At 46.6% G+C, this 280,400-nt stretch overlaps 4 protein-coding genes, 3 long non-coding RNA genes, 1 other non-coding gene and 4 pseudogenes across 26 annotated transcripts, besides 23 other annotated features; 5 read left to right on the top strand and 7 right to left on the bottom strand.

The window, feature by feature from the left end:
• Window positions 1,827-2,327: an enhancer, noted in NCBI's record as "H3K4me1 hESC enhancer chr1:11403662-11404162 (GRCh37/hg19 assembly coordinates)". NCBI's record gives its function as "activates a minimal SCP1, AML or CMV promoter by ChIP-STARR-seq in naive H9 embryonic stem cells {active_cell/tissue: H9 hESC(naive)}" and the evidence as "EXISTENCE:reporter gene assay evidence [ECO:0000049][PMID:30033119]".
• Window positions 11,590-12,092: an enhancer, noted in NCBI's record as "H3K27ac-H3K4me1 hESC enhancer chr1:11393897-11394399 (GRCh37/hg19 assembly coordinates)". NCBI's record gives its function as "activates a minimal SCP1, AML or CMV promoter by ChIP-STARR-seq in naive H9 embryonic stem cells {active_cell/tissue: H9 hESC(naive)}" and the evidence as "EXISTENCE:reporter gene assay evidence [ECO:0000049][PMID:30033119]".
• Window positions 13,585-14,562: an enhancer, noted in NCBI's record as "H3K4me1 hESC enhancer chr1:11391427-11392404 (GRCh37/hg19 assembly coordinates)". NCBI's record gives its function as "activates a minimal SCP1, AML or CMV promoter by ChIP-STARR-seq in naive H9 embryonic stem cells {active_cell/tissue: H9 hESC(naive)}" and the evidence as "EXISTENCE:reporter gene assay evidence [ECO:0000049][PMID:30033119]".
• Window positions 14,563-15,540: an enhancer, noted in NCBI's record as "H3K4me1 hESC enhancer chr1:11390449-11391426 (GRCh37/hg19 assembly coordinates)". NCBI's record gives its function as "activates a minimal SCP1, AML or CMV promoter by ChIP-STARR-seq in primed H9 embryonic stem cells {active_cell/tissue: H9 hESC(primed)}" and the evidence as "EXISTENCE:reporter gene assay evidence [ECO:0000049][PMID:30033119]".
• On the top strand, window positions 29,630-34,056 carry LOC105376737 (uncharacterized). The gene is made up of 3 exons (XR_946957.4): window positions 29,630-29,793; window positions 31,057-31,327; window positions 33,529-34,056. It is a non-coding gene; the product is annotated as an uncharacterized LOC105376737 (long non-coding RNA).
• Window positions 39,767-40,592: an enhancer, noted in NCBI's record as "H3K27ac hESC enhancer chr1:11365397-11366222 (GRCh37/hg19 assembly coordinates)". NCBI's record gives its function as "activates a minimal SCP1, AML or CMV promoter by ChIP-STARR-seq in primed H9 embryonic stem cells {active_cell/tissue: H9 hESC(primed)}" and the evidence as "EXISTENCE:reporter gene assay evidence [ECO:0000049][PMID:30033119]".
• On the bottom strand, window positions 46,358-72,734 carry UBIAD1 (UbiA prenyltransferase domain containing 1). 4 transcript variants are annotated; one of them, NM_001330349.2, is made up of 3 exons: window positions 71,872-72,734; window positions 60,200-60,288; window positions 46,358-51,059 (listed from the first exon to the last, which is right to left on the bottom strand). In NM_001330349.2, exons 1-3 carry the CDS (start codon window positions 72,398-72,400, stop codon window positions 51,042-51,044), a joined length of 636 nt encoding a protein of 211 aa, NP_001317278.1. In that variant the 5' UTR covers window positions 72,401-72,734; the 3' UTR covers window positions 46,358-51,041. The 4 variants fall into 4 exon arrangements, with proteins under 4 accessions (NP_001317278.1, NP_001317279.1, XP_047274683.1 ...); XM_047418727.1 differs by lacking the exon at window positions 46,358-51,059 and adding an exon at window positions 52,314-52,465; NM_001330350.2 differs by lacking the exon at window positions 60,200-60,288.
• Window positions 56,591-56,773: a silencer, noted in NCBI's record as "fragment chr1:11349216-11349398 (GRCh37/hg19 assembly coordinates)". NCBI's record gives its function as "represses an EF-1alpha promoter that drives an FKBP-Casp9 reporter gene in an ReSE screen in K562 erythroleukemia cells {active_cell/tissue: K562}" and the evidence as "EXISTENCE:reporter gene assay evidence [ECO:0000049][PMID:32094911]".
• On the top strand, window positions 66,657-67,518 carry UBE2V2P3 (ubiquitin conjugating enzyme E2 V2 pseudogene 3; annotated as a pseudogene).
• Window positions 72,466-72,515: an enhancer, noted in NCBI's record as "active region_167". NCBI's record gives its function as "activates an Ori minimal core promoter by ATAC-STARR-seq in GM12878 lymphoblastoid cells {active_cell/tissue: GM12878}" and the evidence as "EXISTENCE:reporter gene assay evidence [ECO:0000049][PMID:35858748]".
• Window positions 72,606-72,775: an enhancer, noted in NCBI's record as "active region_166". NCBI's record gives its function as "activates an Ori minimal core promoter by ATAC-STARR-seq in GM12878 lymphoblastoid cells {active_cell/tissue: GM12878}" and the evidence as "EXISTENCE:reporter gene assay evidence [ECO:0000049][PMID:35858748]".
• Window positions 72,776-72,825: a silencer, noted in NCBI's record as "silent region_263". NCBI's record gives its function as "represses an Ori minimal core promoter by ATAC-STARR-seq in GM12878 lymphoblastoid cells {active_cell/tissue: GM12878}" and the evidence as "EXISTENCE:reporter gene assay evidence [ECO:0000049][PMID:35858748]".
• Window positions 72,886-73,155: a silencer, noted in NCBI's record as "silent region_262". NCBI's record gives its function as "represses an Ori minimal core promoter by ATAC-STARR-seq in GM12878 lymphoblastoid cells {active_cell/tissue: GM12878}" and the evidence as "EXISTENCE:reporter gene assay evidence [ECO:0000049][PMID:35858748]".
• Window positions 83,034-83,193: an enhancer, noted in NCBI's record as "active region_165". NCBI's record gives its function as "activates an Ori minimal core promoter by ATAC-STARR-seq in GM12878 lymphoblastoid cells {active_cell/tissue: GM12878}" and the evidence as "EXISTENCE:reporter gene assay evidence [ECO:0000049][PMID:35858748]".
• MTOR (mechanistic target of rapamycin kinase) lies at window positions 83,381-239,397 on the top strand. 8 transcript variants are annotated; one of them, NM_004958.4, is made up of 58 exons: window positions 83,381-83,487; window positions 86,509-86,684; window positions 87,339-87,447; window positions 88,767-88,999; window positions 89,740-89,940; window positions 91,959-92,093; window positions 97,838-98,113; window positions 98,199-98,307; window positions 102,632-102,818; window positions 104,251-104,379; window positions 105,385-105,629; window positions 107,315-107,530; window positions 107,884-108,089; window positions 111,667-111,789; window positions 112,445-112,534; window positions 113,404-113,496; window positions 114,498-114,632; window positions 114,878-115,007; window positions 117,014-117,264; window positions 129,698-129,784; window positions 132,366-132,533; window positions 133,024-133,136; window positions 133,458-133,620; window positions 135,026-135,118; window positions 136,474-136,620; window positions 141,229-141,371; window positions 146,229-146,391; window positions 146,529-146,674; window positions 178,415-178,490; window positions 188,641-188,780; window positions 195,706-195,806; window positions 199,141-199,256; window positions 200,887-200,964; window positions 201,177-201,284; window positions 206,274-206,399; window positions 206,497-206,628; window positions 211,466-211,581; window positions 212,735-212,852; window positions 215,155-215,403; window positions 216,094-216,194; window positions 216,981-217,077; window positions 217,380-217,478; window positions 217,806-217,928; window positions 218,126-218,308; window positions 218,788-218,922; window positions 219,136-219,310; window positions 221,299-221,434; window positions 223,806-223,953; window positions 224,564-224,686; window positions 228,846-228,928; window positions 230,464-230,536; window positions 231,045-231,119; window positions 231,479-231,614; window positions 233,015-233,080; window positions 236,203-236,283; window positions 236,562-236,642; window positions 237,646-237,751; window positions 238,432-239,397. In NM_004958.4, exons 2-58 carry the CDS (start codon window positions 86,523-86,525, stop codon window positions 238,445-238,447), a joined length of 7,650 nt encoding a protein of 2,549 aa, NP_004949.1. In that variant the 5' UTR covers window positions 83,381-83,487; window positions 86,509-86,522; the 3' UTR covers window positions 238,448-239,397. The 8 variants fall into 8 exon arrangements, 7 of the variants coding, with proteins under 7 accessions (NP_004949.1, NP_001373429.1, NP_001373430.1 ...); NM_001386500.1 differs by having other exon boundaries at window positions 86,482-86,684; NM_001386501.1 differs by lacking the exon at window positions 98,199-98,307.
• Window positions 83,614-83,663: a silencer, noted in NCBI's record as "silent region_261". NCBI's record gives its function as "represses an Ori minimal core promoter by ATAC-STARR-seq in GM12878 lymphoblastoid cells {active_cell/tissue: GM12878}" and the evidence as "EXISTENCE:reporter gene assay evidence [ECO:0000049][PMID:35858748]".
• Window positions 96,951-97,517: an enhancer, noted in NCBI's record as "H3K27ac hESC enhancer chr1:11308472-11309038 (GRCh37/hg19 assembly coordinates)". NCBI's record gives its function as "activates a minimal SCP1, AML or CMV promoter by ChIP-STARR-seq in naive H9 embryonic stem cells {active_cell/tissue: H9 hESC(naive)}" and the evidence as "EXISTENCE:reporter gene assay evidence [ECO:0000049][PMID:30033119]".
• Window positions 103,825-104,384: an enhancer, noted in NCBI's record as "OCT4-NANOG hESC enhancer chr1:11301605-11302164 (GRCh37/hg19 assembly coordinates)". NCBI's record gives its function as "activates a minimal SCP1, AML or CMV promoter by ChIP-STARR-seq in primed H9 embryonic stem cells {active_cell/tissue: H9 hESC(primed)}" and the evidence as "EXISTENCE:reporter gene assay evidence [ECO:0000049][PMID:30033119]".
• RPL39P6 (ribosomal protein L39 pseudogene 6) lies at window positions 112,619-113,022 on the bottom strand (annotated as a pseudogene).
• On the bottom strand, window positions 119,572-119,678 carry RNU6-291P (RNA, U6 small nuclear 291, pseudogene; annotated as a pseudogene).
• On the bottom strand, window positions 149,951-156,577 carry ANGPTL7 (angiopoietin like 7). Of its 3 annotated transcripts, NM_021146.4 has the most exons (5): window positions 155,977-156,577; window positions 153,562-153,662; window positions 152,158-152,352; window positions 151,273-151,471; window positions 149,951-151,078 (listed from the first exon to the last, which is right to left on the bottom strand). In NM_021146.4, exons 1-5 carry the CDS (start codon window positions 156,350-156,352, stop codon window positions 150,909-150,911), a joined length of 1,041 nt encoding a protein of 346 aa, NP_066969.1. In that variant the 5' UTR covers window positions 156,353-156,577; the 3' UTR covers window positions 149,951-150,908. The 3 variants fall into 3 exon arrangements, with proteins under 3 accessions (NP_066969.1, XP_047280386.1, XP_016855493.1); XM_047424430.1 differs by lacking the exon at window positions 149,951-151,078 and having other exon boundaries at window positions 151,298-151,406; XM_017000004.2 differs by lacking the exons at window positions 149,951-151,078; window positions 151,273-151,471 and adding an exon at window positions 151,523-151,765.
• Window positions 151,253-151,453: a silencer, noted in NCBI's record as "peak73 fragment used in MPRA reporter construct". NCBI's record gives its function as "represses an SCP1 promoter by STARR-seq MPRAs in K562 erythroleukemia cells {active_cell/tissue: K562}" and the evidence as "EXISTENCE:reporter gene assay evidence [ECO:0000049][PMID:32103011]".
• Window positions 155,724-156,224: an enhancer, noted in NCBI's record as "H3K4me1 hESC enhancer chr1:11249765-11250265 (GRCh37/hg19 assembly coordinates)". NCBI's record gives its function as "activates a minimal SCP1, AML or CMV promoter by ChIP-STARR-seq in primed H9 embryonic stem cells {active_cell/tissue: H9 hESC(primed)}" and the evidence as "EXISTENCE:reporter gene assay evidence [ECO:0000049][PMID:30033119]".
• Window positions 167,546-168,084: an enhancer, noted in NCBI's record as "NANOG hESC enhancer chr1:11237905-11238443 (GRCh37/hg19 assembly coordinates)". NCBI's record gives its function as "activates a minimal SCP1, AML or CMV promoter by ChIP-STARR-seq in naive H9 embryonic stem cells {active_cell/tissue: H9 hESC(naive)}" and the evidence as "EXISTENCE:reporter gene assay evidence [ECO:0000049][PMID:30033119]".
• Window positions 176,319-176,425, top strand: LOC124904848 (small nucleolar RNA U13). Its single transcript, XR_007067440.1, has one exon. It is a non-coding gene; the product is annotated as a small nucleolar RNA U13 (small nucleolar RNA).
• RNU6-537P (RNA, U6 small nuclear 537, pseudogene) lies at window positions 193,519-193,582 on the bottom strand (annotated as a pseudogene).
• MTOR-AS1 (MTOR antisense RNA 1) lies at window positions 196,394-202,034 on the bottom strand. The gene is made up of 4 exons (NR_046600.1): window positions 201,945-202,034; window positions 201,046-201,265; window positions 200,653-200,779; window positions 196,394-196,662 (listed from the first exon to the last, which is right to left on the bottom strand). It is a non-coding gene; the product is annotated as an MTOR antisense RNA 1 (long non-coding RNA).
• On the bottom strand, window positions 243,827-246,257 carry EXOSC10-AS1 (EXOSC10 antisense RNA 1). Of its 3 annotated transcripts, none has more exons than NR_135061.1 (2): window positions 246,022-246,257; window positions 243,827-244,131 (listed from the first exon to the last, which is right to left on the bottom strand). It is a non-coding gene; the product is annotated as an EXOSC10 antisense RNA 1 (long non-coding RNA). The 3 variants fall into 3 exon arrangements; NR_135062.1 differs by having other exon boundaries at window positions 246,118-246,257; NR_135063.1 differs by lacking the exon at window positions 246,022-246,257 and adding an exon at window positions 245,848-245,913.
• Window positions 245,774-246,334: an enhancer, noted in NCBI's record as "NANOG-H3K27ac-H3K4me1 hESC enhancer chr1:11159655-11160215 (GRCh37/hg19 assembly coordinates)". NCBI's record gives its function as "activates a minimal SCP1, AML or CMV promoter by ChIP-STARR-seq in primed H9 embryonic stem cells {active_cell/tissue: H9 hESC(primed)}" and the evidence as "EXISTENCE:reporter gene assay evidence [ECO:0000049][PMID:30033119]".
• On the top strand, window positions 246,063-279,314 carry EXOSC10 (exosome component 10). 5 transcript variants are annotated; one of them, NM_001001998.3, is made up of 25 exons: window positions 246,063-246,211; window positions 247,776-247,912; window positions 250,051-250,174; window positions 254,335-254,439; window positions 254,753-254,918; window positions 255,264-255,378; window positions 257,734-257,809; window positions 258,022-258,132; window positions 258,341-258,484; window positions 263,054-263,244; window positions 264,694-264,850; window positions 265,020-265,168; window positions 265,383-265,433; window positions 266,110-266,221; window positions 268,281-268,331; window positions 268,489-268,567; window positions 268,984-269,090; window positions 271,606-271,701; window positions 271,924-271,998; window positions 273,761-273,845; window positions 274,959-275,032; window positions 276,202-276,373; window positions 277,226-277,287; window positions 277,848-277,924; window positions 279,184-279,314. In NM_001001998.3, exons 1-25 carry the CDS (start codon window positions 246,101-246,103, stop codon window positions 279,212-279,214), a joined length of 2,658 nt encoding a protein of 885 aa, NP_001001998.1. In that variant the 5' UTR covers window positions 246,063-246,100; the 3' UTR covers window positions 279,215-279,314. The 5 variants fall into 5 exon arrangements, with proteins under 5 accessions (NP_001001998.1, XP_005263532.2, NP_002676.1 ...); XM_005263475.3 differs by having other exon boundaries at window positions 274,944-275,032; NM_002685.4 differs by lacking the exon at window positions 271,924-271,998.
• Window positions 246,335-246,897: an enhancer, noted in NCBI's record as "NANOG-H3K27ac-H3K4me1 hESC enhancer chr1:11159092-11159654 (GRCh37/hg19 assembly coordinates)". NCBI's record gives its function as "activates a minimal SCP1, AML or CMV promoter by ChIP-STARR-seq in naive H9 embryonic stem cells {active_cell/tissue: H9 hESC(naive)}" and the evidence as "EXISTENCE:reporter gene assay evidence [ECO:0000049][PMID:30033119]".
• Window positions 246,521-246,722: a silencer, noted in NCBI's record as "fragment chr1:11159267-11159468 (GRCh37/hg19 assembly coordinates)". NCBI's record gives its function as "represses an EF-1alpha promoter that drives an FKBP-Casp9 reporter gene in an ReSE screen in phorbol 12-myristate 13-acetate-treated (for megakaryocytic differentiation) K562 erythroleukemia cells {active_cell/tissue: K562(+PMA)}" and the evidence as "EXISTENCE:reporter gene assay evidence [ECO:0000049][PMID:32094911]".
• Window positions 246,624-246,683: an enhancer, noted in NCBI's record as "active region_164". NCBI's record gives its function as "activates an Ori minimal core promoter by ATAC-STARR-seq in GM12878 lymphoblastoid cells {active_cell/tissue: GM12878}" and the evidence as "EXISTENCE:reporter gene assay evidence [ECO:0000049][PMID:35858748]".
• Window positions 253,459-253,639: a silencer, noted in NCBI's record as "fragment chr1:11152350-11152530 (GRCh37/hg19 assembly coordinates)". NCBI's record gives its function as "represses an EF-1alpha promoter that drives an FKBP-Casp9 reporter gene in an ReSE screen in both phorbol 12-myristate 13-acetate-treated (for megakaryocytic differentiation) and untreated K562 erythroleukemia cells {active_cell/tissue: K562 | K562(+PMA)}" and the evidence as "EXISTENCE:reporter gene assay evidence [ECO:0000049][PMID:32094911]".
• Window positions 272,916-272,965: an enhancer, noted in NCBI's record as "active region_163". NCBI's record gives its function as "activates an Ori minimal core promoter by ATAC-STARR-seq in GM12878 lymphoblastoid cells {active_cell/tissue: GM12878}" and the evidence as "EXISTENCE:reporter gene assay evidence [ECO:0000049][PMID:35858748]".
• Window positions 279,315-280,400: the final 1,086 nt, after the last annotated feature.

The raw sequence follows: 280,400 nt of genomic DNA, 5'->3' as shown, positions 1-280,400 counted from the left end.
TGTTTCATCAAGCACTCCTAGTCAAAGATAAAGAATCCTTCCCGGCCAAGCGCAGTGGCTCACGCCTGTCATCCTAACATTTTGGGAGCCCAAGGTGGGTGGATCACTTGAGGTCAGGAGTTCGAGACCAGACTGACCAACATGGCGAAAGCTTGTCTCCACTAATAGTACAAAAATGAGCCAGTTGTGGGGGTGCATGCTGTAATCCCAGCTACTTGGGAGGATGAGGCATGAGAATCGCTTGAACCCGGGAGGCAGAGGTTGCAAGATCGTGCCCCTGTGCTCCAGCCTGGGTGACAGAGTGAGACTCTGTCTCAAAAAGAAAGAAAAAAAAATACTCCTTCCCTCCCTGTGTGTCTCCGAGTCCCCTGCTCCCCTGCCCACCACCTTTGAAGGGGAGCTCGGCTGGGGTTGTGGACTCAGGATCTCATGCATGGGAAACAGTCCTGTTCCTCAGTCCCTCTTCCTGGACAGAAGGCAGGAAGATCTGACCTCTTCCCATCATGGGATTCCCCGGGGTGGTGTGAGGGGTCAGGGAGTAGATGAGTCAGGAGGACACAGTGTGGCCCCGCAGGTCCTGTGAGGCTGGTCCCAGCTTACCCTCCAAGCCCCCACCTCCTTCCCCGTGGCCTCCCATTCCAGGCTGCACCCCCATTTTGCTCTCTCTCTCCTCTAGGCCTTTGTTCTTGCTGTTTATGCTATTTCCTTCACTTGAAACACTTTTCCCTTCCCCGCTGTTACCTGGCTGGTGCCCTCGGGGTTGGGGAAGCTGCCAGCTCCCCTAGGGCATCTTCCCCAACCGTTAAGCTGAGTTGGGCCCCTGCCTCTGGGCTTCAGGGACCTGGACCCCCCAGTTCTGGCACTTCTTCCACTGCACTGTAACCATCTTTGTGCTAGTGCTCCCTCCACCTCCCCAACCTGCCCACCACACATTGGATTGTAAACTATGTGACCTTGGCAGGCTTTGGCCCCCGAGGGGTTTGAATCCAAGCTCTGCCTCTTACTAGCTGTGTGAACTTCGGTGAATTACTTAACCTCTCTGTGCCTGGATCTCCTCTTCTGTACAGTCAGAATGACAAAAATAGAACGGACCTCATAGGGCTGTTGTGAGCGTTTAATGTATTCAGCCAGTGAAAGTGCTCGGCCCAGTGCTTCTCAGAGCTCGGGAAGTGGTCAGTCCCTCATCCCTCCTCTGCCATTCCAACATCCCCAAAGCTCTGAGACCAAAAAGCTTTTCAAAACTCATTTGGCAGCAAAACCTAAACTGAACTGACCTTAGAGATACTTAACAGTCTGTATCCCACTATTCACATGTATTTCGCTACAGAAATATGAATATGTTGGAGTCGTCTGTAATATAGGGAACATTACATTAATAAAATCTGAAAACAATTTTGAAATCTGAAATGCACGTGGCCCCAACAGCTTCTTTGCGGAACTGTGGCCGACAGCACTCTCATGATTTTCATGAAGGATAGCATGTTAATATCAACTGCCTGAGAGCCAGGACCGTGCGTGTCTTATTCAGCACTGGGCCTGGCACAGAGCAGTTCTCCATAAACTGGGTGACAGTTGGGACAGTGACTGGAGCTAGCCCTGCTTCCCTGACTTTCTAGGAGGCTGTGCCCTGCCACCCATCTCCTCGGAGCCCCAAGCCCAGGCCCAACCTACTCACTTCCCCCAGGTCACCCCTTGCTGTTGGTGGCAGAAGCGGGGTTGAAACCTTCCCCTCACCTGCCTCCCTGAGGACTACCTGGGTTTGCGCAGGGAGGGGATCACTCATTCCAAATCTCAGCTGAGGAGCAGGAAGCTGCCTGGGGAGCTGCCACCACATCCCTGCTTTCCAGGCCCCAGGACAGGCCCACTCTTCCAGGAAGGCATGAGGCTGCTCTCAGACCTTCCCTGCCCTCTCCCCACAATGGCACATTAGGAGGAGGCTGGACGGGAAGGACTCGCCAGCTGAAATTAAACTAAGCACCAATCTGGCCAGGTGCAGTGGCTTACACCTGTAATCCCAGCACTTTGGGAGGCTGAGGCGGGCGGATTGCTTGAGGCCAGGAGTTCGAGACCAACCTGGCAACATGGTGAAGCCCTGTCTCTACTAAAAAAAAAAAAAAAAAAAACAAGCCAGGCCTGGTGTCAGGCACCTGCAATCCCAGCTACTCAGGAAGCTGAGGCATGAGAATTGCTTGAACCTGGGAGGTGGAGGTTGCAGTGAGCCAAGATCATGCCGCTGCACTCCAGCCTGGGCAACAGAGCAAGACACTGTCTCAAAAAGCAAACAAACTAAGCACCGATCTGTGCTGGGCCCCAGTGTGTATTGATAGGTATAGATATGCACAGGTATGGATTAGCTATATATCTAGACATGGAGGATACAAGCAGCTACAAACACCTTCACCTGCTTAATCGTCACATCAAACACGTGGGTGGGTGCCATTAATGTTCAGTGGGTTCTAATGAATAAACCCACCACCTCCTCCACCAAGTTCAGATCCAATCAAGAGAGAGACACTGAAATCCCATGGATAAAGGTCCAAATGGCAGTTTGAACATCTACCAAAAGCTGAATGGCAGAATGTGACAGGGTGGGGAAGTCTGAGAGCATTACGCCCCTGCTCATGGAAACACGAAGCCCATTTTGTAGATGAGGAAACGGAGGCAAGTCAATGAGGAACAGGAATTTGAACCCAGGTTATCCTGTCTCCAGGTATCAATGTAAATCTGTATCTAGCCTACCCCTAGATCATCTACATGCCTCGGGATCTCCAGGATCCAAGGCACAATGATTCTGATAGCAAAAGAAGCCAAGAGGAGTGGAGCCTGCAGCAGAGCCCTGGGGTCTAGGCAAAGGCTGGTCCATGATTTCCCTCCTGGCTCCTCCCCTCCTGCTCCTCTCCCCACCTCCCCTCTTCTCCCCTGTCCTTATCCTTCCCTGTCAGATCACTATCATTCATTTCCCTCTGGTTACCAAGCTTGGCGAGGCAGCTTTCCTGGTTCCATGTCTGATCTGCATGCCTGAGCCAAGAAAAGGACTTGCTTTCAGGAGCCACTTCCTCCTCCAGCTCATTAAACAGCTGGTCCCCTTGTCTGGGTTCAACAGTCAAAAGCCTAATCCATGTCTGGCAGCTGGAACAAATCCTACCAGGGACTCAAACAGCCCCACCTGTGGGGAGAGTAGGAGACCCAGCCGCTCGCTGGAAAGCCAATTTCGAGACAGCGCTCTCTGAGGCTGCACTAATTTTGTCTCATGTTCCAGAGCTGCAGTCACTTTATAAATCCGGCAGAGAATGCTGCCAAGGGTTCAAGAACAGGGTTCCAAGACCCGAGATTAGGCCAATGCTGTTCCCTATCCCCCAGGAAAGGCCCCCCAGGACAGCTTGCCCCTGCAGCAAAAATGGCCAATGCTTCCTTTTATAAATCAACCCCATATGGGCTTTCCAGGATTCTGAGGTTGCATCTGGGCTCAGCACGAAGGAGTCCTGTGATTGATTAGGGATGTCTGCCACAGCTGCGGCCTGGGACCTGGTGTGCAGAGGCCATGTGTTCACTTTTTCAGTACTCATGATTGCTCTGGCAATGGCCCTATGATTGTGTCACTCTGGGACTGGGGTGTGTGTGTGTATGTGTGTGTCATCTTGAAATATATACGTTTACAAAGCTGCTTATAAAGCAGTGGTCAACTACAGCCCTTCCTCCACACCATATGGCCCATACGCCTCCAGCAAGCACAGAACCTCCTGGAGTTTCATTGCAACATTTACAAAATGAAGATGAAGCTGCCAGGTTGGGACAAGTTTGCATGCATGAAACTCCTCTCCACTTATGGCAATAAAGGATTTTGTAAGTTATAAAGTCATGGCTGCATGCCATGGATCAGAAACAGAGCAGAACAGCCAGCGGTAAACAGGAGATGGAGCCTCGGGCTTGCTGTTCTCTAGGTCCTGAACAGGTAGGAGTGGCAGGAGATCCAGTTCACCCAGGATGCTGGAACCAAAGGGCCTCCCAGGGCAGGTGAACTCCACTAGCAAAATTCTGCAAGAGCGCCGCGTGGGCCAATAGATAAGCCTTTACAATGAACTATGTGTTTCCTCTTCAATGGCTTCTCCGCCCACTCTCCCCACCTGGGCTCCAATCCAACCACACTCACCTGCCTCAGGGCCTTTGCAATCACTGTTCCCACTGCCTGCATGCTCCACCCTTATATCCCCTATCAGCTCACTCCTTCACTTCATGAAAGTTTCTGCTGAAATATTATCAGAGCAGCCTGTCTGGACACCTTATATAAAATAGCCTCTTCTATCTCTCACTTTTTTTTAAAAAGAGATGGAGTCTCACTCTAAGTTGCCCAGGCTGGGGTGCAATGGTGCAATCACGGCTCACTGCAACCTTGACTTGCTGGACTCACGCAATCCCCCTGTCTCAGCCTCCCAAGTAGCTGGGACTACAGCCACACACCACCATGCCCAGCTAAGTTTTTAATTTTTTGTAGAGACAGGATCTCACTATGTTACCCAGGCTGGTCTTAAACTCATGGCCTCAAGCGATCCTCCTGCCTTGGACTCCCAAAGCACTGGCGTGAGCCACTGCACCAGCCATCACTCTTTATGCCCCTTATTCGGCTTTATTTTCTCATAGCACATCTATTTGTTTCTTGTTTGCCTCTCTCCCTTCCCTCTAATTAGAATGTTAGTTCTGCAAGGATAGGAATTGTGTCTGCTATGTGAACTGCTACATCCCCAGAGCCTGGGATGCGGTCTGGCACATGATTGGGGCTCTCCAGGTGTGTGTTGAATGATTAAGTGAGGGTTAGGATTTTATGAATTAAGATACTGAGGTTTAGAAAGGCTGAGTATCTTGCCCGATAATAATAACTGCTTTTTTTTTTTTTTTTTGAGACAGAGTCTTACTCTGTCACCTAGGCTGGAGAGCAATGATGTGATGATGGCTCACTGCAACCTCCACCTCCCGGATTCAAGAGATTCTCCTGCCTCAGCCTCCCGAGTAGCTGGGATTACAGGCATGCGCCAACATACCCAGCTAATGTATTTTTAGTAGACGGGGTTTCTCCATGTTGGCCAAGCTGGTCTTGAACTCCTGACCTCAGATGATCCACCCAACTTGGCCTCCCAAAGTGCTGGGATTACAGGCATGAGCCACCATGCCTGGCCTATAACTGTGCTTTATTAAAAGTTCTCTGTGCCAAGCACTGTGCAGAGCCCTTTGCATACACTGCCCTTTAAGCTTCATGGTAAGTCTACGAAGTGGGACTATCCCCATTTTACAGATAGAGACCAGCCAGGTTGAGTCACTTGCTCAGGATCACACAGCAGGTCAGGAGGGGAGCTGCATGTTCCCCAAGCCCCCACTGGTAACTTCTTTGCTCTCCTGGCCCCCGGGCTCCCCTCAAACAAAGCAAAGGCTTCTGTGTCGAGTGGATCATATGTTTCATTCCCCTGTCTCCAGGCAGCACTATAAATCATCAGACAGAATCCATCCAGATTTTACCAACTCCTTGCCAAGGGGTTTCACCATTTCCCATCCCAGTGTTTCCTCTTTCCAAAGTTAAGCCTCATCACTGCAAATTCTTCTTTTCAGTCTAACCCGAATCCCACTTGCTTCACATTCAACCTATTTCTTCTTGTCCCACCTTCCAGGGAGCTGGAGAAAATCGGCAGGAGACACAGGCACTGCAACCAAAATGCTCCATTTAGCTGGGAGAGAAGCCACAGGCTCCACGCCCCAGCGATTCACCAGAAAGCCGAAAGCCCCAGCTCCCAAGGCCAGCCCTGTCAGCACCTGGCCCCGTGTTCCTTTCCCAGGGCCCTGCCTTGCCACGGTGATTTATGGGCCCTGTCAATCTGCAGGCTGAGCCACGGAGACAGCTGGGAGTAGCAAGGATCAGCAGCGGCCACGCGGGCCAAGGGGGGTGGGGTGGCTCAGGCTGAGCCTGGGGGGAGGGGGAGGGGAGCAAGAGACCCAGACACTCCAGACCACAGTGTGACAGAGATGGGGATGGAGACCCCAGCACGCCGGGTCAGAGCAGCCGCCAGCCTGAACCAGGGCAAGAAGCTGCGGAACAAAGACTCCAACCAGAAAAGCATGAAGAAGGAGCAGAACGGGAGACAGCCTGAGAGCCGCTGGAGCCGCTTCTCCTAGGGAGTTTCAGATTCTCTTTATTCTGAAGACAAAAGCAAAATGAAGATGACAGACGGTGAGAGATGTTTAGCGGGTTTGTTTTTCTGCAGACGTTCTGGAGGACCTGGATGAAATCGCCAATTAGCCCTCCTCCCCGCAAGCAAGCTCCCAAGTCCACAACCCTGGTGGGAACTAAGTTCCCCACCCAGCCCCAGCTGGAGGCAACTCTCACTCTGTCTCTCTCACCCCCGGTTTATGTGTCTTTGTCCCTGCAGCTGCACGTCTGACTCCTTCTTCTTTCTTTCTTGGTCTCCCTTACCTTAGATTTTTCTTCCTTGGTATTTTCTGGTCTCCTGCCTCCCTCTCTGACCCATCTCACTCCGAGGAGCCACTGGAGCAGGCTCTCTGGCCCTTGGACCCATCTGTCTCCTGCCTCTGGCATTTCTTGCGCCCCTCCCGGTGTGTCCTCCCGTCTCACCCCCACGCTGTCTCATTGTTCATTGGCGATTGACCTTAGTTTCTTTTTTTTTTTTTTTTGAGACAGTCTCTCCCTCTCACCCAGGCTGGAGTGTAGTGGCTCAGTCTCGGCTCACTGCAACCTCCACCTCTCAGGTTCAAGTGATTCTCCTGCCTCAGCCTCCTGAGTAGCTGGGATTACAGGTGTCCACCACCACACCTGGCTAATTTTTGCATTGTTAGTAGAGACGGGTTTCACCGTGTTGGCCAGGCTGGTCTTGAACTCCTGACCTCAGGTGATCCTCCTGCCTCAGCCTCCCTAAGTGCTGGGATTACAGGCATGAGCCACTGCACCCGGCCATTGACCTTAGTTTTTGATGTCCATCCGCTGCAGGTGTCCCTCCCGTGGCCCTGGGCAGTGCGTCCAGGTGGCCTGTGGAGCAGGAGAGTGGAGTCCCCAGCCAGAATTTGCTGTGCAGAGAGGGAGACCCTGCATTGCTCTCAGCTGCGGGCAGCTTGGCATAAGGAAAAGGCAGTGCCCATAGTTAGGGGAACAGAAGAGGCAGCCAGCAGCAACTTTCATCCAGAGTGGATCTGAAATTCCAGGCCAGGCCTGAGGAATGCTCAGCTGCTTTTGTGTGCATACACACACACACGGAGACACACACATACACGCACGCATACCCACACGGGGACACACACACATACACACACAGACACATATGGGGACACACACAGGGACACACACATACACGGGGACACACAAGGGGACACACATACACACAAGGACATACACACAGGGACACAAAGCACAACAGCCACACACTGGGCAGCCTCAGATGGCCTCACAACCAGACTCCCAAATTCACATCTCTCCACAGTCATCCAGGAACCACAGTCCTTCCAACTCCCAACCCCAAACCACACTGCCCGGAGACATTCCCCTGCCCCACAGGGCACCAGGAGCCCTGAGGCTAGAAAGGGGCTCTGGGCATGTGCACTGCGTAAGGGAGAAGGATAATTTGTCTCAACTTAAATCCAGCCCTCGCTATGGGGACACCAGCCTCTCCCTGGCGACCGTGAAAGGGAGGACGAGGAGGAGGAAGAGGAGAAGGGGGAGGTGAAAGAGGGGGAGAGGGAGGAGGAGGAGGGGAGAAGGAGGAGAAGGGGGGGGAGAAGAGGAGAAGGGGGAGGAGGAGGAGGTGGGGGAGGAGGAGGAGGTAGGGGAGGAGGAGGGGAGGGGAAGGAGGGGGAGGAGAGGGAGGAGGGGGAGGAGAGGGAGGAGGAGGAGGAGGTGAAAGAGGGGGAGGAGGGGGGAAGGAGCACAGCTTTCGACCCAGGCTCTTCAGGTGAAGGAAGGAAAGAAAGACTGGTTCCCAGCGCGCCCTAGGAGAGAGGCCAGGAATACAAGGCCACGAAAGCCCATCTGTTTCCAGGCTTCTGTGATTTGTTTTCCCTTTTCTTTGAATACCCCTTGATTTATGAGACTAGGGGTGAAGATCTCTTCTCATTTAACTTACTTTGAAGCTGATTCAAGTTGTTCCAATAATAAATCAGTCTAAATAAAAAGCACCTGCTTGCATGGGGGCTGAAGGGAAGCCGCTGCCTGAACACGTCCGGCCGGGGGGAGGTGCGCCCCCTGGGGGCCTGAGAGGAGATGAGAGTGCCTGCCCCTGGAACCCAGGCAGGAGGCGCATCGTCCCTGAGCACTGTATGTATATATACTACATATGCAGTGTATGCACCACATATGCGCCACACGTGCACTATATATACACGCTATATATGCCATATGTGCCCTACATGTCCACCACATGTACGATATAGGTACTATACATGCACTATATATATGCATTACATATGTACTATATATGCAGTTTACTCACTACATGTAAACTACATATGCACTATGTATATATAGTATATATACTATATATACATATGCACTATATATACACTATATGTGCACTACATGTACACCACATAGACCATATATATGTGTAATGTAATGCACGTGTAATGTAATGTGGCGTAGTGTAATGTAGTGTACATGTAATGCACATATAGTGTATATATGTGAATATAAAGTGCATATAGATTGCCTATGTAGTGAATATATAGTGCACATATAGTGTATGTGTAAATGCACGTATAGTTATATATAGTGCATGTATATGCACTGCATAGATACTCTATATGCACTATATATTCACTACATATTCATATGCTACATAGGCACTATATGTCCACTACATGTACACCACATATATGATAGATGTGTAATGTAATTCACACGTGTAATGTAGTGCACGTGTGTATATGTTTCGTGTACATATGTTTCATGTACACTATGTGCACTATGTACCATATATGCACACTATATGTGCACCACATATGTACTATATATGCGCTGTATATTCACTACACGTACACTACATATGCACGATATATACACTACAGCACGTGCACTATATATACGCTACGTATACACCATATATGCACTAGATGTCCACTGTAAATGCACTATATGTGCACTGTATACACTGCATATACAGTATGCGCTACATATATACTATAGGCACATTGTATTCCCACCGCACCGCAATGAGACAGGCATCATTATTATCTAGTTAGAGGCATGACCCAGGAAAACCCCACCAACCCTACCTGCACCACCCCTCAGGCCCCTGCCACAGGCTTCCTTGGGGCCTGCTGTTTTGTTGTTGGGTTTTTGCTTTGTTTTGTTTTGTTTTGAGATATGGTATCACTCTGCTGCCTCGGCTGAAGTACAGTGGCATGATCATAGCTCACTATGGCCTTGAACTCCTGGGCTCAAGTGATCCTCCCACCTCAGCCTCCCGAGTAGCTGGGGCTATAGGCACCTGGCTACTTTTTGTAGAAACGGGGTGTTTCACCAAGTTTCCCAGGCTGGTCTCAAACTCCTGGCCTTAAGTGATCCTCCTTGGCCTCCTGAAGCGCTAGGATTACAGGCGTGAGCCATTGCGCCTGGCCAGGGGCCCACTCTGGTGCTGGCTAGGACAGCTCTAGCCATGCCTGCTTTGCTGGGGAAGGGCAGGAACCGGATAATTTCTTCTTTCCCACCCAGGCCCTGCGCTTCAATCTTTGAGTTTCTTGCTTTGTTCGGGAGATTTCCTTTCATTTTGAATAAACAATCACTTAACGGCCTGTGGCTGCACCTCCTCCTGCTTCAATGGGAGGTGATCACAGTGTCCAACCTGACAGACTGTTCCAGACCCAGCTTCCCTGCCTGTGCCCCTCAACCAGACTCTGGCACCAAGAAATGACCACACAGGGTCTCCCAGTTTGATATGGGGTAACTTGAGCCCCAGGAACTCAGGCAGGAGCCACCCAGACCTATAGCCTAATCACAGCTCCACCAGGGTTTAGCTCTGTGACCTTAGGCAAGTGGCTTGACAACTCTGAACCTCCATTTCCTCTGCTGAGCACAGAAATAGTGACAGGTCCCACCTTGTGAGGCCATGAAGATCCTGCTTAGCCCAGTGCTTGATACGGGGTTATTGCTTAGGAAATGGTGGGGTAGGGTTATGGGAGCCGGGGTGAATGAGCCCCGAGAAGAAACCTCAACCCACAGGAGAGCTACAAATGATGCCTGAGGCCACACAGGGACACCCCGAGACATACCCCACCCCTCCACAACCCAGCAGAGGGAGGTGACAGAGAGGTGGCTAGAAGGAGATGGGGAACTGAGACTTCTCACAAGTACATGTGGGAGTCCCCGGCACCACCAAGTGCCACCACCCCAAGAAGTGAGATACACGGAGTGTGATGTTTCTCTGGCACAAGCCGTCCTCACAGCCCAGGAGGTGTGGCCCAGTTAGGAACTTGCTAATGACCTTCTCTGTCAGCTCAGGACTGAATGAGCAGGCTCCAGGCCTCCAGGCTAATGCCAAGCCCGACCCTGAGTTCTTAGGGGCCACACTGGAGAGTGGGAGGTCACGGCACATGCGGGTCCTGTCTGGGTTTTAGGGACAGGGCCGGGCTGTGTTCAGAGCTGTGAGTATGAGGGGACTGGGGCTTCTGGAGAGCGCCTGAAGAATTTACAAAGACCCTTGGTCATGGAAGTATAACGTGTCCGGGGCCAGAGGACTCAGGACAGAGGATCAGGGCCCAAAGAAGGGATAGGGCTAGGCGGCAGTGAGGCCTAGTGAGAGGCAGGGCTGGGTGAGAAGATAGAGACCAAGCTGGGGCTGTGGCCCGGTGAGGCGGGGAGGGGGCTGGTGGGGGATGGAGGCTTGGAGAGGGGCTCCAGATAGACAGTGGAGACAGGAACCAGGATGGCCACAGACCTGGGCCACTAGGGGCCCTGCTGGGGCATCTTGGTTGGGGGGAGCACGCCAGAGCCTGGGGGGACAGTGGGACCTGCCCGCAGCATCCTCACCGGGCAGCCATCAGGAGCTACTGTGCTGGGGACAGAGGTGTCTCGGGGGGTGTGGCATGTTGCTTCCCCTGAAAATGAGAGTGACTGGGCTCTTTTCTCGCTGGGAGAGAAAGCGGCTCCGCTCTCCTTCTGTCCACAGTTCTGCCAGCTCCTCAATGCCCCCTGCCTGCCCCAGGACAAGGGCAAAGCCAGGTATCTGGTGGGACCAGATTGGGCCTTCCTGCCCACGCCCCGGTCTGCCACCAAGCAGCCTACACCATCTCTGTTCTCTCTCTGCTTCTCCTCCTCCTCCTCCCTCCCATACTCACCTTCACTCCTGTTTCCCAATAACCACCCTCGGAGAAAGGAGTCAGAGGAGTTTGGACAAAGTTCATCCTCCCCAGCCCCAGGGTGCAGACACTTCCCTCTCAGCCACGGCCTCTGTTTGGGGCTGGCCCAGACAAGGGGAGGGGTAAGGGGGACATCCCTCTGGCTGCCTGTAGGGTCCACCCAGCCGGGGAAGAAGCCTCCACGCACGGAGGAGTTGTCCACAGGGAGGGCTGCAGAGCAGACAGAGACCCATTTACAAACCAGGCCAAATTTTTTTTTTTTTTTTTTTTTTTGAGACAGAGTTTCACTCTGTCGCCCAGGCTAGAATGCAGTGGCGCGATCTCGGCTCACTGCAAGCTCCGCCTCCAGGGTTCACACCGTTCTCCTGCCTCAGCCTCCCAAGTAGCTGGGACTACAGACGCCCGCCACCATGCCCGGCTAATTTTTTGTATTTTTTTTTTAGTAGAGGCGGGGTTTCACCGTGTTCACCAGGATGGTCTCGATCTCCTGACCTGGTGATCCGCCCGCCTCGGCCTCCCAAAGTGCTGGGATTACAGGCGTGAGCCACCGTGCCTGGCCTAATTTTCTTTAAAAGTGGCATTCTTGTCTTCTAGAAAATACGATGCCATTTTCCTGGCTTGGTGAGGGGTGAGGGGCATTATCCCATCTCCGCTGCCTCTGCCTCCCTCCCCTTCCCCTCCTGGCAGTGCTACTGCTGTTATTAATAGGAAGCAGCTTCCCGGGGCAGCCACCCAGTACAGGTCATCCATCTCCCTCAGAGCGGCCGTCACCCCCCACGGCTCAGCACCCGAGGAGTGGCACTCAGGCTGGGAGCTCTGACCTCATCCCCACTTCCCTCCCTGCCCCCCTCCTCACCTTCTAGTGTTGGCATAGCAAGGTCCTGGGGCAGGAAGGAGCTAAGCTGCCCAGCAGGGATGCCCCAAGCAAGCCTCCCTCCAACATGAAATGTTCATGCATTCATGCATTCAGCAAACATTTATTGAACACCTATTATGAGGCGCACACTGTTCAGGGCCCCAGAGTCAGAGCAATGACCAGACACAGTCCCTGCCCTCATGGAGCTAACTGACATTCCAGTGGGGGAGACAGATATGAAAAGAATAAACTATAAATAAATGACAAAATCTTAGATTTTAGACTCACAATGTCAAATGCAATGAAGCAATAAAACAGGAAAAGGAGATAGGATGTGCTGGGTTCGGGGGTGGTCAGGAGAAGGCTCTGCACAGAGGTGACATCTGTGCTGAGACCTGAATGATAAGAAGCAGTCAGCCCTTAGATCTGAGACGAGAGCATGCCAGGCAGAGAGAATGGAAGGGCAAAGGTGTGGAGAGAGACCGAGTTCTGGCGGTACAGGGGCAGAAAGGGTCAGTGTGGTAGGGCAGTGGAGGAGATCTTGGGGTGAGAAGAGGCTGGAAAAAGAAGAGAAGGTTAGGTCAGGCATGGGACACAAAGAGAAGCTTGGATTTTTTGTCTTTTTTTTTCCAAGATGGAGTCTCGCTCTGTCACCCAGGCTGGAGTGCAGTGGCACAATCTCGGCTCACTGCAACCTCTACCTCCTGGGTTCAAGTGATTCTCCTGCCTCAGCCTCCCGTGTAGCTGGGATTACAGACGCGCACCACCACACCCTGCTAATTCTTTGTATTTTTAGTAGAGACGGGGTTTCACCATGTTGGCCAGGCTGGTCTCGAACTCCTGACCTCAAATGATCCCCCGCCTCGGCCTCCCAAAGTGCTGGGATTACAGGTGTGAGCCACTGAGCCCAGGCTTTTTTTTTTTTTTTTTTTTTTTTTTTGACACAGGCAGGGTCTCACTCTGTCACCCAGGCTGGAGTCCAATGGCCTGATCATGGCTCACTGCAGCCTTGGCCTACTGGGCTCAAGGGATCCTCTTATGTCCACCTCCCTACTAGCTGGGACTATAGGCACGTGCCACCATGCTCAGCTAATCTTTGTATTTTTTGTAGAGACAGGGTTTCGCCATGTTGCCCAGACCGGTCTTCAACTCCTGGGCTTAAGCAATCCACACACATTGGCCTCCCAAAGTGCTGGGATTACAGGCATGAGCCACCGTGCCCAGCCTGGATTATTTTGTAAGTAGAATAGGAAGCTATTCAAAGTTTTAAGCCAGCAACAACATAATCTGGTTTGTTCTTTTATTTTTATTGTTTTGAGACAGGGTCTCGCTCTATTGCCCAGGCTGGAGTGCAGTAGCGTGATCACAGCTCGCTGCAGCCTCCACCTCTTCGTCTCAAATCATCCTCCCACCTCAGCCTACCAAGTAGCTGGGACTACACAAGTGCACTACCAAGCCCAGATAATTTTTTTTCTTTTTTTTTAGAAACAGGGTCTTGCTGTTTTGCCCAGGCTTGTCTTGAAACTCCTGGCCTCAAGCAGTCCTCCTGACTCAGCCTCCTAAAGTGTTGGGATCACAGGCGTGAGCCACCACGTCCAGCCTAGTTTGTTCTTTTAAAAACCACTCTGGCTGCTGGGTGGAAAATAGATGGTAGGAGTTGAGTGGGAGGGAGAGGATCCTTCGGTCATGCAGCTGTGAGGCGAGGGGAATGGAGCGGTAGGTAGTGGTGGGGATGAAGTCATCGGACTTAGGGTCTATTCCGCAGGCCAAGCTGACAGTGCCGGCAGATGAGCTGTGCCTCTCCCGCTTCCCCGTTTCCAAACAGGGGTGAGGAATGTGGTCTTTATTCCCATATCCTCTACATCCATCTAGGGGTGTGTGCTCTGCTGTCCCTCTGCCTCCCCAGCCTGAGGCTCACTGTTACTCCCAGCCAGAGCATGCAGCCATGGCTGGGGTTCCCTGCAGGGAAGGAAAGAGAGTTCAGGCCAGGAAGGGTGTCCGATGGCCAGCCTCCAGTTTAGGGGAGAATCCGGCTCTGCTCCCAGCACCACTGGGAAGCTCGATTCATTGTGCAGAGGTGAATGTAAAGGCACTGGGGTTTCAGTTATTCTTGGCTTCTGTGCTGGGCCTGAAACTCAAACTCCTCCCAGCAGCTCCTGTCATCACAGGGGAGCAGGTTCCCTCAGCAACATGGGTGTGGATTCCAGCTCTACAGACACAAGCTGGGTGATCCTGAGAAAATGACTCTGAGCCTAGTCACTTGATTAAGTCCCTCATTTATTTAAAAAGAAAAAATGTAGTGAGCCAGGCCTTCTACAAGTGCTCGGGATGCTGCAGAGAACAAAAGGAATTTACAGTCTAAGTGGGAAGACAGACAACAAGTAAACAAGCAAAAGCATATCATGATTTGTCATCAGGGCTAGGAAGCGGAGAACAGGGCGAATGAATGGAAGGTAGTCATTGAGGAGAGACTATGTAGTCTGGGTGGGTGAGAGGATTAAATGAGATAATACGTGTAAAGCCCTCGACACAGAGCCTGGCACAGGGGAAGTACCAGTGCCTGCCAGCGGCTCGGGGAAGCAGGGAGAGGGGAGGGCATCAACTGGCTTCCAGCTCCAAGCCCGGAGCTGAACGGAGGAGGGGCTGGGGCAGCCAGAGCCAGCTATTTCCCCTGCCAAAGGTCAGAATCAGGACTGCAACCTCTCTCTCTCTTTTTTTTTTTTTAGTTTATTTGAGATGTAGTCTGTCACCCAGGCTGGAGGGCAGTGGCGTGACCCCGGCTCACTACAATCTCTGCCTCCCGGGTTCAAGGGATTCTCCTGCCTCAGCCTCCCAAGGAGCTGGGATTACAGGTGCCCGCCACCACGCCTGGCTAATTTTTTTTTTCTTTTTTGTATTTTTTTAGAGACGGGGTTTCATCATGTTGGCCAGGCTGGTCTCGAACTCCTGACCTCAAGTGATCTGCCTGCCCCGGCCTCCCAAAGTGCTGGGATTACCCCGTGCCTGGCCAGGACTGCAGCCTCTTGGTGAGAGGTGGGAATAGCCCAATTCCTGACTTCAGGTCTGGTGCTCACTCTACTTCCTGGAGTGGGAGGAGAGGAGACTCACCAGACCCTCCTCCAATGAACTGGCTGGCCCAGATGGTGACACCAGGGACAGGGGATCCTCACAGAGCTGCTCATGCCAACCCACCTTCCTAGGCTCCAGGTAGAATTTGCAAAACCTCTGCTGCCAGTGGTCAGTCAGGGCTGGAAACCCCTCTATGACCCTTCCTGGGGACGGCTGAAGACACTGGCCCCTCCAGGTTTGGGATCCAGCCCCACCCCTGGCCGCCCCTGCCCCAGCCTCCCTTCTGCTGTAGTCACAGAGATGATTTCTAACACTCTCTGTGGGGAGAAGTTCAGTGGAGCTCCGAAGCTGGGCCGGGTGGCTGTCCTGACTTTCTCTTAGGCCAGAGGGAGGAGCTAGCGGTTGCGGGGAAGTTCAGAGTTGGCGTAAGAGGGGGCAGCTGAATGTCAGTCTGACATGGTCCTTCTCTGAGGAATGCCCCTGCCTATGGCCCAGGGAGCAGACAGCAGAGATGGGTTTATGCTCCCTTAAGAAGTCCCATCCCAGCCGGGCATGGTGGCTCACGCCTGTAATCCCAGCACTTTGGGAGGCCGAGGTGGGTGGATCACAATGTCAGAAGATCAAGACCATCCTGGCTAACACGGTAAAACCCCGTCTCTACTAAAAATACAAAAATTAGCCTGGCATGGCGGCGGGCACCTGTAGTCCCAGCTGCTGGGGAGGCTGAGGCAAGAGAATGGTGTGAACCCAGGAGGCAGAGTTTGCAGTGAGCCGAGATGGCATCACTGCACTCCAGCCTGGGCAACAGAGCGAGATTCCTTCTCAAAAAAAAAAAAAAAAAGAAGTCCTGTCCCACACCCCAGGGACACCCAGTCCCCAGCCCCAGTGCCCTCTTCCACCTCTCCCATTATTTCCCCTGCGCCCCTCCCGTCTTTCTCCTGGGCCAGGAGAGAGGCACATGGGCCCCTTGAAAGCCATTCCAAAGCCACAAACCCTTTCATTCCCAGATGTCCAGGGGGAACCTCCTGGGTTTTTTTCCAGGCATCTCCATTTCCTAGGGTCTCAATTGCCTTTTTTAAAAATTTATATTTATATTTTTTAGAGCAGCTCTAGGTTTTCTAGTTCTAGGAAAAAGAAAAGAGTTTCCATACGCTCCCTTTCCCCCGAACACAGCTTCCTCAGTTATTGTCTCACATTAGCGTGGTCCTTGGCCTTTTCCAGTTCCCAGTTGTTGGCGCCAGTGTCTGGCTCTGGTTCAGTCTCCCACTTCCTGCTACCAAATCTGGTGCTTGCCACATCACTGATGAACCAGGTAATCAACCTGTGCACCAATGCCCCAGGTAAGTAATGAATCAGGTAACTGACGCACCAGTTAACCTATACACCAGTTAACCAATGCACCAGGTAACCTATGAGTCAAGTAACTGGTGCACCAGGTAATCAACGCCCCAGGTAACCAATGCACAAGGTAACCAATGCACAAGGTAGCCAATGCACCAGGTAACTGATGCGCCAGATAAGCAATGCACCAGGTAACCAGCCAATGAACCAGGTAGCTGATGCACCAGGTAACCAGTGAATCAGGTAACTGATGCGTATCCTGTCCCTCCTGGCACTTGTCCCTGCTTCCCAGTGTCCCCTGCTTCTCCCATTCACAGTGCCTGGTCTCCCAGCTCCTACCCACCTGGAAGGATTGACAGATGAGAGTGAAGGAGTCAGGGGCACTGGGTTGAGACATTCCAAACATTATTGATTTCCAACGTCCCCAGCCATCTCCTCCTCTGAGATCCCAGCCAGGAAAGGGACAGTGCCGGGCCCGGGCAGGACAGAACACGGAGGAAACATTGGCCTGCCTCTGGTCCCTCTGACTTCTCATAAGAAGTTAATAAAATTGCAGGCAAGGATGACCCAGAGGACATGATTTACTCACGGTGGGGAAAAGCTTTCAATAAGCTCCCTCCATAAAAGGCCATTAAGGGAGCGGAATTACCACAGGCTAAGGGGCAAGTGTTATGGATTCCAGAGTGGTTTAAGCAGAGGAATTAAAGAGGCATTCAGAGCCGGGAGACATTATTAATAACCACACCAGGCACTTTTAAAGGCCTTCATCGCAGCCAGCTGTGACGGCACTAACTCCTTGGCTCTTGGGCCTCTAGTGGAGATGGGACGGGCAAGCTGAGGATCAGCTCATTCCACTTTTAGGCTGGATCAGTGGATGGGAGGGCTGAGGTCTTAGAGCCGAGGGGTTCCCAGGAGATTCCCGGATCACACACTTTCTGGTGCTGAAAGATCAAACTCCAGGAAGGAAGGGCCTGCCTCCAATCTCACTAGCAGGGCTGAGGAGGCTTGTGCCGTCAAGGAGCATGTGGGGCCGGGCGCGGTGGTTCATGCCTGTAATCCCAGCACTTTGGGAGGCCAAGGCGGGCGGATCACTTGAGTCCGGGAGATCGAGACCAGCCTGGGTAACATGGCAAAACCCCATCTCTACAAAAAAATACAAAAATTCGCCGGGCGTGGTGGTGTATACCTGTAGTCCCAGCTACTTGAGAGGCTAAGGCAGGAGGATCAACTGAGCCCGGGAAGTCGAAGCTGCGAAGATGCAGTGAGCTGTGATTGTGCCACTGCACTCCAGCCTGGGAGACACAGCGAGACCCTGTCTCAAAAAAAAAAAAAAAAAAAAAAAAAAAACCACTTCAGAGCAGAGAGACTCCACCTTTCCCATCCAGAGGGTCCAGGAGAGGGAGAGCTCCCTGAGGAGGAGGAGGCTGCTCTTCCTGGCCTCCTGCTCTCCAGGACCCTAGTGAAGCCTGCACGCAGGCCTGAAGAAGCTGAGTCTCCCCTATTATATGGGCCGCCCTATCCTACCCGGATCACAGGCTCAGTCACGGAGCACCTTTCTCTCCTGGATGAAAAGTCCAAATCCACTTGCTTCCACCCTCTCCTCCCAACCCATTTTCAAAGCTCAGTTCAAGCAATACCCTTTTCACAAAGCCCCCTGAGCTGCACCCTCTCCACTCCCTGTGCTCCATAATGCGGGCAGACAAGGACCCTGCTTCCACAAGGTTCCAGCCCAGCTCTTCCCACTCAGTGCCCGCTTCAGGTCTTCCGAGAGGCCTGTGCTCCTGGAGACAGGTGGGCACAGAGAGGCCCTGGAAGGACCTGGACAAACTCTGTAGGGGGCTGAATTCTGAGCAGGGTCACCTGGCACCTCCATCCTGGCTCCACCCCAGCTCTGTCCTCTGCAAGTTCTCCTTCCCAGAATGTATCTCTCCCTCTGAAATTAGCATTCCTTTTAAATGTTTTCACACTCTCAAATCATTCCTTAAATGTATGTATTAACTGCCAAAATGACTTGCCTTAGCTGCTTCACCCGGCCTCACATTAATCTCACACAACCCTATTACACTTAACATGCCTCGTCCTCTCCGCTCAGCCTCATAAACTCAGGGCGACTTCAGAACCGTCCTTGGTGCCCATGGCTTGCAGCCGCAGAGGGCCGGATGCCACCTGGAGGGCCAGGGGGAGGAACCACTGTCCCACTGGGCCTAACGGCCACAGGTCGGGGGGCTTAGGGCCAGAGACCCCAGGGAAAGCTGCCTGCCTCAGCTGCCCCTTTCTGAGCTACTCGCTGCACCAGCAGCATCACCTTGACCTTAGGAGGGTGACTTTCACCTTTCCTAAGGGAGAAAGCTGAGTATGAGAACTGAAGTCCCTGGCCCAAGCAAAAGCCAGGATGTGAACCCCAGGCACTCTGGGTCCAAAGCCCAAGCCCTTGGCTGCCACACTGCACTCCCCAAGGAGAAGCTTGCAGAAAGGAGGTGATGAGGCCGAGAGCGGTGGCTCACGCCTGTAATCCCAGCACTTTGGGAGGCCCAGGTGGGCAGATCACTTGAGATCAAGAGTTCAAGACCAGCCTGGCCAACATGGTGAAACCCCGTCTCTACTAAAAATACAAAAATTAGCTGGGCGTTCTGTAAGTTCTCCTTCCCAGAATGTATCTCTCCCTCTGAAATTAGCATTCCTTCTAATTTGGTGGTGGCACACGCCTGTAGTCCCAGCTACTTGGGAGGCTGAGGCAGAAGAATCACTTGAACCTGGGAGGTAGAGTTTGCAGTGAGCTGAGATCACCCCCATGCATTCCAGCCTGGGCGACAGAGCGAGACTCTGTCTAAAAAAAAAAAAAAAAGTAGGTGATGGGCAGGAGATGGTCTTGGCCACCTACTGACTGTGTGACCTCAGGCAAGGGCAATTAAGAGATAAAAGCAGGCCTTTATTATTTATAATTCTTCACTATAATCATACATTGAATCCTCATCACAGCATTAAGTGGATGCTATAACCACCATTCTATAGATAAAAAAGTTGATGCACAGAGAGGTTAAGTAACCTGCCCAAGGATGCAGAGCTAAAACGTTTTGAGCCAGGACTCAAAGCCTCCACATTATAGGGCCCCTTGGTAATGACCAGAGAAGCCCATGATCAACTCCTTTCTTCCATGTGGCCCCCGCCCCAGTCGTTAACAGCTTGTAGCTTCTCGTCCCAAGTCTAGTATAACTTTCAGATCCAACTGCATCTTTAGACCCAGAGAACCCTCTCATTTGGCCCAAGTGAAGATGTCCAAGAGAAGGATCACCAACCCCAGCTTGGCCCTGCACTGCACCCAGCCCCAGCCCCGGGGGCAGTGGTCACCTGGCACCTGAGCAAGTATAGCCTCATCTTGGTAATATCTCACTAGAATTCTTCGGGCTTTTCCACTGGGATTGGGACTCCCTGTTGACAGGTTGGGACACCCTTTCTGATTCAGCCTATGTCCAAGAGGCAGGGCAGGGCAGTGTCCAGAGGCCCTGGTATTCTCACCAGTTTTTTTTTTTTTTTTTTTTTTTTGAAAGAGAGTCTCGCTCTGCAGCCCAAGCTGGAGTGCAGTGACGCAATCTTGGCTCAGTGCAACTTCAGCCTCCCAGGTTCAAGGGATTCTCCTGCCTCAGCCTCCCAAGTAGTTGGGACTACAGGTGCACACCACCACACCACACCCGGCTAATTTTTTTATTTTTTTATAGAGACAGGGTTCTGCCATGTTGGCCAGGCTGGTCTCGAACTCCTGGCCACAAGTGATCCGCCCACCTCGGTCTTCCAAAGTGCTTGGATTACAGACATGAGCCACCATGCCCAGCCCCATCACCTCCTTTCCGCAAGCTCATCCTCCTTTCTCATCCTTACCAGGAAAATGCCAATAGGACAGGTGACCCAGAAACACCGCCCCACCCCCAGGCCCCTGCATGACTGGGCACATATTCTGAAGACCACTGTCAGGCTAGACTGTAAGAGCCTAACCTAGAGCAGAGATCTCTGTCCTCCAGAACCTGTACAGTGCTCCACCCTCTGCCCATAATGAGGGTCCTCAGGCCGGGACATCTGATTCCCAAGTTTGCTCCGGAGCCACCTGTGTATCTTAGCCTTCGAGGGCAGGAGGAGGCAGAGTTCCAGGGTGGGCGGGAGGCGGACGGAGTGGGGTTGCCAGGTCAGTGACGGGGTCCTCGCTCCCTCCCTGGGATACAGCAGTCCTGGGGCCTCCCTGATGTGATTTACCCGACAATGACAACCTTTAATGTCCGCCCTGTTATAATCTCCTTTATCTTAATACAATCTTTTCCTGTTGAACTCTCCAGAGTCCCAACTGTGATTTTCAACGGAGGGATTTTTTTTATTATTATTACGACTTGATACTGTGATTACCGTCAAACTCTCAGTCTTTGTGGAAGGGAAATTAATAAGTTTTTCTTAAGCACTCTGCACAGGCCCTGCATACTGATGAAGCCGGGCCAGCTCCCCTACGGCAGGAGTCAATTACCCATCTGGCCTCCTGCCTGGCCTTCAGAGACCCAACAGTTCTCCTGTGTGGGGGCGGCGGTCATTAGGTGCCGGGTCCCAGCGCCTCCTCCGGGAAGTGCCGGGCCACCCTGAGGGGTCAAAGATCTACCCTGCTCCATTCTCAGCTGTGTCTTGGGGCAGGAACTGCCTGTGTTGAATCCCAGAACTAGAAGAGACCTTAGTTTTCAGCTCATCAAACACCTCCAGGCATTTGTACAAATTGATCGCTCTGCCTGCAACACTTTTCACTTTGCCTGGCTAATTCCTCAGATCCTTCAGGTCCCAGGTTAGCTGCCACCCCCCAGGAAGCCTTCCTGTCCCCCCAGGTAGAGGTTAAGTACATCCTTTTCTTGCACCTGGAGTCTCCCAGGCTTATACCTGTTGTAGAATTTATTTAGGTTTTTTGTTTTGTTTGTTTGTTTTTGAGACAGGGTCTCACTCTGTCACCCAGGCTGTAGTATAGTGATGTGATCACAGCTCACTGCAACCTTGAACTCCTGGGCTCAAGGGATCCTCCTGTTTTTCCCTTCTCACATTACAGGCGGAGGAACTGAGGCCGAGCAAGATGCGACCAGCCTCAGTCACAGACATCTAATGGCAAGGCGGGGGCTGTGGTTCCTAGGGTGGCATTCAGGTTCTCTAACTTGCATCCCTTCCGAGGTGTGTTTTGGTTTTCAGTGTGGCTGCAATCCCTCTCTCTGCATTGTCCTTGTCCTGTCCTAATTGGGCTGAAGGACTGGCAGGTGACATCTCTTACCCCCTCAGGGAGAGTAAGTGAAGACACAGCCTACCCCACCTAACCCTGCCCTGACCCAGCCCCAGCTGTGCCAGGCACAGGTGAGAGAAGGGCTCCCAGGGGCTTCCTGCCAGCTGGCTGCCTACTGGGGCAAGCGTGGCAGTGAATAAGCAAGCAAAACAAACACACCTTCCTAGGCAATGAGGCAGTCCCAGTGCCAGGAGGGACCAGAGGGCCTGGAGATGGCCCAGGCTGGGCCTGGCAGGTGGAACAAAGTTCTTAGATTGCCCCTGAGAAGAGACCCCTCTCCCTCAGGCTCCCCACCCAATTCCACTGATGGAGATCAGAGTGGGTGCAAAGGGAGAGTGAGGTTAGACCTCAGGAGAAGACTGCCAGGCATGAGGAAGTTCTGCCTTCCCTGGGGACACCAGGAAAATGACAGCAGTCAAAGGAAGCTCAAGTTGGAGGCTTGAAGCTATCCCATAGAAGTCAAGACCCGGCTCCTCTGGCCGCTGGGGCAGGAGTGTGCTGGTCTTGGCAGGGCTCGATGGCTCACACCTGTCCCAGAACTTTGGGAGGCCAAGGCAGGCAGATCACCTGAGGTCAGGAGTTCGAGATCAGCCTGACCAACATGGCCAAACCCTATCTCTACTAAAAATACAAAAATTAGCCAGGCGTGGTGGCGCTCACCTATAGTCCCAGCTATTTGGGAGGCTGAGATGGGAGAATTGCTCGAACCCGGGAGGCGGAGGTTGCAGTGAGCCAAGAAGGTGCCACTGCACTCCAGCCTGGGTGACAGAGCGAGACTCCGTCTCACATACACAGAAGCATACTGGTCTTGATATCCCTGCTCCAGCTAACATAGCAATGGATTCAGATAATCAGGCCTCAACTCTGTGCGGTGTGGTCTTACATTTCTCTGGTTGTAGGAGGAAGACACTGGGCCACCTGTCCCCTATAGACATTACCTGGGAGGGGAGCTAGCAAGGGAGACACATGAGATTTGGAGGAGAAAAGCACCAGATCCAAACTTATCCTGTTATAAGGATGGAGGCACACAGAGTGGGGATTTGACCCTTTCATTCATTCCTCCATTCAACAAACAGAGCACCTGGAAAGGTCCCTGTCCCACTCCAGAGCCGGAAGGTGGCCGTGAAACAGGAAGCCACATAAAATGACTTCAGCTAGGCCGGGTGCGGTGGTTCACACCTGTAATCCCAGCACTTTGGGAGGGCGAGACGGGCGGATCACGAGGTCAGGAGGTTGAGACCATCCTGGCTAACATGGTGAAACCCCGTCTTTACTAAAAATACAAAAATTAGCCGGGCGTGGTGGTTGGCGCCTGTAGTCTCAGCTACTCGGAAGGCTGAGGCAGGAGAATGGCGTGAACCCAGGAGGCGGAGTTTGCAGTGAGCCGAGGTCGCACCACTGCACTCCAGCCTGGGTGACAGATCGAGACTACATCTCAAAAACAAAAACAAAAACAAAAACAAAACAAAACAAAAATGACTTCAGCTAGAGGTGTGTGCCACATGGGGACGAAGTGGGGCTGCGGGGAGGGATCAGGGGAGCTAGAGATCAGGGGCTCTCTCTGCCCCGTGCAGAAGTGACTTGGGGGATGAGGGGGTCCACCTTCCCTGACCACTGCGGCTGCACAGTTCTCTAGCAGTGGGGATGGATAAGAGAGCTCCTTCCTGCACCACCGGGGCAGAGACAGTAGTCAGGCTCCAGACAGGCATGGGAATGGGAGGGCCAGGTGTCTGGGCTCAAGGGCGGCTGGGCCACAGTGGGGAGCCCGCAGGAGCTTGGGGGACACCTCTGCGGGGAGAGGGGAGGAAGCAGACTCTGGAGCTGGGCTGTGACAACAGAGTGATGACACATTACTCTTTCTAAGGAATTTAAAAACATTAATCACTGTAATTAGCAGAGCTGCCCAGCAGGCCTTCAGCCTGGCTATTAAAACATTGGCACAGGCTCCTGCCATGGCCTGGGTGATCTCCCCACAGCTGGCTGGTGCAGGAGGGCTTGGGGCTAGCTGCCAGGCTCAGCAGAAGGATGGAGGATGGGGCCTGGGTGCTCTGGGCAGGGCAGGGGCCACCGTCCCTTCCACATGTCTCCCTCCAGCTTCAATACGTCTTTGGGTCACCTGAATGGCCACATTCCCTAGCATGTGAGCACCACGAAGCAGGGAGCTTGCCTGTCTTGTTTGGTGACACAGTCAGTCCAGCATCCAGAAGAGTGCACAGTCACAGGAGTGCTGGAAAAGTGAAGAGAGAGAGAGAGAGAGAGAGGCTAATGCTCTCTCACCTCCAGGCATTTGTACAAACTGATCACTCTGCCTGGAATGCTTCACGTTGCCTGGCTAACTCCTCAGGTCTCAGGTTAGATGCCATCCCCCCAGAAAGCCTTCCAGTCCCCCCAGGTAGAGGTTAACTACATCCTCTTTTGCACCTGGAGTCTCCCAGGCTTATACCTGTTGTAGAATTTACTGAGGTGTGTGTTTTGTTTTGTTTTTTGGTTTTGGGTTTTTTTGTTTTTTTGTTTTTTTAAGATGGAGTCTCACTCCGTCAGCCAGGCTAGAGTGCAGTGACATGATCTCAGCTCACTGCAACCTCTTCCTCCCAGGTTCAAGGGATTCTCCTGCCTCAGCCTCCCAAGTAGCTGGGATTACAGGAGCGTACCACCACACCAGGCTAATTTTTGTATTTTTTAGTAGAGACAGGGTTTCACCATGTTGGCCAGGCTGGTCTTAAACTCCTGACCTCAAATGATCCACCCGCCTCAGCCTGCCAAAGTGCTGGGATTACAGGTGTGAACCACCACACCCGGCCTTGTTTTGTTTTTTGAGGCAGGGTCTCACTTTGTCACCCAGGCTGGAGTGCAGTGGCACCATCATGGCTCACCGCAAACTTAAACTCCTGGGCTCAAGCGATCCTCCTGCCTCAGCCTCCTGACTAACCAGGAGGATTAACCAGTCCAGGTGGACTAACCAGGTGGACTAACCAGTCCACCACCATGCCTGGCTAATTTTTTAATTTTTGTAGAGATGGGGTCTTGCTATGTTGCTCAGGTTGGTCTTGAACTCCTGGCCTCAAGTAATCCTCTTGCTTTGGCCTCCCAAAGTGCTGGGGTTACAGGTGTGTACCACCACACCTGGCCATGTAGAATTTAGTACACAATATTACAGCTGGTTTATGCATCTCTACCTCCACAAGACTGAACGCTACATGAGGACAGGGGCTATGGGCTCACCATGGTAGTCCCAAGGCTGAGCCCAGTGCTTGGCATATAGAAGGTGCTCAATAAAGATTTGTTGAATTAGTGAGTCAGTAAATCAATAAATAAGGAGCAGGAAGCCAGCTGCCGGCCTGCTGTGAGTGGCACCTGCTCTCCTCTGACTTCCAGTGGGCTGTGAGCTGCAGGCATGGGCAGAGGAGGGAAGGTGGATCCGGAGCCCATGCCCCTGGATGCCAAAGGTCCTCTTCCAGGCACCTTGAATCTCCTGGCACCTGTGCTTTAATAATGAAGATGCTGATCTCACAAACCAGAGCCTCCTGGGTCTTTGGGGAGTGGAGGGGAAGATCAACCTGTCACAAGAGCTCTGCCTCTGAACGCCCCTTGGTAGGGCATCCCCAGGACGGGTCCCTCTGCCTGGGCCCCAGCCCCTCGGCATCCCAGAAGGCATATATGGCCGCACTGGGAGCTCCCTCTAGTGGCAGACAGGCCCCGAGGGTCTGCTCAAGGTTGACCTTGTGCCCGCGGTGGGCAGGCAGGTGTCCGGGATGATGAAGTGGCCTCAGGGAGTGGGTGGGATTCACTCTTTGACGGTAAGAATGCATGCAAGTGCTCCGGAAACTGGAACAGGCCGCCGGAGTGGGAGTGGAGTGCTTCCACAGGGAGTGGAAGCAGGGGACCTGGTACAGGTGAGGCTGTAGGAGGGCTTGCTGGGTCTCTAGGGGCGAGTGGGCCAGGGATCAGGAGGTGGAAACGGTCCCTGTGAGGCCCCTTGCTGGGCGTGTGAGAGGTGGCATGGGGCAGGCACTCTGCTTGGGGCATGCCTCTGTGGCTCAGGGCACCGTGGACTCCATGCAGAGCCTTTGGGACTAGCACAGGTGAGTCAGCATCTTTCTGTTTCTTCAACACTTTGAGCCTCAGTTTCTTCACCAATAAAATGGGATAATGACACCTACCTGGCAGGTGTGGGGCCTAAATGAGATGAAGTGGGTGAAGCTCCTGGCATATAACAAATGCTTTTCAATGCTTTGGGTACCCAACCAGCCCTCCCCACCAACCCATCAACAATGGGACCAGAGCCCCCACTCAGTCCCTGCTCTCTGAGTTGGATTCCCCACCGATGCACCCCCATCCCCCTCATTTTTCCTCTTCCCAAAACTGAGAGTCACATCACAATCACATTGCTGGGTAAACAGCCCTGACCCCTGCCCCTTCTCTCCGAGGACTATGGGGAATTTTCACCTGTGATAAGCCAATGGCTGAGCCCTTCTGGGAAACCCTGTCTCCCCCAACCCCCCAGTTCTCAGAGTATCAGGGCCCAGGGTCCTCCTAATGCCGGTGGGAAAGTCATTAGGGAGGAATAAAGAAATAAGGAAAGGAAGGACTATGATTGTCCCAGAACCCCAAAGTTGGGTGGATGTCAGCTATTTCTGCGGCCCAGCCCTCCTATTTCCTGAGAAACCACCCCCATTTGTGTAGTCCTGGTGAGGCTGTCAAGCAAGTGCCGTGTCTCTCCAAAAGGGAGGGCATCTGGCTCAGCGGGATCAACCACAGCGTGCTGTCGTTCCTTTGGTAACAGTGATTGGGCTAAGTGTGTACATGTGACCGAAGCAAAGCCAATCCCATCCTTCCGTAGGATGTAAGTTGCAGGAGGGCGGGCTCTCGTTCCTTTGGTAACAGTGATTGGTCTAAATGTGCACATGTGACCCAAGCAAAGTCAATCCCATCCTTCAGTAGAACGTAAGTTGCAGGAGGGCAGGGAGTTTTGCCAGCAGTACTCAGTAGGTAGGGGCTCCATAAATACGTGCTGATTGAGCAGGTGAGTCTGATGGAGTTGCCGAGTGAGGGATGAGGGTGCTGGTGTGGGGCTGGTCTTGGTGGCCAGGAGAAGGTGTCAGGGTTACCACTAGCTTACACGGCATCTTATGTGTATTAGCAATAGGTGACTCCCCCAGGCAGATGAATTAGGAAAAATGTCTCTCTGGGGCAATGCTGCCTTATACCAGGACACAGAGCTTTGTAAGCAGAGCATTGAATGTATTTCAGCTCCCACCTGGCCCTTTGCTGGGGCCTTTGAGCAGTGCCCAGACTACCAACATACATGGACCCCACCTTCCCTTCCATGAAGACAGAACTGTGGGTGTATGAGGCTGAGAGAGAGAGACAGACAGATGGAGTCCTCAGAGTATCATTCAGTCCCTATATCCAGCCGGGCGCAGTGGCTCACGCCTGTAATCCCAGCACTTTGGGAGGCCGAGGTGGGTGGATCACGAGGTCAGAAGATAGAGACCATCCTGGCTAACACGGTGAAACCCCGTCTCTACTAAAAATCCAAAAACTTAGCCGGGCGTGGTGGTGGGCGCCTGTAGTCCCAGGTACTCGGGAGGCTGAGGCAGGAGAATGGCGTGAACCCGGGAGGCGGAGCCTGCAGTGAGCAGAGATTGCACCACTGCACTCCAGCCTGGAGCAAAACTCTGTCTCAAAAAAAAAAAAAAAATCCCTATATCCACGCCTGGGCTTCCTGTCATATGAGCCAATAAATTCCCTTTTCTGCTTCAGCTACTAACGTTGGGTTTCTATAGCTTCCCACTGATGACGTGTCCTGATCAAGGCACACAACCAAGTCTCGACCTTACAGTTCCTGAGACTCTGAGGTCCCTCCAAACCCATCCCTTTCATGGGCATGACGAACCAACAGTAACGTTATGGTTTACAGGAACTGGGCTCGAATCCAAAGAACAGGACCTTATTTCTAGTCCTGCCACATAGTCCCTGGAGCCTGCTGGCCTGGAATGGAATCCCAGATCCACCATCTACGGCCCCTATAACCTGGGGCATTTACTTAATCCCAGTGGGCCTGTTTCCTCACCTGCAAAATGAGGGTAATAGCAGTATTGACTTCATTGGTTGTTGAGGGAATTAAATGAGTTAATATGTATAATATTGAGTAGTACCTGGCACGTGGCAAGTTAATGTAGTAAGTAAATACCCACTTGGAGTGTTATTACTAACTGTGGACTCTTGAAGAAATCACTTTCCTTATCTGTAAAATGGGAATAAGAATTCTGAACTCAGAAGGTTGTTATGAAAGCTAAATGGGGGCCAGGCGTGGTGGCTGATGCCTGTAATCCCAACACTTTGGGAGGCCGAGGCAGTTGGATCACTTGAGGTCAGGAGTTCGAGACCAGCCTGGCCAACATGGTGAAACCCCATCTCTACTAAAAATATAAAAATTAGCTGGGCGTGGTGGAGGGTGCCTGTAATCCCAGCTACTCAGAAGGCTGAGGCAGGAGAATCACTTAAACCCGGGAGGCAGAGGTTGCGGCGAGCCAAGATTGTGCCACAGCACTCCAGCCTGGGCAACAGAGCAAGACTCCATCTCGAATAAATAAATAAATAAATAAAGCTTAATGGGGGCCATTGGGTGCAGTGGCTCACATCTGTAGTTCCAGCACTTTGGGAATCCAAGGCAGAAGGATGACTTGAGGCCAGGAGTTTGAGACTTGGCTTGGGCAACATAGTGAGACTCCATCTCTACAAAAAGCTTGAAAATTCGCCAGGCATGGGGACTTGTGCCTGTAGTCCCAGCTACTCAGGAGAGAGGCTGAGGCGGGAGGATTGCTTGAGTCCAGGAGTTTGAGGCTGCAGTGAGCCATGATCATGCCACTGCACTCCAGCCTGGATGACACAGGGAGGCCCAATATCAAAAAAAAAAAAAAAAAAAAAGTAAAGGAAGTTAAATGGGGTGAGTGGGCAGAGCTATCGGCACGGAGCCTCCCATACAGAATGTGCTCAGTGTTCATTGAATCGGAATCTTTGGCTGCTTTGTTGAAACCTTTGAGCCGAGTTCCCCTGCCGGAGCCAAGCAGAGACATGCCTGTACTTCAGCTGGAAGCCCAGCAATGAGGAAATAAATCCTCATGCACATTATTCCTGAGTAAAAGTTCTCCTGGGACATGGCTTGCTCAGAGCCCTCTCATTCCACAGCCAGCATGCTGCACAGACTTCAGCAGCCCACCTCTGGCTCACTCGCTCACTTGCTGGCAGGCTGGCTCATCCTCCAGGGGCAAGAGAAGGAGAGAGGAAAGGAAATGGAAAAGTCTCTGATGTGTCAGGGAGCCTGCCGGCCGCTGGTGAGCATCACGGAGTCCTAAAGCCCCACCTGCCAAATCAGCAGCCCAGTTCTCTGCCCGTGCTTGTAATTAGTCTGTCTGAGCATTTAGGGCAGCCCTGGGGAACAGAAAGGGTGGGCAGGAGGAGCTGGCGTAGGAGCACCTGAGGCTGGGGCTGCAGAGCAAAGCAGAGGGGAGCCACCTGAGAGGACCCCTGTCCAGGGGGAAGGGAGCAGCAGGGACCCATGCCCTGACATCCTGTCTGGAGACATGGCCTTCGGAGAGCCTGGCGGCACTAGCTGAACTGCCCACTGGCCTCTGACACCACAGCACTAGTCAGGACCTGGTTCCAGCCAGCCTGGACCATTTACTAGCTGTGGGACTGAAACTCGGGGAGGCAGAGGCAAGGGATCAATTTCCTCATCTGTAAAATGGGAATAAGCAACATCTGCCAAGGCCATCGATGTGGACATCGTCCTGAAATGGACAGCCTTCCCTGCCTCTGAGATGGCTCCGTGAAATAGAAGCTGTGGACGTCGTCCTGAAATGAACAGCCTTCCCTGCCCTTCGAGCAGGTGCGTCTTCTTCCCCAGGAGCTCTAGGCTTAGTGCTTCCCGGCTGACTCCTCTCCAGCTTCATTTCTGAGGAATGGGGAGCACTGAAGTTGATTCTCTATTTCAGAGATGGGAAGAAACAGACTCAGAGGGGAAGGCAGGGTAGGAAGGTCAAGTCAATAAGAGGCTGCTCCTGGGCTGATCTCAGAGACACATCACTTAACCTCTCAGACCTCAGCTTTCTTATCTGTAAAATGAGAGGGTGATGATAATAATAACGTAAAGATAAATCCTTAATAAAGCATGTGGCAGATAAGAAAGATTCAAAATAACAGCTGATCCATACTGACAATGGGCTATGCGGCAGGCACCAAGAGTGCTGTTATTATTATTATTATTGTTCTCATTAGCAAACAGAAGCTCCCCTCTTGTTTTTTCTCATGTCTGCTGAGATATCTTTTTTTTTTTTTTTTTTTTTTTTTGAGACAGAGTCTTGCTCTGTCGCCCAGGCTGGAGTGCAGTGGCGCGATCTCCACTCACTGCAACCTCCACCTCCTGGGTTCAAGTGATTCTCCTGCCTCAGCCTCCTAAGTAGCTGGGATTACAGGCACACATCACCACACCTGGCTAATTTTTGTACTTTTAGTAGAGATGGGGTTTCACCATGTTGGCCAGGCTGGTCTCGAACTCCTGACCTCAAGTGATCCGCCCGCCTCAGCCTCCCAAAGTGCTGGGATTACAGGCATGAGCCTCCGTGCCTGGCCTGGTGAGAGATCTTAAAACTGCTCTGCCTGTGCTGCTGCTGCTGCTGCTGTCTCCATTTCTTTCTCTCGAAGAAATGCCTTCTAGAAAGCTGCTCCCTCTGTAGATAACAAGATGGGCAGATAAGGCCATAAAATCAGCAGCCGGGCCTGGAGGAACCCAAGAACAGGGAGAGCAGCGTAGTGCTCTCTTCCTCCTAGTCCTGGGCAGGCCCTTCTCTGAGCCGCTGACTGCATTTTCCATCCAAGCACGTGAGGCTCAGAATCTGGCATCAGCTCAGAATGGGAGCAAAGAAGCAGAGCTTCCCAAGTGAGCTGCTGGGAAATCCGATAAAAAGGCTCCCTCCAACTCCCTAATTTGCTGAGATGATGATTTATGGAGACATCCGTCTTCCAGCCTAAATCTACTTCCTAGGACTTGGGCCATCATCGATGTAAACCTAATGAAAGGTTTATGAGTTACTGAGCTCCAGGTACTATTGATAAACCCTCTCACACGGTTGCTACGGCTCGTCCTCCGCAGAGCTGCCGTGGGTCTTTGAAGCAGACAGTGAGCCTCAAAAGTGGATCGTTTTAATACCTCCCTTCTGAAGAGGAAAGTCTGTGCTGCGCCTTCTTCCTCCCTCTGTGTGCTCGTCCTGCCCCTGCCAGCAGCCCCATCCACGTTCAGGGAGGCAGGGAGGAAGGGAGTCCAGGCTGGCCAAAGGCCTTGGGGCCAGCAGACACTTCCAGAAAAGACCATATGGAAGAGTTGTGAAGATGGACAGTGGTGACAGCTACACAACAATGTGAAGGTACTTAATGCCACTGCATGGTACACTGAAACATGGTTACATTGGGCCAGGTGTGGTGCCTCATGTCTGTAATCCCAGCACTTTGGGAGGCCGAGGCGGGCAGATCACTTGAGGTCAGGAGTTCGAGACCAGCCTGGCCAACATGGTGAAACCCCATCTCTGCTAAAAATACAAAAATTAGCTGGGCATGGTGGTACACACCTGTAATCCCAGCTACTCAGGAGGCTGAGGCAGGAGAATCGCTTGAACCTGGGAGGCGGAGGTTGCAGTGAGCCAAGATCGCGCCACTGCACTCAAGCCTGGGTGACAGAGCAAGACCCTATCTCAAAAAAAAGAAAAAAGAAAAAGATTAAAATGGAACATTTTGTATTATGTATAAATTATCACAATTTTTAATTTAAAAACAATGACCACCGCCCCTTAGCCTTTGGCTGTGCTCAACGCAGCCTGGGAAGACCTCATTTTCTGAACATCCTCAGGGGACAAAGTTGCACTGAGGCCTCATGACCTGTGGCCTGGAAAGCCCTCCAGGTATCTAACCTGTGTCTTTCTTGCTGTACCCTGAACTCCAATCCCTGCCTGATGAATGCGGCTCTCTTGCGGAAAGGAAATGTTGCCTAATGTCACAAATGCTATAAATATAAGGTTAACAGCATGGGCTCTGGAGGCAGAGTACTAGGGTTCAGTTCCTAGCTCTGCCACTTGAGAGCTGTGTGTCTTCAGCAAGCCACTTACCCTCCCTGTGCCTCAGTTTCCCCATCTATAAAATGGGAGGCACCTATCCTGCAGAGAGGCTGTAAGGAGTTAGTACTTTTGCCGTGCTCAGTACCAACTTCACACATAGCAAGCACTCCATAAAAGTGGACCCCTACTGTTTCCAGCCTCCCCATGCTCCAGTCACTGCTGAGAGCATCTTCTTTGGAGATGGAAGATGTGGCTATAAGCGGGGCAACAAGGAGAGGGTGGAGGTGGGTGAAGGGTGTGGGATGGTGCACAGTTTGGAGGGTCTACCTTCCTAGACTGATGTTGCCCATCATGATATCTGAAAAGGGGTCCTGGGGACACAGATATCACAACCTTTAGGGGCTGGCCATGTTGGCATCAGACACAGCCACTGCAGGAACCCCTGGCAGCCTGGCTGTCAGCAGTGATTGTCTAGAGTGCAGGGGAAGCTGGGAACAATAATGGGTGACCTTAAGGATGGTATGAGACTTCTGAGACCAGTTCATAAAAAAGCCATGGTAGGGGGCTGGGCACAGTGGCCTCATGCCTGTAATCCCAGCACTTTGGGAGGTTGAGGTAGGAGGATCACTTGAGGTCAGTTCGAGACCAGCCTGGGTAACATAGTGAGACCCCCATCTCTACCAAAGAAAAAACTAAAAATGAGCTAGGTGTGGTGGTGCCCGCCTATAGTCCCAGCTACTTGGGAGGCTGAGGTGGAAGGAGTGCTTGAGCCCAAGAGTTCGAGGCTGCAGTGGGCTATGATCCCACCACTGCACTCCAGCCTGGGTGACAGAGTGAGACCCTATCTCAAAAAAAAAAAAAAAAACAACCATGGCGGCTTTGGCCTGGTTCTTTCTCTTCTGTATCACCCACTCTGGGGAGTGCCAACACGTGGGGAGGCCTGTGCTGAAGGAGCCTAGCACCATGTGAGTTCTATCTTGGAGGTGGGTCCTCCAGCCCCAGCAAGACCCCTGACGACGGTGACCTCAGGAGAGACCCTGAACTCAGCTGCCCACAGGTTCCTGACCCACAGAAACTGGAATATAGAGATGTTTATTGTTGTCTTAAGCTGCTAAGTTTGGGGTAGCTCACTAATCCAGGTGGGAAGGGAGACAGATGGGAGGGCCAGGGTCCCTTCACCCTGCAGCATGGCACTCATGGAACACATCCACGGCTCTGCCCTCCCATCTGCCCTTTTATTCCAGTGAAATCCACTTCTGTGTTCTGCCACCTCCCAACACCCCGACACCCCCGCCCCCGCCCTTCCTGTCTTTTTGTCCTGACTATGCTGCTTTCTCAGTGGCTCCTGGCTGGGGTGAGGGGCTCAGCCCTTCTCACCTCCAGAGCTGGCAGCTGTCGGTCATCTAATAGAGAGATCGCAGAGCAGCTTCTGAGAGCGGCTGTGCAGAGCATGGGAAGCCCTGTAGATCTTAATCCTTTCCCTCTTTAATCTTTCTTCCTCGTTCTTTGGTCCACAGGTTTTCACACGCACTGCAGAGTTTCCAGAGATAAAGCCCCACAACCAGAGATGGCAAAGCACCTCCTTTCTCTGCCTCCAGAGAGGAGAATTCAGCCGAGCAGGAAACTACGGAGTCTCTGATTGGCTTCTGAGAGCTGGAGCAGTTTGTGAGTGTCAGGGACCCAGGAACCTCAGCCCCAGGCTGTCATTCCCTTCGGCTTCTGGCTCAGTCCTGCTGCATCTTATAAGGCCCCTGGGTGAACTAGGGGCTGGGAGGTGGTGCGTTACCCCTAGAGCAGCTGGGCCCACAGGCTCACCAGGCTGAGGGAGTGTGGCCTCACGATCAAGAGCAGGGGATTTTGAGGTCAGACAGGACTGGGAGCAAATCTCAGCCCTGCAGCTTCCTGCTGTGGGACTGTAGATAAATGACTGGGTTTCTCTGGGCCTGCAAAGCTCTCAATAAACAGGAGCAGCCAGCAGCAGGACTGGAGTCCACAGGTGATCTGTCTCTGACCTCAGGTGTCCACAACCATCCTCTCAGAAGACAGGCAAGCAAGGCAGCTCTCCTGCCCCTCAGCACTGGCCACGCTGGGACACAGTGGGACACCAGGACTTTAAGCCATCCTTTAGGCCAAAGAATCCCCACATAACAAATTCATTGTGTGCAATAAAGAACTTGGCTGCACCCCTATCGGGGCGTTTGAGATCCAAATTGCTGCCTTGGCACTTTGGAGACACAGAAAGGAGAAATGAGCTCAGGGTCTCTGGGAAAAGCCCTTTAAACCTGCTTGAGAAATCAGATTTGTCTGGCTGCGGCTCATCTGCCCTCCAGGTCTGGAATAAGGGGAAGGGACTCTGGAGGGCTGTCTGACAGGCATGGAAAGCAGTGGGCAAGGGAGGGCAAGGTTTAGGGAAAGAGGGTGACAGGGTGGCAGGATGGTTCATGCCTGTAATCCTAGCACTTAGGGAGGCTGAGGTGGGAGGATCAATTGAGGCCGGGAGTTCAAGACCAGCCTGAGCAACATAACAAGACCCTGTCTCTACTAAAAACATTAAAAATTAGCAGGATGTGGTGGCACATGCCTGTGGTCCCAGCTACTCAGGAGGCTGAGGTGGGAGGATTGCTTGTGCCCAGGAGGTCAAGGCTGCAGTGAGCCGTGACTAAGCCACTGCACTCCAGCCTGGGCAACAGAGCAAGACTCTGCCTCAAAACAAGACAACATAAAAAAACAGAGGATGACGGGGACACACCGACACAAAGGGCTTCCCAGGTATGCCTGGTCCCCTGAGTCAGGAAAGCTCTGGGGCGTTTGGAGAGAAGAGCACCCTTGATGGTGTTAGAATGAACAGCCCTGGAACTCACAGACACAGGCCAAGAAGCAGCCTGGCCCTCACTCAGGCCAAGCTCTGCCCTCCTCCCGCCATGCAGGCTTCACAAGTTTCCTCCCTTTCTCCCCAAGGCGGCCATTCTGCTTGCACACTCATTCGTTCATTCATTCAACACCCTTACCTGGAGCCTCCTCTGGGTGCCAATGAACAGAGAAGGGCAGAGTTGTAATTAATGAAATTCAATTTCTAAATGCCAGAGCTCAGTGGACCAATCATGATCGCTCACCCTCCTCAGCTATCCATTGAGGAATAGAGTTTCACGGGGGTGCCAAAGAAGGTGACAAAAACTGCCCGAGAGAGACTGGAAAAGCCTTCACAGATGAGGGCGCATTTCAGCTGGGTCTTGAAGGCTGAGTAGGAGTTCATCTTAGGAATGAAGAAGAGAAGGAGGAGGAGCAGAAAGGGCATTCCTGGCAAAGAAAGCAGCAAGGGGCAGGGAGGTGGGAAGGGGCAGGGAGGTGGGAAGGGGCAGGGAGGTGGGAGGGGCAGGGAGGTGGGAAGGGCAGGGTGGACTTGGGAGGTGGCAAAACACAGAAGTGGATTTCACTGGAATAAAAATCAGAGTGGACGTGAAGGGCAGAGCAATGGAGGCATTCCATGAATGCCACACTACAGGGTGAACGAACCCTGGGTCTGCCCACCCATCTCCCTCCCCACCTGGATTAGTGAGCTACCCTCAAACTTAGCAGCTTAAGACAACAATAAACATCTCCATCCCTATTCCAGTTTCTGTGGGTCAGGAGTCCAGGAGCAGCTGAGCTCAGGGTGTCTCCTGAGGTCGCTGTCATCAGGGGTCTTACTAGGGCTGGAGGACCCGCCTCCAAGATGGCACTCACATGGTGCTGGCTGTTAGCAGGAGGCCTGGGGTCCTCCCTACATGGGCCTCCCCACGTGGTGGCACTCCCCAGAGTGGGTGATACAAGAGAGAACCAGGCCAAAGCGATATCTTATTGGATACTCAGACCAGCCCTATTCAATATAAGAGAAGACCATGAAGGATGTATCAGGAGCTGGGGATTATTAGTAGTAGTAGTAGTATTGTCAGGAGCTGGGCCATCTTGGAGGCTGGCTGTCATGCCACCTCCTGTGGGCAGCCCTAGGCAGGTGTATTAGTCCCTTCTCACGCTGCTATGAAGAAATACCCAAGACTGAGTAAATTATAAAGGAAAGGTGTTTAATTGACTCATAGTTCGGCAGGGCTGGGGAGACCTTAGAAAACGTACAATCATGGCGGAAGGAGAAGCAAACACATCTTTCTTCACATGGTGGCAAGGAGAAAAATGGGAGCCGAGCGAAGGGGGAAGCCCCTTATAAAACCATCAGATCTCATGAGAACTTACATCACAATCACGAGAATAGCATGGGGGAAACCGTTCCCATGATTCAATTACCTCCCACCAGGTCCCTCCCGTGGGGCTGATGGGAACTACAATTCAAGATGAGATTTGGGTGGGGACCCAGCCAAACCACATCAGCAGGAGGAGCCCTGGTCTACAGAGTTTCAGGGAAGCACGCACTCAGCCCCTGAAGCAGGCTCTTTCATCAGTTTCCCCGACACTTTTCAAGGCAGCCTTCCAAGTGGTGGGTGTGATATGGGGCAGAGCTGGTGCTGACCATCTCTTGGGGAAGGGGTGGGGGGTAAAGAGGACTATCTGTGTCTCAAGCCATGGACTCTGCCAACACATAAGATCAAGCCCTTCCTGGCTTGATCTTGTGTCCAACTGCCCACATGGCTTCTGGAGTGGTTATCCTCAAAGCAGGCCCAAAATGTGCCCTCTAGCAAAACCCTGGGATGCTGCCAGTTGGATGATCCACACTCAGCAAGGACCAGCCATGCCAACAGGGTCCATGCAGGGGCCTGGGACCTGTGACCTGCGACCTGCTCAGAAGTTGGTGTGGTCATTGGGGGACTCCAGCGAGTCTGTAAATGTCCAGCCCAGGTCCTGGACAGCTGAGACCTGCCTGCCCCTTGGGCGGTACAGGCCTCGTATAATTGAAATGCCAGGCAGCACCTGCAGACAATTTTATCACACTCTGTATAATGTGTAAATACCATTAAGTTAGACAGATTTTCTCATTAATTCTTGGTCCCAGTGACAGACCAGGAATTAACACAATTGATTTTCCAGTCCCTACTCATTATCAATCATCTCCCAGAACTTAGTCACATTTCATCTGTTCCACCTGGGCCCCAGCATCTATTTGGAGGTTTCAATATATATTAAACTAATAAAGAGCAATGGGCACTGGCGTGTCAGCCCTGGAAACTGGTGGGGATGAGTGAAGAAACAAATCCTGGGAAGAAAGTTGCTTCCAGATTGAAGGCTTAGTCCCGCTCCTAGGATGCTGGCGCTGGCCAGCAGGGGCTCAGCAAAGGGTGTGGGTAACTGTATCAGTTATGAATTGCTGTGCGACAAACCACCCCAAGACTTAGTGGCTTAGAACAATAGTGTCTATTTGCTCACGGTCCTCTGGGTGGCCAATTTGGGCTGGGATCCTGGGCTCACTCGGGTGGCTGCAGTTGGCTGGTGGCTGGGATACCTGGAGGGTCTAAAGCCAGCCTCACACACACATCTGGTGGTTGGTGCTGGTTATCGGCCGGATGGTCTAGGGACTTCAGCTGGGATGGCCCTTCTCTGCTTTGAGTGGCATCTCATCCTTCAGGAAGCTGGACCAGACTCCTGGCATCACTTTTCACCAGATCCTTCTGGTCAAAGTAAGCCAAAAGACTGATCCAGATTCAAGGGGTGGGGAAAGAGACCCCACCTTCTGATGAGAAGAATGAGCCAAAGGCACATGACAGAGGGGTGTGCCACAGGGATGGGGGACTTATTGCAAACAGGACACAACAGAGACCAATCTGGGATCAGGTTATGGGGCCCTCCTCCAATGGGCAGTTTCTTTTCAACCCTTCACACCAAGAGATGATGGTTCTTATTCTTCAAGACCTTGGGACCCATCCAAGCAGGAGATAAATGTGCATTCCTGAGACCTGAACAACAACCACATCCAATGCTGAGCTAAGGGACAGGAGGCAGAGGGAAGAGGGAATCTGTGCCAAATTCTCTCTTTTTTTTTTTTTTTTCTGAGACAGAGTCTCGCTCTGTCACCCAGCCCAGGCTGGAGTGCAGTGGCTCAAACTCGGCTCACTGCAACCTCCACCTCCTGTGTTCAAGCGATTCTCCTGCCTCAGCCTCCCAAGTAGCTGGGACTACAGGCACGTGCCACCACGCTCAGCTAACTTTTTGTATTTCTAGTAGAGGTGGGGTTTCACCATGTTGGCCAGGCTGGTCTCGAACTCCTGACCTCAAGTGATCTACCCACCTTGGCCTCCCAAAGTGCTGGGATTATAGGTGTGAGTCTCCCCATCTGGCCAGCGATCTGTGCCAAATTCTTAATCCTGTCTCAGTGTGACTTCCTGCCACCTGAATGCTTCTGGACCATCTCACCTGAAGTTGAGTACTACTGTTTAGAAATTAGCAAGTGCATGCTCTTGCGTGCTCTTACCAATGTTAAAATTAGCAGGAACATGCACAATTACAAAAACGAATCTTTCACAAACGTGTATATTGTGCGGAATGTTCTAGTTCCGAGTCCAAGTAGAAAACAACTGTGGATTATCCGCTGCTTTCTACTGTGTCATCCCATCCTATCAGAGATAATTTAATTTCAATATTATGGAAGTCACAAATCTACTTCATAAAGGGCTTTGGCGGTAAACTTTTCCGTGAGGTGTAACATACATTCAGAAGGGTGCACAATTAAGTGTGTAATTCAATGAATCTTCACAAAGTGAATACATCTGTTTAAACAGACCCCTACCCCCACCCCAACAAGGGCAACTTCTGTCCTGCCTTCTGACACCATAGATTAGTTCTGCAGGATTGTGTAAGCATGGGGAACAGGCCTTTAAAAGCCCATGGCCCAAGTCCCAGAGGTAGGCAGTCACTGCCTTCTGAGCTATTGAATCAGGAGTCCCTGTTCGGAGGCAAGGATATAGCCTTCCAACTTCTCATGGCTCCTCCCCAGCCTAAGTCTTTGTGTTGCATCCTCAGGGCAAAGCCCTTTGGTCCAGAGCACACCTCTATTGCCACACCAGATCCGAGCATAGGAGCAGGGGTGGGCAGGTGGGTGGAAGAGTTGGGGGAGGGGAAAAGGGCCACCAGAGGGAAGCAAGACTTTGTGACGCGAACGCAGAAGAGCTGGGATGCAGTGAGGACAGGGAGTCGGGGGAGCTTTTGGGGACACTCTTGGAGCAGGAAAATGTGTGTGGCCCACAGGGGCTGGGGGCATTGCTTGGAGGGGCGACCCCTCCCCCGCCCCTCTGTGCCAGCATTCAGTAAGCCTGTGCGCCCACCTAGAATTATCCCTAGATAATCATCATCATCATCTTTATGGAAACCTTTTAAGATTAATTCTAGCTCTCCCTCTCCCTCTCCCTCTCTTTCCACGGTCTCCCTCTCCCTCTCTTTCCACGGTCTCCCTCTGATGCCGAGCCGAAGCTGGACTGTACTGCTGCCATCTCGGCTCACTGCAACCTCCCTGCCTGATTCTCCTGCCTCAGCCTGCTGAGTGCCTGCGATTGCAGGCGCACGCCGCCACGCCTTTCGGTTTTTTTTGGTGGAGATGGGGTTTCGCTGTGTTGGCCGGGCTGGTCTCCAGCTCCAAACCGCGAGTGATCCGCCATCCTCGGCCTCCCGAGGTGCCAGGATTGCAGACGGAGTCTCGTTCACTCAGTGCTCAATGTTGCCCAGGCTGGAGTGCAGTGGCGTGATCTCAGCTAGCTACAACCTTCACCTCCCAGCCGCCTGCCTTGGCCTCCCAAAGTGCCGAGATTGCAGCCTCTGCCCGGCCGCCACCCCGTCCGGGAAGTGAGGAGCGTCTCTGCCTGGCCGCCCATCGTCTGGGATGTGAGGAGCCCCTCTGCCTGGCCGCCCAGTCTAAGTGAGGAGCACCTCTTCCTGGCCGCCATCCTGTCTAGGAAGTGAGGAGCGTCTCTGCCCTGCCGCCCATCGTCTGAGATGTGGGGAGCGCCTCTGCCCCGCCGCCCCGTCTGGGATGTGAGGAGCGCCTCTGCCCGGCCGCGACCCCGTCTGGGAGGTGAGGAGCGTCTCTGCCCGGCCACCCCATCTGAGAAGTGAGGAGCCCCTCCGCCCGGCAGCCGCCCTGTCTGAGAAGTGAGGAGCCCCTCCGCCCGGCAGCCACCCCGTCTGAGAAGTGAGGAGCCCCTCCGCCCGCCAGCCGCCCCGTCTGAGAAGTGAGGAGCCCCTCCGCCCGCCAGCCGCCCCATCTGGGAAGTGAGGAGCGTCTCCGCCCAGCAGCCGCCCCGTCCGGGAGGGAGGTGGGGGCCAGCCCCCGTCCGGGAGGTGGGGGGCGCCTCAGCCCGGCCACCCCTTCTGGGAAGTGAGGAGCCCCTCTACCCGGCCGACACCCCATCTGGGAGGTGTACCCAACAGCTCATTGAGAACGGGCCATGATGACGATGGCGGTTTTGTCGAATAGAGAAGGGGGAAATGTGGGGAAAAGATAGAGAAATCAGATTGTTGCTGTGTCTGTGTAGAAAGAAGTAGACATGGGAGACTCCATTTTGTTCTGTACTAAGAAAAATTCTTCTGCCTTGGGATGCTGTTGATCTATGACCTTACCCCCAACCCGGTGCTCTCTGAAACATGTGCTGTGTCTACTCAGGGTTAAATGGATTAAGGGCGGTGCAAAATGTGCTTTGTTAAACAGACGCTTGAAGGCAGCATGCTCGCTAAGAGTCATCACCACTCCCTAATCTCAAGTACCCAGGGACACAAACACTGCGGTAGGCCGCAGGGTCCTCTGCCTAGGAAAACCAGAGACCTTTGTTCACTTGTTTATCTGCTGACCTTCCCTCCACTATTGTCCTATGACCCTGCCAAATCCCCCTATGCGAGAAACACCCAAGAATGATCAATTAAAAAAAAAAAGGGGTATATCAAAATTATATCTTGAGTTGCACTCAACTGTACAGTACACTATGTATATTTAATACTTTTAACTTTAAAATAACATTTTTCTCCATAGTATCTGGTTCTCTTAAAATATGATCTTGTGGATCTTGCAGAATAAAGCATCGAACATAAAAAAAAAAGATTAATTCTAATGTGCTTTATTAGGTGGCTTTTTCAGAAGTTCTGCAACAGAAAGGTGAAATAGGTTCTGAATGTTAAGCAGTAAGAGGTTATGAAGAGCATCTCTGCCTGGTAGCACCTCCCAGGTAATTAGCTCCCTAATACTCATCAGGTGAGGGGGATGGCAGAAGAGGGTCCTTCCCACACCCACTCAGTGACATTTTCTCTTCTTTCATCAAAATTGTCCAGGTGGGCCGGGGCACTCTCTGCTTTTGAAAAGCCCCTGGTGCTGGGCACAGTGGCTCACCCCTGTAATCCCAGCACTTTGGGAGGCCGAGGCAGGCGGATCACAAGGTTAGGAGATCGAGACCATCCTGGCTAGCACAGTGAAACCCCGTCTCTACTAAAAATACAAAAAAATTAGCCAGGCGTGGTGGTGGGTGCCTGTAGTCCCAGCTACTCTGGAGGCTGAGGCAGGAGAATGGTGTGAACCCGGGAGGCAGAGTTTGAAATGAGCCGAGATTGCACCACTGTACTCCAGCCTGGGCCACAGAGCGAGACTCCATCTCAAAAAAAGAAAAAAAGAAAAAGCCCCTGGTTAGGGGCCTGAGCTCACCTGCAATCAGTCCCCCAGTTCCAGCTGTTGGGGGAGACAGGCACAGAGACACATGTGTGAGGCTGGCTTTAGACCCTCCTGCCATCCCAGCCACCAGCCAACTGCAGCCACACGAATAAGTCCAGGAGAGCCCAGCCCAAATTGGCCACCCACGGGACCATGAGCAAACAGAAATTTGTTCTAAGCCACTAAGTCTTGGGGTGGTTTGCCATACAGCAATTCATGACTGATACAGTTACCAATGCCCTTTGTTGAGTCCCCACTAGCCATTGCCGGCATCCTGGATGGCAGGACTGAGCCCTCAAATGCTCTGTCCACTCTTACCATCTAGAAGCCGCAGAGCAGGGCGCAGGGTGTGGTAAGGCAGCAGGAACATGGGAGATGGATGGGGTGCTAGGGCCTCCGCCTCCACCCCATTTCTGTCCCTCATATCCCAATGAAATGTGGAGGGAGGTACCTATGGGGACAGAGGTGGCCCAATCTCTGAGCTTTCCCATTTTGAGGGTCAATAGAACATAAAAATGCATCCCACCTGGACGAAGTGGCTCATGCCCATAATCCCAGCACTTTGGGAGGCCAACGCAGAAGGATCACTTAAGCCCAGGAGTTGAAGATCAGCCGGGGCAACATAACAAAACCCCCATTTCTACAAAACATTTTTTAAAAATTAGGCGAGGCGTGCACACCTTTAGTCCCAGGTACTCAGGAGACTGGGGCAGGAGGATCCATTGAGCCCAAGAATTCGAGACTGCAGTGAGCTATGATTGCACCACCACGGCACTCCAGCCTGGGCAACAGTGCAAGACCCTGTCTCAAAAAAAAATAAATAAATAAAAATAAAAATAAAAAATAAAAAAAAGCATCTCTGATTCCAGCAAGGACGAGGAAGGCTGAGATAGCTCTTTAGGAGTCTGTACTTACACAGCCGGTCTCAAAGCAGAATAGGGCAACCAATGATGCATGCAGACAGGTCCCTCTCTGAACTGTTCCCCCTAGACCAGGTGCGCTGGCTCGTACCTGTAATCCCAGCAATTTAGGAGGCCAAGACAGGCGGATCACTTGAGGACAAGAGTTCGAGACCAGCCTGGCCAACATGGCGAAATACTGTCTCTACTAAAAATAGAAAAATTAGCCAAGCGTGGTGGTGCACGCCTGTAATCCCAGCTACTCAGGAGGCTGACGCAGGAGAATTGCTTGAACCCGGGAGGCAGAGGTTGCAGTGAGCTGAGATCGCACCACTGCACTCCAGCCCGGGCGAGAGAGCAAGACTCCATCTTGGAAAAAAAAAAAAAAAGAACTGCTTCCCCTAAATTCCTAATTCTCTCATACAGCTCCTCAGGTCCTCCCTCCCAGGACAGCAGCCCACAGAATGGACATCCCTCTTCTCATCTTTCCCTGATCAAAATGTCCCCATCTTGTGTAGCACTCATTTTAGGCCCTGATCCTCTGTTCTCCATGGTGACAAGCAGATTTTTTTTCCTCAATGAGAATCTCCTCAGTTATGTGCTCGTATTTTAGCAAGGACCTTTGAGAAATATAAGGCCTTTATTCAGAGGACTGACTAATGGTGGAATCTGAGGCACAGAGGCAGGTTGATGCAGAGCTATTTAGGTGCAGGAGAGCCTCAGAGCTCCCATTAAATCATAGCCATGGCTGACCTGATGGAAGAGAATGTATTGTCCTTTCCATGAAAAGTTTTCACCTGCAAACCAGTATGCTGCTGTCAGGAGTAGGGTTATGCCCTTAGGGATGTGCTTACGCCTGGGCAACATAGTGAGACCCCATCCCTACAAAAAATCAAAAAATTAGCCAGGCATGGTGGCATGTACCTGTGGTCCCAGCTACTCGGGAGGCTGAGGCAGGAGGATTGCTTGAGCCCTGGAGGCTGCAGTGAGCTGTGACTATGCCACTGCCACCCCTGTCTGGGAGCAAGACCTTGTCTCAAAAAAAAAAAAAAGAATGTGTTTAGCAAATCACTGCATGCATGGATGGATGGATGGATGAAGCCCAAACAAGAATGGAACAAAAGACCTTGATCTCATCAGCCCTTGACCTCATCCAATCTTCCAAACTCTGGCAGTCCAGGCAGAAGACCAGAGGTCCCCAGCATTCCTTCTTTGAAATGTCAGCTTAGGGCCCACTCCAGGTGCAGATCTAAGAGAGAAGGAAGGCGTCTCCTCCAAGAACTAGTCCTCAGCACCCACTGCCTTGGACCAACAAGCAGCTTCTCCCCAGGGCTGTCCCAGAAACACTGGGGCAGGGGGCAGGGGGTGCTTCCCTGCACCCATTCCATCCCAGACCCCAAGTCCCACAGAAGTGCATGCTTCTGGAAAGAGCCTGAAATAGTTACACGATTCTGTCTCCGTTTCTTTTTCCCCCTCCTGCGCTTAAGTGCCTATTAGGGACAAAGGGACAGGAACAGAGGACAATAACATCTGTTTTTCCAACAAGCTGGTGACAATGCGGATCTGGAGGCGGAGCGTGCATCAGCACTGGGGCCCAGATGCAGCCCTGCAGCTGCAGAAGCAACTGGCACTCCATCATTTATCAGGGAGATCACCCCCCAGTCAGCAGCTCCTCACTCGCTGGCATGTATCCTCACCCAGGGAGCCATCGCTGCTCTCGCTGGATCAGGCTAACCTCTCACTCTTTTTTTTTTTTTTTAAATCTCTGGTGGCTTTCAGGAGGAACCTGGAAGCCACAAGTCCTCCAATCTTAGTCCTGCCGTCTCAAGATTAGGACCAAGGATGGGACACAGAGCATGGCGGGAAAAGCACTGGGTTAGAAGTCAAAGGACTTGGCTTCTCATCCCAGCTCTGCCATCAGCTCTGAGACCTTGGGCTGCTGGGTCTGTTTGGGGACATTGAGAGCAAGCTGTTTAACTTGCTGAAGGAGCCTCAGTTTCCTCATCTATAAAATGGGAGCTATCATACCTCAGTCATGGAATTGCTAAGAGTCTCAAGTGTGGCCGGGCGCAGTGGCTCAAGCCTGTAATCCCAGCACTTTGGGAGGCCGAGGCGGGCGGACACGAGGTCAGGAGATCGAGACCATCCTGGCTAACATGGTGAAACCCTGTCTCTATTTTAAAAATACAAAAAAATTAGCCGGGCATGGTGGCGGGCGCCTGTAGTCCCAGCTACTTGGGAGGCTGAGGCAGGAGAATGGTGTGAACCCGGAAGGCGGAGCTTGCAGTGAGCCAAGATCGCGCCACTCACTGCACTCCAGCCTGGGTGACAGAGTGAGACTCCGTCTCAAAAAATAAATAAAAAATTTAAAAAAAGAGTCTCAAGTGTGAGAACACACATACACGATCCTAAGTTGGCTCAGACACAGAGTGACTGGGAGCAAGGGGGTGAGCCACGGCCGTGTGTGTTTCTGCAGGTGACCTGGAGGCCACTCCTGCCTAAACCTGACTCCAATGCCCAGACATGGCTGAGATGATTTACATCAGTCAGACTGCACAAAGCAAATAGAATCAACCATCCATTCACCAGGCATGGTGACTCACGTCTGTAACCCCAGCATTTTGGGAGGCCGAGGCAGGTGGATCACTTGAGGTCAGGAGTTCGAGACCAGCCTGGTCAACATGGTAAAACCCCGTGTCTACTAAAAATACAAAAATTAGCTGGGTGTGGTGGTGCATGCCTGTAGTACCAGCTACTCGGGAGGCTGAGGTGGGAGGATCACCTGAGCCTGGGGAGGCCGAGGCCTCAGTGAGCGGTGATCTTGCCACTGCACTCCAGCCTGGGCCACAGAGTGAGACCCTGTCTCAAAAAAAAAGACAGAAATTTTGAATAAACAAAAATTTTTTTTTGGCCGGGCGCAGTGGCTCATGCCTGTAATCCCAGCACTTTGAGAGGCCAAGGCTGGTAGATCACTTGAGGTCAGGAGTTCGAGACCAGCCTTGCCAACATGGTGAAACCCTGTCTTACTAAAAATACAAAAATTAGCCAGGCATGGTGGTGGGCGCCTGTAATCCCAGCTACTCAGGAGGCTGTGGCACAAGAATCACTTGAACCCAGGAGGCAGAGGTTGCAGTGAGCCAAGATCACACCACTGCACTCCAGCCTGGGTGACAGAGGGAGACTGTGTCTCAAAAAAAAAAAAATTGTAAAAGTTATTAGATGTCTTCAATGGAAAACCAAGCATTGTTTGGAGCAGAGCCTTCCTGCTATTTGACTCCTGGCTGGGCAACATGGCAAGACTCTGTCTCTACAAAAATTAGGCCGGGCATGGTGGCTCATGCGTATAATCCCAGTACTTTGGAAGGCCAAGATGGGTGGATCACCTGAGGCCAGGAGTTTGAGACCAGCCTGGCCAACATGGTGAAACCCTGTCTCTACTAAAAATATAAAAATTAGCTGGGCATGGTGGCACGCACCTGTAGTCCCAGCTACTCGGGAGGCTGAGGCAGGAGAATCACTTAAACCTGGGAGGCAGAGGTTGCAGTGAGCTGAGATCGTGCCACTGCACTCCAGCTTGGGCAACAGAGAGACTCTGTCTCAAAAAAAAAAAAAAAAATCCATCAAACTGTGAAGACCCCTGAGACCCTGTCTCTGATGGAGCCCCTCAATCCTACCTCTTCCCCCTCTTCTCCAACATCCAAGGCCACCAGCATGACAAGCCGGCCACATGCCTGGGCAGCTCAGAGGAGCCATGGGAAGGGTTAAGGGAAGGAAAGGCAAGGAGGAGAGGCCGGAAAGAGGGTGGGAGATGAAGACAATAACAAAAGAGGCAGCTGTGAGTCTTTCAACATTTTAAAAGAGATTGAAATTGAAAACGAGAATTATAAAAGGCAACCGATCACGCTTTGCTCCCCCCTTCAAAAGAAAGAAGTGTTGAAAATGAAAAAGACTGTTAACCAAATGAGTGCTGCTTTTAGAGTTGGAAGAGAACCAGTCCAGGCCATGTGTGGTGCTCCTGTGCGGTGGTTGTGATCCCGAGCAAGTCACTGAACCACTCAGCCCATGAAACAAGCCGAGCATGCACCTCTCAGGGCCATAGGGAGGCCAGCGTGAGAAAAGCACGGAGAAAGCTTCAGTGAACCCCAAGTTGCTGCCCGGATCCAGCGTCTGGTGGCTCTCACTGTGACTGTGGTTAGGCGGCCTTGACATGTTGCTGTCATGCCCGCCACTGAGAGAAACAAGGGAATGAGTATCAAGGATGACCCAGGGCAGGCAGTGGGGTTTCCAGGGCAGGGCCTCTCCTGGGGAAGCCCATCTTCTCCCACCTCTCATGCAGTGAGATTGGCTGCAGCCACTGTGATGGCCTAGGGCATGGATTACACCGTGCTCTGCCCTGCTTGACTGACTTGGTTATCTTCGCTCCTCACCATCCCCTCCCTGTTCCTTCTTGGAAATGGAATGGCTCTTCTCAGCACAGCCACCCAGCCCCTGCACCCAGCCTCTGTGCCAAGCTGGCAGGATAACGAATGGCTCCACCTCCTCCTCGCCTCCGTCAGGAGGGGCTCTGAGCAACCCTCTGCTCACAGCCCTCTGTGGTTTCCCCTTATCCTCCTTGGAGCTGCATGGAGACTGCTTGTCTAGACATTGAGATGGCTTTACCAGGTGTCGCTCACTGCATTGGGTTCCCTTCACGTTCAGCACCTACTGAATACCCAGGATAATAACTGCACCACTGCGGGGTGCAGGAGGTGTCCCCAAATGTCCATAAGTGTACACACATATGTGCACACATGCACATGGGAAACTTTTATTTATTTATTTATTTATTTATTTATTTATTTATTTTTGGAGACAGGGTCTCATTCTGTCACCCAGGCTGGAGTGCAATGGCACAATCTCAGCTCACTGCAACCTCCACCTCCCAGGTTTAAGTGATTCTCCTGCCTCAGCCTCCGGAGTAGCTGGGATTACAATATGTGCCACCATGCCCGGCTAATTTTTGTATTTTTAGTAGAGATGGGTTTTTGCCACATTGGCCAGGCTGGTCTCAAACACTTGACCTCAGGTGATTCACCTGCCTCGGTCTCCCAAAGTGCTGGGATTACAGGCATAAGCCACTGTGTCTGGCCCAATTTTTTAAAATATAATAACAACTCTGGTGGGGAGCAATGGCTCATGCCTGTAATCCCAACACTTTGGGAGGCCAGAGTGGGTGGATCACTTGAGGTCAGGAGTTTGAGACCAGCCTGACCAACATGGTGAAACCCTTCTCTACTAAAAATACAAAATTAGCTGGGCATGGTGGTGCATGCTGTAATCCCAGCTATTCGGGAGGCTGAGGCAGGATAATCGCTTGAACCCAGAAGATGGAGGTGGCAGTGAGCCGAGATCGTGCCACTGCACTTCAGCCTGGGCAACAAGAGCAAAACTTCGTCTCAAAAAAAAAACAAAAAAACAAAAAACAATAATAGTAAAAGTAATAGTAACAACTCTGGTAAAACAGACATCAGATGTTTTCCAGTTTTCTTCCCTTGTTGAATGAACCTGGACTGCAGCCCAAGGGGATGTTATCTTTCCCTTGTACCTAGAGATTCCTAAAGCCTCTCTGAAGGACAGGCCACTCACAGCCACATGTAAGACCACCTGTCTCTCCATCCAGGACTTCTTCAGCGCATTCTCAACTGTCAAGCCTCCAGGGCTGTGAAGCATTCGAATGAGAAGTCACCTTGACAATCTTTGACCCCAAGGCCAAGACCCCAACTTTTTCATAGTCACCCCACCAGGATTCTGATCTCAGCACAGCCAGGCTTGGCTCTCCTGACAGAAGGGCTGCAGATGGGTCATCCTTTGGTTTCTGCATGGAACTTATCCTGGTGCCAGGGCAGAGCCCCTCGGAATCACCAAATGGACACCCCCACCCCCATACACAGAGTGCCATTCAGGCTACTATAGCAAAATACCATTAAACTAGATGGCTTATACACAACAGAAATGTCTCACAGGTCTGGGGGCTGAGAAGTCCAAAACCAAGGCAGATTTGGTTTGGTGAAGGCCACTTTCTGGTTCATAGATAGTGCCTTCCAGCTGTGTCCTCCCATGGAGGAAGGAGCAAGGCAGCTCCCTGGGGTCTCTTTGATCAGGGCACTAATACTCTACCCATGAGGACTCTACTCTCGTGACCTAATCACCTCCCAAAGTTGCCACCTCCTAATACAATCATGTTGGGGATTAGGCTTCAACATAGGATTCAACATTAGGATTCAACATGAATCTGGGAGGATACAACATTCAAACCACAGCAGAGAGTTTCACAATGAATAGTTGTTTCTTTTCTATCTCCCTTACTATCATATAAGCTCTGGGAGCATAGAGATCTGGTCTTGTTCATTTTCTATGTTTAGTTTTAATACAGTTCCTGGTACTTATCAGGTGCTCAATACATGTTTGTTGAATGAATGAATGAATGTACCAGGCACTGTGCTGAGTACTGGGAAGAACATGGACCCTCAGCCATGGGCCCTCTGCCTTGGTAGGAAAGTCTAAGATTACACAAAAAACAACATTCTAAAATAGTCATCCATAAGAAAGGAAAGGGGGCTGGAAGCAGTGGCTCAGGCTTGTAATCCCAGCACTTTGGGAGGCTGAGGCGGGCGGATTGCTTTAGCCTAAGAGCTGGAGACCAGCCTGGGCAACATGGTGAAATCTTGTCTCTATAAAAAATACAAAAATTAGCTGGGCATGGTGGTGCAAGCCTGTAGTCCAAGCTACTCTGGAGGCTGAGGTGGGAAGATCACCTGAGCCCAGGGAGGTTGAGGCTGCAGTAAGCCATGATTGTGCTACTGCACTCCACCCTGGGCTACAGAGTGAGATCCTGTCTCAAAACAAAGGGGGGGACAGGGGGAACTCACTTTATGAAGTGCCTACTACTCACCAGGCACATGCTAAGTACTCTGTGAGCACTACCTCATTTAAACCCAAAATTACCCTACAGGGCAAATCCTATCATCCTCCTTTGCAGAGGAGGCACCGGAAGCTCAAAGAGGTTATGTAGCTTGTCTGAGGGTATCCCGGGGGTGAGTGATCGAGCCTGGACTTCTACCCACCCAGTGCTGCCAGACTCGAAAGCCCAAACTCTTTCCACTTCACCAGTCAAGCTCCAGGAGTGATATAAGGTGTGCCTGTTTGTCTGTCTGTCCTCTGGAGAGTGTAAGTTTCCTGAGGACAGGGATAAGGTCTCATTTACCATGATACCTCCCAGAGCTTAGCAAGTGCCTGTAACATAATACTTGTTCAATAAATTGACTGGTCTTGCAGCCACCTGCAGATGGCATCAGAGGAGATCTAGTCATAGATAGTGAATTGATCGCAGTCTGGAACAATGGGGCATGGAGAAGTTCATCTCTTCTGCCCTCATTTCCCCACAGCCTTTATGCCTCTATGTCTCACACATGGCTGTGAGTGGCCTGTCCTTCAGAGGGGCTTTAAGGATCTCTAGGGACAAGTGTCTATGTTGACACTTGAGGTGGCAGGATAATGTATGCATGTAGCTTTTGCTATTAGTTCACTGTGTGTCCTCAAAGGGCAGGGGTGTGCCTCGTTTATCTTGCCTCCTGGGACAGAGCAGGCTCTCAGTAAAGGTCTTTGGCCAAGGCAAGTGTCAGCTGGAAGGCCCTCATTGGTGACCATGGTGACCTCTGACCCCCTCAGCACTTCCCCTGAATCTGAGGGCCTCCCACCTGGTATTCCCTTGGCCTCAATGTGGCCCAGGGCTGAGGGGCTCCCCTGACTCGCAGGAGACTTGGGCTCAGCGCTCCTGCTTCACGGGATGCTTTCCCTGGCCTTGTCTCTCCAGGCCATTCATCTTGATTAGGTATTGGCAGCTGTGGATGATTAAATGCCCCGCCATTCTCTCTTGTTTGTTTCTCAGCAAGGAAGTGTCGGAGTTTTCATTCTGCAGAAGGCTTTGACCTTGGCAGTGGTCAGAGTGCCCTTGGCACACCTGCCTCAATGCTCCAGTTGTCTAACTGCACAGCCAAAAGAGGCTGATTAAGGAAAACTTCGAGTCTTACTCTCTCAGGCAGCAACAGGGGGGCTTTCTCCAGCTGGGGGAATTGAGCTGTCCATCAGCACCTCGGTTTCCATGGAACAGTCACCTCTTATGGCCACCTCTTCCTAGAAACCTTGATCGCCGCTCATTGTCACCTCTTCCTGGAAGCCTTCCTGATACCCAGCAGCCCCATCTCTACCTTGATGTTCTGTGGTCGTTGTTTATTCTATGGTTCACGTGTGTCAACTTCCTCTCCCTCCACACAGCACACTGAACCCGAAGAGTTGAGTATCCTGTGTCCTGAACATGCATACAATTGTCAGCTCCAGATGCTGCCCACCCCGAGGCAGGAAGGGGCTCACTTCCCTCTCCTCGAAGGTGGCCAGCCCCATTCTCAGGAGGCAGGTCTAGAAGGCAGGTCACTAGGCAGTTTCTGGGAGCTTGAGCACTGGCTGCTCCTGATGTGGGCACTCTGCTTCAGTGGCTAGATGAGGACTGGAAGAGACGAGACGAATGAGGACAGACAGATGAGGGGACAGGAGCATAAATTTAACCTGAGACTGAACCTTCGCCTCCATCATCGTGGGTAGGCAGGAGCCACTCTCCATTATCTGGGGATGGGCAGACTTTGACTTGTAACTTTCGCCCAGCCAGCCAGAGTAGGTTAGACCAACAAGCTTAGTTACTATCCCCACAGAGCTGGCCCCTGGGGGTGTTGGTAGGAATGCCACCAGCCAGGAAGCAGCCATCCCACCCTGATGGGAACCACCTCTGTGGCACTGGCACATGGGCCACCTCTGTAGGCCTATAGCTGGCCCCAACACTCACACACTTGGGAGCGGCTAAGGGCAGACCAATGGATTGAGTCCCTTACAAGCAAGGAACTGCAGGGCAAGAGAGATGAGGGGCAGTTTGTAGTGAAGGCTGGGTGTGGTGGCTCACACCTGTAGTCCCAACGCTTTGGGAGGCCAAGGTAAGACTGCTTGAGGCCAGGAGTTTGAGACCAGCCTGGCCAACATAATGAGACCCTGTCTCAATTTTTTAATTAAAAATAATAATAATAAAAGAACTTGCACTGAATTAGAGCAAGATTTGAATCATGGTTCTATCACTTACTAGCCAGATGACCCTAGACAAGTTTAATAATCTCCCTGAACCTCAGTTTCCTCTCTTATGAAAAAGAGACCTTAATATCCAATTCGTGGGGTTGTTATGAGCACTAAAAGAATGTATTTAAGCATCAGAACAGTGCCTGGTCCATAGTGAGCATTCAACAAATGACAGCTTTATTACTGCCATTCCCTCGGCCAGTCATCCAACGTTTATTTATTTAGAGACTTCTACGTGCCAGGAATATGAGCTGGATCTTAAAAGCTCTTAAGAGTACTGCCATGGGGCCAGGCACAGTGGCTCATGCCTGTAATCCAAGCACTTTGGGAGGCTGAGGCAGGTGGATCACCTGAGATCAGTTCGAAACCAGCCTGGCCAACATGGTGAAATCCCGTTTCTACTACAAATACAAAAATTAGCTGGGCATGGTGGTGGGTGCCTGTAATCCCAGCTGCTTGGGAGGCTGAGGCAGGAGAATCGCTTGAACTCAGGAGGCAGAGGTTGCAGCGAGCCGAGATCGTGCCATTGCACTCCAGCCTGGGTGACAAGAGCAAAACTCCATCTCAAAATAATAATAATAATAAGTTACTGCCATGGTTCTCCTCTACTCCCAACCCCAAGTGGAACTCACCTGTCCTTACTGACAGCTGATGTGATGCAGTGGTCCAAACTCTCACACCTGTCAGTCAGCCCTGGAGGGCCCAGCCCTTCCCATGTAACTCAGTCATTCAACAACCAGTTACTGACTGCCTGCTCTGTTGCACCATGCACTGTGCTAGTGCTGAGATGGGCTGGAAAAGAAAACATGGTCCTTATACTCTAGTCCTACCACTTACTGGGAGAAATTGACAATAAACATGTTGGCAAAATAATAGGTGAGTAACACATGCTATGCTTTTGTCTTCCCTGTTAAACCCATTTGTGATCCTAATGGGAGGCAATTCTAAGCCAAGCTGGGGGAGACAGGGGCCAGGATATGGCAGGACCGTGGGAGTGCGGAATTTGGAGGACCCCTTGAATCACACCACACAGAGCCCTGCCCCTTGGGATCCCTTAACATCATAGAAGCGCCCAGACCAACTTGTGATACCCCACTCAGCCTGGTTGGGAGCATGTGATCAAAGCCCTCACTGTTCCTCCCAGAGCTCCAGCATCTTCTGAAGTGAGTCTGTGCCTTGCAATTACAGCCTTTCCCTGACCCCAGGAAGCCGTTTGCAAGCCTCCTGATGAGCCCAGACTCAGCCTTTGCCCCCTCCTCAGGCAGGAACCCAACTTGGTTTATACCACCATTTGCCATCCTAGCTTAGTCACTCACAGTGGGAGGGCTGTCCCAGTTTGAAGAAGGGCAGGTCACAAATGTCAACTGGCTGGAACCCAAGTGCCAGGTTCTTGCCAGAGGCATTCCTTTTACACCAGCCTGCACAGTCTGGAGCCCATAATGAAAGAGGCTGACAGTCCATTAGCAGCAGAGTGGTCCGCAGGGCTCAGAGAGGAGCTGTCATCCCTCTCACTTCAAGGGCTTTCGAGGTGAAATCAACTCTGTGAGTGTGTGTGTGTGTGTGTGTGTGTGTGTGTGTGTGTGTGTGTGTATACATAAAATCTTTTAAAAAAAGAATATCAATCACAGCTGTTCCTGTTAAGATGGCCAGACAGTCAACAGTCTGACATCAAGAAGAAATGTCAACACGGCTCTTGTACTCTGTCCTCCCAACCCGTGGGGCAGGTCTGAAAGACTATCCCGTAATAACAGAACAACTGAATCACAGGATTGGAAGACCCTTAGAGGTCTTCTCATCCAACGCCTCTCTGATGCGACTCTTCACACCCATGTTCCTGACGAGGAATCATCTTTTCGCTTGAATGCCTCTAGTCACAAGGAACTCACCCCCAACTGAGACATTCTGAACATCCCCCTCGCTGATTCCTCTAATGGCTAAGAAACCTTCCTGATCTGGCCAGGTGTGGTGGCTCAAGCCTGTAATCCCAGTACTTTGGGAGGCCGAGGCAGGTGGATCACCTGAGGTCAGGAGTTCAAAACCAGCCTGGCCAACATGGTGAAACCCCATCTATACTAAAAACACAAAAATTAGCTGGACATGGTGGCACACACCTGTTAATCCCAGCTACTCAGGAGGCTGAGGCAGGAGAATCGCTTGAACCCTGGAGGCAGAGGTTGCAGCGAGCTGAGATTGCACCATTGCACTCCAGCCTGGGCGACAAGAGCGAAACTCCGTCTCAAAAAAAAAAAGAAAAAAGAAAGAATGAAAGAAACCTTCCTGAGCTAAGAGCTTCAACTTGGGGACATATAACTTCTACCCATTAGTCCTAGTTTTACCCTTTGAAGCCACACGCAAAAAAAAGTTTTAAAAAAAAAAGTCCAACCCGTCTTCCCGAAGACAGCCTTCTTGTGACTCTCCTTTCCAGGCTGACATGGCTTTATGTGCCCCCACCCATCTGCCAACCGCATTCAGGACAAGATCCACTTTGTTGATAACATCTTCAAAGTGTGGTTCTTACACTGAGAAATGGAAATCTCTACTGCAGCCGTTACCAATGCAAACACACACGCGTGCACACACATGCATATAGAAAGCAAGCTCCTGTAATTGTCTTTTCATCCATTCCATATTTCTTTTTTTTTTTTTTTTTTTGAGATGAAGTCTCGCTCTGTCACCCAGGCTGGAGTGCAGTGGCACGATCTTAGCTGACTGCAATCTCTGCCTCCCGGGTTCAGGTAGTTCTCCTGCCTCAGCCTCCCGAGTCGCTGGGATTACAGTTGTGCACCACCACGCCCAGCTAATTTTTGTATTTTTGTAGAGACAGGGTTTTGCCATATTGGCCAGGCTGGCCTAGAACTCCTGAACTCAAGTGATCCACCCACCTTGACCTCCCAAAGTGCTGGGATAACAGGCATGAGCCACCGTGATTGGCCCCATTCCATATTTCATAGCATGTTGTCAAATGCCTTGCTGAAATCCAAGTATATTATATCCACAGCATGTTCTTGATCTCTCACCACACTGATTCTATTAATATCTAGAGAAAAGAAAGAAGGCAAGAAAGTGCCCAGGACTGGCCCCAGCCCAGCATGAGAAGAATGACAGGGATGGGCAGAATTTCTGCCTTCCTTATTCTGGACGCTAATTCTCCTGTTAATTCTAGCTCAGATCATATTAAATTCTAGCTCAGATCATATTAATCTGCATGGAAGTTGGAGCTCATTACTGACTCAGACTAAGCTTTGGCCCAGGTCAAAGGCTCAGGTGTTGGTTATTTTATTTATTTGTTTATTTAGGAGACACAGTCTTGCTCTGTTGTCCAGGCTGGAGTGCAGTGGCGTGATCTCGGCTCACTGCAACCTCCGCTTCCTGGGTTCAAGAGATTCTGCCACCTCAGCCTCCCAAGTAGCTGGGATTACAGGTGCTAATTTTTGTATTTCTTTGTAAAGACAGGGTTTCACCATGTTGGCCAGGCTGGTCTTGAATTCCTGACCTCAAGTGATCCACCCATCTCGGTCTCCCAAAGTGCTGGGATTACAGGCGTAAGCCACCACACCTGGCCTGGTGGTTTTAATACAGGAGTAACGGAAGCGTTAGTAAGACAACATAGGATATATTCATATCTTTTCCCACCCGACTCCAGAAGTCAGCACCAAGCTTCCAAAGGTGCCCTGAGTGGGATTCAGCACAAAGGTCCTGCAAAGCGTAGAGAAGAAGGGAAATGCTTTGAGTAGGGGAGGTGGATGGAGCATTATCATAGGTAGAGTGGTAGTGCTCCAAGACTGGGCAGAAATGTGACTGGAGTAGCAGGATCTGTGCCCCACTGGCACTTGTCACCAGGAAGGGGCTTTATGAACCCTTCTAGAGGAGCAGTGTCCAAGACAAGGGCAGATTCCAGGGCCAAACCCCAGCATCCAGTAGCAGAGAGGTGACCTTACAGATGGTAAGCAAAAATCCCTGGCTCTGGCCCCACAGAGGCCAGGAGTTCTGGGTGATCCCAGACATTTGGGAGGGTGCTCAAGAGGTAGCTGGCATTGAATTTTCAGCCACCTGCCTGGGGAGCAGAATAAATCTGACTCCAAGAAATAAAGGCAGCCAGGCACGGGGGCTCACGCCTGTAATCTCAGCACTTTGGGAGGCCCAGATGGGTAGATAGCCTGAGGTCAGGATTTCGAGACCAGCCTGGCCAACATGGTAAAACCCCGTCTCTACTAAAAATACAAAAATTATGCCAGGTGCGGTGGCTCACACCTGTAATCCCAGCACTTTGGGAGGCCAAGGCGGGTGAATCTCAAGGTCAGGAGTTTGAGACCAGCCTGGCCAACATGGTGAAACCCCTTCTCTACTAAAAATACAAAAAATTAGCTGGGCATAGTGGCGGGTGCCTGTAATGCCAGCTACTCAGGAGGCTAAGGTGGGAGAATCGCTTGAACCCAGGAAGCAGAGGTTGCAGTGAGCCGAGATTGCGCCACTGCACTCTAGCCCGTGCGACAGAGTGAGATATATATAAAACATATATATACAAAAATTAGCTAGGTGTGGTGGTACGTGCCTGTAATCCCAGCTACTGGGGAGGCTGAGGCAGGAGAATGGCTTTGAATCCGGGAGGCAGAGGTTGCAGTGAGCCGAGATCACGCCACTCCATTCTAGCCCAGGCGACACTGAGACATAGTCTCAAAAAAAATAATAAATAAATAAATAAAGACAAGTGATGTCAGATTCCAGTCACTGAGAAAACTCATACCCCCCTATCTCCATGGCTGTCACATCATGGCTCTCCCCCTCTCTGATGTTTATGCTGTTGATTTTGGGACCTTAGTGTATTGCTTTGTATTTATTCACACTACATTTTTCTTTTGACCCATCAAAGCAGCCTTTTGATTTATGAGGCTCCTAATTGTCATTTTGTAAGCTCTTCCTCCAAGGTTCATGAAACCTTTCATTTTGGCTGCCTCATCCGCGTCATTAATAACAGGTGTTGAATCCAGCGGAGCAAAGGGCAGAGGACAGGGCTCCAACTGCTACTAAGGGCTCCTTCCCAGCTGCCACTGACATGCTGATCAGTTAGCTCTCTCCCACCGCCTGCTCAGTCTCTCAGGAATTTATCTAACTCCACTGTTATCCATCCCACGTCTCTCTGCCTTGTTCATAGGATATATTGTCCAATGCCTAGCTGAAACCCACATGTACTCAATCTACCTCATGTTCTCCATCTAGCAGCACAGTGACCCTATCAAGAAAAAGAAAAATGAAACGAGGTTAATCTGGCCTGACTGCTGACTGGCTCTTGGCAAATCCACTGTAGCTACATGCAGCCCTCAACGTTTTTTGTTTTGTTTTTTTTTTTGAGACAGTGTCTCGCTCTGTCGCCCAGGCGGATGTGCAGTGGCGTGATCATACCTCACTGCAGCCTCGACCTGCTAGGTTCAAGCGATCCTTCCACCTCAGCCTCCTGAGTAGCTGAGACTACAGGCATGCACCACCACGCCCAGCTAACTTTTTAAAATTTTTTTTGTAGAGATGGGGTCTTACTACGTTACTTAGGCTGGTCTCAAACTCCTGGGCTCAAGCAATCCTCTCACCTTGGCCTCACAAATTACTGTGATTACAAGCGTGAGCCACCATGCCCAGTCCCTGCTGCCTTTTCTAAAGGCCTGTCGAATCTGGTCAAACCCTACCCAAACTCATCACCAAAGACCAGGTGCCCCTCTGCACAGCCTGAATGTCCAATGTCACTGCCTTGGTCTCCCTGAGATTTACAAATCAGAGTTCACAATCAGACAGTAAGTATGAGGAAAGCAAAAACCAGAAGCCAGACCATTGGTGAACATTTTCTTTCTTCTCTTTTTAATTAAGAAGTCTAAAGAAAACCTTCATTGACTCAGGGAACATAATACAAATTATGGTGACCTGCGTATAAAACCTGGCAACAAATTTGGCCTTTGGGAACATTTATATATAAAAATATGCATTAAAATCCGCACCAGGGCACAGTGCAGAACTGATAGCCCCGATGGGAGTGACCACCAAGGCATACGTGGTCCGTGGACGCAGGGAGCCCTTGGTCCTCCTGCCTCAGGGTGAGCCCTGCATGAGAATGGCCTACTCCAAGGAGAGGTCAGAAGGCAAAACCCCTGTGAGCACCAAAATGCCACAAGCCTGGTGTGAAACAAAAATGGTGCTGGGAAGGACTGGGGAGAAGGTCATCTTTCTTCCCCTTGTCTCTGGGCTCTGCCCACTATTAGAAGATTCTGGCTCTCTGCTAGACAAACCACCTTTGATTTAACTTTAGAGGAACTTTTGCAATTTTCTTTTTCTTTTTTTTTTTTTGAGACGGAGTCTTGCTGTGTCCCCCAGGTTGGAGTGCAGTGGCATGATCTCAGCTCACTGCAAGCTCCGCCTCCTGGGTTCACGCCATGCTCCTGCCTCAGCCGCCCAGGTAGCTGGGACTACAGGCGCCCGCCAACACGCCTGGCTAATTTTTTGTATTTTTAGTAGAAACGGGGTTTCACCGTGTTAGCCAAGATGGTCTCGATCTCCTGACCTCGTGATCCGCCCGTCTCGGCCTCCCAAAGTGCTGGGATTACAGGCATGAGCCACCGCGCCCGGCGGAACTTTTGCAATTTTCAAACATGTTTTTTTCCAAGTAAACCAATCAATTCGAACTCAAGGTTCCATATCATCATTAGCTTGATCTGAAAGATTAAGAACTAGTTCTTACATCATTTTCTGCAGGCCATGACCTTAAACGCCTACTAGAATGGCTATAATCACAACAGAAAACAATGATGACCCATTTCCAATCTATAGTCCTGGATCAAATGCAACTGAGCAATTCTGGCCCAGAAATTATACTTCACAGACAATGCAATGAAACGCAGCCAGGATAAATGCTGGAATTGCCCCACTCTGAGTGTGATCTCACTAAAGCCCTCAACTATCTTTCCACAAAGCCCTGGGGAGAGGCAGGGTCAATATTGCACATCTGTCTTCAAGGATGAAGACACAGCCCCTTAACTGGCAGGGCCCATCACTCTGGCTGAACAGAGCTCAAGACTGTTTGTCCACTGGCTATTCATTCCCTGGGTCCCTGCTCTGCCCATCCTGTGGCTCTGTGGAAAGTGGCAGCTGTCCCTGACTCGCTGCTAAGCTATTGCTCAGTCTGGCTCCACAGATGGGAAACACACAAATGGGAACACCACAGAGGTGGAGAGGTGGAGGGTAGGTGTGGGGAGCATCAGAAGATGCAATAGGGAGGGAAAAGCCCTGTGGGCTTTGAGTATCCCACAAGGATGGCAGTGCCTCTACCGTTTCAGGGCTCCTGATAGTTACTGAAAGGGCTGGGAGTCCTTCCTGTCACTCTAGTAGATTCAACAAAGGGAAAACAGCCACCCTACTGATTCCTATCCAAAAGCAGTGATTTTCTCAGTTGCCTCCAGAGTGGTTTTTTTTTCCCTCCCAGTCCTTGGCTTGTCTTGCTGCAGGGTAATCTGACACTTTTCCTCAACTGTGGCAATAAGTGAAAGGAGAGAGAACAAAAGCATCTGAATCACAATTTAGGCAAAAAGCTGACAGCCACACAGGCTGTTAATGAGGGACTCTCTCTGTCTCAGGCAGCGTATCTCAGGACACAGGTGCTGAGAATAAGAGACAGGTAGCCCCTGTGTTAGTGAGGCCTGGCACCAATCATAGCACATCCTACGAGACGAAGAAAGCAGGACAACACTCTGCCTAGTTATTAGGGTCTTTTCGGGACAGGAGGCCAAACTGGGCAGCTCCTTTACAAAGTCTGGAGACATTTTGTACAGAACAAGGAGGAACTAAGTCCACTTCACTGCAAAGTGACCTGAGAACACCCTCTAGTGGAAATTATTAATAAAACAAAGACCATGCGCCTAATTCACCTTCTGATACAAGAATGGTTTTTAAATTCCCCATAAAATGGAAAAAACAAAAAACAGAAAAACAACATATTATCTTTAAGAACACAAAAACAATTTTTATAAGGCAGGAGTTCCCACCCATGCTTAGTACCCTGACTGCCAAATCACATTCCTTCCTCAGAGACTCTGACTTTAATATATTCTAAGAAAGGGAGACATGTCGTGGGGGGAGCTACTTGTCCCCTTAAATTTTGGGCAGACTGCCTGCTGGTGCCAGAATGATGCCAAAGACATAGAAAAGTCCCAGCAGGAGGTTGAGCTTGGCAGTCCTCTGGGGCAGTTTGTTGAAGGCCTGGCTTCGAAACTGTCTCTCAAGGGAGAAGGCCATGGGAATGGTAAGCAGGGGGAGTGCCAGGCTGATGGTGCAGTGTGTGGCCAGGATGCTGAAGACCAGGTAGGGCAGGAAGAGCAGTGTGTTGTAGAGAATGTAGGAGAACGTGGGGCCGATGAGGATGGCCAGCGTGACGATACCAGCCTCCCGGTCGGACTCCATGTCCCTGGTGTTGTTGGAATGGAGAATGGCCTCGGTGCTGAGGGCGAGGGGGATGGCATAGACCAGTGGGAAGATGGCCAGGGACCCCACCTGGATGGCGTAGGCGAACATCACAGCCAGCGGGCCAAAAGTGATGAGGATGATGAGGTCTCCCAGAGCCACGTACTTGAATCCAATTCCTGCGGCCAGAAAATCCAGAGAGTTGGTGTGAGACCAAGGCTGGAAATTTAGGGACTGTTCACCAGTGAAGAGGCAGGCCACTTCCGGCTGAAAATGGTAAATCCTTAGACTGTGCAGGTGGGCACTCATTTCATCCCTTAACCCCACAGAGCAAATTCTGATTTCTTCTCCAATGCCACAGGTGCAGAGAGAATGCCCAGTGAGGCCTCAAGTCCCTCTTCCCAGGTTCATACCCAAGTTTCCCTTCCTACTGTCCCCCAACAGAGCTCTGCAACATAGCACACTAGGCACCCACTATACTCTTAGTTCAATGGGAGAGCCCAGGAAGGATCTAAAGGTCTTAGAATCCAGTTCTTTGCTATCTTTCACCCTTCACCAACCCCTGCAAGACCCCGTGAGATCAATCCCTCACAGAATAGCCACTCTGGCCTTCTACTTTTCCACCTCCTTCCCCTACAATCTCAAGGCATCTTCTGGTTTTAAAAACGGCCAGTGAATTTCAGTGAAATTTCGGGGTCCTTAAACCTGCACCCCTGCGATAAGCAAAACAGCGAGGACAGGAGAGTTATAATGCTGCTTTCCTCCTCTGTCTCCTATGAGATTGAAACTAAACCACCCCTACCTCCTGTTTCTGTCCTGCTCATCTACTTCAAAGCCTGTCTAACCCACTTCCTTCAAAACTATCCATTCTCTCCATCCCCGGGGCCACCCTCCATCCCCCTTACCAAATCTACCTCATGGTCATCTTATGCCTGGGATACTGCAACATCCTCCAAACTGGTCTATCAGCTTCCCCTCTCATAACCCCTCCCCCTCTCCATCCCTAATCTAATCTCTAAAAAGGCGTTAGAGTGAACCTTTAAAAATAGGAATCTGGCTGGGTGGGCACAGTGGCTCACACCTGTAATCCCAGCACTCTGGGAGGCCAAGGCGGGCAGATTACCTGAGGTCAGGACTTCCAGATCAGCCTGGCCAACAGGGTGAAACCCCATCTCTACTAAAAATACAAAAATTAGCCAAGCGTGTGGCACACGCCTGTAATCCCAGCTACTCGGGAGGCTGAGGCAGGGAAAATGCTTGAGCCTTGGAGGCAGAGGTTGCAGTAAGCCAAGATCATGCTACTGCACTCCAGCCTGGCAGACAGAGCAAGACTCTGTCTCAAAAAAATTAGTAAATAAATAAATAAAGGAATCTGACCACCCCCTCCCCCAACATACACTTAAACCCTTATCAACCACTCATCCTGGGGATAAAAGTCCCAGATCTTTAACCTGGCTCACCTGTGGCCCAGCCCTACCTCTCCTGCCTCACCTTGAGCTCTCCTCCCCTCTTCACACAGACTTCTTCCAATCCGTCAGAGCCTTCAGACACCCCTCCCTTGGCCTGGCTAACTCTACTCACCCTTTAAGACTTTAAAGACCATTCCCCAGGACCACCTCCTCTCACCCCTAAGCCACATTTGATCCCCTTGCAATATGCTCCCATGGCAATATGCCTGCCATGTTCATAAACTTCATCATGCTTCTAATTAATCTCCACCTTTCTCACTAAACTGTAAGTTCCATGAGGGCAGGACATGTGTCTGGCTTGGTCACAGCTCACTCCCCAATACTTGGCACAAGGGCTGAACTGAAGACAGAGCTACAGTAACAAGCACCTGGAATTTGGGATCAAGGTCAGGAAAGATCTCCCACTCAGACTGAAACAGGTAAAGCAGTATGGAATGAGTGGAGCTGCCCACTGAGGGAGGTGACCCATGCAATTATTGCTACAGAAGCTTAGCAAACTCCAGTTCTAACCAAGCTACAAGATGTGGACTCAAGATCAGAAAATAAAGCTCTGGTTAGGCATTTTAACCAGTCTAAAATGACAGAAGTTCCCACTAGCCACAGGAATCAAAATGAAATAAAATGACAGGAGCTAAGGAACAAGATCCAGTCCAAGTTCACCTTCACATCAGCAGCTGGGGTCCCTTGGTGCTAAATACACACCCTTAGTTCTTCAGAACAAAGTATCTCCAGGGAAGGGCATTAAGGCATGGCCACTGACACTCTTCAACATTCAGCAAGCTAATTCTGCACCCTCAAGCCATATTTTTTTTCCTTCTATTTGGATAATTTTTATACCAAGCCATGTTTTCATAAATAATTTGGTTGTATGAGGACATGCCCTCCAGGAGGAAGTTCCCTCAAGCAGAGCACGAGCTCCAGTTCAGAATTAGTAAATTGACGTCTCTTCCAATATCTCACACATTTAAGGGACTACACCCACGCAAAGATGATGCTGGGCAGGAATACTCCCAGCACAGACCTAGCCAGTTCCTCTACAGCTGCCCACTCTTGCTGTGCTTGTTTTCTCAGCTCCCCAAGTGACGCCACTGGTCTGGCTGTGAAAGAAAATGCAACAGCACTACAGCCTTGACCTTTGGCTGGAGTCTCCAAGAACACCTCCTTAGATCACTCGGCAAAAAGCAATGTAAGCGGCCAGGTATGGTGGCTCACGCCTGTAATCCCAGCACTTTGGGAGGCTGAAGCAGGTGGATCACCTGAGGTCAGGGGTTCGAGACCAGCCTGACCAACATGGAGAAACCCCATCTCCACTAAAAATACAAAAAATTAGCCGGGTGTAGTGGCGCATGTCTGTAATCCCAGCTACTCGGGAGGCTGAGGCAGAAGAACCGCTTGAACCCTGGAGGCAGAGGATGTGGTGAGCCGAGATCGTGCCATTGCACTCCAGCCTGGGCAACAAGAGCAAAACTCCGTCTCAAGAAAAAAAAAGGCCAGGCACAGTGGCTCACGCTGTAATTCCAGCACTTTGGGAGGCCACAGCGGGTGGATCAACTGAGGTCAGGAAGTCAAGACCAGCCTGACCAACACGGAGAAACCCCATCTCTACTAAAAATACAAAAAAAAATTAGCCGGGCATGGTGGTGCACGCCTGTAATCCCAGCTACTCGGGAGGCTGAGGCAGGAGAATCGCTTGAACCAGGAGGCAGAGGTTGCAGTGAGCAGAGGTCGCACCATTGTACTCCAGCCTGGTCAACAAGAGCTAAACTCTGTCTTTTGAAAAAAAAAAAAAAAAAAAGTGATGTAAGCAAGGTTGAGCAGAGATCTCTGTCCCCACCCCAAAACCAAGAGCAACCCACTCTGGGGAGGAAAAAGATCTGGTTATCTGACACAAGAAAACAGTAGAGCCCTTGGGGAGAAAGCTGTTTCCTAGCATTTGATACATGGCCCAAGGCTTCATGTGCTCTACCTGATTCAGAGACGTGGCCCATCTGGGAATTTCCTTTTAGGCATTCCTCCTCTCCCAACCCCATTTTCTGAATGAGCTTACACAGTGAAATACTGGGCCGGTTCTCCACACGGCAGCCAGAATGAATCTGTTAAGACTTAAGTCAAAAAGTTGGCAAGACGCAGAGCAACTGGAACACTTGCTGGGGGGAGTGTAAAGAAGTACAACCACTTCAGAAAACAGTTTGGCAGTTTCTCATAAAATTAAACATCATCTGCCCTGTGACCCAGCAATTCTACTCCTGGGCATTTACCCAAGAAAAATGAAAACAAATATCCACAAAAAGACTTGAACATGAATGTTCAGACGTAATAGCCAAAATATGGAAGCAATCCAAATGTCCCTGAAAAGGAGAATGGATAAAAAGAAGTTGTGGTATGTTACAATGGAATGCTAGTCAGCAAAAAAAGGAACTACTGATACACGCAATAAAACAATGAATCTCAAAAACATCACGCTGAGCAAAAGAAGCCAGACGAGAGCTCAGACTGAAATAAATACACATACATACATACATACATAGTTCATAGTGAAAGGTTCCATTTATATGACAGGCAAAACTAATCTCTGTGAGAGGAATCAGAACAGTGGTTCTTTTCCTGTCTCTGGATGGGGGCAGGGAGTGTGGGATTGACAGGCAAGAAGCACTGGGAAGCTTTTGGGGGTGATGGAAGTGTTCTGGATGATGACGGGGTGTGGGTTATGCAACTGTATACATTTATCAAAATTCATCAAGCTGCAACACTAAAAACCTGTGCATTTCACTGTGTGTCAATTATATGTCAATAAAAGACAATGTTTAAAAAATCTTAAACCAGATTATGTCACTACTCTGCTCAGTATATTTCAATGCCTTCCCATTTGTTCACTGGATATTTACTAAGTAATATTACATGCCAGGCAGTGCTCTGGGTGCTAGGGGTTCAGCTAATACCAGAGACAGAAATCCCTGACTGCAGGGAGGGAGCTCGCAGTCGAAGGGGGAAGATAATTAACCAATTAAGTACTTTATATGGCACATTAGAAGGTAACATGTGCTATGAGGAAAACTAATGCAGAGAAGAGCAGCAGGGGAAGTATCAGGTGGGGGCACGGAGTGGGTGTGTAATTTTAAGCAAGGTAGAAAGCAAGGCCTCACTGAGCAGCTGACATTTGGGCAAATAGGTGAAGGAAGTGAGAAAGTGAACCACATGGTTAGAAGCAGGAAAAGCATTTCAAACAGAGGAAGCTGCATCTACAAAGGACCTGAGGGAGGGGCAGGAGGGGTTGTGCATGCTCCTGGACTAGAAAGGGCAGTGTGGCTGGCCCAGGATGAGCAGGAAGAAAGGAGGAGGGTGGGTCAGAGAACTGGGGGGAGGGCAAAAGGTGGGCAAAGAATGTAGGGCCCTAGGGAGTCACTGTAAAGACCCTGGCCTTTACTCTGAGCAAGATGGGAGCCACTGAAGAGTTCTAAGCAGGACTGACAGGGCTGCCCTATATTTTAACAGAATTACTCTGGTGGCTGAGTGGGAACAGCCTGAATGGGACCAGAACAGAGGTAAAGAGACCAGTTGGGAGCCTGCCGCAAAAATCCAGGGACAGATGATCACAGTGGTGGCTGGACACGGTAAGAAGTGGTCAGATCCTACATGCATTTTGAAAGGAGAGTCAACAGAATTTGCTGATGAACTGGATGTGAGACGTGGGAGTCAAGGACGATGCCCACAGCTTTTGGCCTGAAGAACTAGGATGAAGCTGCCATTGAGCAAAATGGGGAAAAAGCTGTGGGCGAAGCAGGTTTCCTTGGGGAGAAGATCAGAATTTGGTCTCAGACATGTTAAGCTTGAGATGTTTATGAGACAGTTCTAGGAGAAGTTGCTGAGCAAGAAGTTGGATATGAGTCTGGAGTTTAAGAGTCACTAGCTTAACAGATGGCATCTGAAGCCATGAGCTACATCACCAAGGGAGTACATGGAGATAGAGAAAAGAGGCCCAAGGACTGAGCCCTGGAGGTTGGGGAGTAGGACTGGTTAAGATCGCCATGACAGAGACCCTGCCTAACTCACCAACTGTGTCTCATGCCCCCTCTGGCTCACACAGACCTTTCAGTAGATCCTAGCCAATGTCACACTCTCTCTCACCCACCACATTTGCACTTAGTGGTCCTTCAGCCCTGGAGGACTCAGCATCACAATCAGACTCCAATTCCACCCCGTGGCCAGCTCCTTATCCTTCCGTCTTCAAGTCCTAGTTTGAACGTCACTTTCACAAAGACAGCCTCTTCCCTTCACCACCACCTTGTACTTTCTATTACACCACCTCATTGATTTCCTTCACTGAACTTTTTATAATTAGCTGCCAGGCCACCACAGCCTTTTGATTTTCCTCTTACTCCTCTGGATGCTTGCTCACATCCCCTTTACCTGTGCCTTTTCTTCCCCCACCTCTAATGTGGGAGTGTCCCAGGGCTCAGACCAGGACTGACTTTTCTACCAACACTCCCTCCCCCTTGATGACCTCACCCAGTCCTACAACTTTATCTATAGACCAATGACTCCCAGATATGTAATCTCTAGCCCAGGCTTCTCTGAACTTGAACTACCCATTTGACATCTTTGTTAGGAGATTTAATAGACATTAAGATGTCCAAAGTTGGCCAGGCGCAGTGGCTCATGCCTGTAATCCCAGCACTTTGGTAGGCCAAGGTGGGTGGATCACCTGAGGTCAGGAGTTTGAGACCAGTCTGGACAACATGGTGAAACACCGTCTCTGCTAAAAATACAAAATTAGCCAGGCATGGTGGCAGACGCCTGTAATCCCAGCTACTTGGGAGGCTGAGAATCACTTGAACCCGGGAGGCAGAGGCTGCAGTGAGCCGAGATCATGCCACTGCACTCCAGCCTGGGAGACGGAGTGAGACTCTGTCTCAAAACAAACAAAAAACAAAACAAAAAACCACGAAGTCAATTGCTTGCTTTTCCCCCAAAACTTGTTCTATCCCCAGCCTTGCCCTTCTCACATGATGACATCACTCCAGATGGTATCTTCCAGTTCTCAGGTCAAAACCTTTGAGTTATGCTTATGCAGCTATTGATAGGCAATGGTATGATTAACTGGGGCCTTAAAGATGATGAAGATATGACATTTACAAGGTGGACAGGCATGATTATTGGGCCACCAAGGACAAATTATGAAAAGAGAATATAGGCCGGGCATGGCAGTTCACACCTATAATCCCAGAACTTTGGGAGGCCAAGGAGGGCAGATCACGAGGTCAGGAGTTTGAGACTAGTCTGCCCAACATAGTGAAACCTCATCTCTACTAAAAATACAAAAAATTAGCTGGGTGTGGTGGTGTGCACCTGTAATCCCAGCTACTCGGGAAGCTGAGGCAGGAGAATCACATGAACCTAGGAAGCAGAGGTTGCAGTGAGCCGAGATCACGCCACTGCGCTCCCGTGTGGGCCACAGCGCGAGCCTCTGTCTCAAAAATAAAAAAAAAGAATATATAGCCTGAAAATAGAAAGTGGACCCAAATACCCAGAAGCTCCCCCATCAGTTAGATTTGTAACAAGAATTAATATGAATGGAATAAATAACTCCAGTGGGATGGTGGATGACCGCAGCACACCAGTGTTAGCAAAATGACAAAATTCATATAGCATTAAAGTTGTACTTCAGGAGCTAAGACGTCTAATGATGTCCAAAGAAAATATGAAGCTTCCACAGCCACTGGAAGGACAAACATACAACAATTAATTTTAGTGGATCTCAAACTTGTCTTATATCAACAACCTTCTACTCGTGTTAATGTCTTGATTAAATATCACAATGCAAAATACCCACACGTTAAATAAAAGAACTCCGGCTGGTAAACATGACCTGGACATTTGTAAGAATATATTTAATATATGTACACCCATTATGTTTTCAGGTAACAGGAAAAATGCAACCCAATTTTTTTCTCTTGTTAAGGTACTGTCATTTAAACATAAACTTGGAGTACTCGAAATATAATTCAGGTTTACAAGATGAAAGCGTGGTAAGAAGTGTCAGATGGCAGTGGAAGCATGTGTGTTTCTAAAGACTAAAAATCTCAATAAAGAAAACAGGGCTGGGCACAGTGGCTCATGTCTGTAATCCCAGCACTTTGGGAGGCTCAGGCGAGCAGATCACTTGAGGCCAGGAGTTCAAGACCAGCCTGGCCAACATAGTGAAAGTCCGTCCCTACAAAAAATCCAAAAATTAACCAGGCGTGGTAGCACGCGCCTGTAGTCCCAGCTACTTAGGAGACTGAGGTAGGATGATCGCTTGATCCCGGGAGGCAGAAGTTGCAGTGAGCTGAGATCGCACCACTGCACTCTAGCCTGAGTGACAGAGTAAGACCCCCATCTCAAACAAAAAAGGAAAGGAAAAAGAAAACAGAGGCCAGGAGAGGTGGCTCACACCTTTAATGCCAGCACTTTGGGAGGCCAAGGTGGGCAGATCACCTGAGGTCAGGAGTTTGAGACCAGCCTGACCAACATGGAGAAACCCTGTCTCTACTAAAAATACAAAATTAGCAGGGCGTGGTGGCCCATGCCTGTAATCCCAGCTACTTGGGAGGCGGAGGCAGAACTGCTTGAACCCCGGAGGTGGAGGTTGTGGTGAGCCGAGATCGTGCCATTGTACTCCAGCCTGGGCAACAAGAGCAAAATTCTGTCTCAAGAAAAAAGAAAACAGAAATGGCATGCTTTATCCATCTTGCTTAGTGAAAGAGAGCTGCAGTTGAAATTGTTTAAAAAGTAGCAGGTATTGGCCAGGCATAGTGGCTCACGCCTGTAATCCCAGCACTTTAGGAGGCCAAGGAGGGTTGATCACTTGAGGTGAGGAGTTAGAGAGACCAGCCTGGCCAACATGGCGAAACCCCGTCTCTACTAAAAATACAAAAATTAGCCAGGCGGGCACCTGTAATCCCAGCTACTGGGATTATACTTGAACCTGGGAGGCGGAGATTGTGGTAAGCCAAGATCGCACCACTGTACCCCAGCCTAGGCGACAGAGCAAGACTCCGTTAAATTAAAAAAAAAAAAAAAAGTAGCAGGTACAATGAACACTGTCACAAATGTGTTTGATTTTTTTAATTTTTTTTATTTTTTTGAGATGGAGTCTTGTTCTGTTGCCCAGGCTGGAATGCAGTGATGAGATCTTGGCTCACTACAACCTCCCAGGTTCAAGCGATTCTCCTACCTCAGCCTCCCAAGTAGCTGGGACTACAGGCATGCACCACCATGCCCAGCTTATTTTTGTATTTTTAGTAGAGATGGGGTTTCACCATGCTGGCCAGGCTGGTCTCGAACTCCTGAACTCAGGTGATCTGCCTGCCTCAGCCTCCCAAAGTGTTGGGATTATGGGTAAAAACTACCACATCCAGCACAAATGTGTTAATTTTTGAAGTGGTGTGGGTGCTGACTACTAGTAGTATGAAAAATATGTTCAGGATTGTTTTGATACCTATCTTATAATAAAAAATGTTGGGGGGGAGTTGATGAATTTCTGTTAAAAGCTGTTCATGTGTGTTACACGTAACAGACATGGTAAATATTTGCTTACAGTTTTTTTTTTTTAACAAACTATGCACTTAAGGTTAAGTGACATCAACAAAAAAGGGATACATATATGGAGATATAATTTTGAAACTAAAGTTGGTCTTTTTTTTTTTTTTTTGAGATGGAGCCTCTCTCTGTTGCCCAGGCTGGAATGCAGTGGCATGATCTCAGCTCACTGCAACCTCTGCCTACTGGGCTCAAGCAATCCTCCTGCCTCAGCCTCCCGAGTAGCTAGGACTACAGGCACATGCCACCACGCCTGGCTAATTTTTGTATTTTTAGTACAGACAAGGTTTCACCATGTTGGCCAGGCTGGTCTGGAACTCCTGATCTCAAGTGATCCACTTGCCTTGGCCTCCCGAAGTGCTGAGATTACAGGCATGAGGCACAGCACCCAGCCCAAAGTTAGTCTGAAAATGTAAATAAAATGTGGAATGTGTCCAAGAAAAAAAAAAACCTTTGAGTTATGCTTAATTCCTCTGTTTCTCTTTACCTCACATCCAATCCATCAGCAAACCCTGTCTACCTTCAAAGCATATTTAGAATCTGGCTACTTACCTCTTCCACTACCACCCGCTAGATACAAGCCACCAAACATCGCTTGCCTGGATTATTCAAGAGCTTCCTACTTGGTCTTCCTGCCTCTACCCTTGCCCCACTCCCCTTGATCCATTCTCAATACCTTACCCAGAGCAATTCTTTTAAAACATTATATTACATCACTCCCTTGCTCAAAGTCCTGCAGTGGCTCCTCCATTCCAGAGCCAAGACCAGTGGCCTACAAGGTCTATATAATCCGTGTGTGTGCCTCCTTACCCTCCCCAAACGTACTTCTCTTACTTTACCTCTCTTTACTCTCTCCTTCATTCACACACTGGACTTCTTGCTGCTCTGTAAGCTCTTTGGACACATTCCTGCCTGAAGGCCTATGGCACTTGCTGTTGCTTTTCCTGAAATGCTCCTCTCTCAGATATCTGCTTGGCCAACTCCCTCACCTCTTACCTCCTTCAATGTAACTCAACTCAAATACTACCTTTCTGAGGCATGGTCTCACTCTGTCGCCCAGGCTGGAGTGCAGTGGTGTGATCAGGACTCACTGCAGCCTTGACCCCTGGGCTCAAGCAATTCTCCCGCCTCAGCCTCCAAAGTAGCTGGGACCACAGGCAAGCACCACCATGCCCAGCTAATATTTTTTATTTTATATTTTATACAGACAGGGGTCTATGTTGCCCAGGCTGGTGTTTAACTCCTGGCCTCAAGCGATCCTCTCGCTTCAGCCTCCCAAAGGGCTGGGATTACAGACATGAGCCACTGCACTCAGCCAAATGTTACCTTTTTGATGAAGCCTACCCTGATCAAACTACTTAAAATAGTAATCTGTGTCCCATTCTTTGCTCTACTTTTTTTTCCCATAGCACTTATCATCTTTCATATACTATAATCAGGGTGATCAATTCAACCTGACTTACCAGGAACTTTTCTGGTTTTAGCTCCAGAAGTCGCACATCCGACTTAGTCCTGTCACCTTAGTCCTGAGCAAACCAGGATATTGGTCACCCTAACTATAATTTTCTATTTTTACTTTCTGTCTCTTTTCATGATAATACGTAAGTTTCACAAGGGCAGGGATCTGTGACTGCTGTGTTCACACAGAACAGTGCCTGGCACATAATAGGTGCTCAATAAATAGGGCTTACCCACCTGCCCATCACTACCTTAATCAGCCTCTTGCAAGAAGTCACCTAGCAAACTAGCTAGAAGTAATTATCTATATCATTTTGAACTCTTCAGATTTAATTCTAATATTTGAAACTGTGGCATTATAAAGTATGAGTGATTAAAAAAAAAAATGAGACAGAAAAAATGTCCATATAGGCCGGGCATGGTGGCTCACGCCTGTAATCCCAGCACTTTGGGAGGGCAAGACAGGCAGGTCATGAGGTCAGGAGTTCAAGACCAGCCTGGCCAACATGGTGAAACCTTGTCTCTACTAAAAATACAAAAATTAGCCAGGCGTGGTGGCACATGCCTGTAGTCCCAGCTACTCGGGGAGCTGAGGCAGAAGAATCGCTTGAAGCCGGGAGACAGAGGTTGCAGTAAGCCGAGATGGTGCCACTGCACCCTTGCCTGGGCAACAGAGCGAGACTCTGTCTCAAAAAAAATAAAAAAAATTAAAAAATGTCCTGACAGGGCGCGGTGGCTCACGCCTGTAATCTTAGAACTTTGGGAGGCTGAGGCGGGTGGATCACGAGGTCAGGAAATCGAGACCATCCTGGCCAACATGGTGACACCCCGTCTCTAATAAAAATACAAAAATCAGCCAGGCGTGGTGGCGTGCACCTGTAGTCCCAGCTACTCGGGAGGCTGAGGCAGGAGAATCGCTTGAACACGGGAGGCAGAGGCTGCAGTGGGCCGAGATCGCACCACTGCACTCCAGCCTGGGCGACAGAGCGAGACTCCGTCTCAAAAATGAATACATAAAAAATAAATAAAAATAAATGTCCATATAAAATTTTCAGTCATGCCCTACGTCCGTAAGTCAAACCAGGATCTTCTCAAATCACTGTTTCAAAAAATTCACATCACCCACAATTATAGACTTCAATTAAAGCGGCTTAAATTAGAAAGCCACCTTTGACATCCCTATAACTCCTTTACAAAGCAGCGGTTTCCAGTGGACGCGACTAAGACCTGCAGCACACAGGACAGGCCAAATCTTACCTCCTGTGTAGAGAAAGGAGCCAGACAGGCCTCCAAAGTAGATAAGAGCCAAGTGCTCCAGTTTCAGAGGGGACAGGTAGTAGAGGCAAGCGGCACAGACGCAGCCCAACGTGTAGAGGAAGACTCCGAACCGGACGACATCCTGCGGCTCCAAGATTCGGTCCACAAGTGTCCTGTCATCACTCTTTTTGTGGTCAATGCCCTTGGAAAAGTCATAGTAAGTGTTGACCAAATTACCGGCCCCGTGCACAGCCAGGACAGCCACGGCACAACCCACCAAGAGCCTGGGATCCAGGACACCGTGGGATCTGTAGGCAAGGGCACTGCCCAGGGCCACCGGTGTGAGTGAGGCACTGAAGCTCCAGGGCCTCAGGGCCAACACGTAGGAGGCACACTTCTGCCTCCAGGAGCGCTGGGGGAGCCTATCTTGCTCGGGACAGTCGTTCCCCAGCGGGTCCCTGTCCCCAGCTTTGACAGTCTCTCCCGACAGGATGTTAATCTTCTCCCCCAGGACCTGAGAGGCCGCCATGGAAGCTCCACGTGGTTGAAGTAAACTCTAAAAGTGAGCCACGCACAGTGACCGCCCGGGAAGGAGGAAGGACGGGGCGGGGCAGCAGGGCCCGACCTTCCTTCGGTTCCGCCCCAGGACAGGGCTGGTGTGGCGGCAAGGTCCGGGGGCAACAGCAAGTGGGTCTTACACCCCACGAGGCCAAGCGGCGCCGCCCCTACTACCCGTCACCTGGGCGAAGTCTGTCTCCGGCCCCCAGCCCCGCGTTAGAGCCCACGGCTGAGCCGCGGCCGCCTTCTTTAGGCCGCCAGAGCCGCCATCTTGTGCGCCGGCCTCTGGAGGCCCGCCCGGAAACAGGTGCCGGCGGCGCGGGCTGGACCGGAGGGTGGGCTGGAGGGCGGGAGGGGGCGGGGCCGAGCCAGAGGCGGGGAGAAGGGCGGTGAGGGGTGGGGGGCGGGGGCCTGGTCAGAGGCGGGGCGGGCAGGGCCGAGTCAGAGGAGGGGCGGGGTCAGAGGCGGGGAGAAGGGCGGTGAGGGGTGGGGCGGGGCTGAGGGGCGGGGCCAGACCGGTGGTGGGGCGGGAGGGGGCGGGGCCGGGGCGGGAATGGACCGGGAGCGGGGACGGGCCAGGAGCTGGGGCCGGGCGGTGACCCGGCATCCAGCCCTTTTCCTGCCTGCACTGCGCCCCGCAGCTACTTCCAGACTAACTGCAATCAGCCTCTCTTAGCATCATAAGAACTCGAAGGCGTGTTGCTTTAGGACTTACCGGGCGCACTTTCATTCACGAAGTAGGATTCATTAATTTATTCATGCTACAAGCATTTATTGAGCGCCTGCTGTGTGCATACATTCTGACGTCTATCATATCTGCACCGTGGAAATACTCTATGATGTGCTACTGCTCACCTCTTATCAGCTTTTCATTCAGTGACATCCTTCAGCAGCTTGAAATCTGCCCATGGTGGGAGAATTTACACCACGCAAATCAGCAAATGCTTAATAACTGCTAAGTCGTCTAGACTTAAGAAAGTGGCGGAGAAAATGTTCATATTACTGGTTAAACTTAAAAGTGTTGGAGGGTGCGGTGGCTCACGCCTGTAATCCCAGCACTTTGGAAGGCCGAGGCAGGCGGATCACTTGATGTCAGGAGTTCGACATCAGCCTGGCCAACATAGCGAAACCCTGTCTCTACTAAAAATACAAAAATTAGCCGTGCGTGGTGGCAGGCACCTGTAATCCCAGCTACTCGGGAGGCTGGGGCAGGAGAATTGCTTGAACCCGGGAGATGGAGGTTGCAGTGAGCCAAGATCATGCCAATGGGCTCCAGCCTGGGCAACAGAGTGAGACTCCATCTCAAAAAAAAAAAAAAAATTAGCCGGGGGTGGTGGTGCATTCCTGTAATCACAGCTACTCGGGAGGCTGAGGCAGGAGAATTGCTTGAACCCTGGAGGCAGAGGCTGCAGTGAGCCAAGATCACGCCACTGCACTCCAGCCTGGGCAGTAGAGCGAGACTCCGTCTCAAAAAAGAAAAAAAAGAGAGAAAAAAAGTGTGTAAGTGAATGCACCAAAACTTTGAGGAAATATTCGTTCAGCATTGGCAAATTATTATCCAGTTGAACAAATAAGTCGCTTGTAGCCTTGACAAACTAGTGAAGTTCTGACATATCTCTTTTGATTGTTTCACTTTCCTCTTACTCCTAACATAAAATATCAACCAACATTCATGTCTGAACTATGCTCATTGATCAATTGGGACCATAGGGAAGCTACACAACATCAAAGAAAGCATACTGTGAGAACTGGCTATATGGAGTTTACAATAGAGTCCTGTACTGTATATTTTAGTATTTGTAAACTGTATGCTACACATCATTTACATCAGTGAAATTATAATACACATGCAACATAGATGCACACAGGACTGACTACATAATTTGTGGTACCCAGTGCAAACTAAAGAGGTGGAGCTGGGGGTGATAATGTGTGCCTGTAGTCCCAGCTACTCAGGAGGTTTTTTTGAGACGGAGTCTTGCTCTGTTGCCCAGGCTGGGGTGCAGTGACACAATCTCGGCTCACTGCAAGCTCCGCCTCCAGGGTTCACACCATTCTCCTGCCTCAGCCTCCCGAGTAGCTGTGACTACAGGCGCCCGCCACCACGCCCGGCTAATTATTTTGTATTTTTAGTAGAGACAAGGTTTTACCGTGTCAGCCAGGATGGTCTCTATCTCCTGACCTCGTGATCCGCCTGCCTCAGCCTCCCAAAGTACTGGGATTACAGGTGTGAGCCACCGCACCCGGCGGGAGGATCTCTTGAGCTCAGGTTAGAGACCAGCCTGGGCAACAAAGTGAGATCTCCGCTCTAAAAAATTAAAAAGACCAGATGTGGTGGCTCACACCTGTAATCCCAACACTTTGGGAGGACAAGGCAGGTGGATCGCTTGAGCCCAGGAGAAGACCAGCCTGGACCACACGGTAAAAATCGAAGAATTAGCCAGGTGTGGGCCAGGTGCAGTGGCCCACGCCTGTAATCCCAGCACTTTGGAAGGCCGAGGCGGGCAGATCATGGGGTCAGGAGATAAGACCATTCTGGCTAACATGGTGAAACACCATGTCTACTAAAAATACAAAAAAATTAGCCAGGCGTGGTGGCAGGCACCTGTAGTCCCAGCTACTTGGGAGGCTGAGGCAAGAGAATGGCATGAACCCCGGAGGCGGAGCTTGCAGTGAGCCGAGATCGTGCCACTGCACTCCAGCCTGGGCGACAGAGCAAGACTCCATCTCAAAAAAAAAAAAAAAGAAAAAGAAAAAGTAAAAGAATTAGCCAGGCGTGGCAGTGTGCACCCGTGGTCCCAGCTACTTGGGAGGCTGAGGCGGAAGAATCACCTGAGCCTGGGAAGTTGAGGCTGCAGTGAGTCATGATTGTGCCCCTGCACTCCAGCCTGGGTAATAGAGTGAGATCCTATCTCAAAAAAATAAAATAAAATCAATAAATAAGTGGGGCCAGGCCAGGCACGGTGGCTCACGCCTGTAATTCCAGCACTTTGGGAGGCCAAGGTGGTCAGATGACCTGAGGTTGGGAGTTCAAGACCAGCCTGACCAACATGGAGAAACCCCGTCTCTACTAAAAATACAAAATCATCCGGGAGTGGTGGCGCATGCCTGTAATCCCAGCTACTCAGGAGGCTGAGGCAGGAGAATCACTTGAACCCGGGAGGTGGAGGTTGCGGTGAGCCGAGATCGTGCCATTGCACTCCAGCCTGGACAATAAGAGCAAAACTCCATCTCAAAAAAAATAATTAATTAATTTAAAAAATAAAAAAAATAAGTGGGGCCTCTTGTTCAAAATCATTAACAATTGCAAAACAGAGCATGACACAGCTGTGAAGCTAGCTCTGTACATGTCTGCTTCCACTTACCCCCAATCTGGTTGTTGAACATTACAACTTCACCACTCAACACAGAGCTTTCTATGCTGGCCAAACCCATGAGTCATACAATGTCAAATCAGACAATATATCAGCAGATAGATTAAAATCCTGGCTCTATCACTTACCAATTCCATGTCCCAATATCTCTGTTCTTTGGCTTACTTATATATAAGGTGGGAACAATACAACCTGCCTCATAGAAATGCTCAGGAATAATAGTAAACAGCATTTATTGACTTTTCACATGAGCCATATACTTTGTTTGCTTTTGAGACGGAGTCTTGCTCTGTCGCCCAGGCTGGAGTGCAGTGGTGCGATCTCGGCTCACTGTAACCTCCACCTCCCAGGTTCAAGTGATTCTCCTCCTCAGCCTCCTGAGTAACTGGGATTACAGGCGTCTGCCACCATGCTCAGCTAATTTTTATATTTTTAGTAGAGATAGGGTTTTACCAAGCTGATCTCGAACTCCTGACCTCAGGTGATCCACCTGCCTTGGCCTCCCAAAGTGCTGGGATTACAGGTGTGAGCCACCATGCTGGGCCAAGTACCTCTTTTAGGTACTTTACGTGTGGTATTAGCGTTTAACCCCCACAATACTGCCTACCAACGAAGAGACTATAATCCTTCCAGTTTTACACATAAGGAAATAGGTACAAAGTGTTGCAGCCAAATTTCAGATTCAGTTAGTTTGACTTGACTCCAAGCTGCTTTTAACAAGTACTCTATAATGTCCACCAAAATCCCTGATACACTGTAAGTGCTCAATAAATATTAGCTATTATTTTAGTGTAATGCATAAGAAAGTTCTTTGTAGTGGGAGTTGAACAATGAGAACACATGGACACGGGGAGGGGAACATCACACACCGGGGCCTGTTGGGGGTTGGGGGGCTGGGGGAGGGATAGCGTTAGGAGAAATACCTAATGTAAATGACAAGTTGATGGGTGCAGCAAACCAACACGGCACATGTATACCTATGTAACAAATCTGCACGTTGTGCACATGTACCCTAGAACTTGAAGTATAATAATAAAATAAAAAGACTTGCAAAAATACAATAAAAAAGAAAGTTCTTTGTAAACAGAAAAGAAACCGACAAACGCACTTATTACTGTTGCTATAAAATCATCTTTGATTATTAATTAGAAAACAGGGCTGTATCATATCTCAGGGTGGCAAAAATCTCCTATATGGCTGATGGGAATAAAAATTGGTACCTCCCTTATAGAGATCAACTTGACAAGATTCAACAAAACTGTCTAACCCTGTAATCCCATTTCTGGGAATTTATCTTGATATAGCTGTCAGGGAAGAAAATGATATACGTACAAAGGCATTCACTGCAGCATTTGTAATAGCACAAATTTGGACATAACACAAATGTCCATTCACAGAGGACTGGAAAATGAACTATGGCACAGCCATGTGATAGAACACTATGCAGCTGTAGCAACAACAAAAGGACAAGAAACTCTGTGTGTACCAAGATGGAAATGAAACCGTCCCAACAAACTTTATAAAATTAATCAGGGGCCAGGTGCGGTGGCTCACACCTGTAATCCCAGCACTTTGGGAGGCCAAGGCAGGCTGATCACTTGAGGTCAGGAGTTCGAGACCAGCCTGGCCAACATTGTGAAACCCCGTCTCTACTAAAAATACAAAAATTAGGCTGGACACAGTGGCTCACACCTGTAATCCTAGCACTTTGCGAGGCTGAGGCAGGCAGATTACCTGAGGTCAGGAGTTCAAGACCAGCCTGGCCAACATGGTGAAACTTTGTCTTTACTAAAAATACAAAAAATTAGCCGGGTACAGTGGGGTGCGCCTATAATCCCAGCTACTCTGCCGAGGTGCACACCTGTAATCCCAGCTACTCTGGAGGCTGAGGCAGGAGAATTGCTTGAACCTGGGAGGCAGAGGTTGCAGTGAGCTGAGATCACGCCACTGCACTCTAGCCTGGGCTACAGAGCGAGACTTGGTCTCAAAAAAAAAAAAAAAGTACAAAAATTAGCTGGCATGGTGGCGCACACCTGTAATCCCAGCCACTCGGGAGGCTGAGGCAGGAGAATCGTTTGAACCCGGGAGGTGGAGGTTGCGGTGAACTGAGATCACACCACTGCACTCCGAGTGAGACTCCATCTCAAAATAAAATAAAATAAATCAGGGAGGAAGGGAGGGAGAGAAATGAAAATAAACAAAGCTTGCAGCACATTCAGCATTCATCATGAGGTCATGTTGAACTCTGAGCCATTTCCTCATAGTTGTTTGCTGCCTACTGTCCCAGAATCATGCGGACCCTGTCATCAGACAACTTAAGCTTGCAAAACATTGTTTTCCACCTGAGGTATTCTTTCAGGTCCTGCATATCAGTGAAACTACTGATGACAGCCATTGTGAAAGACCCCACAGGGAGCTAACTCACCAAAGAATGCAGTTTCTACATCCTGATGATTTCACCCCCTTTACCCCAACCCATAAACGATACCAAATTTCCAGCCTCTCCCCCTCTACAATCCCCTTAAAAACCCCAGCTCAGGCCGGGCACGGTGGCTCACTCCTGTAATCCCAGCACTTTGGGAGGCCGAGGTGGGCAGATCAAGAGGTCAGGAGTTTGAGACCAGCCTGACCAACACGGTGAAACCGTGTCTCTACTAGAAATACAAAAATTAGCCGGGTATGGTGGCACACACCTATAATCCCAGCTACTCAAAAGGCTGAGGCACAAGAATTGCTTGAACCTGGGAGGCAGAGGTGGCAGTGAGCTGAGATCCTGCCACTGCACTCCAGCCTGGGCAACAGAGCGAGACTCTGTCTCAAGAAAAAACAAAACAAACAAACAAACAAACAAACCCAGCTCAGAATTCCTTGGGGAGATGGATTTGAAGGTCTCCTCCTGTTACAGTAGATAGCTAGTCAGGCATGAGCAGAGCAGGAGAGGCCCCCACCCCCTAACCCCAGGAATGTCAAGCAACCATTGGGTGATGGTCAGGCAGTTGTTAAGCTATCTCGCTAAAATAATAATTGATTGCAGCTGGTGCCAGAGAAAGGCAGTCTCCCAAAAGATAGAAACACCTGAAACTGGTGATCAGCAGCTTCCCATAAGATCTCAGGAGCTGGGCGAGTAGGCTCAAGCATGGGCACTAAGAGGCAAAATCGCAGATGATCACTAACAGGCAAAATCGCCGATGATCTTCCTCTAGGAACACTGGACTGGTAAGGGAAACACATCTTGAGTGAGCATGCCCACAACTCCAGTAAACACACTGCACATGCGCCCCTACCCAAGTGCTGACAGGCCACCATGCATGTGGACAGCCCACCCCAAGGGAAGAATCAGGGGAGAAGGGATGCAAGACCCTGGAAGTATGCCAACCCCGAGTCAAGGTCAAACAGCGCACTTGATCTCTCAGGTCAACTGCTTGGTTCTCTTCCAAGTGTCCTTTACTTCCTTTCATTCCTGCTCTAAAGCTCTTTAATAAACTTCGCTCCTGTTCTAAAACTTGCCTCAGTCTCTCACTCTGCCTTATGCCCCTCAGTTGAATTCTTTCTTCTGAGGAGGCAAGAACTGAGCTTGCTGCAGACCATGTAAATTCAGCGCTGGTAACACTCCCATCTCCTCAGTTGGCTGCCCTGCGATCACTAAACTCTTTCTCTGCTGCAGACTCTGCTGTCTCATTGCATTGGTCAACTGTTGCTGTGCAGCAGGCATAGAATCCTGTTGGAACTACAAGAGAAAGATCTACAAGATGCAGTAAAATTTTAAAAATGCAAAATAGTGCGTATAGTATAACAAAAGGGGAAAATAAAAATATATGTATGGGCTGGGCATGGTGGCTCGTGCCTGTAATCCTAGCATTTTGGGAGGCTGAGGCAAGCGGATCAACTGAGGTCAGGAGTTTGAGACCAGCTTGGCCAATGTGGTGAAACCTTGTCTCTACTAAAAATAAAAAAATTAGCCACGCATGATGGCACAGACATGTAATCCCAGCTATTGGGGAAGCTGAGGCAGGAGAATCACTTTAACCTGGGAGGCAGAGGTTGCAGTGAGCCAAGATCATGCCACTGCACTCCAGCCTGGGCGACAGAGTGAGACTCTGTCTCAAAAAAAAAAAAAAAAAAAAAAAGGAATATACATACGTATATATTTGCTTGTTTTTGCAGACAGAAAATCTAGGGATGCATAAGAAACTGAGAAAATACATAGTCAAGGGGCAAGGGTGGAGCAAGACTTTTCATGATAAATGTAACTTGTTTATTTTGAGATTTGAATAGCGACTATATTGCATATTAGAAGCTTTTAATGATAAAAATATAGATGTTGGGCCAGGCACAATGGCTCACGCCTGTAATCCCAGCACTTTGGGAGGCTGAAGCAGGCGGATCACCTGAGGTCAGGAGTTCAAGACCAGCCTGGCCAACATGGCGAAACCCTGTCTCTACTAAAAATACAAAAATTAGCTGGGTGTGGTGGCAGGTGCCTGTAATCCCAGCTACTCAGGAGGCTGAGGCACGAGAATCACTTGAACCCAGGAGGCGGTGGTTGTAGTGAGCCGAGATTGCGCCACTGCACTCCTGCCTGGGTACCAGAACGAGACTCCATCTAAAAAAAAAAAAAAAAAAAAAAATTGAACATCAGTGAAAATGTAAAATTTAGAGGAATACTTATCTCACAGGAGCAATGAAAAGAGGCTAAATCTAAAGTAGCCATTATTACTCGAGAGGCTGAGGCAAGAGAATCGCTTAAACCTGGGAGGCAGAGGTTGCAGTGAGGTGAGATGGCTCCCCTGCACTCCAGCCTGGGTGACAGAGTAAGATTCTGTCTCAAAAAAAAGGAGCAATTATATATATATATATATTTATATATATATATATATAATTTTTTTTTTTTGAGACAGTGTCTCACTCTGTCAACTCAGGATGGAATGCAGTGGTGCAGTGGTGAGATCACAGCTCACTGCAGCCTTGACCTCCTGGGCTCAAGTGATCCTCCCACCTCAACCTCTTAAGTAGCTGGGACCACAGGTGCATGCCACCACACCAACTAATTTTTTGCATTTTTTGTAGAGATGAGGTTTCACCATGTTGCCCAGGTGGGCTCAAACAATCCACCTGCCTCAGCCTCCCAAAGTGTTGGGTCACTGTGCCTGGCCAATATCATAGATATTAACAATAACAACAACAACAACAAAAACCCTGCCAAACAAAGCATTTTGTTAGCCACGGAATATTGACATCTTTATTTGTTTATTTATTTATTTATTTGAGATGGAGTCTCACTATGTTGCCCAGGCTGGTCTCAAATGCCTGGGCTCATGCAATCTTCCTGCTTTGGCCTCCCAAAGTGCTGGGATTACAGGTGTGAGCCACCGCACCCAGCCCAACTATCTTTAATTTGGCAGTTTAGACCTTCTGAAAACTCATTTCTTCTACCTTCACTTGTTTTTATTACATAAGTAATTGATAATGTATAAAGAAAAAAAGTGTGTCTTTCCCAAATTACATCTTAGTTGTGCACATTTCCCCCATGTAAACAGAGACATATAAGAAATGCATAAATATTTTTGTAAATGGTTGTATTATACTTACATTGTTGCACAACTTGTAATTTTTAAACTAGTTGTGAACCTTTTCCTTCTTAGCAAATATTCATCTAATTACCACTATTTATTGTTATTATTATTATTTGAGACAGGATCTTTCTCTGCTGCCCAGGCTGCAGTGCAGTGGAGATCACAGATGACTGCAACCTTGAAGTCATAGACTCAAGTGATTCTCGTGCCTCAGCCTTCCAAGTAGCTGGGACTACAGGCATGTGCTACCACACACAGCTAATTTTTAAATTTCTTTTGTAGAGACAAGGGTCTCACTATGTTGCTCAGGCTGGTCTGGAACTCCTGGCCTCAAGCAATCCTGCCTCGGCCTCCCAAAGTGCTGGGATTCCAGGGATGAGCCACCATGCTAGGCTCTAAATTATAATTATTAATGGCTATGTATTTTTCTTATTATGAATGCATCTTTTTTTTTTTTTTTTTTTTTTTTTGAGATGGAGTCTCGCACTGTCACCCCAGCTGGAGCGCAGTGGCGCGATCTCGGCTCACTGCAACCTCCGCCTGCTGGCTTCAAGGGATTTTCCTATCTCAGCCTCCTGAGTAGCTGGCATTACAGGCACCTGCCACCACGCCTACCTTTTTTTTTTTTTTTTTGTATTTTTAGTAAAGACGGGGTTTCACTATGTTGGTCAAGCTGGTCTCAAACTCCTGACCTCATGATCCGCCCGCCTCGGCCTCCCAAAGTGCTGGGATTACAGGTGTGAGCCACCGCGCCCAAACGAATGCATCATATTTTATTGGACTCCTACTTTGAAATATTTAGGAATTTTCAGTGTTTACTATGACAAATAGCACTGTGATTAAAAAAAAATGTAGTCAAATCCACTTTTGCTGTTGATTTTTTTTTTTTTAATCTGTAGAGACATCGTCTCGCTATGTTGCCCAGGCTGGTCTGGAACTCCTGGCCTCAAGCGATCCTCCTGCTTTGGCCTCCCAAAGTGCGTGGGCCACCGTGACCAGCAGTTATTTATTTTCTTTGGTTGTGTGTGTGTGTGTGTGTGTGTGTGTGTGTGTGTGTGTGTATGTATGTATTGAGACGGAGCTTGCTCTGTTGCCCAGGCTAGAGTGCAGTGGCACGATCTCGGTGCATGCAACCTTCACCTCCCGGGTTCAGGCGATACTCGTGCCTCAGCCTCCCGAGTATCTGGGATTACAGGCGTGAGCCACCATGCCCAGCTAATTTTTGTATTTTCAGTAGAGACGGGGGGTGCGGGTGGGGGAATTTCACCATGTTGACCAGGCTGGTCTCGACTCCTGACCTACGGTGATCCGCCTGCCTCGGTCTCCCAAAGTGCTGGAATTATGGGCGTGAGCCACCGCGCCGGGCCAGCTATTGATTTTTTGAAAGGATTTTTAAAAAATAATGTTGCTTTGAAAATTTTTATTTATGACTAGCTCTTTTGGTTAAAACTTGGCTATGGTTTCTCTGGAGTGATCCTGAGTTGGATAATTTTGGGAAAGTTAGAGAATCTAATTAAAAACATTTTCAAATGCTTATTAATTGTAACAAAAGAGATATCACAGGATCCATAAAGAGCGCTAGCCCGAAACGTCTTTTGATGCAGTAATTCCTGGGCACCGGCATCGCTCACATTCTCCTCTCAGAATTACACCGGGAGGGGTCGCGAACCTCTGCTAGCCGCTCTCGCTGCGATCCGGAGATACCCAGACACCGGACTCCTTGAGTTCACAGCCCGGATGCAGAAGGGAATCCTAGCAGCGCCGTACCGGATGTGTGAGTGGAAGTGACTGAGGTGAACTCACGACCGATTGGTTCTCCCGAGTGGACCCAAGCCTGTTTTCACCTGCCACTGGCCGCGTGGTTTGTCTATTTGAACAGTCCCCGCCCCCTGGAGAAGCCGGGTCCTGAAGCTTCTCTTCTTCATTACTATTGGCCTGTTTTTCAGTCCATCTTCTCCCTATACCTGTCGATTGGTCCTCAGGGCTGGGAACCCTCCTTCCCTCGCTCCCGGCTTAGAGGACAGCGGGGAAGGCGGGCGGTGGGGCAGGGGGCCTGAAGCGGCGGTACCGGTGCTGGCGGCGGCAGCTGAGGCCTTGGCCGAAGCCGCGCGGTGAGTCTAGGGCCTGGCACGACCCCTCTAGGGCGGCGTAATGTCCAGACCCACGGCCAGCCTGCCCGTGGGGGGGCCAGGGGAAGCCGCCCGTCTGGGACGTGGGGTCCCCACATTGCCGGCCCCACGACCTGGGCACCGTCTGAGGCCTTGACTCCCACCCCTCGAGGCAACGCCCACCTCCCCGGGACCCCCAAGAGACCCCTGGACCCTTCGGCCCGCGGTACGTCCGCCCGAAGGCCGGCCCATCAGCTCTGGTATTGCCCTTTGGGTCTTTTGCCTGTCACAGCCACCCTTTCTTTTGAGCCACGTATAAAAATTGTGTATCTCTGCCCCAGGGAACACTAGCGTCCGTGTCAGCCCCTTGTCCTCCACTGTGGACACCTCTCAGAGATCCAGTCCCCGAAACTGAGCTTGGTTACATCGTTGGGGTACATCTTCTCTCCCTCTCCCCCAGCCCCATCCCTGTTTCCCCCATCCAATCTTAACTTCCTTAAGCCCTATCAACACCATTAGGATATTTGACTTCAGATATCCTAAGTTTAATTGAATTCAGTCTGGAGCAGATGGCCTGTGGGCCTCAGATCATATAAAGATACACTGGTTCTTTCCTGAGAATAGAAATCCCTTGCCAGCCACCTTCCCCCCTTTCGGACGCACACACATACACACAAACTGGAGTAGTTTTCTTAGCAGGGATTCTTAAGTTTCTTCTCCCCTAAAGGATGACATTTCTTTCTGCAGTCTTCTTCTTGGCAGTGGAGTATTTGAAAGCTTTACAAAACCAATTATTCCCAGGTTTTTCCTCTGTGCCTTACAAATTCTTTCAAAAATAAGAATTTTGAGAAATTGGTTTTGTAGCATAAGCTGAACATACTTGGGATAGGTGTATGTTACACCCATGGCAGTGTGGGCATAATTGAGGAATGAGGGAATGAGCTCAGGAACTAATTGGTGTTTTTTGTTTTGTTTTGAGACGGAGTTTCGCTCTGTCGCCCAGGCTGGAGTGCAGTGGCTCGATCTCTGCTCACTGCAAGCTCCGCCTCCCGGGTTCCCGCCATTCTCCTGCCTCAGCCTCCCGAGTAGCTGGGACTACAGGCGCCCGCCACCATACGGCTAATTTTTTTTTTTTTTTGTATTTTTAGTAGAGGCGGGATTTCACCGTGTTGGCCAGGATGGTCTCGATTTCCTGACCTCGTGATCCGCCCGCCTCGGCCTCCCAAACCCGGCCAGGAACTAATTACTTTCTTTTAGCTTACATTTGAAGAGCTAGTCCCCTGTAGAACTGCGTTGTTCAGTACAAGAACCACCAGCCACATGTGGCTGTGGAGCACTTGAAATGTGACTAGTCCAGGCCGGGCATGGTGGCTCACACCTGTAATCCCAGCACTTTGGGAGGCCAAGGCGGGCAGATCACCTGAGGTCAGGAATTTGAGACCAGCCTGGCCAACATAATAAAACCCCATCTCTACTAAAAACACACAAAAATTAGCCAGGCGTGGTGCTGCACATCTGTAGTCCCAGCTACTCGGGAAGCTGAGGCAGGAGAATCATTTGAACCCGGGAGGTGGATGTTGCAGTGAGCCGAGATCATGCCACTGCACTCCAGCCTGGGTGACAGAGCGAGACTCTGTCTCAAAAAAAAAAAAAAAAATGACTAGTCCAAATTGACATTGTTGTAAGTGTAAAATGCACATTAGATTTTGAAGACTCGCTAAAAAAAAAGAATGGACACTATATCAATTTTTTAAATATTGATAACATGTTGAAATGATATTTTGGATATATTGGTTTAGGTAATTAATTTCACCTGTTTCTTTTTACCTTTTAAAATATGGCTACAAGCAGCCTTAAAATTACATTTGTGGATCATTGTATTTCCTCTTTTTTTTTTTTTTAATTGAGATGGAGTTTTGCTCTTGTTGCCCAGGCTGTAGTGCAATGGCCCAATCTCAGCTCACTGCAACCTCTGCCTCCTGGGTTCAAGTGATTCTCCTGCCTCAACCTCCCAAGTAGCTGGGGTTACAGGCACGCACTGCCACGCCTGGCTAATTTTGTATTTTTAGTAGAGACGGGGTTTCACCATATTGCCCAGGCTGGTCTCAAACTCCTGACCTCAGGTGATCTGCCCACCTTGGGCTCCCAAAGTGCCGGGATTACAGGCGTGAGCCACTGTGCCCGGCCTAAATTTCCATTAGATAGTGCTGCTGTAGAATAATAATCTCTCTTTTTAGACTGAACTTGAGGAAAGGGGCAGTCTTAGTCATTTTTAATTCTTTCCCTACCTCCTGACATTTGTTACCTGGCATTTTGCCATGTACATAGTAGTAGTAGTAGTAATAATAATAGCTAACAATTATTAAGAACTTAGTATATGCCCTGCACTGTTTTAAACACTTTTTGACACGTATTAAGTCATTTAGTTCTCACATCAACCCATGAACTAGGTACTATTATCTTCCTATTGTAGTTGAAGAAACACATTTTGAGTGTCTTTCTTGAGGTATATAACCTTGTTTTTGTTTTCGTTTGTTTTTGTTTTGAGACAGTGCAGTGGCAGGATCTCGGCTCACTGCAGCCTCTACCTCCCAGGTTCAAGGGATTCTCCTGCCTCAGCCTCCTGGGTGACACATGCCACCACGCCCAGCTAATTTTTGTATTTTTCATAGAGATGGGTTTTCACCATGTTGGGCAGGCTGGTCTCAAATTCCTGACCTCAGGTGGTCCTCCAGGCTCAGCCTCCCAAACTGCTCAAGGTATATAACCCAAGGATTCAAACCCAAGTAGGCTAGGCCGATAGCCCACAATTTAACCTCCCTACTACACTGCCTCTTTTAAACATCAGTCATTGTTTAATGAATCTAGGCTTTCTAAATGTTCCTCAATCAGATCTCTCAACCTTTTTAGAATCCCCTGCCTGACAAGGGCTAGGGGGAGATCTGTGTTGGGTGACCAGGGCCATAAGTAAATTTATCATCATACTTTCTTATCCAGAATATTAAAGGAAACTTCTCTCTAAAGAACCTCAGGGCAAGATGCTTGGAACCGGACCTGCCGCCGCCACCACCGCTGCCACCACATCTAGCAATGTGAGCGTCCTGCAGCAGTTTGCCAGTGGCCTAAAGAGCCGGAATGAGGAAACCAGGGCCAAAGCCGCCAAGGAGCTCCAGCACTATGTCACCATGGAACTCCGAGAGGTGCTTCTGGGATCTGGGGCCAGTCATTGTGGGATGTGTGGGCTAAATGTACCATCACTGGTTTACATTTTTTTTTGTACAGCTAAGTGAGGATTTGGAAAACAGAGATTATTTTATAAAGGCACCCAACCTGTCACATCCATAAAACATGCAGGTTCTTTTGCAGCAGTTGCACATTTTTGTAGCATTTTTCTTGTTTGTGGTCACATTTTAGGGGCCAGAATAGACTTAGCTGTTTCTTTTAACTTTTTATTTTTTCCTTACCACATACCACACCCTCAAATGCTTTCTGTCTGATAACAGTGATTGGGATGGGTTTGGAGAGTTGAGAGCTAGGGGCTTTCTAAATAGAGACCAGACTTGAGGTCAGAGACAGTATCTTGTTTCTCCTTTTATCCCTGGTACTAGAAAGAACCTAGGACAGGACATTTTCTGCCACAGAGTAGATACCTAATAAATATTTGTTAAATAATCAGATGATTGCAAGTTCAGGTACTCTACAGTGTAATCCTATAGAAATGGGCAGTAACTTGTCTTCTTTGGTTTGAACTATACCTCCTGCCTCTCAGGATCTAATCTTTAGATGCCAGCCCACTCCCACCACCACAGTTAGAGAATTATTAGAAATTGTTCTGATTATATCTTCTTTTGCAGATGAGTCAAGAGGAGTCTACTCGCTTCTATGACCAACTGAACCATCACATTTTTGAATTGGTTTCCAGCTCAGATGCCAATGAGAGGAAAGGTGGCATCTTGGCCATAGGTAAGGACAGAGTCTCTGGTCACAAAAACAACACACTCACCTTTGTGCCCACTGCACCCTGTGTCTGCCACTTACTGGATACTAGTTCATATTTGCTTAATGAAATTTAAGAAGCCCGTGGCTTTTAATTCTAGCAGCAGCCCTGGGCCACAGGAAAAACGTATTTTTAGATGTGGAAGTGGAGTCTCGGAACCATCGAGTGACTTTTCAGACAGTTTACCAGAGCTGAGACTAGAAGCCAGCTTTCTTTCCACTCCTTCATATTGCCTTTTGTGGGCTCTGCTTCCTCAGTAGAGCAGGGTTTCGCATAGTGGGGCTCACGAATGGAAAAGTGGAATCGGTATAGTTAATAAAAGGCAGGTCTTTTTTTTTTTTTTGAGATGGAGTCTCACTCTTGCCGGGGCTGGAGTTCAGTGGTGCAATCTTGGCTTGCTGCAACCTCCGCCTCCTGGGTTCAAGCGATTCTCGTGCCTCAGCCTCCCGAGTAGCTGGGATTACAGGCACCTGCCACCATGCCCAGCTAATGTTTGTATTTTCAGTAGAGACAGGGTTTCACCATGTTGGCCAGGCTGGTCTCGAACTCCTGACCTCAAGTGATCTGCCCACCTCAGCCTCCCAGAGTGCTGGGATTACAGGTGTGAGCCACCACAACTGGCCAGGCAGGTCATTTTTAACTTCTAAGGACTGGTCATCAGTCCTGTGAATTATTATCCAGTCCCAGTTGTTTTCCCTTTTTGGGGGGTAGGGGAGAAAATTATACTAGCATGAGATTATTTTGCTTTATGTAAATATTTCTGGCACAAGTATTAAATATCTGGGTTAAAATGAAAATTGTATCTGTCCTTGCCATCTAGAAATGTACTCAAAGTAGAATGGAGGGTTCACTCGCCAGATTTTTTTTTTTTTTTTTTTTTTTTTCTCTGAGACAGAGTCTCACTCTGTCGCCCAGGCTGGAGTGCAATGGTGCAGTCTCGGCTTACTGCAACCTCTGCCTCCCAGGTCCAAGCAATTCTCCTGCCTCAGCCTCCCAAGTAGCTGGGATTACAGGCGTGTGCCACCACGCCTGGCTAATTTTTTTGTTTTCTTTTTTTTTTTTTTTTTTTTGTATCTTAGTAGAGACGGGGTTTCACCATGTTGCCCAGGCTGGTCTCAAACTCCTGAGCTCAGGCAATCCGCCCGCCTCAGCCTCCCAAAGTGCTAGGATTACAGACTTGAGCCACCGTGCCTGGCCGGCACTCACCAGCTTTTAGTTGAAGTCTGCGTACTTTCCTGGCCAGCATACGCCCCATCATCACCTTTTGCCTTCCTCTCTTTTGCAGCTAGCCTCATAGGAGTGGAAGGTGGGAATGCCACCCGAATTGGCAGATTTGCCAACTATCTTCGGAACCTCCTCCCCTCCAATGACCCAGTTGTCATGGAAATGGCATCCAAGGCCATTGGCCGTCTTGCCATGGCAGGGGACACTTTTACCGCTGAGTACGTGGAATTTGAGGTGAAGCGAGCCCTGGAATGGCTGGGTGCTGACCGCAATGAGGGCCGGAGACATGCAGCTGTGAGTGTCTACAGGGAGGAGCACAGCCAGGCTTGGGGAACGATGGTGTCATGGGGGGGTCTTTTGCTTCCTTCTGAGGCTCATTCCTTAAAAAAGCTGGTTAGAAGAGCTAGGATTCCAGGCTGTGAGATGGGGTAGAGTCCGTCCTTAAGAGGGAATCTAGCATGGTGTGGTGGGGATCAGAAGCATCAGCTGCGTGCTTTCCAGTCTGCTGCCCTTCGGAGGAGGCAGTACTGTGAGGAGGGGGCACGGTACCAGGAAAAGGACACACACTTGGACCCTGGCTCAAGTCTTGGCTTTGCAACTTCCTACCTAACTCTGTAACCTGGGGCAGCTTCTGACCTTCAGTTTCTTCCTCTGTCAAATAAAAATAACAACAGGATTAAACATTAAACAGGATTATCCATTCAGTAAATATTTACTACATACCTACTGTATTCCAGGTAGAGTTCTAGGCTGTTAGTATAGTGGTAAAGAAAACATAAAACACATCTGCACTTCCAGAACTTATGTTCAAACATTACAAGCATTCTGTGTTTGTAAACAACCTAGGATAATGAGCACTGAGATGTTTAATCAATTTTGCTTTCCTTCCTCTGTCCTCAGAATTTCCTAGCTAGAAGAGTGAGCAAGCCTTCTCTGTTCCTGGTGTGTATGGCTCTAAGATGACAAGAGACTGTACTCCTGAGAGAACAAAACTCTGGTACCAATGAGAGTTCTCGGTTTGCTTTTTTCTCCAGGTCCTGGTTCTCCGTGAGCTGGCCATCAGCGTCCCTACCTTCTTCTTCCAGCAAGTGCAACCCTTCTTTGACAACATTTTTGTGGCCGTGTGGGACCCCAAACAGGCCATCCGTGAGGGAGCTGTAGCCGCCCTTCGTGCCTGTCTGATTCTCACAACCCAGCGTGAGCCGAAGGAGATGCAGAAGCCTCAGTGGTACAGGGTAAGGAGATGGCTCCATTCCCACCACTAGCAAAGCACATCTGCGTAGAGAATCACCTGGCCTAAAGGGCAGCCACAAGCCCTTGCCATGGAGCAAGAATCACGTTTTGGTTTGCTCTCAAATGAATTTTTTTTTTTTTTTTTTTGTGATGGAGTCTTGCTTTGTCGCCCAGGCTGGAGTGCAGTGGCGCAATCTCGGCTCACTGCAACCTCCGCCTCTTGGGTTCAAGCGATTTTCTCCCACCTTAGCCTCCCGAATAGCTAGGACTACAGGCGTGTGCCACCACGCCCAGCTAATTTTTGTAATAGAGACAGGGTTTTGCCATGTTGGCCAGGCTGGTCTCGAATTCCTGACCTCAGGTGATCCACCTGCCTTGGCCTCTCAAAGTGCTGGGATTACAGACATGAGCTACCGCGCCTGGCCTCCAATGAATTTTTTATGCTCAGTATGAATCAATAGTTACTTTATTGCATTTTATTAAAGCAAACATCTATTGATAGCCATACCATTATTCTATACATTATTTTATGTATGACTAAGAATGCAAATATGCCAATTAAACTGTGACTTGGTACCTCTTTCTTTTTTTTTTTTTTTTTTTTTTTTTTTGGAGATGGAGTCTTGTTCTGTCACCAAGCTGGAGTTTAGTGGTGTGATTTTGTCTCACTGTAGCCTCTGCCTCCTGGGTTCAAGTGATTCTCCTGCCTCAGCCTCCCGAGTAGCTGGGACTACAGGCATGTGCCATCACGCCCAGCCAATTTTTGTGTTTTTAGTAGAGACAGGGTTTCACCATATTGGCCAGGATGGTCTTGATCTCTTGACCTCATGATCCACCTGCCTTGACCTCCCAAAGTGCTGGGATTACAGGCATGAGCCACTGTGCCCGGCCAACTTTGTACCTTCTTCTTATTAATAATTAATTATAAGACATCTCAGCTGGATGCTCACGCCTGTAATCCCAACATTTTGGGAGGCCAAGGCAGGAGGATTGCTTGAGCTCAGGAGTTTGAGACCAGCCTGGGCAGCATGTGGGATCCCGTCTCTACAAAAAATAAAAAAATTAGCTGGGCCTGGTGTTACACGCCTGTGGTCCCAGCTATTTGGGAGGCTGAGGCGGGAGAATTGCTTGAGCCCAAGAGATCAAGGCTGCAGTGAGTCATGATCATGCCACTGCACTCCAGACTTGACAACAGAGTGAGACTCTGTCTCAAAAAAAAAAAAAAGACATCTCTTTTCAGAGATGTTAAAATACGGAAAAATAGGTGTCTCAAAATCAGTGAGATACAAATGATACTAATTTAGAAAGTGCCATTTCTCTCTGCTCTAGTATAATGAGGCCTGTGCTGATTACTGCTGCAGAGGGAACTTATCAGTGAGTCTTATATTAGAAAAAGAGCTCTGAACATGGGATTGGGAGATGCGGGTTCCAGTCTTGCCTTTGCTGTGTGATCTTGGACAAGTCACTTAAATTCTTTGAGCCTGTGTTTTTAGCTGTTAAATAGGGATGATGATGGTATCTTCCTCAAAGGCTTATTATGAGAATTGAAGCTGGGGCTGGGCGTGGTGGCTTACACCTGTAATCACAGCACTTTGGGAGGCTGAGATGGGTGGATCACTTGAGGTCAGGAGTTTGAGACCAGCCTGGTTAACATGGTGAAGCCCTGTCTCTACTAAAAATACAAAAATTAGCCAGGCGTGGTAGTGTGTGCCTGTAATCTCAGCTACTCAGGGGGCTGAGGCAGGAGAATCACTTGAACCCAGGAGGTGGAGGTTGTGGAGAGCCGAGATTGCGCCACTGCACTCCAGCCTGGGCAATAGAGCAAGACTCCATCTCAAAAAAAAAAAATTGAAGCTGAATTAAATAAAAGAGATTGATCAGTTAGTTTTGTTGATGACTGGCACTAGGCACTGAGCAGGCGTGGTAGCACCTCAGAACCCCCAGTGTAGATGGGATGGGCCTGTATTCTTTCTGGGTTTGTACTCTGTCTCTAATGAAGGCACCCTGTCTCTCTACATAGCACACATTTGAAGAAGCAGAGAAGGGATTTGATGAGACCTTGGCCAAAGAGAAGGGCATGAATCGGGATGATCGGATCCATGGAGCCTTGTTGATCCTTAACGAGCTGGTCCGAATCAGCAGCATGGAGGGAGAGGTGAGAAGCCACGGCAGAGGGGAGTCCAGGCTCCCCGTGTACCATTCTGTGAGCGAGGCAAGGCGAGATCCATGTCCTCATGGAGCTGACATTTTGTGGCAGGAAACATAATAAATAAGTAAATAAGATAATTTCAGATAGCAGCAAGTTCTATGAAGAAAGTCAAACCAGAATAGAATAGAGAGTGATGGGGAGGGGGTGAGTGGAGGGTCAAGGAAGGCCCTCCCTGAGGTGGTGTTATTTGACGGGGGTCCACATGACACGAAGGAGCTACCTTGCAGCAGGCCGGGGGACTGTGTTCCAGGCTGAGGCTTTGAGGTGGAAGAGTGTGAGACATTGATGAAACAGAAGAAAGGGAAGTATGGCTGGTGTACCGGGAGCAAGGGAGAGGGAAGGAGGGGCCAAATTAATAGGCCCACGGTTCACAGTAAACACGAGCTTTCACAGGGGTAAACATTGGAAGTATGCACACAGGCGAATAATGTGATGTCATGCGTTTCTAACAATCACTGACTGCTTATAGGAAAAAATGTGGGGAAAGGCAGGAATGAAAGCAGGGAGACCAATTAGGAGATGTGTTGGCTTGAGAAGGTGGATTTAAAAGTGCATGGATTTTATTAGGGAAACAGCCTTCAAGAGAATATGGGGAGGAAGCTGGGAGAAGCATCGGACCACAATGCACATCTGACCCTGAGTAAGCAAGAGGGTAAAATTCGGATAGAAGTGTTCTAGCCTACTCTGCAGGGCCACCGCGGGGTCCTCAAGCCAAAGTTGGCTGTCAGAGAGGTCTGTGTCTCCCAAGAGCAGGATAGCCTTAGCATCCCTACTGTGTTCTGTCATTGGCTGGGAGCAATGGGTGACGTTGGCACAAACTTAGTGATGGGTTTCAGAGCAGCAGCTGGGGCCCTTGGTTATGCGCCTTGTAGTTGGAGGTTGCATTCTCACGGCTGCCAGACGAAGCTATTACGGTAGTCTGGGTGAGTGACAGTGGTGGCTTTGACTAGGAGTGGTGGCACAGATACTGAGAAGTAGTTGATTCAGGATATATTTGGGAGGTAAAGCTCCATCTGTGAGACTGGCTGTAGAAAATGAGCTGTGAAATTTTACCCCGGGGATTCCTGCTTATAATAGACACAGTGCTTGTTAGATAATAGCCATGCCCAGATGTGGGAGCAGCGCATGCAGCAGTGTGCAGAAGCAGGAGGAGTCTGGCTTCAGATCCCCACCGCTCTGATGACTGTGCGACTCAGGCAAGTTACCTGTTTAGCCTCATTTTTCTCCCTTTGGACAGGGGCTCTTACCTACCTCATTGGGCTCTTGTGCGGTTTCTATATGATGTTGGCTCTCTATATCCATGAGTTCTACATCTGGATTCAACTAGTCATGGTTCACAAATACCCAGGGCTGGGTGCAGTGGCCCACACCTGCAATTTCAGCACTTTGGGAGGCTGAAGTGGGAAGATCACTTGATCCCAGGAGTTCGTGACCAGCCTGGGCAAAAGACGGTGAGACCGTGTCTCTACAAAAAAATTTTTTTAACTTTTTAAAAAGAAAAAAAAAATCAAGGAAAAAACAAACAATTTAAAGATAATACAAATTTTTAAAAATACAGTGCAACAAATATTTACATAGCATTTACTTTGTATAAGGTGTTATAACTAACATAGAGATGATTTAAAGTATGTGGGAAGCTATACATAGGTTATATGCAAATACTATGCTACTTTATCGGAGGGACTTGAGCATCTGCAGATTTTGGTATCGCAGTGGGTCATGGAACCAACCCCCATGGATACTAAGGGGATGACTATGTGTGTGAAGTGTCCAGCACAGCACCTAATACATAGTGGGCATTCTATAAATGGTAACCTTCAGATTTTACCTCCTGAGTTTAACATAATGTTTTCCACTGTAATCTAGGCACCTCTGAGATCTTTGTTTCCTCCCATTAAAACAGGACAGTATCACCTAGCTCATAGAGTGGTTGTCAGATTTCATTGAAATAGTTCTTGTGCAGGTGGTTTGTAAATTATAAGAAACTATCCAAGGCTGGGCATGGTGGCTCATGCCTGTAATCCAATCCAAGCATTCTGGGAGACCGAGGTGGGAGTTTGAGCTCAGGAGTTTGAGACCAGCCTGGGCAACATAATGAGACCTTGTCACTAAAAAAAAAAAAAAAAAAAGAAACTATCTAAATATAAGGTATTAAAATTTCATAATTTGTTCATTCATTCAACACATATTAATTGAGCACCTAGTATATGCCAGCTACACTGTGTCCTAAGAGCTAGAATAATCCAGCAGTGAACAAAATAGATTCCATTCTTATAAGGGAAGATAGATAATATACAAGTAAAAACCTATTATATATCATATGGTTATAAGAGCTATGGAGAAAAGTAGGGCAAGGAAGGGGAATAGAGTATGCTCACCTGGATTAAGGATTACATTTTAAAACACGGTGCTATTTGAGCACAGCCATGAAGGAGGTTAGAAAAAAGCCCTACAGGTATCTGGGGAAGAGCATTCTAGGCAGTGGTCCCTGAGGCAGGAGCGTGCTGGTGTATTAGAGGAGCAGCAAATACTGCAGTAGCAGCTCCCCTACCATGGCTGAGCAGAGTGAGCAGGAGAAGTGTGTGGGGATATGGGGTCAGAGGAACACCTAAGGGAAGGAGGGGCATATCACATAGGGCCTTTGTGTGGGAAGCGGGAAGCTATAAGTGGGCTTTGAGCAGTGGAGTGACATTTAACTCATATTTCAAAAGGATCACTCTTGCCATTGTGTTGAGAATGGATTGTTAGAGGGTCAAGGACTAAAGCCAGGAATCCAGTTAGGAGGGAATTGCCATGGTCTTAGTGGGGGATATTTGTGGCTCAGACCACAGTGGGAGCTATGGAGTTGCAAGAAGCAACTGGATTCTGAATTTGGGATTTGCTGATGGTTTGGAGGTAGATGGAGAGAAAGAAGTGTCAAGGTGTTTGGCCTGAGTATTAGGAGGATGAAGTTGCCATTCACTGCAGTGGGAAGACTGAAATGGGAGCAGCAGGCTTGCGGGAGAAGACTGGGAATTTGGTTTTGAACCTGTTAACTTAGAGACCTGTTGGGCACCTGAGTGAGGATACTGAATAGTTCTGGGGAGAGAGCTGGGCAAGGGGGATGGATTTGGGCATTGTCAGCGTATAGATGTTATTTCATCATGAGACTGGGTGAGAAGCACAAGGGAACTAGTACAGTTGGAGAAGAGATGGAGTCTGCAAACCTGAGGTCAGGAGATGAAGAGGACCAAGGCAGATGGGGAAGGAACAGCCAGGGAGGGAGGAGGAGAGCCAGGAGAGTTTAGAGTCTGAGAAGCCAGGTGAAGAAAGGGCGTCAAGGAGGTGGAAGTATCAGTTGGATGAAATGCTGCAGATAAGTCAAATAAGATGAGGACTAAGAATTGACCATTGGATTTAGCAGCTTAAGACTCACTGGTTGAGGGGCGCCTCTGCCCGGCCGCCCCTACTGGGAAGTGAGGAGCCCCTCTGCCCGGCCAGCCGCCCCATCTGGGAGGGAGGTGGGGGGGTCAGCCCCCTGCCCGGCCAGCCGCCCCGTCCGGGAGGGAGGTGGGGGGTCAGCCCCCCGCCCGGCCAGCCGCCCCGTCCGGGAGGGAGGTCGGGGGGTCAGCCCCCCGCCCGGCCAGCCGCCCTGTCCGGGAGGTGAGGGGCGCCTCTGCCCGGCCGCCCCTACTGGGAAGTGAGGAGCCCCTCTGCCCGGCCAGCCGCCCCGTCCGGGAGGGAGGTGTGGGGGTCAGCCCCCCGCCCGGCCAGCCACCCCGTCCGGGAGGTGAGGGGCGCCTCTGCCCGGCCGCCCCTGCTGGGAAGTGAGGAGCCCCTCTGCCCGGCCACCACCCCGTCTGGGAGGTGTGCCCAGTGGCTCATTGAGAACGGGCCATGATGACAGTGGCGGTTTTGTGGAATAGAAAGGGGGCAAAGGTGGGGAAAAGATTGAGAAATCGGATGGTTGCCGTGTCTGTGTAGAAAGAGGTAGACATGGGAGACTTTTCATTTTGTTCTGTACTAAGAAAAATTCTTCTGCCTTGGGATCCTGTTGATCTGTGACCTTACCCCCAACCCTGTGCTCTCTGAAACATGTGCTGTGTCCACTCAGGGTTAAATGGATTAAGGGCGGTGCAAGATGTGCTTTGTTAAACAGATGCTTGAAGGCAGCATGCTCATTAAGAGTCATCACCACTCCCTAATCTCAAGTACCCAGGGACACAAACACTGCGGAAGGCCGCAGGGTCCTCTGCCTAGGAAAACCAGAGACCTTTGTTCACTTGTTTATCTGCTGACCTTCCCTCCACTATTGTCCCATGACCCTGCCAAATCCCCCTCTGCGAGAAACACCCAAGAATGATCAATAAAAAATAAATAAATAAATAAATAAATAAAGATGGAGTGTTTTAGTTTCAAAAAAAAAAAGACTCACTGGTGACTTTGACGAGAGGACAAGATTTTCTGAAAAGTGAAAATATGTGTGTCAAGAAAAGTTTAGAAGTTTGGAAAACTTGTATCTCCTTCTCAATTTGGAGTCTTGGAGGATGAGTAGTCCCCAACCCCCCTCCCCTGGCCCCCAAAACCAAGGCTTGCTCTGCTGCCCAGGCTGGAGTACAGTTGGTGTGATCTCGGCTCACTGCAACCTCCGCCTCCTGGGTTCAAGCAATTCTCCTGCCTCAGCCTCCCGAGTAGCTGGGAGTACAGGCATGTGCCACCACACCCAGCTAATTTTTGTATTTTTAGTAGAAACGGGTTTTCACCATGTTGGTCAGACTGGTCTCGAACTCCTGACCTCATGATCTGCCCACCTAGGCCTCCCAAAGTGCTGGGATTACAGGCGTGAGCCCTTGCGCCTGACTCAGGATGAGTGATTAAGCAGCCCATTGTAAAGGTAATAGACATGAGTTCTCAGTCAGCTTATTCCATACTACCTGTGGAATCCTAGGATTCTGAGAAAATTATTTGGTTAAGTTTTTGTTTTTTGTTTTTTTGAGACAGATTTCCCTCTTGTCGCCCAGGCTAGAGTGCAGTGGTGCAATCTTGGCTCACTGCAACCTCTGCCTGCTGGGTTCAAGTGATTCTCCTGCCTCAGCCCCCAAGTAGCCAGGACTACAGGTGCCCACCACCACGCCCAGCTAATTTTTTGTATTTTTAATAGGGACGGGGTTTCACCATGTTGGCCAGGCTGGGCTTGAACTCCTGACCTCAGGTGATCTGCCCACCTTGGCCTCCCAAAGTACCGGAATTACAGGCATGAGCCACCACGCCTGGCCTGCATAAGTTTTTACCTGGGTTTCTAGGGAGAAGAAAGAGATCAGACAGTCCTTAACAGGATGCTGGCAGGGGAGCTCCCATCACCTTTGCAAGCCTCATTGCAGTGGCCTAGGTCAGTAGTCACAGCAGTATGCAAGTCAGCCCTTCCAAACCAAGTGAGGAGTCCTGGGAGGTGAGAACCCTTGGCAAGGCAGCCCTCTGCTGCTGCTTTATTGTTCAATAGGTGGTGCTCTTCTGCCTAACTTAGAACAAAATCAGGTCCCTTGCAAGGTTCTGGGGAAATTGTAACCCTAAACATGAAGAGTGGCCACCCTTCACTTTGGAAGTAGTTGCGTTTCGGGATTAGGCAAATGTAATTGTCTGTAGAATCCACAGTGCCCAGTTTGAATGCCAGTCATAAGTAAAGATGATTTTTTTCCTCCTCATATATATAGCGTCTGAGAGAAGAAATGGAAGAAATCACACAGCAGCAGCTGGTACACGACAAGTACTGCAAAGATCTCATGGGCTTCGGAACAAAACCTCGTCACATTACCCCCTTCACCAGTTTCCAGGCTGTACAGCCCCAGCAGTCAAATGCCTTGGTGGGGCTGCTGGGGTACAGCTCTCACCAAGGCCTCATGGGATTTGGGACCTCCCCCAGTCCAGCTAAGTCCACCCTGGTGGAGAGCCGGTGTTGCAGAGACTTGATGGAGGAGAAATTTGATCAGGTAAGTGGTGAGAGGCCCTTTCCCTCTTTTCCTAAGCTCCACACCTCACTTTTCCCCTGCCAACCCTTTATCCTTCCTCTCTCAGGTGTGCCAGTGGGTGCTGAAATGCAGGAATAGCAAGAACTCGCTGATCCAAATGACAATCCTTAATTTGTTGCCCCGCTTGGCTGCATTCCGACCTTCTGCCTTCACAGGTGAGGATGTCCATGGAAGACATCATTACCCATCTCAGGGTAAACAGGGAACAGGTGATTCCAGAAAAGCCAAATATCTTTTCCTTTGAAGCAACGCCAACAAATCTCTGATTTCTTTGTCTCATGTCCAATTTCAATGCTATTTAGTTCAGGTTTTCTAATGTCAGAGGCAGCAGACACAGGAACAATCAGAACAGAGAGGCAATTCTATGGCCAAGCAAATTTTCATGTATGGATGCCAACAAGTTCACAAGTAGACTTAAAAGAGACCAAAGGAAGGGCAGTTTTGATGTAGCTACTGTGCAGCATCTACGTCAAAGCTTTGTGAGTCAGGGAGGGTTTGGGGATCGTCCTGCTTCTGTCCCTGAGGTGGTCACCAAGCTGCCTCACCACTTGCAGGCAGCATCAATCCTTGGCTCCTGAAGCTGCCCCAACTCAGAGTCCAACTTCTCAACGAAGCCTTCCTAGATTGCTCCAGCTGTAAATGTCCTTGCCTTCTTCCATCATAGCCCTCAGCTGTGGAAAGGTTTGGCATCAGACCTGAGATGAACCCCACCTCCGCCCTTAACCATGAGGTTTTGGACAGATTATTTGACCTACCTGGGCCTCAGCTTCCTGACTTGTAAAATCAGAATAACAATCTCTGCCTCCCAAGATGAGCAGCATTAATGTCTCAGCATCTACTATAGTGCCTGGCACAGAGCCCTAATAAGTGGAAACCATTATATATTATTACAGCCTCCTCAAGCTACTTCAAATATGTTTTGGAAATAGGGTAGAGGTAAAATTTATAATGCTCTAGTTGCCTGTTCATACTTAATGTCCTTGTCTTACCTCTCTACTTGCTGAGTGTAGGCACCCAGTCTTGAACATCTCTTCCCACTTTACCGTGGTGCTCATTGCCTGTGCTTAGTGAAGCATTCAGGACCCATTGAGAGCCAGGAACATAAGCAAAAGGCCAGCCTGGCCCTCAGCAGACCCTATTCCCTAGCACACAGACTCACTTCACGCCACCCAGCCAGACAAACCACAGGAGAAATGTAGCTGGTCAGGTGTTAAACACGCTGTTCGAAAGAAGTAGAACGTGTTGGGTGAGGACATGACAATTCGCCACATAAAACCACTGAACCAGAGAGAAATAACAGAAGGAAAATCACCCGTATTTTGTTAGTTTCTATTGTTCTGGCCTGGCACCCAGCAGCTTTTCTCTTTTTTAATGACCAGACAGGCTGCTGTTCAGTAGAGCTTTAAATGATCTTGGATTGAAAGTCTGTGGTTCAAAAGGAACTAATAACTAGGCCAAATTTGATCAAAGTCTGGCACATTACCCTTGTAAGTTACCCTTGTAAGTTCAGAAGGCTGCCTAGCAGCAGGATACAAAGGCTCAGAGGGCCCTAGATTTCTTCTTTTGATGTGGGTGTTTGTTATTGTTGTTGCTCTCTTTTTTAAGGTTAGTCAAGGTTGTTTTATTAAATATGCTAAAATATGCCAGTGACATTCAGCCTGGGCACACCGTATAAGTATTTGCTTCATTGCATAAGTACTATTTGTTTAAAGCTTGCAGTTTGGAAGTTATTGCTTAAACTTCTCAATGTTATAAGCTTTAGAAATATAAAAAAATACTCCAAGACTGAACTAGAATCTCTACAGTCAGATTTCTAATCTCAGGATGCTAAATCCAGGAAAGAAAATTATACTCTCTTGGGGTTTTTTTTGAGACAGGGTCTTGCTGTGTCACCCAGGCTGAAGTGCAGTAATGCGATCTCAGCTCGCTGCAGCCATGACCTACTGAGCTCAAGCGATCCTCTCACCTCAGCCTCCCAAGTAGGTAGGACCACAGGCATGAGTCTCCACTCCTGGCTAATTTTTTAAATTTATTTTTTGTAGAGATGATTTGGGATCTCACTGTGTTGCCCAGGCTGGTCTTGAACTCCTGGGCTCAAGCAATTCTCCTGCCTTGGCCTCCCAAAGTGCTTGGGATTACAGACATGAGCTGTGGCGCCTTGCCAGGAAATTATGCTCTTGATTTTACCCCGTTTCCTGCCGAAATGCTATCCCCTTAGTTTTTCTTGTTGACCCACTCTAATTTTAGGGTTGTATCTCCTTGGTCACCTGTCTTCAAGCCCCAGCATGCCTCATTGTCATTTGACCACAAGAGCCATGGGAGAAAACATTTCTCAGAGTAAATGCAGTCATAGCATGTGCTATTTTAGAAGTCTAATTCATTGTCTAAATGTGGTTCTGGTAGCTTTCAGTATCCCTAACTTCCTAAGGGATGTGTGGTTTTCCCTTCTCTCCTATTTTATGTGTACTACTGGTGCCTGGACTTGGGACCAACATCAATGGAAGAGAAGAAATAAATAGACAAGAAGCAAGAATCAGGAAATTCCAGCCTTCAGAGGAGAAATAACACTTTAGCTTGGATTGTATGAGAATCGCCTACCCATGCACACTGGCTTATGTGAACCTAATGAAAATATACATGTGGCTTTCCAAATTATAGACTAAATCTTCTTCTATTAAATATAACTGTCATAAAAATCTCTAGGTAATAGCAAAATGATTTCCAGGCCTATGCTGAATGGAATGGCCTGTTTATTGCAAACAGTGCTCAGTATTACAGTCATATATTGCTTAACGATGGGGATACATTCTGAGAAATGCGTCTTAGGAGAATTTGTCCTTGTGTGAACATCATAGAATGTATTTACATAAACCCAGATGGTATAGCCTACTCTACACCTAGCTCTGTGGTGTAGCCTATTGCTCCTGGGCTACAACTTGTACAGCATGTTACTGTAATGAATATTCTAGGCAACTGTAAAACAGTGGTAAATGTTTGTGTATCTAAACATAGACATAGAAAAGATATGTAAAAATATACTGTATTATAATCTTATGGGACCACCATCATATACATGGTCCATTGTTAACCCAAACGTTGTTAAGTGGCACACGACTGTACTGTTTTTTTGTTTGTTTGTTTGTTTTTCTGAGACAGAGTCTTGCTCTGTTGCCCAGGCTGGAGTGCAGTGGCACGATCTTGGCTCACTGCAACCTCTGCCTCCCGGGTTCAAGTGATTCTCCTGCGTCAGCCTTCCGAGTAGCTGGGATTACAGGCGCACTACCATGCCTGGCTAATTTTTTGTATTTCAGTAGAGACGGGGTTTCATCATGTTGTGCAGGCTGGTCTCAAACTCCTGAGCTCAGGCAGTCCACCCGCCTTGGCCTCCCAAAGTGTTGGGATTACAGGCGTGAGCCACCGCGCCCGACCCTGTACTGGTTTTTTATTAGTTTGAGATGGGGTCTTTTTTTTTTTTTTTTTTTTAAATGAGATGTAGTTTTGCTCTTGTTGCCCAGGCTGGAGTGGAATGGCGTGATCTCGGCTCACCGCAACCTCCGCCTCCCGGGTTCAAGCGATTCTCCTGCCTCAGTCTCCTGAGTAGCTAGGATTACAGGCATGCACCCTTATGTCCGGCTAATTTTGTATTTTTAGTAGAGATGGGGTTTCTTTATGTTGGTTAGGCTGGTTTCAAACTCCTGACCTCAGGTGATCCTCCTGCCTTGGTGTCCCAAAGTGCTGGGATTACAGGCATGAGCCACTGCATCTGAGACAGGGTCTTATTCTGTTGCCCAGGCTGGAGTGCATGGCTCTTGGCTCAGTGCGGCCTCAAACTCCTGGACTCAAGTGATGTTCCTCAGCCTCCCAAAGTGCTGGGATTACATGTGTGAGACACTGCACCCGGCCCATGACTGTACTTCAAATTTCATTATAATGTAAAATTGTTTAGATGATCTTCTGTTTTTAAACAAGGTTTGACATATATTTCTTCAGCAAGAGCATGTAATTCTTGTGTGAAAATGTAACAGTAATGGAGACAATTCTGTGATATTGTTTTGGCAACCTTTTACGTTTTTTGGGTTTTTTTTTTTTTTTGAGACAGGCTCTTTGTCACTCAGGCTTGAGTGCAGTGCTGCACACGATCACACCTTTCTGCAGCCTCAACCATCTGGGCTCAAGTGATCCTCCTGCCTCAGCCTCCCGAGTAGCTGGGATTACAGGCATGCACCACCACACCTGGCTAATTTTTATTTTTGTAGAGACAGGGTCTCACTGTGTTGCCCAGGCTGTTTCGAACTCCTGGCCTCAAACACTCCTCTCTCCTTGGCCTCCCAAAGTGTTGGGATTACAGGTGTGAGCCACTGTGCCTGGCCACTTTCTTAATTTATTCTTAAACTGAATTGCTTTATAGGACCTTTGACTGTTGATATGTAGACCCTAACCCTGACCTGGAGCTATCTACTTTGTCTTTTCTGTGCTCAGATACCCAGTATCTCCAAGATACCATGAACCATGTCCTAAGCTGTGTCAAGAAGGAGAAGGAACGTACAGCGGCCTTCCAAGCCCTGGGGCTACTTTCTGTGGCTGTGAGGTCTGAGTTTAAGGTCTATTTGCCTCGCGTGCTGGACATCATCCGAGCGGCCCTGCCCCCAAAGGACTTCGCCCATAAGTAAGCACCTCTGTTATGATTTCACCTTCCACTCCATTTGGTTGGAGAGGAAGGACGCTCTATTTCAGATCCACGGAGCTTACGCCCATTTTTTGCATCATTAAACTCCAGGGTATAGCAAATCATATGAAGAACAGCCCTTCCTTAGTTGAATTCTAAGCTTTTCCAAATGAAATAACATATATGAAATATTTGGGGAGGTTGAATACCCTGAGAACATGTGAGATGCCAATGCTATTTTCAGTGTTATTATTTACTGGGAATCTGCTAGTTTTGCTTTTTTCTCTGGCTTTTAAAAGTCTTATTTTGATATAAGACCTAAAGAGAGGAATCCTTGACTGGAACTGAAGGGACCTAAGGGTCATCTTTTTCCTCATCGCTGAAGTTGAATAAGTTATTCCACCTCTTTAAACCTCCTGGCGAATAAAATATGAGAAAACCCCTCAGCATCCTGCCAGATGGAGAGACTGGGGTGTCTTCGCTAAGGCGAGGGGGTCAGTGTTCATCATCCTTTGTCTCAGGTTGTCTTTATACTTCCCTGTTTATTAGCGAAGATTGCTGTGGTGAATTAATACGCCCCACTCATTCTTTTTTTTTTTTTTTTTTTTTTTTTGAGATGGAGTCTTACTTTGGTTGCCCAGGCCGGAGTGCAGTGGCACGGTCTTGGGTCACTGCAACCTCCTCCTCTCAGGTTCAAGCGATTCTCCTGCCTCAGCCTCCTGAGTAGCTGGGATTACAGGCATGTGCCACTATGCCAAGCTAATAATTGTATTTTTTTGTAGACACAGGTTTTCACCATTTTGGCCGGGCTGGTCTCGAACTCCTGGCCTCAAGTGATCCACCCACCTTAGCCTCCCAAGTAGCTGGGACTACAGGCGTGTGCCAGCACGCCCAGCTAATTTTTGTATTTTTAGTAGAGGCGGGGTTTCACCATGTTGGCCAGGCTGGTCTCGAACTCCTGACCTCAGGTGATCCACCCACCTCCGCCTCCCAGAGTGCTGGGATTACAGGCGTGAGTCGCTGCGCCTGGCCCCATTCTAAAGCCCAGCATTCTCATCATAGAAGAATTTCTTTCCATATGATGGCTGTGTACTGCCTTCTTGTCCCTGATGAACACATTGTTCAGCTCTCTTCCTACATAATTATCTTGGTGAGCACCACAATAACCCATATGGTATAGCTGTGTGAATTCAGAAAAAAGGCCCCTTCCTTAAGACACTTTACTGCCATCTGCTGGATTGTTGTAGAAATGTACAAATCTACAGTAATTGTGATGTGATGGGTCCCTTTGAACTGTGCTCTGGACAATTTGCATACCCATCTGTGGTAGCCCTGCCTGAGTAACCTGCTCTCCTTGCCCCAAGGTGATTTTGAGGTGGGACATTAAAGAATGTCATTATGTCTCAACTAGCCACTCTCCATTTCTCTACAGGAGGCAGAAGGCAATGCAGGTGGATGCCACAGTCTTCACTTGCATCAGCATGCTGGCTCGAGCAATGGGGCCAGGCATCCAGCAGGATATCAAGGAGCTGCTGGAGCCCATGCTGGCAGTGGGACTAAGGTGGGTGTCAGAAACCTGAGCTTGCCCTGTATCAGCGTGAGGCTTGGCCCCCAGTGTTGGGACTGTTAAAAGAATGAGGCATGGTTGTTTGCACATTCAACTGGATGGACAGGATAGCTTAGACTAAACACACAGGCTAGTACTGAATCCTAGTTTCATCACTAGCTTTCTATATGATCTTGACTAAGTTATTTAATTTCCCCGAGCCTCATTTTTTTTTTTTTTTTTTTTTGAGAAGGGGTCTCGCTCTGTCGCCCAGGCTGGAGTGCAGTGGCCCAGTCTTGGCTCACTGCAAGCTCCGCCTCCCGGGTTCACGCCATTCTCCTGCCTCAGCCTCCTGAGTAGCTGGGACTACAGGCGCCTGCCACCACGCCTGGCTAATTCTTTGTATTTTTAGTAGAGTTGGGGTTTCAGTGTGTTAGCCAGGATGGTCTCGATCTCCTGACCTTGTGATCCGCCCACCTCGGCTCCCAAAGTGCTGAGATTACAGGTGTGAGCCACCGCGCCTGGCCTCATTTTTTTTTTTTAATCTGAAAAGTGGGTGCAATAGTAATTCTTATTGCCTAGGGTTGCTGTGGGTTCATGGTATAGTCACTCTTAGCACCATGCCTGGCATATAGGAAGTACTCAATAAATATTTGCAAATATTGTGTATATTATTATTGAGCAAGTTGCTTAAGCTTCCTAAACTAAGTTCTCTTCATCTGTAAAATAAGGACAGTGTTCTTAATCTGCTTCCCAGAGTGTTTGTTGAGACTTGGTCTTCTGTAGTGGCTGAATTATAGTGAGCAAGTCTTCTGTGGCAAGAACCAGAAACTCATAGATTGTTTGGAGACCTGAGACTAAGCCAAGAGAGTTTACACTTTTATTCTTATTTTATAATATCCTTTCTACTCTGAAGAACAGAGGCCTGATCCCCTTGCTGGGAGAGAAAGCTGTTTCTTCCCAAGAACAGACTGAGTGTCATGTGCCCAGCCCTTATGTGACTTGTTTCCTTCCCCTCAGCCCTGCCCTCACTGCAGTGCTCTACGACCTGAGCCGTCAGATTCCACAGCTAAAGAAGGACATTCAAGATGGGCTACTGAAAATGCTGTCCCTGGTCCTTATGCACAAACCCCTTCGCCACCCAGGCATGCCCAAGGGCCTGGCCCATCAGCTGGCCTCTCCTGGCCTCACGACCCTCCCTGAGGCCAGCGATGTGGGCAGCATCACTCTTGCCCTCCGAACGCTTGGCAGCTTTGAATTTGAAGGTAAGAAATTACAACGGCTCTTGCCAAGATAGTGAGAGATGCTGGAAACTTTGGGAAAGGAATGAAGGTATCTAGGATTCCTGGATCTTGCTGGGGTGCTAAAGACAGGGTAGCTGATTCTGTAGCAGCTCATCCTTCCTAGACTCTTTCCACGTATTGGTAATTCCTACTTTTGTTTCTTTGTCCCATACTGAGTTTGGGGGCAAATGGTTTGAGGGAAAGTATACGTTGATCCAAGGAAATAATGCTTCAGAGACAGATCCCCCTCACATCCTCACTTTTCCACTTCTTTGTAGCTGAGATGGTATGTAATGCTTTAAAATGTATAAGTAGGGGCTTTTGGGTGTTTCCATGTCTATGGCAGTATGATTTCTTTTTTCTTTCTTTTTTTTTTTTTTTTGAGACAAAGTCTCTCTGTTGCCCAGGCTGATGTGCAGTGGCACAATCTCAGCTCACTGCAACCTCTGCCTCCTGGGTTCAAGCGATTCTCCTGCCACAGCCTCCCGAGTAGCTGGGACTATAGGCGCGTGTCACCACACCCGGCTAATTTTTGTATTTTTGGTAGAGATGGGGTTTCACCATGTTGGCCAGGTTGGTCTGGAACTCCTGACCTCAAGTGATCTGCCTGCCTCGACCTCCCAAAGTGCTGGGATTATATCCATGAGCCACTGTGCCCGGCTGGCGGTATGATTTCTAAAAGTACCATACTGTGTAGTTCTAAACTGCAAATAAACCCATAATAATACCCCACAGAGATATATTTCAGGGGGAGAAGTTGATACTTTTGAAATTTAAGATCATATAGGTAGTATTGGTCAAGAATGTGGGGAAACAAGCAAGTACAGAAAGCCTGAACATGCTGTCTGGAGACAGCCACCCATGGTTTCTCTATTGCAGTTCCTCCACTTAACATTGATTCACACCCATGATAATTTATTTCTAGTGAATAGAAAGTAGCTATGTTTAAACCCAGCCTACACAGACTCTTTGTCTGGTATTTAAATCCGGGAACTAAAAGAGGCAAGGTAAATTTGATCAAGAATTGTATTATCCTCTGAGAATGTAAGGGGTTGAGTTGGAATAAAACAAAATAATTTATTATTTAAAGGGAATATAAAAAGGCTAGGATTGGGGGATACCTTTTATCTGTCTCTTTGCTCCTTCACCACCCCCTTTTACCTTTCTGCTGATTGAAATCCCCCTTGTTACCCTTTAAAAGTTCTGGGTCAGGCCTGGCGCGGTGGCTTACGCCTATAATCCCAGCACTTTGGGAGGCCGAGGCGGGCGGATCACAAGGTCAGGAGATCGAGACCATCCTAGCTAACATGGTGAAACGCTGTCTCTAATAAAAATACCAAAAAAAAAAAAAAAAATTAGCCAGGCGTGGTGGTAGGCACCTGTAGTCCCAGCTACTCAGGAGGCTGAGGCAGGAGAATGGTGTGAACCCGGGAGGCGGAGCCTGCAGTGAGTGGAGATTGCGCCACTGCACTCCAGCCTGGGCGACAGAGCAAGACTCCGTCTCAAAAAAAAAAAAAAGAAGAGTTCCGGGTCAGTATCGTATTGATCAATATCTAGTTGAAAGTAGAATTAGTAGCCTCAAAATGGAAAATTCAGCTAGCAAGCTGCAGACCTACCTGTCTACAGCAGCAGTGTTTATTCTGTTTTCTCTCTGCCTTTCTATCCAGGCCACTCTCTGACCCAATTTGTTCGCCACTGTGCGGATCATTTCCTGAACAGTGAGCACAAGGAGATCCGCATGGAGGCTGCCCGCACCTGCTCCCGCCTGCTCACACCCTCCATCCACCTCATCAGTGGCCATGCTCATGTGGTTAGCCAGACCGCAGTGCAAGTGGTGGCAGATGTGCTTAGCAAACTGCTCGTAGTTGGGATAACAGATCCTGGTAAGGCTTGCCAGACAGAAGGAATCTAGGGGAGTTAAGGAGCTTAGGACAATTGGGAGTAGCCAGTTTCATTACATGGCCTCTCTAGAGTTCTTCGGCTCAAAAAGCTGATATTCAGCTATTTCTCTGCCAAGGCGTGTTAGGCATGGCTACTGTAGCCTTTGGTGTAAGATAATCTACCTTTAATTCTTTTGTCTTTTACTCTTGTGAGTAGAGAAAAGAATGACAGAGGTTAGATGAGAAAAAGCATCTGGAATCTTCCCACTACGCTGATGGCAGTGGAGGTAGAAGCTGGGAAGGGCTGGAGTGATGGGATCATGAGGAAATGTTCAAAGGCTCCATTGCTCTTGCAGACCCTGACATTCGCTACTGTGTCTTGGCGTCCCTGGACGAGCGCTTTGATGCACACCTGGCCCAGGCGGAGAACTTGCAGGCCTTGTTTGTGGCTCTGAATGACCAGGTGTTTGAGATCCGGGAGCTGGCCATCTGCACTGTGGGCCGACTCAGTAGCATGAACCCTGCCTTTGTCATGCCTTTCCTGCGCAAGATGCTCATCCAGGTAACCGAGGTGATGGCCAGACCCACAGGCAGGGAAGACAGGACTCTCGCTGTGAGAACTGCTTGAGGAAGCGGAGTTGAGGACAAGGATGGGGGAGAAAGATTGAGGTACCTGGTAAAAGCCGCATTTGTCTGCAAAGGTCCAAATGTTTCCCTGGCTTTATAATGGCAGTTCCAGTGCTCATCACCTCATGAGCCCTTTGTCAATATGACTCTAAGGTGGTTCAGAGTCCTCTCATGCAGCTCTTTCTTTTTCCTGGCAAGTCACCAGTGATCCCATTTCTTGGCCCTCTTTGCTTGCTGGGTTGATCTGCTGCAGATGGTGTCAGACTTCCCAGCGCCTCCCTATCCTTCAGCTCTCCTGCTTTTCTTGCTGGTGCCAGGTCAAGCACGGAGGCCGTTGTTCTTCACAAAAATAACCAGTGTGAGACCGTTTCCACTATTTGTTCTAATAGTCATTGCTCCAGTCTGTGATCCTGGCTTTCGTTCTTAAATAATATGAGAATGCCAAGCTCAGCTGCTTGGTCTGTAGCGTAAGGTAGAATTGCTCTGGAGACATGGCTCCTCAGTTTTTGTCTTCACCTACTGAGTAAGATCTGTGGCCTCCTGGTGAGCAATACATGGAGTCCTGCCAATACACCAGTCCTGCCTGGTGAAGTTATTTCCACCTGCCTCTTGTGGGTCTCTATGTTGCTCACCCAGTCATTTCCTGTCCCCATTGCTCACTGTTTGCTTCCTGATCCTCCTTCATGGTTTGTTTTGAAGTAAACACTTTTTATAACATATAAGGAACTTAAACATAGAAAATCATTAATATATGTAACTCACTCTAGAGAAATGTTTGTTCACAATTTGTTATAAAGTGGCTGTAAATTATATCATCAGTCAACAAATTAGGAAGTTGTACTTATGTTGGCACTTCTATTTTTAGCGTAATGATTTATTTAACTGCCGGCCTGCGTTAGAAGTGCCTGCCATTTTAAGTCTTAAAAACATTCCTCAGTTATAGGAAGGAATAGAAATCATTGTTGAAGGCCGGGCGTGGTGGCTCATGCCTGTAATCCCAGCACTTTGGGAGGCCGAGGTGGCCAGATCACCTGGGGTCAGGAGTTCAAGACCAGCCTGGCCAACATGGTGAAACCCCATCTCTACTAAAAATAAAAAAAAAATAGCCAGGCATGTTGGCAGGCGTCTGTAATACCAGCTACTCTGGAGGCTGGTGCAGGGAGAATTGCTTGAACCCAGGAGGTGAAGGTTGCAGTGAGCCGAGAGCGCGCCACTGCACTCCAGCCTGGCGACAGAGCGAGACTCTGTCTCAAAAAAAAAAAAAAAAACGTGAAATCACTGTTGAGCCTGCCAGCTCAAATCATGCTAAATTAATTTGGCGTAGAAATATCTCCTAAACGGCTGAGTGCAGTGTCTCATGTCTGTTATCCCAGCACATTGGGAGGCCAAGGCAGGCGGATCACAGGAGCCCAAGAGTTTGACAAGACCAGCCTGGGGAACATGACAAACCACGTCTCTACAAAATATACGAAAGTTAGCTGGGTGTAGTGGTGCATACCTGTAGTCCTAGCTACTCAGGAGGCTGAGGTGGGAGGATCACTTGAGCCTGGTAAGTTGTGGATGCAGTGAGCCGTGATTGTGCCACTGCACTCCAGCCTGGGTGACAGAGTGAGACCCTATCTCAAAAAAAAAAAAAAAAAGGAAAAAATAAGAAATACCTCCTAATGAGAATATCAATATGTTCATTCTGTCAGCAGACTTTTTGACCACATGCTATGTTCCAGGTACTGCTGGGCACTGGGAATATAGCAGTCAACAAGCCAGGCGTGGCTGCAATCTTCTTTCTTTTTTTTTTTTGAGACACAGTCTCGCTCTGTCGCCAGGCTGGAGTGCAGTAGTGTGATCTTGGCTCACTGCAACCTCCACCTCCCAGGTTCAAGCGATTCTCCTGCCTTGGCCTCCTGAGTAGCTGGGACTACAGGCGCCCGCCACCACGCCCAGCTAATTTTTGTATTTTTAGTAGAGATGGAGTTTCTCCATGTTGGCCAGGCTGGTCTCAATCTCTTGACCTCATGGTCTGCCCGCTTCGGCCTCCCAAAGTGCTGGGATTACAGGTGTGAGCCACCTCGCCCGGCTGGCTCTAATCTTCTTAAAGCTGATATTAAGCTATCAGGCCATTTCATTTTTTCAATATTGCAGAGTGTGAAGCTCCTTTGAATGAATTTATGTACTGAATTTAGCCCTTGAAATGTTAAAATTACTCTTTTTTGTTTTTAAACTTTGATATAGATTTTTCCAAATTGAGGTGTACATTTTCATGCCTTGGTAAAGGCTTTGGTGTTTTGTTTTGTTTTGAGACAGAATCTCACTCTGTCACCAAGGTTAGAGTGCAATGGTGGGATCTCGTCTCACTGCAACCTCTGCCTCTTGGGCTCGAGCAGTCCACCTGCCTCAGCCTCCTAAAGTGCTGGGATTACAGGCATGAGCCACCGTGCCTGGCCGACTTTGGCCTTTCTTGCGGTCTTGGTCATCAGGGTGGGCATTGGTTATTGTTATTAGGATGCAGTGAGGCTCTCGGGCTCTAAGTGAACCTGGGGTTCTTTGGATTGGCCCCGCACTGCTGCAGATAGTTGGGCTCTGCTCCGTGAGGCACATTTCCTTGCAGTCAGCCATGTCTTCTTGGTGCTGCAGGTCTATTCTCAGTATCCCCTTCATTTCTTTTCCCTGTGGTCTGCTATGACTGGGGAAAACAGGCTGCCAGGGGAATCCAGAAAAATCGGGTTATTAAGTCAGTAACCTAAGACAAAATGTAATGTTAAATTGTAGACTCCTCTGGGTAGCTGAGTTAACCTGAGCTCTGTGACATCTGCTTTTGTCACTGCTCATCGATTTCCTTCTGGCAGCTTTATCCAGAAATCTGTCTATATTATGCTGTCTATGTCACCATGAGCAAGATATGCTGATTTGCTGGTGTCCTAAGGATGTCAGCTAGAACCAATGTGTTATCTCCAGTCAGTAAGGCTTCGGGGGATCCTGCCAGTGTGATCCCCACCTATTGAGGTTTATCTAGATATGCCCCAAACAGCTACAGAGTATCAGCACTTCTCTTGGCATCATAGCTGTTCTAACTGTTCTTTGATTCCTTTGCCATTATTTGTAGTCTTCAGTAATTTGCTGTCTGGACAAAGATTTTTCTCCCAAGGGGCCCTACCTTCTTTCCTCATTTTTATAGAACCCTACTCACAGCTCTCCCTGTTGGTTTTCTCAGTCTTCTCTGGCTGTGCTACATGGTTAAAAGCTCTGCTTTAGAGAGGGCCATGGGACATTGGAGTGCTGTGATAAAAGGAAAGGGAGCAGGTTTTCGAATAGTTTTTCTTCCTGTCACAGCTGTATCTAAGGCTGTTCTGCCTGTTGCAGAAAAGTCTGTTGCTCATTGAGTATCTAGCAGCTACTTCATCTGTCGTGGAGGTCTGGGTTTTTCCCCCAGTTCCCTGCCACTTTTTCTGTTGGACACAGTCTCTCTCTAGAATGTCTTCTGCCATAGAGAACATATGAGCCTTTCTTCCCTACAGATTTTGACAGAGTTGGAGCACAGTGGGATTGGAAGAATCAAAGAGCAGAGTGCCCGCATGCTGGGGCACCTGGTCTCCAATGCCCCCCGACTCATCCGCCCCTACATGGAGCCTATTCTGAAGGTAACACAAACCGAGAGGCTGGTGCTTTCTCTGTGCGTTGTCATCAGCTCATATGGGGAGATGGGAGTGTTTCAGTGTTCACTAGTACACTGAACAAAGTAGGTGATTTCTTTGCTCTCACGCTTGGAGACCAAAGGGCCATATCAAGCACTTTCAGTTAAAGAATACCAAGAATCTTATCAGTTGCAGGAAAGTGCTGTCCTTACAAGAGGTAAGAGTTAATGCTTCAGGCACATCATCGCAGATGTTTGGAAAGGAGAAGTAGGTAGATAGTAGCATAAAATAGCTCGCCCAAAATGAGGAAAAAATGAGCTTGAAAATCTGAAACAACCTTCAAATCTCAACACATTAGAGTCACGTGAAGTCCTTTATAATGTATGTTAATCTGGATGAACAATCACTGAGACTCGGTTTAGAGGAGACATGAGAAATACTTTCACATTATGGTGCTTCCCAGCTCTCTCACATGTCAGACTTAGACTTCATATGGAGAAAAGTTTGAGAATTTACATTCCAGAGAAATCTTGGATTCATAAAGCCTAGAAGGAATTTCTTTATGACTGAGATGGTCTCTTGGGTGAATTTTACTTATATAAAAGAAAGGTTTCTAGTAGAGTCTAATCTGCATTCATTTTCTCATAACTTCTTTCTCTAGGCATTAATTTTGAAACTGAAAGATCCAGACCCTGATCCAAACCCAGGTGTGATCAATAATGTCCTGGCAACAATAGGAGAATTGGCACAGGTAAAGGGGCAGCTACTTTTTCCATAGCGGAGATAGGGTGGAAAAGAAACTAACCTCTAAGGAAGTCAAAATACTATTTTTTTTTTTAAATGAAAGGTCTCACATATTTATTGCGGAACCCAGCCAACAATGCATTCATAACAGATTCAGAGAGAAATAATATATTCTCAATAAAACATGTCCAACTCTCCAGATAGTGGTGACATTTTCAGCTTGATATGGTAATATCATTGTGACCTTCAGACAGCATAAATGTGTGTGCCATCTCATGTGCAATTCCTTATAGACCCTGCTTGGTTCTTCTCCAGTGTCTTTTTTTGGAGTTGTACCTGGTTTTATTACCAGTTTTCATCCGAATCCACTGGGGAATGGGACGATTTTACTTTTGTTTCTTGGCCAGGAATTGCTTAATTCTGAAAGTCTTGTGAGAAGAATGGCAAGAATCAGAGTCAGGCACACACCATGATGGTGGAGAAAGGAAGAGAGGGCTTTTTTAAAAAAAATTTTTTATTTTATTTATTTGTTTTTGAGACAGTTTCACTTTGTCCAGGCTGGAGTGCAGTGGTGTGATCTTGGCTCACTGCAACCTCCATCTCCTGGGTTCAAGTGATTCTCGTGCCTCACCCTCCCAAGTAGCCGGGATTACAGGTGTGTGCCACCACACCTGGCTAATTCTTGTATTTTTAGTAGAGATGGGGTTTTACCATGTTGGCTAGGCTGGTCTGGAGCTCCTGATGCCAGGTGATCTGCCCTCCTCAGCCTCCCAAAGTGCTGGGATTACAGGCATGAGCCACCGTGCCCGGCCTCCAAAATACTTTCTAATGCCAGAATTTCTAACCCTTTCTGCCACCCTCTTTTTCATTTTGCAGGTTAGTGGCCTGGAAATGAGGAAATGGGTTGATGAACTTTTTATTATCATCATGGACATGCTCCAGGATTCCTCTTTGTTGGCCAAAAGGCAGGTGAGTATTACTGCTTCCTGATTGAGCAAGACAGACCCCATGAGTCCAGGGACTTTGCTTCTCTTTATTCACCTTAGTGTCCTCACCCAGTGCCTAGAACAGAGTGTGACACATAGTAGGTGCTCAAAAATATTTGTTGAATGAGTAAAAGTTAGAAAGATTTGAAACCAGAATTACCTGTTGTCCTGACCCAGAGTCAGTTTCAGTAATTATCGGGGCTGACTAGTGCCATTTTGTCTATACAAAAGAAAATGCAGGTCAATTGTCAGAGCCGTAGCTCTCAGAGGGAAAAAGAAAGCCTTGGCCACTGCCTATGAAGGAACAGAAGTTTAGCTCATCCTTGCCCAGCCCTGGTTCTGCTTTCCCAATTTGAGGCTATTAGATGACTAGACTAAAATTAAGAACAGTCTTAATTTATTTCTGGGCATGGCAGCTCACACTTGTAATCCTAGCACTTTGGGAGGCTGAGGCAGGAAGATTGCTTGAGCTCCAGAGCGAGAGCAACCTGGGCATGATGAGACTTTGTCTCTACTAAAAAAAAAAAATAGCTGGGCATGGTGGCATGTGCCTGTAGTCCCAGCTACTTGGAGGCTAAGATGGGAAGATCACTCGATTCCAGGAGATTAAGGCTGCAGTGAACTGTTATCACACCACTGCATTCCAGTCTCCAGTGAGACCCTGTCTCAACAACAACAAAAAATCTTAATTTCCTTTTGAATCTCCTGTTAATCATTTGGGATATGGAAGAATGATGTGTTTTCTTTGAGAAAGGTGGGAATTTTCTTTGTCTCTTGATCCAGTGATTGTTGCAGGGTTGTGTGCTTGATCAACCTTGGTTTTATGCCCTTTTGGGATTTCTGCTCATGGTTAGTGTCTTTACTGGAAACCTCTTTTCTTCTTACAGCCTCTAACACTTCATTATAATCATTATACAAAGAGTTCAACTATGCTTTCTTTTCTCTCGTACTGGCTCATTGAATCGTGTTCTTGTGCCTATCCAGGTGGCTCTGTGGACCCTGGGACAGTTGGTGGCCAGCACTGGCTATGTAGTAGAGCCCTACAGGAAGTACCCTACTTTGCTTGAGGTGCTACTGAATTTTCTGAAGACTGAGCAGAACCAGGGTACACGCAGAGAGGTAGGGGACGTGGCAAACTTGGTCTTTAAAGACTTTGCTGGGACGATGGCAAGAGAGAGATGGTTGCAGCATTAACATGCTCTGACAGTGTCAGTCAGACTTCCTGTCCCTCTCCAATTTTGTTCATGTAGCTGGTCATTTGGATATGAACTGGGGATTATGTAACCTGAGAGGAGTATCCGTGATACTTGTTGTAATCATGTTGTGATGAATGTTTTCTTTTTTCCCTCCCCTTTCCCACGCAGGCCATCCGTGTGTTAGGGCTTTTAGGGGCTTTGGATCCTTACAAGCACAAAGTGAACATTGGCATGATAGACCAGTCCCGGGATGCCTCTGCTGTCAGCCTGTCAGAATCCAAGTCAAGTCAGGATTCCTGTAAGTTGGGGGTAGCCATGAAAGACTTGCCAAGTTCTCACTCACAGAGCCCTTGCTGGTTGTGTTTAGAAAGTCTGGAGCTGGATTACTGAGAAATTATAGGATATTGGCTCGTGTAGCAACTTTTGAATGAAAAGTCAGTAGTTTCTTCTTGAATCCCGGAAGGGTTGCTGCTTCCCATTGTGGCCAGAGTCCTCATGTCTGTCTAGATTCTTTGTCAAGGGTTGGCATGCCAAGTCTGTCTGCTTTTTGATGCCAATGCAAGAGATACACATTATCACCCCATCACCTCTATCTATCTCTCATTCTTTCTTAGTGCCTCTTTGATGGTTCTCATTCCCATGGTATCTACAGAAGAAGAGGATAGAATTGATTCTTCCTGTTTTAATTGATAGGGAAATCAGAGGCGAGGCTCAGGGCCATAGGGAAAACTAGCAGCAATCAGAAATTTGGGGCTCTTTTTTCCGTGAAATGGTCTGGCCCAAGAGCTGCACTGCCTTTTTTTGTTTGTTTGTTTTTGAGATGGAGAGTCTTACTCTGTTGCCCAGGCTGGAATACAGCACTGCAACCTCTGCCTCCCGAGTTCAAGCAATTCTTCTGTCTCAGCCTCCCAGGTAACTGGGACTACAGGTGCACACCAGCACACCTGGCTAATTTTTGCATTTTTAGTAGGGAGGGGTTTTGCCATGTTGGCCTGGCTGTTCTCAAACTCCTGACCTCAAGTGATCTGCCTGCTTCAGCTTCCCAAAATGCTGGGATTACAGGCATGAGCCACTGTGCCTGGACGCCTTTTTTTTTTTTTTAAAGGTTTGTTTTATTTTTAATTGACTCAGGGAGGGGGAATAGGGAGAGGTTGGTGAATGAGTGCAAGGTTCCAGTTAGACAGGTGGAATAATTTCTGGTGGTCTGTTGCCCATTGCCTTTTATTGTTTTTATTTTAACTTAATTTTATTTTTTTGGAGACAGGGTCTCACTTTGTCACCCAGGCTGAAGTACAGTGGCATGATGTAGCCTCGACCTCCTGGGCTCAAGTGATCCTCCTGCTTCAGCCCCTCAAGTAGCTGGGACTACAGGCGTGTGCCACCACACCTCGATACTTTTTGTATAGCCCGTTGCCTTTTGACAAGTAGCCTGAGTGAATGGGGGTGGGGTATGGGGTTGCAGGAGGGTTTTCTAGACTTAACCCATATTCCCTCAGGGCAGGCCTATTTCTGACATTGAAAGTTAACATTGATTCTCCCAACTATTCCAGGAAAATATTATTACCCCAAAATAAATTGTTTCTGAACTTTCTAGATGGGATCATATTGCTTCACATTTCTTCCTCTTCTGGTATTAGAGAGGCATGCCTGTGATGTCATTCTGTCAGCCCCATAGCTGTTGAGAGCAGGGCCTGAGCCATGCTGCTCCTGGTGTTCTTCCTTATTCATGGCACCAGTCAGCCCAGCTCTTCATCTGTTTAGTTCTTACCCTCCTCGCTGCACTCTTCATGTTAGTATACCTCCCTCCCTTGCCACTGCCCCCGCTGCCACCGTCAGAGTCCTTGAGGTCCTTACTGTTCAAGTCAGGTAGGTAGTATTTGCCTACCAACTTGTCTGAATTCCCTAGGGGAACCAAGGAGCTGCTGAACAGATGTTTGCCTAATTTAATTCCCTTTACTTTATTTTGGGGGAGTAATTATTTTTATTGATGGTTTCAGTTATGAAGTTGTGAACGGTAAGAAGCTAAATTAAACAGAGCAATTTAGAGAAAACCAACCCATCATGTACTGTTTTAGGCTTTTGTGGTTTGAGTAATAGAAAAGCCAAAAACCGTTTACTCCTTGATGGTGAGAGGCTATTCATTGGTTCCTAATAGACCTTGAACTCCCAACAGTGTTAGAACATACTAGGAAGAAAGATATGAATGCTAATGTCTGTTAGGAGGTTGTTTGTTACTAACCATGCTCTGCCTGAAGTCACGTCATGCCATGTGTAGCTCTAACACTCTCTGTTGTTTTGTCCTAGCTGACTATAGCACTAGTGAAATGCTGGTCAACATGGGAAACTTGCCTCTGGATGAGTTCTACCCAGCTGTGTCCATGGTGGCCCTGATGCGGATCTTCCGAGACCAGTCACTCTCTCATCATCACACCATGGTTGTCCAGGCCATCACCTTCATCTTCAAGTCCCTGGGACTCAAATGTGTGCAGTTCCTGCCCCAGGTCATGCCCACGTTCCTTAACGTCATTCGAGTCTGTGATGGGGCCATCCGGGAAGTAAGTACCTCAAACCCCAATCCTTCTCTTTCTCCTCTGCACCACACATGCACAGATCCATCTGTGCTTCAGCTTCTTAATTGTGCATTCTCTGTGCCCCTGAGCCCAATGCCTTCCTCCCCCTTAACTCCCAACATATAAAGTGTACAATCAGCTCACTCCAGTGTCCTGGCTAAAAGGGCCAGGTGCAGTGGCTCACACCTATAATCCTAGCACTTTGGGAGGCCGAAGTGGGCAGATCACCTGAGGTCAGGAGTTTGAGACCAGCCTGGCCAACATGGTGAAACCCCGTCTCTACTAAAAATACAAAAATTAGCCATGCGTGATGGTGCACGCCTATAATCCCAGCTACTCGGGAGGCTAAGGCAGGAGAATCCCTTGAACCTGGGAGGTAGAGGTTGCAGTGAGCTGAGATCGAGCCACCGTGCTTCAGCTTGGACGACAGAGTGAGACTCTGTCTCAAGAAAAAGATGGCTAAAAGATGAATAGCCTGGGGGAGGAAAAGCATTGTCATTCTCAGTAATCTAGAGTTCAGTCCGGTTGTAGATGCCCCACAAATAGAAAATCAGTCTGGATTTCTGGTTGCTCCTTCATGACGAGATTTAAGTCGTAACATTTTTAGTGAAAATACTACACAGGTGAAGTTGAATGCTTCTTACTGGATCTCATACTGCCACCAGTTGGTCCCATTACTGTTGATCCTCAGTGCGAGCATGCGGCCGAGTAGGTGTTTATCCGATCTCTCCATTGTAAGCTTATCTGTTTTCCTTTGCCATTAGTGAGTAATCTGTGGGGTGACACTTTGAGACTCCATGGCTATCCTGTTCCTCAGCTACCTTCCATCCGGTGATTTTAGCATCCGTTGATAATCCTCACTTGAGTTGATTATCACACTGGTGGTTGCAAAGTGATGACTTTCTAATTTTGCTATTCCTTCTCCATTTTATTAGCTGGCAGCATTTTTCTGTGAAGAGGAATTTTCCCCTCCCCCACCTCTCACTCTTGCTGTTTCTTGTGTCTTTCTTTAAACCACAGAATATGCAAAATGGTTCTAAGATTATATGTCCCTACTACTACCAACCACAGATCTAAGTAAAGTTCAGAGTAGCTTTGTAGTTCCTGTTATTCTTAGAATACACTCTACTAAGGGTGTACAGTAAGAGTACTATGTTTAAAAGATACCTCAATTAGTTACTTTTCCCTCTGATCATATTGTCAACATGATGTACATTTAGAGGAGATAGCATGTTTTTAGAAATTATGTTTCCTAACTTTGTGTCTGGAGTATAGACATACTGTTTATTTGTTTCTATTGTATTTATAACTATCAACCTAATTGAATTTTTTTTTTTTTTTTTTTTTTTTTTTTTGAGACAAAGTCTCACTTTGTTGCCCAGGCTGGAGTGCAGTGGTATGATCTCAGTTCATTGCAGCCTCTGCCTCTCAGGTTCAAGCAATTCTCCTGCCTCAGCCTCTTGAGTAGCTGGGATTACAGGGGTGCACCACCAAGCCCGGCTAATTTTTGTATTTTTAGTAGAGACAGGGTTTCGCCATGTTTGCCAGGCTGGTCTTGAGCTCCTAACCTCAGGTGATCCAACTGCCTCAGCCTCCCAAAGTGCTGGGATTACAGGCATGAGCCACCACGCCTGGCCGGAATTCTTATTAACTCTAATAATTTACCTGTAAATTCTCTCAGGTTTTTACTCTATATAATTATATAGTCTGGTGGGCGGGGGCGGGGGCGGGGGTGGGGGGAAGAAAAATTAAAAAAGGAAGTTTTGTTTTTTAGTTTTAATCTTGTAAACCACCACTTAGTGACACAGTAAGGAAAAGTAATAAGTACTAAAAAAGTCATAAGACCTCTACTACCATGTTTTTGGTTTTTGAGATAGGGTCTAGCTCTGTTGCCCAAGCTGGTGACACAGAGGTTGCAATAGGTGATATGGGCTCACTGCAACCTCCACCTCCTGGGCTCAAATAATCCTCCCACCTCAGCCTCCCGAGTAGCTGGGACTACAGGCATTTACAACCACACCCAGCTGATTTTTTGGGTTTCGCCATGTTGCCCAGGCTGGTATCAAACTCCTGGGCTCAAGCTATCTGCCCACCTTGGCCTCCCAAAGCACTGGAATTACAGGAGTGAGCCACTGTACCCGGCCTACTTCCATGTTAATTAGATGCAGTGATAGTGGAAATCTATAACCTTGCTCCTGATTTTAATGGGACTGCTGTTAAGATTTCACCATGAAGTATAATATTTGTTGTAGCTTTTTGGTAGATATCTTTTTATTTTATTTTTATTTTTAAAAAAATACGGAATGCTTCACAAATTTGCCTGTTATCCTTGCATATGGGCCATGCTAATCTTCTCTAGATTGTTCCAATGCTAGTATACGTGCTGCCAAAATGAGCACTAGATAGCTTTATAAAGGTCAAATATTCTCATATAAAGAGAATACTAAAGAGTTTTATTATGAATGTATATTGAATTCTTTAGTCTGTAATAGTCATATGGTTTTTCTCTTTTAATGTGTTAAATATGTTGAATCACACTGATAACGTGTTCTAATGTAAGAATGCTGGCATTCTTATATTAAAACCACCTTGGTTATAATGTATTTTTAAATTTCGATCTTATGTCAGTTCAGCTTAGAATTTTTGGATCTGTGTTCTTGATTGAATTGGTCTATAATTTTCTCTTTCTTAACTATGGGCTCAAAGATCTGTTTAGCTTTTCTGTATCTCCTTGAAGCAGTTTTGGCTACTTTTTTTTAGGAAGCTGTTCATTTTGTCTAAGTGATAAAACTTGTTGACATGAAATTGTTCACACTGTTCTCTTACATTTTAATTTTTTTAAGATCTTTTTTTATGCCCCAGAACTGAGTGGATTATGTTTTAATTTTCTACTAGAGATTTGTTAAAGCATTTTTCAAAGAAGCAACTATCGGCCAGGTGCGGTGGCTCATGCCTATAATCCCAGCACTTTGGGAGGCCAAGGCGGGTGGATCATCTGAGGTTCGGAGTTCAACTCCAGCCTGGCCAACATGGAGAAACCCCATCTCTACTAAAAATACAAAAATTAGCCGGGCATGGTGGCACATGCTTGTAATCCCAGCTACTCAAGAGGCTGAGGTGGGAGAATCGCTTGAATCTGGGAGGTGGAGGTTGCAGTGAGCTGAGATTGTGCCATTGCACTCCAGCCTGGATGGCAGAGCAAGATTCTGTCTCAAAAAAAAAAAAAAAAAGAACCAATTTTTGACTTGTTGATCTATTATTATTTTACTTTTTCTGCTTTTTAAAAAAAATTGTGTTAGAATGTTAAGTCATTGTCAGTCTTCTTTTCTAATGTAATCTCTTAAGGCTATGAATTTCACTCCAAGTATTAACTGCTTTCCAAAATTTCTTAAAGCTTACATACCGTAAGATATGTGGGGGGAAAATTTAAAATAAAAAATTTATTTATTTATTTACAAGTCAGATAAAATTTACATACCGTAAAATTCATTGATTTTTAATATATTTACAGAGTTATGCAGTTATCACTAATAATCTAATTTTAGAAAACTTAAATCACCCCAGCAAAAAAACCTCCTGTCCATTTTCAGTCATTTTCTGTTTCTGCCTCATCCCTGGGCAACTACTAATCTGCTTCTCTCTCTATAGATTTACTTTTTCTGGGCATTTCATGTAATTGGTGTCATAGAATATGTGGTCTTTTGCATCTGGCTTCTTTCACTTAAAACTTTTGAGGTTCATCCATGTGTGGCATGTATCAGTAATTCATTCTTCCTTTATTACTCAGTAGTGATGTAGTATTTTCATTATTGTCCAGAAATATTTTCCAGTGTTAGAATTTCTTCTTTTACCCTTGAGTTATTTAGAAGTGGGTATTTTATTTGTAAACTTAAAGGGTTTTTAATTTCTCTTTTTTATATTGATTTCTAACTTAATTGCATTGTGTTTATGATTCTTTCATGCTTGCTGGAACTGCTTTAATGGTCTAGTGGTTGATTGATTTTCATAAATATTTCCTATATCCTTGGGAATACTTGTGTATTTGCTAACGTTATGGACAGGGTTTTACATAAGTCATTAGATTGAATTTATTACTTATTGTGTTCAAATCTTTTGTGTCCTTCTAATTTTTGTTTGTTTGATCTATCAATACTGAGAGAAGTGAGACAAAAATCTCCCTTTACATTGGTGGGCTTTTTTCTGATAGTTTAGTCAATCTTGTTTTATGTATCTTTGAGATTATATTACTAGATGCATGCAAATTTTAAATCCTGATATCTTCCTGGTAAGTTGACTCTTTTATCATTATGCAATAATCCTTCTTATCTTTAATAATACCTTAAAACGTATTTTACGTAACATTAATATAGCTGTACCAGCTTTTTTTTGGAGGTATATGTCTTTTCCAATTCTTTTACTTTTAACTGTCTTGTGACTTTTTGTTTTGGATGCTGTCTTGTAAATATAGCTAGATTATCTTTTTAATCCAATTTAAAAATGTTTGTCTTTTAACCAGTGCATTCTAGGCCAATTGCATTTATTGTGATTGCTGTTATATTTGGCCTATTTATTTTATTTTATTTTATTTTATTTTATTTTATTTTATTTTATTTTGAGACGGAGTATCGCTCTTGTTGCCAGGGTGGAGTGCAATGGTGTGATCTCGGCTCACTGCAACCTCTGCCTCTTGGGTTCAAGTGATTCTCCTGCCTCACCCTCCCAGGTAGCTGGGATTATAGGTGCATGCTACCATGCCCAGCTAATTTTGTATTTTTAGTAGAGATAGGATTTCACCATATTGGCCAGGCTGGTCTCAAACTCCTGACCACAAGTGATCCACCCGTCTCGGCCTCCCAAAGTGCTGGGATTACAGGTGTGAACCACTGCACCTGGCCATGTTTGCGTTTATTTCCACCATCTTACTTAGTGCATTCTTTTTGTCCTGCTTTGTCTGTTTATCTTTCTTTTTTGTCTTTTTCTGGATTTGTTTGAGCCTTTATTTTTTATTTCATCTTTTGCCTTCACTCATTGGCCACCTTTAATTTTTCTTAACATTTTGTAATAGACTATTTCAATCATGAATATAGTAGACAACCTATTATATTAGATTCTCACATACCCATCAGTAATTACTAGCATTTTGTCAATTTGGTTTTATCTCTTACCTCCATCGCCTTTCCCCCCGACACATGTACATACATTTCTGCAGTATTTTAAAGCAAATTACAGGTATCATATTATTTCACCAATACATACTTTTTCCCATGTAACCACAAATATGACACCTACAAAGCTAACAATCATTTCTTAGTATTATTTAATACCAACCCTTCTTCAGATGTCCCTGATTGTCTTAAAAATTCATTGTAATTTGGTTTATTCAAATAAAAATCTATATAAGGTCTACATCTGGCATTTGGTTGATGTATATAATTCTTTCACTACTTATTTACCTTTTCCCTCTACTTAAAAAAAAAAAAAAAGTCATGTATTTGTAGAAGAAACCAGGTCATTTGTCCTGTTTCTCATACTGGATTTGGCTGATTGTATCTTCGAAGTGTCTTAATTTCCTATAAACTAGTTAGATTTAGAGGCTTGATTAGATTCAGGTTCTGTTCTTTTGACAAGAGATACTTCATAGATTACAGTACTGTATACCTCCTATTTCAACATTTAGTAAACAGATATTTTCCATATGACCCACTGCTAGTGATGTAAAGGCTGATCAGTGGGTTCGGATATTGTCATCTGATCCATCTGTTATAAAGTTCCCTATCAGCCTTTTTCCCAGTCATTTTAGCATTCATTGGTAGTTATTTCCTAGAGCTGTTATTTGATTAGGGACTGCAAAATGGTGATTTTCTTACTTATATATATATTTTTTTTATTAAAAAAAATGTTTTTTTCCATGACATATCTCTCAGGAGCTCCTGAGAACATGTGCCCCAAAATGGTGATTTTCTAATTTGATTATTCCTTCTGGATTTATTAGCTAGAAAGTTCTTTAGAAATAAAGAACTTGGCTGGGCATGGTGGCTGTAATATCAGCACTTTGGGAGGCTGAGTTGAGAGGATTGCTTGAGCCCAGGAGGAGTGTAAGACCAACCTGGGCAGCATAGCAAAACCCCATCTCATTTTATTTAAAACATTTTTTTAGGCTGGGCGCAGTGGCCCACGCCTGTAATCCCAGCACTTTGGGAGGCCGAGGCGGGTGGATCACAAGGTCAGGAGATCAAGACCATCCTGGCTAACACGATGAAACCCTGTCTCTACTAAAAATACAAAAAAATTAGCCAGGCATGGTGGCAGGCACCTGTAGTCCCAGCTACGTGGGAGGCTGAGACAGGAGAATGGCATGAACCCGGGAGGTAGAGCTTGCAGTGAGCCGAGATTGGGCCACTGCACTCCAGCCTGGGTGACAGAGCGAGACTCCGTCTCAAAAAAAAAAAAAATTTTTTTTAAATAAATTTTAAAAAAGAACTTTATATAATCAACTACTGAGGTAATTTGAAGTGTAGATCATGTAGGAAAAGCAGAATACATGCATGAATCTTTCCCTTTATTTATCAATTTATCAATTTTTTAGTATAATGAGTCAAGCCTCTAACAGCTTTTCAGAGGTGAGCCAGGCACCTTCCCACCTCCCAATCCTACCCTCATTCTTTGGAGTATCAGTATGAACTCATGAAGATACATATATATATATAATTTATCTTTATTTATACTGTAAACCAAGTTGGTTGCACAGTCACTCAAAGAAGACTGTCAAGTGAAAGTCATTTAGTCATCTTATTGTTAATACTAATATTGGTCATTTACTTTACTACTTGTGTGTTTAAGAAAGATACATATATATATGTAATCTCACTAAAAGAAACAGAGCTCTCTATATAGAGTATTTCTATATATATAGAATATATATATGTATATATACACTATATATATATGTATATATAATATTTCTGTTCATTGCAGGCACCAATCTTTTTCACAATCAGATTGTCCTGATCACCCTGGCTGTTGTGTCCTTTTTACATGGCCCGGTAGACTTTCTTGCTTTCTGGCGGAAAAAAATTACTCCAAGCGTATCAAGTATATTTCACTCAAACCTGGGCATAGCCATTTCCAAGGAGCTCTGATTTCTTTTAGTGAGATTACATACATATATATATATTTTATAGATGTAAATAGAAAATGACCAATGTTAGTATTAACAATAAGATGACTAAATGTAGTTTAAGACTTTCAGTTGATATTCTTCTTGAGTGATTGTGCAGCCAACTTGGCTTATAGTTATACTCATTTGTTTCTGTTTATTTTCAATTTTTAGAAATTTCCTTGAGTTTACAAAAAATTTAGGCTGAGCGTGGTGGCTCACATCTGTAACCCCAACACTTTGGGAGGCCGAGGCAGGTGGATCACTCAAAGTCAGGAGTTTGAGACCAGCCTGGCCAACATGACGAAACCCCGTCTCTACTAAAAATACAAAGATTAGCCGGGCATGGTGGTGCATGCCTGTAGTCTCAGCTACTCAGGAGACTGAGGCAGGAGAATTTCTTGAACCCGGGAGACAGAGGTTGCAGTGAGCCAAGATTGGACCACTGCACTTCAGCCTGGGCGACAGAGGAAGACTCCATCTCCAAAAAAAAAAAAATTAACTTTTGTTTTAGTTATATAAGACATTAACATAGTTCCAGAGCTAGAACTATAAATAAAATCTTATCTAGCAACGTCTAGCTTCTGTCACCATCTTTATACCTCGTTTTCTTCCTTCCTTTATTATTTCCTATTGCTGCTATAACAGATTACCACAAATTTAGTGGCTTAACACAGATTTCTTATCTTACAGCTCTCTAGGTTATATTTCTGACATGAGGTCTCACTGGGCTAAAATCAAGATGTTGACAGGACTGTGTTCCCATCTGGAAGCTCTAGGGGAGAATTGTTTTCCTTGCTTTTTCTAGCTTCTAGAGCACGAGGAGTTGGACAAGCTTGTTTTAGAGGGTGCCTGCGTTCCTAGGCCCCCTTCCTCCATCTTATTAAACATTATTGTCGTTTTATGTCGTGTTTGTTTATATTCATCCACACATATTTCATGTCTCATCACCCTGTCTTCCATATTAGAGCTTTCTCCTAGAATCATATTCTTTCTTCATAGGACAAATTCCTCTTAGGAGCATTCATTGAAATAAACTGCTCTTATCTGAATAAGTCTTTATTTCACCCTCTTTTTAAATCTTCATTTGGAGATTTAAAAATTAAATTAAAAAATTTATTTTTTTAGCCAAGAATATTATTCTAGGTTCTCCTACAACTGTAGATACGATCCCACTTTCTGACTTCTTTTTGTTGCCGTTGAGAAATCGTGAATCCCTTTTACATATTTTTTCTGTGGCTTTACTTCTCATTGTTTTGTTATCCTGAAGTGTTTACTATTATATATCTAGATGTGAATTTCTTTTGATTATCCTGTTTGAGACTTGGAGGGCTTCCTGAATGTGAGGATTGGTATCTTATCAGTTCCTGAGAAATTCTCATCTATTATCTTTTTTGGAATTTTGTCCTTATACCCTTCTATTTTTTTTTTCTTTCTTTTCTTTTCTTTTCTTTTTTTTTTTTTTGAGATCAAGTCTCACTCTGCTGCCAGGCCGGAATGCAGTGGTACGATCTCGGTTAACTGCAACCTCCACCTTCCATGTTCGAGTGATCCTCATGCCTCAGCCTCCTGAGTAGCTGGAACTACAGGCGTGCACCACCATGCTGGCTAATTTTTTTTGTTTTTTGCATTTTCAATAGAGACAGGGTTTTACCATGTTGCCCAGGCTGGTCTTGAACTCCTGTCCTCAAGCAATCCACCCGCCTCAGCCTTCCAAAGTGCTGGAATTATAGGCATGAGCCACCGTGCCCAGCCTTATTCCCACTTTTTTTAAGGCATTTTAAACAGACTAAATTTTCTGTCGAATACTTCTATTATATATAAAACTCTTAGTGGGTCTGATTGTGTATATTGTTTCTGAGAAGTCATGCTTGTAGTGGTCTGTTTCCTCACGTGTTTTATAATTTCGAATCATATAGCATATTCAACTGGGCTTTCCCTGGAGCAATACTAGAAAATCTGCTCTAAATTTGCATCTTTCCAGAGAGGATGTGCATTTACTTCTGCCAGGTGGTCCATGAGAACTTTAATTTCTTGGCTTAGAGATTCCCAGGCCACACAGTTAGTGAAAATAAATCCCTAAACCTGTACAATAGATGCCTGAAATTATGAACTCTTAGGGGAGGCATTTTTCTGCCTAGACCCCACATCACAACTGGCAAATTTCTTTATCTCCTTTTACCAGTGGACAGATTTTTTTTTTTTAACTCACCATTTCTCTTAATATGTAGCTCTTTGAAAGTCTGGCTTTATGTGAGAGGCTTTAGTTCTTTTTTTTTTTTTGAAACAGGGTCTCACTTTGTTGCCCAGGCTGGAGCGCAGTGACATGATCTCAGCTCACTGTAACCTCACCTCTGAGGCTGAAGTGATCCTCCCACCTCAACCTTCCAAGTAACTGGGACTACAGACACATGCCACTATGCCCAGCTAATATATTTTTTTGTACTTCTGGTAGAGACAAGGTTTTGCCATGTTGCTCAGGCTGGTCTTAAACTTCTGAGCTCGGGGTGATCTGCCTACCTTGGCCTCCCAAAGTGCTGGGATTACAGGCGTGAGCCACTGCGCCTGGCCACTTCAGTTCTAATAATCTTATAATCATGTTTATATTTTTGTACTTAATTTTAGGCTTTTCATAGTGGGGGAGTTTGGAAGGAGATCTAGTGCATCATATTTTCAGGAGCAAAACTGTGTTCTTTTAAAATACTCATGTTCCGAGCAAAAAGAGAACACATGTGAAAGGCTAAGGAAGAAGAGGCAGCTCCTCTAGCTCTCTACTCAGCATTGAGGTGCTTGCCTGTCCATGTCCCTTGGGCAGCTACTCCTTATGAATAAGCCACGGAAATGCTCCCTAATCATGCCTAATAAAATGGCACCAAGGACCAGGAAGCTTGTTTCCTCTTTCTGTCTCTCAGTTTTCTCTGACCTCCCCGCCATCGCTGTAGGCCTGTTTTCCTCCAGCTTAGGTTTTCTACTTTCTTTCAGGCTTTGCATAATAAAAATTTGCCTGAAGAACCTTTATATTTAGTCTCATTTTCCTTGATCTTTGTAATAACATTTTTTTTTTTTTGAGATGGAGTCTCGCCCTGTCGCCCAGGTTGGAGTACAATGGTGTGACCTTAGCTCACTGCAACCTCCGCCTTCCGGTTTCAAGCAATTCTCCTGCCTCAGCCTCCCGAGTAGCTGGGATTACAGGCACATGCCACCATGCCCAGCTAAATTTTGTATTTTTAGTAGAGATGGGGTTTCACCATGTTGGCCAGGCTGATCTCAAACTCTTGACCTTGTGATCTGCCCGCCTCAGCCTCCCAAAGTGCTGGGATTACAGGCGTGAACCACCGCGCCCGGCCTGTAATAACATATTTGTATAGGGACCACTATACATATTTGTATGGGGAATCACTACAAAACTGTAGTGATTCAATTTGGGGAATGGTGGGGACCAGGAGATAGGTAGAAATGAGCCTACTGAGTCAAATGTGTGCCACATGGGGACCAGGCTGTAATCACCTTAGAAGTCAAAGTTATCATTAGGGAATATGTTCAAACTCTTCTTTAAGCCCAATCCTGTATGTCCTATCGATCTTGCCTCTTTGGGTAATGAGTACTATAAATCCATTACTCACTGTTTGAGATAGCACTTTTTTTTTTAAGTAATGCTTTTTATTTATTCCAACTTACCCGACTTGCATGTGGATAGGAGTGAAAATACATATGTTCATTTTCTAAATTATCCTTGTTAATGGAGAGAAACAAAGGCAGAGAGAGCTGTAAAAATTTGGGGAAGGGGGCCAGGCGTGGTGGCTCACGACTGTAATCGCAGCACTTTGGGAGGGCAAGGCGGGCGGATCATGAAGTCAAGAGAGCGAGACCATCCTGGCTAACACGGTGAAACCCTGTCTCTACTAAAAAAATACAAAAAAAAAAAAAAATTAGCCGGGCATGGTGGCGGGCGCCTGTAGTCCCAGCTACTCGGGAGGCAGAGGCAGGAGAATGGCTTGAACCCGGGAGGCTTGAACCCGGGAGCTTGCAGTGAGCCGAGATCATGCCACTGTACTCCAGCCTGGGTGACAGAGTGAGACTCTGTCTCAAAAAAAAAAAAATTGGGGGAAGGGGTGTCAAATATTATTTGCTACTTATTACTGGCGTGTAATACTATCTGAAGCTCATAACAAAATAAAACCTACATCTTGAAGACAAATCTTTAACCTGGAAAGTAGTTGAGATTTTCTTTACCCACACCTTCCTTATTCCCAGCTTTATTTAGTGCATGTTTTTTCTTCCTACACCTAAAAGGTACTGACTTCAGTAGAATCTCCTCATCCTATCCCTACCCCAGTTTGCTTGCTTATTTTGGCTCATAATCTCTCAGAGACATAGTTAATTAATTAAGACCTAAGTAATGAGTTAATTACTATAAATGAGCTACAATACCCATAATCAAGAGTTAGCTGTATTTATTTTAGGAAGGAAGTGGTAATTAATTAGAGCCAAATAAACAAAAGGTACATTTACAGTTGGTAAAAACTTTCAGGTTTATTTTTAAGTTTAGTAATTCCAGGAATCCTTCAATGATACAGACATTCATTGAGCACTGAATAGTATTCACGTCCCTGTTCTAGTGCTTGACATGAATTATCCCATTTAAGCCTTAGAAGTCTATGAGGTAAGTATTATTATCTCCATTTTCCCATGGAAGAGCCTGGGCACAGGGAGGTTAAATGAGGGTTACAAAGCCCCTGCTGTGCAGTAACTGGCTCGCCTTGTGTGTAAAAACCTCTGACAATTGTTTTGAGTCCCCACCACTATCACCATTTAAGTTTGTGTCTTTTTTTTTTTTTTTTTTAAGAGACAGGGTCTCACCCTGTCACCCTGCACTCTGTAGAGTGCAGTGGCACGTGCATAGCTCACTACAGCCTTGAACTTCTGGGCTCAAGCATTTCTCCCACCTTAGCATCCAGTAGCTAGAACTACAGGCAAGTGCCCAGCTAATTTTTTGTATTTTTTTTGTAGAGACAGGATCTCGCCATGTTGCCCAGGCTGTTCTTGAAATCTTGGCCTCAAGCAGTCCTCCCGCCTTGGCCTCCCAAAGCACTGAGCCTCCAAACCTAGCCAAGCTTGGGTCTTTGAAATATATTCTCAGTAGATAGTGTAGTGTGGAAACCCATTCCATAGTTGCCTTTATTTGTTCACATGAGCTTAAGGTAAGCCTGGGGGTTCAATGTCCTTCATGATACCAGCTGGTTGACCTCTTGTCCATTTCAGTTTTTGTTCCAGCAGCTGGGAATGTTGGTGTCCTTTGTGAAGAGCCACATCAGACCTTATATGGATGAAATAGTCACCCTCATGAGAGTGAGTAGAAGTTAATGCTTTGGCCTCTTCCATGTTTGGGTCAAGGAAGGCTCAGAAGCAAGTTTGAATGACATAGACTTTTTTTCACGGATCTTTGTAGAGCTGTTACAGTCTTAGTACAGGAAGTGGAACAAAGCCCACTGGATTTTGAGGGGGAGGAAGGGCTGTTGCTCCAGGTTCCCAGGTACAAAACTACAAGGCATGAAGGCTGAAGAGAAATCCTGCAGTAATTGTTCTGCCAGAAATAGACAATTGGGTTATTTGCCTCACACACAACAAAGCAATTTTACTTTAATATCACAAGGGTGCTTTTCTATTTTCATGAAAGCCCTCTTTGTTACTGCTCATAAACCATGAAGGGATTGGGTTTTCTTAGGGCTGTTAAATATGATGGACACGTGTTGGGCACCAAGGAACAAGGTGATGCTTTACCCTGCTACCTCCAAAACCATACATATCACCTTTTGACTGCAGTGGCACATGAGAAAAGGCTCAGGTTCCAGGATTTTATAACATGCATTAAGTAGGTGCCAGAAGACACCCCATGGGCAATATCATTTTTCCTTGTGTTCTATATAATTTAAATGTCTCTACGGGGAAGATTGCTTCACAGGGATGGCATGTCCTCAAAGAGTTGGAAGATTTCTGTTCTTTCACACCAGACCTTTGTAGTTAGTTTGGACTAAAATCAAAATGGCTGGACTATTTGATTTTAGCAGGACTAAAATCAAAATGGCTGGTTTCAAATGGAACTTCCCAGCACCTGGATCTCAGAACTGAAAACCTCCCTACATGTATAAATAATTAAAAGCTGCTCTATTCCCTGACTCTTACCACAGAAGCCTCTGTACAAGGAGGATTTAGGCAGAATGCTAAAGAGGCCGATGGCTAGTCTTAGTGGGAGGAGGGGCAAGGGAAGAAGCAGTGTCCTCATGGGAGGAGGATGAAGTAATCTGTGACTTAATCCCCCCAAGAAGGCTAAACAAGGATACAATATGACCATATTATAGTCATAACAGGTTGATGACCAAAACACAGGGAATTGAGGCAGGGAGCCTCACACCTGCAAAATACAGCTTTCATTTCATCCCAGATAGAGAAGGTGCAACGGGGGCTCTTCCTTTGACTGTTGATTCTGGGCATTTTAATGAGCTCCCCCGAGCCTGGGAAGAAAATAGTCTTTGTGAACAGTGATCCAGCTGACATCCCTTGGCAGGCTGCCTGACATCTTTGAGGTAGAGAAGCCCCTGTGAGGAGCTGATGATAATGCAGCTGGGAGGTAGGTTGGCCTTCTCTAAAGAAGGCAGAGTAGGGTTCAAGTGGATGAACATCAGACAGACTCTGGAGGCTGTGAAATCTGTGGTGTTTCTTTGGCAACACTTTTAACCTAGAAAACACAGCTTTTTCAGAGAGAATACTTCTCTCCAAGTAGAGAGAAAGGAAGTTTTACCAGCATCTTCTAGTATAGTTTTTGCTTTCTAAACCATTATGCTTTTAAAGATACCTTTTTAAATAAAAATACTATATCTTTTTATAAAGCCTTTCATCTGAGGAGTTATCCTTGTTGTTATGGACTTCTACTTTGAACTATTTAGAGGCTCCAAGAATATTAACATTCATGTGTTGCCATCATTAGTAGGGTTTCTATTATCATTAAATTTCCTACTCCAGAACTTTTAAAGATGGTGGTAGGCAGCTGTCTTTTTGAGTTGATAGAAATGATATCTTTTCCTGGAGTTAGAGGCTTGGACTAATTTGCTTTGCAGCACTGAGGCAGGATCTGTGGCCAGTTGGCCAAGTTTTTATTTTAGTAACTTGTGTGGAAAATAACCATGTGGGTGTAGAAAGGGGCTCATTTTGTGGCACTGTTCAGGCCTGATGGATAGATTTTTGGGAAGGGACAGATATCAGATGCTATCTATTAATAGCAAAATCTAAATCCAGAAAAGCCAGGAAATATTTGTAATACTGGAGTCACCCTCTGGTAGAGATCAGGTGATACCAAAGTAAGGTCCAAGTCCACCCTGGACCACTTCAGAGTTTTTTGAGTGACTTAGTCATCTGTTCATTCTAGAATATTCCAGATGCTCTGATTGATAGATTCTGGGGATACAGAGATAGGATACTTGTCCCTAAGTAGCCTACAGTCTAGAGGGAGGACAGCAAAGCAAAGGAAGTCTTACAACTGCTATCGCTATCAAAGGGAGTGCAAAGGACCCAAGTGGATCATGGAAGGAGAAGAAGAAAGCCTGCATGGGAGAAGTGAGGCTAGAGCCAGGTCTAGAAAGACAGACAGGGCTTAGCTGAGCAAGAAGTGGGATTCTAGGCAGAGGAAGCAGCATGAGCAAAGCCCAGAGGACTGAGGTAGCCTGGTGCATCTGGGGAAATGCAATTGAGTTTGTCCAGTGTAGCTGCAACATAGGACACAAGAAGGGCCCAGTGGGAGGAGGGGAGTGAGGAGTTGATCTCGGCGCAGACCATGCTCACTACAGTTTTGCTTTTCTGGCCATCTTGATTCCTTTGTTCATATATCATCAGAAAGGGACCTGACTCAGCTCCTCTGACTTTTCTCTCTTTGTAGGAATTCTGGGTCATGAACACCTCAATTCAGAGCACGATCATTCTTCTCATTGAGCAAATTGTGGTAGCTCTTGGGGGTGAATTTAAGCTCTACCTGCCCCAGCTGATCCCACACATGCTGCGTGTCTTCATGCATGACAACAGCCCAGGCCGCATTGTCTCTATCAAGGTGAGTAGCCTACGTCATCCTCCAGAGAGATTTTCTGATTTCCTCTGAGTCCCTGGGTGATCAGCTAAAAGCTGAGACCTCATTCTGAGTGACAGGTTGATGCCCATTCCATAAGACAGAATCCCAAGAATACTAATACCCAATGTGTGCAGTTTACAGAATGTCTGTAATCCTCTCTTGATTATCCTTATGTTTTGTATCTGTTTCAATGGATTAATCTTGGGAAATATTTTATCCCAGACTAATTTTCTTTATTTTCCAGCAACGGATTCCTTATCAACTCAAATAAGCACAGAGAAAGCAAAGTAATATGTAAGCAAATAAAATGAGGGGAAGAAAGTGCTATCAAAAGGATATAGTTCAAGGCCATTTAATAAAGAGTTTTCCCAGTCCCCAGAGAACTTTGAATTGTCTACACCACCACCCGCTGCGTGTCCTTAGATACTTGGGACCTGACTATTCATCACCATGCTTTTGCTCCCTTTTGCAGTTACTGGCTGCAATCCAGCTGTTTGGCGCCAACCTGGATGACTACCTGCATTTACTGCTGCCTCCTATTGTTAAGTTGTTTGATGCCCCTGAAGCTCCACTGCCATCTCGAAAGTGAGCACCTCCTCTTTGGGACTAGCAATCTTTAAGCTTTAATGTTTTGTTGAAAATGTTCATTTCTTAAGTTCCCAGGCCATCTTTCTATTTTTTTTGTTATTTCAACTCACATTATTTTAGTCTAGAAATATCCCAGGTTTATGGAAATCTTAACTGTCCCTATCCCATTGGAATAAATGTTGGATCCATGTCATCCAAAATACCTTAGAAGCCGTTCATTCCCATCCCTTTGGTGCTGATTGTTAAGCTCACCCTCAGTCACGTCTCTTCCTTGGAGATTGTATGTTAGCAGTTACTGTATGTTAGTGATTGTTGTAGGGCAGCGCTAGAGACTGTGGACCGCCTGACGGAGTCCCTGGATTTCACTGACTATGCCTCCCGGATCATTCACCCTATTGTTCGAACACTGGACCAGAGCCCAGAACTGCGCTCCACAGCCATGGACACGCTGTCTTCACTTGTTTTTCAGCTGGGGAAGAAGGTAAGATGGGAGTCTGGACAGACAGGTGCTCTTCTGCCTTATTTGGAAAGAAGACTTTGTCTGTGAGCCACTCAGACTTTGTCTGATGCCAGCCACCATCAGAGAACGTGGAATTACTTGCTTTTTTTCTTTTCATGTGTTCAGCAAACATTTATTGAGCAACCTATGTGAGCTAAGTGCCGTTCTGGGGGTAACACGGTAAACAGAATAAAGTCCTTGCTCTCATAGAGCTTCCATCCTGATGAAGCAAAGCAAATAAACAGTTTGTTTCTTAAGAGTGATGGGTTGAAGTGGGGAGAAGTGCTCTTTATTTAGGGTAGACAGAGAAGACCTCTGATCAGTTGACACTCAAGCAGAGACCTAGATAAAATAAAGGCCTGGTTGCAAAGAATTGGATGCAAGGAGAAGAAATAGCAAGTGCTAAGGTTGAGGTGGCAGCTTGCTCAAAGAGTTCAGGGCACAGCAGGAAAGCAGTGTGACTTCAGAGGAGCAAGCAATGGGGAAGTGCTTGTAGTTAAGGTGATGGAGATAAGGCAGAATAGTAGAGACTAGATTTTGTAGGCCTGGAGCTCTCAAAATATCATTCCTGGACAAGCAGTATCAGTGTCTACATACCTGAGAACTTGTTAGAAATGCAGATTCTTGAGCTAGGCACAGTGACTCACACCCGTAATTCCAGCAACTTGGGAGGCTGAGGCAAGAGGATTGCTTGAGATCAGGAGTTGGAGACCAACTCCAGACATAGCAAGACCCTGTCTCCACAAAAAAATTTAAAACTTAGCCAGGCGTAGGAACACGTGCCTGTGGTCCCAGCTACTCAGGAGGCTAAGGCAGAGGGATCGCTTGAGCCCAGGAGTTCCAGACTGCAGTGACCCCCATAATTGTGCCATTGCACTCCAGCCTGGGCAACAGAGCAAGACCTCATCTCACCTAAGACCTACTGAATCAGATCCTCTAGCTGTGGAGCCCAGCAGTCTCTGGTTTCATGAGCTGTCCAGGTGATTCTGACGCCCACTAAAATATGCAAATCACTATTGTGGGCCATTGTAAGTACTTTGGCTTTTACTCTGAGCAAGACTGGAAGTTTTTGGTGGACTTTGAACACAGGAAAAATAAGATCTGACTTAATATTTTTAAATGATAACTCAATGCCATGTGGGAAAATAGGCTGCGGGGGCAAGGGCAGAAGCAAAGATCTGTTAAGAGGCCACCATCATAAACCAGATGATGGGGACTTGAACTAGGATTATAACGGGAGATGGGAAGAAGGATTCTTTTGAATATCACAGAGCTAGCCACAAACCCAGAAGAAATGGTCATAATGTAGTTGTATAATATTTTTTCCTCTACTTTTTCTCCACTCTCCAAAATGATAGTTTCTCATCTCTTCCCCCTCCTGTTTTAGTACCAAATTTTCATTCCAATGGTGAATAAAGTTCTGGTGCGACACCGAATCAATCATCAGCGCTATGATGTGCTCATCTGCAGAATTGTCAAGGTGAACTATACTTCTTTTCTGTTCTGAAGTCCCTGTTGTCTTTACTACTTGATATTCTTGTAATCTTGGCTATGGGAGTTTGTGTAGCTTTTTGGCTGTAAATTAGGGATTGGCAAACTTTTTTCCAGTTTTGTAGACTATGTGGTCTCTTTTGCAGCTCCTCAGCTCTGCCACTACAGCCTGAGAGCAGCCATACACAATGTGTAAATGATGAGCCTGGCTGCATTCCACTAAAACTTTATTTATGGACACCTAAATTTGATTCTCTCAATTTTCATGTGTTGCAAAATATCAATCTTCTTTTGATTTTTTTTCCCCCCAACCATTTAAAAGTATAAAAACCCTTCTTAGCTCTTGGGCTATATAAAAACAGGCAGAGGGCTGGGTGCGGTGGCTCCCGCCTTGGGAGGCCAAGGCAGGTGGATTGCTTGAGCCCAGGAGTTTGAGACCAGCCTGGGCAACATGGTAAAACCCCATCTGTACAAAAAATACAAAAAATTAGCTGGTCATGATGGCGGGTACCTGTGGTCCCAGTTACCGAGGAGGCTGAAGTGGGAGGATCACCTGAGGCTGCAGTGAGCTGTGATTGCACCAGTGCACTCCAGCCTGGGTGGCAGAGTGAGACCCTATCTCAAAGTAGATTAAAGGCTAGGCACAGGGGCTCATGCCTGTAATCCCACAACTTTGAGAGGCTGAGGCGGGAGGATCACTTGAGGTCAGGAGTTCAAGACCAGCCTGGCCAACATGGCGAAACCTCGTCTCCATTAAAAATACAAAAATTAGCCGGGCATGGTGGTGTGCACCTGTAGTCCCAACTATTCAGGAGGCTCAGGCAAGAGAATTGCTTGAACCCAGGAGGCAGAGGTTGCAGTGAGCTGAGATTGCGCTACTGCACTCCAGCCTGAGAGACAGAGCTAGACTCTGTCTCAAAAAAATAAGTAAATAAATAGGTTCGATTAGATAGGCAGGTAGGGAGTGGCACAAATAAATAAGTGAATAGATGATTCTTTTTAAAAAGTTTTAAAAAGCCAGGGGATGGGGGCTGTTTGCCACCTTTGCTCCAAACACTTTATCACTTTTCCCATTGCCGACAATTGTTTATCTTTGCTAGTTGCATGGTTGCTTGATCTTAATACTAAGTCAGTGCTTGTCAGTAACTAGGAGTGACTAGCAAAGACTGTCTACAGTTGGGGAGTCAGCCCATCTGTGGTTCATTTTGTCCATATGTGCAACTTTTTACTTCTTACTGAAATCCTGGCTCTACCAGGTCTGCACCTCCCAAAATTTAAGGATATTTCCTAAACCAGAAGCATCTAGTAGAGTTATAGGTGTTTCCTATAAATCTTTGGTTGTAGGGATACACACTTGCTGATGAAGAGGAGGATCCTTTGATTTACCAGCATCGGATGCTTAGGAGTGGCCAAGGGGATGCATTGGCTAGTGGACCAGTGGAAACAGGACCCATGAAGAAACTGCACGTCAGCACCATCAACCTCCAAAAGGCAAGTCCATTGTTTCAGGTGACTGGGAAAGGAGAGCTCTGCTCTTCTCACTTACTCAAAACTTTTAACTGTTTAAACTGGGCAACCGAAAACCAGCCCAGGTGTTTTTTCCAGAAATCTAGATACCATGAACTTAGATCATTTTGTCTTTTTACAGGTGCCTAAATTGTAATTTTGTTTTGAATAGAGAAAAAGTAGAGAACAAAATGTCCTTTTGTGCTCCCTTGGAATATGGATGGTAGAACCTTTTGTTGCAAATACATTCTCATTTTTTACATGAAGGGAACAAAGCTAGTGAGCCCCCTAGTTGGCATTGAGACTGATGAAGGCTCTTTCAAACAGTGCTTTTCAAACTTCTCAAACTCATTGGGCTTACCAGTTGCTGGGAGTCTTGTAAAAATGCTTATTCTGTTGTTGGCAGTCTGATTTGGGGCCTGATATTCTGCATTTCTGACAAGCTGCCAGCTAATGTGATGCTGCTGGTCCATGGACCATACTTTGAGTAGTGAGGTTTTAGATGTTTCCAAGTGATTACTGAATTATCTCTGCTGGCCAAAGCCTAAGATATGACCAGCTTTTCACCATGTATGCCATCAGCTATCCACCTAAAAACAGGCAGTTTCAAAGCATCTCTAGTGAATCAGAGCACAATAATCATAATTACTTCACCAACTTTAAATAAATATACCACATCGAGTATTTTCCATTTTGCATTAGTCTTTCATGTTTCTGGTGACTGTAAGCAACTTCCAGTTTAGATTTCAGTGTTATTTTTCATCTATTAGCCATCTCACTCCATGTGCAGCAGCAGATAGAGGTGAAGAACTGGGCAAGACTGTGTCCTAGCTGACTCGTTCACTTCTTTTGGAAAAACCCATAAAGATTTGAACACAGTCCTTTGTGCATGTGTACGGGCTCACGCCCAGCTTTGCGGAGCACTGGGGGTTTATTACTGTTGTTTCAGAGTCTTTACTCACACAAACAGCTTCAAGTGACCACTGCTAAGAAACGTTTGCTGGGTTAAGATGGAGGTAGTAAAATATTCCTGGGTCAGGAGTGATGCTGCTTTCCCTCTGGGGATTTTGTAACTGCTACTCTGAGACTTTAGGAGGAAGAAAAAGGTTATCAGTCACTTGGCATTCCCAGGTAATCATTGAGGCCACCCTGCTGACACCTCACACTGGAGGGAGGGGCCAGGCAGGAGGCCAGATGTACATTTCCACCCAGATGTTTTCATCCTGACTAGGTTCAGAATGTCCTTCCAACCAGGCAGCCGTCCACCCTGCTTTAGAGCTTTGTTCTCTCTATTTTAGGAAATTCCTCAGTAATCTAGTTTGCTTCCAGGAAGTTTTGCTTTCTACCCAGACTTGGAAAAAATAAGCATAAACCTTGCCAGATAGACAAAAGAAAGACTCTTAGTTTATCTCACCTGAGAAAGTAGATCAAGTTCAAAACTCTAGACAGAATCCTCCACAGCTCACTCTCAGATCTATTTCATTGGGAAGTAAATTGTGGGAGCTGGGCATGGTGGCTCATGCCTGTAATCTCAGTAATTTGGCAGGCCAAAATGGAAGAATCACTTGAAGCAGGAGTTTGAGACCAGCCTGGGCAACATAGTAAAACACCATCTGTATAATAAAAATGAAAAATGAAAAAAATTAATTTCAGCCTGGGCAACAGAGTAAGACCCTGTCTCAAAAAAAAAAAAAAAAAAGGAATTGAAAAAATTTTAAAAATTAGCTGAGCAGAGTGGCACCTGCCTGTAGTCCCAGCTACTCAGGAGACTGAGGCAGGAGGTTCACTTGAGCCCATGAGTTCCAGGGTGCAGTGAGCTATGATTGCGCCACTGCACTCCAGCCCAGGTGACAGAGCAAGATTCTCTTCAAAAAAAAAAAAAAAAAAGAGGTAGGGGGCCAGGTGCAGTGGCTCATGCCTGTAATTCCAACACTTTGGGAAGCCAGGCGGGAGGATTACTCGAGCCCAGGAGTTCAAGACCAGCTGGGGCAACATGGCAAAATTCCCCCTCTACAAAAAATACAAAAATTAGCTGGACATGGTGGTGCATGCCTGTAGTCCCAGCTACTCGAGAGGCTAAGGTGGGAGGATCTCTTGAGCCTGGGAGGTCAAGGCTGCAGTAAGCAGTGATCATCCCACTTCACCACTCCAGCACAGGCAACAGAGCAAGACCCTGTCTCACCAACAACAACGACAAAAAAAGGCAGCAGACCTCATTGTTCAGAAGTAAATTGTGCCTCCTTATAATCATGTGATGATAATTAGGGATTGGTGCATTTATCAGTCTTAACCAACTTTCAGAGTAACAATTTGCCACCTCAGTCACCATTTTATTTGTTATGATAATATTAGATTTATGTGATACAGAAAACATAAAAACCATTTATGTATACTTCTAGAATGCCTTCCAGAATTTTCAGCAGCTTTACTGTCTGTCTGAATGATAATCTGTTTGGGTTTACCTTCACCATGAGTAAGCTGGCATTCCATGAACAGGCACCAGCATCACCAGATGAGGCGATCAGCAGTGGGTGGATGGCAAGAGGAAGCAGCTCGTGTTTACACAGTTGTTATAGAACCCAGAGAATTGAGAGTTGATAATGTTTTACAGAGCAGGGGGAAAGGGCCACATGGGGGACTTGGCCTAGTCAATAAATTAAGCTATGATTTTTTGAAAACCTATTTACTGCCATTTATCAAGTAATAGTAACAACTGACATTTATTGAGTGCTTTCCGTGTGTCAAGCACTGTGGTGGAACACTATATTAACTCATTTAATCTTCATGATAACCCCATGAGTTAGGTGCTGTCGTTGCTGTCCCACTTTACAGATGTGGACCGTGAGGCACTGACGGGTTAAGTAATTTGCCCAGTGTCAACTAGCATCAATGGTGGAGCTGGGATTTGACCTAGATAGCATGACTCCAGAGCCCACTCTCTTAACCACTGTGTTGAATTGTCTCTGCCTTACCCAGGCCCAACCTCATTTCATTAGAGGGAAAAAGAAACTAGTAATACTTCCCTGTTTATGTGCAGCTTTTAACAATTGCTGTATAATATAATACAGCTACACACAAACCCATCTTGTAGGGAAGAAACCAGGTATCTGTGGGCAGGAAAGGACTGGATGTTCCCATTGTGCTCAACAGAGCAAGGTCTAAAAATCAGTCTTTGGTATCTAGTCTCCCTCTTCCTTCTCATTCAGAGGTTCTCGTTGTATGGTCAGTGGTATTATTTAGTTTGTCTCTTGTAACATTTCTGCTTCGGTTTTTGACATAAAGTGATAGGTTGTCTAATTCTATTCATCCGTAACTCTTTAGAAGCAACAGCACATCTCCAGTGTATCCCAGGGAGGTGATGGTTGAGTCCTTGATGGTATAGCACCTGGGGGTCTTTTCACTCACTGGACCACTTCACTAGTCCAAAGTTTGAGACCTTCTGCTCTGTCTTACATGATTTCCCCCATTTAGGGAGGATTGATGTGTCCTGCTGGAAAAATCTATGAAGAACATATTTTAAAAGTTAGGGATTTAGTGTAGTTAGGCCTAGGCCAGTTCAAATAGGTGTTGTTTTGACAATAATAACAATCATTTTTTGCTCCTTTATTCCGGCTAAGCCATTTAGACACATTATCCTTAGATGAGGCACTCTGAGGCTCAGCTGCAAAATACAAGTAATTTGCCCAGGGTGTTACAGCTGCTGAGTGGAAGAGCCAGGATCCCAGGCAGGTGTTTCTAACTTTAGAGAACTAGGCAAATAGTACTAACTTTGTGCCAAGCACTGTTATAAATTCATTACATTTATTAACTTAAAACACCCCAGGAAGCAGAAACTATAATCCTCATTTTACAGATGAGGAAACTAAGGCACAGGGGAGTTAAGTGACTTGCCAAAGATCAGAGAGCCAATTATGTTATATAACTGGGATTTGAACTGAAGCCATTGAGTCAAGTGTAGCTGTTGCCCACTACACTATACTGTTCTCCAAAACCTCAGCCTTTCCACCCACCTGAATAAGCTGCCCCTGGTAGTAACTCTTGATGTCTGGAGAGTTCAGAGTTTTGAGAGAAGTTGGAGGGGATAGAGTAGAAATTAAATCTGTTCAACCCCTTTTTCTTGTTTTACCACAGTGCCATGTGCTTTGGGCTCACTGCTCACCTGGTTGCAACATGATTCACTATGGTGTAAACCTGAGCCTTTTCCCTCTTCTTGCGTGACTCTTCACTGTCAGATGAGCTGGTGTTCTAATGCAGAGGACACAGCTCCCTTCATGCCCTGCTGGAGCCCATTAGGCTTTGTCGAATGCACCCGAGTGTGGCAATCCCATGTATTCTGGTTCTGTAGTGCTCCTTTGCTGCAGTCAGAGTCCAGCACAAAGGAGTTGTGAAACAGGCTTTTTCCACAGTGTGGTATGTTCCAGAGTTGCTGTTCTTAATTAAATATTATTCTTTTGTATTTGTACTCTAGGGGAATTTTATCGTGAAAGATGGATTTTATAAATCTAAAAGTAGAATAATCATTAAATAGATGAGGACTTTTTTCAATTGGCCCTTGAAACTGATTGTTTTCCATTGTCACCTGTGGGATCACAGGCCTGGGGCGCTGCCAGGAGGGTCTCCAAAGATGACTGGCTGGAATGGCTGAGACGGCTGAGCCTGGAGCTGCTGAAGGACTCATCATCGCCCTCCCTGCGCTCCTGCTGGGCCCTGGCACAGGCCTACAACCCGATGGCCAGGTATAGTGTGTCAGGGCGGGTGGAGAAGATCAGCACATAGAAAACGATATATACAAATTAGTTTTTATTAGAAGTAATAATCAAGGGGCTGGTATTTTTAATTTTTCTAATTTTGTGGGATACAAAGAAAGAGAAAGACAAATTCAACAAGCTCATACTGTAGCATCTATCTTAACCTTGCTAGTAGACCACAAATTCCTTTTTCTAGTAGCTTTAGGTCTAACATTTTAATTACAAAGTTATTTATAACTCTAAAAGCAACTGTGTAATAGTTGAATGTAACCTATTTCCAATAACAATGGTATTCTAATTATTGCTGTTTGTTACAAATACCACAGGAAAAAAAAGGTCTGAAACAATAACAGTTATTTATTTTACTCCTGAATCTGCAATTTGGGAGGACTTTTGGGACAGCTCGCCTCTGCTCCACATGGTGTCAGTGGAGATGGTTTGACTGGGGCAGGATGGAGGATCCGCATTCAAGGCTGGCTTGTGTGTCTGGCAAAGTGCAGGTGACTCTCGACTAGGAACCCAGCTCTGGCTGGGGGCCTTGGTTCCTCTCCATGGGATCACTCCATGAGTTTGCTTGGGCCTTCTCACAGATGGTGACTGGCTTCAAGAGTGAGTGTCCCAAGAGAACGAGGTAGTAGAAGAGCATGGTGTTTTTATGATCTAAGTCATAAAGAGTCTTGGAAGTCATGAAGAGTCACTTCTGCCTTGCCCTGTTGCTCAAGGCAGCCACAAAGGCGCAGTCAGGCTCAAAGGAAGAAGACATGGGCACCCACCTCTTGAGAGAGGAGAAGTAATATTCTAACAGACTATATGGGACAGGAGCCACTGTTGCAGACATCTTTGGAAAATAGAATTTGCCAGAATTTATTTTTTCTTTTTTTGAGAGTCTTGTTCTGTTGCTCAGGCTGGACTGCAGTGGCACAGTTGTGGCTCACTGCAACCCTGCCTCCTGGTTCAAGAGATTCTCCTGCCTCAGCCTCCCGTGTAGCTGGGATTACAGGTGTGTACCACCACACCCAGCTAATTTTGTATTTTTAGTAAAGACGGGGTTTCGCCATGTTGGCCAGGCTGGTCTTCAACTCCTGGCCTCAAGTGATCTGCTCACCTTGGCCTTTCAAAGTGCTGGGATTACAGACATGAGCCACTTGGCCAAAATTTTTTTTATTGATACATAATAGATGTACATATATTTTCAAAGTACATGTGATATTTCGATACATTCATATAATGTGTAATAAAACAAATCAGGATAATTGGGATATTCATCACTTTAGACATCTTTTTTTGTTGTTGTTGTTTGGTTGGTTTTTTTGTTTTCATTTTTGTTTTTGTTTTTGAGATGGAGTCTTGCTCTGTCACCCAGGCTGGAGTGCAGTGGCGCAATTGTGGCTCACTGCAACCTCCGTCTCCTGGGTTCAAGCGATTCTCCTGCCTCAGCCTCCCGAGTAGCTGGGAGTACAGGCACACGCCACCACGCCCGGCTATTTTTTGTAATTTTAGTAGACGTGGGGTTTCACCATGTTGGCCAGGCTGGTCTTGAACTCCTGACCTCAAATGATCCACCTGCCTTGGCCTCCCAGAGTGCTGGGATTACAGGCGTGAGCCACCACGCCCCGCCTGGTTTTTTGTTTTTGTTTTTGTTTTGGAAACAGGGTCTCTGCTGCCCGGGCTGGAGTGCAGTGGGACGATCTCGGCTCACTGCAGCCTCAACCTCCTGGGCTCAAGTGATCCTCCCACGTCAGCCTCCTGAGTAGCTGGGACTGCAGACACGCACCAGGCCCAGCTAATTTTATTTTTTGTAGAGACGAGGTCTCACTATGTTGCCCAGGCTGATCTCAAACTCCTGGACTCAAGCAGTCATCCTGCCTCAGCCTCCAAAAGTGCCGTGATTTATAGGCATGAGTCATCACCATTTTTTTTTTAATTTTTAAAAATTTTTATAGATTTTGGAGTACAGGTGCAGGTTTGTTACATGGATATGTTGCATAGTGGTGAAGTCTGGGCTTTTCGTAGAACCATCACCTGAATAATAGTGTACATCGTACCTATCAGGTAATTTCTCATCCCTCAACCCCGCCAAAAAAAATATTGTTTTAAATAGTAAATCTTTTTTTTTTTTTTTTTTTTTGAGACGGAGTTTTGCTCTGTTTCCCAGGCTGGAGTGCAGTGGCGCGATCTTGGCTCACCGCAACCTCTACTTCCCAGGTTCAAGCCATTCTCCTGCCTCAGCCTCCCAATGAGCTGGGACTACAGGTGCACACCTGGCCAATTTTTTGTACTTTTAGTAGAGATGGGATTTCACCATGTTAGCCAGGATGGTCTCGATCTCCTGACCTCGCAATCTGCCCACCTCGGCCTCCCAGAGTGCTGGGATTACAGGCATGAGCCACTGTGCCCGGCCTAAATAGTAAATCTTAAACAGCCATTTAAAATTTGGTTTACAGGCTGGGCATTGTGGCTCCTGCCTATAATCTCAGCACTCTAGGAGGCTGAGACAGGAGGATCACTTGAGGCCAAGAGTTCAAGACCAGCCTGGGCAACCTAGCGAGACTCTATCTCTACAAAAATGAAAAATTAGCCAAGCGTGGTGGCATGAAGCTGTAATCCTAGCTACTCAGGAGGCTAAGGCGGGGGGATTACTTGAGTCCAGGAGTTTAGAGGCTGCAGAGAGCCACAATCGTGCCCCTGCATTCCAGCCTAGATGGCAGAGCAAGACTGCATCTCAAAAAAATTTTTTTTTGGTTTATAAAACTTCTAATGCATGTGAAAGATTTATAATATAATGTAAGTAAATAAAATGGAATACAAAATTGAAAATTAAAATAAATGTGAATAGGATAAAGATTAGAAAGTAATATAGCAATGGTTATCTTTAGGGAAGGCTTAAGGAGTGATTATTTTCTTTTTTATTCTCTTCTTTATTTCTTAAATTTTTCTGCATTGGATATTAATTATTTATAATGAGGCATAAAATGGTGATTTAATTAATAAGCAGCCCTTCGCATTGGCAAGAAGCAGAAAGCAAGGCATTTCACTTCATTTTTGTCAGCAGCTGGTTTGCTGTTATGATATATATTTAGCAGTAGTGATGGCCCCTGAGACTGTTGGTTTGATGCCATGATTTGCATCCTCTAATTTCTTTCAAGTATTTTTTAATGCTTTAAAATAGTTTCTAGGACTTCCCTGTTTCCGTAGTGTGGAGATATCATGTACTCAGCTGATGTATTTATTATTCCTCTTTTCTCTCCAGTCACCTCTGAGCACAGTGTTATCCATGAGAGGCTTGTGATATACACAATGTTTTTATCCCCTTAGTCCCAAATACGTTCATTCAAGATCCAATGTGGCCTCTGACCTAGATCAGGAAAACTTTTTTTATGATTTTAGAGATGAAGGTCTTGGTTATTGCCCTGGCTGGTCTTGAACTGCTAATCTCAAGAGATCCTCCTGCCTCAGCCTCCCAAGTCACCAGGATGACCAGCGACTGTAATTACCTGGCTCCGAAAACTTACTTTTAATTTTTTTTTTTTTTTTGAAACAGAGTCTCGCTCTGTTGCCCAGGCTGGAGTGCAGTGGTGTGATCTTGGCTCACTGCAAACTCTGCCTCCCAGGTTCAAGCCATTCTCCTGCCTCAGCCTCCTGAGAAGCTGGGACTACAGGCCACCACCACCGCGCCCGGCTAATTTTTTGTATTTTTAGTAGAGACGGGGTTTCACCATGTTAGCCAGGATGGTCTCGATCTCCTGACCTTGTGATCCGCCCGCCTCAGCCCCCCAAAGTACTGGGATTACAGGCGTGAGCCACCACGCCTGGCCTTATTTTTAAATTTATAACAGACTTTTTTTGGTCTTCATTTGATCCTTTGGATTTCAAATTTTGTTTTTTCTATCAAATTCCAAAATTATACACATTGGTCTAACTTAACCTGTTAATATGTAACAGAAAATAGGTATAGAGGCATCAAATGCTAAATCTATCCATTGTAGGTATATCCTGTTTTTTCCCATTTCCTTCCCCGCACAGTCACCAGAACAGTGGGGAGGACAGAATTAATGTTAGATGTAAGGGATGGCAAATGTGTCCATCATGTGGTACTGTGGTAATGTAAAGTGGTCATAGTAATCTTTGAAATGGAACCTCTGGTTCCATGTCTTTGTGAGGCCCCAACTGTTGGCTTAGAAAATCTTTTAGAACTTAAGGATTTGGATCCTATTTGCTAATGCTTCTAGTCCTGTTGTCATTTTTTATGACCATCCAACTAAGGATTCTGGTTATATTTTGAAAGCAATTGCAGATGCTGCCTTTGACATTTCTGACCTTAAGAATTTAGACATTGTCCCAGAAACATCCCAAGAATCATTTAATGATTATTATTTTCTGCATTTGTTAATGCCAACTTCTATGTTAGAAGTCCCTATACTGTTCATTTCCCATTTCCTCCAGTGAAGAGAAATAATGCAAAAACTGCCAAGAAATATTCCTTTGGAGAAAAGTCACTTTGCTCTGCTCTTCTCCCCGCCCTGCCACTCGCCCCCCAAGTCCCTGAATATCACAATGTCTGTACCTGCAGTGTAAAATTCAGTAGACACTAGCCATATGTGGTTAATTAAAAATAAATAAAATGTAAAATTCAGTTCCTTGGCCACACTTGCCACAGTTCAAGTGCTTTAGTGATCACTGGCTACCATATTGGACAGGAAAATTCTCTTGGACAGCACTGGTCTGTATAGCACTGGTTTGTATAACCAAAATCAGTGATGCCAAAAGCGAATTGATAGGTGTGACTTTGAGGCAGCAGGCAGAGGCACGGGAGGTCTCTCCATTTTCCACCTTCTCTGCCTTCAGGGATCTCTTCAATGCTGCATTTGTGTCCTGCTGGTCTGAACTGAATGAAGATCAACAGGATGAGCTCATCAGAAGCATCGAGTTGGCCCTCACCTCACAAGACATCGCTGAAGTCACACAGACCCTCTTAAACTTGGCTGAATTCATGGAACACAGTGACAAGGTGAGACTTTTCCCCATTGTCCAGATGGAGGCTGACAGGGAACCAGCTGGTGGGAGGAGAGAAGCATCCACACAGCCTTCTCTTGTTTGTGCCCCATCTGCCATTTTCCTGTGCTGTGAGGTTTTGCTCTTCTCCAGGGCCCCCTGCCACTGAGAGATGACAATGGCATTGTTCTGCTGGGTGAGAGAGCTGCCAAGTGCCGAGCATATGCCAAAGCACTACACTACAAAGAACTGGAGTTCCAGAAAGGCCCCACCCCTGCCATTCTAGAATCTCTCATCAGGTAGGCCATAAACCCTTTTTAATTGCTGCCTTCATGCAAAATGACCTCTCTTCTCCCACTGCCTGGTGCCACTTCACTGGAGTCACTTGAAGACTTCTGCTCTGTGAAATCTGCCTCTGGGTCTGGCCAGCATGTTTAAATGACATGTTGTTGCAGATGGCTCTCCCCAGGAATCTAGCCATGATTGTCATTTCTGTTGACCCTTATCACCTGGGCTCCTGTTGTTTTCCAACCTGTCCTTTCTTGTTCCAGTGAAATTTAGTTGAGAAGCAATTCTGTGGCCATGGCAGCCTAGGAAGATAGGTTTTATGTCTGGGTTAGATAGCGCTGTCTAGAGCTGGAGTAGAATGTGCTGGTTCCTGGGCTTCAGAGGGTACTCAAGGGCACAGTGGGGTTTTATCAACTAAATCTATTGATGCCTGCATCTTCCTCCTCTGGTGTTTTGTGAATATAAAAGGCAGAGCATAATCTGAAATCTAATGGTCTTTTCTCTGATGTGGTTATGTTCGCTCCTCTGTTAAGACAGTTTTCAGTCTTCTGGGTATGGAAAAAATAGTTCGTTTAATAAATTTTCTGCTGTTAGGAAATTACAAGCAGCATGAAACATTAGCTCCAGCTCCTAAAAAACCATTCACTTCCCCTAATGATTATCAGAGAATATCAACTTCGGGATCTCATTATCTTCATGTGAATGCTAAATGGTCGGTCATTTCACTGCAGATAGTTTAGAAAAAATCATCTGGCTAGTAAGTTCCTTCACCGTGGCTGATAGAGCCTGCTGTGTGGCTCTATCAAAGGAGGATAGAGCCTCCTTTGTTTGAGAGGGTAATCAAATAGCCAAGTCCTTTCCTAGCTGTGCTTTTGAGAAGATATTTAAAAGAGTTCCTTTAACACTTTAAAAAGTTAGCGAAAAGATAGAAATAGAATCCTGTTTTTGCCCAAATAAATTGGACTTGGAGAAAATGTTGATTTCTGAAATACCATGTAGGAATAATTAAAAACATGCCGTCCTCTGAGGCATGCTTCAGTTTCACATCAGGCACAGTAAATGTGAAAATCCACTTTCTTCCTTCCATCTCTGGCTTAGGTAATGTGCTGTCACTTGATAGCTCATAGAAAATACGGTAACTAAGTATGATCACTTTAAGGTCAGATAACTCATTTTGCATATTAATTTCCTTGCTCACCTGTTTGAGACCTATTTGAAACCTTCCCAATTCCACCCTTAATTTTTCCGCATATTTGATACAATCATAAAAACTTAAAGTTATGCAGATTTGTAGCAGAAAAATATAGTCAGAGGCCTGGAAAAGTGCTCTAGAAGGTTATTTAGCTTTGTAAGCAAATATAATTGAAAGTAAATCCTCAGAATTCCCTGGAGATTGATCTTGTCCTTTGTTTAAAACGCTGTTCCAGGCCGGGCGGGGTAGTTCACACCTGTAATCCCAGCACTCTGGGAGGCCAAGGTGGGTGGATCACTTGATGTCAGGAGTTCGAGACCAGCCTGGCCAACATGGTGAAACACCCATCTCTACTAAAAATACAAAAATTAGCTGGGTGTGGTGGCGCACATCTGTATTCCCAGCTCCTTGAGAGGCTAAGGCAGGAGAATTGCTTGAACCTGGGAGGTGGAGGTTGCAATGAGCCAAGATTGCGTCACTGTACTCTAGCCTGGATGACAGCGAGATTCTGTCTCAATAAAAAAGTGAATGAATGAGTGAATGAATGAATGCTGTTACTGGGGAAAGCCAGTGTGCTCGGCTCTTTGGGTGTCCTCAGCTAAGTCAGCTCAGCTTGCATTTCTGCCTCCCTTCTGCTGGTCTCCTGTGTCTTCCCATCACCTTTCTTTTTTTGCTTCCAATTGCAGTTTTTACTTCTGATTTTGTAAAGCTGCTTTTCCTAAGCCCGGTTGTGGTGGTATACTGTCGTCTTTACTGAAGGAAGTTTTAAGAAACAGCCTTAGACAAAGTTGCTCATAGCACTACCCCTAGTTCTGTGGGTGAGCCTCATGGAAATTCTTCTCAGGGGTCTTTTCCCACTGTTGGTTTTATGTCCCTGAGCCACTACTTGGATCTGGCCTTGGAGACATCGCTTTGCAGTAAGGGATTGAATTCCTTCCTCACAGTGGCTGCTAGAGAGCTTGAAGCTAAATTCCTGGTCTACCTCCAACAAATTCCAGACATCTTACCTGTTTTTACTACTAACCCTCCCCCAACCCCCACAGGCTTTGTTTTATTTTTCCTACTCTTATTTTCCCTTCACCAAGTTGTCTGCTTTTTCAGAGCTTATTTTAGTATATACATTTGAGTCAACTTCCCTAAATTCTTTTTGAAACAATTAGGGTAGCCCTACACAAAAACATCTTTGTTCAGCTATTTCTTTTCTTTTCTTTTCTTTTTTTTTTTTTTAGATGGAGTCGCGCTCTGTCTCCAGGCTGGAGTGCAGTGGCACAATCTTGGCTCACTGCAACCTCCACCTCCTAGATGCAAGCGATTCTCCTGCCTCAGCTTCCTAAGTAGCTGGGACTACAGGCGCATGCCACCATGCCCAGCTAATTTTTGTATTTTTAGTAGAAAGGGGTTTCACCATGTTGGCCAGGATGGTCTCACTCTCTTGACCTCGTGATCCACCCGCCTCGGCCTCCTAAAGTGCTGGGATTACAGGCGTGAGCCACCGCGTGCAGCTATTTCTTATTTTTTTGTCTTTGCTTTAAAAAACTGTGTTCTGTTGACAGTATTGTTCTCTTGCTACTAGTTCAATCCGTCTTGCAACCTATTGACTTTTTTAACCTATCTGCTACAGGGCAAATTAAATCCGAGATGTAATCCCAAATCAGGGCTAACACTGAGATAGTATAAACTACCCCCATCTCCTTAAAGCTCACATATCAGTAAATATATTTGCTTTCTTGGGGACAGAGGATTGAGTGGTTATTTGTTAGAAAGCGCACACACACCACTTTTACTTGGTTAGCCCCGAGCATTAGGGTAAGGTCTGCTGGCCTGTTTTTGCTTCTCTATCCTAAGTAGAATAGAGGGTCTGATAAGGCTGGATGCCTTCACTGCCCAGCCCCAGACGTGTAATCCCCTTTATGAAGAATTGTCCTGGTTGCTGCCCTTTTGTCCCTTACCTGTTCCCTTTTGGCTTCTGCTCCCCGCTTGGTTGCCCTGAACACCAAAACAAACCCCGGGCCTCTGTCACTGCTCACCCTCTGATTTAACTTTAACTTTTTATCCTGCTGTAAGTGGTAATGGTAAGAATTTAAAAAGAAGATACTCACATTTTGAAAGTGTTTATTGTAGAAGGAAAAGAAACGTTGAATGTTTAAAACAAAACCACAATATTTTATTTTTACAAAGTGAGATGCTTATTTACAGCATTTATTATTAACTATAACACCATCTACCTTCAGTTTTCAACCATTTCCTACAGACAAAATTTAAAAGGAAGCTCCTTGAGCTTGTTTCTTACAAAGTAAATAAAAATAGATATACCTGTATTAACTATGAATATTTTAAGGCAGTTTTGTGCCGGCATCCATGAGAGACTCTGTCCACCTCCTGCTGGTGCTTCATTCCTTTCAGTGCTGTACATGACCAAGGCGAGCAGGGGCAGTGCTCAGAGTCTGATCGCCAGATGCAGTGCCCTGGAGTTTCCTCCCCGCAAGTCCAGCCTGGGTCAGTTCCAGCCGAACAATTTTTGTGTTTTAAAAATAATGTGTAGACTCAAGATAATTTCACTGGATTTAAAAATAGAAATACCATTTCCCACCTGCCTCCTTCACTCCTTTCTCTAACACTCAAAGGCCTATCCTTTGAGAATCAAAATAATATGGTTCTTTTTAGCAAAGGGATTTGTGTTTTGCCCTCACATAGCCTAAGCCGTAGAGAAAATAGATAAAACGATCTCAAAATTATTTTCTTTCACAGACAAATCATGTGGAAAAGACAAGCTACTGCTATGTCAGGGATCTTGGGCAGAGAGACCCCACTCAGTCTACCACCTTGAGAAGGATGTGGCAGGACCCAGTGGGTTTAAATAGTTCATCCTGTTTACTGTAACATCCTTGGTACATATGATTTTTTTGTGCTCCTTGGAGACTTATTCTTTCTTTGGAGATTATAGGCTGTTTCTCAGTCCTACCCTTTCTAACACTCTCTTCCTGTCCTCATCTGCCCTCATCCAGTCTCCACGTGTCTCAGTTTCTGTATCCGTGCTCCACGGCAGCCTCCTTTTAAGGCTTGAAGTCTTCTGGGCGGATTTTCATCTCCACCCGTTTGAGGGAGTAGGTAGATCCATGCCAGCCATACCAGGTGATGCCATCCAGGTGCTTATTGTGCTCACCCAGGCGGTAGTACACTCCATTGAGGTTGGAGTCTGTGCAGCAGTTGTACCAGTAGCCACCTGGCATGAGAAACAGACCCAGTGCTAGTAAGTTGACTGTGATAGACCAGACATCAGGTAAGGAGTTAGAGCCAGGGTCAGAAAGAATACCAAAACCGGAATATCAACTGTACAGTTATAATTCACTCTTTCTCCTCAAGTGGGATTATGAGCTTGTACCTGAACTTCTCCTTTCCGGTCCCCCCAAATCTCACCTTTGCGGAGCTGTGCACACTTGTCCAAGCAGTTGTCATTGTCCTTGTCCTTGGTGCTGAAGGCTGTGTTGTTATGATACTGGAGGGCGTCGTTCCCCACATTGCCAGTGTAGTTCCCCAGGAAGAGGCGATAGCTGTTGAGTTCATTGCCCAAAACAAAGTGGCTATACTCAGCGTAGCGCAGGTTGCCCTCCCAGTCCTGTCAGGAGGAGCAGAGCCTTAAAGAAAGTGCAGCAGGCTCCATTTCATGCTGTCTCTATACCCCTTCTCTCCTGACAGTCCCATAGCCAAACATCTTTTTATAGGTGTGAATCTAATAAGACTTTATTACTTGTTTACCTCCAGTTTACTGTGTTAACCTGGGAATCAGAAAACAAGGCTCGAACTTCTTTCCTGATTCACCATATGGCCTTGATTAGTCTCTCTTTCTATATTCCTCACTTTCCTGCTTATAAGGTGCAGCTATGTTTTTGCTGAATCCCACACAGAGCTGCTGTAAGAGAAACATGAGGATATAGTGAGTGCTTTCAGACCTTCAGCAAGGGTCCCCAAACAGTATCAGTAAGATTTGCACCTAAAGGACCTCATGCTCGGCCAGAGCAGAGACTAGTGTTCGGCACAGCTGACTGTTGAATTTGCTCTACTCTGGCCTGGGTCTGGCCTCTTCCTGTCCCACCTGCAGCCCCACTTTTGTCGGGGGGTTGGGGGGGTTGCAGAAAGGAAAAATACCTATTTTTCCTCAACTCCATTACAACTTGCAGGAAAACCATCACAATGAATATACAGATTTGTCTTGAATCAGAATAGGAATGGCACCCCCGGAGTTGTACGCGGTCATGTGTGGTGGCACTGGTCCAGTCATGGGGCCCCTGGCCTTGTGCTTACCTCCATCTCTACACGCAGCCGGGTTGGCTGTCTGGAGAGCCGGTGGATGTGTTCGTTCCCCAGCCAGAAGTCCCCACGGATGCTGCCAAAGCCCTGCTTGTACTGCTTCCAGTCCCGGTAGAAGGAGACAAGGCCACTTTTTCGTCTCTGGATGATGGTCCAGCCTCCGCCTGAAGTCTCCATGTCACAGAACACCTGAAGCAGAGGGGATACTCTGGTGAGGGACTTGCAGGGGCAGAAGGCAGGAGCAAGAGGGCAGGCTTCCCAACCTGTTCCTGTCCCTGCAGAGCCAGTAGATGTGTGCACTCCCGCAGTCACACTGGCTCACTCGGGCAGTGATGCTGCCCCACTGCTGGTGAGCTGGGGTGGGTGGTGCATTGCTCTGGAAGAACGATGCAAATTGGGCCCGGGGGTGAGTGCACATGAAGCTTGGAGGGAAAAATCCAGATACTTTTTTTTTTTTTGAAGCAGAATTTCACTCTTGTTGCCCAGGCTAGAGTACAGTGGTGCAATCTCGGCTCACTGCAACCTCCACCTCCTGAGTTCCAGTGATTCTCCTGCCTTCCTAGTAGCTGGGACCAGAGTGCCTGTCACCACACTGGGCTAATTTTTGTATTTTTAGTAGAGACTGGGTTTCAGCATGTTGGCCAGGCTGGTCTCAAAGTCCTGACCTCAGGTGATTGTTCCGCCCACCTCACCTCCCAAAAAACTTGGGATTACAGGTGTGAGCCACCATGCCTGGGTGAAAATCCAGATAATTTGATGCTGCCTTCGTGTTTTCTTTTCTCCTCCCCCAAGGAATAGCTGTTCTAGGACATGGCAAGAGATTTAAACTAAGTTATGTGGTGGTTATAAGAATGATCTGATCTATGTTAGAAGGCTTGTTGTTTGACTGATAATGATTTGAAGGGGCCAAACAGATGCCTGGGTTTGGAGTGCAGGGCATAAACTGAGTGTTTGCATAGCTCTGTGGTGTTTGGTGTGTTTGCTTGTGTTTGAGTTTTCCTTTTTTTTTTTTTTTTTTTTAATTGAAATGGAGTCTCACTTTGTCTCCCAGATTATAGTGCAGTGGCGTGATCTCGGCTCACTGCAACCTCTGCCTCCTGAGTTCAAGCAATCCTCCTGTGTAGCAGGGATTACAGGTGCCCACCACCATGCCTGGCTAATTTTTTTGTATTTTTAGTAGAGACAGGGTTTCACCATGTTGGCCAGGCTGGTCTTAAACTCCTGACCTGAAGTGATCCACCTGCCTCGGCCTCCCATAGTGCTGGGATTACAGGTGTGAGCCACTGCGCCCAGCCGAATTTTCCTTTCTTTAAACTGTGAATGGCCCTGTTGTTGTAGTCCCCTTGAGGGGGTGAAGGACAGGTATTAGGGCATGGCCAGTGACTGTAATGACCTCACCTCCAGTTCAGGGCTGCCCAGGAAGTCATCAGGAGGAAGCTTATACACTCCAGAGATGCGGTAGTTCTTCTGGTAGAGGGAAGAGCAGTCGTAGATGGCATCTACAAGAGAACAAACCACAGGGTGAGCATTTAGACCCAGTGGCTCCATCTGAGTTGAGTGTTTAGAGACTGAGCCTTTATTTCTACCCTGGGATTCTCAGTGGTGTTAATTACCCATCAGTGTCTGCATTTGGGAGAGGTGGATATGGGGAGATCCAGAGGGGGTGTATTTTGGCTTTACTAGCGGTGGAGCAGAGGGGTAGGGAAGCCCTTCACCTGGATAGCATTAGTGGGACGTTCCAACAGGTGGTTTCAGGTTAACTCTGAAATAAATTATTCTGCTATAGCTGGGCCATGAATTCTAGAAATGTTACAGTGTATGAGGGCCACGTAACAGATACTCCTGTCAGATAGATTCAGACTTCTTAGACAGCCGCCACTATAACAAATCAGTCGTGAATATCTCATAGAGTCTGGTTTTGTTGATGTTTCCTGGTTGGTTGTTTTTGTTGTTGTTCAGAGATGGTGGCTACTGCCACCTGAGACCATAATTAAGGGAGATAGATTTTATTATCACATATTTTCCCCTTCCATCCAGCTAGCACCTCAAAACACTCAGAAGAACCTTTGAGGCCTTCCTCCCAGAAGTTTTGTTAAAACAATGAAATGAGAGCATCAGACTGGCCAGTTTTTTTACTCTAGGGCCATGGAGCTGCTACTTTATGCAGGATTTAAGCTCTGTATTCTAAATATCAAAGAGCATAGTGGAAGAGACAGCCTTTTCTGATAGGATTCAGAGACTGCGGCCCTTACTATCCAAGAGAAGCTTCCTGCCTGCTATGTCTCGGGGTGCTTTTCTTGGTGACCACTGCACTGGGACCTTAGAGAGGAGCACCAAGATGGCAGATGGGAGTTGTCTGAGGCACATAGGTTCTCTTGCAGAGCACCTTGGGAAAGGGAGGTAGAGTACGTGTGCCTTCGCCATCACTATTCTTCATTTCGTCTTAGTGGTGAAAGCACCAACTTACTGCTTCCTCTAAGGGACTACCTACTTATAGAATATAAGGGTAACTGAGCACTTGGTCATAGAGAAGAAAAATAAGGAATGATGTCCTGGGCAAGAAGAGCAAGAGACCTGGTGGGAGAGCTGCACTTGACCCCAAGAACCTCCTTGCAGGATGGTGAGAAAGCCTCCTGTTTGGATGAGCAGGAAGTGGCACGGTCAGATTCCTCTGTCTGGCCTGGTCTTCCGCATGTCTGGTTTCATCTCACAGACCAAATCAGGACTCACTTGTCTGGAAAATGGCCTGAGAATACCTTTCTAATCCCAAACTGAGGGCCCGGAAGTCCATGCTTAGAAAGTGATTGATACATGTTGGTTCAGGTAACAGAATTTTCAAGCTTGGTTTCATGTTAAAACTTTTTCTTAATTTGAGCTGAGGTTAACCATTGACTTAGTCAGTAGAAGCTGATCATGTCTTTGTTCTTCATGTAGTTTATAATGGGACCAATGGTTTTTATATCAGCAAGAAATGACATGTCTATAGGATATGCTCCTTACAACTAATATTTTCCTGATAATTTCAGAAAACCAAATTTTTATCTCTAAACCGTAAATTCATGTTGGCCCACCTGAGCTGAGCTAACCAGAAATAAAAGTTATTTTGCAAAAGAAAGATTAAATTTATCTTATTTTTGGCCTATTAAGTCTATATTTCAGCATTGCATTTAAAAAATCCTGTATTCGGAGAAATTCATTTAAGACCATGGAAAAAAATAGACGTATCACAATTGAGGAACCTTAAGGAGCCGCATCCTTCCTGAACACAAAGGGACTCTTCACATGGTTATGTGTCTCTACACTTAACTCTGAGCCAATGAGAAGAGTTACGTTTACAGAGAGAGGACACAAAATTCCATTAATGCTCATTCCTGGTAAATCTTAGGAACACCAGAGAACTGTTTCTGGCAAAACTTTGCTTCCAGAGGAACAGCTGTTACAGTTTGGTGCTTCCTTGGAATTTCTTGAGATATAGCCTGTCAGCTCTTGGTGAGGAAGTAGCAGAGCTACACCAATCAGGAAGACTTGAACCCTGCTTCTAAGACTTGCTGGGTGACTTTGGGCAAACCATGTAGTATCTCAGCACTCCAAGATGGTAGGCTGAAACACTGTGTGGATAAAAGAGACCCGTGAAGGTGTTAGGTAAACTTACATAGCATTAGAAGTCAAAGGAAATACTGCATAAGCCTTTACTAAAGGGAAAGTGTACCCACAAAAGAGGCCCCAGTAGTGGTTCTGATGACCAGGATATGTAGAAGCAGTGCTGTAGATGGGGAGGCACTCCACGCTCCCTCAGGGGACTGGTCTCCTTACCTGCGGAGGTCTGAGTGACCGTCTGTGCTGCCTGCAGCTGCATGATGTCAATTTGGTTGTTCATCTCGGAGTACTTGCTCTCAGCATCTGTGAGCCGCGACTCCATGCGCTTGCTGTTGCTCTCCAGCTCCATCACCTGCATGACCACGCTGACCCAGTCCCTCTCCTGCTTCTTGTTCAGTTCACTCAGCAGGCTGCTAAGGTTGGCAACTTGGGCCTTGAGCTCCTTCACCTCCTCACAGCAGTTGGCCGCTTTGAGCTGTGGCTGTGCTGGTGTCTTGTGCTTAGAGAGCTTCTGCAGCCACGCTGGGTGGCTGACAAAGGCCACGATGAAAATGCAGAGCCAGGTCACAGCTGAGAGAGGCTTTTTCAGCATCTTTTGTGGGTTTGGGTGAGGAAGGCTCTTCCTTCAGGGGAGTCTGGAGATGCCCAGCTGAGGTCTGCAAAGCTGCAGCAGGCTGACTGAACCTTACGCTTTCACTCTGAGGGCCTCGCCACTTTGTTGTTTTCTCTCTTTCCTTGCTCTTTGCTAGCCTTTCTCAAAGCTTGAGTCTCTGACAGGGGAGCTGAATGGGTAGCCTATAGCTTTCCTTCCAAGCCCGAATGCTCCACAAGTCAGCATCTTAAATATTGTTTGCTGCCTGTACCTCCACCCCTACCATGGCTGCACCAGGCTTTAGCCCCTCCCAGCTCATCTGGGAGGGTCAGGTGCCTGTTGGGTGAAGTCAGCGGCAACTTAGGCCAGAGGAGGGGAGGAGGGAGATGGGGCGAGTCTTTCTTTCCTTGCCTGTACAGTCTCTGGGCTAAGACAAGAGGACTGTGAATTTGTGTGTTTCCAGTTTCGCCTATTAGATTATGCCCCTGCCAGCCACTGGCTCAACTCTATCAGCAAGCAGGACAGGGTCAGAAGAATTTCCAAATTCCGTTCAAAAGGTTATATAACCATGGGGTGAGCGTAAGGTAGGCGAAAGAGACGCTACTCACCCAGGGAGGCCTGTTAATGTAATCCATGCTGTTTATATGAGGATCTGGTATATTTTGACATCCTGCTGAATATGCTTTTATCTAGGCTGATTATTCCCATCTCTGATCATTATTTAGTATTTTATAAAATCCTTACTCAACCTGGATCTAACACTATCTCACATTTGAAATCTTCCAACTTAGAAAAGTTCTAGAAATAGAAGAATAGAGTAAATCTCTTAGGAAGCCAAAAAAAGACTTTGTAGCCACAGGGTTTGGACAGTTGTCTTTTTACATGCTTTCTCCTTCAACAAAGAGAGGGCCAGTATTAGCATATAACACTTGATATTTTGCAAGGAGGTGTCAGAAGATTACAACAGAGATGAAAACTCAGCAGTGCCAAGCATGTCTGGGATTGGTCACCCATGCTTCTGTCAGTTTCTAGGCAGGACAGAGAACAGGCCCATCCTTAGCCCGTGGTTCAAAACTTGGAAAATATATTAAAATATAGAGAAAAGAATCCCTGTCACCTAATAAATCCATATCTAGAGTCTCATTTCCCTCTTTCTTTGCTGGTATGGTTTGCAATTTGAAATTATTCCTCCTCTATTTGTATATGACTTTGTATCTAAAAAACATGAATATTGTAATTTTTCATGTACTATATATGAAGGACAATGCTCTTTTGAAAAGAAATGTGAAAAACATGGAGTTTCAGCAAACATCCTTAAAATAAGCTTTTCACTAAGAATCTATACAAAGGTTCCTCTGTCCTTAAAACAGTAACTCTGTCTTTGGAACATACGATTGCTGTTTCCATGTTATGGAGCCACTCAGGCAGTTACTTGTACTGTTGTAGTCAGCGTGGGTCCTTCCCACATAAGCCTGATGCCTGACAGCTCTCCTCCCATGCCATAATCCCCCAGAGCTCTTTTCCAGTCAGGGCTTCTAGCTCCTCAGAAAGTAATTTCTGTTCAGGCAGCTGGAGTTACTGAACAATTTTTTTTTTTCTCAGAATCAAAAAGCAGTGGAGGATCAGGTGGATCAGAGTTTGTTTTCTCACATACCCAGCCTCCTTTGCCTGCTAAAGGGTGAGGATGTTACTGATACCCTTATAGCAACTTGGCATTCTAATCAAAAGATTCTGTTGAGAATTGGCACTGTCTGCCAGTCTGCTCTCTTTTTGCAAATGTCTAGCCCAGCTGGGCACCACAGCCTTAGCTCCATAGCATTCATTTTAGTAACGAGACTCTGGCCCCAAATATTGGCATCCTACAAGGTCTGCTAAAAATAGGGATTTTCAAGTGGATCTCCTGGCCATCAAATGACACTGAGCTTAAACCACATGCCACAGAAGTGCTATGTACCATACAGTCATGTATAGCAGGGGTCCCTAATCCCCAGGCTGCAGACCTGTACTTGTCCATGGCCTGTTAGGAATAGGGCCATACAGCAGGAGGTGAGTGGCAGGTGAGTGAGCATTACCGCCTGAGCTCTGCCTCCTGTCAGATCGGTGGCAGCATTAGATCCTCACAGGAGTGTGAACCCTGTTGTGAACTGCACATGTGAGGGATCTAGGTTGCGTGCTCCTTGTGAGAATCTAAGTACTGCCTGAAGATCTGAGGTGGAACAGTTTTACCTCAAAACCATCCCCCATCTCCCCACCCCCACCCTGGTCCATAGAAAAATTGTCTTCCACGAAACCAGTCCCTAGTGCCAAAAAGATTGGGGACCACTGATGTATAGCATCCCACGTGACCCTGCTGCCTTGGAACTCTCATGTAACAGTGCAGCAGAGAAAGCACAAAAGAACAGTGGAACTTTGTGGAGTTCTAGCCAGCTTTTGTTTATTCTTCCCAGTAGCTCACCCAAACAGGAAAGTGTTATGAATTGATTCTTATATGTGGGCAGAAAATAAATTAATCATTCATATTTGTACCCCATGTAACAGTCCCTTTTAGGAAAGGTAGGAGGAGGTTCGTAAGTTTGTATTGGAAGCATCTAGCCTTTAGCATGAGTGTCTGGTCTTTGACATTTATTTTCTGGAAACTTATTTCTAACATAAGGCAATACTTGAAGACAGAAGACAGAAGCTCTTGAATTGCATAAGCTACCCAAATGTCAATACTCACCCCCCCTCCAGTTTTGAGGAAAAATAGCTAATTAAGGATATTTCTCATGCCAGAAGATTATCTATTTTCTAAAACATCCACAACCTTATGATGTCCTAGATTCTGAATATCTAAATGAAGGAAAAAGAAGTCCTTGTTTTGAGCACAGCTAAGCCAGTAGAGAAAACCATGAAGGATGTGGAGGACTAAAATGGTATTGCCTTCTCTGAAAGAGGCTTTTAAATCCTTCTTCTGCCTTTCAGTGAGCAGAGTGACCTTAAAAATGGGAATTAACTGACAAAATCTGGAAAACCTAGGTTGGATACTGTTTAGATTTTCCTTTTCTCCATTTTGCTGGTGTTGAAAGAGGGCTAGCTTGGTGCTCCTGGAAAAGGTGTTTATGAAAATTAAGCTTTTGTTCTTAATGAAAAAAGTCAGTGAGGTTGTACTCAACCTGGAGGTTCTCAAAAGACTTCACAGTGTTTGGGCCGCACTGCCTTGGGCTGGCACCAAGGTAGTCTGAGGGTCACAGGGCAGGGGAGCACCTAGGGGTGGTCTCTCCTTCTATCCAGAGAGGAGCATCAGATCCCATTTGCTTGAAAATGCCCCGTTGGAGAGACTGCTGCCCACTCTCAGCTTGTGGAATGAATACATCTCAGAAGAAGCTGCCTTGCTGTTAGTTTTAATTGTGTATCTCAAAGGAATATTTCACTTCTTCTGAAGTCTTTGAAAAAACCACAGCCTGCCATACTCTATACAGCCGTTGAATATCTGCCTTTTTTTTTTTTTTTTTTTTTTTGAGACGGAGTCTTGCTCTGTCGTCCAGGCTGGAGTGCAGTGGCACGATCTTGGCTCACTGGAAGCTCTGCCTCCCGGGTTCACGCCAATTCTCCTGCCTCAGCCTCCCAAGTAGCTGGGACTACAGGCACCTGCCACCATGCCCAGCTAATTTTTTGTATTTTTTAGTACAGGCAGGGTTTCACCATGTTAGCCAGGATGGTCTCGATCTCCTGATCTGTTGATCCACCCGCCTCGGCCTCCCAAAGTGCTGGGATTACAGGTGTGAGTCATCATGCCCGGCCACATATCTGCCTTTCTAGCACTCCATCCCATTCCTGTCTCAACTGAAAGTCCAAGTCCATCACAGAAGATATTTCCATCTTTTCCCTGAGCTTTCTAATTTGCCACTTCTATCAAAGAATGTGTCCTGAACCTATTAGAAGTCTTTTCTCTCAGGCCTTCTCTTAGAGTCCTGTTTTGTTTTGTTCTGTTTTGTTTTGTGACAGGGTTTCACTCTGTTCAGGCTAGAGTGCAATGGGGCAACCATGGCTCATTGCAGCCTCAACCTCCCAGTCTCAAGTGATCCATCCACCTCAGCCTCCCGAGTAGCTAGGACTGCAGGTATGCACCACCACACCCAACTATCTTTTTTTCTTTCTTTCTTTCTTTCTTTTCTTTTTTTTTTTTTGTAGTGATGGGGGTCTCACTGTGTTGCCAGGGCTGGTCTCGAACTCCTGGGCTCAAGTGATCCTCCAGCCTCAGCCTCTCAAAGTGCTAGGATTACAGGCATGAGCCACCACACCTGGCCAGAGTCAGTTTTAAATTATGGAATATAGTAAAAAAAAAAAAAAAGTCTCTCTGATTTCTGTCAGGACTTTATAGCTCTGTTAGCCTCCACTCAAGTTGCACAATCCAGCGATTATTCTGGCCCAGTGTCTGGCAGTCTAGTTAGACAGCTGAACTCTTGGACAGTGTGACATGCTAGGATGGGAGACACAGAGGACAAGGAGGGCCTTCTAGAGAAGTGATACCTAGGTTTTAAAGAAAAAGGAGGAAATAGCCAGGAATGGGAGAGGATGTTGTAAGCAAAGGTGCAGCTATGTGAAAGACTTGGACTAGTGGGAGAATGTAAGTAGTCGAGTGTGGCCTAAGAGTCAAAGGGAAGAAGAATGGCAGCAGAAGCTAAAGCTGGAGAGGTGGAGGGGGGCCGTGCCCGGGGAGCCCAGGTGAGGAGCGGGACTGATCCTCTGTAGACATGGGAAGGAATCCTAGAGGTTTTTCCCTCTTGTTCCATTGTTTTCCTGAGTTCCACCAGGAAAGTGGCCTTGGTAATTGCCAAACAATTTTTTTTTATTTTTTATTTTTTTTAGAGACATAGTCTCATTCTGTTACCCACCCTGGAGTGCTGTAGTGCAATCATATAGCTTACTGAAACCTGGAACTCGTGAGCTGAAGCAGTCCTCCTGCCTGAGCCTCCAAAGTAGCTGGGAATACAAGCGCACACCAACACGCCTGCCTGTTTTTAAATTTTTTTGTAGAGACGGAGTCTCACTATGTTGAGGCTGGTGTGGAACTCCTAGCCTCAAGAGATCTTCCCATCTCAACCTCCCGAAGTGCTAGGATTATAGGCCTGAGCCACCACACACAGCCCAAACAAGATTTTTTCACCGCAAATGAATGATTTAGAACGTGAGAATTTCTTAAAATTGTAATGCATTCATATTAAATACCCTGACGGGGTCATTTGGCATTAGGATTAAGGAGGTAGTACATATAGCACTTGAGTTCTTAGGCCTAGAAGCAGACAAATCTGGATTCTAATCCCTCCCTAGCACTTGGTTGCTGTGTGGCCATGGACATATTACTTCTCTGAGTTTGCCAACCTGTGAAATGGAGATAAAAATCAAAACTATCTCATACCACAGGCTTTTCATGAGAATTAAATAAAGCAAAGGGTTAAATAACCAAGGTATTTTTGGATAAGGAAAATAAATTTGGAAGAGTTACACTACTACATATCAAGATTTATCATAAAGCTGCAGTAAGTAAGGCAGTACAGTAGTGACATGGATGAACAAATGGAACAGAATTAAATGTCCAGAAACAGACCCACATATGTAGAGATACTTAATTTTGTGTATTTATATTTATGTATTTATTCCTTTCCTCTCAAGCCATGTGATATAGACACTTGATTTATAACAAGGTAGCACCACAGAGTGGTGAGGAAAGGACTGCTAAGTCAGCTCAGTAGCCTTATGGGGGAAGAAAATTTTTTTTTTTCCCTCAGTGATCCTTTTTCTGAAAGAAAAGACTGTTGATCGTTACCTCACACCACACACAAAAGCTCAAGTCCAGGAGATTTAAACTCTTAAGTGTGAACAGTAAAACAATAAAATTTATAGAGGATAACGTAGGAGATTAAGTGGCTTCCTAAGATAAGCAAAGATTTCTTAAGATAGAAAAAACACCAATCATAAAGGAAAATATTAAGAAATGCAACAAAAGTAGTCATTCTGTTCATTGGAAGACACAATGAAGAGAATGAAAGGCAAGAAATATTTCTATTATCTTCAATATTGTATATGTATTATACCCAGAGTGTATAAAGAACTCTTATCAAACAATAAGGAGGAAAAAGGTAGCACAATAAAAAGATTGGTAAAAGAAGCCAGGTACAGTGGTGTGTACCTGTAGTCTGAGCTACTCGGGAGGTTGAGGTGGAAGGATTGCTTGAGCCCAAGAGTTGGAAACCAGCCTAGGCAACATAGAGAGACTCTGTCTCAAAAAGAAAAAAATAAAATATTGACAAAAGATGTGAACAGGCACTTAGTTCACAAAGATATCCAAAAGGCTTATAAATACATGAAAAGCTATCCCATCTCATTAGTCATTATGGAAATAAAAATTTAAATCATAATAAAATGCCACTGCACACCAACCAGAAGGGCTGAAATGGAAAAGGCTGAAAATAGCAAATGTTGACAGAGATTGTGAAGCAATTGGGCTTTTCATGTCCTATTGGTAGAAATGTAAATTGGTAAAGCCACTTTGGAAAACAATCTGTCAGTATCTTATAAAGCTAAACATATCCTTATATGTAACTCAACAATTCTGCTATAGATATTTTCCAGCAGAAGTGCAAGCACACATGCTCCAGAAGACATGGACAAGAGTGTCCGCGTACTACCCCTCGTAATAGCCAAACACTGAAAACAATCCAAGTGTTCATCTGCAGTAAGATAGGTAAATGGTGGTATATTCACACCGTGAAATACTGTTCAGCAATAGAAAGGAAAAGCTGTTGCGACGTGCAGCAGCCTGGGTGCATGTCACAAACATAGTGTTGAATGTTTATATAATTAAGCTCAAAAACTGAGCAAACAACCCCATTGTGTTAGAAGTCAGAGTAGGGTTTACAGACCTCTGGGGACACAGAGGGGAGCAGTGATTGGGAGGGGGCTCAGTGCCTCTGAGCTGCTGGCAGCTGGTTGTGTTCTGTTTCTGGTCTGGGTGGTAATTACAAAGATGTCTTCACTTTATGATAATTCATCAAACTGTACACTTAGGTGTTATATTCTCCTATATTTATGTATACTTGAATTAGGATGTTTGTGTAAAAATAGATAATGCACATAAAACACTTGAACTAGTATCTGACACATAGTCAACGTCTAGCAAATATCAAGTAGTAGTATTGTACCAAGTAGTAGTATTGTATTATTTAGTACACAATTGTTGTCTCGTCATAAAAGTATTTGCTGACTACTCTAGTCTAACATAAATCCCCATAAATCCCCATGTTTTTCTCTAAGCACTCTGTTCTCTTCATGGTATTTGCCACAAAAGCACTTATTTCAGTTTGTACTTTTTTTTTTTTTTTTAAGATGGAGTTTCGCTCTTATTGCCCAGGCTGGAGCGCAGTGGCGCAATCTCAGCTCACTGCAACCTCCGCCTCCCAGGTTCAAGCAATTCTCTTGCCTCAGCCTCCTGAGTAGCTGGGATTACAGTCATGCACTGCCATGCCTTGCTAATTTTGTATTTTTAGTAGAGAGGGGGTTTCTCCATGTCGGTCAGGCTGGTCTCGAACTCCTGACCTCAGGTGATCCGCCTGCCTTGGCCTCCCAAAGTGCTGGGATTACAGGTGTGAGCCACTGCACCTGGCCTCGGTTTGTACTTTTTTGTGTATCTACTTCTCTAACCTGTAAGCTCTGCGAAAGCAAAGAACATGTTTCTCTTATTTTCCACAGTACCTCTAGCATCTAGCACTTAGCATAAAGCCTAAGACAAAATGCATACTAAATTAGAACTTGTCAAATGAAATAATGAATTTCAAAGAGAAGGTTCTCTTCCCCCTAAATATCTATTATGGAGACTTACAGTCTCTCTCCATGGACGTTTCCAGTGTTTTACTGTGGTGAGGTCTTCGCTGTAGGGCATCACATTCTGTCCTGCATGGGGTCAGTTTTCCTTCTTCAGGTCTTAGTCATAGAATCAAAGAAAGTGAAAACTGGGAGAGTTGAGATCCTTTGTTTCAACCCTCTTTTTAATTTTTATTTTATTTGTTTATTTATTTTGAGATGGAGTCTGGCTCTGTCGCCCAGGCTTGAGTGTAGTGGTGGGGTCTCAGCTCAGTGCAACCTCCGCCTCCTGGATTCAAGCAGTTCTCTTGCCTCAGCCTCCCGAGTAGCTGGAATTACAGGTGCCCACCACTACATCCGGCTTTGACCCCATTTTTTAAATCAATAACTTGAGGTAGCTTCCTTATTGTATAATATATTGCATACATATTCCTAGACATCACCAGGCTGTGTCTCATCACTTTTTTTTTTACTTAGGAAGATGATCAGCAAGAGGACCACAGAGTATCTGAGATCAGGTTTTCTCCCTCTCCTGTTTATTCCAGAAGCCAGTGTAAATGACATGTCTGATTACTTCAACCTGCACTGGCCCTAGGGGCTGCATGCAACAGCTAATGTTGACAAAATGAAGAAAGTAACATGTCCCCATAAAAACTGCCTTATTTCGGGCGGGCAAGGTGGCTCATGCCTGTAATCCCAGCACTTTGGGAGGCCAAGACGGGCAGATTACAAAGTCAAGATATCAAGACCATCCTGGCCAATGTGGTGAAACCCCGTCTCTATTAAAAATACAAAAATTAGCTGGATGTGGTGGCACACTCCTGTAGTCCCAGCTACTTGGGAGGCTGAGGCCAGAGAATTGCTTGAACTCGGGAGGTAGAGGTTGCAGTGAGCCGAGATCGCACCGCTGCACTCCAGCCTGGCGACAGAGCAAGACTCCGTCAAAAAAAAAAAAAAAACCTGCCTTATTTCTGGGCAGCTGTAGTCCCCATATTTTATCCCCAGTAACCTAACAAAGCTCATCTGTCCCCAAAGGGAAATCAAATGTCCATTATATTGCAATTTCAGTAAATCACCCTTAGCTAGAGATAAGACCTTGTCAGGGGTTGCAGGACAAGATCACATGTCCACCCCACCAAGCTGTTCTCTGAACTACAGAGCTTCTCTTTGGGTTAGACATCTCCACCCTGACTTAGGCACCACAAACTGGAAAACAGGCCTGGTCATTCTTTAAGAATGTTAGAGGATTTGTGCCAGTTATGCCTGAGCAACCAATTAATGGCAAGGGTGACTGGGTTTTACAGTCTGCAGGCAAGGGGCTAAATGGGCAAACAAAACCCACTCTTTGTCTTAATTCTAAACACATGTTTCCAGGGTGCCAATATTGTGCTGCTTGAAAGTATGATTCCTGCTTTTACAGTTGTTTCCTGGCTTCCAGAAAAGATATGCGGTCCTTTTCTTTTTCTGTACCTCTGCTGGAAGAAAAAGCAGTCAGTCCACAGAGGTGAGGTTTTGCTCACAGCAAAACACATTCCAGGCTGGGTGCAGTGGCTCACTCCTATAATCCCAGCACTTTGGGAGGCCAAGACAGGAGGATTGCTTGAAGCCAGGAGTTCAAGACCAGCCTGGGTAACATAGCAAGACCTTGTCTCTGTAAAAAGTTTAGTGGGGCATGATGGCATGCGCTTGTGGTCTCAGCTACTCAGGAGGCCAAGGCAGGAGGATCACTTGAGTCCAGGAGTTTGAGGCTGCAGTGAGCTATGATTGCACCACTGCACTCCAGCGTGGGCAACAGAACAAGACACTATCTCAAAACAAACAAAAAACCACATTCCAAACTTCTATGTTCGTGCTGACTTCAGAAGGGCCAGTGTGCCTGTAAGAATCTGTGTCCTTTGTAGAAAAGCTCCATGCTGCAAAGAGTAGGAGAAAAGAGCAAAAGCAGAAGCAGTTTGTATCTTTGCTGTAGCCCCATTTTTTTTTTCAAATGCACTTTTAGATTCAGCCCAAGAGGCCACATCTCTCACCAGTTATCAGTAGAGCATGCATTTACTTCTAGCTGCTGTCAAGACTTCCCCCAGGGTCACTGTAACAGCTTGCTCTTGCAGAGCGTCTTATGAACCCCAGGGAAGGCTCTTCAGTGGAGAAACCTCGCCATCAGCGAGGAATTGTAAGAAGAGGAGAGTTCTGGGGTTTCTCCTAAAGCTGGCCAAAAGGACAGAGGGGCTATTGTTACAAAACAAGACCCTTCTAAGGGGAGAAACTTGCTGTATTTCAGTGGTATCCCTAAACTCTTCTACAAAAGCTAGCTTATCCTTCAGACTACCTGGAGATTTAATGGGACTGCTCTTATGCTGACTTAGAGAAACTGCTTCTGATTTTTATATAACACTGGGGGAGGGAAAGAAAGTGCTAGCAGTTACACTGTGTCCCAGTGCTCTGAAACCTTGAATTGTATGCTGCATCCCAATTTCAGAGATGTTAAGGTGTGAAAAAAATGTGTGTCTTAGAACTGATGAAATCTAGTAGGTGCTGGGCTCTGCCTCATGGCCACCTCTGACTGTTCATGCAGTGATGATATCAGTAGGGGCACCACTGGTCTCTCCAAACATTTCTGGACTTTTCACTGGCTGTGAATCCTGGTAATCCAGTTATAGAGTGCCACAGTTCTCTTCCATGAGGCATCCATTACCAAGAAGGTGGGCATGGTTTTTTCTTTTCCCTGAACCCAGAATGGGCATCATTATTCCTACACTGTGGCCCAACTCCTTAATAGAGTGGAAGACCAGCTCACATCTGCTTCTACAATTAAATGTGAAGAGTTACAAGCTGCCAGATCACTAGGTGCCAGCTTGTTTAAGTTTTGTTTCCCAACTTTATCCACATAATGGACTGAGTCAGAGTTCTTGGACATTCAGAAGCCAAGAAATCAGGACTTTACCCAAAATATCACCTCAGTTTTGAGTCAAGAGAGATGAACATTAGCTTTGGAGTCACTCTATCAGCCCACCCCTTTTGCTCCTTTTCCCCATCCTTTTCCTGACTGCTGCTTCTTTCTAGTAGTCTCTCTCAGAGCTCTTTGTTTCTCTCTGGATGTGAAGAAGCAGAAAGGGGGAGAAGAACCTGCAGGCATCACAAGAAAAGGAGCAGTGCTCATTGTTGTAGAATAAAAAGATAATGGCCAATTTGTCAAGAAGTGTTGACAAGTAAGATAAAGTTGGAAGTAATTAACTGGCTGACATGCTGGGAGCGGTGTGCCTGCCAATAGCTCCCTAAATCAGCCAGAGCCTTGGAAATGTGACAGCCATTCATCATTTTTACAACACGCCTCTGACAGGCTCCTCAGTTGCAAACCTGGCCAGCAAAAGTCGTGTGCTTTGACATTCTGGGGTTGTGCACCTCTCTCTGCCTTATTCTGGGTTGTGCTAAGGTACCTGGGCCCTATATCCAACCAGGAGATGCCTGGAGACGGTGAGTCAAATGGGCCAGCTTGCCAGCTCATCGCTGGGCAGTATTCCTCTCCGAGGCTGGGCACTAGGATTCCCAGAGCTGACTTTGTAAACTTCTGCAGGACAGTTCACTTAGCATAGAGAGTGCTGAATGGGAGCCATCAGCAGCACTCCTGGTGGCCTGGTATCTAACAAGTGCTGCTGCTAACCAGCCATGGGATCTATCAGTGGGAGGAAACGGGTATGCAGCCAGTAAAAGCAATTATGAAGACTGAATGGAGTGGAAAATACCTGTGTTAGTGAAAAGGCAGCATACAAAATTGTATCTATACTTTCATCACCAGTATGTATAAAATATGCATTTATGCAGAATATGCGCAGGTAAAAGTATCTTGGAAAGGTGATTATATTACAATCAACTTCCCTCCTCCATTTTTTTCTTTTTAAAAAGTGGTACTTCCACTCACCAATCTTGAAAAGATGAGTTTTTTTGCACACGCGCCCCCATTCCCCCACGCACTTCCTAATCTCAAAAACTGTTAACATTCTACCCTCTTTATTCTAAGGGCTCACACTTTCTCACATACAGATTTAGCGTGTCCTCTAGGCATTGTGACAGACAAACCATTTAAACTGTGACCAGACAGAAACAAGGATGAAGACATAGTAAGAATTCTTTTTATTTTTAGGCCACTCTGAGCCTGAGACATCAGGAATCTTTTGTTTTGTTTTTGGAGACAGAGTCTCACTCTGTCACCCAGTCTGGAGTGCAGTGGTGCGATTGTAGCCCACTGCAGCCTCACACTCGTGGGCTCAAGTGTTCCTCCCGCCTTAGTCTCCCAAATAGCTGGGACTGCAGACACAGATCACCTCACCCAGCTAATTTTTAAATTTTTTGTAGATTCGAAGTCTTGCTATGTTGCTCAGGCTGGTCTTGAATTCCTGTCCTCAAGCAGTCATCCTGTCTCGGCCTCCCAAGGTGGTGGGATTACAGGCATGAGCCACCGCGCCTAGCCAAAGAAACCTATTTTGACTGTCTAAAGCTGGCCACCTCTCTTGCACCAAACTTTTTTTTATCTTGGTGCCTTAGGTCCCCAAGAGCTCCAAGTACACCAAATGCCCCAGCTTTGAAACCTTGTAATGGGGCCAGCCTTCTCTTAATATATAAAGTTCTTTTTCCTAAGTTCCAGCCCTGCCAGACCCAGAGGTACTGTCTTCATCATCTGATTCTGGCTTTGTTTCCCTTCACTTCCCCTCCTGTCTGCATTCCGGCAGCCCTCCCAACCTTCTGCCCCGTCACTTTTCAGATGTTTTCATTTTGCTTCTGTCTGCCCTGCTGTCCTTTCTCTTCTACATTAGTCTGTTCATTCTTGAGTTCCCCAGACCATTCTCCTGTTCCCAGATTCCCAAGGTAGCTTCCTGATAAAGACATCAAGGCCTAGCCAACCCCAGATCTTCCTGGCCCTAGAAGGAATCAGACTATTTGGTTGTTAATCCTGCGTTGGGCACAGAGCTAAGCCTCAGTGCTGGGAGAAGTGACAGGAGAATCTCAAGCAGTTACCACTCCATGAGAGAAACTGCTTGATACAGTGGTTAGGACCCAAAGCAGTGTCCAGGGTGGCCTCAGTGTGGCTGGTCAGGCCACTTCAGTCAGACCTGCCACAGCCCCATCAGCTGTGATGCATGTGTCACCAGCCTGGCGCCAGGGGAATTCAGAGAATTCTCACTTGACAGGGAACCAAATGAAACTCAGACTGTGGTCTGCACTAGAAATAGACAGGAGAAAGAAGGTCCACAGCCATTTGGGAAGCCAGTGGGTGTGTTCTCATACATTCCTGATGGGAGCGCTGGGGAAGCCTGAGCGTTGCCCCAGCTGTGCCTGCAGATGCTCCTTGCTGCCTGAGGACTTTCCGACAGGCGCCGCCTTGTGTGGAAGAGGCTTGCATCACTTTGCTCTGAACCCCAGAGGTCACGCGGCACCAAGACTGAGGGATGAGGGCGATAACCAAGTGGGCCACTCAAGGAGGCACTGCCATGTCAAGTTACTGTGGACTCAGCATCTGTCCAGAAGCCTGTGGAGCCGTGACTGAGGGCACTTCCAGAGACAATGTTCTCCAGGTTTCTCTTCAGGTGGCAGGAAAGGCGTTTAGACTGCTTTGCTGTGGGTCAGCATTAAGTCCTTGAGCAGTTAATGACCCACTATTTCAGTCAATCTCATCCTCCTCCAATAAAAGGCAGTGAGGGGGCTGGGCACAGTGGCTCATGCCTGTAATCCCAGCACTTTGGGAGGCTGAGGCGGTTAGATCATTTGAGGTCAGGAGTTCAAGACCAGCCTGGCCAACATGGTGAAAACACATCTCTACTACTAAAAATAGAAAAATTAGCTGGGCAGTAGTGGCGCGCACCTGTAATCCCAGCTACTGGAGAGACTGAGGCATGAGAATCCTTGAGCCTGGGAGGCAGAGGTTGCGGTGAGCCGAGATTGCGCCACTGCACTCCAGTCTGGGTGACAGAGTGAGACCCTGTCTCAAAAAAAAAAAAAAAACCTGCTAGGGAGAGCCTGAGAGGAAAGGGCTATGGGGAGGCAGCAGGCGCCACTGCCCACGTGAGCTGCTCTACCGTCACTCCTGACAGGGCCTTTGCCGGGGGAAGTGTCTGCACAGCTGAACCACCCGCTGCTCAGCTCGCATGCTTGCCCTGCCTTGGGAACAAGGTTTCTGGATAGTGGGGATAAGATGTTCAGCGTAATGGTGTGATGTTTGCTATAGGAAGGCAGCAAGGCAATTTCTTAGTATTAGTTCTGCTCAGCTCTAGAAAATGTTTTCCTTGATTGCCAAGAACTTTCCCAGCTCAATTCAAAACTCGAATTTGATGAAAGGAGGCTCTGCAATTCAGCCTCCTTTAATCAGAATTCAATCTTGGGCTGGGGTGGGGAGAGTGGAGAATGAATGAGAATGAATATGTCTGTACAGCGGCCTCCTTCTGCCCCTGATACCCAGATTCACCATGTTCTCCTTTCCGCCTGTCTTCGTTGTCTTCCTAACGCCAGGTTCAGTTTGTGGGCTCTGGATTCTATTATGCGGATAGGCAGTTTCTGTTTGTTCTACAGATTCACAACTGTATGATAGCAACTGGATGTTATAACTGGAAACTGGAGTAGAATACCAACATACCCCACACCCATGTTAGGGAGGCAGTGGGAATCACTAGTTTAGAAAATTCTTGGGACTCAGTTCTCTTTTCCTTTTGGCCTCAGTAGGCGTCAAGAGGAGATGGGAAATCTGATTGACCTGTCATTTCTGCACACTGTTATAGGCACGTTGCTGACAAGCCTCAGTTTCTTTAAACTTGTTTGTGTTCAGATCTTTTCCACCAGACCAGCATCAGCAGGGTCTGGTTTGTGGTGTTACGTACTCCTCTTCTGTTGGGCTGGAGCTTTGAACAGTTTGCCCTTTATAAGCCTGCAGCATTAATAGGGAAAGACTGAGGGGCACCCAAGGGGGTGTTTATAGAATGGGCTTTATAAAACTCCCAGCTGCCCCGTAAAACAAGAGTTCCTCGCTAAGGGGGCTTTTGAGCAAAGGTGATTTCTTCACAGGAGCCGAACATACAGTCTCTGCCTTCAGTCTCATAAAAACCACATCTCATTAGAAAAGGGACATAATTCAAAGGACGGCTTTGTATCACCCAGGTAGGCAGGAGATCTGGGACTTAGTGGCTGTGAACTCCTGCATTTTCACAGAGACTTGCTTGTCCTGCACTTTGCAGCCTGAACTATAAGCCTGGCTGTCTTTGAAAAGCCTGCTGTGATGGCATGCTGACTTGTCACGTGGAAGGCTGGAGGCATATTAGTAGCTTCTGGAAGGAAATAAAAAATGTGAGATGGGAGCTTGGGAGTAAGAGAGGAATGTTAGTGAGGAAGTTAAAATGAAGGCACAGGAGGGCTCCCTTCTCCTGCACAATGAGTTCTAGAGAGAGAGTTAATGGAAACATCCCACCCATTGCTCACACTCGTTCATTTTACAGCTAATTCCTGGGTGCCTACTGATGCCAAGAGGAGAAAGCTAAGACACCGCCTGTCCCTCCCATTGCAGAGCTTGCAGTATACCCTTCATTATTACTTAAGATACTTTTTTCTCTTTACCTCAACATGGCACTAAAGATACTTTTCCGTGGTAACATTTTTAAGAGAAAGTCACCTTTTAAGGGAAGGCAATAGCCTGTGACCTACTGGGCTGTGTTTTCTTCATATATAAAATGAGAATATTAATAATAGTTTCACAGGGTCGAAATAATACATAGAAACAATAAGCGCAGTGCCTGGCACATATGGTGAGCTCTCTTCTTATTTTGGTATCTTCTTCTTGTATCTTCTTCTTGTTGCCTCCCGTGATGGAGTGCCAGAAGGCATGGAGGAAGAAGAAAAAATTAAGATCCCAAACAAGATAACAGACTCTCTTGATCACCAGGATTAATAAGCCTGCTGACTTCACTGTCCAGAGCATCCACATCCATAATTAGTATTCTCCAGCAGCTTTAGAGGCGTGCATGGGAACTCCTCAGAAGGAAATAAGAGAAATGTAGCTTAGGGAGAAAGTCCTGTAGGAAATTAAAGTGAAAAAGGGGGAAGAGGAAATAAATACACAGGCTGATAGCAGCTGGTTCACTAAAAATCTCTTTATTCTTTGAACAATCAAGAGAGTAGGTGTGGCTGGGCGTGGTGGCTCATGCCTGTAATCCTAACAATTTGGGAGGCTGAGACAGGCAGATCACTTGAGCTCAGGAGTTCGAGACCAGCCTGGGCAACACGGCAAAACTTCATTTCTACTAAAAATACAAAAAAAAAATAATAATGTGTGTGGTGGTGTAGGCCTTTGAGAGGCTGAGGTGGGAGGATTGCGTGAGTCCAGGGGGTGGAGGTTGCAGTGGCCTGAGATCGCACCATTGCACCCCACCTTGGATAACAGAACCAGACCTTGTTGTGAAAAAAAGAGAGTGGGCTAGGCGAGGTGGCTCACATCTGTAATCCCAGCACTTTGGGAGACCGAGGCGGACAGATCACCTGAGGTCAGGAGTTCTAGACCAGCCTGGCCAACGTGGCAAAACCCCATCTCTACTAAAAATACAAAAATGAGCCAGGTATGCTGGTGGGCACCAGTAATCCCGGCTACTCAGGAGGCTAAGACAGGAGAATTGCTTGAACCCAAGAAGCGGAGGGTGCAGTGAGCTGAGATCGTGCCATTGCACTCCAGCCTGGGTGACAGAGTGAGACTCGGTCTCAAAAAAAAAAAAAGAAAAGAGAGTGGATATGGACAGTGACCTTCTTACCTTCAGGTTCTCAAATCAGAGACAAAGAAATTAATTTCTCAGAGCGAGAGTGTTCATTTTTCATGAGTTTAGTCAAAGTTGTAATTTTTTTTTTTTTTTTTGAGACAGAGTCTTGCTTTTTTCGCTCAGGCTGGAGTGCAGTGGTGCGATCTCAGCAACCTCCACCTCCTGGGTTCAAGTGATCCTCCTGCCTCAGCCTCCCGAGTAGCTGCAATTACAGGCGTTCGCCACCACGCTCCACTAACTTTTGTATTTTTAGTAGAGATGGGGTTTCACCATGTTGGCCAGGCTGGTCTCGAACTCCTGACCTCGTGATCCGCCCACCTCGGCCTCCCACAGTGCTGGGGTTATAGGCGTGAGCCACCGCGCCTGGCCCAAAGTTGTATTTTTTTTTTTTTTTTTTTTTGAGACAGAGTCTCGCGGTCACCCAGGTTGGAATGCAGTGGTGTGATCTCGGCTCACAGCAAGCTCCACCTCTCGGGTTCATGCCATTCTCCTGCCTCAGTCTCCTGTGTAGCTAGGACTATACAGGCGCCCACCACCATGCCTGGCTAACTTTTTTGTATTTTTAGTAGAGACGGGGTTTCACCATGTTAGCCAGGATGGTCTCGATCTCCTGACCTCGTGATCTGCCCACCTCAGCCTCCCAAAGTGCTGGGATTACAGGCGTGAGCCACCGCGCCCAGCCAAAGTTGTAATTTTTTAATGATTATGTTCTTACTGCTCAATAAGAGCTTATCATGGATCCCAAGGTGCACCCCCAAGTTTAATGGCCACTGGTAAAGGCCTGGTCCCCCAGTGAGCCCAGCCTGTTGCCCTCTTTCCTGCCCACTGAGCTCTGTCTGCAGCCTGACCTGCCTCCACACATTCAGATGGGAAATATTATACAGATAAGTCATAGGACTCTCCCTCTCTCTTTTTTTTTTTTTTTTTGAGATGGAGTTTTGCTCTTGTTGCCCAGGCTGGAGTGCAGTGGCACAATCTTGGCTCACTGCAACCTTCCCAGGTTCAAGTGATTCTCCTGCCTCAGCCTTCCCAGTAGCTGGGATTACAAGCATGTGCCACAACACCTGGCTAATTTTTGTATTTTTAGTAGAGATGGGGTTTCACCATGTTGGCCAGCCTGGTCTCAAACTACTGACTTCAGGTTATCCTCCTACCTTGGCCTCCCAAAGCTCTGGAATTACAGGCATGAGCCACCGTGCCTGGCCTGGACTCTCTCTTAAAGGAGTTAAGGCCATATGTTTTTACATTTTTAATTTGCAAAGCTATGCTGGTCAGTCCTTAGAGGTGGTATATCAAGGCTGTAGCTGTATTAAGGTAAAATTTGTTTCTCTTTCGAGGTCCCTAATCACTACTTCCTAATTTTGATCAGTTTGTTGTAAAACTCATTTTTTATGCACTGTGATAATTGGGAGAGTGGATTAGGAAAAGACTTGTATTTGTTTTTGTTTTTGTTGTTTTCTCCTCGGAATGAATCGAGCTTCGGTAATGTTAAAATTTAAAAATAGGCTGGAGGCCAGGTGCAGTGCCTCACACCTGTCATCCCAGCAGTTTGGGAGGCCGAGGCCAGAGGATTGCTTGAGCCAGGAGATTGAGGCTGCAGTGAGCCATGATTGTGCCACTGAACTTCAGCCTGGATAACAGAGCAAGACCCTGTCTCTTTAAAAAAGAAAGAAAGAAGAAAAGAAAATAGAATGTTTTCCAGAGCACAAGATTGAAGACAGTTGTTAGAACTCCTGGATTTTCTTTTTCTTTTTTTTTTTTTTGAGATAGAGTCTAGCTCTGTCGCCCAGGCTGGAGTGCAGTGGCATAATCTTGGCTCACTGCAACCTCCACCTCCTGGGTTCAAGCAATTCTCCTGCCTCAGCCTCCCGAGTAGCTGGGATTACAGGTGCCCGCCACCACGCCCAGCTAATTTTTGTATTTTTAGTAGAGACGGGGTTTCACTGGATTGGCCAGACTGGTCTCGAACTCCTGACCTCATGATCCACCCACCTCGGCCTCAGTTTTTTATGTCGTTTCTTAGAGTTAGTTTCTTCTGGTTCAGGTGAAGAACACTTTATCTTCCTTATCAGAACAATTTTTTACTCCTACCAAGGCCGCCCGGCGTGTGTGGTGTGGTGGTGTGCGCCTGTAATCCCAGCTACTCCAGAGGCTGAGGCAGGAGAATCACTTAAACCTGGGAGGCAGGGGTTGCAGTGAACTGAGATCACACCACTGCACTCCAGCCTGGGCAACAAGAGTGAAACTCCATCTCTCAAAAAAAAGAAAAAAAAAAAAGAAAAGGATAGGATTGAAATAAAGATGGCCTTCATCCCAAGAATCCATTGTAATAATACAGGGACCATATCATTAAAATATATAGACTATATACTGGCTTTCTTTTTTTTTATTATTATTTTTCTTTAATAGAGATGGGGTCTCACTGTGTTGCCCAGGCTGGTTTAAAACTCCTGAGCTCAAGCAATCCTCCTGCCTCAACCTCCCAAAGTGCTGGGATTACAGGCATGAACCACTGTGCCCAGCCACTGGCTTTCTTTTTTCCTGTTTTCTTATGCTTCCAAAATCTTTATTTGGCTTCAAGGAACTAGATAATCCCAAATCTATACCTAGTAATATTATTAGTACAGTTTACCCAGCCCCATGTGATTGGGCACAAAGCCCAGTACCTGATTTATGGGGCCAAGTGGCATTGGGAACTGCTTCCCAATGAACCTACAGTGGAGTAGGTCCCTTTAGACTTGCTTTTCATTCTTAGCTTAGAAAACCTCATATAGGGCTTCCTAAGGGAAACCATCATGCCGTGGTTTCACTCTGAAATTAAAAACATCTCCGAATTTTGTAGCAGGCTAACTTATGGAGCATATTCTGGTTCATTGCCTTGCTTAGTACCAGCTCAAGAAGCACCAGCCGCATAGCTTCCCCAACGAATCTGGAGCCTAGAAACTGGATACTGGACACTCGAACAGTTCTACTCAGGAAACATTGGGAATTCGCAGTGATGACTTCCTAGTCCTAACTTAAGTCTCCACCGTAGGTGTATGTTATTTCTGCAGACAAGCATATCACTGTGTTTTAGCAGCTTTTATGCTTGGACAAACACAGGTGAAGGACCTGCTTAGCAATTGCATGTTCATTGTTTAATTCCCCGAAGAACCCTCTGAAGGAGGAGGTGATATTAGCCCTGTTATATAGATAAGGAATTTACATTCAAAAAAGATGAGTTAAATATGTCCTACTATGTACCTAAAAAAATTAAAAATTAAAATTTTTGAAACGACTTATTTATGATCACACAGCTTATAAGTGGCAGAATTAGACCTCCAGAAAGTTAAACCCAAGTTTCAATCCTTTTGTATACATTTATGCATGATGATTGGGTTTTTACCATCACATGTGGTGAGATGTGTCTCCCTCAAACTTGTTATCACGTCAGCATGTGATCAGTCTGACATGGGGAAAAACCCCATCTTCTGACTCCAAATCCAAGGCTGTTTCACCCCCAACTTTTCCTTAACAAAGAGGCATAAGGTGCTTGATTTACTGTGGGGACTTTCCTGATTCCTGTGGGCCTTGGGGAAAATCCCTGCCTTTCCTGGGCTTTAGCTTCCCCGTTAGTGAAACAGGTCTGATAACACCTCTCCCTTCCCACTCTTAGGGATGCATGGGGTCAAAGAAGTGATGGATTGGAAAGATTATTTGAAAACGCTTTGTAAACATGAGGCATTAGATTATTACTTTCACAAATGTTAGCTTCTTTAGATTTCTGGGCAATTTCCTTTGGTTTTATTGGAAGAAATGTGGTGGAATTTGGATTTTTAAAAATAATATTTATAACAGCAATTTCTTGCCATATTACCACATTGAACTCAAATCCTGGAATTTCCCAAAACCACTTAAAAATTAATTCTGGTCAAGCAGACAGTTTGTACTCAAAGCAGTAAACTGGATCCTTGCTCATTAAACCAGTCTAGACTCCCAGGTTGATGTGTCACATTTTGCTCCCTACCTTTAAACAGATATAATCATTGTGGTCTTGTGGATTTCTCAAGCGAGCTCCTTCACCCTCCCCTCTTTCCCTTCCTTCCATAACTCAGGCTTATATTTAGTATTGAGCTTAGTTGCATAAGTTCCTACAGGAATAAGGATCTAAGCCCCCATGGCTACTCTGTTTTCAAGGCCTCCTAGCAGCCTCTGATGAACCAACTGCAGGCACCAGGCCTCCCAGTGGCACTGCCCAGTTGTCCCAGTGTGGTAACAGTCCTCCAGCCTAAAGATGGCATCAGCAGAGCAGGGTGTCATTAGTGAAAAGCTTCTCTACAGTAGAGGCCAGTTCAAGAAACTCTAGATATGGTCCCTTGGCAGCCTTCTGCAAAGGGTGGAAGGGAACAGCCCCTGAAGAGGGTCTAGGGAGGCATCTGAATTTGAAGGGGGTGGGCTCTGTCAGAACGGTCAGCAGGGCTGCATTGCCACAGCTCCCAGGGTTCTGTCATTGACGTGCATGCCCCAACCTTGGTGCCACCTGTGTCACTCACAGAGTCTGATGGTTTTGATTAATTTTGTTATTCCTACTACTGAAGGCAACTGATGAGAAGTTAAGACTTAGAAGTTCAGAGGAGCCAGGTGCTGTGGTGTGTACCTGTAATCCCAGCTACTCAGGAGGCTGAGGCAGGAGGATCACTTGAGCCCAGGAGTCCGAGACCAGCCTGGACAACATAGCAAGACCCGGTCTCAAAAAAAAAAAAAAAAGTTCAGAGGAGTCTCATATGATTGTGTACTACAACAGGGATAATTTCGTATCCAAGGTTTCTGGTGTTTCAGAAACAGACACATGTTGCCTGCCTGCCGGCGTCTGAGAGGAAACCAGTCTATGCTCTTTTTTTTTTTTTTTGAGACAGTGTCTCACTCTGTCCCCCAGGCTGGAGTGCAGTGGCACGGTCTCGGCTCACTGCAAGCTCTGCCTCCCAGGTTCACGCCATTCTCCCGCGTCAGCCTCCTGAGTAGCTGGGACTACAGGTGCCTGCCACCACGCCCGGCTAATTTTTTTGTATTTTTAGTAGAGACAGGGTTTCACCTTGTTAGCCAGGATGGTCTTGATCTCCTGACCTCGTGATCCAACCGCCTCAGCCTCCCAAAGTGCTGGGATTACAGGCGTGAGCCACCACACCCAGCCTAGTCTCTGCTCTTAAAGGAAGGGCCACAGAGCAGCAAGATGAGTGTTCCCATTACTGACCCCCAGAATCATGGGAGGAGAGCACAAACCTCTTTCAGATGAAACGATTTAAACTGAGCTTTCTGGATGGTAATAGATAATTGATACTCTTTCAGCATCTGCAAGACATTGTCCTCAAAGTGCTGGTGAACCATCTGCCCACAAATGACCCCCACATCTCCTACCCTCAGACCTGTTGAGTGTAACTACCTTTTCCCTTTGTTTTCTCAGCATTAATAATAAGCTACAGCAGCCGGAGGCAGCGGCCGGAGTGTTAGAATATGCCATGAAACACTTTGGAGAGCTGGTAAGCACCTCATTCTTTTTGGAAAAGCAGGAGGTAGAGACTTGGCTAGGGAGTTATTGGCCCTGACCTTCAGAAAGTTACTTTCCTTTTCTGTTTTTTCTCCAATTCATAACAGTCTGATGCTGACTTACCAGTCTTCAGGATGAAAGAGATAAACTGTGTCTGTAGGGACTCTATTTCTTTCTTTTTTTTTTTTAATTATACTTTAAGTTCTAGGGTACATGTGCACAACGTGCAGGTTTGTTACATATGTACACATGTGCCATGTTGGTGTGCTGCACCCATTAACTCGTCATTTACATTAGGAATATCTCCTAATGCTATCCCTCCCCGCTCCCCACACTCCACGACAGGCCCCGGTGTGTCATGTTCCCCATCCTGTGTCCAGGTGTTCTCATTGTTCAGTTCCCACCTATGAGTGAGAACATGCAGTGTTTGGTTTTCTGTCTTTGCGATAGTTCACTGAGAATGATGGTTTCCAGCTTCATCCATGTCCCTACAATGGACATGAACTCATCCTTTTTTATGGCTGCATAGTATTCCATGGTGTATATGTGCCACATTTTCTTAATCCAGTCTATCATTGATGGACATTTGGGTTGGTTCCAAGTCTTTGCTATTGTGAATAGTGCCGCAATAAACCTCATGTGTGCATGTGTCTTTATAGCAGCATGATTTATAATCCTTTGGGTATATATCCAGTAATGGTATGGCTGGGTTAAATGGTATTTCTAGTTCTAGATCCTTGAGGAATCGCCACACTGTCTTCCACAATGGTTGAACTAGTTTACAGTCCCACCAACAGTGTAACAGTGTTCCTATTTCTCCACATCCTCTCCAGCACCTGTTGTTTCCTGACTTTTTAATGATCGTCATTCTAACTGGTGTGAGATGGTATCTCATTGTGGTTTTGATTTGCATTTCTCTGATGGCCAGTGATGAGCATTTTTTCATGTGTCTTTTGGCTGCATAAATGTCTTCTTTTGAGAAGTGTCTGTTCATCTCCTTTGCCCACTTTTTGATGGGGTTGTTTGATTTTTTCTTGTAAATTTGTTTAAGTTCTTTGTAGATTCTGGATATTAGCCCTTTGTTAGATGGGTAGATTGCAAAAATTTTCTCCCATTCTGTAGGTTGCCTGTTCACTCTGATGGTGGTTTCTTTTGCTGTGCAGAAGCTCTTTAGTTTAATTAGATCCCATTTGTCAATTTTGGCTTTTGTTGCCATTGCTTTTGGTGTTTTAGACGTGAAGTCCTTGCCCATGCCTATGTCCTGAATGGTATTGCCTAGGTTTTCTTCTAGGGTTTTTATGGTTTTAGGTCTAACGTTGTTAAGTCTTTAATCCATCTTGAATTGATTTTTGTATAAGATGTAAGGAAGGGATCCAGTTTCAGATTTCTACATATGGCTAGCCAGTTTTCCCAGCACCATTTATTAAATAGGGAATCCTTCCCCCATTGCTTGTTTTTGTCAGGTTTGTCAAAGATCAGATGATTGTAGATGTGTGGTATTATTTCTGAGGGCTCTGTTCTGTTCCATTGGTCTATATCTCTGTTTTGGTACCAGTACCATGCTGTTTGGTTACTGTAGCCTTGTAGTATAATTTGAAGTCAGGTAGCGTGATGCCTCCAGCTTTGTTCTTTTGGCTTAGGATTGTCTTGGCGATGCGGGCTCTTTTTTGGTTCCATATGAACTTTAAAGTAGTTTTTTCCAATTCTGTGAAGAAAGTCATTGGTAGCTTGATGGGGATGGCATTGAATCTATAAATTACCTTGGGCAGTATGGCCATTTTCACGATATTGATTCTTCCTATCCATGAGCATGGAATGTTCTTCTATTTGTTTGTGTCCTCTTTTATTTCGTTGAGCAGTGGTTTGTAGTTCTCCTTGAAGAGGTCCTTCACATCCCTTGTAAGTTGGATTCCTAGGTATTTTATTCTCTTTGAAGCAATTGTGAATGGGAGTTCACTCATGATTTGGCTCTCTGTTTGTCTGTTATTGGTGTATAAGAATGCTTGTGATTTTTGCACATTGATTTTGTATTCTGAGACTTTGCTGAAGTTGCTTATCAGCTTAAGGAGATTTTGGGCTGAGATGACGGGGTTTTCTAAATATACAATCATGTCACCTGCAAACAGGGACAATTTGACTTCCTCTTTTCCTAATTGCCTTTTATTTCTTTCTCCTGCCTGATTGTCCTGGCCAGAACTTCCAACACTTTGTTGAATAGGAGTGGTGAGAGAGGGCATCCCTGTCTTGTGCCAGTTTTCAAAGGGAATGCTTCCAGTTTTTGCCCATTCAGTATGATATTGGCTGTGGGTTTGTCATAAATATCTCTTATTATTTTGAGATACGCCCCATCAATACCTAATTTATTGAGAGTTTTTAGCATGAAGCGCTGTTGAATTTTCTTGAAGGCCTTTTCTGCATCTGTTGAGGTAGTCATGGTTTTTGTCTTTGGTTCTGTTTATATGATGGATTACGTTTATTGATTTGCATATGTTGAACCAGCCTTGCATCCCAGGGATGAAGCCCACTTGATCATGGTTGATAAGCTTTTTGATGTGCTGCTGGATTCAGTTTGCCAGTATTTTATTGAGGATTTTTGCATCAATGTTCATCAGGGATATTGGTCTAAAATTCTCTTGTTTTGTTGTGTCTCTGCCAGGCTTTGGTATCAGGATGATGCTGGCCTCATAAAATGAGTTAGGGAAGAGTCCCTCTTTTTCTGTTTATTGGAATAGTTTCAGAGGGAAGGAATGGTACCAGCTCCTCTTTGTACCACTGGTAGAATTCGGCTGTGAACCTGTCTAGTCCTGGACTTTTTTTGTTTGGTAGGCTATTAATTATTGCCTCAATTTCAGAGCCAGTTATTGGTCTATTCAGGGATTCAACTTCCTACTGGTTTAGTCTTGGGAGGGTGTATGTGTCCAGGAATTTATCCATTTCTTCTAGATTTTCTAGTTTATTTGTGTTGAGGTGTTTATAGTATTCTCTGATGGTAGTTTGTATTTCTGTGGGATCGGTGGTGATATCCCCTTTATCATTTTTTATGTGCCTTTTTGATATTTGATTCTTCTCTCTCTCTCTCTTTTTTTTTTTTTTTTTTTTCAGGCAGAGTCTTACTCTGTCGCCCAGGCTGGAGTGCAGTGGCATGATCTCGGCTCACTACAAGCTCCGCCTCCCAGGTTCATGCAATTCTCCTGCCTCAGCCTCCTGAGTAGCTGGGACTACAGGCGCCCGCCACCAAGCCCGGCTAATTTTTTATAGAGATGGGGTTTCACCGTGTTAGCCAGGATGGTCTTGATCTCCTGACCTCGTGATCCGCCCACCTCGGCCTCCCAAAGTGCTGGGATTACAGGCATGAGCCACCGCGCCTAGCCTCTCTTTTCTTCTTTATTAGTCTTGCTAGTGGTCTATCAATTTTGTTGATCTTTTTCAAAAAACCAGCTCCTGGATTCATTGATTTTTTGAAGGGTTTTTTGTGTCTCTGTCTCCTTCAGTTCTGCTCTGATCTTAGTTATTTCTTGCCTTCTGCTAGCTTTTGAATGTGTTTGCTCTTGCTTCTCTAGTTCTTTTAATTGTGATGTTAGGGTGTCAATTTTAGATCTTTCCTGCTTTCTCTTGTGGGCATTTAGTGCTATAAATTTCCCTCCACACCCTGCTTTAAATGTATCCCATAGATTCTGGTATGTGGTGTCTATGTTCTCATTGGTTTCAAAGAACATCTTTATTTCTGCCTTCATTTCATTATGTACCCAGTAGTCATTCAGGAGCAGGTTGTTCAGTTTCCATGTAGTTGAGCGGTTTTGAATGAGTTTCTTAATCCTGAGTTCTAGTTTGATTGCACTGTGGTCTGAGAGACAGTTTGTTATAATTTCTGTTCTTTTACATTTGCTGAGGAGTGCTTTACTTCCAACTATGTGGTCAATTTTGGAATAAGTGCGATGTGGTGCTGAGAAGAATGTATATTCTGTTGATTTGGGGTGGAGAGTTCTGTAGATGTGTATTAGGTCCACTTGGCGCAGAGCTGAGTTCAATTCCTGGATATCCTTGTTAACTTTCTGTCTTGATCTGTCTAATGTTGACAGTGGGGTGTTAAAGTCTCCCATTATTACTGTTTGGGAGTCTAAGTCTCTTTGTAGGTCTCTAAGGACTTGCTTTATGAATCTGGGTGCTCCTGTACTGGGCGCATATATATTTAGGATAGTTAGCTCTTCTTGTTGAATTGATCCCTTTATCATTATATAGTTGCCTTCTTTGTCTCTTTTGATCTTTGTTGGTTTAAAGTCTGTTTTATCAGAGACTAGGATTGCAACCCCTGCTTTTTTTTTGTTTTCCATTTGCTTGGTAGATCTTCCTCCATCCCTTTATTTTGAGCCTATGTGTGTGTCTGCACGTGAGATGGGTCTCCTGAATACAGCACACTGATGGGTCTTGACTCTTTATCCAATTTGCCAGTCTGTGTCTTTTAATTGGAGCATTTAGCCCATTTACATTTAAAGTTAATATTGTTATGTGTGAATTTGATCCTGTCATTATGATGTTAGCTGGTTATTTTGCTCGTTAGTTGATGCGGTTTCTTCCTAGCATTGATGGTCTTTACAATTTGGCATGTTTTTGGAGTGGCTGGTACCGGTTGTTCCTTTCCATGTTTAGTGCTTCCTTCAGGAGCTCTTGTAAGGCAGGCCTGGTGGTGACAAAATCTCTCAGCATTTGCTTGTCTGTAAAGTATTTTATTCCTCCTTCACTTATGAAGCTTAGTTTGGCTGGATATGAAATTCTGGGTTGAAAATTCTTCTCTTTAAGAATGTTGAATATTGGCCCCCACTCTCTTCTGGCTTGTGGAGTTTCTGCCAAGAGATCCGCTGTTAGTCTGATGGGCTTCCCTTTGTGGGTAACCCAACCTTTCTCTCTGGCTGCCCTTAACATTTTTTCCTTCATTTCACCTTTGGTGAATCTGACAATTATGTGCCTTGGAGTTGCTCTTCTCGAGAAGTATCTTTGTGGCTTTCTCTGTATTTCCTGAATTTGAATGTTGGCCTGCCTTGCTAGGTTGGGGAAGTTCTCCTGGATAATATCCTGAAGAGTGTTTTCCAACTTGGTTCTATTTCACTCCCCGTCACTTTCAGGTACACCAGTCAGACGTAGATTTGGTCTTTTCACATAGTCCCATATTTCTTGGAGGCTTTGTTTGTTTCTTTTTATTTTTTCTCTAAACTTCTCTTCTCGCTTCATTTCATTCATTTGATCTTCAGTCACTGATACCCTTTCTTCCAGTTGATCAAATCGGCTACTGAAGCTTGTGCATGCATCACGTAGTTCTCATGCCATGGTTTTCATCTCCATCAGGTCATTTAATGTCTTCTCTACACCAGTTATTCTAGTTAGCCATTCGTCTCATCTTTTTTCAAGGTTTTTAGCTTCTTTGCGATGGGTTTGAACATCCTCCTTTAGCTTGGAAAAGTTTGATCATCTGAAGCCTTCTTCTTTCAACTCATCAAAGTTGTTCTCCGTCCAGCTTTGTTCCGTTGCTGGCAAAGAGCTGCGTTCCTTTGGAGGGGAAGAGGCGCTCTTATTTTAAGAATGTTCAGCTTTTCTGCTCTGGTTTCTCCCCATCTTTGTGGTTTTATCTGCCTTTGGTCTTTGATGATGGTGATGTCCAGATGGGGTTTTGGTGTGGATGTCCTTTCTGTTTGTTAGTTTTACTTCTAACAGTCAGGACCCTCAGCTGCAGTTTTGTTGGAGTTTGCTGGAGGTCCACTCCAGACCCCGTTTGCCTGGGTATCACCAGTGGAGGCTGCAGAACAGCGAATATTGCAGAGCAGCCAATGTTGCTGCCTGATCGTTCCTCTGGAAGCTTCGTCTCAGAGGGGCACCCAGCCGTGTGAGGTGTCAGTCGGCCCCTACTGGGAGGTGCCTCCCAGTTAGGCTACTGGGGGGTCAGAGACCCACCTGAGGAGGCAGTCTGTCGCCTCTCAGATCTCAAACTCTGTTCTGGGAGAACCACTATTGTCTTCAAAGGTGTCAGACGGGGACATTTAAGTCTGCAGCAGTTTCTGCTGCCTTTTGTTCAGCTATGCCCTGCCCCTAGAGGTGGAGTCTACAGAGGCAGGCAGGCCTCCTTGAGCTGTGGTGGGCTCCACCCAGATCTAGCTTCCCGGCCACTTTGTTTACCTACTCAAGCCTCAGCAATGGTGGGCACCCCTCCGCCAGCCTCGTTGCCTACTTGCAGTTTGATCTCAGACTGCTGTGCTAGCAATGAGCAAGGCTCCGTGGGCGTGGGACCCTCTGAGCCAGGCACGGGTTATAATCTCCTGATGTGCCATTTGCTAAGACCGTTGGAAAAGCGCAGTTTTAGGGTGGGAGTGACCCGATTTTCCAGGTGCCATCTGTCACAACTTCCCTTGGCTAGGAAAGGGAATTCCCTGACCCCTTGTGCTTCCGGGGTGAGGTGATGCCTCACCCTGCTTTGGCTTACATTCCATGGGCTGCACCCACTGTCCTGCACCCACTGTCCGACAAGCCCCAGTGAGATGAACCCAGTACCTCAGGTGAAATGCAGAAATCACCTGTCTTCTGTTTTGCTCACACTGGGAGCTGTAGACTGGAGCTGTTCCTATTCGGCCATCTTGGAACCTCCGGGACTCTATTTCAACTGAGATAAATCATGAGGGTAGATTCGAATATGCAGTAAGCACTGATTTTATCAAACTCTTAGCATGTGCCTGGCCCTTTGCTAAGTGTTTATATACTTCATGTAATTTGGTCCTCACAACAATGCTATGAAGTGGTTACTGCTGTTATCACATTTTACAGATGAGGAGACTGTGGTCCCAGCAGGTTAAGAACTGGTCTGAGCTGACAGAGTGAATAAATGGCAAAACCAGGACTTGAACCAGGGCAGTCTGACATTAGAGCCAAGGCATTTGCCCCTGATCTGAGTTATCTTTGTGGGAGCTTGCATTGTGTCTAGGCCACAGTTAATCCTCATTAGATACTTAGGAAGACACCATGGCCAGTTCTTTAGAAAATATATGCTATACAGCCGGGCGCAGTGGCTCACGCCTACAATCCCAGCACTTTGGGAGGCCGAGATGGGCAGATCACCTGAGATCAGGAGTTCAAGACCAGCCTGACCAACATGGAGAAACCCCATCTCTACTAAAAATACAAAATTAGCCTGGCATGGTGGTGCATACCTGTAATCACAGCTACTCGGGAGGCTGAAACAGGAGAATCGCTTGAACCTGGGAGGCAGAGGTTGCAGTGAGCTGAGATTGTTCCATTGCACTCCAGCCTGAGCAACAAGAGCGAAACTCTGCCTCAAAATTAAATAAATAAATAAATAAATAAATAAATAAATAAATGCTATAATTGATATCTGACATTGAGGCATTTTTGTGTTCGTTATTGCTTACATAGCTACTTCCCTACTGCCATCTTTGGCCTACCAATATTTAAAATGTTTCTGTTATTCTTTGTGGTCTTGGCAGGGCATTTTGATAACTTCTAAAATACATAAAGCATCAACTTAATCAACTTAGTATTGAATTCCCGGAAGGTCAAGAAGCTCTAGGTCCATATATTTGATGAGGAACCTTTTGTTAGTCATGTAGGTTGCTTACTGTGGTTTGCCTTGATCAGGAGCCCAGGATGTTAAAGTGAGAAAAATTGGGAATATTTAACAGGCTTTTGTTTGATCATCTAGCATTTTGCCTCACAGAAGGGCTAGTAAATTAGAATGAAACGTTTAAGGGAATCTTTTGCCATCTTTAGCACATATTATCTTTTTTTTTTTTTTGAGACGGAGTTTTGCTCTTGTTGCCCAGGCTGGAGTGCAATGGCACGATCTTGGTTCACTGCAACCTCTGTCTCCTGGGTTCAAGCGATTCTCCTGCCTCAGCCTCCCAAGAAGCTGGGATTACAGGCATGCACCACCACGCTCAGCTAATTTTGTGTTTTTATTAGAGACAGGGTTTCTCCATGTTGATCAGGCTAGTCTCAAACTCCCAACTTCAGGTGATCCTCCCACCTCGGCCTCCCAAAGTGCTGGGATTACAGGCGTGAGTCACCATGCCCGGCCTTAGCACATATTATCTGTAACTAGACTAAGACAGCATTTCTCCAGATGATGGCAAAGTGAAAGAACTGTATCTCATCCATCCTTGCCACAATCCTTGTTTGCAGAGAGAAGAAAGTAGGGCGAGAGGGCACTTCATGTACTCCACCTAGATCAAGATGTTCTCTCCTTTGATATCCTTAGAGCTTAGATCCCAGAAAGTGCTGATTGAGACAAGGACTCCGCAGACATCTGGTATTCAGGTGATCTGCCAGCAGATGGTTTATACCCCATACTCAGAATGCCAGCCTTCAATGAAACTTTCTCCATCTTCAGGTTCCAAAGGTGGCCATTAGCTCCAGGATTATTGCTAAACCCGTGGTGGATTTTCTGTTATATTTAGGTAGCTGAATCATATTAAGCTTGACAATGGTTTGCTTTTTCTTGGCAGAGCCTGTGCTTTCTCAGCAAAATTTATGTAACAGCAATCTCATTAGAATTTTGTGTGATTCATTGCTTAAACCTTATAGTTTCTGCAATCTATTGCAATTCAAAATATCCTACCCTCTAACTGACCCACTCCATATGCTGCCCCCTCTCCCCTCTGCTTGTTCATGCTGAGTGTATGCCACACATTAGTCACCAGCTCTTTTTTTTTTCTTTTCCACCCAGTATAGAAATTTGAAATGAGAAATCTACCAGTGCTTTTAAATTTTACAGTTTTTGTAGTCACTCTTTTCTAAGTTTCCTATTTTGTATTTAGGCATAATAGATATTATTTTGGACAGGCTTGAAAAATGAAGTTGAGATAGTTTGCCTTACGTGGAGCCAGATACGCTCATTTTGACAAACTCCACTGATGTTGGGCAAAGACTTTATGGCAGCAGAATTAGTCTAGGGGCAGCAGAGGGCACCGGCTCTGCCAGAAAGAACCAGACCAGGGAAAGTAGGTACAAGGGAACAATCTCCAGCATAAATGACCTCTTTTCAGAGGTTCAAGAAGAAAAGATTATTTTAGACAGCTTAGCAGAGTAGTTGTTAGTCTACATACTGCACAAACATCAGTTTTATTTAGAAAGGGGAAGAGGGTAATGGGAGAAACTAGTGTGGGCCCTGCATTATATCATACAAATTTCACTGCAGAATCATATTGTTGTTAAAGAAATCCCTAGAGAGCCACTACCCTTGCCTGTGCAAAAATAGTCATTTATTGAGCTGATGATGAAGTAGCCCAGGAGAGAAACTGAGATGGAGGGCAGACAGAAAGCATATAAAACAGTCTCCTGATCATTTGGAGAGTCATAGTCTGTAACTTTCAGACTGTAGCACCTCCTACTCACGTGGACAACACCCTCTTTCAGCGTGGCACACCATCTGCTAGGGTAATGCAATCCCTCCTTTGGCCCCTGACACTGGTAAACCTGCCAAGCACTGAGCAGGAGGGAACATTGGATGGGAGACTCTAGAAGAATAGGGGAAAGACTTTCCAAAAAATTTTAAGTGGTGGTGTTATATTTTAAATTATTATTTCCTGAAAGTTTAAAAATGTGTTAAGAAATGCAGAGAATCAAGAGGTTTTAAAAAGTGAGTTGTTTTCCTCCAGCAAACATGCAGATGAGGCCTGGTCTTTCTGGCCCCATCAGGAAAGCAGCTGCCATCCCTGTCAAGTAGCCCAGTGTCAGCACTCCAGCAGATCGGAGCGATGGCACCTTTGAAACAGCTCTGGTGCTCTGGTCGACGTTTTCTTCTATCCCTAAATGATTTCCCCTGTCCTCGTGTCCGCACATCCTGGTGTGTTCTGATGACCCATGTGTCTGGGAAGGAAATAATGGGGGAGGAGTATGGCCTGACGTCTGCTCTCAGATAATCCCAGGATCATTCCATCCATGTGCCAAGGAACCAGTATTTCCACCTTCCCCAAGCAGCACTCCTCCAGATTGTCTGAAGTTGTTTTTAATCCAAGCCCAGACGTAACTGTGATAGGTGAAGTGTCATGCGTACAGCAGCACATTAGGAAAGAGAGTATGTGGATTAAACAATGTGATCCCTTCTTCTGTGTACCTCACAGCAGTCTTTCTTTCCCATGTAACAGGAGATCCAGGCTACCTGGTATGAGAAACTGCACGAGTGGGAGGATGCCCTTGTGGCCTATGACAAGAAAATGGACACCAACAAGGACGACCCAGAGCTGATGCTGGGCCGCATGCGCTGCCTCGAGGCCTTGGGGGAATGGTGAGCTTCCTAGAATGATGGCATGTGTGGCTGCAAGAGACTTCGTCTCTTTGATCTTTGGATTTGAAAGGAAGGCTTCCCCCACACGGAGTTCTCACTTCAGACTCATTTTGTTCCACTTGATACTTCTCAGGAATCATCTTTCACTTTTGGTGTTTTTCTCTCTCCATTCTATCTCAGCTGCTAAGTAGGAAGGCCTTCACTTAAACTTTATAATGCTCTAGGACAGGACAGCCTTGGGGGTGCTCCTGGGATCTACTTCTCCTGTCTACTCTCCTGATCTTTACTGACCCAGTGAAGAGCTCATATTCTTACTTGGCAACCTTGATTTTTAAAATTAGCTCTTGCAGATGTTTTTAGGAAAGAAGAACAGTGACTGCCCTCTTCAGGTGCTTCACCTATATCGGATGCTTACTGTGTGTCCAGCACTATGCCAGGCTCCAAGGAAACAAAATACACAAGAAAACAGGCCTTTCCTGTGAGGTTGATGAGACAGCCACGTAAACAGAGGGTTATTATAGCCTGAGAGGATGTTGATAATGTGTGAGCCATGCTACCTTGAAAGCCCAAAGGAGGAAGCAGGGTGATTTTGCAGTACTTCCTGGAGGAAGGACTGAGAGTTAGGAGATAGGTAAAGGAGAAGGTAGGGGGGAAACAGGTACTCCAGGTGCAAGCAACAGTAATGCGTAACTGAGAACATTTGGCTAGGTTTTGGTTTGGAGAGTTGCTTGGGAATGTTGAAGGGAAAAAATGGCCTCCATTCTGTTTCCAACAACAAGTGCAACTTTTAAAAAATAGTTAAAATAAAATGCTATACTATCATTGTTAAACTGTTTAATTGCAGTTTTAAATGACTAAAACAGGCCGGGCACAGTGGCTCACACCTGTAATCCCAACCCTTTGGGAGGCCAAGGCAGGCAGATCATTTGAAGTCAGGAGTTTGAGACCAGCCTGGCCAACATGGCGAAACCTCGTCTCCACTAAAAATAAACAATTAGTTGGACGTGGTGTTGCAGGCCTATGATCCCAGCTACTCGGGAGGCTGAGGCAGGAGGATCACTTGAACCCGGGAGGCGGAGGTTGCAGTGAGCTGAGATTGCACCACTGCACTCCAGCCTGAGTGACAGAGCGAGACTCTATCTCAAAAAAATAAATAAAAATAAATAAAAAATAAATGACTAAAACAAAGTTCCATGCTACCTCCCGACTAGTAGGTTATCCCTACTTTCTCTGGAACATGATACTGAGGGTCCACTGTTCCTTCATTCAGCCAGTAACTATCACGTGTGTATTCATTGCTAGTGTCTGTGCCAGGCCCTAGGGACACAGCCGTGAGCAAGACAGTTACAGCCCCTGCCTTCCCAGAGCTTACAGGACAGACAACCAGGCTGTCGTAATACATTGTGATACCATCAACAAAGGAGCCCAGGGGGCTGTGGGTAATAGGAAGCACCCTAATCAGCCTTGGAAGATACCGGGAGGAAACGATATCTAACTTGGACCTGTACAATGAGGAGCACAGTATGGGGGATTTTAGTAGGCCTTTTTGTTCAGATTCTTCTCTGTGACCCCCTGTCTTCAGAAATAAGGATGTACCTTTCCTCCAGGTATAGGGAAGGCATCTCTCACATGAGGGCCTTATGACCTCCTTCAGGGGAAGGTCAAAATATTTTTCCTAGATGTTATGACCTGCTTCAGGGCATAAGGGCAGGGGAGAGTCAGAGTAATTTTTTTTTTGCTGCCATTTTCTTAAAATATTCAGTATGCCAAGGTGTGCTATATTTCAGGGTAGTATATCCTGACCCCCATCACAGGGATGTACATTGACGGCAATGTGCTGTTTTTACCATTTTGCACTCTGCTGTTTTCACTTAACAAGTCTAGGCCACTGTTCCATATCAGCACCTGTAGAGCTACTGCCTCATTTTTTTAATAGCTGCATGATATTTCATCATATCAATAAATCTAGTCTATTTAATATAGGCAAATTTTTATTTGTTTAGACATTTCCTGCCTTGGAAAGTTTAAGAATATTGGACAAAATCAAAGCAAGTCTTCTAAAAGAATGATCTTTCACTACATGTAGTCTTTCTGTACTACCTTAGCCTCCCTTGTAGCTGAGACTACAGGCACACACCACCACAGTGGGCTAATTTTTTTTATTTTTTGTAGAGACGGAGTCTCACAGTGCAGTCTAGGCTGGTTTTGAACTCCTGGGGTTCAAGCGATCCTCCCTCTTTGGCCTTCCAAAGTGCTAGGATTACAGGTGTGAGCCACTGTGCACAGCCTTCTTTTTTTTTTTTAAGAGGCAGGACTTTAATCTGTCTCTCAGTGGAGTACAGTGGTGTGATCACAGCTCACTGTGGTCTTGAACTCCTGGACTCAAGCAATCCTCCCACCTCAGCCTCCTGAGTAGAAGGAACTACAGAAATGCACCACCATGCCTGGCTAATTTTTTTAAATTATTTTTTGTAGGGATAGGGTCTCATTATGTTGCCAAGTTTGGCTGTTATTTCTTAATATAAAGTTATTACTACATCCCCAAGATAGAAGATGTTATAATGTTTTGCATGAAAATTTAATGTTAGTGAACTTAGCCTTAGGCATTGGATCATATATATATATATAGAGAGAGAGATAATATTCCACAATTATTTGAAAGTGGCTTGTCTGATTTAACCATCATTAGGAAGATTTTTATTTATTTTTATTTTTTTATTTATAGGAAGTGTTATTTATTTTTATAAATTAACATTAAAAGGCTGAGTGTGGTGGCTCACACCTGTAATCCCAAAACTTTGGGAGGCTGAGGCAGGCGGATTGCTTGAGCCCAGAAGTTTGACACTAGCCTGGGCAACAACAACAACAACAAAAATTCCATGTTCATTTACCTCAATAAATTTAGGAAGCATGTCTTTTAAAATCCGCTTTATTTATTTATATAACTAAAGCTGTTGTTGTTGTTGTTGTTGTTGTTGTTGTTTTTCTCAGTCCAACAAGTATCTAAAGCTGTATTGTCCAATATGGTAGCCTCTAGCCACATGTGGCTTTTTTTTTTTTTTTTTTTTTTTTTTTTTTTTTTTGAGACAGAGTCTCACTCTGTCACCCAGGCTGGAGTGCAGTGCTGTGATTTCGGCTCACTGCAACCTTCACCTCCCAGGGTCAAGTGATTTTCCTGCCCCAGCCTCCTGAGTAGCTGGGATTACAGGCATGCACCACCACTCCCGGCTGATTTTTGTATTTTTAATGGAGATGGGGTTTCGCCATGTTGGCCAGGCTGGTCTTGAACTCCCAACCTCAAGAAATCCACCTGCCTCAGCCTCTCAAAGGTCTAGGATTACGGGTGTGAGCCACTGCATCCGGCCTTATGGCTATTTTTAAATTAAATAAAATGTGAAATTCAGTTCCTCAGTCATACCACATTTTAGGTGTTCAGTAGCCACATGTGGCCAGTGGCTGCTGTATTGGACAGTGCACATAGAGAACTTTTCCATCATCACAGAAAGCTCTATTGGACAACACTGATCTAAGGCAAAAGAAAAGTATGTTAATAAGAATTATTCACATTATTTCAAAAACAATTTTTCTAGTTTCATATCAGCTGTCATACAATCATATCTTGTTATGAGAAAGATAAAACGAGATGGAAGTGTTCTTAAAATTCAACTCTAATCAATTCCTAAAATACTGCAATGTTTCACTGTTGCCATTGGATTTACATATAAATATCACAGCCTGGCATTCAAAGTCTTTCCTATTATGGCACCAGCCCGCTTCTTCAGCACATTTCTCTGTGAACCCTTCTCTCATAATCTGAGCTCTGGCCAAATTATTCACTCTTCTCCAAGTCCTACATTCATTCGTTCCATTCTTTGAATTGCCCTCTTCTTCTGCCTCTTTTTCTACTTTTGAAATCCTCTCCACTGTTTCTTCCCTCTTGAAACCTCTCCTGGCCCCTTCCCCTTCCACTCCTCTCCTTTCACATTAAAGATGACCACTTTTCCTAGCTGGGTTAGTAGGAGCAGATTGGATACATTGGAAGAGACTTGAGATGTGGTTTCCTCCAATTCCTTTGTGTTATAGTTGAAGAAACTGAGGCTCACAGAAGTTGAGAAAACCGAGCTGAGTGATATCGATCTCCTGATGTTGCCGTTCTCAGTCCCAAATACCTCTGACCTCTTGGGTTCTTTCCCGTTTTATAGTTACCCATAAAGCGTAAGTGGCTAGTAATGCTGACCAAAGGATTTAAGAATGTGGGAGACTAAAAGAGGTTTTAAAACGAGTCGAAAGAAGCAGAATATTTTTCCTGATCATATGCAGGTTTCTGATACGGTTTATTCAGTCAATTCTGTTTAGAGTGCAATTTCTAAATTTCTTTTGTGTGCGTATATCCTGAATATGCCTGAGGCAGATGTTCATCAGAGGTGACATGAAGAATGATCTGGAGTTAACAGTGAGCTGAGACCCTTCCCATTTCCCCATTCTTATCTGCCTCCAGGAGGCTGTGAGAGCTAGGCAACCCGCACCCCCTGCCCTGCCCAGCCCTATGGTGCAGGCAGCCACGCCTGCAGCCAAAGTGAACTAAAGTGAACCCCCTCCTCAAACTGTTCCCCACACAGCTAGGTATTGAGAACAGATTCCTCGGGAGTGAGATCATAGGCCCTCAACCCTAAGAGGAGCCATGGAGCCATTCCAAATGAAAGAATACTTCCTAAGCTTTTTATTTGTTTTAAATCTTCAGGGACCATGCTATCTTCTCTGTATCGTTCCAATTTTAGTATATGTGCTGCCAAAGCAAGCACTTTCTGCGTTTTTTGCCAGAACGCTAGGTGAGAAAATCAAAGTCTCAGAGGGTGCACCTTTTACCCAGTCCTCCCTATGTGTAGTGAAAGGTATCAGAAAAACATATCCTAGTTGTTGCCCCATAAACAATCTCATGTTTTTTATTTATTTGGTTTTGCCCCTCACCCAACCGCCCTTGAGAGGTAGGACTCGGTATATTCTGCATTATTTTTTGTAACAAATGTTTGTGGAAGAGCAATGCTCTTGTCTGTGTACTGACCAAGCTCTGACAGCTGTTCCCACACAGCTGCATGGTGAAGGCCGTGCGAAGTTCACTGCTAGGGCTTGCCCTTCTGAGTTGCTGTTCCTACATTGCTCCCTGCTTTGTCTCTTGGGGTAACAATTTGTGGGATTTCAGCACTGAACTTGCTTCCTGCTCTAGATGAAAAGAAAAACTACATCCTTGGTCCTGTGGCACAGAATCAGCTGATCCTGAAAAAATAATAGAGGGAGGCTGAGTTAGGAGGGACAGCTTGCATGAAGGATGCATTCATCCAAGTTGCTTGTGTTCACCAGCTGTAAATTTTGAACTATAGGGTTGGAAGGACCATTTGGAGATCATGCAGCTTTCTCTTCTACCTCTAGTCAGGATCCCTACAAAAATATGCTGTGCAGATGAGCTGTGCCTCTGCTTTAAGCCAGTGGTTCTCAAACTGTGACCCCTGGTCCAGCAGTTTTGGCGTCACATAGAAACTTGTTACAAATGCACATTCTCAGCCCCTATCCCAGCACTACTGAGTCAGAAACTCAGAGGGTGGAGCCCAGCCATCTGAAGGAGCCTTCCAGGGGATTCTGATGCACTTAGTAGTTTGAGAACTACTGCTCTAAGGGAACCCCTAGCAGGGCCCAGGAGTGAAGATTTCTAAGTCTCGGTGGCAGAAAACCAACACAGAGGTTTATCCTGTTCCCTTAATGGAGCTTCAGTAAATGCATAGGGCATCATGGCCACCAGTTCCTCTTTTTGGTCTCAGCTCTGTATTGAGCCAGAGTGCTTGTGTCCCTGGTTTTCTTGATCATGTGCCAGAGAGACAACAAAGTTAATATCTGCTGTACTGCGATGCTGGATAATGGCCCTGAGTACCTCTCCTAGACGTGGTCCACAGTCAGCTTCTTGGTGAGCTCAGCCTAGATTCCTTCTGCAGGGATTGACTTCAGCATCTTTATCCCCGCCCTCCTACACCACCTTAGAGCGCAGAGCAGCTCATGTTCCATGAGGCTTCTGACCTGGGCCACTTAGAACTTGTGCCCTTCCTCATGACTCCACCTCCAGTGCCAAGTTAAATCATCCTGCAGCATGTCTTTCAGAAAGCAGGAAAAATTAAGGAGTCTCCTAGCTGCATCTTGAAGCTCACATGAAATCAGGGACTCGGATTTGCATAATAGCCGAGTTTATTTTTTTTCACTGAGAAGCGAAACATGAGAGGGAGTTTCAACAGTCAATAGCAAGACCCTATTCTAGGGCTTCCATGTTCTCTTTTGTTTATTGGGGTGTCTTAAGCACCATTTATATCTCAATATCTCATAGTCCTCCTTCACATTCAGCAATTGTGCAAAATTCTGAGAATAAGCAGCATCTAGCCTTCTGGTAGATGTGACCATTGTGGAGCCTTTCTTCTGTACAGATTGATTTCATCTGGGTTTCATTTCAGACTGAAACCATTGGTATAATACTTTTAGGAGCCAGTTCTCCCTATAGCTTTGAGCCCAAAATGAATGTCCAGATGCGTCTCTTCAGATTGCTTTCTCTGTAGGCCTGCCAAAGGGAAAGAGCCCAGAATTCTTTGGCATAGGAGAGAAGTTATTTAATATTTATGAAGGGAGCCAGATGTTCAGGACATTTCATATCACAGAGTTAGGCATGGTTCCTATCCTTGATAAACTCACCCAGAAAAATTACGAGCACCGGGTCATAGAAACAACAAATAGCCCATTGATTCTCTATTATGTGACCTAGTAGAATGTGCTTTTTTATTAAAGGTGTCCAGTTCCTGTGTAGTCCTCACCTAACCCAAGGGGCAGGAGAGGAAGATTGGTAGTTTAAGGAGATTTGGATTAATCTGACTATATAATTCATTTTCTTCAGGGGTCAACTCCACCAGCAGTGCTGTGAAAAGTGGACCCTGGTTAATGATGAGACCCAAGCCAAGATGGCCCGGATGGCTGCTGCAGCTGCATGGGGTTTAGGTAAAGCTTCCCTCACAGGCACCCTGTGAAGGATGGGGTGAGTGAGGCTAGGGGCTCGCATCAGAAGAGTAAGGTGCTGGCTCTAGGTGGAGATCCAGGTCTATGGAAGGGTAAAAATGGTCTGTATCCACCTACTTCTACACCTTCCATCTGTCCTTTCTACCTGATGATTTTTATTAACTTGTTAGACATGGGGAAAATTGGATCTTCGTGGGGAGGCCAAGGAAAACGGTGCACAAAATCAAAATTGAGATTTAGTGGGTGAGAAATACACACTTAGCACACTCACACAGAGTACTGATGCCAGATGCTTTTCCCCATACACCAAGCCATTGTCAGCAGACACCAGTGGGGTGTCAAGTAGTTCATTTCTGACCCTATCTACTTGGAAATAGCATCAGATCCCACAGGTTAAGGGCTCGTCCCAAAATATCGCCCCACTTCAGATGCCAATCACAAGTTCCAGGTTGTGATTTGTGTTTCTCACTGACCAGCTGTAAATCAGGGTTCCCATAACCCTCCTCCTCAGGTTTGATAATTTGCCAGGACAGCGCACAGAACAAAAGGAGACACTTTACTTACATTTACTTGTTTATTATAAAGGGTATTATAAAAGATAGAGGTGAACAGGTACAATGAGGGAAGGTCTAGAAGGGTCTGGAGTGCAGAAGCTTCTGTCCTGTGGTACTGGGGTTTACCTTCACCCTCCCAGCACCTTCATCAACCTGGAAGCTCATTGTTCAAGAGTTTTTATTGCCTTTCATTTTCAACCTCTTCACCTTTCCTGGATGTCAGTGGACAGGGCTGAAAGTTCAAACCCGATAATTACTTGGTCTTTCTGGTAACCAGCCCCATCCTGGAAGGGGAGAAGGAGGGAGAGACAACATAAGGCAAAGTTTAAGTCACATGCTACTCAAAGAACCAATCTCTTTGGCAATAGGTTTGGATATTCTGTAAGGTTAGTGGGGTCATACACCTACACATTCAGCAGGGTACTAGGGTATGCATCTCTGTGTCTCCATTTACCTCTTCAGTTGAAAGCAGAAATAAGAGATGAGAAGGCTGGGTGTGGTGACTCACACCTGTAATCCCAGCACTCTGTGAGGCTTGGGCAGGAGGATCACTTGAGCCTGGGAGTTTGAAATCAGCCTGGGCAACATAGTGACACTCCGTCTCTACCAATTATATATATATATACACACACACACACACATAATTTTTTTTTTTTGACATGGAGTCTCGCTCTGTCACCCAGGCTGGAGTGCAGTGGCACGATCTCGGCTCACTGCAACCTCCGCCTCCCGGGTTCAAGCAATTCTCTGCCTCAGCCCTCCGAGTAGCTGGGATTCCAGGCACTGCCACCACGCCCGGCTAATTTTTCTATTTTTAGTAGAGACGGGGTTTCACCATGTTGGCCAGGCTGGTCTTGAACTCCTGATCTCGTGATCCATCCTCCTCGGCCTCCCAAAGTGCTGGAATTACAGGTGTGAGCCACAGCGCCTGGCCCTAATTTTTTTGTTTTAAAGAGAGATGAGGAGAAGTCTCTTTAGGTTCCTGCATCCAGCTATGCCTAAAGTCATAAAGTCATCTCTATAATTGGCCTTCTCAATAAATAAATTTTTTCTTAAACCATTCTACCTTATCAGCATAATCAATAGGGGCTCATTATGAATAATAAGGAACACTCCTATCACTCAGGAAATGCAGAGGGTTTTCGATAGCTCTATACCAGGCACTAGGGACAAAGACCAAACATATTTCTTCTTATACCACAGTAGGATTTGGCTTTGGTTGCCTAAAGCAAGTTACTGATTTATTTTCCTCTCTTATAAATGAAATCTAGAGGTAGGCGTTTCCAGACTAGTATTTTGGCTCTATTATCATTAGCCTTTTTCCAGATTTCTGCTTTGCATGCTCAGCCTGTGCCTCCATTTTAAAGTTCACCTCATGATCTAGCATGGTTGCTGGAGCTCCCCATGTCATGTTTTTATCCCAAGCAGGAGTAAAGGGAGAGGACAGTTGTCTATCTCCTTTTGTTAATATTTCTTAACTTATATTTTAGAAGTTTCCCAATATATATAACAGTGAAGATTATAGTATAATGAACCCCCATCTGCCCTTCACCTTTTCCAGCAATTACAAACATTTTCACCATTTATTGTCTCTATTCTCCTCTTTGCTGCCCAATTCTTACCCACCTCACTCCTACTCCCAGAGTTAAAGCAGAGATTTCTTTTCAATCCCTGCAGACATGTCAATTTCTGACACTGGGCCCCAGCTAAGAGGATTATCAATATGTGTTCCAGAGATGGTCTTGATAAGAAGGGAGAGGATATGTAGAGTGTCCCTGGTGAAAAGCTTCACCTGTGGAGCCCAGAGGAAAGTTACATAACCCTCTACCTCCATTCTCTTCTTCTGTCCCTCTTGAGTCACAGAGCTTATACCTTTTCCTTTCATGAGCTCTGGGCTAGATCCGGAACATTTTTCAAAAACAAATTGCTTCCTGAGGAGTCATTGTTAGCTATTTGCTTGTGCCCAGAGGCATAGAGAATGGATGAGCCGATGGTCTGGAGTGAGAGGCAGGAAAATGCCTTGTAAAATTGGCAGCCCTGTAGTTTGCAGCTAATGAAGCTGATATCTTTTCTGCAGATGGTCTTGGAAATCCTGGCATTTGATACATACTCACCCCACCAGGAGAAGTGAATACCTCTTCCCGGATGCAGCTATTTCCCCTGTCTAATATGACACAGAGAGCACTGTGCTGTGACCTAGCCCATCTTTTTGTTATAATGGAGTCGCTTAAAATATTTATCTCCTCCCTCCTGAGGCAAAGATATTGCCAGAATGAAATGGGCAAGCTATTTGTCTAATCCTGTCCCCTATCATCTGTGTAATGGCTATTTTCAATTGTTTGGAGGAAAATGTAATTTCCCAACATACCATTGAACTGTGAGCTGTCTCAGTAGTAAGGAAGAAAGCAATTTTGTTGCACCTGGAGAAACCTGAGAGAGTTCTCTAGGATAATGAGGTGCTGCATTCAGCCCACTTGATGTGCAGACTTCACACTCATGCACTTCCCCTCATCTGTCAAGATGCTCCCTGGGCAGCCATGGAGTCCTGTGTTTGGAAGACAGATGTGGCTTTTTTTGTTACGTCAACCTGCATAGTGTGTATAGGGGCTCTGCAGGATTTTGGTACATGAGGCTCAAGTTTATTTGTCTTGTTTATATCCCAAGCTAAAGGAAAATAACAGTGGCAAGACCTATTTGAGATGCTGCCTTTAGCCCAACCAGCCAACCCCCTTGATGCTTTCTGTCTATGTGTGTGTGTATAGGTCAGTGGGACAGCATGGAAGAATACACCTGTATGATCCCTCGGGACACCCATGATGGGGCATTTTATAGAGCTGTGCTGGCACTGCATCAGGACCTCTTCTCCTTGGCACAACAGGTAAAAACCTACATGCACCCAGATCTCTCAGTGAGGAAAAGATTGTAGTGCTTCTAAGCCCACGGTGCTTTGGTAAAGAAGCTGTTGTACTTCAGGTCTGATGTTTACTCGGCTCTGTGAGTACATTTGAATGGTTTTGATTCATTGTACTCAGAAGACTGCCAGCAGGTCAGCTGGGGCTACTTATTGTTCTGAGGGGGACAAATGTGTTCTGGAAGCTACTGTCTCGGTTGCTTTTGGAGTTAGCTTGTTGGGTCATCATTGTATCCCTTGTTGTAGAGAGAAGCTGTATTTCACCAAAAGGTAGGATTCAGAGAGCCAGCAGTCTCACTGTGCAGCAGAAATCAGTCACAAGGGTCTTCTGGCCATGCAGGCATGTCACACATTGATTACCTTCCGAGGAAGCTAGTACTTACTTGCAAATAGTATGCTGACTTGCAGAATGAAATAATGAAGTAATCCCATCCACCCTGTCAGACACGAGACTTAGATGAGGTGCCCGGGTAAATGATCTGAGCACTTAAGGCATTGGGACACTATAATTAACCTTAAACATTCAAAAACGGGAAAAGCTCTGCATGAGGGGTTTTTAATTGATGGCACAGAGGAAACTCAAACTGCAGTGCTGTGGCGTCCCCCAGGCTGTCATTTGTGTGATGAGAACCAAGATCTTGGTTGTCTCTGTCAGAGACACAAGAGTTCCCGTTCATGTGGACAGGATTGGGCATCTCTGCCAATTTTAGAGACACTCCCTCATAAGGACAGAGGGTGCTTGGAAGCCAGAGCTACCACCTGGAGCCATTGAAGTGTGTGCAGAATCTATTTTCATAAACATGCCCAGCAAGAAAAAGTTAAAAGAGGGTAGATCCCCAGGCTGGGCACAGTGGCTCACACCTGTAATCGCAGCACTTTGGGAGGCCGAGGCAGACGGATCACTTGAGACCAGGAGTTCAAGACCAGCCTGCCCAACATGGTGAAACCCTATCTCTACTAAAAATACAAAAATTAGCTGGGCGTGGTGGCGGGCGCCTGTAACCCCAGCATCCCAGCTACTTGGGAGGCTGAGGCAAGAGAATCGCTTGAACCAACATGGAGAAACCCTATCTCTACTAAAAATACAAAAATTAGCTGGGCGTGGTGGCGGGCGCCTGTAACCCCAGCATCCCAGCTACTTGGGAGGCTGAGGCAAGAGAATCACTTGAACCCGGGAGGTGGAGACTGCAGTGAGCCAAGATCACACCACTGCACTCCAGCCTGGGTGACAGAGTGAGACTGTGTCTCAGAAGAAAAAAAAAAGGTAGATCCCCAGTTATGTCCTCTTGAGATGCAAGAACCCATGATTCGGTTTTACAGCCCACATTCCCATGCCCTTGCCACCTAAGATTTTGTGTGTTACCTTAGATAGATGTTAAAGTTTTGGATGCCATACATTTCTGTCTTCGATGAGAAATTGGATAATACCTCCTCTCAAGCCATTCAGTTCTGGGAAAATGCCCTTCTTCAGCGAATTTCTCTTTTCATCCCTGGAATTTAAGTGAGACAGATAACTTCTGTAGCTAGTTGGGGTGCCCTAAAATAACCCTAAGCTCCCAAGTCCAGAGCTCAGTCCCAAGGGTTGTTTCTCTTCTAGTGCATTGACAAGGCCAGGGACCTGCTGGATGCTGAATTAACTGCGATGGCAGGAGAGAGTTACAGTCGGGCATATGGGGTAAGTGTCAACTATTCTGCACATTGTCATTTTTGAGGCTTATTTCCATACTTTTTTCAGAATGGGCTATTGAGAACTTACAGGCTGCTGGAAACATGCCTGTTTTCTCTGATCGGCAGATACCCTGACACCAGAAGGAATGATTTAAATTAATCCTGTCTTTTGGATTGTTCGTGCAGTAATTAGTTTGGAATGCGATTTGCTTCCATCAGGCCATGGTTTCTTGCCACATGCTGTCCGAGCTGGAGGAGGTTATCCAGTACAAACTTGTCCCCGAGCGACGAGAGATCATCCGCCAGATCTGGTGGGAGAGACTGCAGGTGAGCTTGGTAGAAAGCCCCAGTTCACCCACCTACCCCTACCCCTTCCAGGACCTGGGTGAGTGCCCCCCTCCACCCTGGCTCTTACTCAACTTGCTTTTCCTGCCTCCTCCACCAGTGTATTGCTTGGCTTGCATACAAAGCAGAATACTCAAAGGCTCCTCACCTAAACTTAAGCTGTGAGAGAATGACCAATTTTCCAGTCTCTTCTTATTCTCTTCTCTAGGAATTAAAAAAAATGTTTTTTAGTAAGTGACACCTGTGACCAGTCAGTTAGGAATCATAACCTCAAAATCAGTGGTTCTCAACCTTAGCAGCACAGTAGAATCACCTGCAGAGCTTTTTAAAATCCTGATGCCCAGGCTATTCCCCAGGCCAATTAAATTTCTGGGGAGAGACTCAGGATCAGTATCTTTTCAGGTTCCCCCAGATGATTCCACCAGCCAAAGCTAAGAACCACTGCTCTAACTACACTTGGAGGCCACCTGCACCAGCTTTTCAGATGGGGTTGCCTTAGGTTCTCATTGGCCAACTCCTGCTATTTATAGCTACTTAGGTCAGAGTCATCCTGTCGCCTCTATTGAGACTTTTTTTCCACTGCAGTTTCCGCTTGTAGAGAAGAAGCTTTCCCAAGTCCTCCATCAGTGTTTTCATTCTCACATTCTGATCATTTTAACATGAGAAACTGTCACTCCAGGTCTGGGAGTCAGGAGTCTAAATGTTCTGGGAAGGATGGCCAGTTATCCCATTCCTTGAGTGGGTAGGATAGGAAGTTCATCAGCAAAAGAAAAAAGAGAGAAAGCCTTTACCACTCCAGAAACCATTTGTCTCCCTACCTATCATAATCCATCCCCGCAATTATAAACCATTTCCTCTCAACTAGATCCCCACCTAATTGCTAATTCCAAATTCTCGCTTCAGACCAATCGAAGTTTGTGCTTCCAGGCGTCTCAGTAGGCTGCGACAAAACCTTTTGACTCCAAACACATTCCTGCCTAGGAAGCTCAGGGCACATTCCCCTGGACAGGAAAGAGCAATGGGCAAAGGAACATCTATGAATACAGTCATTTATGGCTCTGAAATGAGCACATACAGTTCTTTTACATGTTTTATTAGTAATTATGAAATGCCCAGTGAATGTTTTGATGGAAAATTGTCTCCTGGGCACCAGAAAGAATTCCACAAATAAGCATTTCCCACTTGATTTGTACACACCCCAATTCTTTGAAATGCCTATAATAAAGAGTTTCTACAGCAGAGATCTGATGAACCTTCTGACAGTCTGACAAGTGGGACTTGATCCAAATGTAGACTTAGAGGAGAGGGGAGGCATGGAATGAGTCCTGGGAAGAGAGATGCCTGTCTGACTTTACTGGGTCCAGGACACTGCCACCACCTTAAGCCTTCGTGACTTTCCTATCTTGAGGCAGCAAGATGCTTTTTGGCTTACAGGAGGCCAAATTATTTCAGCATCTGGGAGAACCTAACTATTGGTGAGAAGTCACAAAAAACAATCACTCAGTGTACTTTTTTCTGTTATTTTAACTTTCGAAATCATTGTTGTCACACTTCATGGGATGGAAAAATGTGGTCCAAGGCCTGAAAGTAAAGCATTACATTTATAGTGGAAATTTGGCTCTTGTGGATGGCTTGCTGTCAAATGAACTGCTGGGGCTAGAAAACTGCCATTTTGTGGTCAAATCATTTAAATTAAAATCCCCAACCAGTATTATAGTAGTGGAAAAATACATGTTTGTTACTTTTCTTTGGAGTTGCACCAATGCTTTTGGTTCCTAAGACCCTCCCATAGGGCAGTTAGAGAGGTCAGCCTTACTGGCGCTGGGTCTCTTCTAGCCTTGGGTTCTCCAGTCAGGCTCAGACTGCATCTTATCATAGCTAAAAGCCTGAGATCATTGTCGCTAGACTTTTAAGTTTATCTCCATGGAGGACAGCTCCATGGGTTCATGGAATTTACCATGAAGCAGTAGATCTCAGGAACTCCCCTTCTGAGTCTGACTTCTTATCAACAAGGATGAAAAAGGAGTTCACTTGGCCAGGCATGGTGGCTCACACCTGTAATCCCAGCACTTTGGGAGGCTGAGGCAGGTGGATTGCTTGAGGTCAGGAGTTTGAGACTTAGCCTGGCCAACATAGAGAAACCCCCTCTCTGCTAAAAGAAAAAAATACAAAAATTAGCCAGGCGTGGTGGCGCACACCTGTAATCCCAGCTCCTTGGGAGGCTGAGGCAGGAGAATCGCTTGGACCTGGGAGGCAGAGGTTGCAGTGAGCCAAGATTGCGCCACTGCACTCCAGCCTGAGGGACAGAATGATACTCCATCTCCAAAAAAAAAGGAGTTCTGCCTGCTTCTGCTCCCAAAGTTCTGGGATTACAGGCATGAGCCACCATGCCTGGCCTTCTGATACATTTTAACTTCCCTGCAAGCCACAGCCAAATCCACTGTGAAACACAACGGAGATTTGCTGATAGAATCTCAGGTTAAGGGTACTGTGAGTGAAATACCCTTAGGCAGCCGTCCCCAACCTGACTCTCTATAGTTGTTAGATGTAAAATTAGCTTAAGCCCCTTTGATAATTAATTCACTTTTTTATTATTTTATTTTATTTATTTATTTATTTATTTATTTTTGAGACGGAGTCTCGCTGAGTCCCCCAGTCTGGAGTGCAGTGGCACGATCTCGGCTTACTGCAAGCTCCGCCTCCCAAGTTCACGCCATTCTTCTGCCTCAGCCTCCTGAGTAGCTGGGACTACAGGCGCCCACCACCACGCCTGGCTAATTTTTTTTTTATTATTTTTTTTATTTTTTAGTAGAGACGGGGTTTCACCGTATTAGCCAGGATGATCTCGATCTCCTGACCTTGTGATCCCCCCACCTCAGCCTCCCAAAGTGCTGGGATTACAGGCATGAGCCACCGTGCCCCGCCTTTTTTCTTTTTTTTTTTTAATTATAAAGAATTTGTGGCCAGGCACAGTGGCTCATGCCTGTAATCCCAGCCCTTTAGGAGGCCGAGGTGGGTGGATTGCTTGAGGTCAGGAGTTCAAGACCAGGCTGGCCAACATAGCAAAACCCCGTATCTACTAAAAATACAAAAATTAGCCAGGCATGGTGGCACACACCTGTAGTTCCAGCTACTCAGGAGGCTGAGGCAGAAGAATCGCTTGAACCTTGGAGGCAGAGGTTGCAGTGAGCCGAGACCGAGCCACTGCACTCCAGCCTGGGAGACAAGAACGATCCCACCTGTAATCCCAGCACATTGGGAGGCTGAGGCAGGCAGATAGCTTAAGCCCAGGAGTTTGAGACCGGCCTTGGCAATGTGGCAAAACCCCATCTCTTCAAAAAATACAAAAATTAGCCAGATGTGATGTGCGCCCATAGTCCCAGCTACTCAGGAGGTTGAGGCGGGAGGATCGCTTGAACCTGGGAGGTTGAGGCTGCAGTGAGCCATGATTGCACCACTTTACTCCAGCCTGGGTGACAGAGTGAGACCCTATCAAAAAAAAAGAAAGAAGAATTTCTAAGTGTAACTAAATGAAGCATTTCCCCTTCTGTGTATACTTTTTGATCTGAGACTAGTAGAAATGAAGAAGAAAGAATCTAAGATGCCAACATACATGGCATCTCAACAGTCTTTTTTTTTTTTTTTTCAGAAGTCTTAATGGAGGTTTAGGCTTTAATAACTTCAGAAATATAAATGCTACCAACTTAAAAACAATGTCACTTCAAAAATTTTTAAACTTCTTTACATTTAATTCATTTTTCAACTTTGAATGATACATTTTAAATTTAATATCTTTATCAGTGATAGTCATCTTCAACCAGAAAGACTGAAACAAAATTTTAAAGTTGAAGATGTATTATGTGTTATTCACCATTCACAAAATAAATTGAAATCAATCATTTAATTTATTTAATCCTCACCGTATCCCTATGAAACTGGTACTATTTTTATTCCACCCTACAGATCTGTCAGAGGTTAAGTGATTTGCCCAAAGTCACATAGGGTAGCAAGTGACAGAGGCAGGATTCAAGCTCCAAACCCATGCTATACCATCTCTCAAACTGCTGAGACGCCCCTAAGGGCAGGGGTCCCCAGACCCGGGGCCGGGGACCGGTGAGTAGCCTGTTAGGAACCGGGAGGCACAGCAGGAGGTGAGGGATGGGCAAGCTCCACCTCCTGTCAGATCGGCAGCCACATTGGATTCTCACAGGAGCATGAACCGTATTATGAACTGCGCATGCAAGGGATCCAGGTTGCATGCTCCTTATGAGAATCTAATGCCTGATGATCATCTGAAAACCATCCCCCCGCCCCCCACCCAATCTGTGGAATAATTGTCTTCCACAAAACTAGTCCCTGGTGCCAAAAAGGTTGGGGACTGCTGCCTAAGGGTATTTCACTCACAGTACCCTTAACCTGAGAAAGCTGAGATTCTATCAGCAAATCTCTGTTGTGTTTCACAGTGGAATTGGCTGTGGCTTGCAGGGAAGTTAAAATGTATCAGAAGGCCAGGCATGGTGGCTCGTGCCTGTAATCCCAGAACTTTGGGAGCCGAAGCAGGCAGATCAGTTAAGGTCAGGAGTTCGAGAGCAGCCTTGCCATCATGGTGAAACACCATCTCTATTAAAAATACAAGAAAAGGCCGGGCGTGCTGGCTCACGCCTGTAATCCCAGCACTTTGGGAGGCCAAGACGGTTGGATCACGAGGTCAGGAATTCAAGACCAGCCTGGCCAAGATGCTGAAACCCCGTCTCTACTAAAAATACAAAACTTAGCCAGGCATGATGGCACACGCCTGTAATCCCCGCTACTCGGGAGGCTGAGGCAGGAGAATTGCTTGAACCCGGGAGGCAGAGGTTGCAGTGAGCCAAGATTGCACCACTGCACTCCAGCCTGGGCGACAGAGCAAGACTCTGCCACAAAAACAATGTATCAGAAGACATATCTAATCTTCACTTCTGAATGTTCCAGGGCTGCCAGCGTATCGTAGAGGACTGGCAGAAAATCCTTATGGTGCGGTCCCTTGTGGTCAGCCCTCATGAAGACATGAGAACCTGGCTCAAGTATGCAAGCCTGTGCGGCAAGAGTGGCAGGCTGGTGAGTGACAACCACCCACCCACATGGGCAGGTAGGGCCCCATGGTGTCCCTGGGCTGTCCAGTTCTGTCTATAACCCAGTTTCTCTTATTTTTAAGGCTCTTGCTCATAAAACTTTAGTGTTGCTCCTGGGAGTTGATCCGTCTCGGCAACTTGACCATCCTCTGCCAACAGTTCACCCTCAGGTGACCTATGCCTACATGAAAAACATGTGGAAGAGTGCCCGCAAGGTCTGTATCCCAATGCATCCAGAACAGACCACCTTCTCCAGAATGCTCGCCTAATCTGCTTCGCTCTGCCTCTTTAAGGCCAGAAAAGAAACAGTGTTTAAACCACCTACTCACAATGTCAGGGAGTCTCTTCCTGTTACAAAGCTATTTGGCCTGATTTCATAGAGTGAATCATAGTTGAGGAGATGGTGTGTATACCATTGATCAAACCAATGAATGTGATCACAGTTATATGTATTTGTATCTAGAAAGTGCTGGGACATAGAAAGGGCACACTTTCTACCCCTAAGAGAAGATGGACTGTTTGGTACAAAAAAGAGCAGATTTGTAAATACACAGACTAGAACTTTCACAAGACCAATTTGGGTTTTTCAGACCTCTGTCTCCTCTCCTGACATCAGTTTGGATTCAAAAGGAATAACATGCAGGGTATAATGCTGAAACCAGGAGGGAAAGTTATCTTGAAGCCAATGTAGAATTCTTCTGACTTTATGTACAGACAAGCCCTTGGGAAATAGATGTGGCTCCTGGTTTGGGGGTTTTTTTCTTTAAACAATCTGCCTGGATGATGCTGAGGACTAATAAACAGTAGGCCCTGGAGGCAAAGTCATCACCTGCTTTGGCTTCCCCTTCCTCCTTCTTAAAAGGAAGAGGGAGTCTCACTAGCCTTCTCTCCCCATTGTGACCCCCACAGTGAAGTACCTGAGATGAGAGAGGAATAAAACCCAGCCACTGGAGCCTCTGCTGTGGGAAGATCTCATAAAATAGAAGTTGTGTTTCTGCAGAAGGCACACTTAGGAGATCTGGGGACTGGGTCTAGAAATTGACTAATTTTATACATGACTGAATCAGAGTGGCTGTGAATACCACCCAGAGTGGGATCAGCCAGCCTGTACCCAGGCACCTGGTCTTTGGGATTTACTGCAGTACCAATGACCTAAGTTTCCTTCTTCAAATATGCAGCTTGGAGATTTTATTTGTTTTTTTGTTGTTTTGTTTTATTTTTCAGTCTCTGTGAGCCTCCCAGGCCAGAGCATTTCTGATTCAAAGCCTGACCTCCTCCAGGCAAATGAGAAAAACAGAAGGTGCTGGATCTGAGTATAGTCTGGTTTCCCTCCTATGTATAGCCTCCAAGTCTTTGACTGTCTTGCCTAAGGCAGGCCGAAGAAGTCTTTTGGGTAATATCTCAAGCAAGGAGTGGCTTCTTTCAACATAAGACCCCAGCCCAACTTCTCCATGGAATAGTCTTTCTTAGTAGCCCAAATTCTGTGGAATTAAAAATCAGGAACCTATTTAAAGTGCTGGGACTTCAAGCCCAGAACTAGAGATGTCATATCTTCATAGTTAAGGAGCTACCCAAGGAAAACTGACTACTTAATAATTGTGCTACTGAGCAAGACACTCACTGAGCCTTACTTTCCTCCACTGTAAACAAGAATCATGCTCTGCCTCGCCTGAGGCAAAGGAAAGTATTTGTGGGAAAAGCAGACCCTGTTATCCTGGAAGGCATCAGGCTATGGGTATATGTATCATGTTTTCCTAGACAAGACACTTCACAGAGTCCAGAGACAGGCTGGTCCTTCTGTAAAATTTCACTGAGCCAAGGCCATTGTTCTTGCCCACAAACCCACCCATGCAATCTAGAACCAGAATATTGTGCCTAGCTAAAATCCTGTGGGTCTATGAGAAGCCCCTTCTTCCAAGTGACAGGTCCTTCATTTATAAGAGGGAAAGAATCACTTTTCCCTTTTTTCATTTCCTGGGGATGGAGAAAACAAATTTTAAATAGAAAATTTCCAATTCCTTGAAAATAAGTTGCCTTGTACTATACAGTAGAAAGATACTGGATTCTCTTATGCTGGATAAACGAAATATTGGGCTTCAAATCCAAACTTAATACCCAGCCTCCCCAGCTTTGGCAGTTTATATTTTGTTCAGCTCCTTATTAAGTCCACCAAAGAGTTTAAACCCAGTGTCTGGATTGTTGATGACAGGTAGCTTATGGGCTCTGAAAAGCACCTACCATCAGAGTTCCTAGTTTAGCTCCTACCTGCGTGACGTATGCAATGATCACACTGAGTTATCACCTTTTTGGCGATTGAGTTTTTTTACTACCGCCTCCCAATTCTTTTTTTTTTTTTTTTTTTTTTTAATCAGATTTAAGCCAGGTGTGGTGGCTCACGCCTATGATCCCAGCACTTTGGGAGGCTGAGGCAGGCGAATCACTTGAGGTCAGGAGTTTGAGACCAGCCTGGACAACATGGTGAAGCACCGTCTCTACTAAAAATGCAAAAATTAGCCGGGTGTGGTGATGCATACCTGTACTCCCAGCTACTCAGGAAGTTGAGGCGGGAGAATCGCTTGAACCTGGGAGGCAGAGGTTGCAGTGAGCCAAGATCACGCCACTGCACTCCATCCTGGGTGACAAGAGCGAAACTCTGTTTCAAAAAAAAAAAAAATCAGATTTAAGACTGGTCAATGTAGTTCTCCTAGAAAAAAAAAAAACTAAAGGGTGGTTCACACCTGTAATCCCAGCACTTTGGGAGGCCGTGGTGGGAGGATTGCTTGAGCCCAGGAATTTGAGACCAACCTGGGCAACATAGCAAGACCTCATCTCTACTAAAAATTAAAATTAAAATTAACTGGGCATGGTGGTGTGTGCCTGTAGTTTCAGCTACTGGGAGGCTGAGGTAGGAGGATCACTTGAGCAAAAGTGTTCAAGTCTGCAGGGAGCTATCATTGCACCACTGCACTCCAGCCTGGGTAACAGAGTGAGAGACCCTGTCTCTAAAGGAATAAAAATTTAAGTTAAAAAAATTAAAATTAAAGGAACATTTATCACTTCCCAAGTGTGGGATGCTATTGTAGTTCATTTTTCAAAGTTGGTGGTGAGTAATGGATCCCTGTGAAGACAGATGTCTGAGGGAGACAGGTGTCTTGTTAAGTGTTGGAACATCTGTGTGCCTGCCCTGTCCTCATGCATGGATTAGCTGCTTGATCAATTGTTTGTCATGTCATTCTGGCTCTGGGTTAACCCAGTCTCTTCATGCCAATTAATTCCTTATATTGAAAAGCATCTGAGGTTGGTCCTGGCCCCCAAGCTAGGGAGTTTCATTTTCTTCAAGGCCATCATCACTAACATGTTTTTTGTTTGTTTGTTTGTTTTTTTGAGACAGGGTTTCGCTCTTGTCACCCAAACTGGAGTGCAGTGGTGTGATCTCGGCTCACTGCAACCTCTGCCTCCAGGTTCAAGCAATTCTCCTGCCTCAGCCTCCTGAGTAGCTGGGATTACAGGCAGCCACCACCACGCCCAGCTAATTTTTGTATTTTTAGTAGAGACGGGGTTTCACCATATTGGCCAGGCTGGTCTCGAACTCCTGACCTCAGGTGATCCACCCACCTTGGCCTCCCAAAGTGCTGAGATTACAGGCGTGAGCCACCACACCCAGCCTTTTTTCTTTTCTTTTTTTTTTGAGACAGTCTCACTCTGTTGCCCAGGTTGGAATGCAGTGGCACGATCTTGGCCCACTACAACCTCCGCCTCCCGGGTTCAAACAATTCTCCTGCCTCAGCCTCCCAAATAGCTGGGATTACAGGCGCGCCCCACCACGCCCGGCTAATTTTTGTATTTTTGGTAGAGACAGGTTTCACCATGTTGGCCAGGCTGGTCTGGAACTCCTGACCTCAGGTGATCCACCCGCCTCGGCCTCCTAAAGTGCTGGGATTACAGGTGTGAGCCACTGCACCTGGCTAACATGTTTTTATTTAAAACAAACAAAAATACCTCTTATATGATTTACCATAAGGAGAACTGTTATTTATCTGAAGTCTTGATTTTTTCCTTCTTCTGCAGCACAGAACACATTGCCTCTTTTTCACATTCTCTCATATAATGTTTCCTTTCCCTGTGTTAATGCATTTAGATTTTGCCATTTTTCCATTTGAGCTTTTGATGTTTGTACATTCTATCTCCATCCTTGAAGCCCTTTATTATTATTTTTTTTTCTATTTGTGGGTTTTCCCCCCTCTAGAAAAACCAGAAAAGATTTGTTTTTCCCTTTAAAAGTGATATGGACCGCACTTATCAAGATGCTGGTTCAACTGGATGTGGCGGGCTTGTACAGTAGTCCCAGATCTGTGATTCTGTCTCTGCCCTTCCTCAGTTCAGCTGTCTGTTCCTGACTCACATGCCCTCTGCTCACTTTGTATACAAGCCGGTAGTATAAATAGATCTAGCTGCTTTAGGATGCTCTGGAGATTTTGCCCCTAAGTCACCCTGTTCAACCAGATGTCTGCTGAGCTAATATCTTCTCCCTATTCCCTGTGAATGCATGCGGGTTTTCACTCCAAATCTGTGTTCTTATTTGGGTGCTATATGATTTTTAAATCCATAGTTTTTGCTCCGCTGGACTGTCCAAGGTACCCTGGTGTTGTAAACAAATACCAAAGTTTTATTAGCCTGAAACAATTCCCAAAAGCCTAATATCCCCCAGGGTAACATATTGATAGTGAAGTAAGCAGTTGTTTCAAATTACTTTGTAGGAATTTTTATTTGGGGTAGCCAGGCATGAAACTTTGCCAAGGCTTATAAAACTGGTAATTATAGTTGGCAAAGGAGAGCCAAGACTTGAGTTGAATAAGTCATGAATCTTTTTGAAAAGCCCAGTCTCTCCCAGTATCACGCCCTGGTCCTCTGTCCTATGGGGTCATCATTCTGTGCTCTAGGGTATTCTGTTTGGAGAGGGGTTGACTCATGCCTATCAGATGAACGGTAGCTCCCTTCCTCTGAAGCTGGGCCACAAGCCAAGTGGCTCTCTGTGCCTTTGTCCTGTTACAGATCGATGCCTTCCAGCACATGCAGCATTTTGTCCAGACCATGCAGCAACAGGCCCAGCATGCCATCGCTACTGAGGACCAGCAGCATAAGCAGGAACTGCACAAGCTCATGGCCCGGTGAGGTCCCCACTGACCTGGGGCAAGTCATATTCCAGCCCTGTCATCCCAGCAGCTTCTGCAGCAAGGAGGAGTTCAAGGCTTCTTGGGTGGCTGATTGCTGACATCTCTCTTTCCTTTTCCAGTAGGGATCCCAGGCAACCACCAAAGCATACTGCTCTCAAAGTCTCTGCCACTTGCTTTCCTAGGTTCAGCAGCCCAAGAGCACCCATGTGCTGTTCTCCTGGCGTCTGGTTTTAGAGTCCTTGTTTTCAAATGTCAGATATGCTGCCCCTCCCTTTTTTTTTTTTAAGATGGTCTTGCTGTGTCACCCAGGCTAGAGTATAGCCTTGATCTCCTGGGCTTAAGCAATCCTCCCACCTCAGTTTCCCAAGTAGCTATAGGCACGTGCCACCACACTGGCTAGTTTTTTGTAGAAATGAGGTCTCTACAAAAGAACAGGCATAGAGCCTGCATTTCCTCCTACAAGTTTAATGTTGCCCAGGCTGGTCTCAAACTCCTGTGCTCCAGCCAGCCTCCCTCCACAGCCTTCCAAAATGCTGGGATTATAGGTGTGGGCCACTGTGCCACTCTGTGCTGCAGATTTGATATTTGACTTCAGAGAAGTGACTTAACCTCTCTATGCCTCAGTTACCAATATAAAAGGGATAGTAACAGTTTCTATTTCCTAGGGTGGTATAAAGTAGTGTGAGGATTAATGCAAAGAGTACAATGCCAAGCATTTCAAGCAGCACTTGGAATACAGTAGCAGTCAGTAAATGTGGGCTAATCTCATTACAAAGAATGGAGGCAAAGGGAAAAGTAAGGGAGAAGCCATATAGCAATCAATAAAGAAGTAACTCTCAACTGTCACCCACAAAAAATTGGGTTTGGGGTAGGTAAGTCCATACAGACCTATCTGTACCAGGTACATGGTTTATGCTGTCATTGAGAGACAAAGGTCAAGATGGAAAGATGGTATCTTAAAAATGTATTCCAAAAGCCCATCTCCTTTCTTGCGTGTGGCTGAAAATTTTGCTAGCTCCTTCACATTGCCTCTTGAGAATAAGAGGAAATACCAGAAGGGCTTCAGTGTCCCCTAACAATTTGTGGTCCTCTTAGGAGGGCTGTTTTGAGGAGGGAATGTCATGGGGGCTTGTTTCTCTGCTTCCAGATGCTTCCTGAAACTTGGAGAGTGGCAGCTGAATCTACAGGGCATCAATGAGAGCACAATCCCCAAAGTGCTGCAGTACTACAGCGCCGCCACAGAGCACGACCGCAGCTGGTACAAGGTGATCAGAAGCAGGCCACCTGTGAGACCCAGCACCCTGGCTGGCTCGTGTCCTCCTGTGTGCTCGTGGTTACAGCTGAGCTTCTGCGGAGCTAGGCTGATGCTGTGAACTTACTCCTTGAGTCCCTGGAGCCTATCTATAAGAGGCCCAGGGAGCCTGCATTTCCCCCTACAAGTTTAATTAATACAGAAAGATTATTGGAGAAATACTTGTTACACCATTATTATGTGTATGTGGTGTTGGGGATTGCTGCTGTCTTACAGACTCTGAGCTGCTTGTTTTCCTGGGAGCATCTGGACACATGGTTAATCTCTGGAGTGACATCTTCCCTTAGGTCATCTGTTCTTGTTCAGCGTTTTTCTGATTTGCATCCTTGCCTGCTCCTCAGCTAAGAACTTAACTTTCTTTGTTTTTATTGGAAAGATCCAAGTAACATCCTGTTATGTTACAGGAAACTTTTGAAAGAGATAAACAGAATTAGAAAATATATAAAAGATGTGATTGATGGAGGGGTGATTTTTGGAAGTGTATATCTTTGGTGAGAATATACTTTCTTATTTCTTTTTGAGAGGCTTTCTGGTAACTACTTGGTGTGGCAGATGTCATTGACATCTTTCCAGTATTTCCTTGGCTTGCCAATACTTTGTGAATTAATCTCTCTGAAATCTAAACTTGTATCTGAGGACTGCAGAAGCACTTATAATACAGATCTTACCTTTGTTTAGGCATGCTTCATTCTGGTTTGAAAAATGTCCATTTTGTCATAAGAGTAATACTCTCTCTAGGACAGCTTGCATGTCCAAAGCTGGAAAATACATCCGGTAAACACTATTAACTGGAAGCTTATTAATCAGAGTTGTATTCTAACCAGAGTTACTTTCATTCATTAAGCTTTTAGGAAGTAAGCAAATCACAAGAAAAAAGTTGGTTTCAGGAACTTTAGTTTTAGTTTTTAAAAGCTTTTCCTAATGTGGGTCCCTTTTGTTTTATGATGTATTCTACCATCAACGTCATGGCCCTGTATGCATGCCAGGACTGTTTGTCTTGTTCACCTTGACCCCAGGTCATTGCCAGGCACATAGCAGATACACAAGAGATATTCAGTGAATAAATGAAGGTATGGGAAAACTGAAACCTGGGTCATTGTAGAATTCTTACTCATCAAGTAAAGGTTAGTTGTGATCAATCTATTCTCCTTAGTTGAGAAAACGGATACACCTGTGTTCAAGGTTTTTGGCAAGGCATACAAACGAATTTCCCAATTATTCAGAAAGTTCAGCTATTAATGGGTCACGTAGTGTCCTACTATCACTGCAAAGTTACCATGCCTGGAAGCAAACTCTGCCTCACACTCGCTAAACCAAGTGGTGGTACGCTGTAGAGTCATTGCCGCTCAGAACCCCAGAGAGAGTAGTATTCCTTTATCCAAATAAGCACCAGCGGTTCTTCCTTCAAGCATTGAGCACTGGTTCTCTGTCAGGCCGTGGGCTAGGTGTTGGGACCAGGCAGATGGGTGAGATTCTTTCTCTGTCAGGCTCCTATGCTCTTCATGTCTTCCTTTGTCCACTATCTGGTGACCTGTCAAAACTTTGCTCCCTTGAAATATTGTGATGACTGCTGCTTGCCCCCACTTCTGCTTGCCATTTCTGCTCTCCCCTAAATGTACACTTTATACCCAGTGCAGCTCTGCTTTCTGGGTGAAAGTGCCAGCCCTGTGCCTGCTCCAGGCGTGCTTTGCTGGCCTCGCTCTCACTCCTCGCCTGCATGTATCCCCTGCACGGTCACATTCATGGGCTTGTTTCCCGTGAACCAATCTGCACATCTCTGGCCTTATTCTTCCCCCTTGCCAAGTAGTCCCCACCGCTGCCTTCTTGTTTCCCTCCTTGCCCTTCTGCAGCTCTCTTCCAGACCTACCCCAAATCCCTCTTCTTGACAAAGCTTTCCAAATGCCTGTCCTTGCTACTCCCATTGTGCCTTGCAGAGTACCTAGGTCTTCAGGTTTGTGCGTGAGCTCCCCTAGGAGGCCGGGAGATCCCTTGAGGCAAGAGCTCTCTCCTGCTCCTCTTGCTGTGCCCTTCTCGCAGTGCACTCATAGTACGTTATATAGTTAGTGCTCCACAAAGTGAGTGGATCATGTTGAATTTAGTAAAACAGCCATTTCTGAGTGTCTCCTTGAAGTGTTTGCTTTATGGACACACAGAACAGGCAGGAGCAGCTGTTCCTCAGCATCGACCTTGCGCTCCTCTGAGCCCTGCTGTTGGTCACAGCTCCAGTGTCTGTCCTTGCCTTTCTCCCCAACCAGGCCTGGCATGCGTGGGCAGTGATGAACTTCGAAGCTGTGCTACACTACAAACATCAGAACCAAGCCCGCGATGAGAAGAAGAAACTGCGTCATGCCAGCGGGGCCAACATCACCAACGCCACCACTGCCGCCACCACGGCCGCCACTGCCACCACCACTGCCAGCACCGAGGGCAGCAACAGTGAGAGCGAGGCCGAGAGCACCGAGAACAGCCCCACCCCATCGCCGCTGCAGAAGAAGGTCACTGAGGTACCCTTCCCTTCTTCCTTATTAACAACCAACCAAGGTGCCAGGCTCTCTGAGAAATGGAATCGTTGTTAAGCTTAAAAGGAACCTGAGGCTGTATCTGAAGTGCCAGATGGAGCTGGAAAATACTGCCTATCTACCATCCAGCACTGCCTGAGATAGGGCTTTGTGTGTGAATATTTGTGTTTGGGGAGCTGACGCAGCCTCTATGCTGAAGAGCAAGCTCCTTGTCAAGCTTCCCTGTGGACGAGCTCATTCTCTACGTGCTGCACCTGTGTGTGGGTGGCTGTACACAGCTGCGGGTCCACTCTGAGGATGGGGCTTGGGAGGTCCATCCTCTGCCTTTTTCTCTCCACTTCCACTTCTTCCCCTTCCCCTTGGGCTGTCAGTTCAGAATGCGCCAGGGCCGCTGGCAGGCCCAGAGATCCGGGTGTTCAGAGCCTCAGCTCCACCTCCTCCCTCCATCCTGTTCAGGAAGCCACTGTCAGCCCAAGATAATAACAGTTATGATACAGTTGCCATTTATTGAGTCTTTGCTATGTGCCAGGTAATGATTAAAGATTTTTCATGCATTAACCGATTTAATTGTTATAACCACCCTTTGAAGTAGGTACAGTTAGTATGCTCTTATGCCCATTTTACAGATGAGAAAGCAGAGGCAAGAGTGTCGCTAACACGTGTGTGTTCCAACAGGATCTGTCCAAAACCCTCCTGATGTACACGGTGCCTGCCGTCCAGGGCTTCTTCCGTTCCATCTCCTTGTCACGAGGCAACAACCTCCAGGATACACTCAGGTATCAGAGAAGGGAAGGATGCAACTCTGGTAGGCCATGTTAATGGCAAGACCTAGAAGTCACACGTAAAAGTCCTCTTTCCCTTCCTGACCCTGATCAGGACACCCAAGATCGATGTATGTGCCTTTTTTCTGCACTGCATTTAAGGAGTAACAGCTGACTGGGCCCCACCTGTGTGGGTGAAACCTACAGAGAGTGAGGAGGAGAAGTGGAGTGAGAACTCTCCATGTGTGGTTTATTATGGAGGGATTATTAACCCATCTGTTAATCACAATATTTCTTTTTTTCTGACCACCCTGTTGCCTATTGAAGTCACAGTATTTCTAAAATCCCTCAGCAACTTGGAGAGGTCTAAACAAATGACTCAAATCAGTTAACCCAGAGGGTAAAGGTGACAAGGTCCACATCCTCCTTCATTTGAGGATCTCCAGCCAGCTAAGAGCCAGGTGTCCCTGTTGCCTCTGCCGTACAGCGACTCTTACATGTGCAGACTTGTGGCTTTCTAAAGGTTATCCTGGCTCGTCTGTTTGATGTTTGCATACATGCCATGGTGACCCCTCGGTGACCTGGGATGAAATGCTCATTTGCTCAGGGTGACTCTTACGGTGTTCAGTCAAGAGCACTGCCACCCATCACAGACACCTGCTCCCATGGGAGGCCAAACACATTTGAGAGTTACTGGTTGGAGTCCCTGCCAGCTCTCTTCTCAGGAGCCTTAGAGATGAAAAACAGGCAGGCAAAAACTGGGAAACTAAATTTTCTGTGACTTTCTCATTTCTTTTTCAGAGTTCTCACCTTATGGTTTGATTATGGTCACTGGCCAGATGTCAATGAGGCCTTAGTGGAGGGGGTGAAAGCCATCCAGATTGATACCTGGCTACAGGTGAGGATACTTGGTTACAGGTGAAGGTGGCTCCAAGTCTCTCTTCTGTGTGTCTCCTCTTACAAGCATGCTGTGTTCAGTGTCACAAGGCAGTGTGTGTTAATACAGTGCTAAGGAAGTAGGGCTCGGTCCCAGTGTCAAGTGTCCATATTTTCTTTATTTTCTTTTAGAAACTAAAGGGAAGGGAATGAACCATTTCAGAGCATCAACCGAAACAAGTTAAAAGAATTGATCTTTGCCTAGAAGAATAACTAGTTGTTTCAAGTCTCATATGCTACATACTGTGTCTTTTTGAATACCAGGTTATACCTCAGCTCATTGCAAGAATTGATACGCCCAGACCCTTGGTGGGACGTCTCATTCACCAGCTTCTCACAGACATTGGTCGGTACCACCCCCAGGTATGTGGAGACTCTGGGCAGTTTCTCATCTAACCACTGGTTTGGTGGTCAGCCTTTCCAAAAGCTGCCCTGGCGACACAAGCGCAGGAACTGGGAGCCATGTGTTCCATCCTGGCCCAGGAGGGTCTGTCCAGCCAGCCGTCCCAGAGGGCCCGGGAGCCTTGCTAAAAAGAAAGCGTTCCCTCGAAGACTGAGCCCCTTCCTGGTAGTCTCAAGCAGATGTTAATGTCACACTCACCACTTGTTTTGTTATTCTCCTTAAAATTCATACCAGCTCTTCCCCAACCCACATTTCCTTTATAGATGTTTCTTCTGTTTTTCCCTCAGGCCCTCATCTACCCACTGACAGTGGCTTCTAAGTCTACCACGACAGCCCGGCACAATGCAGCCAACAAGATTCTGAAGAACATGTGTGAGCACAGCAACACCCTGGTCCAGCAGGCCATGATGGTGGGTCGGAGCCACTGTGGGGCTTCATAGACCCTGGTCCCTTAGCTGGTGGGCGCAAGTGGGATTGTTTTTCTTCCTCGCATTGGTGCTGTGCACTTCCTCTGACTGCTGGAAATAGTACCTCCTGTGTCTCCAAAACAGACCTTTCTGAGGTTAGCTGATTCTTGATGCTTCTCTCCTTCTTCTCTTGGCTTCAGGTGAGCGAGGAGCTGATCCGAGTGGCCATCCTCTGGCATGAGATGTGGCATGAAGGCCTGGAAGAGGCATCTCGTTTGTACTTTGGGGAAAGGAACGTGAAAGGCATGTTTGAGGTGCTGGAGCCCTTGCATGCTATGATGGAACGGGGCCCCCAGACTCTGAAGGAAACATCCTTTAATCAGGTATGGGGTAAAAAACACGAAAGGACATAACCCTGTAGAAATATTCTGCCACTAAAAAAAAATGAAATGAGAAAAGTTTTTATAGAATGAAAGGACGTGACCCAAGGCCTTTGTCAGATTTCTTTTCCTCTGGCCTTTCCACTGACTTTAATAAAACGAGCTCTGATGGAGGTCACAGAGCATAAAACATCAGAAATTAGTTACAGGGACCCTTCTGAATTTTAACTGGAAAAGCCCAAGATTTCTCAAGAGGTCATCTCGTCTCTCCTCTCACCCTTCCTTCCCTATAAGCCATGCTGCTGGTTTGGAAGCTCCAGGGTTGGAGGCCTGCACCTATGCTCTTGCTTTCTCCAGCCCCCTGCCAGTGTTTTCAGGCCACAGCGGGCTCCTGAGGAATATCTGCAGTCAGCCTGGGGATTTTGCCTCCTGGGTTGGTTGAGACTTTGATAACTTGAAAACGTGCCTGCTTTCTCTCTCAGGCCTATGGTCGAGATTTAATGGAGGCCCAAGAGTGGTGCAGGAAGTACATGAAATCAGGGAATGTCAAGGACCTCACCCAAGCCTGGGACCTCTATTATCATGTGTTCCGACGAATCTCAAAGCAGCTGCCTCAGGTAGGATCTTCAGGCTCCTGGCAGGGTTAACTGTCATTATAGTCCTTTCTGTTTTACTGTCTATGAATGTTCTAACACTCATTCCAAAGCATCTGGTTTTACTTCTGCTTTGGGACAAGTAATTGTTATTAGCAATCCACTGAAAAATACTTAAATTGCGTTTAAATTCTTCCCTGGAGGCAGAACACTAAATCCTTTGGTAATTATTTACAGCTCACATCCTTAGAGCTGCAATATGTTTCCCCAAAACTTCTGATGTGCCGGGACCTTGAATTGGCTGTGCCAGGAACATATGACCCCAACCAGCCAATCATTCGCATTCAGTCCATAGCACCGTCTTTGCAAGTCATCACATCCAAGCAGAGGCCCCGGAAATTGACACTTATGGGTAAGGACCATTGTGCACTTCTGTCACCCACTTCTCCCTCCTACACTGGCTGAGACCCCTTCCCTCTTCTGAAATTACTGCTTGCCATTCCCACTACTCACCTATCATAGCTACATCTCTCCCATGCTCATTGAGAGGAAAATAGAGGGCAAGCAAATTTCTCATTATGTCCTCAGGACTTAGTTCATTCATGTAGTTGGGCTTATGTGAAGCATGATCACACATAAAGGGAATGACAAAGGCATGCAAGGCAGAGAAGTAACAGTGGAAGGCAGGTGTTGGAGACTGATGAGGCCAGGGAGGAGGCAGCTGGGTGCAAGCAGGGAAGGTGCTAGCTCCTCTGAAACGGGGGCTTCTGGCTCTTGAAATTTTTTTCTTTTTTTTTTTACCATCATAGTCTCTGTGGTAAATGATTGTGTAAAATGAACAAGTGGATTCTCACAGTGAGATTTGTTAAGCAAGTGGGCTCTGGAATTTCCCTTGGGGTAGAGTGTTACTTATGGGGGATGTTTTAGTGAGGCCTGAGTGCTGTGGTGGCACTTTGAGGCCTCTCGCTTTTTTTTTTTTTTTTTTTTTTTTTGAGCCAGAGTTTTGCTCTTGTTGCCCAGGCTGGAGTATAATGGCGCAATCTTGGCTCACTGCAACCTCCACCTCCCAGGTTCAAGCAATTCTCCTGTCTCAGCCTCCCGCGTAGCTGGGATTACAGGCACGCACCACCACACCTAGCTAATTTTTGTATTTTTAATAGAGTTGGGGTTTCACCATGTTGGCCAGGCTGGTCTCGAACTCTGACCTCAAGTGATCAGCCTGTCTCAGCCTTCCAAAGTGCTGGGATTACAGGTGTGAACCACTGCGCCCAGCCACCTCTTGCTCTTTTTTTTTTTTTTTTCCCCAAGACAGAGTCTCACTCTGTTGCCCAGGCTGGAGTGAGGTGGTGTGCTCTCGGCTCACTGCAACCCCACCTCCTGAGTTCAAGCGATTCTCGTGCCTCAGCCTCCCTAATAGCTGAGATTACAGGCGCATGCCACACAATCAGCTAATTTTTATATTTTTAGTAGAGATGGGATTTCACCACGTTGGCCAGGCTGGTCTCAAACTCCCGACCTGAGGTGATCCGCCCAGCTTGGCCTCCCACAATGTTAGGATTACAGGTGTGAGCCACCGCGCCCAGCCTCACCTCTCGCTCTTAATAATGCTCAATGTTTCTTAAATGCAGTGATTATTCACCAACACCAATTAATCATGGTCCACAGGTGATTATCTCTGCATGAGCTGTTGTCTTCTGATACAAAATGTGGGTCAGGCTGGTTCTTGGGGTGTTTAATTAAAGAGAGTTTAAGAAAGGAATTGTTTCCAGAGGTGTAAGCAAAGCTAAGAGAATCAACAAGGAGCGCTCATGAACAAGCACAAGTGAGAAATTGTTACTCAGCCCTCACCCACCCCCACACTCCAGAACTGAAAGAGCAAGGAGCCCAGCTAGAACCGTCACCATGCCAGAGAGGCCATCTAGCAGAGTCTACAGTCCAGAGAGAGTGGTAGCTTCTAGAACTGGGGCCAGGCTGGTGATGGGGGACACATACCCTGACCTCTCCCTCTACCCATCCTCTGACCTCCTGCCAGTACCCTTCCACCATTGGCCACGCCCAAGTGGGATCCCAGGTGATGCGGCTTGTAGGAGTCAGGCTTCTCAGAACAGAGGAGGACAGAGTGGGTCGGAAAACAGGAATGATCATTTCCATGCCTAACCGTTCCTGGTCCTCAAAAACAGATTTTGTTTTGTTTTAATTTGAACAACACTGGTCATTGAGAACCATAAAAGGCAAAGCCACTCTTTTCATTAATTCTAAAGATTGTTTTTTCTTTTTGTGAGGAACGTGTGATTAGGTAAGGCATATGTAGTCTGTGGGATCTCTTGAATGCAGTGGTGCTCTCAGCTGAAGAGCTGAGGACCTCTGATGTACACTCACCGCTCCCACTGTTCCTTACAGGCAGCAACGGACATGAGTTTGTTTTCCTTCTAAAAGGCCATGAAGATCTGCGCCAGGATGAGCGTGTGATGCAGCTCTTCGGCCTGGTTAACACCCTTCTGGCCAATGACCCAACATCTCTTCGGAAAAACCTCAGGTATTCAGAAACCCTGAAATGGCAACAATTTGAGAAGTCTTCTGGTTTTTTCCTACATTTGTCTCGTGTAGTCATGTATTATATCTTAACAAAAAACTATAAAATTAGGGAGCCAGGCATGGTAACTCATGCCTGTAGTCCCAGAAACTCCAGAGGTTGAGGCAGGGGGATGGCTTGAGCCCAGGAGTTCAAGGCTGCAGTGAGCTGTGATTGTGCCACTGCCCTCCAGCCTGGGTAATAGAGCAAGACTGTCTCTTTAGAAGAAAAAGGCTGGGCATGGTGGCTCGCACCTATAATCCTAATATTTTGTAATGCCAAGGTAGGAGGATCACTTGAGCCCAGGAATTCAAGACCAGCCTAAACAACATAGAGAGACCCCATCACTATTTATTTAAAAAAATTAAAAAGGTGACCGGGCACGGTGGCCCATGCCTATAATCCCAGCACTTTGGGAGGCCCAGGCAGGTGGATCACTTGAGGTCAGGAGTTCGAGACCAGCCTGGCCAACATGGTGAAACCCTGTGTCTACTAAAAATACAAAAATTAGCTGGGCGTGGTGGCGGCCACCTGTAATCCCGGCTACTCAGGAGGCTGAGGCACGAGAATTGCTTGAACCTGGGAGGCGGAGGTTGCAGTGAGCCAAGATTGCACCATTGTACTCCAGGCTGGGCAACAAGAGTGAAACTCCATCTCAAAAATAAATAACTAAAGTAAGGAAAAAAAAATTAAGTGGCCAGGCATGGTGGCTCACATGTAATCCCGACACTTTGGAAGGCTACAGCAGGAGGATTGCTTGAGACCAGGAGTTCAAGACCATCCTGGACAAAAAAGTGAGACCCTGTCTCTACAAAAAATAAAAAAATCAGCTGGGCATGGTGGCTCATGCCTGTTGTCCCAGCTCCTTGGGAGATGGAGGCAGAAGAATCATCTTAGCCCAGTTGGTTGAGGCTGCAGTGAGACAAGGTTGTGCCTCTACACTCTAGCCTGGGCAGCAGAGCAAGACCCTTTCTCTCAAAAAATAAAGATAGGCTGGGCACAGTGACTCACGCCTGTAATCCCTGTCTCTACAAAAAAAAAAAAAAAAAAAAGCTGGGCACAGTGTAGTCCCAGCTACTCAGGGGGCTGAGGCAGGAGAATCACTTGAGCCCAGGAGGTCGAGGCTACAGTGAGCTGTGATGGGGCAACTGTGCTCGAGCCTAGGTAACAGCGAGACCCTATCTCAAAAAGTAAATAATATTTTTTAAATGTTTTAAAAATGAAAAATTAAGTTATAAAATTTTATAATTTATAACCAAGTTCTTCCAGAGTTTTTAGGGTATTTTCATTGGGAAATGCCTTTAACAACCTCCAAAGAATCCAGCAGGGAGCAATTTGTGGCGGGTAGACTGGAGAGTCTACAGATGGGATGGGTCTGACCCCTTGTGGGATGAAAGCCAAACCTTTCCCATCGTCCGTATTCTGGCACTCCTCTTCCTGTTAAAACCATGAGAATTCACTTGAGAGGTATTTTAGTCACTTGATTGTTCCCCCAAAGCCATGAGTTTCTTGGGCAGGTTGAGGAGACCTGTGTTGCTTTCACTGCACCATCAGTGCACTGTCTTTCTGTGATGCCTTATTCTTCACAAAGCATCCCTCAACACACACTTCACACCAGCCTGCTGCGGCGGGGGCTCATTAAAAATAGTCAGGGCCGCCGGGCGCGGTGGCTCACGCCTGTAATCCCAGCACTTTGGGAGGCCAAGGAGGGTGGATCACGAGGTCAGGAGTTCGAGACCAGTCTGGCCAACATAGTGAAACCCCGTCTCTACTAAAAATACAAAAAATTAGCCGGGTGTGGTGTTGTGCATCTGTAATCCCAGCTACTCGGGAGGCTGACGCAGGAGAATCGCGTGAACCCAGGAGGCAGAGGTTGCAGTGAACCAAAATAGTGACACTGCATTCCAGCCTGGGCAACAGAACAAGACTCCATCTAAAAAAAAAAAAAAAAAAAAAAAATAGGGCTGGGTGCAGTGGCTTAGGCCTGCAATCCAGCACTTTGGGAGGCCGAGGCAGGCGGATCATGAGGTCAAGAGATTGAGACCATCCTGGCCAACATGGTGAAATCCGTCTCTACCAAAAATAAAAAGATTAGTTGGGCATGGTGGCACACGCCTGTAGTCCCAGCTACTCGGGAGGCTGAGGCAGGAGGATCACTTGAACCCAGGAGGCAGAGGTTGCAGTGAGCCAAGATTGTGCCACTGCACTCCAGCCTGGGCAACAGAGCAAGACTCTGTCTCAAAAAAGAAAAAAAAAACAGTCTGCCTGTGTTCTGAGCTGCTCAAGGGTATACTCTCTTTACGGTACACTAACCCTGCTTTTCTGTGGGCGCCAGCATCCAGAGATACGCTGTCATCCCTTTATCGACCAACTCGGGCCTCATTGGCTGGGTTCCCCACTGTGACACACTGCACGCCCTCATCCGGGACTACAGGGAGAAGAAGAAGATCCTTCTCAACATCGAGCATCGCATCATGTTGCGGGTATGTGATGCGGCCACGAGAGCTAGTGCCCCTTCCGTGGCAGGGAATCTCCGTAGCGCTGCTTTTCTCATTCCTCTCTGTATGTCTGTCACTGAAAAATCTCTTTGAGAGAATCAGCTTTGAAGAAGGTTTAATAAAGTGAGTCCTAAAGCAGATAAGCTTGTAAGAAACTGAAGGACCCTTAAGCTGAGAAATTGTTTTCACCATCCTAGGGAAGACTAGACAGATAAATATTCGGCACCATATATTTACTAATGTATACAAAGCACTGGCCATATGGAGAAATAATGTTTAGTAGATGTGTAAGTAATAAGAAAGAGAATTGCTTGTTTTCCAAAACCTTGAAACTTCCAGTACTCTCATCTGCACAGAAGGCCTATAACTGAGGTGAAGTCTCGTGTTTTTCCCTTATGCCTTGGGGTTCCAGTGGTCATCAGGTTAGAGTGGTCACTTCGTTTCTCCTTTTGCCATGTTCTTATTTCCCTTCTCCTTTGGCTATGATGGGGAAATTAGAACTCAGCTCTGCCTGGACCCCAAGCCTTGTTTCTTCCTGGACCCAAACTACATGTCTTAGGCTGCTCTCTTACTGAACAGTTGTGTCCTGATGCAGATGGCTCCGGACTATGACCACTTGACTCTGATGCAGAAGGTGGAGGTGTTTGAGCATGCCGTCAATAATACAGCTGGGGACGACCTGGCCAAGCTGCTGTGGCTGAAAAGCCCCAGCTCCGAGGTAGGCCACTGGGCCCTGCAGACCTGCGCTCTCCTGGAACCCCCACTCGCAATAGGATGGCCCTCCCATCTGTTCATGTGCACACAGCGGCTCTTCTTTGCTGTGATTGGCTGTAGAGCGTGTCCAGACTTTTCTAACAAAAATGAAATGGGTGAGCAAGACAAGTTCACAGAGTTAGAATGAGTAGTTTAATATTTCCTCCAGAACTCTTTATATATTAAAGAATTAAAGATAGTTGTCTTTTTTATATATGTTACAAATTTCCTATTAACTTAGTTTTTAAATTTTGCTAATGGTGTGTTCTTTGGTTTGGAGTTTTTGTTTGGTTTGGTTTGGTTTTTGATACACAGTCAGCCCTCCATATCCGTAGCTTCTGCATCTGTGGATTCAGCCAACTGTGGATAGAATATTTTTTAAAAATATATATAACAATAAGAAATGTAAATTTTTAAAAATATAGTAGAATGACTGTTTACATTGTATAACATTCACATTGTATTAGGTATTATATGTACCCAAGATGATTTGAAATATAAGGGAGGTTGTGCATAGGTTACATACAATACTATGCCATTTTATTAAAAAGTTGTTTTTGGCTGGGTGCAGTGGCTCACACTTGTAATCCCAGCACTTTGAGAGGCCAAGGCAGGAGGATCACTTGAGCCCAGGAGTTCAATACCAGCCTGGGCAACATAGTGAGACTCCATCTCTTTTTTTTTTTTTTTCCCCGCCCAGGCTGGAGTGCAGTGGCAAGATCTCGGCTCACTGCAACCTCTGCCCCCTGGGTTCAAGCGATTCTCCTGCCTCAGCCTCCCCAGTAGCTGGGATTACAGGCACGTACCACCATGTGGGTTAATTTTTGTATTCTTAGTAGAGACAGGGTTTCACCATGTTGTCCAGGCTAGTCTCAAACTCCTGACCTCAAGTGATCCACCCACCTTGGCCTCCCAAAGTGCTGGGATTACAGGTATGAGCCACCACACCTAGCCTGTGAGACCCCATTTCTACAAAAAAATTAGCCGGGCATGGTGGTACACACCTGTAAGCCCAGCTACTCGGAAGGATCATTTGAATCCAGGAGAATGAGGCTGCAGTGAGCCATACCATGCCACTGCACTCCGTCCTGGGTGACAGAGCGAGACCTTGTCTCAAAGCAATTTTATATATATATATATAAATTTTTTTTTTTTTTTTTAGAGACAAAGTCTCACTGTGTCACCCAGCCTGGTCTTAAGCTATCCTCCTGCCTTGGCCTCCTAAAGTGCTGGGATTAGAGACATGAGCCACCACGCCCGGCCTACACCATTTTATATAAGGCACTTGAGTATTGCAGATTTTGGGATCCGATGGGGGCCCTAACTTAGAGATATGACTGTACAGGCATTTTTTAAAGTTAGAAGTTACCAAATTTTTAATCCTTTTCTTTAAAGTTTCTTCCTTTGGTTTGTTTTTGTTTTTTTTGTTTGTTTGTTTGTGTGTTTTGTTTTGTTTTTTTTTTTTGAGACAAGGTCTTACTCTGTTACCCAGGCTGGAGTGCAGCAGCACGATCTCGGCTCACTACATACTCCGTCTCCCAGGTTGAAGTGATTCTCCTGCCTCAGCCTCCAGAGTACCTGGAATTACAGGCGCGTGCCACCATGCCCGGCTTTTTTTTTTTTTTTTTTTTTTTTTTCTCGAGACGGAATCTCAGTCTGTCACCCAGGCTGGAGTGCAGTGGCGCGATCTCGGCTCACTGCAAGCTCCGCCTCCCGGGTTCACACCATTCTTCTGCCTCAGCCTCCCAAGTAGTTGGGACTACAGGCACCCGCCTCCATGCCCGGCTAATTTTTTTTTTTGTATTTTTAATAGAGACGGGGTTTCACCATGTTAGCCAGGATGGTCTCAATCTCCTGACCTCATGATCCGCCCGCCTCAGCCTCTCAAAGTGCTGGGATTACAGGCGGGAGCCACCGTTCCCGGCCACTCTTTTGTATTTTTAGTAGAGACAGGGTTTCACTGTGTTGGCCAGGCTGGTCTCAAACTCCTAGCCTCGAGTTATCCGCCCTTCTCAGCCTCCCAAAGTGCTGGGATTACAGGCATGAGCCACGGTGCCTGGCCTCTTCCTTTGGTTTTATATTTAGAAAGGCCCTCTCCACCTTGAGGTTATTTTTTTACCTATATTTTCTTATACTAGTTACAGGGTTTTTTTTACATTTAAGTCTTAACCCAAGTCAGACACTATGGTACACACCTGTAGTCTCAGCTACTTGGGAGGCTGAGGCAGGAGGATTGCTTGAGCCCAGGAGTTCAAGGCTGTTGCACATTAAGACCACACCTATGGGCGGGGTGCAGTGGCTCACGTCTATAATCCCAACACTTGGGGAGGCCAAGGCAGGTGGAATGCTTGAAGCTCAGGCGTTTGAGACCAGCCTGGGCAGCGTCGCAAAACCCCATCTCTACAAAAAATAAAAAATTAGCCGGGCATGATGGCACTTGCCCATTGTCCCAGCTACTTAGGAGGATGTGGCGGGAGGATCACTTGAGCCAGGAGGCAAGGGTTGCAGTTAGCTGAGATTGTGCCACTGCACAATCTGTAACTCAGCCTGAGTGACAGAGCCAGACCCTGTCTCAAAAAAAAAAAAAAAAAAGAAGAAGAAAAAGACCACACCTATGAAAAGCCATTACACTCCAGCCTGGGTAATATAGTGAGATCGTCTCTTAAAAATAAACAAGACCAGGCACGGTGGTTCACGCCTGTAATCCCAGCACTTTAGGAGGCCGAGGCGGGCGGATCACGAGGTCAGGAGTTCAAGACCAGCCTGACCAACGTGGTGAAACCCTGTCTCTACTAAAAATACAAAAATTAGCTGGGCATGGTGGCACGTGCCTGTTATCCTAGCTACTCAGGAGGCTGAGGCAGGAGAATCGCTTGAACCAGGGAGGCAGAGGTTACAGTGAGCCAAGATTGTGCCATTGCACTCCAGCCTGGGCAATAGAGCAAGACTCTGTCCAAAAAAAAAAAAAAAAAAAAAAAAAAATTAACTAAGTTTGGAATTTAAGGCGTAACTTTATTTTTTTAAACATGACTAGCCATGACCACACTGTTGGCCAAATAATTCATCCTTTCCCTGCTATTTAGAAGATTTTGTTTTTATTGAACACTGAATTTTTTTTAATTTTATTTTTTGAGAGAGAGTTTCGCTCTTGTTGCCCAGGCTGGAGTGCAGTGGCATGATTTTGGCTCACTTCAACCTCTGCCTCCTGGGTTCAGTGATTCTCCTGCCTCAGCCTCCTGAGTAGCTGGGATTACAGGCACGCACCACCACACCCGGCTAATTTTTGCATTTTTAGTAGAAACGGGATTTCACCATGTTGGTCAGGCTGGTCTCAAACTCCTGATCTCAGGTGATCCACCCACCTCGGCCTCCCAAAGTGCTGGGATTACAGGCATGAGCTACCGTGCCCAGCCTAAACACTAAATTCTACGTGTCCTTGGATTTCTTTCTAGGGCTCCTCTTCTGTTTCATTGCTCTTTCGGCCTGTTTCTCAAGTTCCATGGTGTTAATACAAGTCCCTTCTCAGGGGCTATCGTCATCTATTTTTTTTCTTGAGGCTGTTAACATCTTTATACTCATAAGGGGATATCCTTAAACTGATATTTTTCATTTACTCAGATCTTTAAGTCTAACACATTTCTAATTAAGTTTAATTCAAGGCATAGTTCATTGTTAGAATTGTGAATGAGGTCTTTATAATGTTATACATTCTAACCAGTTATTGATGGACTGTAAGAAAACAACTGATTAGGCCAGGCACAGTGGCTCAGGCCTGTGATCCCAGCATTTTGGGAGGCCGAGGCAAGCGGATCACTTGAGGTTAGGAGCTCAAGACCAGTCTGGCCAACATAGTGAAACCCCGTCTCTACTAAAACTACAAAAATAAGCTGGGCATGGTGGCGGGTGCCTGTAATCTCAGCTACTCAGGAGGCTGAGGCATGAGAACCGCTTGAACCCGGGAGGTGGAGGCTGCAGTGAGCCAAGATAGCACCACTGCCTTCCAGCCTGGGCGACAGAGCGAGACTCGGTCTCAAAAGTACAAACCAAAGACAGCTTATTAGAGTATAATTATGTTGAAATTAAAGTTTCCAGAACCGTAGTTCACATGCACTCCTGTGTTCTAGGTGTGGTTTGACCGAAGAACCAATTATACCCGTTCTTTAGCGGTCATGTCAATGGTTGGGTATATTTTAGGCCTGGGAGATAGGTGAGTAATTTAATTTGGTTTTTTTAGTCTTCTTTCTCCATTGTAGTTTTCCTGAATGGTTTCATTTGGTTTTCCAATTAAATATATGGCTTTTTGGTAAATAAATATTGGTATTGTATATGTAAGGTCTCTTTTACAACATTAGCCTTAGTTCCCTATTGATTGTGATGCCATCAGAAGAATACATCAAACTAAAGAAAAGGAAAAATAGTTCAAGCTGGGTGCAGTGGCTCATGCCTGTCATCCTGGGAGGCCAGGGTGAGAGGATCACTTGAGCCCAGGAGTATGAGACCAACTTGGGCAATAGCAAGACCCCATCTCAATAAAGCCCCACATAGTTCAAGGATACTACTTTCTCCTTAGTCTGGCTTAATGTATTAAAAGCTGTATTGCAGGGCAGGCTCATTGGCTCATGCCTATAATTCCAGCACTTTGGGAGGCTGAGGTGGGAGGATCACTTGAGCCTAGGAATTTGAGACCAGCCTGGGCAGCATAGCAAGATCCCGTCTCTACAAAAAATAATTAGCCAAGCATGGTGGCATACACCTGTAGTCCCAGCTCTTTGGGAGGCTGAGGTAGGAGGATCACTTAAGTCCAGAAGGTCAAAGCTGTAGTGAGCCGTGATTGCACCACTGTGTTCCAGCCTGGTCAACAGAGTAAGACTCTGTCTCAAAGAAAAAAACAAAAATACTAAATCATATTGATTTTATTGATTCAAGAAACATTTGTCAGTCACCACTGTGCTAAGATAAATCATTTTATTTCTGTAATTGAAACCAACCAAAGTAGATCCTTCTGATATTTTTGCATAATAAGTTTTGTCCAAGTGTACTGACTGAACATGTAATTTACGAATGTTCAGAAACGGACTCACAAGAATGTAAAAAAGACTGGTTCTCTGATGTCTACTGTTTTTCTCCTGGAATCATGTCTCATGCAACTATTTGAGAGTAAAAATAATTTTACCCCACAAAAATAGTAGATTTTTGTTTTTAAAAGTCTAGCAGAATATCTGTTGATAAAAGCCAGGTGGTTGCCGGGATTGGCTCAGGGACTTAAGGAGATGAGACCCTGTTACGGCTGCTCAGTAAAAATGATAGAGCCTTGTCACCAGAAGGTGCCAGTGCTGCCAGAAATGACTTATTAGGTCACCAAAGACCTCAGAAAAGCACAGTATCTCAGTACAGTGGGACAACCTGTGATTCACACATAAGCCCACATTTCAGCAGGAGTTGGCAAACTGTTTCTGTAAAGGACCAGTTAATAGGTCGTTTTAGGCTTTGTGGGCCCTTTGGTCTCTGTCACAACTAGTCAGCTCTGCTGTCGTAGCATGGAAGCAGCCTGGAACAGTACTTAAACAAGGGAGCGTGCTGTGTGTTCCAGTAAAACTGGACTTGCAGAAGTGGAGGTGGAGGGGCTGGATTGGCTGAGGGCTATCGTTTGCCAACTCCTAGCTTACAGTATCACGTACTTATTGATTTTTTCATCCGTTATCTCTGTTGATCCCTCCCTGATCTGTCTTCTGTTTCTCAAAGACACCCATCCAACCTGATGCTGGACCGTCTGAGTGGGAAGATCCTGCACATTGACTTTGGGGACTGCTTTGAGGTGAACACATGTTCTAGAACCCCAACCTCATCTTCCCGGGTGATCACTTTTCCCCCTCCTCTGACACTGTAGGCAGACTTAAGCCCAAACTGCCTTACTCTTAACCCCTGCTGGCCCTACCAAGGCTGTAGTTAAGTCAGTCTAAGAAATGAAATCTGGGCTCTTAGTTGGACTCTAACCCCCTTGGAGCAAGGGCTGCTGTTCCCATGCCCTCTGAGTAGAGTAGGCCCCTACCCTCCATACCACCTGTTGCCCAAGAGCCTGGACACGATGCACATTTGTCTTTTTTCCTTTTTGTTTTCTCTTCTTTTCTGTTGTTCGTTTCTTTTTTTTTTTAAGTTGTCTTTCAAATCCCTGTGACAAGTCCTCTCACTAAACCCAAGCTGCTTCCTTTCCCTGCTATAATTAAAATCAGTGCAGGTGATGCAGAGGAAAGCCACCTGCTCCACCTGGCTCCAGGTAAAGAAAATAAACATTGATTTGGCTTTTCCCATTTATTATTCTGTAGGTTGCTATGACCCGAGAGAAGTTTCCAGAGAAGATTCCATTTAGACTAACAAGAATGTTGACCAATGCTATGGAGGTGAGTGGATATCGGGAACGAGCTGCTTCCAAATGGGATCAGGACAGTTACAGCCTTCTGAGAACACGCTTGTTAGAGCCCATCAGTTCTCCAAAGTGCCTTTGTGATTTTTGTAGCAGTTTTCTGTTATTTCCTATTGTGTTAGAAATGACCTATCTATGAAAGGCTTACCACTTCACTTCTGACCTGGTTTCCTGTGGATCACAGTCCTGCCCTGATTCCTTCTCCTAAGACATTCTCACCCTGATACGTCAACATGGCCTGTGTCTGCTTCCTAAGTGAGGGTAACAGACCCCCTCGGCTTGCTTTGGGTGGAGAGTTAGTAACTCCTGTGGTGAGTGGCTCTGTCCCATTTCTAGGTTACAGGCCTGGATGGCAACTACAGAATCACATGCCACACAGTGATGGAGGTGCTGCGAGAGCACAAGGACAGTGTCATGGCCGTGCTGGAAGCCTTTGTCTATGACCCCTTGCTGAACTGGAGGCTGATGGACAGTGAGTATCATCAAGTGCCTGGGAGCTGAGCTCAGTGGCTCACACCTGTAATCCTAACATTTTGGGAGGCCAAGGCAGAGGAGTTGCTTGAGGCCAGGAGTTCGAGACCAGCCTGGGCAACATAGTAAGACCCCTTTCTGCAAAAACTGAAAAAATTAGGCATGTATTAGTCTGTTCTCACGCTGTTATAAAGAACTGCCTGAGACTGGGTAATTTATAAAGGAAAGAGGTTTAATTGACTCACAGTTCTGCTTGGCTGGGGAGAACTCAGGAAACTTACAATCATGGTGGGAGGGGAAGCAAACACTTCCTTCTTCACTTGGGGGCAGAAGAGAGAAGTACAGAGTGAAGGGGAGAAAAGCCCCTTATAAAACCACCAGATCTCATGAGAACTCAGTCACTATCACGAGAACAGCATGGAGGAACCATCCCCATGATCTAATCACCTCCCATGAGGTCCCTCCCACAACACATGGGGATTACAATTCGAATTGCAGTTCAAGATGAGATTTTGGGTGGGGACACAGCCAAACCATATTAAGGTGGGTACAGTGGCACATGCCGGTGGTCCTACCTGCTCAGGAGGCAGAGGCAGGAGGATCACCTGAGCCTGGGAGGTTGAGGCACAGTGAGCTATGATCATGCCACTGCTGCACTCTAGCCTAGGTGACAGCGTGAGACCTTGTCTCAAAAAAATAAAAAAATAAAAAATTTAATTTTAAAAATAAAAGAAAACAAATAAAAAATAAAATCAAGTGTGTGGAAGCTGGGGTTGGCAGCCTCCCAAATTAGCAATATCCAGCACATAACATTTTACAAACCTATGCCCCTTCAAGCCTGCAGCCTGGGATACATTGCAGAGCTATTGCATTACATTTGCACAGAGTAACTCTGACACCTGGAAAAGAACTTCAAGTATTTTTATTAACTAAAACAGAAAATGCCATTATCAATTTAGATACTAAAATATTCTTCAGTATTAACCAAGTATCCTAGTGATTTTTCTCTGGGCTTTATATAGAGTAGTAAGCTGAAATTTTAATAAGAAACGCAAACAGTTATGATTTGGGACAGCAGTATCTTCATCTACCCTTTGTTCTGCCACCTTAGGGGATGTTCACCAAAAGAGCTTCTAATCCATTGAAATTAAATCATACTTTGACCTTATATTATCTGTATTACATTGTCTAAGTCCAAATCAACAGTATAGAGTGTCCCCCTGGGTTTCACATCCCATGCTAATACCCACCCACTTATTCCTGAGTAATATGTCTGTCATCTCTTTTTTTGGGGCTATAGCTTTACGAACAATTATATTTTTATGACTGGAAGAAAATAACCAAGTTTCTTTCAAGTCAAAATTTGAAGCATGTTTCAATACTCTTTATTTCTCTCCCTAGCAAATACCAAAGGCAACAAGCGATCCCGAACGAGGACGGATTCCTACTCTGCTGGCCAGTCAGTCGGTAGGTGCATCCACGGGAGGTCGCAAAGGCTCTCCCCCTTGTGCAGAGTGTTTGTAGAGTGGGGTGGGCTTCAGTCGGTGGGTGCATCCCGCAGGACGTTACAGAGGCTCTCCCCCTTGTGCAGAGTGTTTCTAGAGTGGGGTGGGCTTCAGTCAGTGGGTGCATCCCGTGGGAGGCTGCAGAGGCTCTCCCCCTTGTCCAGAGTGTTTCTAGAATGGGATGGGCTTTGTTATTGACAGTAGGAGGCATAACTTAAAGTGGTAATGGCTACTGAACATGAAGGAAGTAAATCTAGTTTTCTCGTGGTTCTTGACAGTGATAGTTTTGCAAAGGTGCTATTACTGCTAGCTTATCACCTGATAAGCATTTAATTGAACTTCAAATACTTGGTCTAGAAATATTTACTGAGCACCAAGCAGCTAATATGTTTTTTATTTACTGTTTCACACATGGAGTGGGTACCTGAAGCTCTGAGATTTTTATCAAACTATCTGATTTTAATCTATCTGTAAAAACACAGTTTAAAGTATGTCTGAATATCAGCTCACTAATGGTGTCTGGGTTGGAATAATTATTAACAGTATTACCTTGGTCCTCAAGCATTGATAATAGCTCAGAAATGGGAAGATGGAAGCAGCAGAAATTTATTTGCGTTGCTGGGAGGAACCCTGGAACCACATGGAACAGTGTTTCTAGGAGCGCGACTCACAGAGCAGGGGTCTAGAAGACTTGTGTCCCTCTGAGAGCCAGAGTCCTTTTTGTGTGTGGAAACCTCTCAGGAGTGTTTGAGTCAAGCTGTTTAACTTTTATTTTATTTGTATTAGTTTCCAGCACACACAGCATTGAAGTTACTGGTTTTGGGGGGTTTTTTTGTTTGTTTGTTTGTTTGTTTTTGAGTAAAATTGTTTAACTTTGTTTAGCCCTCCCCTCTTCCCCGCACTCCCCATCCCACCCCTTTTTTCCTTCGTGACATTTAGCAACACCCTACATAGTTCATACTTTGGGAATTACTGTTAGGGTGTAAAAAAGTATATCTTTTCTACAAATGTTTACAGAGCACTTACAACTAGTTAATAAACTAAGCCAAATAATGTCTAGGGGTGCAAAAAGAAAATGTGAGGTACAGTGGTCGCCTGAAGAAGCACAGAAAGCATTACAGAATTGACCATAACCTGCGTGAAATAGTCAGAGAGCAGGAGACTCTGCCGTGGAGCCTGCGGGTGCTTTCGTGTGGAGTAGGGCTGTGGAGATTCAGAAAAGGGGACTTCACTGTGAACCGTAGCTGCGAAGAGAGCACTTGGGTTGGTGGCATCTAACCATCACTTCACCTGACAAAGGGTAATTTTTCTTTCTTTTTTTTTTTTTTTTCTTGAGACAGAGTCTCGCTTTGTCACCCAGGCTGGAGTATGGTGGCGCAGTCTCGGCTCGCTGCAACCTCTGCCTCCCGAGTTCAAGCAATTCTCCTGCCTCAGTCTCCCAAGTAGCTGGGATTACAGACGCATGCCACCATGCTCAGCTAATTTTTTTGAATTTTTAGTAGAGATAGGGTTTCACCACGTTGGCCAGGCTGGTTTCGAACTCCTGACCTCAAGTGATCTGCCCGCCTCGGCCTCCCAAAGTGCTGGGATTACAGGCATGAGCCACCCCACCTTGCCAAAGGGTAATTTATCCTTATTGGATGGGTGGAATCTGATGGGTAGAAAGGAAAAGGGTGTTTCAGGCAAGAAATTGGGATACTGGCTTATAATGTCATACATGGACACTGTGACAGGATTTGTGAATGCCTGAATCACCAGGCTCATAGGACACACAGTCTCTGGGGGAGCTTATACTGGTGGCTGGTCTCAAACGAAGTGTGCTGAGACTTACTGGCTTCATTCTCAGGGCCCACCTCCCTAACAATTCTCAAGTGGCTACTATATGCTGTCTGTAGCATACAGAAGGGAACTAGGACAGCCAGTTCTGCTGGCACCAGATGGTGGTGGATTTGGTTGTTTAGCTTAAAAGTTAAATTCCAGCTGGGTGTTGTGGTGCACACCTGTAAGCCCAGGAGGAGCACTTGAGCCCAGGAGTTTGAGACTAGCCTGGGCAACACAGCAAGACCCTGTCTCAAAAAAAAGAACTTCCAATGGATCATTAATAGAAGTATAACTATCACCCGGGTGCGGTGGTTCATGCCTATAATCCCAGTACTTTGGGAGGCCCAGGCAGGCGGATCACCTGAGGTCAAGAGTTTGAGACCAGCTTGACCGACATGGAGAAACCCCATCTGTACTAAAAATACAAAATAAGCCAGGCATGGTAGCGCATGCCTGTAATCCCAGCTACTCGGGAGGCAGGAGAATCTCTTGAACCTGAGAGGCAGAGGTTGCAGTGAGCCGATATCATGCCACTGCACTCCAGCCTGGGCAACAAGAGCGAAACTCCGTCTCAAAAAAAAAAGAAGTATAATTATCACTACCTTCATTCAGAAGGTCTGTGATGTACAAGGACAGCATTCAAAAAACTTCATAATTCTGATTTCAGACTCTTCTCTGCTAAAAGCCATAATCAGTGGAGGGTGAACCTAACACCTGAGGACTTTTTCTACCCAGAGCTGATATGAAAATTCCTCCAAGGAATAACATTTCAACCTTGTGTGTGACACATTCCGAAGTTAATTTTCTTTATCAGTTTTTGTCCAAACACATTTTGTCACGAGGCTTTTGACCTGTTCTTATTCCTATGAGTTTATTTTGTTAATGCAATTTGCCTGAAAATCCATGTTTCAATTCTGATAAGCACCAAATTTTTTCAATAATTATTAACTCACATTTGAAAATGGCTTTACAGATTTAAAAATTTTTTTTTTTTTTTTTGCAAATGGAGTCTCAGGCTGGTCTTGAACTCAGCTACTCAAGTGATCCTTCCACCTCAGCCTCTTGAGTAGCTGAGATTACAGCTATGTCCAGCTTAAAACTTTGAAATACATAAAGAGTAACATAAAACTTTCCTTCTCTTTTCCCCTTTAGGGTAGGTAGGGCAGGCGTTAAAGGAATAGAGTGCGTAGAGAATTAGATGCTAACACCAACAGTGGCTTTTTGGTGTTTGAATTTTCTGTTAATTGATTTCTTTTCCCATAGAAATTTTGGACGGTGTGGAACTTGGAGAGCCAGCCCATAAGAAAACGGGGACCACAGTGCCAGAATCTATTCATTCTTTCAGTAAGTTCAGCCTCTGAGGAACCGCACCAGTGACTAGCTCATTAAGAAAATAGCAGCTGTGTTATACCCTGAGAGGGGTCAACAAGATGAAGCAACAAAACTGCCTTTGAGCAGAAAAGGTTCCATGAATTTCTCATTATATTCTGAGGACAAAGACGGACATAGAGGAAGGATTGCTTAACACTTACAAAAGTGAATATTTGAGAAAAACAGGGCACCCATTGAACCTGTTGTATTGCTCCCATTCTTACAGTTATTTCTACTTTTGTGTATTCCAGTTGGAGACGGTTTGGTGAAACCAGAGGCCCTAAATAAGAAAGCTATCCAGATTATTAACAGGGTTCGAGATAAGCTCACTGGTGAGTGTGTCATGTGTTTACTTAAAAGGGACATAAAATCTGAGCACACTTTCCTCTCTGAGTGGTGGTCAGCCCCATGTCCAGTGGTGTTAGTGACGAGCTTTGGCACCATGCAGCTGACAAAGAGTGTCTTTGAGGTCATCAGTTAAACATTGTCTCTGATTCTTCTTTCTGATGACTGATAACAGTACTTAATGTTAGTTTAATCTCATTTAACTCAGGAGGTGAATAAATTTCTTTTGGGTCCAAAATCAGCCAAATTCAGAGAAGTGTTTTTTAATCATGTCTTTTTTTTGTTTGTTTGAGACAGTTTTGCTCTTATTGCCCAGTCTGGAGTTCAGTGGCTCCATCTTGGCTCACTGCAACCTCTGCCTCCCAGGTTCAAACAATTCTCCTGCCTCAGCCTCCCGAGTAGCTGGGATTACAGGTGCACGCCCAGCTAATTTTTTGTGTTTTTAGTAGAGATGGGGTTTCACCATGTTGGGCAGGCTGGTCTCAAACTCCTGACCTCAAGTGATTCACCCACCGCACCCGGCCGAATTTTTCTTTTTTTCTTTTCTTTTTTTTTTTTTTTTTTGAGACAGGGTCTTGCTCTGTCACCCAGGCTGGAGTGCAGTGGTGCGATCTTGGCCCACTGCAACCTCCACCTTCCAGGTTCAAGTGATTCTCCTGCCTCAGGCTCCCAAGTAGCTGGGACTACAGGCATGTGCCACCACACTCGGCTAATTTTGTATTTTTAGTAAAGACAGGGTTTCACCATGTTGGCCAGGCTGGTGTTGAACTCCTGACCTCAGGTGATCTGCCTGCCTCAGCCTCCTAAAGTGCTGGGATTACAGGCGTGAGCCACCGCACCTGGCCAAACTTTTCAAATCCAACTATGATGGTATCCTTCATCTTCATGTCTGACGATAAGCTGTTGGCATAGACAGTTAAGCCCACAGGGAACAAGAAGTGCATCGATTGCCAGGAAGAGAGTGAAATGTTTTTGTTCCTCCTGTGCTAGGTCGGGACTTCTCTCATGATGACACTTTGGATGTTCCAACGCAAGTTGAGCTGCTCATCAAACAAGCGACATCCCATGAAAACCTCTGCCAGTGCTATATTGGCTGGTGAGTGGGGCTCTCAAAGTGACTTTGTTAAAATAAGCAATCAGGTCCCAAGCCTAGGCCCCAAAGCCAGAGTAGCAAAAAGAGATTTGGTGAGGTATCTGTAAAGGGCAGTTAGAGCTCAGATCTCTTTAAAAATTCATATTTACTGCATGTGCCCATTGTTATAAAAAAAGAAACTGAGAAATATGGATGCATACTTGGAAGGCAAACACTAAAATTAAAATTACATTAAGATAAGTGGTTCAGGAGAATAGGCAAGGCTTGTTTGTTTGTGAGGGGTTCCTTTTGGGTTTTGCTGTCAGTCCAGTGCAGAGATACAGGAAGGGCGAAGGAAAGAAAAAGCTAGAGCAGTGACAGAGAGAAGGAGATAAAAAGACAGATTTATGATCTGGGAGTCTAACCTCAAGGGCCACTCTGGGGTGTGCTTTGATTAATTGCCCAAGGCATGCTTGAAGGCAGAAACTTGAGAGAGCGGGCGCTGGGGAAGTGTCCTTGCGGGACCTCGGTGGGCATTAGCCTTGACTGGAAATGATGAGTGTGTCCCATGCAATTAGCTGTGGGAGAGCTCAGGGAATACCCTAGGGTTGTCAGACCTTGGCCTTTTCATTTTCAAGTTATCTGTGTAAACCTTTGAAGAAGCTCAAATTATTAAAATATTCCTTTTCTTTCTGCCTTCTTAGGTGCCCTTTCTGGTAACTGGAGGCCCAGATGTGCCCATCACGTTTTTTCTGAGGCTTTTGTACTTTAGTAAATGCTTCCACTAAACTGAAACCATGGTGAGAAAGTTTGACTTTGTTAAATATTTTGAAATGTAAATGAAAAGAACTACTGTATATTAAAAGTTGGTTTGAACCAACTTTCTAGCTGCTGTTGAAGAATATATTGTCAGAAACACAAGGCTTGATTTGGTTCCCAGGACAGTGAAACATAGTAATACCACGTAAATCAAGCCATTCATTTTGGGGAACAGAAGATCCATAACTTTAGAAATACGGGTTTTGACTTAACTCACAAGAGAACTCATCATAAGTACTTGCTGATGGAAGAATGACCTAGTTGCTCCTCTCAACATGGGTACAGCAAACTCAGCACAGCCAAGAAGCCTCAGGTCGTGGAGAACATGGATTAGGATCCTAGACTGTAAAGACACAGAAGATGCTGACCTCACCCCTGCCACCTATCCCAAGACCTCACTGGTCTGTGGACAGCAGCAGAAATGTTTGCAAGATAGGCCAAAATGAGTACAAAAGGTCTGTCTTCCATCAGACCCAGTGATGCTGCGACTCACACGCTTCAATTCAAGACCTGACCGCTAGTAGGGAGGTTTATTCAGATCGCTGGCAGCCTCGGCTGAGCAGATGCACAGAGGGGATCACTGTGCAGTGGGACCACCCTCACTGGCCTTCTGCAGCAGGGTTCTGGGATGTTTTCAGTGGTCAAAATACTCTGTTTAGAGCAAGGGCTCAGAAAACAGAAATACTGTCATGGAGGTGCTGAACACAGGGAAGGTCTGGTACATATTGGAAATTATGAGCAGAACAAATACTCAACTAAATGCACAAAGTATAAAGTGTAGCCATGTCTAGACACCATGTTGTATCAGAATAATTTTTGTGCCAATAAATGACATCAGAATTTTAAACATATGTATATGAGTGGCGTTTTAGTCATAATTTTGATCAGTTCAAAAAGGAAGCATTTACTCTCTTCAGCACTCAGCCTTCAGTAAACACTCTGTAGTAGGGATGACAGAGGACGTAAGGGTGTACGTGACATGGTCCCTTTCCTCAGACTGTTCCCAGGCCAGACAGGTGGAGACAGCATGCCACTGAAGTGAACAGAACTTACCCCGGCCAAGTGCTGAGAAGAGGCATGTATGGGCCACAGGTAGGAGCGTGTATTCCACCGGGTGAGCCTGGAAAGCCCCATAGAAAGGGGGACATTTGGCATGGGTCTTAAAGAGGGGTGGGAGTCTGTCAGATGAACCAAGGGGGGGGCATTCTCAGCAGAAAAGGAAGTGTGAGGCACTGCTGTAAAAGCAAGGTATCCATAGCAGTGGCAAGTATCAGTTGGACCATTTGAAATCACAGGTACGTGGACCATTTTTAATATACAAAACTGGCATTTTCTTATGGCTGCACCTCATAGTTCAGCATGTCTGGCTCAGTGGTCAGTGGGGAATAAAGGGAGTAACAGGAAAATAATAGGAACTAAAGGAGGCAGGAAAGCAGTACGGGGCCGGGGCCAGACCGGGGCCTCCCTCAGTTCAGCAGCAAGGAGTATGAACCTGATGCTGTGAAGTTTTAAAACGGAGTAGTATCTGAGTGGTGTTTTTTGTTTTTGTTTTTGTTGGAGACTGGGTCTCGCTCTGTCACCCAGGCTGAACTGCAGTGGCACAGTCATGGCTCACTGCAGCCTCGGCCCCCTGGGCTCAGGTGATCTTCCCGCCTCAGCCTCCCAATTAGCTGGGACTGCAGATGAGCACCCCCACCGCCAACTAATATTTGTATATTGGGGGAAATTCACCCCCGATATTTCACATAGGTTCTTTTCTATATTCCCTAAGTGTCAGCCGGTCTGAGAAAAGGGACAGAGTACAAAAGAGAAATTTTAAAGCTGGGTGTCCAGAGGAGACATCACATGTTGGCAGGTTCCATGATGCCCCCCTGAGCCATAAAACCAGCAAGTTTTTATTAGTGATTTTCAAAAGGGGAGGGAGTGTACGAATAGGGTGTGGGTCACAGAGATCACGTGCTTCACAAGGTAATAGAATATCACAAGGCAGTGGAGGCAGGGCAAGATCACAGGACCGGGGCAAAATTAATATTGCTAACGAAGTTTTGGGCACGCTTTGTCATTGATAACATCTTATCAGGAGACAGGGTTTGAGAGCAGACAACCAGTCTGACCAAAATTTATTAGGCGGGAATTTCCTCGTCCTAATAAGCCTGGGAGTGCTATGGGAGACTGGGGCTTATTTCATCCCTACAGCTTTCACCATAAAAGACGGCCGCCCCCGAAGCAGCCATTTCAGAGGCCTACCCTCAGGGATGCATTCTCTTTCTCAGGGATGTTCCTTGCTGAGAAAAATAATTTAGCGATATTTCTCCCATTTGCTTTTGAAAGAAGAGAAATATGGCTCTGTTGTGCCCAGCTCACCGGCGGTCAGAGTTTAAGGTTATCTCTCTCGTTCCCTGAACATTGCTGTTATTCTGTTCTTTTTTCAAGGTGCCCAGATTTCATATTGTTCAAACACACATGCTCTACAAACAATTTGTGCAGTTAATGCAATCATCACAGGGTCCTGAGGCAACATACATCCTCATCAGCTTATGAAGATGACGGGATTAAGAGATTAAAGTAAAGACAGGCATAGGAAATCACAAGGGTATTGATTGGGGAAGTGACAAGTGTCCATGAAATCTTCATAATTTATGTTCAGAGATTGCAGTAAAGACAGGCGTAAGAAATTATAAAAGTATTAATTTGGGGAACTAATAAATGTCCATGAAATCTTCACAATTTATGTTATTCTGTCATGGCTTCAGCCAGTCCCTCCATTCAGGGTTCCTGACTTCCCGCAACATTTTTTGTAGACAATGGGGTTTTGCCATCTTTCCCAGGCTGGTCTTGAACTCCTGGACTCAAGCAATCTGCCCCCCTCAGCCTCCCAGAGAAGCCACTGTGCCCAGCCCTGAGTGGTGTTTTTAAAAGGCAACTGGTGGCCAGGTGCAGTGGCTCACACCTGTAATCCCAGCACTTTGGGAGGCTGAGGCAGGTGGATCACCTGAGGTCAGGAGTTGGAGAGCAGCCTGGCCAACGTGGCCAAACCCCGTCTCTGCTAAAAATACAAAAGTTAGCCAGGTGTGGTGGCATACACCTGTAATCCCAGCTACTGGGGAGGCTGAGGCAGGAGAATTGCCTGAACCTGGGAGGCGGAGGTTGCAGTGAGACAAGATTGCACCACTATGCTCCAGCCTGGGCAACAGCAAGACTCCGTTTCAAAAAAAAAAAGGCCGGGCATGGTGGCAGGCGCCTGTAATCCCAGCTACTCAGGAGGCTAAGGCAGGAGAATCACTTGAACCGGGCAGCAAAGGTTGCAGTGAGCCGAGATCGCACCACTGCACTCCAGCCTGGGTGACAGAGCAAGACTGTTTCCAAAAAAAAAGGTGAATTTAAATCTCAATGGTGATACTAATAACAGTTCTAACACTCACAGCTAGAAAGTCACATACCTACTTGGATTTTCTGTTACAGTCCTAAACCATGTATCACCTATTTGCTCCAGAAAATATGGTCACCATAACTTTCCTGGCTCCAGATGAAATAACTCTCAGTGACTACAGTGATGTTACTATTCATGAACGATAAAGGTGTGAGAATGATAAAGGCAGGAAAATGGTGGCCATCAGTGATAAAGATATATTCTTTAGGATATAAGAGTCTGGATTAAGGTCTTTGGTGAATCCGATAGGTTTTAAGTTATATCTAAGCAAAGCCTTCTGGGTGTGTTGAGACAAATTATCAAAGGCAGAGGAGGAGCTAGTGGAGGCCTTTAAATACAGTTTAGTCCAGCCAGGCACGGCAGCTCATGCCCGTAACCCCAACACTTTGAGAAGCTAAGGTGAGAGGATTGCTTGAATCTAGGAGTTTGAGACCAGCCTGGGAAACATAGTGAGACCCTGCCTCTACAAAAAATAAAAAAATTCGTTGGGCATGGTGGCATGGGCCCAGTCTACCCTGGATGCTGAGGCCAGAGGATTGTTTGAGCCCAGGAGTTCAAGCTTACAGTAAGCTATGATTGTGCCACTGCACTCCAGCCTGGATGACAGAGACCCTATCTCTAAAAATAAATACATAAACAAGGATGAAGATCTTTATGATGATCCACTTAATGAATAGTAAATATATTTTCCTTAAAATTTTCGTAATTTATTGTAAGAATACAATACATACACACAATATGTGTCAGTTGACCGTTTGTTATCGGTAAGGCCTTTGGTCAACAGGAGGCTATTAGTTAAGTTTTGGGGGAGTTAAAAGCTATATGTGGATTTTCGACTGCTCAAAGGGATGGGAGCCCCTAATCACCAGATGTTGTTAACAGGTTAACTATTTTTTTCTTTTTTTTTTTTTTTTTTTTTTTTTTTTGGAGACAAGGTCTGGCACTATCACCCGGGCTGGGGGGCAGTGGTGCAATCTCAGCTTACTGCAACCTCCACCTCCCGGGCACGAGTTATCCTCCCACCTCAGCCTCCTGAGTAGCTGGGACTACAGGTGCATGCCATCACACTCGGCTAATTTTTGTATTTTCTGTAGAGACTGATTCTTGCCATGTTGTCCAGGCTGATCTCAAACTGGTGAGCTCAGGCCATCCTCCCACCTCAGCCTCCCAAAGTGCTAAGATTACATGTGTGAGCCACTGCGCCCAGCCAGTTGTATTTTTTAAGAATCAAGGCTGAGGCCGGGCATGGTGGCTTATGCCTATAATCCCAGCACTTTGGGAGGCCGAGGCGGGTGGATCACGAGGTCAGGAGTTTGAGACTAGCCTTGCCCACATGGTGAAACCCCATCTCTTACTTAAAAATGCAAAATTAGCTGGGCGTGGTGGTGCACGCCTGTAATCCCAGCTACTCAGGAGGCTGAGGCAGGAGAATCACTTGAACCCGGGAGGCAGAGGTTGCAGTGAGCCAAGATCATGCCATTGCACTCCAGCCTGGGCAATAGAGTGAGACTTCATCTCAAAAAAAAAAAAAAAAAAGAATCAAGGCTGTAGTGTCAACTTACTAAGTTTCAAATATCAACTGCATCTCATAGTACCTTTGTGACCTTGGATAAGTTACGTAGATTCTCTCTGCTTGTCTCCTCTGAAAGTGTGGGTAAGCCCTACCTTGTGAGGCTGTCTGAAAGACAAGATAATCCATGGAGGAGCATTTAGCACAGCCTGACTGACATGTGGTATTAGGTTGAACCACGTGAAATAGGTCCTCAAAAATACTAAATGAACTAGGCGTTTGTCCTGCCAGAGTACCTGTGTACCTGAAGCACACACACGGAAAAAGTGAAAAGCAAGTATTCTCTTAACTGGATATGCTGAACATTTATTGAAGACTTAATGGGTGGAATGAATTGTATTAAGGGCATCCCATCTCTAATTTCAGGAGAGTGAATCTATCTCTTGAGCTGCCTGATAATTCGGTGCCTCCCTCACAAGAGCTCTTCCAGGAGTTCACTTCACAAATGTGTACTGAGTTCCCACTCTGTGTTAACCAGAATGGTTCCAGCGATGTCTGCAGGAAACAACGTCTGCTTGGAGGAGTTCAGAGGGTACTGGAGGGAGGAAGCACAGTTGGAGCTAGACGCTTTCTTCAGGAGCTTACCTGTAAAGGGCAAGAGAGAGATGATGGCAGTTGGAAGGAGATGTGGGAGCCAGTGTTTTTTCCTTTTCTCTTTTAGTTGGGAAAGATGTCAGTGTACTTGTAGGCTGTTAGGAATGAACCAATAGAGAGGGAAAAGATAGATCCAGGGGGCAGGGGAGGTGTAATTAATTACAGGAGTCAAGACCAAATGGGTGAGGGGAACACAGAACCAGCCAGAGCTTGGGAGGAGGTGACTTTAAATATGAGGCTGGGCCGGGCACAGTGGTTCCTGCCTGTAATCCCAGTGAGGTGGGAGGACGGCTTCAGCCCAGGAGTTCGAGACCAGGTTGGTAAGATGCAGTCTAAAAAAAATAAGCCAGGCGCTGGTGGCGCACACCTGTAATCCCAGCACTTCGGGAGGCCAAAGCAGGTGGATCACTTGAGGTCAGGAGTTCAAGACCAGCCTGGCCAACATGGTGAAACCCCATCTCTACTAAAAATACAAAAAAAAAAAAAAAATTAGCCGGGCATTGTGGCACACGCCTGTAATCCCAGCTACTTGAACCTAGGAAGCGGAGGTTGCAGTGAGCTGAGATTGCACCACTGCACTCCAGCCTGGGCAGCAGAGTGAGACTCTGTCTCAAAAAAAAAAAATAAACAGGGCAGGCACGGTGGCTCCGCCTGTAATCCCAGCACTCTGGGAGGTCGAGGCGGGAGGATCACAAGGTGAGGAGTTCGAGACCAGCCTGGCCAATATGGTGAAACCCCGTTTCTACTAAAAATACGAAAAAAATTAGCCGAGCGTGGTGGTGCACGCCTGTAATCCCAGCTACTCGGGAGGCTGAGGCAAGAGAATTCGTTGAACCCGGGAGGCGGGAGGTTGCAGTGAGCCAAGATTGCGTCACTGCACTCCAGCCTGGGCAACAGAGTGAGACTCCATCTCAAAAAAAATAAAAATAAAAATAGGCTGCACGCTGATGACTCGTATCTGTAATCCCAGCACTTTGGGAGAGCAAGAGTGAAACTTTGTCCCAAAAACATGGTTTTTTTTGTTTGTTTGTGACAAGGTCTCACTCTGTTGCCCAGGCTGGAATGCAGTGGTTCGATCTCGGCTCACTGTAACCTCCACCTCCCGGGCTCAAGCCTCAGCCTCCCGAGTAGCTGGGATTACAGGCATGTGCCACCACGCCCGACTAATTTTTGTGTTTTTAGTATAGACAGAGTTTCACCATGTTGGCCAGGCTGGTCTCCAACTCCCGACCTCAGGTGATCCACCCGCCTCGGCCTCCTAAAGTGCTGGGATTACAGGTGTGAGTCACGGCGCCCAGCCTCAAAAACATAACCTTAAAAAGAAATTTTTGAGACAGGGTTTCATCCTGTCACCCCGGCTGGAGTGCAGTGGAGCCTCCACCTCCTCGGCTCAAGCAACCATCCCACCTCAGCCTCCCGAGCAGCTGGGACTACAGATGCGCACCACCACTCCCGGTAATCCCGGTTTGTTTGTTTTTTAAATTTTTAAATAAACACGAGGATAAGCGGGGATCGTGGCCCTCGCCTGGGGTCCCTGCTACTTCGCAGGCTAAGGTGGGAGGATCTCTTGAGCCCAAGAGTTCGAAACCAGATTGGGCAAACCTCGTGTCAAAAATATATGTGATAGTCAGGTCCTCCAGGCCGCACCCTAGATCACAGGGTTGTTGGGATGATACAATATGAGGTAAAAGAACGTGAAATTCACACCAGAGCGCTCGAAAGTGCCACCCTAATCGCAGGCTTCCCAACCTAATCGCAGGCTTCCCAACCTAATCGCAGGTGCCCCACCCTAAACGCAGGCTTCCCAACCTAATCGCAGGCGCCCCACCCCAATCGCAGGCTCCCCACACTATAATCAGACGCCCCGCCCGCCGCTTCGACCTGGCGCATGCGTGGTGCGCACGCGTCCCGTCTCCTCGGCCGACAAGCTCTCGCGAGACGAGCCGTGCAGGCTGAAAAAATGGCGCCACCCAGTACCCGGGAGCCCAGGGTCCTGTCGGCGACCAGCGCAACCAAATCCGACGGAGAGATGGTGCTGCCAGGCTTCCCGGACGCCGACAGCTTTGTGAAGGTGAGTTCGCGGGGCCTCGGGGGTACCAGGAGTCGCCCGCGGCCGCCGGAAGCCGACTGGGCCCTCTGGGCAGCCAATGCCCGCCCGCCGTAGTGGAGCCCGAGCGAGGGTCGCGGGGCCCCTGTCCGCGCTGGGCGCAGACTCTCCTGCACCCTCCGGGGATGGGGCCTCGGAAACGGACACTGAGGGGCGTCCCGCTTGCGAGCCTAAGTCCATGGAGGCCCAAATGTGGAAAGCCGTCTCGCATCCTGGGAAAGGCTTCCTTGCCACCCAGACGTCCCTAGCCCTTGCGACGTCGCGCTCGCCACGCCCTAGCCACCCGACCAGCTCTCCGCAGGGGCTCGGCTTCTTCGCGCTCCCCACACTTGCCTGGAGTTGTCTCCTCCCGCGGCCAGTATGGCCCTTCTCTTCCTCTGTTTCTGAAGTCCAGTCCTACATAATTTTTAACCCTGAGTTAAATGTCACCTGTTAAAGCCCCATTGCACGTTTATTAGTAACTCCTGGAAGGTATACAGGGCGTTCACTTAAGATCTTTGTATAACTTAGCTTAAATATGAGCAAACGTACAACTAGGCTTAAGGTGTGCATAGCTCTTACAAAGCAATGAAACTAAAATAATTTGTAAATTAACCCTATAAATTTACAGAAATTCCACTAACGTTGTATCTTATCTAATTTGCTGTTAGCTAATGCTATTGATTCATTAACATGGCTCTCAATAGTTCCTGGACCACTAACTGTGGTCCTGGTTGTGTGGCGGTCATGCTCATAAGCTACCATGTTCCCCTCCGTGACTTAATTTCCCACCTCCTTTCTCTGCTTTTTTCTTGGGAAATGTTTATTCACAAAACTCACAATGACGTTTTAGGCCTTCACATGATCAGCCATCATTTATGTCACTTCACGGCTTTTTTTCGTTACCTCACAACAGTTAAAATAGAGAACCACTTGACACTAACTGAACAATAAACACAAATCCAGTTTTAGATAGTAGCTGTTATAAATTTGTCGTCCAAGGATCTAGGATAAGCTTGTATTGTTTTTAGATGCTCATCCAGATGAAAACACAAAAACAAATTCCTGTAGAAAGCTCTTGGATCTGAACTTGAGTCGTAATAATAACGCTTATGTGCCAAGAACTGTCCTAAGTGCTTTTATTAGCTTATTCATTCTGTCCTCACAAAAACTCTGTGGTGCAGGCCCTTTTTATTTTTCCTGTTTCTCAGAGGAGAACACTAAAGTCCAAATAAAGCAATCACTTGTCCAAGATCTCAGTTAATACGTAGCAGAGTCAAGATTCAACCCCAGGTATTTGTGAATATTAATCAGATTATATACGTATGTATTCTGTCTCTCAACTCTCCCAAGAATATAAGCTCCAAACTTGGTTTCCTGTTCAGTATTGTATTCTCAGGGCCTAGATTAGATTGGGGTTTGGCACTAAATGAGTGCTTTTTTTGATGGATGAAGAGTAGATACCTTGTATACGATAGATCAAAAAAATGACATACCAAATGAATGGGGATCCCTGTGTAAACATGCCATCTTTTCTTGTTTTTGACAGTTTGCTCTTGGGTCCGTGGTGGCAGTCACCAAGGCATCTGGGGGCCTACCACAGTTTGGCGATGAGTATGATTTTTACCGAAGTTTTCCTGGCTTCCAAGCATTTTGCGAAACACAGGGAGACAGGTTGCTTCAGTGGTAAGTACTGTACTTTGTTTTCTTGTGTTAGTGAAAAGAAATGAAAACAAAGAAGTAGATAAATTTTTCCTGAAATTTATTTTTCCTTAAACATTTTCTGTGGTATGAAGAGCTATAAAATGTGAAAATTGAAGCAATGGATTTTGATTAGGGAAATATTACTTGGTATATTTTTAGTTTAGCCTTTAAAAAATGTATTGACTTTTGTACTGAAAAAATATATTGACTTTTGTACAAATCTTTTTTAATTAAATGGGACGTGAACACTTAGAGCCAAGATTCTTTTTTTTTTTTGAGACGGAGTCTCGCTCTATTGCCCAGGCTGGAGTGCGGTGGCATGATCTCGGCTCACTGCAAGCTCCGCCTCCCAGGTTCACGCTATTCTCCTGCCTCAGCCTCCTGAGTAGCTGGGACTACAGGTGCCCGTCAACACGCCCAGCTAATTTTTTGTATTTTTAGTAGAGACAGGGTTTCAACATGTTAGCCAGGATGGTCTCGATCTCCTGACCTCGTGATCCACCTGCCTCGGCCTCCCAAAGTGCTGGGATTACAGGCGTGAGCCACCGCGCCTTGCCAGATCCAAGATTCTTTCCCACAACTTGTAGAGTAGCAGGTATTTTTATTTTTATTTTTATTTTTTTTGAGATGGAGTCTCGCTCCATCACCCAGGCTGGAGTGCATTGGCTCAATCTCGGCTCACTGCAACCTGCGCCTCCCAGGTTCAAGCGATTCTCCTGCCTCAGCCTCCCGAGTAGCTGGGATTATAGGTGTACACCACCACGACCAGCTTTTTTTTTTTTGTTGGGGGGGAGTACGGAGTCTTGCTCTGTCGCCCAGGCTGAAGTGCAGTGGCGTGATCTCGGCTCGCAGCAACCTCCACCTCCCAAGATCAAGCGATTCTTGTGCCTCAGCCTCCCCAGTAGCTGGGATAACAGGCATGTACGACCATTCCCGGCTAATTTTTGTATTTTTAGTAGAGGAGGTTTCACCATGTTGGCCAGGCTGGTCTCGAACTCCTGACCTTGTGATCCACCCACCTCAGCCTCCCATAGTGTTGGGATTACAGGTATAAGCCACTGCGCCTAGCCAGTTTTTTGTATTTTTAGTAGAGATGGGGTTTCACCATGTTGGCCAGGCTGGTCTCGAAGTCGTGACCACTCCTGAAGTGCTAGGATTACAGGTGTGAGCCACTGCGCCCAGCTAGGGTGCAAGTTTTATTGGTTTCATCAAAAAGTATCAGGGGCCAGACATGGCGGCTCATGCCTGTAATCCTAGTGCTTTGGGAGGCAAAGGCAGAAGGATCGCTTGAGCCCAGGAGTTCAAGACCAGCCTGGGCAACGTAGGGAGACTCCATCCCTACAAAAAATTTTTAAAGTAGCTGGGAGTGGTGGTGCACCACTCCCAAGTCACAGCTACTTGGGAGGCTGAGGTGGGAGTATCACTTGAGCCCAGGAGTTCAAGGCTACAGGGAGCTGTGATTGTACTGCTGCATTCCAGCCTGGGTAACAGAGCAAGACCCTGTCTCTTTAAAAAAAAAAAAAAAAAAAAGAAAGAAAGAAAGAAAGAAAAAGGCTGGGCTCATGGCTCACACCTGTAATCCCAGAACTTTGGGAGGCCGAGGCAGGTGGATCACTTCAGGTCAAGAGTTCGAGACCAGCCTGGCCAACGTGGTGAAACGTCATCTTTACTAAAAATACAAAAATTAGCCAGACCTGGTGGCGTGTGCCCATAATCCCAGCTACTCAGGAGGCTGAGGCATGAGAATCGCTTGAATCCGGGAGTCGGAGGCAGGCAGATCACTTCGGGTCAGGAGTTCGAGAGCAGCCTGGCCAACATGGCAAAACCTCATCTTTACTAAAAATACAAAAATTAACCAGACCTGTTGGCATGTGCCTATAATCCCAGCTACTCAGGAGGCTGAGACACGAGAATCGCTTGAACCCGGGAGGTTGAGGTTGCAGAGAGCCAAGATCATGCCACTGAACTCCAGCCTGGGCAACAGAGCAAGACTGTCTCAAAAAAAAAAAAAAAGATGTGTTGGGAACAGTCTGAGCCACATCATTTGAACATTCTCTCTCACAGAATGTAAACAAGTGAAATAAAAATCTACAAGCTAACCTTGGTTTTCCTTTCCTTAGCATGAGCAGAGTAATGCAGTACCATGGGTGTCGCAGCAACATTAAGGATCGAAGTAAAGTGACTGAGCTGGAAGACAAGTTTGATTTACTAGTTGATGCCAATGATGTAATTCTGGAGAGAGTGGTGAGTATTTTCCCTTACTCTTTTTTTTGTTTTGTTTTGTTTTTGAGACGGAGTCTCGCTCTGTCGCCCAGGCTGGAGTGCAGTGATGCGATCTCGACTCACTGCAAGCTCTGCCTCCCGGGTTCACAACACTCTCCTGCCTCAGCCTCCCAAGTAGCTGGGACTACAGGCGCCCGCCACCACACCTGGCTAATTTTTTTGTATTTTTAGTAGAGACGGGGTTTCACCGTGTTAGCCAGGATGGTCTCGATCTCCTGACCTTGTGATCCGCCCGCCTCAGCCTCCCAGAATGCTGGGATTACAGGCGTGAGCCACCACACCCGGCCTTCCCTTACTCTTATGGTAACTAACAAAGAGCTTTGTATTATTAAAATATACGGATAGACAGAGCAACCCAGGCACCTTAGAAAATGAAAAGGAAATAAGCTTAACATTTCTTATAATAACATTCCCTTCTAATAGTTGGTATATTTTTTCTAAAAAATAATTACAGTTGTCTTAAAAATATTACTGCCCCATGGAAGCTTCTTTTTTTTTTTTTTTTTTGAGACGGAGTCTTGCTTGGTTGCCCAGGCTGGAGTGCAGTGGGGCGATGTTGGTTCACTGCAACCTCCACCTCCCAGGTTCAAGCGATTCTCCTACCTCAGCCTCCGGAGTAGCTGGGATTACAGGCACCCACCACTATTCCTGGCTAATTTTTGTATTTTTAGTAGAGACATCGTTTTGTCATATTAGCCAAGCTGGTCTCAAACTCCTGACTTCAAGTGATCTGCCTGTCTTGGCCTCCCAAAGTGCTGGGATTACAGGCGTGAGCCACCTCACTGAGCCTGAAAGCCTGTTTTTAAAGTGCCTTATTCCAGCCAGGTGTGGTGGCTCACACCTACAATCCCAGAACTTTGGGAGGCCAAGGCGGGTGATCACCTGAGGTCAGGAGTTCAAGACCAGTCTGGCCAACATGGTGAAACCCCGTCTCTACTAAAATATAAAAACTAGCCAGGCCATGGTGGCACACACCTGTCATTCCAGCTATTCAGGAGGCTGAGGCAGGAGAATCGCTTGAACCCGGGAGGCCAAGGTTGCAGTGAGCCGCGATCATGCCACTGCACTCCAGCCTGGATGACAGTGAGACTCTGTCTCAAAAAAAAAAAAAAAAAGGTGGCCTGGCATGGTGGTTCACGCCTATAATCCCAGCACTTTGGGAGGCCGAGGTGGGTGGATCCACCTACCTGAGGTCAGGGGTTCAGGAGCAGCCTGGCGGACATGGTAAAACACTGTCTCTACTAAAAATATAAAAAATTAGCTGAGTGTTGTGGTGGGCACTTGTAATCCCAGCTACTCAGGAGGCTGAGGCAGGAGAATCGCTTGAACTCGTGAGGCAGAGGTTGCAGTGAGCCAAGATTGCACCATTGCACTCCAGCCTGGGCATCAAGAGTGAGACGCCATCTCAAAAAAAAAAAAAAAAGTTAAAGTGCCTTATTCTGGCCAGGGTCAGTGGCTCACTCCTGTAATCCTAGCACTGTAGGAGGCCGAGGTAAGAGGATTGCTTGAGCTCAGGAGTTCCAGAACCAGCCTGGGCAACATAGTGAGACCTTGTCTTTATTTAAAATTAATAAATAAATAAAGTGCCTTATTCTGAATCTGTCTTCCAGATCTGCAAATTCTGTTTTTATTTTTTTGGATACTGAAGTCTTGCTCTGTCACCCAGGCTGGAGTGCAGTGGTGCAACCATAACTCACTGCAACCTTGAACTCCTGGGCTCAAGCGATCCTCCCACCACAGCCTCCCAAGTAGCTGGGACTGCAGGTGTGCACCACCACGTCTGGCTGAATTTTTTTTTATTTTATAGAGACAATGTCTTGCTGTGTTGCCCAGGCTGGTCTTGAACTCCTCAAACAATCCTGGCCTCAAACAATCCCCCCCCACCTCAGCCTCCTTAGTCACTAGGATTATAGGCATGAGCCACTGTGCCTGACAAGATTTGCAAATTCTATTTGTGTTGCAAAAGAAGAGGCATTTATATCACCCAACCAAAATTTAGTTTATTTGTACCGTTACTCAAAATCTACTGAACCCCCTCCAGCTCACAGGATTGGAAGGAGATGTGTATTATTCTGTCTTGCTTACTATCTATTTATGCCTAATTCTATGGCAGAACGTTATTTCCACAGAAATACATAGAGATCATGGAAAACAAATCTGACTTCAACCATCTGACAGTCCTGAAAATATTTAAATCATGCCCTCCTGTCCCATGAAGTCATCTCTTCCCTAGTCTAAATGCCTACAAATCTTTCAGCAGTTTCTGGTATATTGTGATTTCAAGTCCTGCCATAATCCTATGTGTCACCTGGTTGTGCCTCTGTTAGTAGTGCCCAAGCTGATATTTCACGTCTGCTTTAAAGTGCAAAATAGATGAGGACTCCCTGCAGTTTCATTCTAAATAGTGTACTTCTATATTTAATGTATGCAGTCCAGGGACTTCTTAGTTATTTTAGTGGCCACATTACACTGTTAAATCATATTAGAATTTTCAGCCCAATTCAGAGCTTTAAAGAGTCAATCGAGTATTGGGCATGGGTAATTACTGTCCTACCTGCCTTTGAGCAAATAATGCATTAATTACTTGGCATGACATACTAATGACCTTTATTGATCAACTTTGTAAAATTTTTATTTTTTTATTGACAAAAATTGTATAGGCGATCATTTACATGGTTATGTCTCAATAAACCTATATTATAAGTCAAAAATGCATTTAATACACCTCACTTACCAAATAGCTTAACTGAACCTGCTTTAAATGTGCTCAGAAAACTTCCATTAGTCTACAGTTGGGCAAAATCTTACACAAAGCCTATTTTTATAATACAGTGTTGAATATTCATCTCATGTAATTCAAGTAGCATTGAATACACTTCTGAAAGTGAAAAACAGGTTGTGGCCGGGCACAGTAGCTCATGCCTGTAATCCTAGCATTTTGGGAGGCCAAGGCAGGTGGATCACTTGAGGTCAAGAGTTCAAGACCAGCTTGGTCAACATAGTGAAACCCCATCTCTACTAAAAAATACAAAAATTAGCTGGGCGTGGTGGCGTGCACCTGTAGTCCCAGATACTCGGGAGGCTGAGGCATGAGAATTGCTTGAACCCAGGAGGCGAAGACTGCAGCAAGCTGAGATTGGACCACTGCACTCCAGCCTGGGCAACAGAGTGAGACTCCCTCTCAAAAAAAAAAAAAAGAAAAACAGGGCCAGGCACAGTGGCTTACGCCTGTAATCCTAGCACTTTGGGAGGTCGAGGCAGGCAGCTCACAAGGTCAAGAGATCGAGACCATCCTGGCCAACCTGGTGAAACCCTGTCTCTACTAAAAATACAAAAATTAGCTGGGCGTGGTGGTGCATGCCTGTAGTCCCAATTACTTGGGAGGCTGAGGCAGGAGAATCGCTTGAACCCGGGAGGCAGGTTGCAATTAGCTGAGATCACGCCATTACACTTCAGCCTGGCAACAGAGCAAGACTCTGTCTCAAAAAAGAAAAAAGAAAAACAGGTGGTAAGTGTACTTGAAATATGGATTCTACTAAATGCAAATCACTTTCACATCATTGTAAACTCAAAAACTTACAAGTCAAACTGTCATACATTGGGGACCATCTATATATTTATTACATACAACTTGATGTTTTGATACATACATTGATCTGTTCTTATATATGTATATTTTCTTACACAAATGTCTCTGAATACCAATCTCTTTAAAATGTTAGGTAATTAGGTGGGGCACGGTGGCTCACGCCTATAATCCCAGCATTTTGGGAGGCTCAGGTGGGCGGATCACTTGAGGTCAGGAGTTCGAGACCAGCCTGGCCAACCGGGTGAAACCCCATCTCTACTAAAAATAAAAAATTAGCCAGGTATGGTGGTGCACACCTGTAATCCCAGCTACTCGGGAGGCTGAGGCAGGAGAATCGCTTGAACCCTGGAGGCAGAGGTTGCAGTGAGCCCAATTCAGAACTGTAAAGAGTTGCAGTGAGGCAAGATTGCGCCACTGCACTCCAGCCTGGGTGACAGAGTGATACTCCATGTTAAATAAATAAAATGTTAGGTAGTTAACTCTGCTAACCTCAAAAGGAAAAATGCTTAACCAGTACCTCTTCTACTCTTAGGGTATTTTACTGGATGAAGCCTCAGGTGTAAACAAGAATCAACAGCCTGTCCTCCCTGCCGGCTTGCAGGTCCCCAAAACGGTAGTGTCCAGCTGGAACCGTAAGGTGAGGGCTTTTCAGATTAACTAGAGCTCTTGATGTCAGCTTCATAACAGAGATTTTGCTCATTCTAACATGCATTTCTGTTCTAATTTATTAGAGAACTGGCCACTGTCTCCTTTAGTTTGTTCTCATAAACATACACAAACTAATTACACCCTCTTCTTCTCTTTCTGGAGACCTCTACATGCACATACATTCTTAAATGAATGAATGACCTTTGCGATGTTCTTGTCTCCTCAGAAGTCATAAATTGGAATTTACTTTTCTAATTCATCAAGTTGCTGTGTTATAAAGTATTTGTATTCATTGATCATAGGCAGCAGAATATGGCAAAAAAGCAAAATCTGAAACTTTCCGGCTGCTTCATGCAAAAAATATCATCCGACCTCAGCTCAAGTTTCGAGAGAAGATTGACAATTCCAACACACCATTTCTTCCTAAAATCTTCATCAAACCCAATGCTCAGAAACCTCTCCCTCAAGGTAAATAGTGCATACTTTGCCTGTGTTTGAGTCTCACTTTATTTGATGCAAAAACCAGGAAGGGTGTACAGGTCTCTCTTCTTTGTTCAAAGGGAGCCCACCCTCCTTTGTTCAAAGGGAGCCCAGTTCAGCTATTCCAGAGGCTGAAGTGGGAGGATCACTTGAGCCCAGGAGGTCAAGGCTACAGTGAGCTGTGCTTGTGCCACCACACTTCAGCCTGGGGGACAGAACATGACCCTGTCTCAAAAAAAAAAGCCAAAAAACAAAGGGAACCAGTTTACCCCTGTGTAATTAGAAAAGACATGAATGTGCTAATGATGTTTTTGTCACTGCTGGGATCCCCAGCTCTCTCTAAGGAAAGGCGGGAACGCCCACAGGATCGTCCTGAGGACTTGGACGTCCCCCCTGCACTGGCTGATTTCATCCATCAGCAGAGAACCCAGCAGGTTGAGCAAGACATGTAAGTGTTGGCCTGTGTCTGACTTTCTGCCGTGAGTACTTACCTTTTTGCCACATTTTCACTTTTGTGGAGTATATACATGAAAACAATCTGAGGAGTAGTGATTTCCTCCTTACACCCCAACCTGGGCCTTAGCAATAAAACCTGCTGTTTGTGTTCACAAAGGGCCTACACAGCATTGCCTCATGTAAACCTCACTGCAGTCCTGAGAAGTAGCAGTTGCTCTTATTCCCATTTTATAGATGTAAAACACGAAGGCTGGGCGCGGTGGCTTACGCCTGTAATCCCAGCACTTTGGGAGGCTGAGACCGGTGGATCACCTGAGGTCAGGAGTTCGAGACCAGCCTGGCCAACATGGTGAAACCCCATCTCTACTGAAAATACAAAAATTAGCCAGGCGAGGTGGTGTGTGCCTGTAATCCCAGCTACTCGGGAGGCTGAGGCAGGAGAATCGCTTGAACTTGGGAGGTGGAGGTTGCAGTGAGCCAAGATGGCGTCACTGCACTCCAGCCTGAGTGATAGAGTAAGACTCCATCTCAAAAAAAAAAAAAAAAAAAGATGTAAAAGCAAAATTAGAGATGCAGGCTTCTTGTAGAGTTGGAACTTCTTTGAGACAGGGTCTTGCTCTGTCGCCCAGACTGGAGTGTGGTGGCATGAACACAGCTCACTACAGCCTTTACCTCCTGGGCTCAAGTGATCCTCCTGCCTCTGCCTCCCAAGTAGCTGTGACCACAGGCATGAGCCATCATGCACAGCTAATTTTTGTATTTTCTGTATGCCCAGTCTGGTCTTGAATTTCTGACCTCAGCCATCCTCCCAACCTGCCCTCCCAAAGGGTTGGGGGTTGGGATTACAGGCATGAACCACTGTGCCTGGCCAGAGCTGGCCCATGTTTTCTTTCTTTCTTTCTTTCTTTCTTTTTTTTTTTTTTTGGGACGGAGTTTCGCTCTTGTTGCTCAGGCTGGAGTACAATGGCGCGATCTCAGCTGACTGCAGCCTCTGCCTCCTGAGTTCAAATGATTCTCCTGCCTCAGCCTCCCAAGTAGCTGGGATTATTATAGGCATGTGCCACCACACCTGGCTAATTTTGTATCTTTTTTTTTTTTAGTAGAGACAGGGTTTCATCATGTTGGTCAGGCTGGTCTCGAACTCCTGACTTCAGTTGATCCACCCTCCTTGGCCTCCCAAAGTGCTGGGATTACAGGCCCGAGCCACCGCACCCAGCCCCATGTTTTCTTAAATTTGTCTTTCCTCCATACTATACTGCTCTGCCTTTCTTATTAGGATTCAAATAGTAGGTAAGGCTCACTTTTTTTTTTTTTTTTTTTTTTAGTTTTGCTCTGTCACCCAGGCTGGGTGCCGTAGTGCAATCATAGCTCACTGTAGCCTTGAACCCTGGGGCTCAAGCAATCCCCCTGCCTCAGCCTCCCTAGTAGCTGGGACTACAGGCACACATCACTGTACCTGGCTTGTTTTTTAATTTTAGTTTTTATTTTTGTAAACACAGGGTCTTTCTGTGTTGTCCAGGCTGCCTGAAACTCCTGGCCTCAAGCAGTCCTCCTGCCTCGACTTTCCAGAGTTCTGGGATTACAAGCATGTGCCACCGTGCTCAGCCCAAGGCTCATTTATGAATTTAGTAAAGAAAAGGCATTTTTTACTGGCAATATAAGCATCTTGGAAAAACTTCACTTAAAATAGACAAATGGACTTTGCCTTTAATATAATGCAAAAAGGTGATAAAAATTTGGTTAGTATTGGCCTTTTCCTCACATAGAGCCAGAGTCTGTCTGGGCATTCATGCCTTTAGCCCCAGCTCTGCAATGTGAGGCCACAAGCTAAGTGCTGGAGAAACAAAGGCCATGAAAGGCAGCCCTGCCCTCCTGGGCTACCGTGATCCTCGAGGAACACACCACAAGTTGAGGATTTTTATACAGATTTCTTAGGATCAGAAAAAATATAACATTAAGCTCTTGGCCAACTGCAGTATTTGCTTCATCCTTACTTTACAGATTTGTTATTTCAAACTGCAAGAATGACATATTTCTCATTTTGGTATTATCCACAACATCAACTATACAGTACTTTGCAAATAAGTACTCAAATCTTTATAAAGCTGCTTGGGTCTCCAGCTCTCTAAAGAAATTAATAGACTTAATTATCATATTTTAAGAGTGAGCAAATATCATCTGATTTATGATTTGTAGTTGAATTACTGAAATAAGCTCTTTGTAAAGGGAAGATATTTTCACAGTGGTCTTTTCTCATTTGTTTTTACAGATTGGATAAAAGGCATTATTTTTCCCTTGAATCATGGAATTAATCAGAATGATTTCTCTTTTTGTTTTATTTACTCAGGTTTGCACATCCTTATCAATATGAACTAAATCACTTTACCCCAGCAGATGCAGTGCTTCAAAAGCCACAACCCCAGGTTAGTACCCAGCCTTAGTTTAAAGGTGCCGTGTAGTAGCCCAAGAGGAATCAAATAAGTAGATTCATTGATGCAATTTTGACTTTCCTTGAAGATCTTTAAGGGAGAAAGTTACAGTTTTGGGTCATTTCTCAAACTTGTAGTTCACTTTGTACTTTACTGGGGGATGATTTCTATATTCCTCCCTTTTTCTTACTATTCTCTTGATCCAGTTATACAGACCTATAGAAGAGACACCATGCCATTTCATATCCTCCCTGGATGAACTCGTGGAACTCAACGAAAAGCTCTTGAATTGTCAGGAATTTGCAGTTGACTTGGAGGTATCTTATAAATGACCCTGGGTAAAATTTTTACATTTTTCTGTGAGTTCACCTGTTGGAGAAGTATAAAATTAATACTAATTGTAATTTTTTTTGGTAAAAAATTAATCATATAACTTAGCTTTGTAGCTGACTTTTCAAAATCAGTAAAGGAAAGTCTAATATAATCTTTGTTTTTCCTCTTCTCCCCTCCTTCTGTGGGGTTTAGCACCACTCTTACAGGAGCTTCCTGGGACTGACCTGCCTGATGCAAATTTCTACTCGGACGGAAGACTTCATCATTGACACCCTCGAGCTTCGAAGTGACATGTACATTCTCAATGAGAGCCTCACAGACCCAGCCATCGTTAAGGTCAGCCAGCCTTTTGTAACTCATGCATGTGAGCTCATACAAGATTTTTAGTGCTTTTCAGTGTACTATTTCATTATTTCAACCTAGACCAGTCAAGTTGGGAGGAATCATGTCATTTCCTAACTAGGGTACAGTGCTAAATGGCTTTTGTTTCTAAATCCCTGTTAGAACAGCTAAGACTTAGCTTGTTACCGCCCAGAAAAACGTTAAATCATTTTAATGACTACTGCAGTGAGCCCCAGCCATCAAGATTGTTTGGACTTGATGACTGTACTGAAGCTACTAGAGCTGCTTTCATGTGTCTCATTGGTTGATAACAGTTTCAGACTTCAAGCGTATGGAATCAGGAGTGTAGAAAGCTGTGACTGAAGACAAAAGAAACATTTAAAACTGCATATATCCTTTCAAAAAACCAGCTCCTGGATTCATTAATTTTTTGAAGGGTTTTTTGTGTCTCTATTTCCTTCAGTTCTGCTCTGATTTTAGTTATTTCTTGCCTTCTGCTAGCTTTTGAATGTGTTTGCTCTTGCTTTTCTAGTTCTTTTAATTGTGATGTTAGGGTGTCAGTTTTGGATCTTTCCTGCTTTCTATTATGGGCATTTAGTGCTATAAATTTCCCTCTACGCACTGCTTTGAATGTGTCCCAGAGATTCTGGTATGTTGTGTCTTTGTTCTCGCTGGTTTCAAAGAACATCTTTATTTCTGCCTTCATTTCGTTATGTACCCAGTAGTCATTCAGGAGCAGGTTGTTCAGTTTCCATGTAGTTGAGCGGTTTTGAGTGAGTTTCTTAATCCTGAGTTCTAGTTTGATTGCACTGTGGTCTGAGAGATAGTTTGTTATAATTTCTGTTATTTTACATCTGCTGAGGAGAGCTTTACTTCCAACTATGTGGTCAATTTTGGAATTGATAGACCGCTAGCAAGACTAATAAAGAAAAATAGAAGAATCAAATAGACGCAATAAAAAATGATAAAGGGGATATCACCACTGATCCCACAGAAATACAAACTACCATCAGAGATTACTACAAACACCTCTACGCAAATAAACTAGAAAATCTAGAAGAAATGGATAAATTCCTCGACACATACACTCTTCCAAGACTAAACCAGAAAGAAATTGAATCTCTGAATAGACCAATAACAGGAGCTGAAATTGTGGCAATAATCAATAGCTTACCAACCAAAAAGAGTCTAGGACCAGATGGATTCACAGCCGAATTCTACCAGAGGTACAAGGAGGAACTGGTACCATTCCTTCTGAAACTATTCCAATCAATAGAAAAAGAGGGAATCCTCCCTAACTCATTTTATGAGGCCAGCATCATCCTGATACCAAAGCCGGGCAGAGACACAACCAAAAAAGAGAATTTTAGACCAATATCCTTGATGAACATTGATGCAAAAATCCTCAATAAAATACTGGCAAACCGAATCCAGCAGCACATCAAAAAGCTTATCCACCATGATCAAGTGGGCTTCATCCCTGGGATGCAAGGCTGGTTCAACATACGCAAATCAATAAATGTAATGCAGCGTATAAACAGAACCAAAGACAAAAACCACGTGATTATCTCAATAGATGCAGAAAAGGCCTTTGACAAAATTCAACAACGCTTCATGCTAAAAACTCTCAATAAATTAGGTATTGATGGGACGTATCTCAAAATAATAAGAGCTATCTATGACAAACCCACAGCCAATATCATACTGAATGGGCAAAAACTGGAAGCATTCCCTTTGAAAACTGGCACAAGACAGGGAGGCCCTCTCTCACCACTCCTATTCAACATAGTGTTGGAAGTTCTGGCCAGGGCAATCAGGCAGGAGAAGGAAATAAAGGGTATTCAATTAGGCAAAGAGGAAGTCAAATTGTCCCTGTTTGCAGATGACATGATTGTATATCTAGAAAACCCCATTGTCTCAGCCCAAAATCTCCTTAAGCTGATAAGCAACTTCAGCAAAGTCTCAGGATACAAAATCAATATTCAAAAATCACAAGCATTCTTATACACCAATAACAGAGAGCCAAATCATGAGTGAACTCCCATTCACAATTGCTTCAAAGAGAATGAAATACCTAGGAATCCACCTTACAAGGGACGTGAAGGACCTCTTCAAGGAGAACTACAAACCACTGCTCAATGAAATAAAAGAGGATACAAACAAATGGAAGAACATTCCATGCTCATGGGTAGGAAGAATCAATATCGTGAAAATGGCCATACTGTCCAAGGTAATTTGTAGATTCAATGCCATCCCCATCAAGCTACCAATGACTTTCTTCACAGAATTGGAAAAAACTAGTTTAAAGTTCATATGGAACCAAAAAAGAGCCTGCATCGCCAAGTCAATCCTAAGCCAAAAGAACAAAGCTGGAGGCATCACACTACCTGACTTCAAACTATACTACAAGGCTACAGTAACCAAAACAGCATGGTACTGGTACCAAAACAGAGATATAGATCAATAGAACAGAACAGAGCCCTCAGAAATAACGCCATATATCTACAACTATCTGATCTTTGACAAACCTGACAAAAAACAAGCAATGGGGAAAGGATTCCCTATTTAATAAATGGTGCTGGGAAAACTGGCTAGCCATATGTAGAAAGCTGAAACTGGATCCCTTCCTTACACCTTATACAAAAATCAATTCAAGATGGATTAAAGACTTAACAACGTTAGACCTAAAACCATAAAAACCCTAGAAGGAAACCTAGGCAATACCATTCAGGACATAGGCATGGGCAAGGACTTCATGTCTAAGACACCAAAAGCAATGGCAACAAAAGCCAGAATTGACCAATGGGATCTAATTAAACTAAAGAGCTTCTGCACAGCAAAAGAAACTACCATCAGAGTGAACAGGCAACCCACAAAATGGGAGAAAATCTTCGCAACCTACTCATCTGACAAAGGGCTAATTTGCAGAATCTACAATGAACTCAAACAAATTTACAAGAAAAAAATAACCCCATCAAAAAGTGGGTGAAGGACATGAACAGACACTTCTCAAAAGAAGACATTTATGCAGCCAAAAAACACATGAAGAAATGCTCACCATCACTGGCCATCAGAGAAATGCAAATCGAAACCACAGTGAGATATCATCTCACACCAGTTAGAATGGCAATCATTAAAAAGTCAGGAAACAACAGGTGCTGGAGAAGATGTGGAGAAATAGGAACACTTTTACACTGTTGGTGGGACTGTAAACTAGTTCAACCATTGTGGAAGTCAGTGTGGCAATTCCTCAGGGATCTAGAACTAGAAATACCATTTGACCCAGCTATCCCATTACTTGGTATATACCCAAAGGGCTATAAATCATGCTGCTATAAAGACACATGCACACATATGTTTATTGCGGCACTATTCACAATAGTAAAGACTTGGAACCAACCCAAATGTCCAACAATGATAGACTGGATTAAGAAAATGTGTCACATATACACCATGGAATACTACGCAGCCATAAAAAAGGATGAGTTCATGTCCTTTGTAGGGACATGGATGAAATTGGAAATCATCATTCTCAGTAAACTATCGCAAGAACAAAAAACCAAACACTGCATATTCTCACTCATAGGTGGGAATTGAACAATGAGAACACATGGACAAAGGAAGGGGAACATCACACTCTGGGGACTGTTGTGGGGTGGGGAAAGGGGGGAGGGATAGCATTGGGAGATATACCTAATGCTAGATGATGAGTTAGTGGGTGCAGCGCACCAGCATGGCACATGTATACATATGTAACTAACCTGCACATTGTGCACATGTACCCTAAAACTTAAAGTATAATAATAAATTTAAAAAAAAATTTTTTTAACTTAAAAAAAACCCTGCATATATCTAATTTTTTTTTTTTTTTTTTTTTTTGAGACGGAGTTTTGCTCTTGTTGCCCAGGCTGGAGTACAATGGTACGATCTCGGCTCACTGCAACCTCTGCCTCTCGGGTTCAAGCAATTCTCCTGCCTCGGCCTCCCAAGTAGCTGGGGTTAAAGGCATGCGCCACCACACCCGGCTAATTTTTGTATTTTTAGTAGAGACAGGGTTTTGCCATGTTGGTCAGGCTGGTCTCAAACTCCTGACCTCAAGCAATCCACCCACCTTGGCCCAAAGTGCTGGGATTACAGGCGTGATCCACCATGCCCAGCTGCATATATCTAATCTTGATTAGAACATTGGCTTCAGCCAGGTGAGGTGGCTCAGGCCTGTAATCCCAGCATTTTGGGGAGCTGAGGCAGGAGGATCACTTGAGCCCAGGAGATTGAGACCAGCCTGGGGAACATAGTGAAACCCCGTCTCTACAAAAAATACCAAAGTTTAGCTGGGCGTGGTGGCACGCTGTAGTCCCAACTACTTGGGAGGCTGAGGTGGGAGGATTGCTGGAGCATGGGAGGCGGAAGTTGCAGTGAGCCAAGATCACACCACTGCACTACAGATGGGACAGCGGAGACTACCTTCTAATTTCAGTGTTCTAATAAACTAGAGGCAGAGTTAATTTCTGAGCATGAGTGGCCTGCTACCAGTGTACTGCATGACTTTGGTTCTGTTTTCAGGTCTTTCATGGTGCTGATTCAGACATAGAATGGCTACAGAAAGACTTTGGGTTGTATGTAGTAAACATGTTTGATACTCATCAGGCAGCACGCCTTCTTAACCTGGGCAGGCACTCACTCGATCATCTCCTGAAACTCTACTGCAACGTGGACTCAAACAAGCAATATCAGCTGGCTGATTGGAGAATACGGTCAGTTTGCTCTTACTGAGGAAATGTGGGTGGCAGAAGAAAGTGATTATTCATTAACCTGTCGTCCAGAGAGACCTGGGTTTGAGCCCTACCACGCTCATTGAGATGAATGGCATCAGGCTTTTCGCCAGGCATCTTCAGCAGCGTAAAAGTGGTAGGAAATTTTTTAATGCTAAGGTGGACTTTATGATGGGCTGATGCAGTTACACTGTGTTCCATGGAAATAGTGGTTGAAAAAGAGGTGCCGCACCAGTATTTGCCCATGCTGGTCTTTTGTTTGAAACTGGGATCTTTCTACCAGATGATTTTGTGTGTGTGTAAGATCTTCTGTAGGGATGATTGTGTGTGTGTGTGTGTGTGCAAGATGACCTTCCATAGGTGGGAAAGAATTCTAAGGGACACTGTTGTTTAGCTTTACACTGAGCGTTTTTTTGTGGCATAAGGTAGCAGTTTTGCCCCACTTCCTGCAGGCCTTGCTCAGCTTGGTCGTTTTCCGCTTGGTTGCTACCTCTCCGAGGTTGCACCTGTCATAGGAAGGTGCTACTGAGCTTTTTCAGGAATTCCACATGCCAGAATGCCAGAATTTCTTTTTTTCTTTTTTTTTTTTTGAGATGCAGTTTCACTGTTGCCCAGGCTGGAGTGCAATGGCGCGATCTCGGCTCACCACAACCTCTGCCTCCCGGGTTCAAGCAATTCTCCTGCCTCAGCCTCCTGAGTAGCTAGGATTACAGGCGTGCACCACCACGCCCAGCTAATTTTGTATTTCCAGTAGAGACGAGGTTTCTCCATGTTGGTCAGACTGGTCTCAAACTCCTGACCTCAGGTGATCCTCCCGCCTCCGCCTCCCAAAGTGCTGGGATTACAGGCGTGAGCCACCGCGCCTGGCCCAGAATGCCAGAATTTCTAAATATAAAAGTAAAATTACATTTGGACTGATAAAATCCAAATAAAAGATAAAAATTGATAAAATCTAAAAACCACTCCCTGTTACGGAGCCCTTACCCTGTGCCAAGCTCTGGGCTAAGTGCTTCAAGGATGTGGTCCTGTGTAGTCCTCACAACAGCCTATGAAGTACCTGGTTCCCATTTCACAAGTTAGGTGGGTCAGCCCAAAGAGGTTAAGGAACTTGTCCAAGGACAGACATCTGGAGCTGAGATTTGAACTCAGGACACCAGTGGCCCCTTTTCTACTGCCTCTTGTGTGTGTCCAGAGTAGCTGACAGTGCCCTTATTTTAACCACCGCATTACCCTGCCTCCAATTCTACCCAGCTGTTAAAATAATGGTTTATCATGTTAAAATGCAGGAAATGTTGGCATAACTGCAGTATTGACTATGAAAGGATCTTTCATATTGGAAGGGTCTAAGGAAGTCCCAGCACCCAAGGAATAGACAAATTGAATTGCTGTCCTTGGGGGCAATCAGTAAAACATTGTCCTCTGCAATTCCAGCCCTCTGCCCGAGGAGATGCTCAGCTACGCCCGGGATGACACCCATTACCTGCTATATATCTATGACAAAATGAGGCTGGAGATGTGGGAGCGCGGCAACGGGCAGCCGGTGCAGCTGCAGGTGGTGTGGCAACGGAGCAGGGACATCTGCCTCAAGGTACACCTCAGCCGCAGTCACACAGACCGCGACACTTGGGCTCTGTGTCTGGCCAGGTTCTAGTTCTTAGGTTTGCTCCTTACATTCATGAAAAGAGCCAAACATTTTCCAGAGCCCAGGGCACAATTTTGATTCCCGTTGATTTTGAATGTTCTCTAATACTTTGTAGAAATTCATCAAACCTATCTTCACGGATGAGTCCTACCTTGAACTCTATAGGAAGCAGAAGAAGCACCTTAACACACAGCAGTTGACAGCCTTTCAGCTGCTGTTTGCCTGGAGGGATAAAACAGCTCGCAGGGAAGATGAAAGTTACGGGTAAGGGATTAGAGGTTCTTTTAATACTTGTTTCCAGACTGAGGAGATCTAATAACAAGTAAATAATGGGCTTTTTTCTTTTGCTATGAAAGCTGGTTATTTCCCCTATGTGACAGCATCTAATGGAACTTACTGGCTGAATGTAATGTGTCCCCACCGTGTGTGTGTGTGTGTGTGTGTGTGTGTGTGTGTGTGTGTGTTTTTTTTTTTCCAGATATGTACTGCCAAACCACATGATGCTGAAAATAGCTGAAGAACTGCCTAAGTGAGTTTCAAATCTGATTAATATGTTCTGACTTTCTCAGTAGATCTGATGTTCTTCAAAATCAAGCTTTTCTGGTTGCTATTACCCAAGGCTGCTTACTCAGAGATTAATGCTCCAAGCTTGGAAGGTAGCAAGTTGAAGGAATATAGAATTTCTGCCCTCAGGCTGCCATTTAAGCACTAAAACTTCTGAACTGGAATCATTTCAATGATTATGCCTTAGTTTGAGTTTATTTTAAGTCTCTGAGCCTTATAGCATCTACTTGCAAGGGAAGAAAATGTCCCAGATTCTGTCATCTGTACTTTCTTCCAAATTAAAGCAGCTCATGATCTTAAACGTTTTGTGATCTTGATTGAAGTATAAGCAAGAATGAAAATCCACAGCCCGTTGGTTGCCCCCTGCGGAATTGAGAATCCACAGTGCTATGGCACTTACTTTCAGCTCTCCCTGATTGTGGGAGTCAGGCTCCAAGAGGGATCCACTTAAAGCTTGGTGTCGCAAAGAACACATGGAGAAGTTGGCCTAGGCTGGCCTGACATCAGTGTTTCCTTAGTCACCTACCTGTAGCTTCAGCTTAGGTGGCAGCCTGGCTTTACCCAGTCATTATTCTTATCTGGAAGCCTTTAAGGGCTGCGTTTCTGAGTGACAAGTTGAGTGTGTTCTTACTTGTCTTCAGGGAACCTCAGGGCATCATAGCTTGCTGCAACCCAGTACCGCCCCTTGTGCGGCAGCAGATCAACGAAATGCACCTTTTAATCCAGCAGGCCCGAGAGATGCCCCTGCTCAAGGTAAGAAGCTTTTCTGCGGCTGGGCACAGTGGCTCACGCCTATAATCTCAGCACTTTGGGAGGCTGAGGTGGCTGGATCATTTCAGGTCAGGAGTTCGAGACCAGCCTGGCCAACATGGTGAAACCCCGTCTCTACTAAAAATACAAAAAATTAGCCAGGCGTGTGGTGCACGCCTGTAATCCCAGCTACTCCGGAGGCTGAGGCAGGAGAATTGCTTGAATCCGGGAGGCGGAGGTTGCAGTGAGCCGAGATCGCGCCACTGCACTCTAGCCTGGGAGGCAGAGCGAGACTCCGTCTCAAAAAAAAAAAAAAAGATTTTCTACTGAAGGGTCCCAACTTAGCAAGCCTGTTTTTTTTTTGTTTGTTTGTTTTTTGTTTTTTTTAGACGGAGTCTCGCTCTGTCTCCAGGCTGGAGTGCAGTGGCATGATCTCGGCTCACTGCAACCTCCGCCTCCTGGATTCAAGCAGTTCTCCTGACTCAACCTCCTGAGTCGCTGGGATTACAGGCATGCACCACCACGCCTGGCTAATTTTGTATTTTTAGTAGAGGCGGGGTTTCACCATGTTGGCCAGGCTGGTCTCGAACTCCTGACCTCAGGTGATCCACCACCTGGGCCTCCCAAAGTGCTGGGATTACAGGCGTGAGCCATCATGCCCAACTTTAGCAGGCCTGTTTTTTCTGCTAGTGTCTTATTCCTTGTGGCTTCCTAGATTCATGAGCTGGTCTGCATTCTAAACAACCCTAGGGAAATAATAGGGCTTAGGAAATCCAGTGTGTGTGTCTTGATGAATTTAGCTGCTTTTTTTTATGATAGTTGAGAGCTAAGACTCTTTATTTATGACCTTAGCTTTGATGATTCAGCAGCAAGTACTGTCTGGTAACTGGGCCAATTCACTGTTCTAAGGCAGTTAATGTGGTGGAGTGAGATGGAGCGGTGACCTCAGCAGAGGGAGCTAGTTTTGGGAGCCTGGCGATGGCCCAGATGTGAAGTGATAGCTCCCTGAATGAGTGAGGAATCACACACTGAGAAGGAAAGAACAGGTGTAGGAAGCATCAGAAGAAAAGATTGATGAGACTTCGTAGCAAATGCTGACAATGGCAGCCAGTTTTCTTTTGTTTTTTTTGTTGTTGTTGTTGTTTTGAAACAGGGTCAGCCGGGCGCGGTGGCTCACGCCTGTAATCCCAGCACTTTGGGAGGCCGAGGCGGGCGGATCACGAGGTCAGGAGATCGAGACCATCCCGGCTAAAACGGTGAAACCCCGTCTCTACTAAAAATACAAAAAATTAGCCAGGCGTAGTGGCGGGCGCCTGTAGTCCCAGCTACTTGGGAGGCTGAGGCAGGAGAATGGCGTGAACCCGGGAGGCGGAGCTTGCAGTGAGCCGAGATCCCGCCACTGCACTCCAGTCTGGGCGACAGAGCGAGACTCCGTCTCAAAAAAAAAAAGAAACAGGGTCTTGCTCTGACACCCAGGCTGGAGTGCAGTGGTGCAATCATGGCTCACTGTAGCCTCGCATCTGCTAGGCTCCCACCTTAGCCTCCTGAGCAGCTGGGACCACAGGCATACACCACCATACCCAGCTATGTTTTTTTTAATTTTTTGTAGAGATGGGTCTTGCTGTGTTTCCCAGACTGGTCTTGAACCCGTGGGCTCAAGCAGTCCTCCCACCTCAGCCTCCCAAAGTACTGGAATTACAGTTGTGAGCCACCTGCCAGCCCCACATTTGCAATTTTTGTGTTAAAAATGTCTTTGTAAGCTCTGTACTTTGTCCAAGTAAAGAGAGACCTTGATTACTAGAGAAGAGTCTTTTTCAAGCTCTTTGGAATCCTTCCTATTGTGCTTAGTCATGTTAAAGAGCTTTATTCTTTCATTCTACAAATAATTATTGAGCACCAAATAATTATCATGCCAGGCACTGTAAGGAGTGAAGAGAGGAAAGAAAATCTCTGGGCTTTTGAGAAACAGGCTGGTGAAGGAATACAGTCAGCGCTGGAGACTGGGGGTTGGACTTGAGGTGCTTGGGCAACTTTCCTCAATTCCCTTCGTTTTTTTCCTTAGTCTGAAGTTGCAGCCGGAGTGAAGAAGAGCGGACCGCTGCCCAGTGCTGAGGTAGAGTGTCGGATCTGTTTTCTCCCCCAGGAGGGAAAACGTCAAGTCACAGCCAGTGCAAGTACACCTCTGACAGAGGCCTGTGCTGACAGCTGGCAGAAAGCTACTGCCGGCTTGCACGTTTTACATGCCAGCCTGCTGGTGTCTTTTAATGCAGAGATTGGAGAATGTTCTCTTTGGACCTCACGACTGCTCCCATGCCCCTCCGGATGGCTATCCAATCATCCCAACCAGTGGTAAAGTCGAGAGCCCTCCTGACTGTCCCGAAGAGGTTGGGACACAGCTACCTTGTCTAAAATTCTGTAGGCTTGGCCGGGCGTGGTGGCTTATGCCTGTAATGCCAGCATATTGGAAGGCTGAGGCGGGTAGATCACCTGAGGTCAGGAGTTTGAGACCAGCCTGGCCAACATGGTGAAACCCCATCTCTACTAAAAATACAAAAATTAGCTGGCATGGTGGTGGGCACCTGTAATCTTAGCTACTTAGGAGGCAGAGGCAGGAGAATCACTTGAACCGAGGAGGCGGAGGTTGCAGTGAGCCGAGATTGTGCCATTGTACTCCAGCCTAGGGGACTACACTAAAACTCCATCTCAAAAAGAAAAAATAAACAAAATTCTGTAGGCTTTGACCTTACTATCTTCTGCTCCTCTAGGATCTGTGCCAGTTCAGAAGCAGGCGAGCCTCTTCCCTGATGAAAAAGAAGATAACTTGCTGGGTACCACATGCCTGATTGCCACAGCTGTCATCACGTTATTTAATGTGAGTAGCACAGAAACTTCACTGAGGTGATGAGGACCCCCTGGGATTTACTGGATTTATTCAGCAGGCTGTCTGCCTGGAGCATTGCATACACTCGGAGACTAATGCTGAGAGCAAAACCCAGCAGTGCTGGGAGAGGCATAGAGACCAATGAGCAAGGTGGCACTGACCACTCTGGAGGAGGTGGTCTGGGGACGTGGATGGGGGATTCTCTTGAGCTCTGTGTGAAGAAATCTTCCAGGAAAGGCTGACGTCCTGTTGTTGAACAGCACCTAGTGGGAGGAGGGCCTGCGCTAAGAGAACATACAAGCAGGGCTTTCCAGACAAGCTGCAGTGGTGGTGGAGGAAAAACGGTTCACCTGGATGCCCAGCAGGGGTGGCATGGGTGTACTGTCCGATGAACTGTAGAATGTGCGCTGCCCATAGCTTCCTGCCTGACCCCAGCACCACATATGTGTGCTTTCAGTGAAGAAGAGAAATGATTTTTTTTTTTTTTGAGACAATCTTGTTCTGCCACCAAGGCTGGAATGCAGTGGCACAATCATGGCTCACTGCAGCCTTGACTTCTGAGGCTCAAACGATCCTCCTGCCTCAGCCTCCTGAGTAGCTGGGATTACAGGCATGAGTCACTGTGCCCAGCTATTTCACTTTTTTTGTTTGTTTGGTTTGGTTTTTTGAGATGGAGTTTCGCTCTTGTTGCACAGGCTGGAGTGCAGTGGCATCATCTCGGCTCACTGCAACCTCCACCTCCCAGGTTCAAGCGATTCTCCTGCCTCAGCTTCCCTAGTAGCTGGGATTGCAGGCGCCCGCCACCATACTTAGCTAATATTTTATATTTTTAATAGAGATGGGGCCACTATGTTGGCCAGGCTGGTCTCGAATGCCTGACCTCAGGCGATCCACCCACCTAAGCCTCCCAAAGTGCTGGGATTACAGGCATGAGCCACCACACCCGGCATTTTTTTTTTTTTTTTTTTTTTTTTTTTTTGTGACAGGATCTCATCCTGTCACCCAGGTGGGAGTGCAGTGGCACCATCCTGGCTCACTGCAACCTCTGCCTCCTGGGCTCAAGCAATCCCTCTGCCCCAGCCTTCTCTCGAGTAGCTGGGACTACAGGTGTATGCCACCATGCCCAGCCAATTTTTGTATGTTTTGTAGAGGTGGGGTTTCACCATGTCGCCCAGGCTTCACTTTGGTTTTTAACTTAATTACATAAATCTAGATTGGGCCTTGCTTTAGCAATTAATGAGAAAATACTAGGCGCTTTAGCTGACCTCAGAGCTAATTTGAGTCATGAAGATGATTTAGCAGCTAAGCGTGTTAGCATGAGCTCTGGGCTGCTTTGATACGGAAGTGCTGTTTGGTGTAAAGGAGGCTGTGGTCTCCCTGCACTCTTGTGTTGCAAGGGCGCATAATTACAGATGAAGCAAAAGGATAGCACATATTTATGAACCCAGTTGGAAGCAGCATTTTGTTGCATAATTTCAATGATTCCCTATAAAGATATGTAATACTAAATTTCAGGCCTGGCGTGGTGGCTCACACCTGTAATCCCAGCACTTTTGGAGGGCAAGGCGGGCATATCACCTGAGGTCAGGAGTTTGAGACCAGCCTGGCCAACATGGTGAAACCCTGTCTTTAATTAGCCGGGCATTGTGGCGCACGCTTGTAATCCCAGCTACTCGTGAGGCTGAGGCAGGAGAATCACTTGAATCCAGGAGGCGGAGGTTGCAGTGAGCAGAGATGGCACCACTGCACTCCAACCTGGGCAACAGAGCAAGACTCCACTCAAAAAAATAATACATACATACATAAAATAAATTTCAGGCATCAATTAAGACCTCATGTTCTAGAGCCAGACCATGGTGGGTTTAGATCCTTGGTCTGCTTGTATTCACTGCAAGCCTCTGAAAGACTGTCACAACCTCTGTAGGCCTCAGTTTCCTCCTCTGTAAGATGGTGAGAGTAATACCACCTCATAGGCTATGAGGACATGCTGAGAATTCACTGATCCAGCACATTGATATTGAAATGCTACTGTGTGCTGTTGCAGACACAACACCTTATACATAAGAGAGTGTATGAAAAATTAGCCTTAGCCATTGGTATTAATATCACTGTTACTGGCCGGGTGCGTGCGGTGGCTCACACCTGTAATCCCAGCACTTTGGGAAGCCAAGGCGGGTGGACCACTTGAGGTCAGGAGTTCAAGACCAGCCTGGCCAATATGGTGAAACCTGGTCTCTGCTAAAAATACAAAAATTAGCTGGGCATGGTGGCACGTGCCTGTAATCCCAGCTACTCAGGAGGCTGAGGCAGGAGAATCGCTTGAACACAGGAGGTGGAGGTTGCAGTGAGCAGAGATCACACCACTGTACTCCAGCCTGGGCAAAAGAGCGAGACTCTGTCTCCAGAAAAAAAAAAAAAATCACTGTTAACTGTTGCTCTCTTGCTTGCATCTTGATGTCACAGATGATCATGGTCATTAGTGATCGTTTTTTGTCTGTCCCTGCAGGAACCTAGTGCTGAAGACAGTAAAAAGGGTCCATTGACAGTTGCACAGAAAAAAGCCCAGAACATCATGGAGTCCTTTGAAAATCCATTTAGGATGGTGAGTAGTAGTTTTGTCAGGGCTGACAGGATATGCAGAGATGCCTACAGCTGTACATGCTTTTACCTGGGAAGGAAGCCTCTGAAGCCAGTGTGTCGGCTGCCCTGGTGTCCTGGCAAAGACGCTGACAAGGCACCAGCAACCCCCCATCTGAGCGCTTCTGCCCCGTGGCTCTAGATTCCGTTCCCGGCAGCGTTTCACACAGCCATTTCCTTCCTCCAGTTTCTGCCCTCACTGGGACACCGTGCTCCCGTCTCTCAGGCAGCGAAGTTCGATCCATCAACCAAAATCTATGAAGTAAGTGGACTTGTCACCTGTTCTAAAAGAGACTTTTTTTTTTTTTTTTTTTTTTTGAGATGGAGTCTCGCTTTGTCACCCAGGCTGGAGTGCAGAGGCACAATCTTGACTCACTGCAACCTCCACCTCCCAGGTTCAAGCAGTTCTGCCTCAGCCTCCCAAGTAGCTGGGATTACAGGCACCTGCTGTCATGCCCGGCTAATTTTTGTAGAGATGGGGTTTCACCATGTTGACCAGGCTGGTCTCGAACTCCTGACCTCAGGTGATCCACCCGCCTTGGCCTCCCAAAGTGCTGGGACTACAGACGTGAGCTACTGCGCCTGGCCCTAAAAGAGACTTTCTAAGAAAAGGGGATTTCTTAATTATTCATACCAGGTTTCTGTTTTAGACAAGCCTATCTCATCTGTGAATCCCGTGAAAATGAATGCAAAAGCCCTTTATTTTCTAGCATTGTTTCTAGGGAAAGGGTCCAGAACTTCAGTGAGATTCTTAAAAGCACTTGGGCTGGGCATGGTGGCTCACGCCTGTAATCCCAGCACTTTGAGAGGCCGAGGCGGGCGGATCATGAGGTCAGGAGATCGAAACCATCCTGGCTAACATGGTGAAACCCCGTCTCTACTAAAAATACAAAAAATTAGCCAGGCGTCGTGGCAGGCGCCTGTAGTCCCAGCTACTCGGGGGGCTGAGGCAGGAGAATCGCTTGAACCTGGGGGGCGGAGCTTGCAGTGAGCCGAGGTTGCGCCACTGCGCTCCAACCTGCGCGACAGAGCGAACTCTAGCCAAAAAAGAAAAAGAAAAGCACTTGGAAACTTTGTAAGAAACAAATCTTCATTTGCGGTTTTTAAATTGAGGTTTAATCTATATGTAGTAAAGTACACAAATATTAAATATACAGCTTGATGCATTTTTATAGATGTCTGTTACTTTAAGGCTCTTAAAGGTGACAGCTTTAATTTTAAAACACTCTATCTTACTTATCTGGCTTGTTTTTACCAGCATTATGAGTAAGAATGAGAGCACACCTCCCCTAGACCCTCTTGAGATGTTCCCCAGAGCCAGAACGTGAACTGTTGTTCGCAGCCTCCTTCCTCCCTTTAGGAAGCGTCTGCTCTGATGACATGGGCGACTGGCTTCCTCTGTGTGGCAGCAGAGCTCTTTTGTTAGGCAAAACCGAGAGGTCCCCCAGCCCCGTTCCTGTCCCTGAGTTAGCTTGCTATTTTTGGAAATGGGGAATCAGGTGGGGCTTCTGCCTTCTCTCCTCTTTTCCCCCCACGGGTTATGTCACACTGAACAACTGCACGTCCTGTGTGTTATGCCCAGTGTCACCTCCATGTGTTGTAACGCCATAGGTCCGTGGGGTGTCATAAAGAAACACAGCAGACTTGCGGAAGCCCAGCCTTGAGTCTGCTTCTGTCATTTACTGACCATGTCCCTTGGACAAGTTATTTACTCTCCCGGAGTCTGTTTGCTCATCTCTAAAGAGAGGGTGATGACAGTACCTTTTTCCCAGGGTTACAGAGGGATTGAATGAGATGATGGATGGCCCAGTGCCTGGAGGACAGTAGCACTTTGTCCTTAATAGGGATTTTAGCAATAAAGCCAGCATGAAATTTATTTTTCATGCCCTTAGATTTGAAAATTTATGACTTAGAATGTGTGTACTTCTTAGGTTAACCTGCCCTTCGTCACCTCATGAAAAGTAAGACAGACTTAGGTGGCTGACTTTGGAGGGTTTTTTTTGTTATATTTGCTTTCATTATAGATCAGCAACCGCTGGAAGCTGGCCCAGGTACAAGTACAAAAAGACTCTAAAGAAGCTGTCAAGAAGAAGGCAGCTGAGCAAACAGGTAACACTCACTTCCTTGCAACTCAGTCGGCTGTTAAAGAATGGCTGTTGCACACCCGCTGTTTCAGCCAAGTGCCAGATACGGCGATGAATGAAGCCCCTGTGGGGCTTCCCTTCTGCTGAGGGATGGTGGGCAATCAGTATCTATCCTGGCAGATGGCAGCAGGTGCTGTGCAGAGAGATTGGTGGGGAGTGCTGGAGGTGCTGTAGCTGTCTCGTTGGTGGTTGGAGAAGGCAGTCTAATGAATGCGACATTGACGAGACCTGCAGTGACCTAGAGAAGAGTTCTGGAGCCACAGCACAGCGAGCCCAGAGGCCCTGGGGCTAGTTCACTGGGCATGCTGAGCAGCAGCAAGTGGGCCTGCATGAGCAGAGCGGGTAGAGAAGAGCAGGAGATGGGGAAGGAGCCAGCAGAGGCCCACGGGATGACGCTGCCTTTTACTCTGAGTTCAGAAGCCAGGAGGGTGCTGAGCAGACGGGGGGAAGTGACTGACATGTGGCACTCTGGCTGCTGTGTCAACAGTAGACTATAGAGGACAGGATGGGAGTCCAGGAAGGGATAGGAGACATGGCAGTGGCTCAGGCGAGAGGGGATGGTGGCTTTGAGACCAGCGTGGGAGCAGAGGAGGTGGTGAGAAGCTGTCAGAGCCTTGATCTGTCCCATAGCAAAGCTGACAGCATTTGATGATGAGGTGGATGTGGCATGTGAGAAAAGGGAAGGGAACCTTGGATGAAGGTTTTGTCCTGAGCAGCTGGAAAGCTGGAGTTGCTGGCAGCCAAAGTAGCTGGTTTGAGCAGGTTTGTCCACGATGGTGATGGTGACGATCCTGTTAAACGCCCTCAGGTCCACAGGCCACTGAGCATTTAGGTTCACAGAAGAGGAGCAGGCAGGGCTGGGGAGGATCAGCTCACGTGTAGCTGAAGGTGGGCAGAGCACCTGAGCCTGAGCTCTGAGGCAGCCTGTCCTGCAGAGATGGGGGACCGGGGACCTGAGAGGGAGGAGGAATCAGCCGTGACAACCCCTGTGGCTAGGCCAAGTCGGAGGGGGATGGAGATGGAGGGGAGGGTGGTTGCTGGATTCACCAACTCCAGAGACAAGTTCTCTCCCTTGCAGCTGCCCGGGAACAGGCAAAGGAGGCGTGCAAAGCTGCAGCAGAACAGGCCATCTCCGTCCGACAGCAGGTCGTGGTATGTGCCAGCTTTTCTCCTTTTTCCTTTGAAAAACGATGCCCCTGCTTGTGGTCAGGATCTTCCTTGGATATCTTAGGGGGCTTGCCCTGTGCTTTATATTAAGTCCTGACTTCTTTCCGGTTCACCTTAGCTTGGCTATTAGTGTCTACCTCATTTCCGAAACCTCCACAAGATTGATATTGTAATTCCTCTTAACCTTCTTCCACTGTGTTTATGGTAAATATGCCAGACCACTCAACTGTAGTAGTAGAAAAGGTATTGAGGTTACAGTGCTGAAGCTTGTTGTGTGTCCTGCTGTGTCCTACAAAAATGTTGCATTCTAGAGAATGAAACCCCAGAGCACTCTGGAACTCTTTTTTTTTTTTTTTTTTTTTTGAAGTAGTGTCTACCTCTGTTGCACAGGCTGGAGTGCAGTGGCACAGTTGCAGCTCACTACAGCCTCAAACTCTTGGGCTCAAACGATCCTCCCTCCTCAACCACCCAAGTAGCTAGACCACAGGCACACACCACCATTCCCAGCTATTTTTTGTTATTGTTTTTGGTGGAGACGGGGTCTCACTATATTGCCCAGGCTATCACTCGAATTCTTAACCCCTGCCCCCTGCCTTTCCTTTTTTTTTTTTTTTTTTTTAATTTCCTTTTAAAAAAAAAATAGTGACATGGTCTTACTCTTACCCTGATGCCCAGGCTGGAGTACAGTGGTGCAATTATAGCTCATTGCAGCCTTGTACTCCTGGGTTCAAGTGATCCTCCCACCTCAGCCTCCCAAGTAGCTAGGACTACAAGCACGCACCACCATGCCCAGCTACATTTGTTTCTTTTTTTTTGTAGAGATAGGGGTCTTGCTATGTTGCCCAGGCTGGTCTCAGACTGCCTAAAGCAGTCCTCCCACCTAGGCCGCCCAAAGCACTGGAATTATAGGCATGAGCCACTGCACCTGGCCTGCTTGCCTTTCTTAAATGACCTCATGTCATTGTCCAGTGAGGAATTTGTTTCAGCTGACCCTGAGTGTTGGTCCCGAAGTTCCAGCCACAGCTCCTCTCCCCACCACTGACTGTTCTTCTTACCACTTAGGCAGCTGGGTCCCAGCTATTGCTGAGGCCGGTGGAGTTCCCTGTTCCCATGTGCCTCCCTGTTCCTCCCCCACATCTGTTCCTGATCTACAGCTAGAAAATGCTGCAAAGAAGAGAGAGCGAGCAACAAGCGACCCAAGGACCACAGAACAGAAACAAGAGAAGAAACGACTCAAAATTTCCAAGAAGCCAAAGGACCCAGAGCCACCAGAAAAAGAGTTTACGCCTTACGACTACAGCCAGTCAGACTTCAAGGCTTTTGCTGGTGAGGAAGTAATGGGGCCCCATACAGGGACATCTGTGCGCGTCAGAGGGGAGGAAGCCATAAAGAGACCACAATATAGGGGCCAAGTGAGTCCTGCACAAGGCATGGTGCTAGCCAGGAATTGTTGGAGTAGTCCAGAGAGGCCGTGGCAATGTGGACAGTCGCCTGCAGCCTCATTACCACCTCCTCCATGGGAGCTCAACTCATGGTGGCCTCCATGGTGGGTTAGCAAGATCACCTGTCACTTCCACTGTGACCAGGGCGCCATCCTTCCTCACTATAACTTGTGCCCATAAACCCTCTCTCTCTCTCTCACACACACACACACACAGAATTTTGTTTGTTGAAAAATCTCAAAGCCTATGACATGAACCCCTATGGCTGCTTGGGCTGTGAGAGTCCGTCTGCTTTGAAGGGGCTACAGATGGCATTCTCGACTCTAGCAGCCTTCGGAGCAACATGCTCCTTTGGAAAAGAGAAAGCAGAGGCCAGTCCACACAATGGCCCTTTATACAGGAGTGTCGCCTCAGAGCCCGAGTTCCTTATGGCATCACCCAGCACAGAGATCAGAATGGATTTCCTTATGTGCGGGGGCCACTGCTGTAGCCACCTGCCCCTAAGGTCCTGGGACTAGAGCTGAGAGAAATGGGCCTGGTTTTCAGACTGCCCACAGGGACCAGGATCGCTATGTATTCATTTATGTGAGCCATGAGCCCTAGCCCCTCATCGTGACAGGGGTGCTCTCACAGCCAAGGCTTCCCTGAGTGTCATGGTCCCGGCCTCGCTGTGAGCCTGTGATGTGTGGTAACTCATTGACCTGACCGCAGGTCTCTCTCATCTCTTACCTTTCAGGAAACAGCAAATCCAAAGTTTCTTCTCAGTTTGATCCAAATAAACAGACCCCGTCTGGCAAGGTAAGAACTGCTCCTGGAGGATTTTAGCACGCTGGTGGCGCCTGTTTCTGACCTCCTCCTCTGCTGAGAAGACAGGCCCATCCAGGAGTCCATTCCTTTGCATATCTTTTTCCTCACCTCATTTCTTCCCAAGGGCAGACAGTACTGATCAGCTACCCCAGCAACTCATAAAACGAGGCTGTAAAAGCTGGCATGTGGCTTTAAAGGGTATTATTCTGTGTTTGCTACCATGGGAACTATAGCTGCAGGCCAAAAGCACCCCCTTTGGGGCCAGCACAAGCCTGCATTCACCCCTCGTGGGTGTTGGTGCTGGTGCCAGGGAAACAGCGTGGCTGTAGCTTCCACAGGCGCGGGGGCAGGGCTGCTTTGGGGTGCTCCTGTTCCTCTTGCAGCGCATCCTGGCGGCCTTGCCTTCAGAGACACAGAAACATCCTCTCTCAGGGGATCTAAAGTCACTCCTGTGCTGCTAGAATCTTTGGCCACCTGAGCTCAGGTGTGTTTTTCTGTGTATCTTGTGGTCAAGGTGCCCACCCAGCTTAAACGGTTTCTTTTCTTTTCAGAAATGCATTGCAGCCAAAAAAATTAAACAGTCGGTGGGAAACAAAAGCATGTCCTTTCCAACTGGAAAGTCAGACAGGTATGTGGTGGACGGCGGTGTGGCCCAGGGAGCCCAGTGAGAAAGCACCTGCCCTGCGTGGTGTGGTCCGTGGGGAGTAGCTGGGGAGCGAGTGTCCAGGGGTCTTCAACCAGGATGACTCAGAGAACCTCCCACAGCCAGGTCCCTCACGCCACTCGGAAAACAAGGGCGGGAGGTGATTTGCTCTGTGCCATACATCACAGAGCCAGGCACTGCACCCCAGGACTCAGATTCCCCTTGTTCCTGGCTCTCTAGTTACCGTGTGTCCTGGGGTCACCTCAGGGAAAATAGGTGTAAATAGTTGTGAAATTTTCCTGGACCAGCCTATTAGGAATGAGGAAAAAGTAAGCACATGTGGGTTATCCTTGTTGTTGAAGAGTGGTTTGGCTTGGTTTGGTTTTGTTTTGTGAGAGTCTCATTCTGTCACCCAGGCTGGAGTGCAGTGGCACAATCTCAGCTCACTGCAACCTCCACCTCCTGGGTTCAAGCAAGTCTCTCACCTCAGCCTCCCGAGTAGCTGGGATTACAGGTGCCTGCCATCATGCCCGGCTAATGTTTTTTTTTTTTTTCTTCTTTGAGATGGAGTCTCGGTCTGTCGCCCAGGCTGGAGTGCAGTGGCACGATCTCTGCTCACTGCAAGCTGCGCCTCCCGGGTTCACGCCATTCTCCTGCCTCAGCCTCTCGAGTAGCTGGGACCACAGGCGCCCGCCATGATGCCCGGCTAATTTTTTGTATTTTTTAGTAGAGACGGGGTTTCACCATGTTAGCCAGGATGGTCTCGATCTCCTGACCTTGTGATCCGCCCGCCTCGGCCTCCCACAGTGCTGGGGTTACAGGCGTGAGCCACCGCGCCCGGCCTGTTTTTGTATTTTTAGTAGAGATGGGGTTTTGCCATGTTGGCCAGGCTGGTCTCAAACTCCTGGCCTCAATTGATCCTCCCGCCTTGGCCTCCCAGAGTACTGGGATTACAGGTGTGAGCCACTGCACCCAGCCAAATGTTTTTGTTAAAAACATAAAATCCTAATAATTAAGCCGACCCTGAGGTCAGGGGACTTGCCCGAGGGCAGGAAAAACAGGTCTGCCTTCTCAAGATGCTGCTCAGCTCAGCCAACTCTGGTGGGCCGCCGAGTTCTCTGGGGCCCCTGAGCAAACCATTCTTCCTCTGTTCTGCATGATTAAGATTTGCACCATTTTGTAAACCATCTGAGAACATCCAACCAGCCCGGAAGAAATAACTGTTGTTTTTGTACTCTCTGCAGAGGCTTCAGGTACAACTGGCCACAGAGATAGTCCTGGAAGACACGTGGCGCCTGTGGACCGGAAGCACCAAATGCTGGTGCTGCTTTTGTACATACATATTTTTAAACCATTAAAATTCTTCCTGAAGAAAGCTGATTCCTGACTTTTATTTTGTTGCCGCCACAGCTCTGGCAGGTTGCCATCCTGTTCAGGCAACCATCTTCAGCTGTCTGTGGGCAGGTGAGTGTGCTCCGGGGGTTATGGTGACTTCTAGAAAAATCCAGAGCCGGCCGGGTGCGGTGGCTCACGCCTGCAATCCCAGCACTTTGGGAGGCTGAGGCAGGCGGATCACGAGGTCAGGAGATCGAGACCATGCTGGCCAACACGGTGAAAGCCTTTCTCTACTAAAAATACAAAAAATTAGCCGGGCATGGTGGTGGACGCCTGTAATCCCAGCTACTCAGGAGGCTGAGGCAGGAGAATCGCTTGAACCTAGGAGGCGGAGGTTGCAGTGAGCCGAGATCACGCCACCTCATTTGAGCCTGGGCAGTAGAGCAAGACTCTGTCTCAAAAAAAAAGGCAAATGCAAAGAGAAAATTTTAATCATTTGTAGTCCTGTCACACAAAGATGCTTTTTTCCTTTTTTTGAGACAGGGTCTCACTCTGTTGCCCATTCTGGAGTGCAGTAGTGTGATCCTAGCTCACTGCAGCCTTGACCTCCCAGGCACATGCCACCACACCTGGGTAATTTTTCTTATGTTTTATAGAGATGGGGTCTTGCTGTGTTGCCCAGGCTGGTCTTGAACTCCTGGCCTCAAGCAATCCTCCTGTCTTGTCCTGCCAGTGTTGGGATTTCAGGCATGAGCCACCACACCCAGCTGAGATTAACATTTTGCTGTATTTCCTTATAAGCTTTCGCTATGTGTATATAGATATATTTTTAAAATATATCTTGGGTTCAGGTTTCTATCATTTGTCACCTTGAAAGTTTGTGTTATGACACTTTTCTCAATCTAAAATTTATTTTCGCCAACCCCCATTGTTAAACGCTTAGGTTTTCATTTTTGGTACTATTCTTAATAATGCAGCACTCACTAAACTTTTATATAAATTTGTGACCCAGTCTCTGATAATTTCTTTAGAACTTCATTTTATTTTAATCCTGAGATGGGCTAATAAATCAGGAAAGCACAAAATGCCATTACTTTGGTTTTTACAAATACTTAACCTAGAAACC

This window comes from Homo sapiens, chromosome 1 (assembly GCF_000001405.40).
Source record: "Homo sapiens chromosome 1, GRCh38.p14 Primary Assembly".
Taxonomy (NCBI): Eukaryota; Metazoa; Chordata; class Mammalia; order Primates; family Hominidae; genus Homo; species Homo sapiens.
Note: the sequence above shows the minus strand (reverse complement) of the source record. Positions and strands in the feature narration are given on the sequence as shown.

Coding starts and splice junctions, on each gene's coding strand:
- ANGPTL7 (NM_021146.4), bottom strand. CDS start 156,352: ATGCTGAAAAAGCCTCTCTCAGCTGTGACCTGGCTCTGCATTTTCATC. Junction 151,472..152,157: donor GGCTGCGTGTAGAGATGGAG/GTAAGCACAAGG, acceptor TCCTCCTGACAG/GACTGGGAGGGCAACCTGCG. Junction 151,079..151,272: donor GTGTGCACAGCTCCGCAAAG/GTGAGATTTGGG, acceptor TTCTCATGCCAG/GTGGCTACTGGTACAACTGC.
- EXOSC10 (XM_005263475.3), top strand. CDS start 246,101: ATGGCGCCACCCAGTACCCGGGAGCCCAGGGTCCTGTCGGCGACCAGC. Junction 254,440..254,752: donor TGTCCAGCTGGAACCGTAAG/GTGAGGGCTTTT, acceptor CATTGATCATAG/GCAGCAGAATATGGCAAAAA. Junction 265,169..265,382: donor AGGGAAGATGAAAGTTACGG/GTAAGGGATTAG, acceptor TTTTTTTTCCAG/ATATGTACTGCCAAACCACA.
- UBIAD1 (NM_013319.3), bottom strand. CDS start 72,400: ATGGCGGCCTCTCAGGTCCTGGGGGAGAAGATTAACATCCTGTCGGGA. Junction 60,289..71,871: donor CTCCTTTCTCTACACAGGAG/GTAAGATTTGGC, acceptor TTCTGGCCGCAG/GAATTGGATTCAAGTACGTG.
- MTOR (NM_004958.4), top strand. CDS start 86,523: ATGCTTGGAACCGGACCTGCCGCCGCCACCACCGCTGCCACCACATCT. Junction 111,790..112,444: donor ACATGGAGCCTATTCTGAAG/GTAACACAAACC, acceptor TTCTTTCTCTAG/GCATTAATTTTGAAACTGAA. Junction 236,284..236,561: donor AGAATCTATTCATTCTTTCA/GTAAGTTCAGCC, acceptor TGTGTATTCCAG/TTGGAGACGGTTTGGTGAAA.